Source organism: Myodes glareolus, chromosome 11 (assembly GCF_982192425.1).
Source record: "Myodes glareolus chromosome 11, mMyoGla1.1, whole genome shotgun sequence".
Lineage (NCBI taxonomy): Eukaryota > Metazoa > Chordata > Mammalia > Rodentia > Cricetidae > Myodes > Myodes glareolus.
Window position 1 is genome coordinate 41,345,355 of NC_142036.1, and position 228,965 is coordinate 41,574,319.

At 43.6% G+C, this 228,965-nt stretch overlaps 6 protein-coding genes, 1 long non-coding RNA gene and 1 other non-coding gene across 22 annotated transcripts; 3 read left to right on the forward strand and 5 right to left on the reverse strand.

The window, feature by feature from the left end:
- The first annotated feature begins 1,473 nt into the window (after nt 1-1,473).
- On the forward strand, nt 1,474-14,863 carry Abcd4 (ATP binding cassette subfamily D member 4). Of its 2 annotated transcripts, XM_085697387.2 has the most exons (20): nt 1,474-1,606; nt 3,375-3,493; nt 3,616-3,743; nt 4,839-4,978; nt 5,992-6,108; nt 6,426-6,551; nt 7,117-7,167; nt 9,657-9,751; nt 10,033-10,154; nt 10,232-10,323; nt 10,460-10,549; nt 11,220-11,428; nt 11,563-11,654; nt 12,096-12,132; nt 12,443-12,492; nt 13,179-13,231; nt 13,517-13,593; nt 13,832-13,966; nt 14,120-14,235; nt 14,389-14,863. In XM_085697387.2, exons 1-20 carry the CDS (start codon nt 1,569-1,571, stop codon nt 14,455-14,457), a joined length of 1,956 nt encoding a protein of 651 aa, XP_085553513.2. In that variant the 5' UTR covers nt 1,474-1,568; the 3' UTR covers nt 14,458-14,863. The 2 variants fall into 2 exon arrangements, with proteins under 2 accessions (XP_085553513.2, XP_048305132.3); XM_048449175.3 differs by lacking the exon at nt 13,832-13,966 and having other exon boundaries at nt 1,475-1,606.
- A 9,389-nt stretch (nt 14,864-24,252) lies between these two features.
- Nucleotides 24,253-44,846, reverse strand: Vsx2 (visual system homeobox 2). Of its 2 annotated transcripts, none has more exons than XM_087911849.1 (5): nt 44,477-44,846; nt 43,160-43,244; nt 38,532-38,655; nt 25,313-25,493; nt 24,253-24,578 (listed from the first exon to the last, which is right to left on the reverse strand). In XM_087911849.1, exons 1-5 carry the CDS (start codon nt 44,844-44,846, stop codon nt 24,253-24,255), a joined length of 1,086 nt encoding a protein of 361 aa, XP_087767975.1. The 2 variants fall into 2 exon arrangements, with proteins under 2 accessions (XP_087767975.1, XP_087767974.1); XM_087911848.1 differs by having other exon boundaries at nt 24,253-24,635.
- Nucleotides 44,847-66,196: 21,350 nt separating this feature from the next.
- On the reverse strand, nt 66,197-66,312 carry LOC125410136 (U5 spliceosomal RNA). Its single transcript, XR_007234995.3, has one exon. It is a non-coding gene; the product is annotated as a U5 spliceosomal RNA (small nuclear RNA).
- Nucleotides 66,313-86,207: 19,895 nt separating this feature from the next.
- Lin52 (lin-52 DREAM MuvB core complex component) lies at nt 86,208-168,425 on the reverse strand. 4 transcript variants are annotated; one of them, XM_048449171.3, is made up of 7 exons: nt 168,227-168,424; nt 163,200-163,274; nt 162,194-162,231; nt 160,077-160,143; nt 157,481-157,564; nt 157,364-157,384; nt 86,208-88,058 (listed from the first exon to the last, which is right to left on the reverse strand). In XM_048449171.3, the coding sequence occupies exons 1-7, from the start codon at nt 168,255-168,257 to the stop codon at nt 88,003-88,005; spliced, it is 372 nt and encodes a 123-aa protein (XP_048305128.1). In that variant the 5' UTR covers nt 168,258-168,424; the 3' UTR covers nt 86,208-88,002. The 4 variants fall into 4 exon arrangements, with proteins under 4 accessions (XP_048305128.1, XP_048305127.1, XP_048305129.1 ...); XM_048449170.3 differs by lacking the exon at nt 157,364-157,384 and having other exon boundaries at nt 157,454-157,564; nt 168,227-168,425; XM_048449172.3 differs by lacking the exon at nt 157,364-157,384 and having other exon boundaries at nt 168,227-168,409.
- On the forward strand, nt 151,420-153,262 carry LOC148120480 (uncharacterized). Its single transcript, XR_015739331.1, has 2 exons — nt 151,420-151,562; nt 152,620-153,262. It is a non-coding gene; the product is annotated as an uncharacterized LOC148120480 (long non-coding RNA).
- Nucleotides 168,426-168,742: 317 nt separating the features above from the next.
- On the forward strand, nt 168,743-189,746 carry Aldh6a1 (aldehyde dehydrogenase 6 family member A1). Of its 2 annotated transcripts, none has more exons than XM_048449167.3 (12): nt 168,743-168,892; nt 175,636-175,695; nt 177,270-177,344; nt 177,507-177,668; nt 178,143-178,221; nt 179,531-179,833; nt 181,215-181,336; nt 182,741-182,930; nt 183,125-183,306; nt 184,712-184,891; nt 185,214-185,312; nt 186,954-189,746. In XM_048449167.3, exons 1-12 carry the CDS (start codon nt 168,842-168,844, stop codon nt 187,056-187,058), a joined length of 1,608 nt encoding a protein of 535 aa, XP_048305124.1. In that variant the 5' UTR covers nt 168,743-168,841; the 3' UTR covers nt 187,059-189,746. The 2 variants fall into 2 exon arrangements, with proteins under 2 accessions (XP_048305124.1, XP_048305125.1); XM_048449168.3 differs by lacking the exon at nt 168,743-168,892 and adding an exon at nt 171,117-171,135.
- Bbof1 (basal body orientation factor 1) lies at nt 184,967-217,064 on the reverse strand. Of its 9 annotated transcripts, XM_048449158.3 has the most exons (12): nt 216,859-217,059; nt 214,139-214,367; nt 211,394-211,459; nt 209,443-209,586; nt 202,450-202,530; nt 197,795-197,865; nt 195,877-196,021; nt 193,414-193,907; nt 192,241-192,342; nt 189,632-189,706; nt 189,392-189,476; nt 184,967-185,442 (listed from the first exon to the last, which is right to left on the reverse strand). In XM_048449158.3, the coding sequence occupies exons 1-12, from the start codon at nt 216,909-216,911 to the stop codon at nt 185,377-185,379; spliced, it is 1,611 nt and encodes a 536-aa protein (XP_048305115.1). In that variant the 5' UTR covers nt 216,912-217,059; the 3' UTR covers nt 184,967-185,376. The 9 variants fall into 9 exon arrangements, with proteins under 9 accessions (XP_048305115.1, XP_048305114.1, XP_048305118.1 ...); XM_048449157.3 differs by lacking the exon at nt 184,967-185,442 and having other exon boundaries at nt 189,220-189,476; nt 216,859-217,061; XM_048449161.3 differs by lacking the exons at nt 184,967-185,442; nt 216,859-217,059 and adding an exon at nt 216,413-216,847 and having other exon boundaries at nt 189,220-189,476.
- On the reverse strand, nt 204,891-206,300 carry LOC125409970 (E3 ubiquitin-protein ligase RNF113A). The gene has a single exon (XM_087911648.1). It carries the CDS (start codon nt 206,135-206,137, stop codon nt 205,124-205,126), a length of 1,014 nt encoding a protein of 337 aa, XP_087767774.1. The 5' UTR covers nt 206,138-206,300; the 3' UTR covers nt 204,891-205,123.
- Nucleotides 217,065-228,965: the final 11,901 nt, after the last annotated feature.

The window sequence follows — 228,965 nt, forward strand, 5'->3', positions numbered from 1 at the left end:
TCTCTCTTTGGGCACTTTAGTCGGTCAGTTGATAACGAATTCCATTCATTCATTTTTTAGCACTACATGAGCCAGGCAGTGGTGGCACCCCTGCCCCAACCCCAACACTCAGGAGACGGTTTGAGGCCAGCCTGAAGTTCAAGTTCCAGGACAGCCAGGGCTGCACAGAGAAACCCTGTTTTGGAAAAACAAAAACAAACAAACAAACAAAAAACTGAAAGAACGACAACAAAACCCAAACCATCCAAACAAATAAACAAAACCCCCACAGCAATCACCTTCCTTTCCAATGTTTTTCTTGAGGCAGGTCTCCTGCCGTCCAGGCTAGTCATGAACTCTGTACTTTCTGTATAACTGAGGCCTATCTTGAATTCCTGATCTTCCTGCTTATACCGCCTCCGTTCTAGAATTACAGGCTTGCGCTGCCACATTTGGCTGGAAAACAGGCTTATATGTTTATTTTTGTAGTGCTGGGAACTGAACCGAGGGCCTTATGTATTCCAGGCAAGCCCTTTACCACTGTGCTACATCTTCCTGACTTAAAAGTTCACTTTCGGGCCAGGCGGTGGATGCCTTTAATCCCAGCACTGGGCGGGGGGGGGGGGGGGGTGGGGGGGGGGGGGGGGGGGGGGGGGGTGGTGGTGGTGGTGGTGAACAGAGGCAGGTGAATCTCTGCGAGTTTGAGGCAGATGAATCTCTGTGAGTTTGAGGCCAGTCTGGTCTACAGAGTGAGTTCCAGGACAGCTAGGGCTACACACAGAGAAACCCTGTCTTGACCCTTGCTCCACGCCCCCACCAAAAAAAAAAAAAAAAAAGAGTTCACTTTCGGGAGAGAAGGAACGTCCTGGAGAGACGGCTCAGAGGTTGTAAGCACTGGCTGCTCTTTTAGAGGCTCAGACACACTCCGATGCCCTCTTCTGGCCTCTGCAAGTACCAGGCACGCACGTGGAACTCAGACATATATGCAGGCAAACATCCATACACATAAAATAATATATCTTTAAAAAAAATGTAAATCGTTCTGGACCAACGAGCGGGCTCACCTGGCGAAGGCTTTTGCCGCCAGTCCTGACAACTTGAGTTTGTTCCTAGGAACCCTCAGGATGGAAGGAGAAAACTGACCCTTTGTAGTTGTTCTGACTTCCACACTTGAGCCATGGCTCATGGCTCGTGTGAGCACACACATATGCACACACATATACAATCTATATATGTGTGTATATATGCATATACATATTCACATATATATTTCTTTTAAGACCACGCTGGCTTATCTGGGATATGTTTACATTCAGAACTACCAGCTGTCAAAAGAAACCTCCCAAACCCAGAGGGGACGCTCTAGCCGCCGGGCCAGCTCCATAAATTCTAGCTATTCTCTTGCTTTTTCCGGAAAGCCTGTGCTTCCGGGAGCGGCCGCGGCGCCGAGCGTCCTCTCTATCCTCCGCGTCTCTGTGGTCGCTGGCGCCCCTCCCCTTTCCTCCCGGGGCGGGGCCCCGAGCTCTGCGGACTCTGCCCGGGGTGGGCTGGGGGCTGGCTCGGCTGGCTCGTCGGTCGCATCCCGGGTGATGGCGGTCCCAGGGCCCGCAGCCCGAGCTGGCGCCAGGTGAGCAGGGCTAGTGAGGACAGCCGGTTGACGAGGACGCCCTGTCTGGGCAGTGGGGAAGGGGTTGCTGTCCCCGCCGGCTCTTTTCTCGCAACTCTTCTTTCAGTTCTTCGCGCTCTTTGGAACCCCGGCTTCACAGAGTGGAGCTGACTCTGCTTCATTCTTGGTACCGCGGACACCCCTCTATTGGTAGATTTCTCCCTTGGTTCGCATTCTCAGTCCCAGTCCGCTCCTCGGACACCCCCCCCCCCACGCCGTGTATTATTTTTTTCAGACTCCCTCACTTAAATTGTCATCTTATCTTAAAAAAAAAAAGTAGATAGATTTTGAGTTCATGTAAACAATACGTTGTGGTTTTTTTGTGTGTGTGTGATGTGTTTTTGGTTTTGTTTTTTTGCTTGTTTGTTTTGTTTTTCAAGACTGGGCTTCTCTGTGTAGCACTAGCTGTCCTGGAACTTGATCTTTAGACCAGGCTGGCCCCTAACTCACATACATCCTCCTGCCTCTGCCTCTCGAATGCTGTGATTAAAGGCGTGCTCTACTACTGTCCAGTTTATATGTTGTGATTTTTAAAACAGAAAAAGAAAGAAAGAAAGAAAGAAAGAAAGAAAGAAAGAAAGAAAGAAAGAAAGAAGGAAAAAAGAAAAAAACCATCAAAAACTTAAAACCGAGCTTTGGGTTTTGAGGTCATCCATGCTGTATGAGTTTTCACTCCTGAATGTGGCCTGGTATCACCCTTATTACTTAGACTATTCCTCTCATTTCCCTAGCAATGGGCACCGAGATTCCTTCCAATACCAAGCTCCGTGAACTATACTATGATGGGTATTCCTGCAGTCATTTCTTGGGAGATGTCACTGATTTTGATATGGGCTGTCCATCCCGGAGATAAGATGCTGAGCTGTACTTAGTTCTACAAGGTTGCTCTTTGGAGTGGTTACAACCAGTTTATCCTTCCTGACAGCAAGCAGTATTTAAAGGTTCTGGTTTCCCTTATTTCCATCCCCAGTATTTGGTATTGTTTAGGTCCTCCTGCCAATATGTATCAATTTGATGTGTGTAAGATAGTGTTCTAGTGTGCTAACTTTATTTTGTGTGTGTGTGTGTGTGTGTGTGTGTGTGTGCCATGACACATGTATGGAGTCAGGTAACAACTTTAAGGAGTTGATTCTTTCCACACTGGGACCTGGAGATGAAATTCAGGTCTTCAAGACAAACACTTTACCAGCTGAGACATCTTGTCGGCCACACTGTGCTGACTTAATACACGTACTAGGCGTGTCAAGAGTGCCCCTTTCACAGACTGTTTATCTCCTTTCCCCACTTTCCTAGGAAGTAGCTGACTTGCAGAAATTCCTTGCATGCTCCAGGTTGTCATTCCTTACTAATTTCATTCTGTAAATGCCTTTTCTCGTTTAATCAAAATCTGTGGTACTGTGTTGAATAAAAATACTTCAGTGTAAATAAAGCCCATCAGTTTTACCCTGGAGAGTTTGTAGGTTTGGGGTCTTTTCTGAGAAATGTCTTCCCACTGTATCATTATTAAGGTATCACCACTAAAATGCTAAAATACTTTTTTTTTTTTTAACATTTGCTTGTGTTAGGTTAGCAGTGTCACTTTTTGCTCTGATGCTCTCTAGCCCACCCTCTCCAGCATTTGTACCCATTCTCTGTGCAAAGCCTGGACCCACTGTACAGAATAAGGCTAAGCTGGGTACCTCCTATAAGGCTCTATCCTGAGTCTTCTCTCCATGGCTGACATCTGCAGGCCCAGGATAGATCTGCAACTTGTCCAGCGGTTCCTGAGGATACAGAAGGTTTTCTTTCCTTCTTGGTCATCACAGAATGTCTTAATGTTCATGACGCTCTTGTGTGTGACCCTCCTGGGTGAGTGAGTGGGCTGTGGGGTATGGGACAGAGCCTGGGTTTAGGAGTCCTTTCCTTGGCTCTGGCAGGAGGAAGTGTCTTTCTTTCCCCCTTTGATTTCCGGCTTCTCTCCCTCCCCACAGAGCAATTGGTGATCTACCAAGTTGGCTTGATCCCCAGTCAGTATTATGGAGTCCTGGGAAACAAAGACCTGGATGGATTTAAGGCCCTGACCTTCCTGGCCGTGGCGCTCATTGTTCTCAATTCCACCGTAAGGACTGCCCTTAGCCCTGTGTCCCCTTCTCCTGTCTAGGGGAATGCCTGGTGGCACCTAGTGTTCAGGAAGCAGGAACCAAGCTCCGGGTGTGTTTCTGCCGCTTTCTGGGAATTAACAGTTTCCCTGAAGGACAGAACCTGAGGCAGGGCCTTGATCTTGCTATTGACCTACTTGGGATGGACTTTCTGGCTTAATACTCAGGAGAAATAGTCAGTGTCCCGTCCCATCCCAGGACTCTCATTTCAGGGAACTCAGCACACTTTAAAAACCCGCATCTGCAGCCACGGAGCTGCTGCTTCTCTGGCAGCTGAGGCTGTGGCTCAGCACGAGTGGTGTCACACCTCCAGCCTTCTCGCCTGCCTCTTTCTTGTCCTTCCGCTACGTGAGTTAGCGACACCCTACTTGTTTATCAAGATACCTTTATTGGCACTTCTTTCGAGTCTTCCTCAACTTTCTTTTTGTTTCCTCAATCCAATTCGACCCCGTCTCTGCGTGTGCGTGCTCTCTCAGTTGGCAGCTGCTGCCACACTCCTTACTGGCTTGTGAACTCCTTGTCATTTCCCGAGGGCTCAGCGTGAGGCTCTTCAGGGATGGCAGGTGACGGAGCAAGGCTCTCCCAAGACCCAGCCTCCATCAGGCTGGACTAGCAGCAGTGTCTGGGGCTGCCCTTTCTCGCCCTTAGGTGGCCACTTGGGTGTGCTTTCAGTCAGTAAGACCTCAGATATGTGGAGGCCTCTTCCATGCTTGGGGGCAGAGGAATAGATCATACATGGAGCAGACGTGTGGTTCCCTGTCTCCAGTTGCAGCTCTGCTCTCAATTGAGACATAGACTGCAGAAAGGGGGTTACGGGGCTTGCCTTTGGGAAGCGTGTTGGGATTTGTTGAAGGAGCGGGCACGTGAGCGAATGGGGAAGGGAGATCTCGTGATTTGAAACCTTAGAAGGGAACTATCCCCGAAGTGAGCCGAGCGGCTTCTGCCTCATCAGCAGAAGCTCCTGCCAGCTCTGAGCTTTGAACCTAGAATCGCAGGAAGCCATCTTTTCCTCCCCTGCCTTCCCCCTTTTCCCCCCACCCCCACCCTGTGCACAGCTGAAGAGCTTTGACCAGTTCACCTGCAACCTGCTGTATGTGAACTGGAGGAAGGACCTCACCGAGCACCTGCACAACCTGTACTTCCGGGCCCGAGTGTACTACACCCTCAACGTGCTGCGGGATGACATCGATAATCCGTAGGCATCCCTCTCCATCCTTGCTGCCCCCTGATGGCTCTGTGCGGCCAGCTTAGTCCTGCAGACTCCTGGCCACGCTCGTCTGCAGGAGGCCAGTGTTGCTGCCCAGAGCTGTGTGGGGAGGAGGTTCTGCAGAGAGATGGTGGGGCTGAGAATAGGGAGCTAAAAGGAAGCAATTAGGAGCAGTTCTTTTTAGCCTGTTTCACATATTTGAGTTGAAATGAAGTCAGTGAAGGAAGCCTCCTTGCCAGGGAACACGTTCTTGAATGTGCAGCGGGGCAGGAGAGCAGAAGGAAAAGGCAATTGCTATTACTGCCTGGGTTTTAGATCCCTATTCTGTCACCGCCCTGCCTCTAGCGCTTATGTTCAATCTTCGTCTTCCTGTACAATGATGATCAGGATAGTCCCGTCTCAAAGGATGTGGTGAGGTGAACTGCCACCGTCCCTGGCAGGGCCAGTGTCATACCCGACAGCAAGTGTGGCAGCATAAACTGAAATTTTAGAGGTGAGGGATTGCAGGCGGCCTGTCCTGCCCAAGCGCTCGTGGGAATAGGGGTCAGTGTGGCCCTGGTGGTGAGATGGCCCCTTCACACGTAGGCCTCTCCTACTTACCAGCCATAGCCCATGCTGCCCGCCTGGGGTGACCCATCCTCAGCTCAGGCTGAGCTTCCCAGGGAAGGTCCTGAGAAGATGGACTCTTCATGGTGACTCAGCCCTGGTAAAGCTGTCACAATCAGCCCTGACCTGGAGTCACTCCAGGTCTGTAGAGATAAGGGAGGATTGAGATTAACGAGAGAGCGCGTTCTCTACCATGCAGAAAGACAGCTCTATCCTCAGATTTTCATGGGTCTTCTGATGGTTTGGTTTTGTTTTTCTCCTCGGTAAATCAAGACAGCAATCTAGAATTCTGGTGAGGGCCTAAGGACTGTGTGTCTGAGTCAGTCGGGGTTGGAAGTGGAGGTCCCCAGCTCTGCTCGCTGGACTCAGCTCCTCTTCTGTGTTGTCGGCTGTAGGGACCAGCGCATCAGCCAGGACGTGGAGCGGTTCTGCAGGCAGCTCAGCAGTATGACCAGCCGGCTAATCATCTCCCCCTTCACCCTGGCCTACTACACGTACCAGTGCTTCCAAAGGTGCAGCCTCTCTCTCCAGGGGCCCGCCTCCCCAGCCTGAGCCTCCCACACCCAGGGCAGGGCAGGGTCCAAGAGAGGCTCATCTTTCCCACCTGCACCTCAGCGAGGCTTCCCAGCTCACGTGCTCATGACCCCGCCCCCTCCTTGGTCTTGGGATATTTCACCCCTGGCTCTTTAGCTTTAGCCAGGTGTCAGATGTCACATGAGGTAGAGCTCCAACAGGGGCTACCTGAGAGGGATGAGGCAGGAAGGAGGTTCACCAGGCTATGTGTGTGGCATCGCACAACCACCTCTCACCCTCCGTTTCTGTCTTCCAGCACAGGCTGGCTTGGGCCTGTGTGCATTTTTGGATATTTCATCCTGGGAACCATGGTGAACAAGACTTTGATGGGGCCCATTGTGACAAAGCTGGTGCAGCAGGAAAAGCTGGAGGGGGATTTCAGGTGTGTCTTCCTGGGTAAGATTAAGGGACAAGGTAGCTGCTGTGCCAGCTACTAGCCATGTGTAATGTCCTGGAGGAAATGGGTGTCATGTGCATCTTGAGATTTCCATTCGGTCATCTCTGAAGTGAATGATGTGCTTGTCTATTGAGAGAACTGTGAGAATTAGGGACATCGTGCATGTGACGCAGTGAGAAAGGTGTAGGTTGACCAGCATCAGCATCCTCTGGGGGCCTTTTCACAAGCTCATGGTCCAGCCGCCCAGTCTGTTGGACCAGCAACTGTTCTACATCCTGCTACTGCCATGCACTTCTTGCCTTGGTTAAGCTAGGCATAGGGGAGGAGGTCCCGTAGGCGAGAACACACCCATCCCGTTCCAGCAACCTGAAGTCAGCACTGTTTGCACAGTCCCTGCTGCCCCACCCAAGCCCTGGGGCTTTCACCCTTGTGACAGCCCAGGGAAAGGCAGCCACAGTCCACAGAGAGCTGGACCCTATGCTGTCTGGGTGTGGACTTCCTCTCCATCCAGGGCGCCCAGCATCAGCACCTTTCCCTTCTATCTACCTAGGTTCAAGCACATGCAGATTCGAGTGAATGCCGAGCCCGCCGCTTTCTACAGGTGAGTCTAGCAGAGGAAGTTCCCCTTCTTCCCACGTTTGTATTAGGAAGAGAAAGATAAAGACCGCAACCTTCCTGGCACTGCCAGAGCTTGTCACACTTAACTGTGACCCTCTCCCCAGCCTTCTCACTGTCCTCGGGTACAGGGACTGCTTGTGAAGCTGGTGGCTTCGTTAATTAGTATTAATGGCCTAATATGGGTTCTAAGATGACCAAGGGAAAAAAATGAGTGGGTGGCTTCATCCTGATTGAAGCCTTGCTTTTGTGTTTTGATGTCTGTGGAATGGCTTCTCTGTCTCTGCAGCATCGGGGTGGGGGTAGGCTCCTCATAGAAAGTCACATCTACACTTCCTGGAGCCAAGGGCCTGATGTCTTGCTGGGTGTTGTGGAGTTGCTTCCTTCCTGGACCAGGGCAGGTCCTGGTATCTTGGTTGGTAGCATAGGCTGTATTTAAGAAGCAGAATTATTCCCTGGCTTCCCTGCTCATGGGGTAAATTTAATAGATCCTCTGTGCTCAGTCTCTCTACTGCAGTTAGCAGTCAGTCACTTCCACATGGGGACACCAGGAACACAGAATCTGAGATGAGCCAGGAGGGCATGGTGGCGCACACCTTTAATCCCAGACTCAGGAGGCAGAAGCAGGCAGATTTCCGTGAGTTGAAGGCCAGCCAGGGCTACATAGTGAGACTCTGTCTAAAAGAAAAAAATAAATAAAGGACCAGAGCTGGATTCTGGAGGTGGGATGAGTCCAGTGGTGCCCGTGTTCTGGATTCTGTAGCTTCTGCTGTGAGATCCCAATGGGTTAGCTCTTACAGCGGCAGACTGCTTCTCCCGCCGACTCTGCAAACTTAAAACACCCCCTTCTTCTCTCCAGTTTTTCTTGTGGAGAATTTCTGCCAACGCTTGAAGCCTTTTAAGTTACCTCCCCTGGGGAGCTGTCCAAGACTCCCTTAGTGGACATATCTGTTTGTTGCCATAGTGCTGAGGACACATCTGACACTCCGCATTCTTAGAGGCAAGGCCACCTGCCGTCTACTGTGAGTTTCTTTCTTTCTTTTCTTTTCTTTTTTCTTTTTTGAGACAAGATTTCTCAATGCAGCCCTGGCTGTCCTGGAACTCACTCTTTAGATCAGAGCTGTCCTCTAACTCAGAAATCTGCCTACCTTTGCCTCCCACATGCTGGGATTAAAGACATGCACCGGCCTGCTGCAAGTTTCTTTCTTTCTTTCTTTCTTTTTTTTTTTTTTTTTTTTGGTTTTTTGAGACAAGTTTTCTCTGTGTAACAGTCCTAGCTGTCCTGGAACTAGCTCTTGTAGACCAGGCTGGCCTTGAACTCACAGAGATCCGCCTGCCTCTGCCTCCCTAGTGCTGGGATTAAAGGCAGGCACTGTCACCACCCAGCCTGACTTTAATTTTTATTTATTTTTTAATTTTTATTTATTTTATTCGTGTGTGTGTGTGTGTGTGTAGGGTGTGTGCTGGTGTCATTAGGGGCCAGAAGTGGGCAATGTTTCCACTGATTCTGGAGTTACAGGCAGTTGTGAACTGCCTGCTGTGGCTGCTGGGACTGGAACAGCACCCTCTGGAAGAAAGAACAAGAGTGCTCTTAACCAGGCCTCCAGCCCCCTAGTGCCTCGCTGTGTAGCCCTGGCTGTCCTGGAACTCTCTCTGTAAACAGGCTGGTCTCAAGCTCACAGAGATAAGTGCTGGGGTTATAGGTGTGCACCACTACGCTGAGTTAAAGTTTTTAAGATTTACTTATTTTATGTGTATGAGTGCTTTGCTTGCATGTTTATCTGTACCGTGTGTGTGCCTGTACCCGCTGAGGTCAGAGGAGGCAGTCAGATCTCCTGGAACCAGAGTAACAAGAACTGTGAGCTGCCATGTACTTGCTTGGAGTTGAACCCAGGTCCTCAATAAGAGCAACAAGCGCTGAGCCTTCTTTTCAGCGCCCCCCCCATAGAACTTTTTTTTTTAAGTATTTATTATTATGTATAGTGTTCTATTTGCATGTATGCCTGCAGGCCAGAAGAGGGCGCCAGATCTCATTGTAGATGGCTGTGAGCCACCATGTGCTCACATTGCTGGGAATTGAACTCAGGACCTCTGGAAGAGCACTCAGTGCTCTTAACTGCTGAGCCATCTCTCCAGCCCCCCCTCCCCCATAGAACTCTTAAATCGCCATCTAATGTACTATGTAACTGTCACTGGTTCAATTGTAAAGTAAGAAAAGGTGTTAGAAGCTCACATAATTGTTATTTTAGCAGAAACCAGCCAGAGTTTTGGATCTGAACCAGATCTGGCCAACTTCAGAGTTCATGATCACAGACTGAGTCATGGGGCTCAAGCTGTGGATGTTCACGGAAGAGAGTGTCTGAGGCTAGGATGAAGCATGGGCTTGGTCTCTGAAGGAGGCTGTGGTGGGGGGTGAAGGTGCCCCAGCCTTGCTGAGCCCCTGCAGGTCCGAGACATCTCATTCTTTTCCATCAGAGCTGGGCTTGTAGAACACATGAGAACGGACCGCAGGCTGCAGAGACTCCTTCAAACCCAGAGAGAGCTGATGTCCAGGGAGCTCTGGCTCTACAGTAGGCCGAGGGGCCCTGGGAGGTGGGACCACAGGCTGGGGGTGGTCCAACTAACACTACATCCGCACACCACCCTACTGTCTGCCTGCCCTGGTTAGGGATCCATTTACTGAAAGGATTAACAGGGCGGGGGGGGGGGGGCATTGCCTTTGCTGTGGGTATCCTAGGGGAATGACATCTGAGGAAGTGCGACCTTGCTTGGCTTCCTGCTCCACATCCTAAGGGTTCCCCGGCAGAACACATGGGTGTCTCCTGGGTCTCACGAAATCTCTTTCCTACAGTTGGTATCAACACCTTTGATTATCTGGGCAGCATTCTGAGCTACGTTGTCATCGCGATCCCCATTTTCAGTGGGATCTATGGAGACCTGAGCCCCACAGAGCTCAGCACCCTGGTCAGCAAGGTGAGGTCGCTTCTGGTAAGCCTTACCCTGTGGCCCAGTGCCTGGGGCCAGCACTCACTGCTCCCTGTCCTGACCAGAATGCCTTTGTGTGTATCTACCTCATCAACTGCTTCACCCAGCTCATTGACCTGTCCACCACGTTCTCAGACGTCGCCGGTTACACGCACAGGTGAGCAGAGTGTGTGCCACTAGAAAACGCTGAGTGGGGAGAGACAGAATCCCACTGTGTGTTAGTGGGCAGGAGACAGGAAGGCGTTTCCTCTTCACCTGGCGAGATTCCGCCTTAGTTCTCCCTTCTTGCCCAGGATTGGAGAGCTTCAGGAGGCCCTGCTGGACATGTCCCGAAAATCCCAAGACTGTGAGAGCCTGGGCGAGAGTGAGTGGGATTTGAGCAAGTGAGTACCCAGCTGTAGTGTGGGTGGGAAACACGATTATCACCAGCTGGTGTGAACTTGAAGCCCCTCCCAGTCAGGCAGCGGAGATAGGGAGTGGGTGGAGAAACACAGTGCTCACCCAGCTGGTGTGACCTTGGAGCCTCCTCTGAGTCAGGCAGCGGAGATAAGGAGTGGGTGAAAGCAGTCTTCACGTTGTATCAAGTGCATTACAAGTGTGCACAGTTGGCTGACACCTTCGTCCTGGTACCCATTGTATAGATTTATATCATTCTCTAGCAAATGGGCACATCTTCTGCCTGGCACCATAACAAAACAAAAAGCCAGGCACGGTGGCTTACACTTTTAATCCCAGTACCGAGGAGGCTGAGGCAGAAGGATTGTTTAAGACCACCCTGAACTGCATAGTGAGACCCTTGTTAAATAAAATAAATATTATATTTTATGAATGTGTCAATAAAAATATCTAAAATAAATGAATAAAAAAAAGAAGGGTTGGGGAAATGGCTCAGTGGGTAAAGTGCTTGAGGATTTAGGTTCAAGTCTTTAGTGACCACAGAAGCCAGGTGTAGCAGTGTCTGAGTTTGATGGGACAAAGGTGATGCTTCTAAGCCAAGCCCTTACCTTGTACTTCTCTCACGGCCTGTCTTTCCGTCTCCCTTCTCTGTCCTAGGGCCCCAGGGTGGCCAGTCACAGAACCATCAGACACGGCTTTTCTGCTTGACCGGGTTTCCATCCTTGCCCCCTCCTCTGACAAGCCCCTCATCAAGGACCTGAGCTTGAAAATCTGTGAGGGGCAGAGTCTGCTCATCACAGGCAACACTGGCACTGGCAAGACCTCCCTGCTGCGGGTGCTGGGCGGCCTGTGGGAGAGTGTGAAGGGTGAGCCAGTCCTCCCTGCCCCCAGTGCAGCCTAGGCCCTGGTGGGCAACGTGGTGGGAGGCGGGCGGGATGAGAGGAAAGGCAGGTACCTGCTCTGCGAGGTCTCCCAATGTCGGCTCCTGCGGGCTCTGCAGGCTCAGTGCAGATGCTGACTGACTTTGGGCCCCACGGGGTGCTGTTCCTGCCACAGAAGCCGTTCTTCACTGATGGGACACTTCGGGAGCAGGTCAGCAGGGTCAGGGGTCCATCCCTCCAACCTCATTCCGTCCAATTACATTCAGGACTTCTAACAGTGTGACAGCCCTCAGGCCCTAGGAGGTTAGGGCCAGTTCCCAGTCTCTGAGAACATACTATGCAGTATTTATGGGTTCAACCCAGAGGCACTTCCTAGGGTGTCTAGCCAGTTACCCCGTTTGTTTGTTGGGCATTAGCGTTTGCGCTCAGAAAGTTCCAAGACTCTTGCCTCACAGACACACTTCTGAAGGCTGCAGTTGCCCCACTGGTTACACCTGTGTCTCTCCTACTGGGCCCTCAGGCTGGTGTCACCCCTCTGCTTAGGTGGGGAGGAGTCTGGCTTCTGTGGGTGGTTTCTACGGACGCTAAGGGGTGGGACTGAGTGCAGCTGGCTCTTATCGCCTGTCCTAGCCAGAGCTGTTCTTGTTTCCAGGTGATCTATCCCCTGAAGGAGATCTACCCTGACTCAGGTGAGCTGTCCCTCCTCAACTCCTGTCTTCTCACCCCAGTTGTCCCTGCTCTGCCTGGGTAGCGCCCCCGCCACCCCTGGAAGACTGCCTAGCCAGGCTGTTCGTTGTATCTGTATCTGCTCACTATTTTGGGGTCCTCTTCTTGTCCTGTCTTCCTTTCCCAAGGAGAGACACCCCTGGAGAAGGTGTCTCCTTTCACAGGCCGTTCTGCTCTGAGGTTTGTCCTGGGGCATCTGCCCCTGCCGGGATGCATGCCCTCCATCCTGCCCGCCTGAGGCCCCACTGTACTGAGGAAGCCTCTGTTTTGCAGGTTCTGCTGATGATGAGAGGATTATGAGGTTCTTGGAGTTGGCAGGCCTGGTGAGTGGGACGGGCCCTGGGGACTCAGGCTCACCTGAGAGCACTGGCCACAGGTAGCTGCTGGCCAGCAGAGCTGTTGCCATTTCTGGACCCGAGACTATGGCAAACATTGGGAGTACAAGTTGGCAGTAGAAACGACAGACAGGGTACAGGCAGTAAGGTGCTGTGTTCTTGCTCCCTGTAGAGATATTGTTTCCATTTTGGGGGTGTTTTTGTGAATGTTGGGTTCTAGGGATAAGGCTCAGGTTGCCAAACAGGCTGGTATGGCAAGCATTCAACCCACTGAGCTATCTCACCTCTGTGGAAAATTTTAAAACAATAACAAAGGGCTGGAGAGATGGCTCAGAGGTTAAGAGCACTGGCTGCTCTTCCAGAGGACCTGAGTTCAATTCCCAGCAACCACATGGTGGCTCACCACCATCTGTAATGAGATCTGGTACCCTCTTCTGGTGTACAAGCACACATGCAGACAGAACACTGTATACATAATAAATAAATAAATCTTAAAAGAAACAATAACAGAGCTGATGGATTGTGTCTGCTTCATCTGCCACCGTCCTCCAGCCAGCCTGGAGTACAGGTGACAACGCCCACCTTGGTAAAGCGCTGCTGTGTCAGTGTTTGAGGTGGGGATCTGGGACTGCAGAAAACAGGCGTGGACCCTAACTTTATGTCCTCTGTTACAGTCCAGCTTGGTGGCAAGGACCGGCGGTCTGGACCAGCAGGTGGATTGGAACTGGTAAGGATGAACTATTTCAGGCAGCTCCTCCATGAAGACGGTGGGTCCCAGCAGCCCTGCAGAGGAACAGAATGACTCTGTCACCAACAGTCAGATGTTGGGCTGGTCCACCCATTCAGAATCTGTATCTAGGGTGCAGTTTGGGCCTCACCTGTCAGGTGGCTAAGCGGGACGGTCTGTCCTGCAACCAACATCTGCAGTGAGCTTGCATCTTTCAAGACCTGTTCTTGGCAAAAGTCAAGTCGCCACCTCCTTTAAGGGCTCCCTTCTCGTTACTTTTCCTAGGTATGATGTCCTGTCACCAGGGGAGATGCAGAGACTGTCCTTCGCTCGGCTCTTCTACCTGCAGCCAAAGTACGCAGGTGAGGTGCACACTGTGGGTGCAGGCGCCAGGCTGTGTGTACTTGCAGATGCTCACAGCGTGTGGTCACATCCTCCTGTGTGTACCTGTCCGTGACGAGGCATCCCTGTGTCCCCTATCTGTGATGACCTTGGCCCTTTGGCATGGTCCTGAGAATGTAAATAGCCATTATGAAACTTCCTGCCGTGGTGGCCTCAGTTAGAGGGGTTGTGATTATAGCTCTTTGGGTTCTGCCCTAGATGAGTGGTCATCCCCCAAGCTGTGTCTGGCAGGGGCATATATGTGTGGCGGGTATGGACGTCCTGGATTGTACAGTCCTGGGGCACAGTGCTATTTATCTGTAGGCAGCCGAGAGACCTGGGCAGTGCCCACAGGTATGTTCTCTATCCTGGTGTGGCTCTCTTGGACAGTTGTCTTCTTGAGGCAGGGTCCCTATACCTCCACGCCCCAGGGTGAATACGGGTTGGAGGAATGACAGAAAGGGCAAGGGCAGGTCTGTGATCCTTTGCCACCACGTGTGCCGTCAGTGCTTGATGAAGCCACCAGTGCCCTGACAGAGGAGGTGGAGAGTGAGCTCTATCGCATTGGCCAGCAACTGGGGATGACATTTATCAGCGTGGGACATCGGCCCAGCCTTGAGAAGGTACCCACATCACAGGGATGGTTTGAAGAAGAAGAACACAGGGGTTGGGCCTGGCCAGGCCAAAGGCCCCTCAAACGAGGCGCTGGGTGGCAGAGGGGTTGGGTGACTGCTCCGGCAGCCGTCTGACCTCCGTGGGGCAATGGTCTCTCGCAGTTTCACTCCTGGGTTCTGAAACTCTGTGGAGAAGGACGGTGGGAACTGACCAGAATCAAAATGGAATGAAGCCAAACATGGATGCACCGGGACAGCCAAGCCCTGGGGAGGCCTGCGGTGCCCAGGGCAGACAGCGGAGACTGGTGAGGCAAGGGGCCTCTGATTCACGTCAGGTTCTGTGTAGGAACCCTAGCAGCCGCAGGCCCTGCCAGGCGTGGCCCTGCAGGGAGCACTGAGGTCTCCCCAGCGCTGTTCCTGTGGGTTTTTACGAATGACTTCAGATGACGGTTGCTGAAGATAAATCAAATGCACTAAAAAGTGAAAGGTCAGAATGAGACGGCTGTGGGACTCAAGTAAGCTGATTAGATATCAGTGATAGATTTTTTTTAAACTTTAATTAACCACTTAAATTTTGTAAGTTTTTTTTTTTTTTAAAAAAGAATAAACATTAAAAATGTGTCTTTTCTCTACCGTAGAGTGGTCTCTTTGATTGAGTCTCCAGACTTGTCCTTACGGTGTGGAGGTATACTCTCCTACCTGCCGGGCATGGAGAGGGCACAGTGTGGCCCGTGCCTGGACCACTGACCCTGGGGACCCTCTGTCTTCATTATCTTTTGTTTGTTTGTTTCATTACTGGGAATTGAACGTCCAGCCTTATGACTCCTAGGCAAGTGCTTTACCGTGGAGCTACATCCCCAGCTGTCTGTATTATCCAACTCAGAAGAAAATAATCCCTTTTTCCTTATCAGCTAAAATAAGGTTGATGGGTTTTGTCTTGTTTTGTTTCTCCTACCCTCACCAAAAAAGAAATTTGTATTACAGAACAAGAAAAAAAATTAGGCCAAATGTGGTGGTACATACCTGTAATCCCAAAAGGATGGTGGCAGAGGCAGGAGGATTATGAGTTTGAGACTTGTCTGGCCTAAATAATAAGACCCCCTACAAGTTAAATTGGCAAACCTCAAAAGCATAAAATAAAGTCATTGAACCCAAAGTCCTTTTTTTTTTTTGTTGCCAGATTTTTGTGTTCTATTGTAAGTATGTGTCTCTCTCCTCTCTCATTTTCTGCCCACTGCCTTGTTCCTTGTTGCCTTACGTCCTATGCCCCAAGGAGAAGCCCCTCTCAGATGCACCTCTTCAGTCTTAGCTTGCCCAGCTTTCCAGTCCTGGCATAAACTTCTCTTTTATAATTTATATTTTATTATAATATATTTTATAAAAATCAAGTTCTGTTTCCTGTGGTATCCTCTTGGAGCAGTGTTTATCCATCTCTGCTGCGACCCTTTAATGCAATCTCTCATGGTGGGGACCCCAACCATGAAATTATTTTTGTTGCTACTTAAAAACTAATTTTGCTACTGTTATGAATCATAATGCAAATATCTGTGTTTTCTAGTGGTCTTAGATGACCCTTATGAAAGGGCCCTTGCCTCCTGTGAAAGGGCCTTTGACCCTCGAAGGGGTTGGGACCCACAGGCTGTGAACCACTGCCTCAGAGCAACAGAAAATAAACTCACACGCCAAAGCAAGTTGATGGCCTTTCCCCTGTGAAGATGAGCAATGCCACTGTCCCATCAGCTGCCTGAGTTGGAAAAGGCCCCGCCTACTCCTACCCCCCCTTTTCGAGGGTTTCACTATGTAGTTCTGACTGACCTAGAACTCAATCTGCCTGCTTTTTCCTCCTGTTGTGAAGATTAAAGATGTGTACTCCCACAACCGGCCCAGGACAAGTCATTTTTTTTTTAATTTTTGAAAAGATAAATTCATTTTATTTTTATGTGATTGAGTGTTGTTCCTGTGTCTAAGTCTGTACCACATGTGTGTCTGGTGACTGTGGAGGTCAGAAGGGGGGGTTGGATCCCCTTGAACTGAAGTTGGTGATAGTTGTGAACCTGTGTGTGTGTATGCATGTGTGCACACGCGCTTGCGTGCTCCTGCTTGCATGCATGCGTGCACACTGGGAACAAGCACTCTTCATCTCTGAGTGTATTTTCAGCCCCAGGACAATCCATTCTTTTGTTTTATTTTGTTTTCATTTTTCGATACAGAGTTTCTGTGTGTAACCCTGGCTATCCTGGAACTCACTCTGTAGACCAGGCTGGTCTCAAACTCAGAAAGTCCACTTACCTCTGCTTCCCAAGTACTGGGATTAAAGGCATGTGCCACATCCAACAGAACAGCCCGTTTTTTCTTTCTTTTTTCTTTTTTTTTTTTCTTTTTTTTCTTTTTTCTTTTTTTTTTTTTTTTACTTTGTTTACAGTGTTCTGCCTGGATGACAGAAAGGGGCACCAGGCTTAGTATAGATGGTTGTGAGTCATCATGCAGTTGCTGGGAATTGAACTCAGGACCCATGGAAGAACAGTCAACTCTTAACCTCTGAGCCATCTCTCCAGCTCCCAGAGCAGCCCATCCTTATGACACCCATTCATCCCCTGGTCCAGCCCACGCCTAGGTTCTGTCAGTTTTACCCTGTCAACAAGTCTTCCATCCACTTCTCTCTTCCTCTGCTGGTATCTCAGAAAAGAGCCAGAAAAGCAAGAATAAGAAGAGAGACTGAAGGAAAAAGTCCCAGGAGCCTCAGCCTGTCGTCTGGGAAGTGGGGTGGTGTCGCCACTCTGCGGGCTGTAGCGCAGCTACCGGAAGGAAGCAAACGAAAACCAAACTGGCAGTGGAGGCTGTGCCTGTAATGCCAGCACTCAGGAGAATGGGGCTGGAGCATCTGGCGTCTCACCACAGAACTAGTTTGAAGCCAACTTGGGTCATATGAGATCTGGTCTCCAGAACACAAAACTAAAATGATAGCTAAAGAATTCAGTCAAAGCCACAATCAAAGCCAGGCAGTGGGGGCACACACCTTTAATCCCAGCCATCTGGAGGCAGAGGCAGGCAGATCTCTGTGAGTTCGAGGCCAGCCTGGTCTACAAGAACTAGTTCCAGGACAGGCACCAAAGCTATAGAGAAACCCTATCTTGGAAAAAAAAAAAAATTCAATCAGCAGAACTCTGAATACACTCCAGGGCAAACTGTTTGTCAGATCATTTCTCACCATGCCCTCAGACCGTGGCCAGAGCCCTGTGAAGCGGTGTCATAGTAGATGAGTCTGCCATCCTCCGAGACATTGGCGGGAAGAGTTTGCAGTTATTAAGCTCAATCTATTGGATCCAGCCTGACATTCTTCTCACCTCCGGTCAACACTGTTCTCATGGGAACTGTTACCCCGGGCATGGGCATAGAAATCCCCAGATGAGGGAGGGCTCTGTGCCTGGTTCCAAAGTCTGTTCCCTGCCTTGTCCTTCACACTATTCTGCCCCTCCCCGTCCCACTTCCCAGACACTTGCTCCTTTTGCACATATGGAAACCATGGTCAGACTTACTACTGAGCCATACTTAGCACATTATGAGGTACAAAGACATGGGAAATGGGAAGAGACCTTTTGGAGACTGAACTAAGCACACTCTGTGTCTATTAGTGGTCAGTTCAGCACCAGTCCTAGCAATTTCTTGTTTGTTCATCTGATTCCTGTGTCCTTGTAATTAGCTGAGCCATTTTGTTTTAAAGGTTGTGTGTGTGTGTGATGCTGTTAGAAGCCAGAAGAGGATTCCAGATGGAACTGGACTTTACAGATGGTTAGGGACTGCCCGAGCCCGATGTGCACTAGGACTTGAACTCGGGTCCTCTGGAGGAACATCAAGTGCTCTCAACCACTGAGCCGCCTCTCCAGGCCACTGAGCCGCTTTTCATGTACCACTTCTGCCTCTGATCAGGTTCCAGCCCTGAATTTGATCCCCAGTACCACATACAAACCTGCTCTGCTTCACCTACCAGAACTGAAGGTAAGCTTCCCTTTCGCCTTGGAGGCCACCATGATTACCTTGCTCAACCACCCCCTCCCAGGTCAAAAGGCCCCAAGCAAGAATAGGAGCAAGAATAGGAGAGTGTCTGAGTGACCTTTCTGTTTCTGCGAAGAGACACCATAACCAAAGCAACTTCTAAAGGAAAGCATTTAATTGGAGGCTTGCCTACAGTTTCAGAGGGTGAGTTTCAGGACAAGGAGCATGGCAGCAGGCAGACGTGGCGCTGGATCAGTAGCTACACATTTACATCTGAGCCACAAGCAGGAGACAGACAGACAGACAGACAGACACACACACACACACACACACTTAGTGACAGACACAGACTGGGCCCGAACTTTGGAAACCTCATAGCCCACCCGCAGTGACATGTCTCCTCCAACAAGGCCACACCCCCTAATCCAAAACAGTTTGACCAACTAGGGACCAAGCATCCAAATACGCGAGCCTTATGGGGGTCATTCTCATTCAAAATACCACAGAGGATAATGTCCACCTGTTGTACTAATGGACAGCTTGCATCTTTCCAGCTTAAACCAAGAAGGCCACCTACCTCACCGGGCCTGACCCCTTTCCTGCAGCAGAGACTCCCCGAGGTCCACACAGCTTAGCTCAGCCACACTGGGAGCGAAGCCATAGAGGTGAATGGAGGGGTCTCAGACACATCGGAGAGGAGTAGGGAGGGGGTGAGGCTGCCAATCAGGAGAACCATTAGCACTTGAGGGGCTGATCTGTAGTGGGGAGTTAATAGAGGGAGGCGCCGTGGGTTTCCGCTCAGCTGTGACTAAGCAGACTGCCTGATGTCTGGGATGAGGGACAGCATGGGAGGGGCAGAGGTGGGGGAGAGGACCTCAGGGAAGCCCAAGGACAAGAGGCCACTGGCTTTTGACCAGAGGATGCCAGGGGACTAACTTGGTAACCTAGAGATTAGAGAGACAGGGCAAGGGGCAGGTCTGACGCTTGTTCTAACCCAGAGATGCCACCTGTGAAGGGCTGTGTTACAGGTGCTCTCCATACTGGGCTCTCCAGAAGAATTGAGAACTGGGGTCCAGCGTTCCCAGCACCCCCCCTCCAGTTTCCCATTATTCACATCTGGCATTTTTGTGCCTCCTTAGTCATAACCGATGGGCTAGGTGCAGCACCCCAGATCTGTGCTTCTCATGGAGCAAGGGAAAGACCCTAAGGCCACAGTGGGGTGGGGGTGCCGGTGACATAGGCTGGAGAGGCCAGCATGGACTGGAAACCAGACTCTGGTGGTCACACAGACCAACTCTCTCCTGGTAGTGTTTGCTCCAAACCACAGCCCCTGCCTTCAGGAGCTCCCACTCCACCCCGCCCGACACACCACTCTGCCTGCCCCCAGCTGGCCTCCTCCTCATCTATCCCTGCCTAGGCCGTGCAGCGTCTCGGACAGTCTTCATCAATCAGTCCCCCCTGCCCTTTTTATCACTTGCTCATGCTTCCTGAAGCACGCGGCTTTCTGTGGCCAGCCAGTGGGCCTGTGGCCCCAGGGCCTGAGCCCTTCCAGGGATGGAGTTACCGGGTCGGCACCTGAGCAGCAGTACTCTTTGCTCTGCCCCATTGTGCCTGGCCATCTGCCCTTCCGGCCCAGCTTCTCTGCCACTGATGATCTGGAGAGAAGTAGCCGGTCCCCTGCCTCCTGTTGATTGTTGGTAGCCGGCCCCTATCTCTTCCCAGGTCCAGGGTGATTGTCCAAGAGGATTGCTAGCATCTCCCAATCATCTCATTGTCTCAGTTGTCTGTCCCCCAGATCTGCCTAGGGGTGGAGCAGTGCCAAGGTTTTGTGGGGGCTTTTCCCAGTGTCCTTTCAGATTTATGAGAACAGATGATAAAAGGCAAGAAGTTCAAAGGTGAAGCGCCTTGACCCGGGGCACCCAGATGGTCGCGTCACTGTATTTTTTTGGTTTTGTGGCCCCTTATGCGTCTGAGACCTTAGGCCGTTGTTATTTTACATTTGCTCAGGAGGTCACTGGACTCAGTATCTCTCCCCTGACTGTCACCTCCAGGAGAACAGGTACTCAGGACTGCCCTGCCTGCCACTGCCGCCCAGTGCCTTGCCCAGTGAGACACATGTGATGCTGGTATGTATCGGAGCTCACACACGTTAGATGCTCAATAAGTCTTGTTAAGTTATTGATGAGTAAGTTATAGATCCATCCATCCATCCATCCATTCACCTAACAATGCTTGAGTAGCAGGCCCTTTGATGGGTCCTGGGATAAAAGGATAAATTAGATGTAAACTCTACCCTTAAGGAAATCAATCTGGTGAGGAAGATAGAGTTGCAAATTAAAACTTACACGGTGACAGGGAAAACGGCAGGTGCTGTGACAGTGGAGGTCGTGAGTCCTGACTGAAGGGACAGGTCTGGGGAGTGGCAGCATGCTTTCCTGGAGGGCGGGGGTGGGAGGGAAGAGGGAAGACCTTGCTAGACTGAGGGATGTGAATGCAGACGAGGCCTCCTTTGCACAGGGAGCCCACACAGGCAGGGCAAGTTTCGTCCCTTCACCACACAGGAGACTGCCGGTTCCCATGCACACCCTCAGCCTCGGGATGAGGAGGACCACGTTTGGGTCTAATCGGGGTCGTCTGAAGACTTCCCTCTCCTGTCGTTCAGCCTGAAGGGCTGCCAGCAATCTCTTCTGCCAGGGGGTTCCACGACTTGAGCCAATTTGAAACAATCTTATGAGATTTCCCGAGCGCAAATACCACCTATCTAGTCTGTTCATGCTCTCTCTCTTTTCACCATTCCACCGAGGCATCGTCATGTCGCGGGGCACAGCTGTGCACAGGCAGTGTCTGCACCTTCTGGACGCCGTTTCTTCTTCACTTCTGTCCTCTTTTATTAAAGATGTGTGTGTGTCTGTCTCTGTTTGTCTGTCTGTCTGTCTGTGTGGTATATGGGTGTGTCTAAGTGTTTATGTGTGTTTGTGTGGTGTGTGTCTGTGTGTGTCTATGTGTGTGTGTTTGTGTGGTGTGTATGTGTCTGTGTGTGTGTTTGTGTGGTGTGTGTCTCTGTGTGTTTGTATGGTGTGTGTGTGTTTGTGTGGTGTGTGTATGTGTTTGTGTGATGTGTGTCTGTATGTATGTTTGTGTGGTGTGTGTGTATGTAGGTGTTTGTGTGGTGTGTGTGGGAGTGTGTGTGTCTGTGTCTATGTTTGTGTGGTGTGTGTCTGTGTGTGTTTGTGTGGTATGTATCTCTGTGTGTGTTTGTGTGGTGTGTGTCTCTGTGTGTTTGTGTGGTGTGTATCTGTGTGTGTTTGTGTGGTGTGTGTCTCTGTGTGTGTTTGTGTGGTGTGTATCTCTGTGTGTGTTTGTGTGGTGTGTATCTCTGTGTGTGTTTGTGTGGTGTGTATCTCTGTGTGTGTTTGTGTGATGTGTGTCTCTGTGTGTTTGTGTGGTGTGTGTCTGCATATGTGTTTCTGTGTGTCTGTGGCGGGGGGGTGCTCAAACCTTTGGGTGCAGAGGCCAGAAGAGAGTGTCAAATCCCTCAGAGCTGGGGTTTCAGGTGTTTTGCAAGGCCTCTGGCTGGTTATATGGGTGCTGACATCTGAGCTCCGGTCCTTTGAATTGAGCAGCAGGGATTTTCAATGGCTGGGTCATCTCTCTGGGCCCCCCTCCTCTTTGGCAGGAGCTTAGCATCACCGGATGCATGTACCTTTCCTACTTGCTATGTGAAGGTTGAAGGTGAGACATACAAACACACAGGTGTGGACTAATGAAGCGAGGAGGTTGTGGACTGAAGGATCTCCAGAGAAATAGCCTTGGGTAGAAAGAAGCATCAGAGGGAAAAAATAACATCTCCCTTCTGTGTGGGGAGAGCAGGGGCTATAGGTAATGACTCAGGAAATTGGACTTGCAGTGATTTAGTATCACTCGGGTGTGGTATGAACTGGGCCTTTAGAGATGAGCCAGCCAGTTACTCCATTGTTCCTTGAAGTCTGGAGTATTTGTTTCACTATGTTGTAGGCCTGACTGGCCTGGAACTCACAGAGATTCACCTGCCTCTGCCTCCCAAGTGCTGGGATTAAAGGTGTGTGCCACCATGCCTGGTTGAAGACCTAGTTTGGGCCTAAAAATCTCTGTGGATTTCCCTTTTATGCCACCTGCCAACACACGGAAGCTACTGGCCTCACCTAGAGAGGACACCTGGTTCCATTTCCAGCAGTCTTTGCATGAATTTTATTCTTGCTTGTGTCTTTACAGAAAACAGCACAGAAATTTTGCTTTGAATACCTAAAAGTTGTGACCGTTCAGTGTGTCAAGCACCCCGATATCCAGTCTCTTCCGGCTCATGTTATGTACATTATTTACATACCAGGGGAAAGTCTAGCATCTCAACCTGGAAGGAGACAAAAACTTGCAAATGGGAGCATTCTATGAGCGGAATGAGAAGAAACCAACCGTCAAAACAGATTAAAAGTCACAACTCACTGTCTCGGGCCTTTCTTGTGAAGCAGCCCCTGCAAAGCTGGGTGGGATGTCTAACTTCACGGGGTAAAGGGAGTCTTGTGGTTGGTCTGGGAATCCGGGGACAGAGGACTCCGTAAGGTTGTGTGCCCTGTTGAGAGCTCCCCTCCTCTGCTGGCAGAAGTCCCTCAATCCAGCATGGCTCCTCCTCTACGGACACGCTTCTGGGCATAAGCTGGCATGAAGCTATGAGTGCTTGCAGCTTCGTGTAGGTTTTTCACTGGCCACCTGCCTTGTTTTCCTATGAGCTTTGCTCTGTATCTTCCCTGTCGCACACCCGTGACACATGTGTAGCACAGGCCCGCTTTAGGTTTTTAGACCTTTTAGGAATGCCTAGGTCAAGGGAAAGCCAAGTCTGTGGCTTTCCAGCTGCGCCGTGTTTCTCCAAAGCAGGCACGTGTGAGCCAAGAGCCTACAACAGAGGTTCTCAACCTGTGGGTCGCGAGCCCCCACAGGGGTCCCATACAGATATCCTGCATATCAGATATTTACAACTCATAACAGTAGCAACATTACAGTTATGAAGTAGCAACGAAACAATTTTATGGTTGGGGGTCACCACCACCTGAGGAACTGTTTTAAAGGGTCGTAGCATTAGGAAGGGTGAGACCACTGGGCTCTCAGGGGCTGTAGCAGAAGGAAGCCTTAAATAGCAGGTCAAAGTCTTAGGCAGAAGAGCCAGGGTGCTTCAGAAACACAGGCCCTGGGGCATAATTCAGTGAGCCACGGCCTTGGCGAGAAGTTTCCCCTCCCTCAGGGTGCAGGGCCTGTACACTGATACCTACGGTATTGCTACCTCTGCAAAGGAGGAACCGAGGGCAAGCTGGGTAGGAGAAAGAGCCTGAGAGTGGTCCACAGCATGGCATGGGACAGGGTGGGGCAGGGGAAACCCAGTCTGAGACTTGCTCTGTTTAGTCTTGGTTCTGGCCATTGGTGGGTAGGGTGGAAGATGCAGAGGTTGTGCAGATCGATGTAGTCACACAGCAGGACCCAAGGTCCAGGTCTGCTAGAAGGAACCGATGGAGAGGGAGGGACCTGCTGAGTGCTGGGGTGCTCAGGACACCAGCGCTAGTGTGCAGGTCCAGGCCATAGCTGTGCCAGACTGTGGGCTTACAGCAGCAGGCTTTCGGGATGGGCGGGTGGAGTCCACAAGCTGTAAAAGAAGGCTAGACAGCGGAGAGTCAGGGGTAGGCTTGGACAACCGAGAGTCATCAAGGGATGGAGTGGTAGGACCTTGACGTTGGGGTGGCAAGAAGGCCCCAGAGGCAGACTGTTAGGATGAGAAAGAGGAAATTTGAAAGTCAGGAGTAGGTCCGGGATGTCTCAGCATAGTCAAAAAAAAAAAAAAAAAAACTACGGCCAGAACTGGCCTGTGCCTAAAGTTGCTGGGGTAATCAAGGGCCTGTGGTGTAGGGAAGAGATAGAAGCCAGGCCTGGCCTCGCCTTGCAGAGAATTCCCTGCACCACAGGCCCAGAGAGAAGGAGAGTCTCGGGGTTCCAGAGCCAGCTCTTCTTGGCCTAAGCCATGTCCTCCAGCTGTGGTGGGCTGAGCTTCCCTGCTGGCCTGTCTTCATCCATGGCTTCCTCCTCTGCTGGCTTCTCAGCGTTCCTGGCCAGGCTGTCCGGCCCTGACACAGTCCCCAGAACCTTGGTGCTGTGCTCCTGCGCTTTGGCTCTGAGGGCGGCAATGCTGTTCTCCCTCAGTTCCTCCTGGGAGATGGCTGCCTGGGCATCTGGGGCCCGGTCCTCCTGCTCCATCTTGTCGAGCTTGGGCAGGGTCTGCCGTTCCACCTCAGGCTTCCTTCCCGACTCGGCTGCTGCCTCCAGCGACTTTTTGTGCATCCCTAAAAAGAATTGTTGGTATTCGGGTTTAGAAAAGCGTCTGGGAAAGCCATCTTGAACTGAAAACAGCAAAGATAGAGAGAGGCCAGAATTAAGGAGGAGCAGAAAGCCTTTCTTCACATACCACAGTCAAGTCCCACAGCTGGACCAGGGTCAGGGGGTGGGAGGGTGGCTGGTGGGGAGCCAGGTCTTCACAAAGTTCTCTACACCAAACCCTTGGGCTTGAGCACCAGCCCCCAACCCGTCCTGTTCCTTTAGGGCATCTCCCCCAGTCTTATGTCATAGGAGTCCAGGTCTTAAGACCCCTAGAGAAGCTGATACCTGGATGGCAGCTGATAGGTGGAAGATGGGGAGGTTTAGGGCAAAGAAGTTGTTGGGCATAACTAGAGAGGTGGCCAAAGGGATGCAGGTGTCCGCTTAACCCACAGAGGGAGATATTTCATTCACTATAAGCTCAGTTCTAGTCAGAGAGGAAGGAGGACAAAGTCTAGGGCCAGGGTCACATCCTCCTCACAGGACGAAAGAAGCCAGTGGTTCCAGAATGGGAGTCTTGACACCCAATAGGTAGGTACAAAGGATGGCTCCAGAAAGATGGGGTGGGCTGCTTGGAAGACCTCTGTCCCATTGGGTCACTGGGAGCCAGGCCTCCCTACCCAGTGTTCGGTTCCCTCTCCCCGGAGTCCGCTCGCTCTCCTCGCCACGGGGGCAGGGCCCCAGGGAGGGTGCGGGCTCTTACCCAGTAGCCACGGGGCACAGGAGTCCATGATGCCATCCTTGGCAGATTTGAGGATAGACTCGGGCAGGGGGATGGAGTGCCGGACCATGGCCCCGTAGAGCCCGTACTCAGCCATGACGCTGCTCCTGCCCCAGCACTTTTCTCTCTTCCTCCACTTGGCTCTGCGGTTCTGGAACCAAACCTGGCAGTGCAGAGAAACGGGCAGGGCTGGGCTCTGAGAAACCCTAGGCCCGAGGCCTTCACCCCGCTCTGCCCCCGGCGGGGGGGGGGGAGCAGGGGAGGGTTATTCCACGGAGTCTCAGGGAGGATGGCATCAACATGAGAAGACCGTGGGCAACGGCAACGTGGATTTGTTTTAAATCAAAGCCTGTCTGTTAAGACTGGCTAAGGACGTTTCCAAACGAGGCTCTGCAGGCGGGCAGCAGCCGCTGTGGCTCACAGTGTGCAGGTAGAATGCCCACACACGTGCAAGGGATCTTGCAGATGCTCACACTTCAGTGTACGGGTGTGTCCTGCCTCCTGGCGTTGTAACAGGGTGTTATTATCTATGAAGTTCTGGCTTAACTACCGCACAATCAAATTTAAATAAAAATATAAAAGCCAGCCAGACAGTGGTGATGCACACCTTTAATCCCAGCCCTCCGGAGGCAGAGGCAGGCAGATCTGTGAGAGTTCTAGGTCAGACTGGTCTACAGAGTTCCAGGACAGCCAAGGCTACACACACAGAGAAACCCTGTCTCAACCCGCCCTGCCCCACAAAAAACCTAAACCCTATCATGTTTTAATTAAGTTTACAGATTTGTGTTGGGCCACTTTCATAGCTGCCCAACCCACAGGCCATGCCTGTAACAGACCCTCTGGTTTGCAAAATGACAAATTCCAGGGACTGGAGAGATGGCTCAGTGGTTAGGAACACCAGCTGCTCTCCCAGAGGACCCAGGTTTGATTCCCAGCACCCATGAGTTCACAACATCCTGTAACTCCAGTTCCAGGGGTCTGACACGCTCTTCTGGCCTGTGAAGGTACCAGGACACAAGAAATGCTTGGAGGGACATGGAGGTAAACACACATATGCATTAAATGAAATAAGGATTTTTTTGTTTGTTTTCTGAGATAAGGTTTTTCTGTATAACAGTTCTGGCAGATTTTTTCTTTCTTTTTTTTTTTTTTTTGCACATTCCCTGGCCCTGTTATGGGCCACAGTCAGGGAAGAGTACGAGAGTGTGTCTGGAGCCCAGAAGGGTGGCTATACTTGTATACTTGTACACTTGGAGGCATCGCCATGCGGGTGTCTGGGGGTCTGGCAGCAGGTAGTAGATTTCTTGGGTACTGATCTGCCACGTTTTCCAACTTCTCCCAACTGAGCCACCATCACCTCCCACATACTTTGCTGCCTACCATTTCAGGCCTAGCTTCGAATGGAATTTTAGAAAGGTGGGTGGCATTCCTGGGTCAGGAAAGGAACATGATGTTCTCTAGTGCCTTAGGCCAGAGAAGATAGGGACCTAGCAGAGGACTTGGTAGGCGACATCCCAGAGACTGAATATCTGGCCCAGAGTTGACTGGTATGAGCTGAATAACGCTGGGGTCCCTTGGGGGTGTCTACAGCTGCAGCTTCATCATCACCATCTGCAGGGCTGGGGATGGAACCCAGGGCTTGCCCATGTTAGGCAAGCCCTCTATCACTGAGCTACATCCCCTGATTCCACTGCAGCTTCCTTCCAGGAGGAGATCCAGGAATCCAGCCCTATTCAGGGGATTAGGAAGTCTTGTCTCCCCCAAGCAGCCTTCCTGACAGAGCCCAGAGTTTCCCTACCCTTGTCTTTGATACTCTTTGGGAAACCGGTGGGCCTGGAGGCCCCCTAGCGCTTCCGGTCCCATCTTGACCGCAGGGTAAGAAACTCAACCAGTTTCCAGGGCGCTTTCCATCCACTCGCCTCTGGCGCCCCCGCCCTTCCCTGTGGGCCCCTCCCCCGCCCTGGGCGGCCAAGGTATCAGCTTTTGATGAAAAATTGCTCCTGCTCTATTCAGGAGGCGGCAAAAGAAGAGTCACCCCCAGGGGCAGCCCTGGGCTGATTGAAAAATAAGTTAATTTCAGTTTGAATCGATGGGCCTCAGGCACTGAAATATCACGGGAAATTAAAGCGGCTTCTCTCCCGGGAGCTACGGCATTGACCCGCACTAATTAATGCTGGGGAGGCAGTGATCGCCTCACCGTGAGCTGCTCCCCTTCCCCGAGGGACCCCAAACACTTCTCATTTAACTAATTAGACGGGGAAAATTGGGTGTTAATTTGTTTAGGATTTTTCCCCCTCTTCCTCCAGCTTCCGACAGCTCCCTCCCCGGCCCCCGCCCGGTGCGGGGGCGCGGAAATGAATGCGGGGCTCGCCGGCAGATGGCTGCCCCGGTCACTCTGCAATCTTCTCCGACTTGATTGCTTGATTAGGTCGTTAGCACATTAAAAAAAAAAAAATTGCTTGCCGTCTGGCGCTGGCGTGATGAGTGGGACGCGCGGCAGCGCCTGGGTAATTTATCTTTTTATACGGCAAAGAATTTGATTTCAATCTGCAGATATATGGGGCGCCTTTGACACCTGTTTAACTTCGCACCGCTGACAGCTTAACCCTTTGCTGCCTGGGCAGTTGGCAGTCAAGGCTTGAACGCGGGGCTTCGGTGGCCGCACTCACAGGCGCTTCCCGACATCGCCGCCAGGTGGCGCAGTGAGCGCTGATCGTCCCTTAGCAGCACAGTCTGGAGTAGGGCCGGTCACACCCAGCAGGGGGCGCTCTTGACGCTGCCCATCCAGTTAGGAACAGGGATTCTGTCGTCCCTGGCTGCGAAAGACCGCAGTTTTCACAACGCACATAGCCATGTTTGGGGACCTCTTCCTTTGCAATAACCAGGAGCCTCTAAAAACAGGAAAAGGCCAGATGCAGTGGTACATGCCTTTAATCCGAACACTGGGGAGAAAGAGGGAGGTGGATCTTGGCCATTCTGGTCTACAGAGTGAGTTCTAGGCCAGCCATGGCTACATAGTGAGACTGTCTCAAAAATAAATAAATTAAAAAAAAAAACTCAAAATGGGAACATCACTGCCTCAGAAGCTGTGATTCTCCTGCCCTCCCGATGACCAAAAGCTTTAGAAAGCCATTGCTGGACCCTTCCTGGGTGGTGGCACTTGCCGGAGAGACACACTTTTGCCCATGCCTATTAGAATCTGCTGCTCCTGTTTAGAACTGGGGAGCAAAGATAGAAAACCTCCTCCTGGTACTCCAACACTTGGGAAACTTAGGGGGAAAGAGTTCACATAAAGTGATAGCTCAGCAGTTAAGAGCACTAGTTGCTCATTCAGAGGCCCTGGGTTCAATTCCCAACAACCACATGGTGGCTTATAACCACCTACAATGAGATCTGGTGCCCTCTTCTGGGATAGAGGTATATGTAGCCAGTCAAGGACGCATAGATCTGTGACCCCAATACTTGGGAGGTAGAGGCAGATGGATGAGGAGTTCAAGGCCAGCCTGGGTCAAATAAGACCTTGTCTCAAAAATTGAGAAAGAAGGAAGGAAATATGTACCACACATTGATACCACTCCTCCCCCGAGCACCACATAACCATATCCGCCTGTTTCCGCAGCCAAACACACCCACACCCACAGAGAGATACCCATAAACTGCACGAGGTCTGCTCTACCACCAAGTGAGCTTTGATGCTAAAATCATTAGAGACCTCCCCAGTGGCAGCACAGCTTGGCCTGCGGGATTCTAGAGAAGGCATTGTGAACCGTGCAGATGACAAAGCCCTCCTGGCTGCCCTCCATGTGTGTGACCCCTGGATGGTCCAGCGAGTGCTGGAGGAGGAGCAGGGCTATCGGGTGGGAAGAAGATTTTAGGTACTAAAGAGGGGGTGCACAGGCTTACAGATACGTTCTGGGCTCATAAACAGAGCCCCTTTCCTGGTTCTCCTCTGGCAAATGAATCACCACTGTGGAGATCAACTTTTGCCCATGACTCTCTCCCAGGGGAACATGCTGCCAGCTGGTGGCTCGAACCCGGACCCTCAATTATGAGTTCCTGGAATCCCTGGCTCTCTGTGAAGACCAGATGTGGCTCCAATTTATGGAGGAAACCTGGACGGCCAAAACGATTTCGTTTTAGGGCAGTTGGCATCAAAATGATAACTGTCTCGGAGGGAAGCGGCTAAGGGATGAGGGGGCCGTTTTCATAGCTCCCTGTCTCTTGTCTAGACGGGAGCAACCAGAAAGTGCTCAGAGCTTAAAAGTCGCTACACTTGGGGCTGGAGACATGGCTCAGAGGCTAAGAGCACTGCCTGCCCTTCCAGGGGACCAAGGTTCTATTTCCAGCACCCACATGGTGGCTCACAACTGTCTATAACTTCAGGAGGTCCAGAACCCTCTTCTGTGAGCACCTACATGTGGTCCTACATGTGGTCCTACATGTGGTGCACAGACGTACATGGAAGCAAAACATCCATCCACATAAATTAAATTAATTTAAAATCTTAAAAAAGAAATCACCACACTTGATCCTAGCCCAAAGCAATCAGAACTGAAAGGGGCTGAGTGAGCTTAGAGTCTTCAGACAAAAAATGCAACTGGCCTTCTGTGTCGGTGTCAGCGGACTCAACAACCGAGGGCAAATCTGTTTGAAAAAATAACAAGTACAGATATGTGTGTGTGTGTGTGTGTGTGTGTGTGTGTGTGGTCTATGAGTGTGTGTACATGTGTAAGCACCCGTGTATGTACATGTGAGAGGTCAGGAAGTTGGTGTCGTCTGCCTTCCTTGATGGCACTCCACCTTATGTTTTGAGCCAAGGTCTGTCACTGAACCCAGAGCTCACTGACTGATAGACTGGCTGGCCGGTGAACTCGACACAATCCTGTCTCCACCTTGCAAAACTAGGATCACAGGTGCATGCCCCACTAGGATCACAGGTGAATTCCCCACTAGGATCACAGGTGCATGCATGCCCCACTAGAATGACAAGTGCATGCCCCACTAGGATGATAGGTGCATGCATGCACCACAATGCTATATGACAAAGTCTCTTTCTAGCACCAGCATTAGGGTCACAGAAAGGGGCCTCTTCCTGCCCCCCACCCTGCAGAGTTCATAACAGCCCCTTTTCTATTTAAGTCTTGGTTCTGAGAAGCCCCCAAGAATCTCTGGAGTTTCCTGATGTTCTACTTTCTGAAACAGATAGCCCCTCTGTCATGGAAATCTGATCCCTGGGAGGACCAGCGTCCTGCCTTCCAGAGCACCTGACAAGGGTCCCAAAGTGACACAAATGGCCACCAAGTTTGGAGTCCCCAGCAAAGGTTCACTGGGAGGCTTTGGAGCTTTGGGAAGGAGCCTGGGTTTCCAGATACAAACCCTCTCAGAGGTGGTGCCCAGCGTTCAGGTGGTCTCTAGCTATCCGTCAGCCGCTGGTGTGGTTGTCGCTCCAGCTGGCAGAGCTCCCAGGTGGCCAGCTCAAGAAAGGACTCCTCACCGCAAGGATGCCTGTTTTCTGCTTCCGGGCACACAGCAAGCAGGCCAGCCAGGCAGCTCTATCAAGCCTTCCTCCCACTTTGTAAGAGACCAATACCAGTAGCTATAGCTGTGCCCCTTGACCCCTCTTGTTCCTGCTCCTCACATAGGTCCCACTCTGCAGCCCCACCCAAGTACCCCCACAGGACAACATGCCCAGGGCTCCTTCCTGGATCACCCCCCTAAGGGTGACATTTTGCAGGATAGATGCTGTTTGAGTATTTGTCACCTTGTGACCCAGCCTTTGCCTTTTGCTTGTTTTGATAAGACTCTGGAAGCTCTGGTTGGCCTTGAACTCCCCAGGCAGCTGAGGGTAACCTTGAACCCCAGTCCTTCTGTCTCTGCTACTGAATGCTGCCATTACAGGAATGAGCTACCACACCCTGCAGGGTTTGCTTTTGTTTGAGACAAGTTCTTGCTATGTAGCCCAGGTTGGCTTCAAACAATCCTGCTTTGTTTTTGCTTTCCTTCCTTCCTTCCTTCCTTCCTTCCTTCCTTCCTTCCTTCCTTCCTTCCTTTCTTTCTTTTTTCCAAGACAAGGCTTTCTCTGTGTAACTGTCCTGGCTGCCCTGGCACTTGCTCTGTAAACAAAGCTGGCCTTGAACTCACAGAGATCCGCCTGCCTTTGCCTCCTAGGTGCTGGAATCAAAAGCGTGCACCACCACTGCCTGGCCCTACTTTGTTTTTAAGCTTAATTTTTCTTTTTATGTGTACTTGTGAGTGTCTGCAGGTATGTATGCAGGACGTCCCTCAAGGTCAGCAGATGCCAGGAGGTTGGATCCCCTGAAACTAGAGTAGCAGGCAGTTATGAGCTACCCTGTGGGTGCTGGAAACTGAACCTGGGTCCTCTGAAAGAGCAGCAAGTGCTCTTAACTGCTGAGCCATCTCTCCAGTCCCCTGGTTTATTTTTACTATTATTGTTTGAGACCAGGTCTCAGGTCATCCCTGGATGACCTCAAACTCATGCTGTAGCCAAGGATGACCTTGAACTTCTGACTACCCTGCCTCTACCTACCCAGTGCTAGGATTACAGTCACAAACCCCAAGGCTGGGAATTGGACCCAGGCCTGCACAAATTAGGCAAACACCTGTTGACTGAGCGGCATTTCTAACCCAAGTCTTTAAACTCTGTCTTCTGGTCTCAGCCTCCCACGTGCCTGCCTGGTAGCTAGGGGCCAGCTGTTTGTCTTCCAGGCTCGTTAGGTGCCTTGATGTCTGGCTTTATGGCCATGTGACATCCGCCATATTTACCCAGTCTCTTCTCTGATTGGAAGCTGATGAATTTGGGATTATTGCTAACACGATCCTAACATTCCACAGCCACTCAGCATCGTGTGTGTGAGTCTGTGTGTGTGTGTGTGCGTGTGCGTGTGTGTGTGTGTATAAGGGGTTAATTTGTTTTGAGATAGGGCCTCAGGTTGGCTCAGACTAGACTTTAACTCTTTTATTTTTTTAACTATTTTTTTTAAAGATTTATTTATTTACTAAGTATACAGTGGTCTGCCTGCATATGTCCCTGCAGGCCAGAAGAGGGCAGCATATTTCATCACAGATGGTTGTGAGCCACCATGTGGTTGCTGGGAATTGAACACAGGACCTTCGGAAGTGCAGCCAGTGCTCTTAACCTCTGAGCCATCTCTCCAGCCCCCTAGACTTTAACTCTTTTATTTTACTTTATTTTATTTTATTTACTTGTTTATTTATATTTATATATTTATTTTGAAACAGGGTATCTCTATGTCGCCTTGGCTATAGACCAAGATGGCCTTAAACTCAGAGAACTGCTACTCTGCCTTCTGAGTGCTGGGATTAAAGGGGTATATCGTAATGCCTGACTTTTTTTTTCCTTTGAAACAGAGTCTCAGTACAAAGTCCTGACTGATCTGAAACTTCCCTTGTAGACCAGGCAAACCTGGAATTCCCAGAGATCCACCTGCCTCTCCTGAGCCCTGGAATTAAGATATGTATCACGACACCTTGATTTTGAGGGACTTTTCGAGAAATGGCACGTAGCCACGGAGGGCCTCTAACTCATGTAGCAATTTTTCTACTTCGGGCTCCTCAGTGCACCTAACGGTTCCTATGCCAAAATCTTCCATCGCATCCAGTTAAGGCTCCAATATCAAACCTGTCATGGTTGCTGATGACCACTAGGGGGCAGCTCTGCACACATTTCTGGGAATCTGCACAGAGCATCTATCCCCCCATGACAAGTTACTTCCTTCCTCACCTCTGTCACCCCAAACTACACTATTTCCCACGTCGGTTAGCCCACTTACAACCCTACCCTAAGCCTGAGACTTGGTGTTTTTGCACTGTCTGCATACGGACGCAATGACCTGGAAAGGTTTGAAATGCAGACACCAAAGCTCTCCTCCAAATCAATTAAATCTGGATCAGTGTGTGTAGGATGCCACAGGTGTATTCTACAAAGTTGTCTGTGAATACACAAGGCCCTGAGTTTAATCCCCAGCACTGTAAAAATAATAAATGAGGAAATGGAGACTTGATTCAGCAGTTAAGAGCTTTTGTTTTTCTTAGAGAAGATCTGGGTTCAGTTCCCACCATCTATGTGGGCTCATAACCACCTGTAACTCCTGTTCCAGGAGATCCAACACCCTCTATGACCTCTGAGGGCACCAGGCATGCACGTGGTGCACAGACCTACATGCAGGTAAAATACTTGTATAAGTAATATAAATATTAGTAAGCATACTAAACCAGGATCCTACAAACCCTTTTCCACCATGACAGAATATTGTATACATAATAAATAAATAAATATTAAAAAAGAACAATAATAGAGCTGGGCGGTAGTGGCACACACCTTTAATTCCTGCACTTGGGAGACAGAGACAAGCAGATCTCTGTGAGTTCAAGGCCAGCCTGGTCTACAGATCAAGTTCCAGGACAGGCTCCAAAGCTATAGGGAAACCCTGTCTTAAGAAAGAAAGAAAGAAAGAAAGAAAGAAAGAAAGAAAGAAAGGAAGGAAGGAAGGAAGAAAGAAAGGAAGAAAGAGAGAGAGAAAGAAAGAATAACCAGTTAAGAGAACAGAGCCAGACCTGGTACGGCACTTGCCTATAATTGTAGAACCTGGGAGGTAGAACCTGGGAGGTTGAGGCAGGGGGATTGCTGCGGCTGACTGGGTGCCAATCTAGCTCCAAATTCAGGGAAAGACCCTGTCTGGAGGAAATAAGACATAGAGGGACAAGACGGGACACGTGACCTCCTCTCTGGTCTCTGAGAACACACCCGAATGCATGCACCACACCCCACATGTATTTATATCATAAGCACACTCAAACACACACAAAAATTGAAAACAAAAATCAAATTCTAAAGAAGAAAAAATATATATATTTCAAGAGGGCCAAGGGGGCTGGAGAGACGGCTCAGTGGCTAAGCCCTGGCTGTTCCTGCAGAGGACCCGGGTTCAGTTCCCAGCACCACACGGTGCCCCACAACTGTCTGAAACCCCAGTTCCAGGGGTTCCAGCACCTTCTCTTGGCCTGAACACAGTTAAACACATAAAAAAAAATAAATACAAATCTAAAAAAAACAAAAAACAAAAAACCCAGTGGCAGGGTGCTTGCCAAACATGGGCACGGGCCTAGGTTCCACCCTTAGCTCCAAAAAGAAAATCCAAAACCCAAACACCGTGTATATAGCCCTCTCTTACAATTCTAGTAGCGTGACCTCAGAGAAAATAAGATTAGTTTGGAAATCCATTTCCTGTTCTCGAGGACCGACATCTTGAAGCAGCTTCCAGAATGTATATTCTAAATTTGTTTCTTTTTAAAAATATTTATTATGTATACAATATTCTGTCTGTGTGTATGCTCGAAGGCCAGAAGAGAGCACCAGACCCCATTACAGATGGTTGTGAGCCACCATGTGGTTGCTGGGAATTGAACTCAGGACCTTTGGAAGAGCAGGCAATGCTCTTAACCGATGAGCCATCTCTCCAGCCCCCTAAATTTGTTTCTTAAAGAGAACCGTGCAGCCAACTCTACTGTAGTGACATAGAATGTTTCTTTCCCCAGCGTGTACCACCATCACTACATTCCCAGCCTGGAGTTACCCAAGGAGGCTTCCTGGCCCACTGTTGCTGCCCTTTGCCCTAATGACAGTTGGTATACATAGTGTCATTTCATCTCATGGGATAGCAGTTTAACTAGGCTCTGAATCCTAGTCTCTTATCAACTTTACCTTTCAGACCCTCAGTTTCTTCATCCAGAAAATGGGTATGAAATCAACACCAGACTCATCTAGTGCTGAGTGACAAAATGCCACAAGGCACACCAGGCACTGAACACCTAGGGTGGTGCCAAGTATTCAGCAGAGGCCTCGCTCAGATTACAATGCCGTCAGCAAGGTGAGAATTTTGGGGAAATAATAATAATAATAATATAATATATAATATTATATATGATAATATTAATAATATTATTATTATTACAAACGAGTCATGTGAGGCTCAGCCTGGGACTTGCTGGCAGTGAAACAAACATGTTAGTAGGTGTGCCTAGTTGTCATGTGTGTGCCATGAGTTGTCATTAGACCAGGCATGAGGTCTCAGATATACCGTAGCTTTACTTGGCTTGGATGAGCAAGAGTGAAGCTTCCCACTGCACTTAGGACTGCTGAACTCTAGCTGGCCCGCGCTCCCATCCTATCAAGGGCAGCTTAGAGCTTGGTGGGGCAGATGATCCTGATAGTGTCTCCTGCTCAGGTAGCTCAGGGGTAGGGCGCTGGGCAAGTGTGCAAGAGGGTGTGAGTTCTTTTGTTGTGGTTGTTGTTTCGAGACAGGGTTTCTCTGTGTCACCTTGGTTGTCTAGAACTCACTCTGTAGACCAGGCTGGCCTTGAACTCACAGAGATCCGCCTGCCTCTACCTCCCCAGTGCCGGGATTAAAGGAATGCAGCATGCGTGCGTCACCACCGCCCGGCCAAGGTTGTGAGTTCTACCCGGTGCCACCACCACCACCACAAAAACCAAACCAAAACAAAAAGCAATCATTGCTCCATTCTACCTGTAAACTCCTGACTCTAAAGACGCCCTGTCTCTTACACACACAGGCACACACGTGCATGCACACGCTTGCACACGCACATCGCCCCCTGCTGGCCCAATGTTGGAGCAGGCAAGGGATGGTGCTGAAGCGGTATCCATGGTAGCCATCCATCTTCAGATATGTTAGTTCCACACCTCAACGTACCCAGACCCTACTCCTGACCTCAAACCACCTTTGTTCTCCCAGATGTGGGTTCAGCGTCCTCAAACACAAGAACCCAAGGCAGAGGGCGAGTTTTCAGACCACGTTCTAATTACCTCCACTTTCTAGCTACTGAACGCAGGAAGCTGCCAACCTCCCTTTCCCTAGTTCTAAAGGAGGGCTATTGGTCTCTACCCTGCCCCTTGTCACCGAGATTTAATGACAGCAGAGCCGAGTCTGAACGAGCGTGGACACGTGTCCCTCACCGCTCCGAACTCCGTTCACGGAGTTCAAGGGGCGGGGTCCACTCTCACACGCAGCCAGTGGCATCTGCACACGGGGCGGGGTTTGTCCGCTCTAATCCCGTGAGTACAAAAAGGCTCTGTGAGGAGATGTCTGTGAGGACCCAGGAGTCCGGCTCTGGGATCAGTGTCACCAACCCCCGAAAGCACCCTGCTTTGCCTGTATACACCTTTGGCACGTGAAAACGTCTCTGAAATACCTGGAATTGTTACCAATACACATCAAGACCTTTCCTAAGCCTCATGGTTAAATTGCTGGGGCAAGCCCACTTAATCACTCATAAGCTCCTGCAGGGGGCAGCACTAAGCTATGTGGTGCCCAGGAGACTGGCAAGACTCGGACCTCATCTCTGCGATATCCACCCATCCATAGTTAGTAGTCCCAGAGCAATGCGTGCCCTCTCCTCCCTGTGCTGATTATGGTGACTTCGAACCTCTCCCTATAGACAGCCTCCAGGTGACTTAGTAAAGCTAACCTGGACCTGTTGGGAGCCCGTGTAGTGCAGTTACAGGGAGGTCCCGGCCTCCAACAGACCTGCCCATCACAGCACAGCCAATCAGAGATTAGACAGCATACTAGAGAGACAGAGGCTCCTTCTTACTAATGAGCTGTGCACACACCGGCCTTTCAACAACGCCTCGGCCTAGAAGCCGCATGGAATGGCCAACTTGACGCCAATGAAGGCCGGGTGGAGATGACTGGGTAAACCAGGCCTTGGTTTACAGGGCACCCCCAGACCCATGCACATGTGTGCAGACACAAACAGTTCAGAGTCAACACTCAGGTCTCCCCCACTAAAACTCAGCTGGGTGAGAACAGTCCCAGGTCTCCGCGATAAGTATAAGCTGCCTATGAATAATTGAGCTTATTGTTAGTGTCGATGTTTAAAGCCTGGAGCTGAAATGCTGAACTGATGTCTCGTGAAAGGAAATCTCCAACTCCTGGCCTCATTTCCATTCTCTGGTGCTCTAGTTGGGGAATCCGAACATCCCATAACCTTTGCTTCCATCTCTAGAATGCGCCTGGGATGCTCTCCTCCACCTCCTGGCAGAAAGAACCTCCAGTGGAGACAGAGAAGAAGATGCTGGGCAGGCAACATCAGCAGGAAGTCAGGACCTGACTTCCGCCCCGCCAATATCCCCGCACCAGGGCCCGTTCTGGAGCTGCAGGAATCCACCCTCCTCACCTTCCTGGAGTCATTTGCCCTTGAGGCTAAGATCGAATTGGAAGCAGCTCTTCTGGAAATATTCCACCCATCCCACTCAATTCTCTGGCCTCATGATGTTCCTGTGTGCTGGGGTTTCTGGGTTGGGGAAGATGCTGTGCCTGGGAGGCCCCCCTCCACCCCTACCACAGGAGGGCACACCAACCCAGAACAGTGGCTGGTTATGCAGAACACACAACCACCCAGGAGAGGAGGAGGGGCTTGGTGAGTCCCACTAGAGGGCATGTGTACCGGTCACTTTCTGGGTCAGTCCAGGAAGAAGTACTGAACAGGAGGTGTGGGCAGGGACAACAGCTGCCTGGTCATGAGCAGAGCACAGAGCTGCAACTGGGTGACCAGGGATGGGGGGGGGAGGCTTCTTCATAGGGAAGAGAGAGGAGACCCCGACTAGGGTTAGATGCAAAAGCCAGCTTCCCCTACTCAGCCACCATAACCACCTGGCCCCCCTCTGGTCTTAAAACAGCCATATGCCATGACAGGCTTGCTCAGGGACCCCCTCCCCCCAACTCCAATCAACTCTGTGTCTCATTGCCAGACCTCCTCATGGTTCTACTACAACGTACGCTCAGGAAGTCTACCATCTGTATTTTGTTCGTTTTGGTTTGGGGTTTAATTTGGTTTTTGAAGTGAGTGGGAATAGAACTTGAGTCCTCCCTCATGCTAGGCAAAGCCCAGCTCCACTGAACTCCCCACGTCCCCAGCACAGCAAGCCTACAGTCTGGAAGAGCAGGTGGATGTATCCACTCATTGCCCACTTACATGGTAGGTATTCAGAAAGTTCCTATCAGCTTAATAGACTTAGATAAACTTTTTTTTTTTTTTTTTTACTGATCACTGGCAAATGATTTTCCCCCCAGGAAGGATGGGTGCCTGCCTCTGGGAACGTAGCTGTCTCCAGGCAACTGGAGAGGTTAGCAGCTGTTACCTGTATTCTGTCTTCGGGCAGTTCCGTTTTCATGGCCAGCATCTCCCGGGCATAGACATCTGGGTAGTGGGCTTCATTGAATGCCTTCTCCAGCTCCTCTAACTGATAGGAAGTAAAGATTGTCCTGAGGGGAGCAAGATCAGAACTCAGAACCCTGGAAACACGGAGGAGCCTACTTTGGAGAAAACAGGCTATCTCTCTCCTGTGCCTTGGTCACAGTCAACTCCTCTTTCTCTCTCTCTCTCTCTCTTTCTCTCTCTCTCTCTCTCTCTCTCTCTCTCTCTCTCTCTCTCTCTCTCACACACACACACACACACACATGCACACACACCATGAACACATATTCACACTTCTTTATCCAAGGCAGAGAGCCCACATTATCCTGGTGGTGGATATTACTTTAGCTTAAGCGACATTTCACTCAAAATCTTTCTGGAAACACACTGGGAGGAAAGTGTGTTAAGAAGAAAATTCTAAAAGATTGAAAATCAGCCTTTCAGCCGGGTGGTGGTGGTGCACGCCTTTAATCCCAGTACTTGGGAGGCAGAGGCAGGTGAATCTCTGTGAGTTTGAGGCCAGCCTGGTCTACAAGAGCCAGTTCCAGGACAGGCTTCAAAGCAACAGAAAAACCCTGTCTCAAAAAACAAACAAACAACAACAACAACAACAAGTCAGTCTTCCTCACCCACAAGCCAAAGAGGAAATCTCATCAGATGAATAAAGCCTTGGCCCACTGGACCTGCATCCTGAGCTCCTCCCCACCAGACAGATGTAAAGATTCTCTTTAAAGGCCAAATGCAGCTTCATTTTCAGGGTTTGTCCAATGAGAATGGAGTCACTCATACTTCTGACCCCTCCAACTTTCCATCACACAGATTCAACTGCTCACAGGTAGTGTGAGGATGCATCTACCGGTCTCCTCTCCTACCCCAGAATGGTCCACATTGATCCATTTAAAGAGAGGATAAACCATTAATCCTAGTGCTTGGGAGACAGAGGCAGGCAGATCTTTGTGGGTTCAAGGCCAGCCTGGTCTACATACTGAGTTTCAGGATAAGAGACCCTGTCTCAAAAAACAAACAAACAGGAAAAAGAAAAAAGAAAAACAAAAATGACAAGAAACTGAGGAAAGCTGCAGTCTCTCACTCCAGGAAAATGTGCAAAGAACAAGCCTCAGATATCACGGGGTTCACAACCCCCCTTTCAGAGTAAACCAGGAACTACCCAATTACAGGTGCAAACTCTTTCCACGAATTTTACACCTTCTGTATTTACCTGGCCTTTATCTTACACCCTCATCATCAACAGAACTTGTAAAAGTGGCATGTCCCTTCTTGATCCTCTGAGATTTGGATCCTGGAACCAGCACAGGGTTCATTTGTAAAGTGTCTCCCTGCTAAGCCCTACCCTTCCCTAGTGTATAGAAAAGGTGCACATAAAACCCCCATTTCTCGAGTTAATATGGAATGTCTTCAGGGATGATAATATCTCCAGGGATATTATCAGGGCGCACGGGAGAGGAAAGTCGTGCTCCTCATAGAAAATGACTTGTTTGGCTTTGGGTTATTTTGACTATTTTCTTGATGGCAATATGTGGACTGCTTATATACGCAGCAGAAAGTTAATTCATTGTCTGGGTGTGGTAGTAATGTCTTTAATCCTAGTAATCCTAGTACAGAGACAGAAGCAGGCAGATTTCTGTGAGTTAGAGGCCAGTCTGGTGTACACCAGGCTAGGCGGGACCCTGTCTCAAAACAAAACAAAAAGAAAGAAAAAGTTAACTCTTCAGGATTTTGAAGATCCGCAGTTCTCTGTTTGTCTCTGCAGGAGATCCCTGAGCAGATCACCGAACTAAATGACCAAATGCAAGTCCCTTTTAAAACCAGGCAAACTGAGGAGCACAACTGGTATTGCCTGGCCAAAGCCTAAGAAGAAAGCTGACTGTGGATCATTTAGGGTCATTTAGGGCTTTTCTGTACTTTGAAGAGTCCCATTCAAGAAACAAAATTCAGGCACAATGGGGACTGCTCTGAGCTACTGGCTCTGGAGAATGGGGTAGGAAAAACACAGCAAGTTCAAGGCCAGTTTGATCAACATAGTTCAGGCCAGTCAGGACTATGAAAGAGAGAGAGAGAGAGAGAGAGAGAGAGAGAGAGAGAGAGAGAGAGAGAGAGAGAGGCAAAGGAAGCAGCAAACCTTAAATTCCCCAACCTTCCCCCATTCCACCTCAGAACTGGTCTTCCTATTGCTGACTGCAAACTCTTCAGCAGGGTCCCGTCTCCCACCCAGTGACCCCAAACTGCTCCTGGCAGCAGCAGAGCCCAGGATCTCTTGCAAAAGGATCTGCAGTTTTCCCAAGAACAAAATCCCAGAGCTGGGTCGCTGGCCGCATCCCCAATCTACCCCCAGGTCCTGCTGCTTTGTTATCCCCAAGCCCATCTCTCACGGCAGGACTCCAGGGGCTCCGACAGAAGCTCGGGGAAGTGTGTTTTGTTTTTCTATCCTCTCCCCTCCCCAAACCCATAGCCATTCTTCTTTCCAGTTATCTGCTACCTTCGTGCACCAGAAATAGACAGAAACCCAGGGTAGCTAGTTCTCTGATTTTGGTGAGCTGTTTTATCTGGCTCCCAACCCACCAATACCCAGAATGGTTCTCTGTTAGAAAGGGTGGCAAGTGAAGGAAATGAGAGACTTCAGGTACCACGGACTTAGAGCTCAAAAAACACCTTGCTTGTTTTTAAGTGGGCAGCGGAGTGAGATGCCCTAATGCCTTCCCGGTACTTCCCAGTACTCCCAGAATTTGGGGAATGCTCACTCCAGGGCTCTCAGTGCTACCCCCAGGGCAGGAGCAGAGTGCTCCGACAGCGTTGATCTTGTCCCTGCAGGAAAAGATTCTTTTAGGACCTGTCGGACACAGATGCATAGGTAAGGTTTCAATTAACATATGCTGAATGATTTTCTTTAAAGACCAGTGACTGGACTAATAAAAAAAATCTGTTTAAAATAAACTGGGCTGGCAAGATGGCTAAGCGTTAAAGTAAAGGCACTTGCAGGGCAGCCTTAGCGTCTTGAGAAGATTCCCTGGAACCCACGAAAAGGCGGAGAGAATCCACTCTACAAAGTTATCTCGGACTGTCAGGTACGTTTCCAGAATGTTCCTCACCTCAGGCACCTCACCCAGAATGGACCTCACCCTCACCCCATACCCCAGCTATCACAGGCACACATGATAGTATAGAATAGGAATGAAAACAGAATAATAAAACAAACTGAGCTAAAGCGCGCAAGCTGCCTGCAGGAAATAAAACGAGCCCCCCCTCCCCCCAGAGACCCTAACTGAAGTTCAAGTTCCCTTAAGCCACATTCGGTTCTGAGGTCAGGAAAGAGAGTCGGTAATGACCTTTGAGGGTGGGGGAAGCTAGGGAAATTCAAGCTGCACTGAGAAGCTGGGTGTGTGTGTGGGTGGGTGAGAATACAGAGACTAAGACCAAATTCGGGAGAGAAGAGGATGCAAAGGGACCACAAACCAGAGAATTGTCCCTGTGACCTCCCCGACTTTGGTCAGGACAGAAAGAAAAGTGAAGATACTGGCCAGCTGGGGAGTGCAGGGACAGGACCTGTGAACCTCGCTCCCAGAAACTTAGTCGCTTCTCTCTCTCTCTCTCTCTCTCTCTCTCTCTCTCTCTCTCTCTCTCCCCCTTCCTTTGCTTAAAAATAATCGCCTCAAAATTTCCACTAGGAACGAATTAGTGTTGACGCTTAAGTGAATGAGTCTGCCTCCCCCCCCCTCCCGGGGGCGGTGTGAGGAAGGGAGCATACTTCCTAGGACAGACCCATTGAATTTTAACTTTGGACACTCAACGTCTATTTAAAGACATTTTTTTTTCACATTAAAAATAAGTGTATGTGTTTGCTTATTAGTCTGGGCACATGGTGCCCCAGAAGGCCAGAAGCATGCACGAATGCCCTAGAGCTGACCAACTCTCCTTGGTTTGTCCACCAGTGTATTCCACCCCACTCCGGTCTCCGCAGGTGGAACCAGACAGTCCACTTTCTTCCCCCATCTGCCAGACTAGGAAATTGAGGCTCACGGAAGGGTAGCGGCCCTCTCGGTAGCATAAACGAGCAGAGGCCGAAAGCAAAGATCCGGCAGTGCAGCTGTCCCGGGAGTTTTTTTTGGGGGGAGGGGGGATCGCAACAGAAAACTGAAGAGTTGACAAGACACGGGGCAGTTTAGGAGGAACGGGGCGCCCAGGGCAGAGGTTGCACGAATCTGGCTCCAGCGGGAGGTGGGAGTTTGTTTATCTGCTCCCCACCGGGTCTGTGACTTTCTGATCAGTGCAGAGGTCTGGAGTCGCCCGGATGCTAGCTCAGGTCTGGCCTCCAACTGGTCTTTCCGTTCTCCAGCACAAGTAGAAAGCCGAAATGGTGCGGCTGCTCCGGCTGACACAGTCAACCTCACCGGGTGCCAGGGCCCCAAGACAGGCTCCGGCAAACCACGCAGGTGTCTTTGCTCTGGTGCAGCCGGGACCCTCACATCTGCCATCCGCAGAGAACAAAATCTGGGTGACCCGACCCGGGAGAAGAAAGCTAGAGATGGGGGCAAGAAAGAACGGTGCGGCCCTTACCTGTGTCGCCGCTTCTTGCGTTTCTTGGTCTGGTTTAAAGCCGATTTGGACATTTTTCGGTCACTGGAGGAAACATCTTCGGAATCTGAAAAGCGGGCGGAGAGGCAGGAGGCGAAATGGGGAGTGCGCTCCGCAGAACCGCAGAAAACGGTGAGGACCCCACCTTCCGCAGCCTTGGAGAGTAGCGCGGGCCTGTGGCCTCTACCAAGACCTCCCGGGCCTGGGCGACCATTCCCATCTCTAAACCCAGGCTGACCCTCCCCGGGTCTGCTTCTGAAACCAGAATTTTTTAACAAATTTCGTTGCAAGAAAGGCCAAGGCCCAGGCACCGTGCCTGGCCAGATCGTGGGAGAGGGAGGCAGGCTCTGAGGTCTCAGGTGCTCTGCCCTGCGGCAACAGCCAAGTCCAAGTCCCAGGTAGAAAAGTTGACCCAAAGAATGGGGGCCTGTTGGAGGGGAGTTCGGGTTCTGAAAAGGTCTGGAGATTGCGGGTTCGCTGTCTTTTTCGTGGCACCCACGAAATGTTTTTCTGTTCGAGTGCGGAGAGCCTGCGACGAACCACTTTCGTTGTCCCTTCTATATTTAACACATAATAAACAAAGGCACGAAAAATTTGAGTGACTGAGAGTCGGTGAGCTAGAACACACCGTCGGGAAAGTGGCCCTGAAAGGACGAAGGGGAACTCATCCAGGGTCCCTGATCCAGAGAAAAATTGGGATCCAATACAGGGTGCCGCTTAGGTTGGACCTGGCAGATGCCCTTTGGCTGCCGTGGTGGCTTTATTTTCCCAGTTTGAAGTGGGAGGAAATCGACCCTCAGCTGAGCAATACATGGGTTTGGAACGGAGAAGAAGGGAGGAAAAGGAGCCAACTTTGGACACAGGGGCAAGGGCCAAGACCAGCCCCTCTTTCCTGTCCCACCAGCCTAAGGAGCCGCATCATGCTTCAGGAGCTTAGGCCCAGGCCACGGTGGAGCAGCAGAGCTGGGGCCCTCCAGCTAAGCTCCCTGGGAGATGGTGCGACAAGGACTCGGCCACCAGGAGCTCAGCATCCAGTGGGGCCCCAACCCACAGATGCGATCGAGCAGGGCCAGACACTAGTTCACAAGAACTGAGTAGGGGTCGGACAAGCTGAATTTGAAAACCCTGAGTTCCAGATCGCTGGCCGAGGCCCCCTGACACCAGGCCTGGGCTGAGATCTGTTGGCCTGCACGAACTTTTCCTCCCGGGGGAGGTCGTGGCCCGCAGGCAAGAGCCGACAGCGCAGAGCTGCGGATCTCCCAAGCAGAGTGGCAGGCAAGCAGCCTCGCCCTCACCTACCCGAGCTGGCCGTCTGGCTGGTGTCCAGCGGCCCCGACGCTCTGCCTAGTGGCTGCAAGTGGACGCTCTGAGGATCAGACAGCACTTCCAGGAAGGTGGGCTGTGCGTAGAAGCCGGGAAGCCCCCCGGGCCCCAGCAGCCCCATGCTGCCCACTCCTGCCGGACTGAGCACGGAGCGCGCAGCCAGCAAGTGCCCCGGGGCCAGGCCGTCGAGGGCAGCCCGCGGGTGGGAGCTAGGAGGCTCCTTGTTCAAGCCTAGGATCTCCTGGATGCCGAAACCTGTGCACCTGGCCGGGGCGCCCCCCGAGGTACTCTTGGCCACTGTCTCAGATTTGGGCTTGCTCAGCGCTTCCCCCGCTTTCCCCGTCATCTCCCGGTTCTTTGGAGGGGCTGAGGCCGCGGGTCTTTTGCTCCCCCAACCCCCCCGCCGGGCTCCCCGCTCCGCGAAGTTGGTCCCAGGTGCCCCCTCCGGTGTCTAATGCTCTGGAGCCCCAAGGAGATTCCCTTTTTATCCAACCAGGCGGCTGCCCAAGTGGGGTCAGAGCTGAACAGCCAATCACCGGGGCCAGGAGCGATTAGGAATTCCAAAAAGCTGGCAGCTCCCGCCGCCACCGGCACCTAGGGGCCAGGGCGCTGCAGGTCCAAGAGTGGTGGGCTCTGAAGAGTACCCTTGGGCAGGGATCCCGAGGGGGGCGGGGCGAGGTTTGAGGTTGTTCCAGGAGGCACAGAGGCTGTGAGTTGTATCATCTGCCTGGGACCAGTCTCAAGGTTAACTGAGACAGATCCCTGGTATGGGGTGGGGTGGGGTGGGGGGCGCGTTGGGATAGGCTGCAGACAGAAACTAGAGGCTTGGAGACCTCCTCCCTCCCTTAACTCAGCAGCCTCAAATAGACTCAAATAAGGGACAAGGAAGGCTGGAGGGCCCTGAACTGTATGGTGGGAAGGGGGGTGTGTGTACATGAATTGGATTAAGCCTGTAGAGAGGGAAATGTGTGACTTGTCTCCCCAGTTCAGAAGATCTGTTCAATAAATACTGGGTCCCCTTAGAGGGATCAGGAAGGGGATCAGGCCCTGGTGGGAAAGAGGAGCAGCTAGGATTGTCTTTGACAACGGGTATGGGAGCTTCCTCCCTTCCCCTTTTCTCCCTAGCCCTTCCTCCTTGCCCTTCCTTTCTTTTGCTCTCTTTCTGGTTTTTAAGGACAGAGTCCGTCTCTATAGTCCACGCTATTTTTAAACTCTTTATTCTCCGGCATTATCCTCCCAAGGGCTGGGATTTTATCTGGGGCCAACTTGACCGGTCAACCATGTGTTTCTGAAGATCTTCATAGAATAAGCACGAAGTGTGGCCAACTTCACTCACAGACTGTCTTTATTTACTCTGTCTTCCAGTCATTCAGTTAGCAGCTTTGAGCCAAAAGTTCTGCAGCAAACCAGAAGTAAGGCAAGGGGCCTTCGGAGCTCACGGCAGAAATTGGGATTACCTTGGGATTGCCCGTGTAGAAGGGTAACAAAAAGTCAGCCGCCTTCCCCACTTGGTGGGGCGCCTTTGACGCCTTCCTTCTCCATTGAGTGCAGAAGGGCGGTCAGTGGTGCCAGTAATGAGAAGTGTAGAGACTCTGCTCCAGGCAGCCTGGGACTTGTACCTGGAGAGTAGAGAAGAGAGTGCTGGATTCCTGAGTTGGAGGCGGTGCTATTGGTTTCTCCTATATTGTTGCTGCAGGTCTCAGATCAGAGCCTGTTCCAAGAGTCACTAGCCAAGGTGAACATGCGTCCATACATGCTATGGTCCCTCCAATCAGTGTTAGTGCCTCTATCACCTTCCAGAACTGGAGACTGCCTTATTTATTTTGGGACTCTCCTACCCACTGTGCAGAACATGTGATTTGTTTCTGTTTTTCGAGACAGTTTCTCTGTAGCTTTGGAGCCTGTCCTGGAACTAGCTCCTGTAGATCTCAAACTCGTAGAGATCGGTCTGCCTCTGCCTCCTGAGTGCTGGAATGTGTTCCACCAACACCCAATTAATTTATATATATATATGTCATTAATTGAGGCGGAAAGACCCTCCCACTTTGAGCCGTATGTTGTCCTGGTTGAGGTCCTGGACTCTAAGTCAGGAGGCTGGGGTTGGGGAGATGGCTGAGCAGTTGAAAGAGCACTGACTGCTCTTCTAGAGAATCTGAGTTTGATTCCCAGTACCCACACAGAAGCTAACAACTGTCTACAACTCCAGTCCTAGAGGATCCAACACCCTCTTCTGGCCCCCTTGGCTACTGACACACATGTAGGCAAAACCTATACATACAAAAAGTAAAGTAACAAGGGGAGGAGCTAAGCAGCACTGCACACTCATGGTGGCTCACAACCATCTGTAACGAGACCTGGTGCCTTCCTTGCCAGCTGTACATTGTATGCTTAATAAATAAATAAATCTTTTTTTTCTAAAAAAAAAAAAAACCCAGGGTGTCTAGAGAAAGAACATTACTGGGTGGTGGTGGCACAGTCAGGAGGTGGTGGCGCACACCTTTAGTCTCAGCACTTGGGAGACAGAGGCAGATCTCTGTGAGTTCAAGGCCAGCCTGGTCTACAGAGTGAGTTCCAGAGCAGCTAGGGCTGTAACACAGAGAAACCCAGTCTTGAAAAGCCAAACACAAAACAAAACAAAAAACTGAAAAACCAAAACCATCCTAGATTAACCCTCTGTTCTCTAAGTGTGTGTGCATTCACATACATGCACATTTGCACAGATGTGAAAAATGCACAAGTGAATTCAGAAACACATGAAAAAGAAACACAACCAAGTAAAGCTCGGCCTTGCTGACAGTATTGTTGTGAGGCGGCTCCTTCCCACCACACGGCTGTGGTGCACAGAGCATTAGGCAGGGGCACCTCACTGAGCAGAAGGCATCAGAAGATGGATGCCAGTCACTCCAAGAGCACCACATCACAGCCATTATGTTGTCAGGTCCACTGTGCAGAAACATCTTTCCGGCCCCTTTGTACAGTCTTTGGTCCTTACTACATCCTAGTAGGGATGTGTTTTGGTTTGGATTTTGGTTTTGTGGAAGGCTTTGTTACTGCTTTGAGGCTTTTGTGAGATGAGGCTCATATATCCTCACAGTCTCCAATTCCTCTACAGACCCAAGCTGGCCTTGAACTCCTGGCCCTCCTGAACCCAATTCCCGAGTTCTGGGATCAGGTGTATTTCCACAAACGCCTGGCTTACCACATGTGGAAGCTGGCTTAGCAGGGGTCTGCGGTTTCAAAGTATCTTTCACCTGTATTCATGGAATTCAGAACTGCTCACATAGCTAACAACGCTGTGAGCAGAGCTCCTGGCCATGCTGAGTTGGTCTGGCTTGGGGAGGGGGGCGGTGAGCAGGTGGAATTTCCACCTCCTTTCTGTGGAGACAGAAACTTGGGTTCCCCAAGACTTCAGCAAGTGAGTGAGCTATAAATGCCAGACAGCCCCCAACATCCATAGTCAGAGACTATTCTCTCTAGCAGGGCAGTGGTGCCATATGCCTCTAATCCAAGCATTCAGCAGGCAGAGGCAGATGGATCTCTGTGAGTTGGAGGCCAGCCTGGTCTACAGAATGAGTTCCCAGGACAGTTAGAGCTACTGCACAGAGAAATCCTGTCTTCAAAAACCACCAACAACAACAAAACAAAACAAAACAAAAACTATTCTCTCTTGACTCCGTGCCTCTCTGGGCCTCCTCTCCATGCCCCATGCCAGCCTACTCTGGGAGAGAGATGGAAAGGTTTTGCTAATGGCATCTGTCACATCTCTGACTTATTGTGAGGCTGCTGCACTGAGCCAGATGCCAGCCGATGGGCAAGGGCATGAGTGATGGAGAATAAGGGAGTGAGTGATGAGGGTGGCTCTTGCCAGGAGACAAGGATGAGAAATCTCTTGACCAGACTCTATTTCCGAAGCTTCAAGTCCCCAATCTCAAGGCAAGAGTGACCACTCTGTCCCAGGAGGTTACAAATAGGAGTAGCCTGTGTGTATGTGTGTGTACTACCTACATGCTTAGTGCCTGAAGAAGTTAAAAGAGGGTATTGAACCTCCTGGAACCGAAGGGACAGACGGTTGAGAGCTGCCACGGTAGTGCTGGGAACGCAGCAAGTGCTTTTAACTGCTGAGCATGTCTTACAGCATGGAGCATGGCGCCTGATTTTGAGGACTCAATTCATTATAGTCCTTCCTGCTATTATTCATGGCTGCCAGGTCTCTTAACACATTTAATCCACTGAGCCCTGCTGAGAGTTCAGGAGGTCTATGTGAATAAAACACCAACTTCAGAGGTGGAGATCAGGGAGGAGGGAGTTTGCTGTGTCCGGGTGGCCTCAGTGTCTGTCTTCCCAAGCTTCTACCCTAAGCCAAATCCTTCGGCCCAGCTGCTGTGTCCTGGAGTCAATACTGAGCACTCAGTGAGCAACACATTTTTGGGAGGGGCTGGACACTGTGAAGAAGCAGAGGAGAAGGTTTTGAACCATTAATCCCATTATAAATCTGCCACCCTGGACCGTGCTGTGCTTTCTGAAATGCTCGCTCTCGTGTATTTGGGGCTTGCTCCTGGGAGATGAACTTCATCTTTCTTGTGCTGGACAGTTCTCTCCAGAGAGGGAGGGCGTGAGGATGGGCTCACACCCACACTGCCTGCTCTTTCCTTCTGTCCTCAGATGCTGGGCCTGATCTGCTCTCTTTGTTCAGTAAAGAGTCCGATTCCAGGAGAGGGTTTTTCTTTTTTTCCACAGCGACAGTCAAATGCAGGACCTCGCAGGTGCCAGGCAATTGTTTCGTCTGTAAGCTAACCCTCAGTCCTTTCTAGAGGGATTTTGACTCATATTTAATTTGCATACAATGAGCACTTGTTAAGTTTTGGGTTTATTTTTTTTAAATGGTTTTTAGATTTATTTATTTTTACCTAGTGGGTTTGGGTATTTTGCCTGCATATATGTCTGCGCACCATGTGCATGCAGTGCCCACAGGAGCCAGAAGAGGGTGCTGGATCTTCTGGAACTGGAGCTGGAGATGCTGGTGAGCTGCCATGTGGGAAGTGAACCCAGGTCCCCCCCCCCGGAAGAACACCTAGTGTTCTCAACCATGGAGCCACTTTTCCAGCCTCCTGGCTTTATTCATACCGTCTCAATAAATCTTCCCAAGTACCTTGATTTTTTGTTGTTGTTGTTGTTGTTTTGTTGGGTTTTTTGTTGTTGTTTTGTTTTTTGTTGTTTTTTGAGACAGGGTTTCTCTGTAGCTCTGGAGCCTGCCCTGGAACTAGCTCTTGTAGACCAGGCTGGCCACGAACTCACAGAGATCCGCCTGCCTCTGCCTTCCATGTGCTGAGATTAAAGGCGTGTGCCACCACCACCCGGCTCCCTGAAAAATTTTTAACTGTTTTTCTCCCCCCCCCCCCACCCCCAAGACAGGGTTTCTCTGTGTAGCCCTGGCTGTCCCGGAACTCACTCTGTAGACCAAGCTGGCCTTGAACACAGAGATCCGCCCACCTCCTCTGCCTCTGGAAGGCTGGGATAAAAGGTGTGCAGTGCTACACCAGGCGACTACTTCTGTTCTTGAAGATGAGTCAAGACAGGAATACTGACTGTAAGAAGGCAAGCAGGCTGTTCCGAGCATCTTACCCTAAACACCTCCATCTCGCGCTTCTTCCTTTCTCTCCAGGGGCACAGGCTGTCAGCTCCACTCTTCAGAGTTTTCCCTGAGGGTCCAAAGGCATGGAAGGGAAGGAGCAGGTGATGCTTCAACCGGTCCCAAGAAAGCTGTCTCCTGTCACTAAGTCTCTTTTCCTGTGGCTGTGAGGAACCATCCTGACAGAAGCGAGTTTGTCTCAGCTCACAGTTCAAAGCCACAATCCGTCATGGCAGGGACATCCAGGGGACAGAAACATGAGGGATGGTCAAGCTGTCTCCATACCTAGGAGGCACAGTGATGGAGGCTCCTGCTCAGTCAGGTGTACCTGGAGGCTTGTCCCTAGGGGATCCCAAACCCTGTCAGACAACAATGGTAGTGGTTTGAAAGAAAATGGCCCCCAAAGGGATTGGAACTCTTGGAGGTGTGGCCCTGTTGGAGGAAGTGTGTCACTGTGCAGGTGGGTTTTGGGCCCTCATCCACGCTCAGCCATGCCCGGATTCTCAGGTTACTTCCTGTTTTCTTTAGAGCAAGTTACATGTATCCTCAGCTCCAGCACCGCTGCCTGCATGCCGCCATGTTTCCCGCCATGATGAGAATAGACAAAACCTCTGAACTGGAAATGAACCACCACAATTAAATCTTTTCTGTTTGCTGTGATCCTGGTGCCTCTTCACAGCAATAGAAACCCTGGCTAGGACACCAGTCAACACTAACCCTCAGCCGCCTTCCAAACATCATCAGGAACTGACTCGAGGGCCTCATCTGGGCAGAGGCCTCTCTCAGGTTCAGCTCCCCACAACCCCATGTGCCCTTTCTTACCCCTCAGGAAAGGAGAAACACTCTGTTCACACACATTGCACTTGTCTCTTCTGCACTGTTTGCCTACTGCAGTGGTTCTCGCCCTTCCTAATGCCGCAATCCTCTCTAAAGCAGGTCCTCATGTGGTGGGGACCCCCAACCTTAAAATTGTTTCGTTGCTATTTCATAACTGTAATTTTGCTGTTGTTATGGATTGTAATGTAAATATCTATGTTTTCCAGTGGCCTTAGGCAACCCCTAAGAAAGGGTCAAGACCCACAGGTTGAGAACCTCTGGTCTCCAGCTAGCCGGAGCTATGAAGAAAAGCAGGCCCTAGTGAGGAGATGTCAGAATGTAGTGGAAGTTTTTAGAGGGGGAATTTGGCTTTTGTTTTTTGTTTATTTAAGAGAGGGTCTTACTATGTAGCTCTGGCTGTCCTGGAACTCACAGTGTAGCCCCAGCTGGCCTCAAATTCAAGATCTTCCTGCCTGCCTCAGCCTCCCAACTGCTGGGATCACTGGGTCTTAGGTTATGTGCCACCATGCCTAGCAAGTACTTGCTCTTTCAACAAATATTTATTATCTACTATCTTTGAGATAAATTTTTTATGGGTTTTTTTTGTTTGTTTGTTTGGTTTGGTTTGGTTTTGGTTTTTTGAGACAGGGTTTCTCTGTTGCTTTGGAGTCTGTCCTGGAACTAGCTCTTGTAGACCAGGCTGGCCTCGAACTCACAGAGATACGCCTGCTTCTTGAGTGCTGGAATTTTTTTTATGTTTAAAGGATATATATATATATATATATATATATATATATAAAATTTTGTTTGTTTGTTTGTTTGTTTTTTTGAGACAAGGTTTCTCTGTGTAGCTCTGACTGTCCTGGAACTCACTCTACAGACCAGGCTGGCCTCGAACTCAGTGATTCATCTGCCTCTGCCTTCTGAGTGCTGGGATTAAAGGCGTGTGCTACCACCTCCTGGAAAGGCTTTATTTATTTTTATTTTATGTGTATGTGAACCATGTCTATGGAGGCCTGAAGAGGGCATCAAGCACCTGGAAGTGGAGTTACAGATGGTTGTAAGGGGACATGTGGGTCCTCTGGAAGAGCAGCCAGTTTCTTAACCACTGAACCATCTCTTCTCCCCAAGAGACTATTTTTGTTAGCAAGAGAAATGTAGTCTAGGAAAGACCTTGTTTCACAAAAAGACAATAATACAGTAGAAAAGAAAGCAGAACCCCTGTTGTTAATTAGATTTCCATTACTGTAACAAAATTCTTGAAGAGTGACATGGTGGTACACACCATTCATTCCAGCACAGGAGGCAGAGGCAGGTGGATCTCTGTGAGTTCAAGGTCAGCCCCATCTCCAGAGTGAGTTTCAGGACAGCCAGGACTATATAGCGAGATCATCTTTTAAAAACCAAAACCAAACAAACAAACAAAAAAATCAAATGAATAAATAAAACAAACTGAAGAGCAAAGAAAACCTGAGGTGATGAACTTGGAGCAGAAAGGTGTCACTTTGGTGCGGGTTTTAGAGGTTTCCTTGCTGGCCTGACCATTGGGCAGCACCCCCTGGGGAGAATACAAGAGAGAATCAGGAAGTGAGAGAAAGAAAGATGGGGACGGGGCCCCACAGTTTCTTTTGATGGCAGGTCTGCCATCTTTTCCTTCTGAGGGCAAGGCTCCAGTGACATGATTACCCTACGACCAGGGCCATCTCTGAGAGGTTCTGCTGCCGCCCAGTATTGCCACGCTAGGGACCAAGCTTGCAACCAAAACATGAACGCACACTATCTAGATCTTAGTAGCAAGTGTACAGGCTTTAGGGAGAGGCCATGTGGATTTTTCTTAGGATGACCCAGAAGGCAAAGAGGCCAGAGGGGAGGGTTGAGAGCAGGCTAGCCCTTGAAAGGAGCACTGCAGGGCCAGGGTCTAGCAGGAGACAGGGTTAGTCTAGGGACAGAGGGCACCCCAATAGGCATGCACTGTTATACCCAGCTAAATGGGAATGGCAGAACCTCCATTATGGGGTCATCATGTGGATTTCATGAAATAATGTTGTAAAGTTCTGTGATGGATTTCATTATTGTGGGGGCCATGGCCTGGTCCTCACCAACCTTGGCCTCCTGTTTTTTCAGTAGAATCTTTCCCTCGATGCCTAGAACCCTTTGCCCAATGAGAGTATGAACATGGTTCTGATCCCAATTTATTTGTGGTGTCTGTAGACAGAAGTTTCTGTCCTGCTGAGTCCCACAGCCATTCAGTTCCAAAAAAACACACAGCAGCTTATACTAATTATAAACTATTTGGCCTATTAGCTCAGGCTTATTAATAACTATCTCTTACAACTTAAATTAACCCATAATTCTTGTCTATGTTTAGGTACATGACTTGGTACCTTTTCTCAATAAGGCATTCTCATCTTGCTTCCTCTGTATCTAGCTGGTGACTATGTCTTTGCCTTTCCTTTTCCCAGAATTCTCCTAGTCTGGATGCCACACCTATACTTCCTGCATAGCTACTGGCCAATCAACGTTTTATTAAACCAATACAAGTGACAAATCTTTACAGGGTACCAGAGTACTATCCCACAGCAGGTGTCCTTCCAGTTGGGTGATCATTGAACTCCTCTGTGCCTCAGTTTCATTATCTGTAAAATGGGGATAGTGATGCCTGCTGGCCCTGGCTTTCTTCACAGGCTCTGGGAGACAAACACTCATGAAAGAGCCCAGGAGATGGAAAAGGATCACTTAGAAATCCTTTCATCTGCTTCTTGACTACAAAAGGTAATCCAGATGCTCCCAGCCCTCTACCCACAAGTGTTAGTTATTTTTCTGTCTCATTCTCATCCACAGGTACAGCTCCTCTGCCTGCCTTTCTCAGCTTCGGTCTTGTGAAGACCCACCTGAGATTTATTCCTGTTGACTTGGTATTTTACTATCTGGCATTTACATAGGGTTTGCACTTTTCTGGTGAGATTTACAGTCGCTTCTCAATCTCAATTAATATTTATTGAGTGCTTGCTAGGTGTCAGGCATTTTGTGGGGCATTAATACATGGATTATCTCATTTAACAGTCAGAGAGAAACTGAAGGGGTGGATGCTGCTGCTTCTTACTGTCACAGATGAGGAAACTGTGTCACGGGTGTTTGTACACAATGAGTTGGGTTGTACAGCAAGAAGAGTGAATCTATTTAGCCACTCCACAGCTCCTACAAATACTATGTCGCAAATGATTTCTACACTGTAGCCAGCCCTAATTAAATGTTTTCCTTTATAAGAGTTGCCATGGTCATGGTGCCTCTTCACAGCAATAAAACCCTAACTAAGACTCTGGCCTTGCCTAAACTATGGTTCGGTTCAAGATTCACTTCACATAGCTCATTCTAAGACTGATAATGAACAAAATCATGCCCTTCTCCTGGCAGAGGTCAAGGTGACTGGAGACTGAGCCAAACCATCATGATGGCACTAGGTCCTTGGGTTGAGCTGGGTCAGCTTGTGTTTCCTGGATGAAGCAGTTCTGTGGTCATTCCCCACAACATCAGGCTAGAGGGGTACATTCCCAACCCCACCCCCAGCTGGGGGAAGCAGGACACCACAGTCCTTCTTCCTGTTGCTGCGGAGGCTCAAGGGCCTCTTGCATCCTACTGGAGATCATTCCACGCTCCAGCCTTCTCTCTCAGTTGGGTTCTGTCATCTGCAGCTAAAGGAGATCTTTGCTAAGACATTCTGCGTGTTGTCTGTCGTAACTCCCATTGGAGAGAAGCCTCAGACAGAGGCAAGTCCAGGGGCACAAAGTGAGAGGCAGAGATGGGTTTTGAACTGAGTCATAGGGGACTCCGAAAGTCATGGTTTTTCTTCAGCCAATCTGGTCACCTCGACAGCCCCACTCTGTCCCCAGGCTGTCATAAAGACACTGAAGAATGAGAGAGGACAATCACTTGAGCGTATGCTCTAGGAGAAAAAAGATGAAAGTTAAAAAGATGGAGATATGGAATAAACCCAACTCAGAATAGTCGTGAGAAGAACCCCTGGCTGACGGGTTCTTTGCAGCTCTCTCTCTTGCCCTCTCTTTTGCTGATGCTGGAGATGGAGCGCAGGGATGCAAGGCAGGCGCCCACCACGTAGCCCCGCCCCCCAGCTCTGTGAGTCTCCTATCACTAAGCCCATCTGGCTGAGGTTCAGTCAACTCTGGGCCCTGAGCTTCAGGCACCTAAGAGTCACTCCCTTCTTTTCCAGTGCCCGAAGGCACCAGTGGTGGCTAGTCTTGCGTGTCAACTCGACTACATCTGGAATTAACTACAACTCAGAAGACTGGGCACATTTATGAGGGATTTTTCCCCTTAATTACATCATTTGAAGTGGAAAGACATCATTTGAAGTGGAAAGTCTAACGGTGATCTTTGAGGTGGGAAGATCCACCTTTAATCTGGACCACACCTTCTGCTGGCAGCCGACCCTAGCAAGCCCAATCCTCCACTGGTGGCATTAGAGCTTAATTCTTCCAAATTCCGGCACATGCTGAAGACTAGATAAGACGTCCAGCCTCATGGCCTGAACAACTACTGGAGTCTTGGACCTTCCATTTATGTGCAGCCATTATTGGATTAACTGGATGACAACCTGCAAGCCATTCTAATAAATCCCCTTTATATAAATGATTTATTAGAATTTATCAATTTACTAGAATTTATTAGGGATACACACACACACACACACACACACACACATTCATTCTATAAGTTCTGTTACTCTCGAGAACCCTAATACAATACAGCACACCCATATGCCCGGTTGAGCCCCAGGGCCTCCTTCTGTCTTCTCCTTCTACCATTGCTGTGCGGCTGTGGAACCCCTTCACCTCCCCCACTGTATTAGTCAGGGTTGAATATATATATATTATATATTATAGTTATAATATATAATTATATTTATTATTATGTAATATTAGTATGTATATATTATTATATATTATATATAAATGATTTAATAATATATACATTCTATCATATCACACACACACATATAAAAGGAAATAATTAGAGTGGCTTATAGGCTATGGCCCGGTTAGTTCAACAATGACTGTCTACCAAAAGAAAGTCTGAGAATCCCGTATTTGTTCAGTCTACAAGGCTGGATGTCTCGGCCTTCAGTATATGCTGGAATCCCGACAGAGTAGACTCTAACACTGGGGAAGGAATGAACTTGCCAGCAAGGGTGAGCGCAAACAGGCCAGGAAAGCAATTCCTTCTTCTGTGTCTTTCCTGTAGGCTGACAGCAGAGGCTGCGGTCCAGATTAAAGGTGGGTCTTCTCACTTTAAACAATTCGGTCAAGAAAGATCCCACACAGGTGCAGCCAGCCCTTGGGCTTTGATCATTTCCAGTTGTTGACAACTAGAAATGTCTGTCACCCAAGCCTTCGTGTGAGGGGCAGAGCCTTGCAGGCCCCTCTACTCTCCCCACTTGTTGAGCAGTCATGGTCACTTCTTTCTTGCCTTCCTCCTGCAGGGGATCATGGGATTCCGACCCTGTTGAGTCGGCTGTTGCTGGTATAGCAGGCTCCCTGTCTGTGAGTTAGATGAGTCACGGGAATTTGAATGGTTCATTGGCAGGAAGTCTCATGCAAAGCACAGATTTATTGTTATTACCATACATGTTTGTGGTGAAAAGTAAGACATTGCCAGGTGGCAGAGGCGCCCGCCCTTAATCCAGGCACTCGGGAAGCAGAGGCAGTAGGATCTCTGATTTGTTTTTATTCCATGTGCATTGGTGTTTTGCCTGCATCTATGTCTATGTGAGGGTGACAGATCACCTGAAACTGCAGTTATGAAAGTTATGAACTGTCATATGGACGCTGGGAATTGAACCCAGGTCCTCTGGAAGAGCAGCCAGTGTTCTTAACCACTGAGCCATCTCTCCAGCTCCCTAGCAAGATCTCTGAGTTTGAGGTCAGCCTGGTCTGCAGGGTGGGTTCCAGCATAGCCAGTGCTACACAGAGAAACCTTATCTAGGAAAAAAAAAAAAAAAGCAAAAGAAGAGAAAGAAAGAAAGAAAAGCAAAGTAAGAAATTACTGATGCAAAGAAAACTATTGCCCAGTCTGTAATCTTAGCTACCTGGAGAACTGAGACAGGAAGATTTCAGGTTCAAGACCTGACAGGATTGGAGTGAGGGTTTGGCCAGTCTAGGCAAAACATCAAGACAACAAAATACTAATGAGAAAAACAAACTATGCTAAAAACCATCCTGAGAAGCCAGGTGTGGTGGTGCACACCCTTAACACTAGCACCCCGAGGCAGAGGCAGCGGATCTCTGAGTTCAAGGTCAGCCAGGGCTACACAGAGCAACCCTGTCTTGAAAAAAAATAAAACAGGGCTGGAGAAATGGCTCAGCGGTTAAGAGCATTGTCTACTCTTCCAAAGGTCCTGAGTTCAATTCCCAGCAACCACATGGTGGCTCACAACCATCTGTAATGAGGTCTGGTGTCCTCTTCTGGCCTTCAGGCATACACGCAGAAAGAATATTGCATACATAATAAATAAATAAATAAAATATTTAAAAAAAAGAAAACAGAAATAAAAACAAAAATGAGGGGTGGGGAGGATTCAAGGATGCCATACAATTGAAGTGCCCACAAAGGCCCACAATAGGCTCAGAAGAGGAAATTTGTCAGGCTCATGAGTACCCAGGTCCCATGAACCGGTGATGGGTATTACAGAGAGGCCCTTGAGACTTCTGCGGACACAGTCTCTCCCCTGAGATACACATAAGTAGGATTTTGTTTTAATGTGAGGGGACTCAGAGCTTGACCGGCAAGTTGGGCATGGAGGTCCCATGGGGACTGGGCATGAAGGAGAAGCTACAATGCTAACGCTGAGACAGGGGGCTGCTTGATGAGAGGCCAGAACATATGGGTTGGCCCCTATGAGTGATAACCCAGGGAGGTGATCCTCCCTGGTGTTCCGATTTGGCTGCTGGTTACCCACTATGCTTCTCCACGGGATCCTTGCTAAATGTTCTCTCTTCCCCAGGCACAGAGGCCTAGTTCCCCAGGTGTCTCAGTGTCTGAGCCAGCTGTGAGGTCTTGAAGGATGCCATAAATGAGAACCTGCAAGTGGTCACTACGTACCAGGCCTGTTCTGGAGCTTTCCATATGGTGTTTCCTCATGAAGTCCACGGGAACTAAGCCAGGTGATAACCCTGAGGGGCCAAGGCTGGGGAGGGAAGCTATGTGAGGACAGGGGTTATAATCCCTACTTCCCAAAGCTAACAGTGTAAGATTTTAGACAATTCTGAAGCCATTTCTGACAATTCCAAACCCTCTCAGCCTCCGTGCCTTAGTGCTTCCCCTCCTCCCCTGGGAACCAAGGACCTAACAGCTACACATGCACATACTCAGTTCCTGAACAATTACCCACACACGTATGTTTTGACTCAGTCCCCTGGGAAATGGGGTCAAAATGACCTCTTACCTCATCTAATCTGACAATAGTTCTCCAGTCAATTATTGGTATTAGCCCTTCTCGAACAAGCCAATCATAATGGTCAAGGAACAACCCATCTTGTTTCTATGGGGCCTTCTCCTTTAAAAGTAGACTGTACCAGCTAGTCGGGGTCTCTCGGCTTCCCGAATGCTGAGGGACCCTGTCATGACAGAATTAATAAAATCCTCATGCTTTTGCATCAACTGTGGTGTATGAGGTGGTCTCTGGGGGTGACTCCTTCTCGGTTTGGACACTAGAGTCCAACAACAGGAGATGGTGGAGCATGCCTATAAATCCCAGCACTCAGGGGGCTGAGGCAGGGGGATCATGAGTTTGAGGCCAGTGTGGCCTCGCCACAAAGTGAGAGCCGATCAAACAAAACCAGACAAGCGCTTGCTGCGGTGAGGGACACACTAGAACATAGGTGAAGCTATGTCAGACTCTGGGGCCTGGGCTTGGGTTTGCACGGAGAATGCTGTGCACTTCAGCCTGGAAGCATCTAGGATGGCAGAGGTGGGCAGGATGAGGTCACGCTGTGGGAACTGCAGGTGGGTGACAATGAACTAGGTGGTGAGATGATGGGGGGGGCATAGGATGGTGAAGCAGCCTAGGGGGTTGAGGAAGGCAGGGCTGGGTTTCTATCCCTTTTGTGAGCCGTTTTAATTCGTGTAAATGAGGGTTTTTAATTTGTCATTCTGGGTTTTAGTTCTATTACCGTCTCATTTGCCTCTAAACCCTATTTCGCCTCAGCTTGGACCGAATTCCATTTGATGCATTAGGACTAATTCTCCTCCTAAGGGGTTAGACGTTTTCTCTCCACACAAAAGTCGCTTATTTTGGATAAAGAGACGATTAGATTTAGCTTTAATATTTTAATGGCAGCTGGGATTAGCAGACAAACTGCCCCAGTCAACGTTGTTCTCCCCAGATTAGGTTCTGGTAAACTCTCAGATGGGGAGTCCCCCCTCCTCTATACTCCACTTTCTGTTTTCTACAAAGTGCTTTTTATTATAATTTTTTTGTGTGTGTGTGGGGAAAAAAACCCGTTGTCTTTTGGAGCATCATAAATTCCATTTGCTGTTTTCTATTAAATCAAGTTGATTAAATTCGTTGTGACTCTTTGCACATAGATCTTTTTAATTTTAACGTCTCCAGCATAAAATCTTTAATGGTGCAATTTGAAATTGCTGCAATATACAGTCCAGGCCCTGATCAAGCAGATGGAAATGAGGTGCTGCAGGGGTGAGGGGGTGTCTGCTCAGGAGGGAGGCAGAGCGAGGGGAAGGCAGGGGATTGATGCTTCCCTGAGCAACTGAGAGAGACCCAGAGAGACCCCGGCTCTGGTCCCTGTTCAGCCACTTTGAACCTCAGGCTTTGCTAGAGCCCTGGCCAGGGTTTACAGAATGTAAGTGTGCCTTTTACCATGTGTGCATGGCTAATACACCTTATAAGAGGGGTTAATGGCTCAAGGTCACACTGCAAGTTGGCCTGCAAGTCTGGTCTGCAGAGTCATCCCTGTCTCAACCCCCAGAGCCCCTCTTTTCTCCCCAAGGAAATGAGGTGATCAGCTCTGCCTTGGATGGCTTGGACAGTGGCCTTACACTGACTGCCTTGTGACCAGCAAGGGGCTGGGCTTTTGGGGAAATCTGGGGGACAGCACTGACCCATTTGGGACCAGATGCTCTGCCACCCTGGTAGAGCTGTTTTTTGAGCCTTTGAGAATCTTCCCTAACTACAGGATCTTGGCTGCCCATGCCCCTCAATTTCACAGCCCTCTGGGCTCTCTCTTTCTCTTGTCCCTTCTCCGGTCATCTGACCTCATCAAGCCCTGGGAAGGCTGATCCACAGGAGCAAATCCCTCATCCAGAGGGCCAAAATCAGCTTAATTTGTAGCAATTTGAAGCAGGTCTTTGCCAGGATTTGAATATCAAATTATCCCACAGCCTGGGCCGGCCTGGGAGCTTCTCCTAGTCCTACCCCCCCCCCCCCATTGCAATATGGACGGATGTGTTCTGGGCTCTATGGGGACACTGGAGAGATCAGACTGGGTCAGAGGATGCTGATGGGTGTCAGGGGTACTGGGGAAGATGGGGTCACCAGTCAGCCCCATTCCTATAAGCCACTGCAACTCCAGGCCCAGACCTGAGTGGTAGACAGAGTGATGCAGAAACTTCCTGTTTAGGAGACTGACCTAGGACCCCTGTCAAATACACTGGCCTTCCATAACCATGAGTTCTACAGTCAGATGAATTCAAGAAAGCATGGATGGACAATATTCAGAAAAACTGCACCTTCAGGGAACATGGGCATGTCTTTCTTGTCCTTTAATAATAGTATGATATAATAATAACACGACCATGCAGTTTACACGGCACTCATATTGTATAGTTAAGTAATGGAGGGAGGAGCTGAGGTGTCTTGAAGAACACTCTTGAGTTACGTGCAAATATTCTGCCATCAAATATAAGGGGTTAGGCTGGAGAGATGGCTCAGAGGTTAAGAGCACTGGCTGCTCTTCCAGAGGTCCTGAGTTCAATTCCCAGCAACCACGTAGTAGTTCACAACCATCTGTAATGAGTCTGGTGTCCTCTTCTGATATGCAAGCATACAAGCAGGCAGAACACTATATACATAATAAATAAATAAATCTTTAAAAAAAACAAATATAAGGGGTTGTGCAGCTTTTTTGCTGTGAGTGTTCTGGAACTACTCCTCCGTACTGAAGGACAGCCCACAGGTTCTCGGACTGACTTCTCTCCATGATCAGGGAAGGCTGGTGATGCAGTTCAGTCGGTAGAGTACTAGCCTACCGTGTAGGAAGCACTGGGTAGGTGGCTCAAGCCTGTCGTTCAAGCAGGAGGTCGAGACAGGATAATCAGACGTTCAAGGTTATCCCGGTTCTATATTGAGTCTCAGGCCAGCCTAGGAGACACGAGATCCTGTCTCAAAAGAAGTTTTGATAACTAGGAAAATTTGGGGGAGTCTCAGCGGGCTGGTCAAGAAACGCCGCACACACTCTTTGTCTCTTCTCTGCATTTGGGGAGGATCCCATCCTCGGTACCACAGACCACGTCCTCCATAGTCCGACCCGTGGTGGCCCTGATCACCCACGTCAGCCGCACACCTGTTCGACCCTTCTTGTCAGTATGCCTGTGGATCTGGCAACCTGTCTCTTGATCCGTGGTGTGTCCGCCGGCCTGGAAGAATCCACTCGTGCCCACCGCATGGGTGCACTGCCCAGACCCGACTGCTGCAGTCACGCCACCCACATGCGCCTGCTGTGGGGGCATGGGTCTCTCCAGGGAGGGCAAGTTTTAGATAAGCTAGCTATACTAGTCCTGTCTTCTGGGCCCTTCAGTGTGGCAACCAGAGCTGGGAGAGCCCTATGTAGGCCTGTCTGTCCACTCAATACCAAGAGGAGAAGCCAGCCAGGGGTGGTGGCACACACCTTTAATCCCAGCACTTGGGAGGCAGTGGCAGGAGGGTTTCTGTGAGTTCAAGGCCAGCCTGGGCAGGGGAGAAGCCAGTCCCTGAGCTTAGGCACTCTTATCTGGAAGCAGACAGACAGACAGACACTGAGCAGCAAGTGTGATGTGTACGGGAAACCACAGTGTCGACTTAGTGCCCACTCTGCACTCAACAGTACTGAGAGCTTTTCTTCCGTTCTTGATTTTACCCTCACAGAACCCTTGGAGGTGAGGACTGCTATGGCGAACACCCACTTTATAGAAGAGTAAACTGAGGTACTGATCATCAGCAAGCCGACGGTCACAGAGGAAGCTGCGGAACAGAGGTTTATCCCATGTAGTCAGACTCCAACCTGTCCTTTTAACCTCTTTCCATGACAGTATCCACCCATCTTTATTAAAACTAGACAGACAGATGGGCAGAGTGATGGACAGACATCCTGAACAACACCAACTTGCTATATTTTTAAAAGTATTTAAACCTTTTTAACTATCACATGTGGAAAGTGGGGCATAGCTATGGTCATGTATGGAGTTCAGAAGATAACGTGTGTGTGTGTGTGTGTGTGTGTGTGTGTGTGTGTGTGTGTGTGTGCGTGTTTGAGATAGGGTTTCTCTATGTAGCCCTGGCTGTCCTGGAACTAGCTCTGTAGACTAGGCTGGCCTTGAACTCACAGAAATCCGCCTGTCTCTGTCTCCCGAGTACTGGGATTAAAGGCGTGCGCCACCACCATCCAGTCAGAAGACAAGTTTTGAAAGTCGGTTCTCTCCTTCCACCATGTGGGGGTCTTTGGCATCAGACTCAGGTTATCACGATTGGTGGCAAGTGTTTTTACCTGCTGAGTCATCTTGTCAGCCCAACCTGCTGTATTTTGAGGGTATCATTTTGGGAGAGCAGAAAGGAGGATCCAGCCTGCATGGAGGCAATCACAGAGGGTTTGCGTCTTTGTTGATTGATGCACAGAGCACTGCTGATGCACAGGCCAAGAGCCCCGGTCCTTTCTCTCAGCAACTCTCAATGTAGGGACCGAAGCCCCCCAAACAGATGTGGCAACGAGTATTGGTGGAGAAGTGAATCATACGGGAGATTGGGGGATCAGCCAGGCTTTCCGGAGAAGGTGCACTGGAGCTGAGATTGAAAAGCTAAAAGGGAAACTCCAGTTCCCTTCACTGTACTAAGTTCCTCCAGGGAGCCTTCCTTTCTAGGCTAACCCATCCGCTTCTTTTTCCTTTTTCTTTTTTTTAATATGCATCAATGTTTTGCCTGCACATATTTCTATGTGAAGGTGTCGGATCTTGAAGTGACAGACAGTTGTGAGCTGCCATGTAAGTGCTGGAAATTGAACCCGGGGTCCTCTGGAAGAGTAGCCAATGCTGTTAACGACTGAGCCATTTCTCCAGCCCCTTCCAATTCTTTCTCTGAGCACCCACCCCAGAGAAGAAGATTTCTTTGTAGGACGATCTGTATGCCCACACTCCTGGTTGCTCTGGGAGTCCTGTATCCTAGGCTGAGCAGAAATCTCTTACAGTCTCTTATGGGCGCAGTGGTTGCCTTAGGAGAATCCAGTGGTTTGGTTCCAGGGCACTTGGGATTCAGGGCATGAATAGATGCCCAGATACCACTCAAACCACTTAGAAGTAACAGCAACCAACCAGTTTCTGTGCTGTAGTGGGACTCAGGTTCTTATCTCCGGGGTGGTCTGCCACCCACCCCTGAGCTCCTCCTGCCCTGGCCCCCCATGTCTGCCCTGCCTGGTGGTGGCTGGGACAGCTTTCCTGAATAACGATGGTATTGGCTCAGATTAAGGGCAACTAGCTGGCTCTTGGCTTTTCCTTTTTATATAACAACTAATCTTCTAATCAGCCATTATTAAATTATATTCTGTTTTTAATTCATTCACAGATCACCGTTGGGACAGCTGGATGGATAATTGGGGAGAGATAATTTATGTAAATGAGGAGCAGCAGCAGAAGGTTGGGGGAGAGGAAGACCCAGAGCCAAAAGGACCCCTTGAATGCCCAGAGTGAGGAGGGGACAGCACTGTACCCAGTCTGGTTGTGATGGGGGTTGGGAGCCCGTGGGACTGCACCACACTGAATGCTTCCGGAGAAAGGGAAGCATACTACTATGAGGATCAGTTATTTGGGGGGTCAATTCTGCTCTTCAGTGTGTCCTTAGAGGCAACAGAATGCCTTGGAGAATCCCAGAGTGATTTGCAGCTGTATCGCTACTCAAGCTGTCCATTAACCTCAGTGTTTACATCTGCAAAATGGGACCTGTCTTGTAAGAGTGTTGTGGAGCCCAAGTCCCTGGTCATAAGGAGCTCAGTACAAAGCCAGGGACACCCAAGAGTGACTGTCAACACTGAGTCCAAATCCTCCTCTCACACTTGCCCGCAGCCAGGAAACTTCTTTGGCATATGTGATGCTGACGCCGTATACCACTGATAATAGTCACGTGGGTACCGACACCTTGAGGGACCCTCTGCCAGACACTGGGTTGAGCACCTGATTGTGCAGGGTCTTCTCACTCCAGAACAGCTGTCTGAAGAGGGAGCAGCTGACAGCTTCACTGCAGACACCGGGTGTCTTCCCGTCAGTCCTGAAACAGAAACCCAAACAGAAGCCCTGGAAGTCACTTAGGAAGGAGTGGAAGATCGAGTACTTGTATAGCACGTTCAAGGTTCTGGGTTCCAGTTCCAGCCCAGGGGGAATAAACAAAACAACAGCAGCAAAATCCACAAGAGTTTCCTGAAACAGGGAGCCTGGAAGAAGGCCATTTTAGGAAGGTGTGTGTGGAACTGGCAGGCAGGGGAGACCTTCCACCTTCCTGGCCCTCCCGCGGGGACCCCAGAAATGGGGCACAGGTGGTCTGACAAAGACTCAAGAATGGAATCTGCATGTGCCTGGATTGGCAGGGACTGGCAAGAGGAGGACTTGGACTATTCCCAGAGGGAGGCAGGGGATTAAAAGGGACTAGGGAGGGTGGTCCCAGGAGGTCCATGTAGAGTAATGAGATTAGGCCCCAGACAGTGTGAGTGAAAGTTACTACCATGTGGGGCCTCTGTCCTGCCCTAGACCGCAGCTGTCACCCATGCCTGGGAGAGAGTTACCATGAGTTCCCTATTGTCCTGGGGGCAGGCTGGCACCCTCTATCTCTCTGTACCCCCTGCATTCCTGCTGGGGTTGTCTGCCAAGGGTCTGGCCTTTGAAGCTTAGTCTTCTGTCCACCCTTGACAGATGGGGCCACCCACACTGTGCTCTGGTTCTGTTCTGTGCTTGGTTTCCTGGGACTGAAGGCGATGGTAAGGATGCTTCAGACCTTCTAAGAGAGACCTTCTGAGGCAGGGAGATCGGGAGCCAGGTCCCTGGGTTTGACAGCTATGTGACCCCGGAGAGGTTTGGGAGCCCCTCTGTTCTAATTGACAAAGTGGTAGCAACAGCATAACATGGTTTTCACAGGAGAGGGCAGTGTGCGGCCTTTAGTGCCAGGCCCTCTCCAAGGTCGAAGTCACAGGCCTAGGGCTCACATTCCTTATTTTTAAAATGTTCTTTACTAGTATATGTTAATTTTATATAATAACGACTTTTATTATGATATTCTTATATATATATGTGATATATATATGATATATATCTCTCTCTTTCCATGTATATCATATATGTTTTATCATATCCCCCCATTCATTACCTCACTTGTCCCCTATGCACTCCCGCTGATCACCTTCTTCCCAATTAGCCCTCCTCACACTTTGACGTGGAGGGATCATTACTAAGGGCAGAGCACGGGGAAGAAGCCGCGGAGAGCCCCTCGTGGCTCCCTCTAGTGGTAATGGAGCGGATAGCACGAGCTCGGGCACCTCGGCTTGGGCCCGACTGGTCTTCACGACTCAGAGGGAAGAGCTGGCATGGGTGCCAAAAAGACTTCCCCTCTTAACCAATGCTGACATCCATTAGAAGGCCATCTTTCCTGCATTTGTCTGTCAGTGAAAGGTTGGAAGAAAATACCTCCAAGCAGGGGCCACACATCAGTACATCTTGCCCGCGGTGTGCACAGCTCCAAGCCCCGCCCAGGAGAGAGGAGGGCTTTGACTTCGGGTGTGGATCGCTGATGCCAATCTGCTGAGCGCTTGAGGCATCTGGAAGAAGCCAGAGTAGAGGTCGAGAACCACAGGTAAGTTTCAGAGGGACCTCTGGAACTAGCTCATTTCCTCAGGCAGGACCAGACCAGCAGGTCAACTTTTCAGTCCAAAGAACCATGATCAGTGAGGACACACAGATACACAGATTTCTCTCACTTTTTTTTTTTTATCAGCCTTGCAAAATGCAAGACCACAAAAAATTAGTAAACACTCAGGTTTGTTCCTCTCCACGGAAATCTTTAGTAAAAGGCGAAAGATTTATACGATCTGAAGAGAAACCAGAGCATACACACAGATTTCTCATAGTCACCGCTCACATTGGATTCAGGAGCCTATGTAACGGCCCCCAAACTCGTAGTGCTTTTACATGAGCTGAGACCTTATTAATCTCAGTAACTGTACATTTTAATATTATTCAAGAGCACTGTTGCTGTTTATTCGAGGCAGGGTTTCTCTGTAGCTGTGGAGCCTGTCCTGGAACTCGCTCTTGTAGACCAGGCTGGCCTCGAACTCACAGAGATCCGCCTGCTCTGCCTCCCAAGTGCTATGATTAAAGCCACCACCGACAGGCTTAAAAACACTTTTTCTAAAAAGAGATTTATTTATTTTTTTATCTTACGGATGTGAATGCTCTATCCACATGGACACCTTTACCAGAAGAGGGCATCAGATCCCACTAGGGATGGCTGTGGGCCACCATGTGGTCGCTGGGAATTAAACTCAGGTCTCCTGGAAGAGCACCCAGTGCTCTTGACCACTGAACCATCTCTACAGCCTTCAAGAACACTTTTTTAGGGGCTGGAGAGATGGCTTAGAGGTTAAGAGCATTGCCTGCTTTTCCAAAGGTCCTGAGTTCAATTCCCAGCAACCACATGGTGGCTCACAACCATCTGTAATGGGGTCTGGTGCCCTCTTCTGGCCTGCAAACATACACACAGACAGAATATTGTATACATAACAAATAAATAAATATTTTTTTTAAAAAAAAGAACACTTTTTTAAAAGAAATTTTAAAATAGTGAAAAGAATACAGCATGCTCCTATACCGTGCACCAAGTTTTCCTGTGATCGTTTAACATTAGTGACTAATGAAGAAAACAGAACAATACACACGCACACAAATAAAACACATTAGTCCTAACTATAGTCCATACTTTAATTTCATTTATTTAATGCTTAATTTTTTGGTCCCAGGATGTCACCTTACATTTGCCAGCATTATCACCTGGACTGTGATGATTTTATATCGTTTTATTTCCTTTCACTAAGAATTTTTTGGGGAGGGGGCAGGCAGTTGTGGCACACACCTTTAATCCCAGCACTTGGGAGGCAGAGGCAGGTGGACCTCTGTAAGTTGAGGCCAACCTTGTCTACAAAGTGAGTTTGGGAACAGACTCTAAAGCTACACAGAGAAACCCTGTCTCTCAAAAAAAAATTTTTTTTGAAGTCAGGTATGGTGACCCAACTTTTAACCCCAGCCCTCAGCAAGCAGAGGCAGAGGCAGGTGGATCTCTGTGGGTTTGAGGTCAGCCTGGTCTGTTACTGGTCTGTTACAGAATGAGGTCTAGGACAGCCAGGGCTATGCAGAGAGACCCTGTATCAAAAAGAACAACAACAAAAGAGAGACTTTTTTTGGTGGGGAGGTCTAAAATAGCTCAGACTGGCCTCAAATTCCTTATGTAACTGAAGACCTGGATCCTTCTGCCTCTGCTTTCCCTGGTACTGGGCTATAAGATCCACCACCACACTTGGTTTTTTGTGGTCACGGGAATCAAACCCAGTACTCTGTGCAAGCTAGGCAAGCACCCTACCAACAGAGCCACATTTCCAGCCTCAGTTTATAGAGGAAGAAAAAAGTACACATCAAGGAATGGGATTCTGGGCGCTGAGACTTTACATTCTGGTCTGGAACAATCTCAAGGCACAGCTTGTTTTAAAAAGGAAGATGGAAACAGTATATTCTGTTCCCTTTACTTATGAAAAAATAATAGATGTGGGTACATATGAATTTTAAATTTTATTATTATTAATATTAGTGTGTGTATGTGTGTGTTGTACAAGGACGTTAATGCACAATGCATGTAGGTACCTGTGGAAGCCAGAGGAGGGTGTTGGCCTCCCTAGAGCTGAAACTATAGGTGATTGTGAGCTGCCTAATGTAGGCACTGGGAACAGAGTCCAGACAGTCATAGATGAAAGGAGTAAGGATGGAAAATACACAGAGAATCTGGATTATGTATATTACTGTGTTTTCTTTGAATTTTTGATTGTGAATGAGTTAAGTATAGAGAAACATTTCATTGTACAGGCTGCTAAGCTAAACCAACACACACACACACACACACACACACACACACACACATATATATGTGGTTTAAAGGTATCTTGACTTCAAAATTTGGGTCTAGGGATATGTTGGTTTGGAAAAGAGGTTATGTTTTTCTTTCCACAGAGGATAAGAATCTGTGGATTCCTTACCAGCTAATATGGTTTTATCAAACAAGACCCCCTGAAGCAATGGCCCAGATGGTCCAACATCCATGACAGCTTCAGGACTTCTGGCTGAGATGGACCTACCACTCCTACTGTAAGCAACTTCCAAAACTCTAGAATTGACAGAGACATCTCATTGCCTGGAAGTCACCCAAAGTTCTTCTGTATCATTGGGGCATCCATCTTCAGCCCACAGGCCCAGAGTATCAGGCAGACTTTTCCATGAAGCAGGAAATTTCAAAGACAGTTCCACCTGTATTGGCAGTTTGTGAGTCACTTTCTTCTGTGTCCTGCAGAATGTCTGACAAACTCTTTCATGAAGAAGGAGCCCTGAAGGATCATCTCACCTTCTTTAGGCAAGTTCAGCAGTCATCTCTCTGTGGGTCCCACATGTCCAGCTCACACATCAAGAGCAGTCTCTTGTCCAAATGTCTAGCCAACTCCACAAGGAGCCTCTTCGATGACCATCATCCTTTTAAAGCATATTGGTGCTGCCAGAAGCAGATGTGTCTCATGTCATGAAAAGTCCTAATTTATTAAAACATTTAAATGCCATATTCTGGCAGGGTGGTGGTGACGCAAGCCTTTAATCCCAGCACTTGGGAGGCAGAGGCAGGCAAATCTCTGTGAGTTCAAGGCCAACCTGGTCTACAAGAGCTAGTTACAGGACAGAGAAACCCTATCTTGAAAAACAAAAACAAAAACAAAAAAACAAAACAAGAAGCCATATTCTGCTAGTCTTTGAAAAATTTGAAGAATACCTACCTAACTGAAATATATCTCTGTATATCTAGAAAAACTAACTAACATGACTACAAGCTTGACTATTATAGATGACTATCTATTAACCTGTATTTCTTAATTATACATTACATTTTAAATGAGCTGCACAAACACAATACCTTAATCAAGAGCAGAAACACATATACACAGTATAACAGAACTGACCTTAAGGGCTCCACCCTGCTAGCTTCCCCGCCAGCCATCCCAGCTTCCATCCAGAGGGCCTTCGGAGTGGTGAGTTGATTCGGGCCCGCGACAGGGGCCCGGCGAGGAGGTGCTAGGACTTTCCCCGACCCCATAGACTCCCAGGTCAGCCTGCTCTGCTGGCTCCACCCTGCTAGCTTCCCTGCCAGCCATCCCAGCTTCCATCCAGAGGGCCTTCGGATTGATCCTTCATCTGGCGAAGGACGGCGATACAGTCGGAGACCCACATTGGAGCACCGGACTGAGCCCCCCGAGGTCCAAATGAGGAGCAGAAGGAGGAAGAACATGAAAAACGAAATCAGTACTGCGAGGGATGCTATCACCCACTGATACAAGGGAACGGATCTGATGAGAGTTTACCAAGGCCAGTTGGACTGGGACTGAACGAGGACGTGATCTAACCAGATTCTCGGAATTTGGCCGGATTCTATGACTGTGGCTGGCCCGAAGTCTTTCTGAAAAGCCATTGACTATGACACTGGGACCTGTTTCCTCTACATATACTGGATTTTTGGGATCCAGTCTGTTTGGACACTCACCTTCCTGGACCTGGAGGGAGGGGGAAGGAACTGGAACTTCCCACAGGGCAGGAAACCCTGACTGCCCTGGGGGATGAAGAGGGAGGAGGAGGGGGAGTGGGGGGAGTGGGAGGGTGTTGGGAGAGGGGGGCGGAATTGGAAACTTTTATAATTTAATAAAATTTACTTAAAAAAAAAACTAAATGTATAATTTATAATGTAAAAAAAAAAGAACTGACCTTAAATTTGTATCAATAGACCAAGATCCACACTAATGCAAAGTATTCATATCTATATCAGAATATTCCATGAAAGACCAGATTAGCAGTGCCCCCAATCAGCAGAAAGTAGTCTAGAGAAAAATGCCCAAATTCTCTAAATGATTATTTATAAATGTTTGTTTACATTTAAAGGAGGCTATGCTATAGAGATGCATACTTTGCATTAGTGTGGATCTTGGTTTATTGATACAAATTTAAAGTCAATTTTGTTATATGTATATTTCTGTCTTGATTAAGGTATTGTGTTTGTGCAGCTCATTTAAAAATGTAATGTGCAGTTAAAATATAGATTAATAGATAGTCATTTATAATAGTCAAACTTGTAGTCATGTTAGTTAAGTTTTTTATGTGTACAGGTATATATATATATATTCAGATGGATAGGTATTCTTCAAATCTTTCAAATATGGCATTTAAAATGTTTTAAGAACTTAGACTTTTCTCTACAGTGAGACACAACTACTTCTCTCAGCACCAATTACTTCAGAGAGGTTGACGGACATTAAAAAAAAATTCATAATGAAATTTGCCTTCAATGTGACAAGGCTAGCCATTTGGGCATGAAACTGCTTTTGCCTGGACTGCTTGATGGTATGTTATAGAAGCTGGACAAGCAAGACCCACAAAAAAATGACTGCTGAAGTTGCCTAAAGAAGGTGAGACAATCCTTCAGATTCCTGCTTCATAAAAAGTCTGCCAGACATTCTGTAGGACACAGAAGAAAGTGACTGACAAACTGCCATTATAGGCAGAATTGTCTTTGAAACTTCCTGCTTCATGGAAAAGTTTGCAAATACTATGGGCCTGTAGATTGAAGATGGATGCTGCAGTCCATCTTTGGGTGGCTGTCCAGGCAGCAAGATGTCTCTGTCAATTCTAGAGCTTTGGAAGTTGCTTACAGCGCATTTCCTGTTAACTTAGGTAATATTATATCCTTCTGGGGTCTTTGATGGATTTGAAGAATAGATAGTTAAAATTATAGTTTTCCTTAGTTATGATAAAAATAAAATAGAATAAATATAACTGTAATTCCTGCCTGATACTTGTTTTGTTATATGTAATTTTACTATGTTAAAGTTCAAACCTTCCTTTTTATATGGACAGAAAAGGGGAAATGGTATAGGAAGTTCTTCTGTATATGTGTTGCTTTTATTGGTTGATGAATAAAGCTGCTTTGGCTTATTTAGCATACACAAATAATATATTCACTGAATTTCTTATTTGCCATTCCTGCCAGCACACAGTAGGCACTTAGTAAGAGCCAAATGTTTCTTCCATCTCGAGAGCACACAATAACAATTGTGTTTACCCAGCCTTCTCCTTTCCACTGTGAGCTTGGATCAGCGGGCACAATAAATGTTTTCTAAGTGACTGATTTATACTAGGGGTGGGAGAATGTTTCCAAGCTTTCCCAGAAGTGAAGACAGGTGACCTCCATTGCCCCCAGAGGGAGGAAGCTGTGCTGCAGCAGGGTGGTTAGAGTCAATACAGATTCCCAGGGTGGCTGAGGTGAGGTGCTGGGGGATTCTGCAGGGGTGAGTTGGAGTGTGAGCATAGCTCCAGCATACTGGAGCCATAGCTGCCCAGCTCACCCTGTCCTGTACTCAAGAGCAGGAGCTGGTCAGCTGCCAGGACCACATCAGAACTGCGATCTCACTACCTAAGGGGTAGTCTGTCCTGGGGTACCCTTACCTTAGGCCTTGCACCCCTAACACCCAACTGGAGAGGGCCCTTATCTGCCCTCCTCTTCCAGTGGCTCCTCATCAGATGAACAGTGTATAGCACCCAGGGTTCTTTGTAAGCAGAGGACACCTGAGCCCTGGGTACCCGCAGGTACAAGGAGATGGGGATGCAGATGTGGTGACTAGAACCCCAGGCCTCCAGCACAGGGCATGTTCTAAGCTGGGGACTGTCAGCAGCCTGGAGGCTCAGACTTGGGGGAGTCTCTATGACTGAGCAGCCCTGAGGCCGTTTTGGTCCTCTCTGCTTCGCTGTCACGACTCCCAAATACGCTGACCAGTGTGTGCCAGGCACTGCAGCTGCAGGATCTCACAGAGACCCAGGAAGTCCTTAAAAAACTTATTCTCGATTTTTAGAATAGAAAAATAGCATAAAACCATCTCCTGTGTCACAGAGCCCACATCAGCCAGGAGCCTCAACTCCCAACCTCCTCCCAGTCCACAGTGGGCTCCACTCCTGTCCCGGACCTCAAGTATCAGGTGCTGCTCCGGAGGGGTTCTCCATGGCTTTTGCTCCTCCCACCCCACTTCCCTAAGCTCCCACCTGCCTCTAGGCTCTCTATCTCCCTCTCATCATTCACCCAGCTTCTGAGGAGGTCCTGGAGACCCCAGTGTTAGGGACACAGGGCCCTGGTGCCTCTTAGCTGGGCTGGTAGCTCAGAGCTTGAGGGATGCTGGGGCAGTGCACAGCGCTGATCCTAACCAAGTTTGCCAGCCCAGCTTTTCTCATGGCTCCCACATAATGGTCTGCTTTGTGCCCACCTGCCGATAATGCTTAATTAGGCGAGGAGTTGATTAATTTGAGGTAATTGACAGCTAATTAGAGGCCTACAGGCTCATTAACTTGACATCTTGTCTTTGTGAATTGGCTGAGTATGGCTAGGTGATGGTGGCCGTTGCTTTCCCTACCCCCAGCTCTTCCAGCCCTAATGAGGCATCACCTAGACAAGGGCTGGGCAGACCCTGGGACTAAGGTAGGGCGGTCCCAAGGTCAAGAGGAGAGGAAACTGTGGAGGTAGAGGATAAAGAGTCCCAGATGGAGATGCCTGCCTGACTGTAGGAAGGAGTGAGCACAGGAATGGAGGGTGTATTATACTGGGCAAAATCACCCGAGAGAGTGCGGGATCCTGGAGTTCATACAGTGGGGAAGCAGATGAGCGGGGAGCAGGTGAGGGGGGGGAGCAGGTGAGCGGGGAGCAGGTGAGCGGGGAGCAGGTGAGCGGGGAGCAGGTGAGCGGGGAGCAGGTGAGCGGGGAGCAGGTGAGGGGGGGAAGCAGGTGAGCGGGAGCAGGTGAGTGGGGAGCAGGTGAGTGGGGAGCAGGTAAGTGGGGAGCAGGTGAGTGGGGAGCAGGTGAGGGGGGGAGCAGGTGAGCGGGGAGCCTGTTGGTAATAGGTAGAGGCTGTGAAGAAAGGCCGACTTATATATGAATCCCAGCTCTGCCACCAAACCCAGGTGACTCCCGCTGAGCTATTTATTCTCTAAGCCTTAGACTCATGTGTAAGATAGGCATAACAATGTCTACTTATCTCATGAGGTTATTGTGAGTTCATGAACTGAAGCAAAGAAAGAATTTCGGATCAATACTTGGGGGCCCAGTAAGTGTTCAACTAAACGTTGACTACTGGGCTAGTGAGATGGCTCAGTGTGTAGAAACACCTGCTGTGCCAACACAAGGACCCGAGTTTGGTCCCTGGAGGCGAAGAACTGACTCTGGAAGGTCCCTCCCACCTCCACACATGTGTTGTGGCAAACACCTGCAGGTGTTCACATACACATTACATGCGAGTGCGCGCGCATGCGCGCACGCAAACACACAATAATAAATAAAACTACAAAATACGTTAACTGTCTTTGACAGAAGGAAGAAGTGACAGGACAGCCTAAGAGGGCAGATGGGCCTGGGGGTCATGACAGACAATGACCCCTCCCACAGAGATTTCTTGTGGAAATCTGCATTCCTGACCACAACAGTTTTGAGAGTGTGGGTAAAGGTTGCAACTCTTTAGGGGGAGATTTAGAGATATGTATTAAGACTCAGACATATACATGGCTTTTGACCCAAGAGTCCCCCACTATTAGCATGCCCTGAGGGTTTATATGCAGGCACAAGAACTTACACATACAACACAGTCTGCATACCCTCCCTGAATATCCCAATGGGAAGAAGACTGGAAATAGCCTAAAAGTCAAAAATCTATCAGTGACTAAACAGATTATATTTCCCAATCTGAATAGTATATTGCTTTGAACCTACACATATCAATATAACAAAATCCAATGCATTAAATAGGGATGGGGGGGGTAGGTCAGTGCCCTGAGGTCTAGGAGATGGGAGGGCATATATTTTTTATAATCTGTTCCTTTGAAATATGGCTTGTATTTATTACCTTTTCAAAAATCAGTTTACAATTAAAACGCTACCCACGAATAAACCCTAACTTAACATCTACCTATAAAGGCAGAGCAGCTCAATGAGGAGGTGGCTCAGTCCTCTCCACCCAGTTCCTTCCTTTTGTCTTTTCAAGGCTCTAAGAGGATGTGAGGACCACTTAGAATCCACCGCTCTTCTATGATGATGGAGCGATATGTGGTTCCACATTGACAAGAACAGTAACCAAAAACCAGGTGTGGCTGTGATCCCTTGAAATGTAGTTTTGTTTTGTTTGGTTTGTTTTAATACATAAAGAAAAGAGGGCGGGTTAAGAGTATGTGTGTGCTGCTCTTGCAGGGGATGAATTCGGATCCCAGCACCCACATCAGGCCCCTCATGACTGCCTGTAACTCCAGCTCCTAAGAATCTGATGCCCTCTTCTGGCCAACACAAGTATTATACCCACATACACCACCGTCACCCAGATACAGACATCTGGACATCATTAAATTAAAAAAAGAAAGCCGGGCAGTGGTGGTGCATGCCTTTAATCCCAGCACTCGGGAGGCAGAGACAGGCAGATCTCTGTGAGTTTGAGGCCAGCCTGGTCTACAGAGTAAGTTCCAGAATAGCTAGGACTGTTACACAGAGAAACTCTGTCTTGAAATACCAAAAATAGGAAGGAAGGAGGAAAGGAGGAAGGAAGGGAAGGAGGAAGAAAGGAAGGGAGGGAGAAAGGAAGAAAATATTTATTTTTTTTATTTTATGTGCATTGGTGTTTTGCCTGGAAGTGGAGTTACAGACAGTTTTGAACTGCCATGTGGGTTCTGGGAATTGAACCCGGGTCCTCTGGAAGAGCAATCAGTGTTCTTAACCACTGAGCCATTTCTCTAGCCCAAGAAAAGGTTTTTACCAGAGTGTAGTTTTGGAAGGTGTAAGCCCAAACAGCATGGTACAGGATCGTACAGAGCTGCCCTTTGGTACAGCATGGTAGGCAGTCACATGTATTTTTGCTGGAACTGGATTTTTAATTTGTGCTTACTTTTAATTTAGATATAACAGTTACATGAGGCTAGTGATCACAGCATGTACAGCACAGAAAGATGCTCAGAGTGAAGAGGCCAGTGGTCTTCCTTACATCTGGGGAATTCCCAGCCCAGAGTAGAAGTCTCAGCAGGCGGGGTTCCAAGGAGACCTGGCTTCTGGTCAGCGTAGTCAGCCTGTACGGATGGGGCGCACCAGAGGCACTGGCGGCTCCATTGGAATGTCTAGTTTTCTTAGGAAGGAGCATCTTGAAGGCTTGGAGTAGTGGTCCTCAACCTTCCTAATGATATGAACCCCTAAAACAGTTCCTCATGTTGTGGTGACCCCAAACCATAAAATTATTTTTGTTGCTACTTCGTAACTGTAACTTTGCTACTGTTATGAATCATAAAGTAAATACCTGATATGCAGGATATCTGATATGTGACCCCCCAAAGGGGTTGCGACCCACATGTTGACAACAACTGGCTTAGGCATTAAAAAGTACATTTTAGATTGAGATGACTCCATAGGTAAAGTGCTTTTGGCACGAGGGAGAATCTGAGTTCCGACCCCAGTTCCCATGTAAGGCTGGATACAGTCATGTGCACCTGTACTACCAGCACCTGTGTAAGGCTGGACACGACCGTGTGCACCTGTACTCCCTGGACACGGCTGTGTCCACCTGTACTCCCAGCACCCATGCAAGGCAAGACATGGCCGCGTGCACCTGTACTCCCAGAACTACTGTAAGGCTGGACATGGCCGTGTGCACCTGTACTCCCAGCACCCATAGGAGGTGGAGACAGGAGAATCCCCAGAAGCCCTTGGGCCAGCTGGACTAGTAGGCAACAGAGAACAAGGGACCCTGTCCAAACAAGGTGGAAGGCCAGGACCAACACTGGAGCTTTTGCTCTGGCCATACCCCCATCCTAGCCTAGAATACTGTGGTGTGCACATGACTGTGCTCACAAACATGACCACATGTGCATGCACACACAATTTTGGCTTTGACACAGTGATCTGCTCTATCTGGGAAGAATTAAAGTACTGCCTTAGGTGGCTGGATCCAGTTGTCCATCTGGTGACTGCACCAAGCCTCCATGGTACGTATGTCAGGCTCTGAGAACCACAGCCCCACAGACTCAGTTTTTGCTCTGACTTCTCAGTAAGGGCTGGACACAGTTGTTTCCTCATCCCAAGAAGGCCCAAGCATAAAGTGGGGGACTTCAGGAGTCTGGCTCTTCATTGTGTCAAAGGCAGGCTCAGGACAGGTTGCCCAGCGCTATGCCTGGCTGCTGTGTATGTCGGGCAGCGCTATGCCCGGCTGCTGTGTGAGTATGTCGGGCAGCTGACAAAAGGACTTCTTCATCTGCCTTTTCCTGGTGCAGGAGAATTATCTGTATTCTGTCAATTATATTTTAATAAAACGCTGATTGGCCAGGCAGGCAGTATAGGCGGGAAAGCCAGACAGGAAGTAGGGGTGGAGCAAAGAGACTGGGAGTATTCTGGAAGCAGAAGCTCTCTCTCAGCCATTCCTGTACAGACCACCGAAGAGGCAACATGTAAGCTGTCACACCGAGAAAGGTACCGAGCCCATGTGGCTAACATAGATAAGGATAATGGGGTAATATATGTTATAAGAGTTAACAAGAAGCCTGACCTAATGGACCAATCAGTTTATAACCTTATGGAGTCCTGTGTGTAATTTCTCTTTGGGATTTGCCGGCTGTTGGGGTACTGGGCAGGACAGAAACCCCAACAAGCCAGCCCCCTCATGTTACATTTTCCTTTTCCAAGCTCAGGGTGAGCCTGAGAGCTTCTGTGATATTGCCCCAGAGTCTCCATGGGTTTGAAATATAAAAAGCTGATGTTGGAGGAGGCTCAACGAACCTCAAATCTTTTGCTCCGAAGCACAGCTTAGAGGTAGTTAGGCGCACAAAGGCTCAGGGAAGGTTTCCAGACACGAATGCCTACATCACTGTCGCGCTGACTCAAGCCCGCACCCTGTGTCCTCTCTTGACAAAACTCCCAAGTGACAACTGAAGTCTACCACTCCAGACTGCTGCAGAACTTCAGTCATACTGTGTGCATTCTTTCTGTCTGCTGTCATCCTGTCCTTGTCATCTAACTTCTACATGGTATTTGTGCATCACACACACATATATATTAATAAAATATTTAAAAATTTATTCATTTGCTTGAAAATTTTTGTCATTTTTTTATTGACATGAATGAGGCAGCCATCAATATTCTTGCCAGTGTCTACTGGTGGGCACTTTTCTATTGGGCATATACCTAGAAGCAGAATTAACCAAGGTTGAACTAAAGTTTTTCTTTTGAGCAGGGCAGTGGTGGCGCATGCCTTTAATCCCAGCACTCGGGAGGCAGAGGCAGGCAGATCTCTGTGAGTTCGAGGTCAGCCTGGTCTACAAGAGCTAGTTACAGGACCGGCACCAAAACTAAAGAGAAATCGTGTCTCAAAAAAAAAAACCCCAATTTTCTTTTTTCTTTTGAGATAGGGTCTCATTATATTGTCCAATCTGGGTCTCAATCTCACCATCCTCCTGTCTCAGTCTTTCAAGGATTAGAACAGGCATTACCATGCCTGACTCCCAAACCCATCAAGAAGCAGAATGTAGGGCTAGAGAGATGGTTCAGAGGTTAAGAGCATTGCCTGCTCTTCCAAAGGTCAATTCCCAGCAACCACATGGTGGCTCACAACCATCTGTAATGAGGTCTGGTGCCCTCTTCTGGCTTGTGGTCATACACATAGACAGAATATTGTATAAACAAATATTTTTTTAAAAAAAGAAGCAAAATGTAGGCGGGGCGTTGGTGGCGCACACCTTTAATCCCAGCACTTGGGAGGCAGAGGCAGGCGGATCTTTGTGAGTTCGAGGCCAGCCTGGTCTGGTCTAGAAGACCTAGTTCCAGGACAGGCTCCAAAGCTACAGAGAAACCCTGTCTCGAAAAACCAAAACAAGAAGGAGGAGGAGGAGGAGGAGGAAGAAGAAGAAGAAGAAGAAGAAGAAGAAGGAGGAGGAGGAGGAGGAAGAAGGGGGTGGTGGGTTTGGTTTAGTGGTGGCACACACCTTTAATCCCAGCATGTGCATGTGGGGGGGGGCAGAGGCAGTGCATCTCTGTGAGTTCAAGGCCAGTCTGGTCTACACGTATAGCGAGTTCTAGGACACTCAGAGTTACATAGTAAGTCCCTGTCTCGCGGTGTGGGGGTGAGACCGTGGGTTCAAAATAATAGTCAGTAGTCCCATTTGCAGTCGCGGTGTGGGGGTGAGACCGTGGGTTCAAAATATTAGTCAGTAGTCTCATTTGCAGGATTGTCTCCCATCTTAGGAAATTGCTGGGTTTATAGCAAACTAGACAGTTAGTGGCTCTAATTCAGGATCAGTTTAGAGTGATTACCAGGCCTACAGGAAGCTTGAGGCAGAGCGCTGCACGTCTGCAACTTCAGCACTCAGGAGGAAAGAGGACCAGAGGCTCCCAATCAGCAGGCTACAGCCTTGCCTCCAAGACGTGTCTCAAAAAAGGAAGGAGATTAAAGATGGCACACACCTTTTATCCCAGCACTCAGGAGGCAGAGGCGGGCGGATCTCTGTGTGTTTGAAGCCACACACAGAGAAGGAGAAAGTAGAAGAGGAGAAGAAAAGAAGGAGGAGGAAGAAAAGAAGAAAAAAGAAGACAGGAAAGAAAAGAAACACCTTCTTTCACAGATAGACTGCAATGGAATGTCAACTCTTTTTTTTTTTTTTTTGGTTTTTCAAGACAGGGTTTCTCTGTGTAACAGTCCTAGCTGTTCTGGAACTAGCTCTTGTAGACCAGGCTGGCCTCAAACTCACAGAGATCCACCTGCTTCTGCCTCCCAAGTGCTGGGATTAGAGGCATGAACCACCACTGTGTGGCCAGAAAGTTGGCTTCTTAGTCCTTGGGCTGGGAATTCCTTTGGCCTGAGGTTTCCTTAAATGCACAGTGCAGTCACTGTTAGCACAGTGCCATGCAGAACAGCTATTTCCCCAAATCTCTGACACCAGGATTTTGTTTCTCTGAAAAAAAAGTGATCAAGAGCAGAGTGGGTATGGTGGTGCACACCTTTCAAGACTTATTGCTACTTTATGTGGATGTGTGTCTGTGTAAATGAATGCCACATGTATGTGGGTACTCATTGAGGCTAGGAGAGGGCATCAGATCACTCAAGCTGCAGTTACATACAGGCAGTGGTGCCAGCTGTTATGGGTGCAGGGAACAGAACTCAGGTCCTCTGGAAGAGCAACTGGGCTCTTAACTGCTGAGCCCTTTCTCCAGCCCTAATGGTGCACACCTTTAATCCCATCACTCAGGAGGCAAAGGCAGAAACATCTCTGTGAATTCCAGGACAGCCAGGTCTACGGTGGAACTCTGTCTGGGGAGGAGGAAAAGGTGAATATCAAAACTCAGGAAATAAAATTAGAGAACAGTAACATGAAACCCCACATGAGTGCTTCCTATATATGACTGGAAAGTCAGTGGAGATGGAAAATGATTTCTTTCCCCAATGGGTCAAAATGGCTCCTCCGTCCCCAGTCCCCTTGATGACTTACTTGTAAATAAGGTCAGCTCATGGCTTGGTCAGAGCCCACCCTTGTAGAAGGATCTAGGAGCTGACACAGTCTAGGGGGCAGTGGAACCTGCGTGGCCCTCAGGTGCACAGCCGGGCCCACACAGTCCTGGTCAGGAATGCCCACTGTGTCTGTTCCTGGGTCAAGGCCAGCTCCGTGCTTTCCTGCTTATCTGTCCCCTTATTTAACCTTCCAAACCCTCCCCACACCCGAGGCCCCTTCATCATTTCCCCTTGACGTGTCTACTTTCATTTTCCTAGGACGAATCATTTGACAATCGCCTGCCCATATTTCTAAGCGCGCTGGGTCTTGCTGTGCCCGTTTTCCTGTCCTCTCTGGGTTTTCTAACACCAATCATCTGCCGGTTTCATTAGCACGCTGTTTACACCAGTCTTTCAGATCACTAATGAAGATGGGAAGTGAGCCACCAATCCTCACAGCCCCCACCAGGTGCCCCTCCCTCGCCTGTGCTGGAATCATTATCCTTCCTTGTGTGACAGGGTCAGAACCAAACCAATTTGCATCAATCTTTGGTGCTTTGGGAAGTGCCGTCCGCGCTATGGTCCTCTTGGAGCAGACTGCTTCAGCTGCTCTGGAGTGCTCCCGCCACCTCCTTTGGAGGGATGATCAGGTCCAGCCACCCCTCCTAGCTGGCAGAAAGCCTCGGAGCTACAGTAATGGCCAGGCAGGACTCGGGGCTGCATGTGTCTGCTATGTCCCCCTCTTTGCGTCTTGAGCTGGACATTTTTTTTTTTTTTAAACTAAATGAGCAGCACATCCAGGCAGAGGGAGGAGCTGATGCGGCCAGCGTGGGATTTGCATTTCTCATCTATTTCTACAGACATGTAGGGCAGTGCTGCTTAGGATCCTCCAGGGCCCATGCAGGTCTCTGGGGTTGCTGCTCCAGGCATGGGGCTGGGGTGGCTGAAGCGCCTGCTAGGATAAGGCTCTCTTGCTGCTGCTTTCTCCTATCTCTGGCCCTCGTGTTTTTGTCTTCTCCACCAGGCAGCTCATCTTGCAGGGAGGACTCGAGTTTGCTTTCCAGTACCCGTGTAAAACCCAGGCATAGCAGGGAATGCTCACAATCTCAGCACTGGAAGGTGGAAACAGGAGGATTCTTCAGACTGGCTGGTCAACCTAGTTGAATTGGTTAGCTCTAGGGTCAATGAGAACTATCTCAAAAAATAAGGTGGAGAAGCAATGGAGAGACAACTAATAATGCCTGTATACAGGCATACACGGTCCTGTAAACACACACACACACACACACACACACACACACACACACACGAAGACAGAGGCAAAGCAGCAGTGACAGATGGCGGCGGGGGATGGGAGGTCCGTATGAATGAAGGACTCTTGAGTTTGCTTCCGAGCCGCTCTTGTATTTGTAGACTATTTCTGGTTCTAGGCCCCACATGCCTGTAGTCCTGACGCCAGCCAGCGCCTCTCATCTCCATTCTGCCTTAAGTCACTGACTTTTCTAACTTGATTCTCCCCTGCTGCTCCTTTGTGTGGAGCTGAGGGCACAGGTCACTGCAGCTCCTGAAGCTTGGCTGCATCCAGGAAGGCACCAGGATGTGACCTGAGACCTCAGGCTCCTCATGCTAGGCTAGGGTTGAGGAGGAAGCTGGGGGGGGGGGGGCTGCGGCCCCAGTGGGCCCCGTTCAGTAATGGGAAGGGAATGAGAACCTGACCAACCTTGTACCTGGAGGAATGTGGAAGGGTAGGGAACAATGGACGGGGCAGGACAGAATGAAGCAGGGGACACATTCCTGGGGAGTGACCGGAGTGATGTCCAGGGTGGAGACCAGAGATGAAGTGATTTGACACTCACAGCAAGACCAAGGTCAGCTCAGAAACCTTCCAAGGTCATGGACCATACTCCCCCCCAAGTCCTTTTAAGCCATGATTGGTCTTTTGTGGCACTTTCTGCAGTCTACAACTGAACTTACCAAGTGCACATTCTAGCCTGGGGTTCTAGAAAGTGAAGGGCTAGAGGGAAGGGAAGAGGCTACTCTGCATTAATTACTCCAGAGTTACCTATTTTCCCTCAAAATATCAATAATTATAATAAATGTGAGCAGAAAAAAAAATAAAGCTACTGGGTCCAACTTTAATAGCCCTGCCAAGTAGTCCTACAATGGGCAAGATAGGCCTGCACTGCTTCCCACTTCTCCCAAGGACCCACTTAGTTGCTGCAGCTGCTCTAGGAGTTAGGGGACACCACTGGACCCATGTCACTGGCAGCTGCTCTAGGAGTTAGGGGACACCACTGGACCCACGTCACTGGCAGACCAAGGCACAAAGGTCAGCTAATCTACCCAAAGTCACACTCCTACTGTTTGGCTGGAGCAGGAGTTGGACCTTGGCACTCTGACTTGAATCTGCACATCATCGGGCTGTTTCTTTGAAGTGGGAAAGGTTCTAAGGAAACAGGCAGAGTTTAACTTGCCTAAACCATCCCTACCTGTCTAGAAATTTAAGCCTTTTTTTCTTTTTTGAGATGGGGTCTTGTTATTTGGTCCCGAGTGTCCTTGAACTTGTGATCTTGCCCAGCTAAAACAAATTTTATTTTAATTTTTTTTTTTTGGAGGCAGGTTTCTTGGCATAGCCATGGCTATCCTGGAACTCACTCTGTAGACCAGGCTGGCCTTTTGAACTCACAGAGATCCACGTGCCTCTGCCTCTTGAGTGCTGGAACTAAAGGTGTGTGCTATACTGCCCAGCAGCAAATTTTATTTATTTTTACATTTACTTATTGAGAGAGAGATCACATGCACACACCGTGGAGCCCATCAGGGATGAGGACAGTTCTCAGGAGTCAGTGCTTGCGTTCCACCATGTAGGTCCCAGGGTTCAGACTCATCTCTTCAGCCTTGATGGCAAGCACCTTCTGGGCCCCCTCACCAACTCCAGTGAATTCCTAAGTGCGACTTGCCATGTACTTTTTCACATTCTGTTTACCAAGGAGATGGTGTGACACTACCCATTTGGACTGACCTCGACATCTCCCAAAAGTTATTTAAAAGTCAGGTATTGTTACCACTGTCTCTGGAACAGGAAGGATGGGAAAACAGTCACTGTGAGTTTTTTCTTTTCTTTCTTTCTTTTTTTTTTCCTCTTTTGATATAATCTGATACAATTGAGCATTTTGGTTATCGGAGGTCACTTCCAAAAATATCAGGTATAGATCAAAACAGAGATGAAAATAATGTGAGCCAAGTTTCAGATCCCCACGGAAACTCCCCATACACCCTTGTCCCTGGTGAAGAGCAAGCTGAGCACTGTGTCACCCCAATCACAGGACTGGATTTCTCCTCATCAGCCTGCCAACCCCTGTGTCACAGAGAGTGCAGCTAATCATGATGGCTTGCCTTGGCAAAGAGGCTCCTTTTCTGTTTTTTAAAGAGATCATTCAAGAGAGCATAGCGACAGTCGGCAGGGGAAGAGCTGGAGAGCGAAGGTGATGGGGGCTAGAAACACAGGCAGGCCAGGGAGTGGTGCCCCCCGCAGGCTGAGGAGTGGTGCCCCCCACATGCCCCCCCGCAGGCCAAGGAGTGGTGCCCCCCCCCCCCCCCGGCAGGCCATGCGCTCTGTGGGAGCAGAATCTACATGCAGGCTGTGAGGAAATTCTCCCTGACATGGCTGGAAGCAGCTCAGGGAAGGTCCAGCAATGGCACCACAGCCAGACTGCATGCGACTTCACTAGAGTAGACAAATGGAAAATGGGTGAGGGCAGAGGGTGCATAAACTGAGCGAGGTCAGGGAGCAGAGAGGGCTTCCTGGAAGGTCGGGATGCTAAGTGCTTCAGACTCTGGCTCCAGGGAGAGCCCAGGCTGTGCCCAGTGCAGCTCTCCTCTGCCCACAGCCTGTGCCTTCTGGAGTTGGGCAAACCTCTTACAAGTTGCTTTGTTTAGAGACTGTCCCCCTCCCTCAGGGTACTGCTCCCTCCTTCTCCCTGCATCTGTCCTCTGGTTAGAGTTGTGTGAAGCGGAAGACAATTTGGGGCTTATTAGTGTCCCAGGGAGACATGTAACTTGTGCTGCTGGGACCCAAACAGCGAGAGTCTTAGCAGCAAACTCCAGCCGAGTATGGACTGAGGAATTGTCTTACCCAATTACAAGGAATGGCTCGCTTTGTGTTTGTGATTCTGTACGGTTGTCTGATCGCTTCTGATCGCTTTTCTCCATTTGCTGGCTCAGGTCATGCTGGAATTGTGCTAATTAGAAGAGAAATGGCCAGAGCGATCCTGTCAGCCCCGATTACTGGTGGGGACAAAGCTGAATATTATTCTGAGGCAATGTTTTGTAAGAGCCCTTCTCCTGCTCTCATTAGGAGGAAGAGGACCCCAGGAGGGGAGTTCCGAGAGCTTGGCCTGGCTAATGGAGCATGGGGTGTTCCTGTGCAAATTAACAGGCTCTGCCAGGACTCGAGCCAACCAGGGGCCTCACACTTGCACCTGGTGTCACCTGAAGCCTCCAACTGTCCTTGGTCTAAATGAAAAAGTGCCAGACAAAAGGTGGGAAGGTTGATGACCTTTTTAGACGCAGGGACACACTTCCTAAGTGGCAACAATTCTAAGTAGATATGAAGAGCCAGTTACAGGCTAATCAGAACTTAGAAACTGAACTTGGAGGAGAGACCTCTGCTTGTCCATTCAATGGGCTGCTGGAATACGGTGGTCTTGGATCTCTTAAAGGAAGAAGACGTAAGACGGAGACCATGACTTCAGGCTTGGAGATAAAGATAGGCCAAGTTCAAGCTGCTAAGAAACCACTTATTTGACCCCTGGGAGCCAGTTACTTTCCGACCTGCAGTCCATCTTCCTGCGATGCCTTAATGCTGCGGGTATAGGGACCTCACTGAGAAGCATTCGTGGGCAGCCCACATGCTGTTTTGAGGCTACGGAGTCAGAGGAGTAATTCCACCAGCTGCATCTTCACTGTCCTGATTTGAGTGAACCCACAAAAGCTACAATAACAAGACCAACACCAAGGGGCAGCTAGCAAATGCCGGGCTAGATATGGTGGTGCACACCTTTAATCCCAGCACTTGGGAGGCAGAGGAAGCTGATCTCTGTGAGTTTGAGGACAGTCTGGGGGGATACATGTTGAACTACAGGACAGTTAGGGTTACATGATGAGATCCTGCTTTTAAAAAGAAAAGAAAAGAAAAAAAAAGGATTGTAAGGGCTGATGAGATGGCTCAGTGGGTAAAAGCCCTTGCTGCCTAGCCTAATGACCTGAGTCCATGCCCCTGGACCCACGTGGAGGGAGAGACCTGGCTCCCAAATGTTGCCCTTTGACCTCCACACATGCTTGGGCATGTAAACACATACAATGAATATTCAAAACGTTTTGAATTATGGAAAATCCGTTTTAAAATAAAAAGATAAAGAAAATTAACAAGGGTGCTTTGTAATTAACAAAATCAGTATCCTATATGAGCTGTGTATCAATCTGTTTTCCTTAAAATGGAATGCTCTGATGAAGACAAACCCACTGCCAACAAGTGACAGAGGGGCTCAGAGTAAAGCAGATGCAGATGTCTTCCATGAAGGCACGAAGAATAGATACATAGGAGGGAGACAAATCCCAGGAGCTTGTGATATTAAAGGGCATTAGGATCTGGACTCAGATTACCTAAGTAATCTGAGGTATGATGATCAGGTGCGATCCCGCGATCAGGTGTATCCTGTGATCAGGTACGATCCCATGATTAGGGTCAGTGGAATGGCACATTTACATACTGAAGAAATAATGGGGGAAGGTTCTTACCGGAAGAACAGGTATGATATGTGCGAAGTGAAAGGGAGGCTTTCTGGGACTCCAGTGGTGCAGGCAAGCAAGGCACTAGGAGTTGTTCAGGGTAAGAAGAGTTCTTACTAGAAGAGAGACTTTCTGTGGGAGAAGGAGGAATCCAAGCTGATGGATCAACTAGGATGTTCTTCCAAACTGGAGGACAGAGATGGCTCTTTGACAATACATACAAGGTGGTAGCAAAGGTTTCTAAAGGTTCCTACTGAGACAGGAAATCTAGCAGTGAGGGCAGGATGGCAGGGGGACAGTGGACTTGTCACTCGAGTTGTACATCTGATGAGCCCAGGTTTTAAACACACAGCCTGGCCCTTGAAGGGAAAAATTCGACCTCCTATACAAGGGATATATTTATTATGAAGACACATACGTAAAGAATAACCCTCTAACATTCTAAAATACATATACATACTGTACATAAATTTATATTATCAATATAAAAATACATCATTAACATTTCTAAGGATGACAAATACAAAAACAATAAATATCACAATTCTAAAACATCTACTTGCATTAATTTAAGTGCTGGTGAATAGGATGACAGAAAAAGGAGGAGGCCATAGCAGATCAAAACACCAACTACTGGCTTCCCATTACAGACGAGTTGGTTTGGGGAGCTAACCCAGTATTCTCCACAGACTTTCCAATGTCCCCAAACTCTGAAAAGTGCCTGATGCCATCAACTCTCAAAAACAGAGTGAAGAAAAAACTGACGCACGGCATTACCTTCTGACACTCGTACACACTCACTTTAACCGCATTTGGTGAGATAAAAAATGTCAATCACAGACTTAAGCTTAAAATCAACTGGCCCTTCAAGGGAGTACTCCAGCAGAATGTTTCTCTTCTCATACTTACCTTTTATGGTACATATTTCATTCTTTTTCCTTTCAAAAAGTAAAACTGTGTTGATCACATAGCACTAATGAAGGGGAAAATTCAACATCAACTCTAGCATTAGGCAAAAGTGTCACGAATGGTCAAGGTTCACCCTCAGTGAACCTCAGGAGAACTGTGCCCTAACAATACATGGCCACAGCTTCTCCTGTGTCCAAATTCCCACTGGACGATGGTCACAGAGCTTTTCTTCCTATAATATTGAGGGAATTCTCTGCGCTTTTCAAAAACATGAGGTTAGGTCTAATCCATTTTATCCATGGGCAAGATTTTCAGATTTTAGCAGATACATACAACTAGTAAAAAAAATCTGCGAGAGTTGCATTTAAGCCAGAACATTTTCATACGGGTGTGCCTGTATCATATAAGCGAATAGCCGACAGGTGGCTGAGAGGAGAAAGGGACAAAGCACTGTGACCATCCACAGCACGCACTAAGTCATCAGGTTCTGGTTCAGTCAAACGGGAACTCTCACAACCATGTCCTCCCACCACCAGCTCACACTCACTTCTTCACTTACAGACGTAACAGACTGACCAGAGCTCCTTTCGTTGCCTTCATACTAGTCTGGAAGTCTAGAACGCAGGGTGACACAGCATGAGCCTTTCTTTCTAGAGAGTCACTACAAGGGCTCCACTAGTCTGGAGTCAGACCTGCAAGGTGGCTTGGGGATGGACAGTGCTTAAGGGCGAGAGTGTCATTGGAGGTATAGCCTTAAAAAGCAGACGTACATCTCAAGAAGACTCTGTTTCCTTCAGAATGGAAGTCATAGAATCCATTAGATCTGAGAGTTCACAGGTCAAGATGTGCAGGCTGGTCCAGCAAGTAGTTGGCCTCTGATGCCGTCATCATGAACGCTCTTTAAAAGATCAAGTACAACTCAACAGAACCCATTAATCGATTTGTCACTACTGACTTTGCCATTACAGAATCAAAGTAATTAGAAGATCCTGAGCCTCCTGAATCACTTTTGGAAAGGACCTCTCAGAATGACAGGACCACCGCGTTATCAACAGCCAGAGTTACAAAGCCAGCTCAGTGAATGGCAATGATCCTTGGGTAGAACAGATTCTTTCTTGCTACCAGATGTCTTGCTACAGATGTCCTGTGCAGAGTGCCAGGAGTGGGGGAGAAGCCAGTCTTTCCCATAGAAGCATGTGGTGTGCATCATCAGAGCCACACTGGAAAGGGGACTTGGTTGCGGTCTTCAGGACACTGTGCACAAGCAGTTGCTACTTCTTGGGCTTCTCTAAGATGTTCAGGAATTTTCCTCTTGTCATTTCTCTGGCTGCAATCACAAAGTCAACAAAATATCAGTGAAAATCTAAAATGGAAAAAAGGGATTACAGGAAGATTTAAGATAAAAGTGCAGACTGGAGCAAGAGACCCAACTTCCCCAAAGGTACTGTCTGACTTCTACACCCTTGTCCTGTGCATCTGCTCTTATAAATACATGTTAATATACAAAAGGATATTGGTAAGTAAATCAATTGATAAATAGTTAAATCAATTGTATACTACAAATTCAACCATCACTAGTGTTCTAAAGACAAAAACAAACTAATACTGACAATTAAAACTGGACAGCAAATCTGAAGTTGGCAATTGTCTAAAGTGCAGGTGACGGGGGTGGGAGGCAGGGAGAGCATCAGCTATCCTTATAAAAAAATAAAATCACACAAGTCTCTCTGTTTCTCTTTGTCTCTCAACTCTAAACACTCAGGTTCACTATCTTACACAGTTTGTTCTGGGAGGCTAAAATCCAGCCAAGATTAGAATCTTATCTGGACTGTTGGTCTCTGTACATTTATAAACTCAAATCAAAACCAATGATCACGCACCCCACCTCTGAGCAGTGGGAGGCCCCGTGTGCTGGAATGCAGCAGGGTTTATATTCCCTCAGTGCAGTTCATCTGGGATGGTGTAATAAAGCAGGGTTTATAGAGCTTTGGTCTTCTCTCTTGGCATTGTCAGTCCGCAGGTATTTAATATAGCCAGGCAAGGTTTATGTGTCTTTCTCTGACTTTCAGTACCATCAATCTCTGAAACCTAGTTACTGCTAGGTTTATTCAGCTACTTGCCTGTAGGTAAGGCTCCAAAGTAAAACACTTCTCAATTAAAAAGGGGCACCACTCTAGAAGCCCCCCATTATAGTTCTGTTAAGCAAATTTTCAATAAGCATGTGCAATGTAACTCCCCCACCCCACCACAGCCCCATCTTTATTCCACAACGGCATCTTTTTAGATCTCTTAAATGGATTTAGTAGTTCTGAAAATTTCTGATGGCTAGGCTGGGAAGCCAGAAGTCTTACAGAACTATGCAGTGGACACAGGGCAAGTGGTGTCTCACAGCCTCACAAGAACAGGTCCATCTTGGTCCAAGAAAGAAAGAGGTTAGGGGGGTATCTGCAGTAACGAAAGAAATGTTTCCCCCATCTTCTGTTGCCTTCATCTAGGACAGAACAAATGAATTCAGGCAGATTCTCCACTCCAATCGCCCTAAACCTAACAGCTGCTTGTTTGCCAGGCCTAGCAGTAAAGGCCTGTAATCCTGGCCAGGGCTGGATAACTCACTCAAACCCAGTCATAGAATAAAGTAGACTAAAATAAGGCCTGGGGACAGAGTTCATTTGGCAGAGTGCTTGCCCAAGTTTTAGCTGGCTCTAGGGTCATTCAATCAGTAGCGCTGCAGAACGGCTCCCCCATTCTCCTTGCCTGCACCCTGGTTCCTTGAGAACCTGTCATCACAGGGAGGCTTCTGGTATCATCAGTTTATCCCAGTCTTCCCAGTGTTCACTAGCTCCCAAGCTCCAGCAAAAGAAGGAAAGTCTGTCAGCCAGGTATGCAAGTTCAGGGTGAGGTGTCTCAGTGCTGCCAATCCTACCCAAGCCCAAATCTGATCCTTCCTTGGTGGATTTACACAAGGTTTTGTACATGTTTCCTTTACTAAAATGTCAGAATTGAGGGCAGGCCTATTAAATACATGCTGGTCACATAAACAATATACAATAGAATAAATAAATAGGAACAAACAAACGCTAATGCTTCCTTTAGAGTCAGTTAAGATTATACAGTGGAGCCGGGCAGTGGTGGCGCACACCTTTAATCCCAGCACTCGGGAGGCAGAGGCAGGCAGATCTCTGTGAGTTTGAGGCCAGCCTGGTCTACAAGAGCTAATTCCAGGACAGGCACCAAAAACTAAAAAGAAACCCTGTCTTGAAAATCAAAAAACAAACAAACAAACACTAGACAGTGGCTTTTGGTGAACCACTCTCTATATGGTAGGTTTTTATTTTTTTGTTTATTTCTCAAGAAAAATTATTTAATTTTTTTTCCCTTGAGACAGAGTCTCTATGTAACCTTGGCTGGCCTGGAACTCACCATGTAGAAAAGGCTGGTTTCAAACTCACAGAGATATACCTGCCTCTGTCTCCCAAGTGCTGAGATTAAAGGCATGTACTACCTACAATGCTCAATAAAAACAACAAAAAATTTAGATTATGTGTGTGCGCATGTCACAGTGCCCATACAGAAGTCAGAGGACAGTTTGTGGAGGTTAGTTCTCTCTTTCCATCCTAGGTTTAAGGGACTGAATTCAGATTGTAGGCTTGGCACCAAGTACCCTTACTGGCTGAGCCATTTGAAGGAAGTAATGCCAAATTAATGGAGATCAGGGGTCAAGGAAATCCAATCAGCTACTTGGCCAAGGAGAGACAGCAAAGATGTTTTATAGAGAATTCAGGATTTGGGGCTGGGGTGCAGCTCATTTGGGACACTTTTGGCATGAGGGTGCATGTCTGAAATCCCAGCACTCAGGAGACAGGCAGGGAGGCCAGAACTTCAAGGCTGTATTTAGTTGCAGAGTAACTGAGAGGCCAGGGTGATTATATGGAAAAAAAAATTTTGTTCAAAGAGAACAAAGAATTTGAGTACCCTTCTAGCTCAAGATTTAGTAGCTGGGTAAGCCTTGGGCTGGATGGCCTTCAAGTCTCATCTTCTTTCTCTGCACAACGGGAGCAGGCAGGGCTCACCTCTCTACCTTCTCCTGGATACTGTCAGTATCACTAACACATCGTTTTTAGAGATGGGCAAGTAACTAGTTTTGTTAGCCCACACACATTTTCTGAGTGCACGAGCGGGTGAGTGGTGAGAAGGGGGTCAGAAACCTCAGAAACCGCACTGACTGGAGCATCCACCCTTAGCCCAACCTTTACACATTACTTACACTTTCAGGCAGAGTGCCTACAAGGGTTAGCTGCCTACACTTGAGGTGAAATTGTAAGAACTTTAAACCCAACAGCATCAAAGCAGCCTGTAGCATGGCTGGAAGTCAGTGTGGAAACCAGATGTGGGTAACACAGAACCCTGATGCACCCTGATTTATTGGTGATTTCAGACCTCCCAATTCCTTATTGTTATTTAAATTAGGGATTTTATTTATCCGAGTGTTTGGCCTGTATGTAGGCAAGCGTGGCGCCTGCAGAAGACAGAAGAGGAGTCAGATTTCCTGGAGCTGGTGCTATAGTTGTGATCTGCCACATGGGTGCTAGGACTTGAACCCAGATGCAGTGGAAGAGCAGCAAGTTTTCTTAACCACCGGGCCACCTCTTTGCCTCTTACTGTTGCCCCAATCCAAAGTGAAAGAACGACCTGGATATGCTGAGACTGAGAATTTTAAAATCTCAAATATTTGAGGGCGAAGAGTTTCAAAGGAAAAACAAGTGGAGTTTCTGAAGTCTCTCAGTGGTCAATTTTCCTTGAACTTAACCAATCCTTTTTTAACAACTCCTTTTCCACTCAATCATTCCTCCCCTTTTGACCTAATCCAAGTATACAGAGTTGCAGGAAACCACCATAAAAGTCGAAGTAATTCAAAAGACATCATCTTCTACATGGGAGGGGAGAAAGTTTGCCTTCTTGCCAGTCCCATATAGGAGATATACGAATGCATGACACAGCCGCTCCCTAAAAGAGGGCTGTGTTCTATAAATCAGATCCTAAGCACCAACCCCTTTTCGTACACAGGGAAATTGCTACAGGTCAGGGGCTGCGCCAGAGCAAGTGCCCTCCTGTTCACTTGTCATCAGGAGAGTTAACATTTCTGATTAATTCACACAACCCTTATTTTATTCCCCATTTCTTTATCCTCGCTCTCTTGATCTGTTGCAGGGTGAAGATTTTTACTCAGCCTTCTACTGTAATCACTACCCGCACACTGCACCCCCTAAACCTAGTGAAATTGTTTAGCAATGCCAACCGCGCTTTTAATTTGCAAGACATCAGACACAGAGGTAATTTATACCAACATCTGTTCATTTTTGACTTCTGAAACAAACTCGCACATGCTGTTACAAAATCCCATTAGGAGTAAAGAGACAGCCTTCTGCTACTGTTTCATATTCCTTACACACACACACACACACACACACACACACACACACACACGCGCACACACACTTTCTTCTAGGATTACACATGTAAATATATTTTGCTAATGTATTCTCACCAAAGGATTTCAACTCTCTTGGGAAGAGCCTTCAGAGCTGCTGCTTACTGGTAGGGGAAAGGAAGCTATCATCTTCTGCCTAGCTCCACCCTCCCCTCCTTCTTCCCAGTAGTTTTTTTTTTGTTTTTTTGTTTTTCTGGATAAATGGCCAAGGTAAGATTATATGTCCTTGAGCTTGGCACTTCTAGTTCCTCCATGTTCTCTTGGTTCTTCCTAGCGCCTACAGGAAGCAGGGGCAGGGCTGGAAGGTGCATAGTCATGAAGTGCCTGCCTGGGAGCTCCAGGACCTGAGTTCGGTCCCCAGAACCCACTTAAAAAAAAGCTGGGTGTGGTAGTGCATGCTTGTTAGCCCAATGCAAGGGGTGGGGCCAGGTGGAGCCCTGGGGCTTGCTAGTCAGTCAGCAGCTGTATCTGGAAAGTTCCAGACTAGTGGGCTGTCTCAGGAAAGAAGGGAGACAGTGTCTGAGAAATAACACCTGAGGCTCCCCTCTAGCTTCCACATGACATATGTGTATGCACCCTCACACATGTATCCTCAGCACACAAAAGAACAATCCTAAGAGCTAGGGATGTAGCTCAATGGTAGCCTGCTTGCCTAGCAGGTTTGATACCTGGCACCACAAGTATATAAGAAAAAGGGGAGAGGGAGAGGAGAACAGGCCTAGAAAAAAAGAAGTAGCCAGACAGAGTTTTATCTAGTTGGTGAAATTTGCACTTTTGCTTTGGGGTCTATTGTTTACAACTACCAGCTTGAAAGGGAAGGCAATATTACTACCTCTTTAATAACTATGCAAGAGGGGCCCATTGGTCATTAGCTACCAGAATATGTGACGTGCTGATGAGAAGCATGACACCATGTCATATGATTTACAGGCCCCCCAGACAGTGCACAGATCACAAACTGAGAAAAGCACAACAAAGACTGTCACTGTAGGGTTAACGTGGGGAGGAGGCAACTGGCCGGACTACAATCAGCTCGCAGTTTATGCTGCTTCCATCCCCCTTGTAGTTTCTCTCGGGCTGTCAGGTTCACAGAGCTGTAAAGACCTGGGATGCTTAAAGAGGTCGTGGCTGAAGGGAGGACGCTATCCTGCTTACTCTAAAAGAGGTGTGGGGTTAATAGCATCTCTTCCTTAGCCCCTTCATTTCCCCCATCTACCATTTAGCCTTGCCTCTAGTTCCCATTCCACAATGACTAGCCCCAAACTGCCTTCTCTGCAGTAAATTTTCTGGTAGCTGGGTGAAAAGATTCAGTAGTACAGATTGATTTCTTACAAGTGAGGGGATGAGGGATTACCAGAGGCCCCTGGTTAACGAGATTGGGTGCACAGTCTCTCTCGAGACCAGCCCTCTCTGCCAGAGCTTTGTACCTTTTGTCCATGACATATGGGTTTCATTACAGAAAGATTTTTCAGATTATAACTTTGAGGCAATTGCCTGCTAAAATTCTGCTCGACTTTTATGTAGGGAACAATGTACAGATTAAGTAACTTTTTAATGAAATAGAAGAAACTCACAAAATGTTTGGGCTTCAATTTCAATCTTTGGGTGCTACAACGTAATTAAAAACATTTGCAAGGTGGAGAAGAGTTATTCCCTACCTCTCTTGCTTTCCCTCACCTAGAAGAGTAACAGCCAGCAGCTTTCAGGAGCTTCCACTATGAGCAGCCAAGAAAACAAAGGAGACAACATAATACGGTGACAGGGTGGGCAGGTCTCTTCTGTATTCAACAGATTTAGACTCGAAACTCAGCTCCTACCTTGAACCTGGACCCCTGAGGGCAAATCCTAGCCTTTCTCCTGGAGCTTCAGATTCCTCACCTGTGCAAGGTGAGATTAATACAAAGGTCGCACAGGCATTCATAAGCACTACTTCCTGCTCTTTATGTCTTTATCTCTTTATGTCTCAGTCTTCAGCTGCACCATGGAAACACACTGCTCTACCACCTTCAAACTCACGTGACCACTGTTCTCAGGAGGAATTTCTGCCCTAGGTTTCTGGTTAGCCCTGGCAAGCATTGGTATTTTCTTAGATGTCCACAAGCAGGGGCTACCATGTCTGTACTAAATAAACATACAGCATGATGACTAGCAAAAGGAAGCTTATTAATCATCTTTTAAAAATAAAACTTTATTTTAAAATTAATTTTACTCATTTAATGTATGAGTTTTGTTTGCATATTTTCTGTTCACCATGTGCATGCTTGGGGTCCTCAGAGGTCAGAAGAGGGCATCTGATTCTCTGGAACTGGACTTATGGATGGTTATGGATCACCACATGGGTGTAGTAACCAAAGCTTGGTCCTCTGTAAGAGCAACAAGTTCTTTTAACTGCTGAACCATCTCCCTACCCCTATCTAGTCTCAGAAGCTCTTCAGCTGTGAAATAATCACGGGTGGCACAGACTCTGAACAGCGCTGGGAGAAGGTCTGTCAATCACAATGCTGATGACCTTATGGATGACTTCAGTAATCCTGAAGAGAAGGTTCCAGATATTTTCCAGTGCCCACTTCACAACTCCCCCAAAGTCAAAGGGTTAGAATATCAGGGTGTTGAGGCTCTTCCTTGAAAAACATTCTTAGCTGTCTGCTATACTTGATTCCGTCTCTTCTATCACAAGCAAACATGACAGGAACAGAAAAAACAAAAAACAAATACAAAATCCAAATCCTACAGCCCCTGCTGGAATCATGTTGGGTGTTAGAGGCAGTTACCTACTTTACCTACATGAAGATTTACTTAGAGCAGAAAGGAACATATAAAAGCCTGACTAATTTAGTTTAACTTAACATGCCACAAGATTGTTTATTTAATTAGCTTTGCAAAAGCTGTCTTACAGATATGGTTCAGCTTACTATTAATTATTGTTTTGACTTTGAAACCTTGAATGTTCTCTAACAGCTATGACAGGAGAGAGACCCACTCGTTGGCCATTACTGTGTACTATGCAGAAAGCATGAAGGGCGTGGCTCATCAATAAAGTCAGTCACAGAGTGCCTACTATGTGCCACATGCTTTCTGAGAGAGACTGTTCTGGAGAGCCTGCTGCCTTAGAGGTGAAGCCAGGTGTTAATGGATATTTTGGTGCAGTAGGAAGACAAACAGATGCCACGGCGGTTTCTAACGCTGATTTCGGGTTGTGGGAACTGGAAAGCTTTCCTGCTGCAATGGTAGTCAGCAGAGCAGTTCCTGCTGCAATGGTAGTCAGCAGAGTTCCTGCTCGCCAGCCTGAGACTGTGCACCAAGCTCTAGGTTGGTGTCAGACTTCCTCTGGACAGAGAGGAACACCAAGTGGTCAATAACCCAAGTTTAATTCAAGAAGTAATAGAAGTAATAGCAGAAAGGAAAGTTAGGACTTGATGAACAGGTAAACAAATATGGACAGTTCCAATGAAAAACAATTTTAATAGTGTTTCATAAAAGAAGGGAAAAAGAACAGAAAAAGAACAGAAATATCTAGCCAACAGATTTATATTCAGAATATAAAACATCAAGCAGGGACATAAAATATGAGAAGTGTCAGCCATAATGCTTGACGACTGAAGGCAGAAGCAGAAGAATCTTAATTGTCAGCCACTTGAAAAATGCTGTCATCTGGTGAGAGGAAGCCTGTTTCTTCATCAACTCTGTTTGCATAGAAAGAACTCTTTTAAGAGCAAAATAAGACTAGATTTCAAATATGCAATCTTACCATCCTCTTCCCAACTGAAAAGCCCAAACAAAAAAACTTAAAGATTTGTATTCCAGAAAGGAAAACTAACTACTTATTATTATGTATATGAGGCTGGGTACATATAGCCCAGGCTGGCCTCAAATTTGTTCTGTACCTGAGGAACTCCTGATCTTGCCTCTACATTCAGAGTGATGGAATTACAAATTCGAGCTATCAGGCCTGGTTGATGCAGGGAACTGAAGCCGGGGTTGAGAGTGTGATAAGTAAGCCCTATACCAACTAAGCTAGATTCCCCAGCATCCCTTTTTTTCAGATGGGGTTCATGTAGGCCGAGCTAATTTCCAACTTTTCTGTGTTGCCAAGGATGTCAAACTGCTGATCGTCCTGTCTGCCTCTGCCTCCTGTGGGCTGGTGGAACTATAGGAGGCACCACCAAACTCTACTTTGGTTCCTCTCAAGGGTAAAGCTCAACTGTGAGAAAAACAAGGAGATTAAAGCAATCAATCAATAGTCTGGGGGTTAGAACTTTTAATAAATACTCATAAAGTTGTGCAGAATACTCGTGCTTCAGGGCTTTACATAGTAATACATCCTGGGGGAAACATGATGACCCAAGTCTTCACAAGGTTAATATCCTTACTCATAAAGTGCGAACAGTAATAACCCATCGTCCAAGGTTAAGACAGCACAACTGGTCAAAGAGCCTTATCAGTAAACAAACACTCTGCTCCCAAGTCAGAGTAACTTATTTATATGTTGTATACTACTCTCAGGGAAAAGAGGCCAAGCTCACAGTACAGATCACTCCACTCAACTTGGATATTTGGACAACTTCCCTTCTTGGTCCATGCCACTTCTAAGTGCTGCTAAAGTCTGAAAAGAAAGGACTAGGCTTCTTGACCCCCAGGGCAGGGAAAGAGTTACATCCTCACACTGAGAAGCCAATAGAACCTCTCTTGATTATAATTTAGATAAGAACCACTAGATTGAATAATAATGTCTGAAACTCCCCTGGCTGTTTCACCTTGAGACGTCCATCACTGGGTTAAACATGATGCTAATTGCATTTGGATTGATTAATTTCTCTCACTCCTGTCTATTCGAATAACGCTTAACAAAATAATCATAGCACCCAGAGCCAAATCTTTTCCGTCAAAGGAATGAAGCCATCAGAACAGGCAGAGATGAAAGAAATGAAGATGACCCGTAATTACAGCTACGGTGATATCATTACCATATTATACAAAATGAGCATGGGGGGGGGGGGGTGGAGGAAGGAGGGGCTGAGATTTTTTTTATTTATTTTGATGAAACCCTACAACCCAAGAATACAGATTTGATATTGAAAGCAAAGCACAGAAATATGTAACTTAAAAAAAGTAAAAATCCTACTCACGAAATTGCAAAATCCAGCAAATCCCAAGACCCAAGATATACCAAGTGTGTGGAACTGTGAGCAGGCATCACCCACACCACTGCTTTGCTCTGCAGTAACATTATGTACTTGACCTGTGGAGATGTAAAACACTGTCTTCCCTCACACCACAAGGATTCCCATAGCTACTGGAGAATTCTTTACACAGAAAACAGAATTTTATTTTAATGTTGTTAGAAGTGGTCTTGTTTGTAAATTTATAACCTGCGTTTTAACTGAAACTAGCTCTAGTTTAAGATGTCAAAGAAAATAGATGTCTATGATCTTACATATGGTTGCTGGACAATATTATGGAGTTTAATTAAAACACTAGCAGGGAAGAATATAATACTATTTTCCTATAAAAGCCTGATAGGAGCTTTTAACACTTATGACAGAAAACCTTTGACTACACAAGATTTGAAACCTGGTTCAATCAGGGTTATGGGTTGGCCCACCCCAACATCCACCCCGTCTGTGATCTGCTGGAGCACATGAAGGGACTGGTCCCACAGACCCAAAGCTGCAGGATCTCCACAACAGAGGGCAACAGCAGGATAACCAAGAGGATCCCAGTGAGGGTCCAGCATCAACGGTGTAGCGAAACCCAGAAGCCTCAAACCAGACCAATGGCTCCTCAGTGAACACTTGCAAGTAAAGATATCTGGATAAAAGAGTTCACTGCATGACTCACTGTGTCACACCACAGCTTTCATGATGAGATTCATTTGTCCTTTCTTTTTTCTTTCAAATTTTATTTTATTTTGGGGGGAGGTTTCAAAGACAGAGCATGGATACAAAAGGACGGGGGAAATGAATGGGATAGAGATGCATGATGTGAAAGACACAAAGAATAAATAAAAAGAAAGTTAAAACAAATAAAGGGCTGGAGAGATGGCTCAGCAGTTGATGAGCAGTGGATGCTCTTCCAGAGGTCCTGAGTTCAATTCCCAGACACCACATCACACCTTACAGTTGGTTGGTTCACAACTAACTGTAATAAGATCTGGTGCACTCTTCTGACCTGCAGGCATACATGCAGACAGAATGCAGAATATATAATAAGTAAACAAAATCTTAAAAAAAAATAACCAAACAAACAAAAAACAAAGAAACAAAAAAGCCTGGTTCTAAATCTAGAACTTAGTAGATGGTGTTTACAGATAAGTCATGTAGCTTCTCTTTCATCTGTAAACTGCAGACAGACACAGATACACACGTTCAATAAGTACTGGTGCAAGAAAACAGATAAATAACAAAGCACACACATTAAAGCAATGTTATCTCCCCTAAGGCTAACTTTATGCTATCTACAGAGCCCTGTACAATATTTTGGCCACCCCATTTACTTAAACTAATTGGACAGACATTGGTAAAGTATCTTACATATAGAATTAAAAAATATTTATGAAATAGGTAAATAAGATACTTGGTATGTAATTTTTAAAAAGATAGTTGTGCTAGGGAATTTTAAAGGCAGGGCTCCCAGTTAAAAAATGAAAATGAATACTGAAATTGTCTTATTTAGCTTGAATAATAGGTATGTTTTTCTGTTTTCTTCTTTTTAAAGATTTTTTAAAAAATTATGTGTATGCGTGTTTTTCCTTGCATGTCCATCATGTATGTGAATGCCTGGTGCCCTCTGAGGTTAGATGCTGTTGGATCCCTTGGAACTGGGGTGACAGATGGTTAGGAACTAATCCCAGGTCCTCTGCAAGATCAGCAAGTGCTCTTCATTTCTGAGGAACCTCTACAGACCCTCCTACTTTCCCATGAAAGTATTAAGAAACAAACTAAGCACATACAATTGAATTTATAATCAGTAACAACTTTGAACATTAATAAAAAATCAAAACAAATATTTCTGCCAGTTAATAGAGTAAAAAAAAATTTTGCTTTATTTTTTAACTCAAAAGAAAAAGGAAGCTACAAAAATTACTGTGGCTAGGAAATTATTTTTACTCTATTAATTGAACATTCTCTGGTCTCTTTCCTTCTTTACATTACAGGCAATGTAATATAGTGAAAATGATTTATTTCATCTAGCTATGGAGTTAGATAGGTACAGATTTAAATTTATTATAGAAATAGGTTTGTTTTTGTTGTTGCTGTTTTGAGACAGGGTCTTACATTGTAACCTAGAATGGCTTTGAACTCACTACAATAATCCTATTGTAGCCTCTTGATCTCAAAACTTAAAGGCTACAAGCAGCCAGCTATGGTGGCTTACAGCAGCAACTCATGCTTTCAACAGGTTGAAGGTGTGAAAATCATGAGTTCAAGATGATCCTTAGCTACATAGTGAGTTCCGGGCCAGTTTGGGCTATGTAAAACTCTGTCTCAAAAACAAAACAAAAACAAAACCCACAAAAAAACAAAACAAATGAACTGGAAAGTGATGGTGCACGCCCTTAATCCCAGCACTCAGGAGGCAGAGGCAGGTGGATCTTCATGAATTAAAGGCCAGCCTGGTCTACAAAGCTAGTTCCAGGACAGCCTGTGCTGTTACACAGAAAAACCCTGTCTCAAAGGAAACAAAACAAAACAAAAACAAAAACAAACCACAAGCAAAACAAAATTATATTCCTGAGCATCAGTTTTCTTGTCTGTAAATCGGAAACTATAGTCTTGTAAGATTAAACAAGAGATTTTTAAAAAGAAGGAAGTTGGATATATGACAATCACAGTCCATGATTTCAATACTCAGGACGTTAAAGCCAAAGACTGTCACAAGTTTGAGGCAAGTCTGGGATACAAGTGAGTACTAGGCTATTCAGGTATACATGGCCAGATCTTGTCTCAAAAAAAGCAAAAGAAAGGAAAAGAAAAAAGAAACCGTTTGGCAAATCAATAAATGGTAGGCAGCAATAATCATTTTCATCCCCTATGTCTTAGCCCAAATGCCCTCATTCAGAATGGCTTCCTTGGCCTATAAAGCAAGACCCTTTCAATTGATTCACTTACATTTCAACCTGCTTACTTCTTTCACAATGCTTACAAAATATGACATGAATTTATTTTTCTTATTTCATGAAGTTCTGCAGAACCTCTTGCAACAACTAATACAACACCAAAAAGGCATGGTGTCACACACCTTTAATCACAGTACTCAGAGACAAAGGTAGAAGGACCTCTGTGAGTTCAAGGCACCAGTCTGTCTACACCGTTCTCGGACAGACAGCCAGAGCTATACAGCAGATCCTATCTCAAAACAACAAAAACAATACAAAAGCATATAATACCAGACATACAGTAGCTGGCCAACATTTATTTACTTGTGAGGAAAGAATTCTACATCCTTTTCTATTATTAATTATTACTTCTATTATTAATTATTAGTGTGTATGAGTGTTTTGACTGCATGAATGTCTGTGCACTACCTCATACCCACAGAGGTCAGAAGGGGGCATTGGATTGCCTGACACTGGAGTTACAGACAGATATGAGCTGCCAAGTGGGTGCTAGGAATTGAACTCTGGTCCTCTGGAAGAGTAGTAACCACTGCTCTTAGTCTCTGGGTCATCTCTCCAATTCTTTTCAGCAGTTTTTGTTTTCTTTGAGACAGTCCCATGTAGCTCAGAGGCCTTGAAGTTATCATGTAACTGAGGATGACCCTGGACTCCCAATTTTCCTGTTTCTACCTCTAAGTGCTGAAACTGTGGGGGTGTACTACCTGGCTTCTAGCTTGAATTTGTAATTAACCACTATGCATAAAAAATTTGCACATGTAAAATTACTTGCACATTTTGTCCTTGAGCCAGTATTCTACTAGAGTCAATTATGTCTATTTACTTCAGTAATTTCAATAATAATGAAGATAAGAAACAATCCAATTATCCATCAACAGGAAATGGACTGGTTGAATAAAACTACAGCATACCATATTGTGGAACAATATGTTCAAGTGTACAGTACAATGAGGAAAATATTCACTTACTCTTAGGGATAGAACTCTAGAACGCACTGTTAAATATTAACAGCAAGGTACAGCATGAATATGATATGTTACCTTCATGTATCACCACACCTGGCCTAGTTACCTTACAAGAAAATTTAGAAAGATGGTATTTAAATAAAATATATATTAATTATACTGTCAAAACAAAACATTACAAGGATAAAATCTGGTATCAGTTTTACTGATAAAGGCAGCTAGCTACAAGGGGAAGAAATACAGAGGGAAAAGACAGACAAAGACTGAATTTCAGGGAAGCACAATAAATGCTGATTTAGTAGGATGAAAAAAGAACAGTTCATTTTTGAAAAAAGGAAGGCTGAAAACACAAACACATTAATCTTCATTCAAACTGGAACAAATACACAATACACATCATGTGCTTGAGACAGGTGTGTGTGTGTACATGTACGTTGTGTAGTTTATAAGGAAGATTAAAATAGATTAGACTCATGTCAACAAAACATAATATTTAGATACTAATTCAAACAAAGCAATTGTAAAAAACAACAACGACAACACAATTTTGAGCTGAACCAGACATGAACTACAAAAGACATTGTTAAGGAGCTATATTATTTTGTTCAATGTGATGATTACATGACTTAAAATGTTCTAAATACATATAAAAGCATACTAGAGGAAATGGCATGATATCTAGGATTTGTTTGCATAGCAAAAAGTGTGACACAAGTGGGTGCAGAACCAACAACGTCAGAAGGCTGACCTATGGGACGTGCGGATGAGTGTGGGGTTCATTATACCATTCACCTTAGTTAGTGCATGCTTTAAAAGAAAACTTCACTCAACGCTTCTCACTGCACATCACAGTATATGTCAACAGACTATAATTCTAGAAGCTCAAGATGAGCACTCAGATGAGCAGACCAAGAAAAGAGACGGGGATAATCAATTCTGCAAAGAGCTTGGAAATGGCTAGACAGAAAAACTGTTAGAAAGGGGATAATTTTTTATGTCACGAATATTTATTTTCATTGTTAAAATATTTGGATGAGAAACAAATTAGATATGATCAACGGTCAAAAGCAGATTAATTATTTTTTTTAAAGATATACACTGAACACAGGTTAGGTCTAGTAATAAAGAAATGCTACTTTCCAGCCCACCTCTCTCTTAATTACTTAAGAAATCACACAGATAAATAGCATAATATTTCATTCTGTCCATAACACGGCCATAAGAGAAACTCACTGGGTCAATATGTCTCTACAAGACTCTTCGGAGGTGGAAAGAACGAGTCCTTGGCTAGTTAAATTTATTGACTCTCTCAGAAGAGGCTATAGCAGATAAGACTAACTTAGCAAGCCATAAAAGAACCTAGCTTAACTTAAGCTTCCACTAGCCAAGTTGCATGCAGTTCAACAATTTCATCCTCACACTATCAACAGCTACACACATTAATGATGACCTCACTAATTCTACTTTATTTGATTATTCTTTTACTTCATAGACTTTAATCAATGAAAAAAGATTTATTTATTTTACTTTATGTGTTTAGGTGCATGCCATGAGTGTATATGCATGTTGTTTAAGGGTTTCTATTGCTGTGATAAAACACCATGAGCAAAAGCAACTTGGGGAGGAAAGGGTTTACTCCAGCTTACAGCTCCCCATCACTGAGTGGAGTCAGGGGAAGAACTCAAGCAGGGAAGGAACTTGGAGGCAGGAACTGAAGCAGAAACAGGAGGAGTCTGCTTATTGGCTTGCCCCTCATAGCTTGCTCAGCCTGTTTTCTTTCTCTCTTATTCTCCCCTTGCTTTTTTGAGACGGGGTCTCTCTGTGTAGCCCCAGCTATTCTCAAACTAACAAGAGATCTGCCTGCCTCTGCCTCCTGAGTGCTGGGATTAAAGGCAGGTGCTGCCACCACCCAGGAGTGTCATTGCTCCCAGAAGGCTGGGCCCTTTCATATTAATCATTAATCAAGAAAATGCACCCCAGGTTTGCCCACAAGTCCATCTAGTATGGGGGTATTCTCAACTGAGGTTCCCTCTTCTTCAATGATTTTAGCTTGTGCCATGTTGACAAAAAACTAACCAGGACACATGTGTACTACATGGGTGCAGGTGTCTATAGAGGCCAGAAGAGGTCATTAGATTCCCTGGAACTGGAGTTACAGTTAGCTGCTCCATGTGGGTGCTGGGAACAAACTCCAGGTCCCTTGCAAGAGCTCTTTAACTGCAGAGTCATCTCTCCAACTCCCTGATTTATTCAATTTAAAACAGATTACTTGTTACTCACATATGTATGTTCCATTTGTCCAAACTGACTGGAAAATAAATTCATTGATGGAAGAGATTTTTTTTTAGTTAATTGAACTTGAAAAGATGTAAACTGTATCTTTTTAATTTAAAAATTTTTAAATTAAATTAAAAGTTTTAATTTAAAAATTTTTATTCATAAAACTACGCATCATAGAAAAAATTATGTCACAGTATAAAGGCATAACACTTTCACCTTCAGCACTTATGAATTTCACTTAAAGCTGGATTATAATCAGATAAGTTTATTTTCCCTGTGATTAGAAATATTAGAAATAAATAAGTTAGTTAAACTGTGTTCCCCCCAGAATATCCTGTTTTGATGTTTCTAAGTAATCTTATATGTAATATTCATAAATTATAACCTGAAATATTAAGAACAGAAAAAATTCTTAGCCAGAAAAAAAATCAAACATGTAAAAACAGTCTGCATCACTTAGCTCCAGAGCTTAGTCTGCACCTTGCTAATAGATGCTATGTAGTGAGAAAATACTCTCTTACGATAGTACAGACCAGCAATTAGGCGTTTTTTAAATAATTTAGGATCTTAAAAATTGCTTATGGGTAATCAATAAGACAAAAAGAATATAAGGGAAGTGTTGTTAATCAGATTTTATGCAGGCATATAACTTTTTCTTAAAATTTATTTTAACTTTATTTTATGTACATTGGTGTAAAAGTGTCAGATCCTGGGGAACTGGAGTTACAGACAGTTGTGAGCTGTCATGTGTGTGCTGGGTCCTCTGGAAAAGCAGCCAATGCTCTTAACCACTGAGCCATCTCCCCAGACCCAGCATTTATTACATAACTTTTCACTAATTTAAACTTCCATTTTATTAACATTCAAAGTAATCTACAAGTGAGAGTAAAAAGAAGTATCTTATAGATGCTAGACTACTGACCTCAAGATCAACCATGCTCCCAATTTACTAAGGAGATCTTGTCTTTTTCTACTTCCTATGTAGATTAGATCCATGTCTGTCTCTCTTAGGGTCCTCATTGTTGTCTAGGTTCTTTGGGATTGTGACCTGTAGGCTGGTCAAAAACCATTTTAATTGACTAATTCACAAGCTCTTACTTCATGTTCATTACATGTGTGTGACTGCAGACGATTAGACACTAGAAGAAGCTAACATGGTTCCTTAGAAAATATTCCCTGTTCCTTTGGGCACTGACATTTTCTTAGGAGCTGGTGCTCTGTACAAACACAATTTAGCGAATATGGAGCAGTTTAGCGAATATGGAGCAGCTCTCCCACAAGGTATTGAGGAGAGGTTGAGTGGGAAGATCAGGAAATCATCTTATTTCGAATAATAAGAATGTGTGTGCTTGATTCCAGCTACTGTCATTTTGAAAGAAGGAAGGTCAACTGAGAAAATGCTCTCACCAGGCTGAATGATGGGCAAGCCTGTGGCACATTTTCTTGACTGATGTGGGAGGGCCTAGCTTACTGTGAGCTGGTGGTCCTAGGTCCTGTAAGAACAGACCACTGGGAGCCAGCCTGTAAGCTGTGCCCTTCCACGGCCTCTGCGTGAGCTCCAGCCTCCAGGAGCTCCTGCTCTAAACTCCCTCGATAATGGAGTTGAAAGATAAACCTTTCTTCCCCAAGTTGCTTTTGGCTATGTTGCTTTGTCACAGCAACAGAAACCTAGCTAGACACCGAGGTACGGGCAAGTTATTTTAAGCTATGTAAGTGGTTCTCAAAATGTTGTTCTTGGACCAACACATCAACACTATCTGAAAACTTGTTAAGACATATAAATTCTTAAGCCTTCCTTCAGATCCTAAAAGAGAAATTAGACGGAGACTGAGCCCAGGAATCAATGTTTTAATAAGCCCCAGAGGCAATTCTAAGAAAGTTAGTGCTCAAGAACCATGTAAGTCAGGATTTTCATTTTATTTTCAGTTCCCTGCAGCTCAGATTCATTACTAATAGAAGCAAGGTGTTACTTTATCAGTGTCATGGTCATAAATCACATTTCTTTTTGAGACAGACTCTCTTGTAGCTCAAACTGACCTCAAACATGCTGTGTAGCAAAGGATGACCTCTGACATTTATATTCTCCATCTCCCTTCTGGGATCACTGGCATCACCCTGGCTTATGTGGTGCTGGAGATGGGACCCAGGGCTTCATTCATACCAAGATGAACACCAACTGAACTACAATCCTAGCTGCCAAAAAAGCATATACTTCTTACCCTAAAGCAGTAAAGGGAAAAGAGAGACACTATCATTCAGAAAACATGGTAACAAAGGGGCGTTCTTTTTTTTAAAAAATATTTATTTATTATGTATACAATATTCTGTCTATGTGTATGTCTGCAGGCCAGAAGAGGGCACCAGACCTCATTACAGATGGTTGTGAGCCACCATGCGGTTGCCAGGAATTGAACTCAGGACCTTTGGAAGAGCAGGCAATGCTCTTAACCACTGAGCCATCTCTCCAGCCCCCCAAAGGGGCGTTCTTAAATATTTAGTCAAAAAATTAGATTTTCATTGATTTTTTTTTTTCCAGCGCTGGGGATAGAACCCAGAGTCTCACATATGCTTGGCAAGAGCTCTACTGGAGAGCTACATTTTCAGCTCAGGATAAGATTTTTTTTTTTAAAAAAAAAAACAAACAAATTTAAGCTCTATCTCTATTGTCACCTATGTGTTAACAGAAATCTCTAATATAATCTTAACCTTGAGAACTGTGGCAGAAGACAACCTGGGAACAAATAATTGTAGAACAATGGGATAGAAACTTTAAGGAGCAGAGAACACAATCTGAGGACAGAGATGGAGAGAGGTCTGCCAAAGAGCTAGACTGGATGGACAGGAACAGCTTTAGAAAGGGAATGCTGTTTGAAATGAACCTTTAGGAAGAGTAGGGAACACCCAGGCAAGGAAAAAGCAGCTCCTTTAAAAAGCTTTCCACTAGACCACTGGTGTCAAATGTAAGTGAACATCATGAAATGGAGTCTCACATGAAGTCTAAGGCCCATGCCAAGTCACACACTGCCCAGGAGTCTGGATATCAAGCCACAACCAGAGGACTGGGGAGATAACAAGTTGGTACGGTGCTTGCTTTCCCACACTAAGCACGAGGACTTGAGCTTGATCTCTAGCACCTGTGTAAAGAGTGGGGCACGCTAGGACCTTTATATTTCAGCACTCGGGAAAACAGAGAAGGGTAGGTCCCCAAGCTAAATGGCCAGTCTAGCTGAATGGAGAGCTCTAGATTGAGTGAGAGACAAAAACAAGGTAGAGGGCTCCTGAGGAACTGTACCTAAGGTTGACCTCTGACCTCCACAAGCATGTCTTTTCATCATTTAAAAGGCAGGTGGATCTCAGTGAGCTTGAGGCCAGCCTGGTCTACAAAGCAAGTTCCAGGACAGCTAGGATAACATGTTACACAGAGAAACCCTGTCTCAAAAAACTACAATAAAACAGACAAACAAATAAACAAATAAAATCCAGGCTGTAGATGCTATCCTAAAAGTTAAAATATTATTGTGTTTAACCAAATTCTGTGATATAGCCACACTTTTAAAAACCCTTTTATCAATTATCACTGTATGTTTGCACACAATTGGTATGTAGGGACACATGCCATGACACACATGTGAAGGTCAGAATTCAAGAACGGATTTAAAGCCGAGCAGTGGTGGCGCACTCTTTTAATCCCAGCACTCGGGAGGCAGAGGTAGGTGGATCTCTGTGAGTTCGCGGCCAGCCTGGTCTACAAGAGCTAGTTTCAGGACAGGCTCCAAAGCTACAGAGAAACCCTATCTCAAAAAACAACTTTTTTTTTTTTTGGATTTTTTGGGTTTTTGGATTCTTTTAAATACAAAACTGTATTTGAGATCAGCCCATTCTTGCCAATCTAATCCTCTCAGCTGCTCACAGACTTCTGCCTGAGCACTCTACTCAAGAGGTACTGAGCACATTCCCAAGCCCAGTTAGTTTTTGGGCATTTAGAATGGCTTGCTTACCTAGGTCTGTGTATCTACCTACTATTTATTGAGTTAATTTGTTTTTCTTTTTGAGATAGGTTTTGCTATGTAGGCCTAGCTGGTCTGTACTTACTGCAGTCTAGGCTAGCCTCACACTTGTAGTAACCCATTCGCCTCAGTTTTCCAAGTACTGGGAGTTAAGATATCCACCTCTACCACTGGCTTCAAAGTTCTTTAATGGTGTGGCAAATGTGTAAGTAAACACCCAGCTGCTCTCTAACTTCTCATTGTACCTAATACTGTCCTCTGGGACAGAGCAAGGATCAAAGCTCAAGTACTCAAGGGAGGAAAAAAAACGGGATATAAGGAGTCTAGTCAAAAGAAAGGGGAAGTAGGTAAAATCTTAGCAATAGCTAAGTCAATGGGCAAACCCTAAACACTTCAGAACAATGAAACCAGCTCTTCATCATTTGAAGCGAGGATGTTGCTCAAGTCCAAAAAGGTTTCTAGAAATTGTACATGTCATTTATGATTAGAGACACTAAGTGCTTCTTTAGCTGAAACACACAATTAAGAGACATGGGATGCAATGTTATATCCAAATATGGTTGATCCCTAGAAAGACAAGTGATGGCTCAACCCTCTCTCCAAGAACATTTGACACCTACGCTTTCATCCCTCAGGGACTTGAGTGAATGACATATGCTGTGGTTGATAATTAGTTTTTCTTTCTTCCTTAAAAATGAAACAAAAAGCATAGGAGGCCAATGTTGGTCTCTTCCCCAGGAGACACACTAGCCTGAGTGGTTTGAGGAATACATGCCTTGATCAGACTTGCACTATGGTTGCTGAATACACGTGCCACCCCAACAACACCTGCTCTCCCAACCAGTCACCTGGGACTGAAGAAGGATCTATCAATTTCAGCTTCCCCAGAGAGATCACCCAGATGCCATAATTAATTCAATGTCATGAGAAAAACAAAAAAACCTACCCATCAACATCTATCAGCAACCATAGGTCAATATTTAAAATAGTATACTAATTGGAATTATACAATTTTATTTTATTTTTCCAAATGAGTTACAATTCTACCAAACATGGGCACAGTATCACTTATACCAAGGCAGGAAAGACAGAAAGGAATTAAATTTCTTACTCAAATCTGTTCCCGACATCTTGCCAATGGCTTAAATTTTGAGTTTTCATTTCTATATCACTGAATGGAAATAGTTGATTCTCATCCTGAAGCTGTGAATTATTTATTTGGGATTATAGTAATAATTTGTTACAGAAACCAAAAATCCATAAACAACCACATTTTAATTCAAAGTAATTAATTAGCCTTCTTTTTCAAACAAAGAGAGGTGGCATATTTCTATGCTCTTTGCTTATTTTGATTTCCATTTATTTTGCTATTAAATGTTACTTAGCCTACATATCTAAATGTTATTAATAGCTGGCCTCTGTCCTCCCTATTACCTATTTCATCTATTCTTTGTTTATTTTTAAGACATGGTCTTACTGTATAGCTCTCGCTGGCCTGGAGCCTGCTATGTAGACCGGGCTGGCTTTCAAGTAACAGAGATCTGCCTGCCTCTGCCTCCTTGGTACTTGGACCACCACACCTGGCAATTTCACCTTTTGAACTCACTCTGTAGACTGGGCTAGCCTCAGACTCACAGAGTTCCATCTGACTCTGCCTCCCAAGTGCTGGATTAAAGGTGTGTGCCACCACGGCCTGGTTAATTTCACCTATTTTTAACCATAAAGTTATATATTTACATATTTCAAAAGTCAGATAATTCTAAATGATTTTTAAAAGAAAAAAAAAAAAAGAAACACAGCTCCCAGTGGCAACCACTCTCACCGTGTTCAGTGCTATTTCTTTTTTTTGTTTTTTTCGAGACAGGGTTTCTCTGTAGTTTTGGAGCCAGTGCATTATTTGTATAATCCCAATGTCTATTATTTACTGTTTTTTTCTTTCAATTGGACACCTTATCTATTGACTTGCCCCAATAAAGACAGTGATGATTTAGCTGTTTTCTACACATTCCCCCACTTTTAATTCCAATATTTATATGCAAGTACTCCATCTTCTCAGAGTTCTACAGCCGTGTGCCACTTAGTGTCAGTGACATATTCAAAGAAATGCTTCACTAGGGTGATTTTTGGTTTTGTGTAAACAGAGTATAGTTATACAAACATAGCTGTTCCAGTCTACCATATACCAGGGTTAAATGGTTCATCTTATTGCTCTAGAGCCATGATGAATTAAATAATACAAATAAACCAAGCACAATATAACCAGAGACAAATTAAACACAAGATATATGAGGGTATTGCTGGCATACCATGGCACACCTTACAGGACTTTTTTTAATATACATATACATACACACATATATATATACATACATATATATGCATATGTATATATTCTTAAGCCATCAACAATTTAGTGTAGTAAATATGTATGCACAATCATGTATTATAGTTATCAAGAATTATGTTCTAGGGCTGGAGAGATGGCTCAGAGGTTAAGAGCACTGATTGTTCTTTCAGAGGTCCTGAGTTCAATTCCCAGCAACCAACATGGTGGCTCACAACCACAACCATCTGTAATGAAATCTGGTGTCCTCTTCTGGCCTGAAGGAATACATGCACTGTAAACACTGTAAACAAAATAAATAAATAAATCTTAAAAAGAAAAAAAGAATATAGTATGTTCTATATTTTTTCATATCTGCTATAAATATATTTCATATTAATCACCATTATCATTATTCTTCTGTGGGGGGTGAATGTGTGCCATGGTGTGTGTAAGGAGGACAGAGAGAACAACTCTGGGAGTCAGTTCCCCCCATCTTATCTGGGTCCTAGAGATTGAACTCAGGCAGTCAGATTTGCACAGCGGCTCTTTCACTTGCAGAGCTGCTAAGCTGGCTGCTCCCCCACTGTATTTTCACTATTGGCCATGAAGATTTGTTATAGCAGCATAAACAAGCACAGGAACAACATACATTATTATGGTGTTATGATAGTATCGTGTAACTAGGGAATAGGAATTGTTCAGTTCCATTATATCAGTTGAATATATTCAATCAATATATTCATCAGTCAGTTAAATATATTGTCCATTGTTGACCTAAAGGATTGTTATATGGTAGAACATTATTATATAAATGCTATGATAGCCTTGCCACATAGTGAAATAAGCTATAATTTCTTTCCTGGCATATTTCTATGTTTCTCTGGGATTTTGCTTGTTTTTCTCTGTTGTGTTTCTATTTACTTTTAATTCAGCCATGGAATCTATGTCTCTGTCTAAATCTTTAAAAAAATAACAAGATGTATCAAAGAATTTAACTTTGCCTTCCTAAAAGCATATTCCACTTTCTCCAAGTCGTTTTCGGTTATTGTTGTTGCTTTTGTTCTTTAGTTTTCATATTAAGAATTTTCTTGCCAGGTGGTGGTGGCACATGCCTGTAACCCAGCTTTCAGGCGGTAGAGGCAGGTGGATCTCTGAGTTCTAGGTCAGCCTGGTCTACAGAGCCAGTTCCAGAACAGCCAGAGCTACTCAAAGAAACTCTGTCTCAAAAAACTGAAAAAGAAAAAAAAACAAAAACAAACCCTCAAATACTGGTAATCTAAAACAAATCAAACAAAACAGTCAAGACATTGCCTACAAACTCTAAGAATACAATTTGGGCTTGCTGACTGTGGCTACACTGTTGAGTTGGAGAACTTCTAACATCACTCACTACTGACCTTGGGCTGGTCAGACTATATGGAGAAGTCTCTTCTAAGCAGGTGAAAGCCTGGCCAGAGAAGGGAAGACTTACTATGCAGTATGCATAATTTACAACATTCCAGTACACACTCCAATCTTTATGCATGTATGCATGCACGTCTGTGTATGGGCAGGCTAGGGGTTGATGTCAGGTTGTCTTCCTTAGTGACTTCCCAACTTTAAAAAATTTAATTTCTTCATCATCATCATCACCTGGTATATGTGATATGTGTAGACGCATGCCAAAGCATGACTGTGGAGGAGGTCAAAGGACAACTTTGTGGGCTACCTCTCTTATCTCTTCCCACCTTCATGAGGGTTCTAAAGATCAAACTTGAGTAATCAGGTTCCCATAGAAGTGTGGTTTTTTTAAGAAGTATTTTTTTAAATTAATTAACTAAATAATTAATTTTATGTGTGAAAGTCTTCCCTGCATGTATGTAATTGCACAACATGCATGTACTGACCCATCACATTGACTCAACCACTTCAAATTTTGAGGCAGGGGTGCTCACTGAACGTGAAGCTGACTAATTCGGCTAGAGTGATTGACCAGTAAATTCTATTCATGGCACACATCCTCCTTTTCCCCAGGGCTGGATTACAAGGGTACACAACCACACTTTTTTTTGTGCGTATGGTTCTGGGGATTGAACTCAGCTCCTTGTACTTGTAAGACAAGTACCTGACCAAAAGAACTACCTCCCACACTTCAAGAACAGGTTTTAAAATTTTCAAAATAAAAATATAATCCAGCAAGTAACTGGAAGACATCAACATATAATGTTATGAAAAGATGACTCTCCTAATCCCTTAGTCATGTTAAATTCTCTTAACTTCTTTTGTGAACAGTTTTCTATTCTGCTTCATTTTTCTTGAAGTGTTGTTCTCTTCCCTTTCTTACCCCCACCATAGTGGACTTTCCTGCTCCTATCTTCTAGTTTATAACCATATAAGTGTTCCTCCGTTACTTAGCTTACCAATTCCTCTGTGGGCCAGGCAGTGGTGGTGCTTGCCTTTAATTCCAGCACTCCAGAGGCAGAGACAGGCGATGGATCTCTGAGTTCAAGGCCAGCCTGGTCTACAGAGCAAGTTCTAGGATGGGCCCCAAAGCTACAGAGAAACATTGTTTTGAAAAACAAAAACAAACAAACAAAATTCCACTGTGGAATACTTGATGCCAATTAAAGCCCATTCCCAAATCCTAGTTAAAAAAACCAAACAAGTAACAAGACTACAAACAACATCAGAAACCCCTTTACATTTTGTTATGATAAAGTTGTAAGATTAGTGGCTGACAAGAACCCAATAGATGAAATAACCCGATTATACGAAAGCACTTAATACTGCTTCTCCTGGCATCTTCCTTGCAAAATTAATTAAAACTAGACAGGATATATGAGACTCATGAATTGAAAACTGGCCTTAAGACTGCAAGGAGTGATTATACACTGCCTTAAATCACATTAAGCAAAGTGTCTAGTAGAATGTCCACAGAGTATTAGATTGGTTATAATCTAGTATTTCCATTAGTGCTTGGGAAAGTAAAGAGTAAGTTAATTAATGTTGAGTACACATTAACTAGAAGATATCTGTGAAAACGAGCATTACCTACAGTAATAGAGGATTTTTAAAAGCAGGAAAGATATGGAAAAAAACCTTTAAAAAGCTAAATTGGTTCCTTTCATTATAAATAATATAAAATGAATTTTCAGCTAGTCTTATAGATATAGGATTATGTAAAGCAGATGGAGAAGAACAGCAGCCACCCTAGGAGACCTAATGCTTCTTAATCAATAATTATAAATTACAGAAATTTAAAACTCACAGAAAGATGTGAGACCAAGTTTTGCTATGTAGCCTAGGTTGTCCTGTAGTTCATGCTCTTCTTATCTCGGTCTACTGATGGGATTTTAGAACTTTGTCACCATATCTGGCTCAGCTAGCATTTTCTTTTTTCTTCCTTCCTTCCCCCCCCCACTTTTTTTCAGACAGGGTCTCATGTCTGGCTTCAGTCTTGCTATATAGTGAAAGATGACTTTGACCTTCTGATCCATTTGCCTGGGAAACTAAACCCAGGCTTTTGTCTATGCTAGGCAAGCACTACACCATTTGAGCTACATCCCTAGTCAAAACTGTGGTCTTATTCAAATACAGAGTGTTTATGGGATGCTCAGGGGAGGCTGGGTCCTTCCAATCTCATAGGATAAACTCTTTCACTAATCTGTTTAGGTCAATCATGGCCATCTCATTTCCTTGAAAGGGAAAGATTTGGGTACAGGAATGTGACAAACATCATTCAGTGGCACATGAGGGGAATCCACCTTAAAGCTTCTGGTATTTTCTCACTGATAAAAGAATTCAGAGGGAGCAATATTTCTTCTTAGAGACTACTGTCAGTATATGATAGAAAACCTGTATTGGCCATCTTGAAAATATGACAGGCCAATCTAAGAAGGAACTGAACACATTGAAGGGGCTAATACGGGTCTCCAATGCTGAGTTGCTGAAAACCCGTCTTGAAAATGAAGCATCTCTGGACCACTTGTTAGGTGGGCATCTCAGCCTCCAGTCCACAGAAGCTGGGGTTCTCTAGTTTGCAGATATAAGCAAAGAGACTCTATTAGTTAGCTATGGCTACCAAAACAAACAACTAAGTGAATGGATTAAATATGAGACTTCTATTTTTTCATAGTTTTGGGCACTAGACACCCAAGATCAAGAGCCATGATCAAGGGACTGGCAGGATTGGTTTCTTCTGAGGGATGTGAAGAAAACATCTGTTCTACATCTCTCCCTGGCTTGTAGATTCCTCACACTGCCTTTGCTCTGTGGTCACTTCCCTTTTGTAAACCTTATGTTGGATTAGGTCTCACAAAAAACCCTTGCTTTAATTTGATTACCTCTATATTTCCAAATAAGGTCACAATTTGAGGTACTAGGTTGTGGTGGAGAACACAATTCTTTTCAAGAATCTGATGACAGCTATGACTACTCCACAAACACAAATGTGTAATTTAGGGAATTCATGAACTCTTCTTCATGAATCATTCTTGAAATAACTTAAGACTCTCGAGCACCACCCACATGGCCCCACTTAAATCAGTAGCTTTAAGAGGCTATGCTATAAGCCTTCAATCTACGATGCTGTCCTGCCTGCAATATATGTTAGTGCAATGGTGGAAGTCTGTGGAGTAACCAACCACTATCTGATCTGACTCAGGGCCCACTCTAGGAGACGGAACCCATAGCCAACACTGCTGGGGTGACCACAAATCCCAGACTACATAGTCCAGGGACCTAGGATAAAACCAAATACAACTGTTATAAAACAAATTAACAAACAAAAAATATAGCAATAAAATGACTTCTAATGACATTCTGCTATAAGCTTCCTGCAGCAAAAGCTAGGAACAAATACAGAGAAACCCACAGCCAGACATTAGGCAGAGAATGAGAGACCTTGGAACACTCAGTCCTAAACAGGCTGTCTCTACCAATTCCTCCCCTCAGGGCTCAGGAAACTCTGCATAAGAAGTAGTGGGAAGTGTGCCTTTTCCTATATCTTATAGTTTCCAGTGTAGTGCTTTTATGGGATTCCAGACTGTGCAAAAGAATACTTACCTGTTTCATGTATCTTTTCTATCTGTTTCATGTATTTCTGCTTCTCTATCTATCGGTTTCCTGTGTCTTTCCTTGGGCTCTTTTCCTTCTGTTTGCTTGTTTTGTCCTATTCTGATGTATTAATTTTGTTTTATCTTATATTCTACTATTATCCCTTAGAAGCCTGCTTGTTTTCTCATGAGACAGAAAGGGAGTGAATCTGGGAGGAGTGGGAAGGGGATTGCAATCAGGATAAATTATGTGGGGGGAAAAACTTTCCAATAAAAGGGAAAAAAGAAGCTTTGTTATACTGCAAATAATTTTTTGGTTATGACTACACGAAGCCAAGAAATACCTACTGAATGAGAACTGTGTTAAAATCCCCAGAAAGCTTAAGAAAATGATAATTACATAGTAAAGAAGAGCATGGTGGTGCATCCCCCTTAGTCCCAGCATTCTGGTTATAGAGGCAAAGGCAGGAAGATCTCTGTGATTTGAGTCTAGCTTTCTCTACAAAGCGAGTTCCAGGCTAGCCAGGGTCACACAAGCTAGGCTCTCTCTTAAAAGCAAACACAAACAAAAAGCCACACAAAACAACAAAAACACATTTTGGCAAGTGATGTCCTTCCTTGATTACTAGAACTAAGGAGCTGCGTATTTTTTTCATTCACGGCAAAGCCTCAAATGTAGAGGCTACAGTGAATTTATTTGAAGTAGACGCTTCTTGCCTTTCCCGATGCCTGAGGAATTTAAATTTTATCTTGCAGAAGGAATCCAAAGAGAAAAAGGAATTTTATGAACAACAGTATGAAACACCTGGGACTGAAGTTAGATGTTTTCACCACTGCCCATGCACTTATTCAAATAATATCTGCTAATAATGATGGTCAACTTAGCCCAAAATGCCAGTATTGAATATTCATATAAAGAAAGTATTTAGGGCTGGAAACATGGCCTGGTGGGAAAAGGTGCTTGCCACCAAGCCTTACCATCTGAGTTCAATCCCTGGGACCCACAAGGTGGAAGAAGAGCTATTACTCCCAAAAGTTTTTTCTGACTTCTAACCACACCCACAAAATAAACAAATGAATATATATATTCTTGAGTAGGAGAGATGGCACTGGGGCTCAGAGCGGTAGGTACTGCTTTTGCAGTAGACTCAAGGTTCAGTTCCCAGCATGCACATGGTGGCTTATAGCTAGCTGTCTGGATCTGTAGTTCCAAAGATCTGGCATCACAGACTTCTGCACCCACAGGGCGCATAGACATACACTCAGGCACACACACAGCCATGTTAAATAAATAGATAAATCTGAAACCCAATCACACAAAAAAAAGAAAAGCACTTATGGCTTGGTTTTTATCATTGTTAACAAAGAAGTAAGTATGATTTGTAACCAAATGATGCCAATTCTTTCTCTATGTTAATATGACTTTATCTGGCTTAAACTAGCAGGACAAAACAAATCAATAACCTTATCTAGAGGAAATAAAGCCAAGTAAAATTGCACCCAAAACATCAATGTTTATGTCAGTCTTCAGCCCTTTCTTGCTCAGCTGTACAGTCTCCAATCATCCCTGAAATACAAGTGATTGGGCTCTTCTGGGCCCACCAGTTAAGGGGAGGGGACATTTATCTACCACCAATTCATGGGACAGTAATCTCCTTCCCACCGCTCTGATTACGAACAAGCAGGATGCTAGAGTAAGGCCTCACCAGAAGCTTTAAAAATAAATAAATAAACCCAGCCCCTTCTGCTGCCAGAATACAGAAAAGATTGGCACTAATACAAGAGAAAGTGATGTGTCCAAACAAAAGCCAATCCAAAGGAAGAGCACAAGCTAGCCTGGCATTGTTGCTAGCTGGATAGCATACTTGTTAAAAATGTATATTTTAATTTTCTGTATTGCAAAAGGCCCCAATTTGCCCAGGGATCCAGCTAAGCTGCCATTTTCTACGACGACAGAGTCTAATCTTTATTTAATGGATTTAGCATCTATCTTTACTAGAGTGGTCTCTAAGGAAAAGGGGAGGGGAGAAGGCAGGGGCAGAGAAGAGCCTATCTGGTCCCCCTCCCCCTTTCATCCATCCTGCACTCATGTTTGTGTTCAAAATTCAATTACCTCCTTATTGATACTTCACAGAGATATTTAAGCTGCAAACATGAAGCCCTGATTTCCCAAGGGGCCATGCCCCTCTCTATTTCACTGCTCTGCTTCCCCCAGGGTGAATTCCTGAGGCGTCCATATTAATAGGTAATCAGTCACAATTCATTTATTAAACAGCCAGCAAGGTTTATCAGCCTGCCCTGATTAGCCCGAAGAAACCGCTGAATTCCTAATTTATTTATGGAAATGTGAATGTCTTTTTGAATTCCATTCAGGACTTGCGAGGTGTTTAGGTTTAGCATACAAACACCTAACAGGCAGCACAAGCAAGCAAGCAGGCTTTCCAGGAAAAGGAGACATTGCCTGACACTAGAAGGCAAAGAGCCAGTGACATACACTGTAGAGATTCTTCTGGTCCCGGGATTTGGGTCCCCATAATCCTTGGATTAGTGCTTATCTGATTGCTTTCTGTTTACATAAAAGAGTTAGAATGCTGTCACTAGGCAGCTATAACTATTCAGTGCAACAAAAATCAATCTCTGGGATGCTGCTTTTTGATTGGCAGAAAAGTGGCCCTTAATGGAGTAGAATTGAGGACCTCAGTGATTTAAAAGACAATAATTCTTAGCAGAGTTTAAACCAGGCTGGAATACAAACCAAAACCACTAACATAATACTCTTGAAGCATTCATTTTAGAATAGTAACTAAACCAGATCCTGTTTTAATCTTATACCACTCTAGGCTACTACACTGACAAAATAGCTTTGCATATAATTTCCACAATTCTAATCAATTAACAATTCACCCAAAATTGCCCATTACGGATTAAAAGGCCAATACAGATTAAATAAAGCTCTTAGGAGTAACATTAAAATGCATCCAAAATGTCTCCCACTAGGTGAAATTAGAGAAGAAAGTGTTTTAGGGAATGAGCCTAGCACGAAGACTCCTGCTTCCAGCAGAATTAGACCAACTTCTTATTAAAAATGATAAAAATGTTTTTAAAATGCAAGGATTATTGTCAATATTTCAATGACAACAAAGAACACAGTTGATGCTTATTTTTAATTATCCACTATTAATATTTTCAAGTTCTCATCTGCCCTCCTCCATATACCACAATGTGTACAGTGGAAGACAAACCATAACTCTGAGACATACATCAGCTGACTTCCGGCTGAGGGACATTCTACAGCATCCCTCATCAGCACCTCTAGAAAAATCAAGTCTTCAAACACAAGGAAAACATGAGAAACTCCTTTGGCTAAGAAGAGCCTAAGGAGGTCTGACTGCTAATAGGTAATTCGGGACCATGGAACAGAAAAATGGCTTTAAGAATAAAGTAAGAAAACCTAAATTTATGGACATCATCATTATTATTATTACTATTATTATTGACAGGGTTTCTTCTCTGTGTAGCCCTGGTTGTCCTAGAATTTATTCTATAGACCAGGCTGGACTAAATGCAGAGATCCACCTGTCTCTATCTCTGAGTGCTGAGATTTAAAGGTGTGTGCCACAACTTCCTGACTTAGTCATTAATTTTTTAAAATTTTTATTAATTATGTATATGGTATTCCACCTGCATGAATGCCTGGCATGGCAGAAGAGGGCACCAGATCTCATTACAGATGGCTGTGAGCCTTCATGTGGTTGCTGGGAATTGAACTCAAGACCTCTGGAAGAACAGCCAGTGCTCTTAACCTCTGAGCCATCTCTCCAGCCCTTAGTCATTAATTTTTAAATTCAGAATTGTTTATTTATTATTCTATGTGTAGACACATATGTGCCATAGAGGACACCTTTTGTGGAGGTGGTTCTCACCTTCCATTTTTTAAAAAATATTTATTTATTTATTATGTATACAATATTCTTTCTGCCTGTATGCCTGCAGGCCAGAAGAGGGCACCAGACCTCATTACAGATGGTTGTGAGCCACCATGTGGCTGCTGGGAATTGAACTCAGGACCTTTGGAAGAGCAGGCAATGCTCTTAACTGCTGAGCCATCTCTCCAGCCCCCTCCCCTTCCATTTGTTAAAACTTTTTTTAAAAAAAGTGTATTAGTGTTTTGTCTGCACATATGAGGGCATTGGGTACCTTTGAACTGCAGTTATAGTTATGAACTGCTATGTGGGTACTGGGAATTGAACCCAGGTCCTTGGAAAGAACAGCCAGTGCTCTTAACCACTGCACTATCTCTCCAACTCCCTCAATTCCATTTTTTATGTGAGTTCCAGGGAGAACACAGTCATCATGCTAACAACCAAGGCTTAACCCAATGAGCCATTTCATCAACAAATGTACCGCACTAACAATAATAGGGAAAATGGATATAGGTGATATGAGAACTCATTTTTACATATAAAACTATAAGGGGCTGGAGAGATGGCTCCGAGGTTAAGAGCATTGCCTACTCTTCCAAAGGTTCTGAGTTCAATTCCCAGCAACCACATGGTGGCTCACAACCATCTGTAATGGGGTCTGGTGCCCTCTTTTGGCCTGCAGACATACACACAGACAGAATATTGTATATATAATAAATAAATAAATAAATATTTAAAAAACTATAATAAAATCAAATGTTTATTTGAAAATAGTGACAGTTTACAGACTAGCTCAGAAAGTAGCCAAAACATGAAAAGTAATTTTATGTATTTACAGAACAAGGTATACTTTTGAAAAAAAATCACTTTCCACTAAAGATTATCTTAGAAATATTAAAAGATAACACATTTATAAATGAAAAATCATATAAACTTATTTTTGCCTAAAAAGAATACCAAAAGTACATGAAGTTGCTAACAAAATTAGTTATCAATTTTGAATGTATTCTCCAAAAGATATTATTAACATATAAATTACAGTAAGCAAAGAACAGAATTAAAAAGGCATGTGCACATTATGTAGGAAGAAAGGAAAAGTTAAGTCAGCTCTAATATTAAAATATAATTAGAAGAGGTGTCTGTAAATAAAAAGATAGCAAATGCTTAACCTAAACAGTTTAACACTCTAGACTGTATATCACTCTTTATTCCTTTCCTTAAGCTAACTCTTCTAGAAATTATTTGCCTGTGTGCTAAAGACAAAATACAGGCTTAAGTCAGAAGCATAAACTTCCTATCCTCTCAAATTAGTCATTGCAAGCATCAGGAGTCTCTTAATAATACCCAAGTGAAACACAGTTTTTCTTTAAGGCCCAATGTCTTCATTTACAATTACTATATATGGTCTTGGTGGGAAAGTCAAGACTCAAGTGTGCCATGGGGGCCAGCAAAAATAGGTCAGCATGAGTTACCTACCACCAAGTCTGACAACCTGCATTAGAGCCTTCAAGTTGTCCTCTGATCTCATACTCTTCACAACACACACACACACACACACACACACACACACACACTTTAAAAATTCCTCAAGTACATCATGGTAACCATGATGCTTTATATGCTAAAAGCAATGGCTGTGGAGTCAGATGGCTTAGATTCACAGTTCTTGAAATGGTCTAGACCTTCATCCTCTGTAAAATGGGGTCAACAGTCTTTAGACAGAAAGCATGTGAGTTCACTTTCTGCAATGACTATTGGTAAAGACTCAAATAACGAGGATGTTAAAACCATTATACAAGTTTTCCACTATAGGAAAATTCCAGAGAGCATCTGAATAGTATTAAAAAAATTGTAGCATTCATCCACCTCATCCTGAAGACAACTCATCCTTTTGGTGCACATAAGGAATGCCGAGAAGTTATTATTTACCATCTGGATTACACAGACAAGAAAAGAGAAATTGAGGCTCTCAGTCAGTAGCTGGTAGTGCAAAGTCAAGATAAGTATAATTCTTCTGGCTCCAAGTTTTTAGTTTTAGGCATGTTTTTCTTTTGACTGATAATTTCTTTTAAGACTTTTTTCTTTTGAGAACCTGGAGAGATGCCTTAGTGGCTAAGAGCACTTTCTGCTCTTGTTGAGGTTCCCACTGTCCACATGACCGTTCACAACCATCTGTAACTTCAGTTCCAGGGACTCAAAAGCCTTCTGGGCTCTGTGGGTACCAGACGCATGTGTGGTACACATACACACTTGCAGGCGAAACATGCATACACATAAAAAATAAATAGAAATATAAATAAAACAAGTAATTAAAACAATTACTTGTTTCTACTTTGTATATAAGAGTTTGCCTGCATATATGTATGTGCGCCATATGTGTGCCTGGTGGCCATGGAGGTCAGAAGAGGATGTCAGAACCCCTGAACTGTAGCTATGGCTGGTTGTGAGCCACCACATGGTGCTGGGAACTGACCTAAGTTGTTCTTTCTACGCAAGAATAGTAAGAGCACTTAACCACTGAGCCATTTCTTTAACTCTCTAGCTGATAATTTTTGACATCTGTTTCATCTCACTTTAATCTAAGGCAAATTCCTTACAATGAAAGCTCCTGAATATCAGAGTTCTTAAACCTAATGCTTTCCTCCAGCACCACCATTTAAGGAAAATTTAACATAAAAAGAAACTATTCAAGTAACATTAAATTTGTATTAAAATATATAGCAAGGGTTAGAGAGATGTCTCCAGAGGACCCGGGTTTGATTCTTGGCACCCACAAGAAGGCTCATAATCATTTGCTACTCCAGTTTCAAGAGATCTGATCCCTTTTCTAGACTTTGTGGGAACCAGGAATGTAAGGGACACAATTATGTACATGCACACAAAATACCCATATACAGAAAATAAAAAAATTAAAAAATGGACAGTAAAACAGATCAACTTTATTTTTTCTTTTAATTTCTGTTCAACTGCACTCCTTGTCAGAAAATGTCACCAACATCTTTGCCCAAAGCAGTCAGTAATAATCTCAATCTTGGAATATAAATAGATATTCCTAAATATTAATGCTTCCTGAAGGAATTACCAGAGCAAACAAACTTCTTAAGGCTAGTCTAGATTTTATGTAGTAAACTGTATCTGCTAGTTGTTTTTGAACTTTAAACCTTGTTGGTAATATAGCAAATGAAAAACATTCTTGTCTACTTGTCCCACTTATGGAATCCTTTTAATTCCTAATGAAAAAGTTGCTAAGATTCACCTCCAAGTGCCTGCCTACCTTTTAACTAAAAACTCTAAAGGAAATGCTGCCATCTACTGAATCATATTCATTATCATTTTTTCTTAAAGCCAGCGACACCTCACTTATTGATGCAATGTGAGCAAAATTTTATTAGTAAGGATGTTTGTGTTAAAAAACAAAAACAAAAAATGCTGGATGGTGGTGGCGCACACCTTTAGTCCCAGAACTCAGAAGGCAGAGGCAGGTGGATCTCTGTGAGTTCGGGGCCAGCCTGGTCTACAAGAGTTAGTTTTAGGACAGGCTCTAAAGCTACAGAGAAACCCTGTCTCGAAAAACAAAAAACCAAACGAAAACAAAAACATAAAAAAAAAAACCAACAACAAGAAAAAAAAACCAACCACCAGTCAGGCAGGTTGACACACACCTTTAATCCCTGCACTTGGGAGGCAGGGACAGGCTCTCTATTAGTTCAAGGCCAGCCTAGTCTACACAGTGAGATCCAGGCCAGTCAAGGCTATAAAAGTGAGGCTCTATCTCAAAAAACAAAACAAAGAAACAAAAACCAAATAAAACCAAACCGAAACTTTAAGGGACAAAGACATTGTGTATATTGATAGCTGCCAGTGACAAAAGCACCCAGAAACCATTTCAATGATTCTTACTCCATTGGATAAGTCTAGAGGGTGCGTTCCCTTCATCTTCAAGCTCTCTTCCTATCTGGCTAGAAAACCACTGCTGTTCAATACCCTTCTTTCACGAGCTTCAAAAACGAAAGCCAGCTATAAGAGCTACATTTCAATTTAAGGAAAAACTGGTTATTGGACTCCTGTCAATTTATTTCAATTTTTACTTCTTGTCTTTACAAACTTTTTAATTTTAGAAGTATAACACATAAACAGGAAACTATAAGTACAAGAAACTTTACAAAATCACATATTCATTAAACAAAGAAATATAAAATGACCACAGTTGCCCAGAAGCCTCCCTGCTTAGGGTTCCTCCCAGCCATCACAATCCCAAGGCAACCCTTATTTTTACTTGACTGGGTAATTTAGGAATATTATATAATGAAACTATAACTTATGCTCTTTTGTATTTGTGTATCACTCAATGTTCCTATAATGACTTGTCAACAGTTCATGTATTTTCAAAGGTATATATTCTATTATATTCTTTTAAAATGCTTGTTATTTATTTAATGTGTATGCGTGTGAGAGTATATGTATGTGTACTTTGTGTATTCAGGAGCCCAGAAAGGTAAGAAGAGGACTCTGGATCCCTGAAAACTGAGTTGTAGTGGTTGTAAGCTGCATATGGGTGTTAGGAACCAAACCTGGGTCTCCTTCAAGTGCTCTCAACTGCTGAGCCACCTCTCAATCCTCTATTATATTCTTGCCAACAAATGATTACATTACTCAGGCTACTCAACGCACTAAAGATTATCACCAGCCAGCTCCCTAACCTTGTATGCATTTTTGATATACAAATCTATGCCTTTCTATTTTTAGGATATCCACTAGTATTAGAATCACTGAGTCACAGGGTATATGTCTGAAAAGCCTTAGCAGACATTACCTACCAGTTTTCTGAAAAGGTTGCATGAATGTTCATATTTCTCAGCAAAGGTAAAGGGGGATGTTACAGTGGAAGGCCACTCCCACCTTCATCTCCCTTGCTGTTCTACTTTCCTGATGGATTAACATGCAGCACGAAGGTCTTACCAAATGCACAACATATCCAACTTTAACTTCAACTCTTCAGAACTGAGGGCTAAATAACCCTTTATTTATAAATCATGGAGCTTCAGGTGTTCTGTAAAAGTAACCAAGCCTTACTAATTCAGGAACAGAATTTCAAACTGTAAATTGTTTAAAGTTAAAAGCAGAATGAAGCAGACAGGAGGTGCTTAGGGAAAGAGAGCAGGGAGCTTTTGAGACAACTACACCTTCCCAGACTCAGAGGCCCCCACCTAGATCTGGAGCCCAGGGATTACTAGAAGCCCAGTTTGAGGACGGAAAAGCCTGTGTCAATTCCTGAAGCTCCATTCCAGCTCTCTCCAACACTCTCTTAAGTCTAACCAGAACCTCTTGCTCCTAAACAGATTGTGCTTTTTTTTTTTTTTTTTTTTTTGTGCTTCTGGGGATGGAATTCAGGACTTTGCACATGCTAGACCAACTAAGATACATTCCTGCCCTTGACTATCCTTTTGTTTTTCAGACAGTGTTTTTTACCTTGTAGCCCAGACTGGCCTGAAACTCCTGGCACTAGTCTCCTGCCATAGAATATCACTTGCTGGAATTACAGGTGACAGTCACTATACCACCTTAGCCTTTGGCTTTTTGAGACTGAGTCACATTATACAATTTTGGCTGGTTACAAATGCATTATATAGCCCAGGCTGACCTCAAAATAACAATCTTCCTGTTTCTACCTCCCTGGAGCTCTTTATGTGTGTGTGTAAAATATCACATCTAGTGTATATGACATGTTTTTCAATATCAAGTAAGTTATTTTAGTTAGAATTCAAAGATATTTTTATACCCTTCCTTCTTAAATGATTATATGGAATGTGTTTAAAGTACTTTCTTAAAATCAAAAATATTACTAGAATCGAATAGAATTACTATGATTGGAACCTCTCCCCCAAGACTTCTCCTATTTGTAGTGACAAAGACGCTTGTCAATAATGTGAGAATACTGTGCCTAACCTCATTCACGTACCGATCAGGCCTGGTGCAGTCTTATCTCATCATGATGTCTCAACTTAAGGGCAAAAAGGAGACAGCTGCCAGAATATTTTAATACCTATGAATTTAGAGAATTGCTTTATGTCAGTCTAATCATTCTGTAGAGTTATAAAAATATCTGCTACAAAGTGGTGCCATGGGTATGTGTCCTTATATAGCTGAGGGTAATAAAACATCGTGCAGTCCTGGGTCAAAGCCTGCCAAGCCAGAACTGATATATATCAGGGATGCTGTGAATTTTTAATACTGTTCTTGCTAATCTTTTTAAAGGATTCTTGAATAGTTAAAAAAAAAATTAGCTGCAATAACAGCTAACTGCTTCAGGGTTTTAACAATGAGCGGCACATAATGAATATTTAAAACCAACATTGCATGTCATAGAGAAGTAAACATTTGACATGGAAAAGGCATTTTTAAAAAGAGAAGAATATTTATTTTAAAAGAAGGGTCTTTGAGACTCTGATGAATAATTAATCCATTCAAAACAGAAAGTGAAAATAATCAAAGTCATTGTCAAGGCACAGGTCATACTCACTAGGTCAGAGATGCACAACAGTGGTTGGTGACTTCCCACTTCCAGGTTTAATAGAACAAATATAGAGAGGCACTACACAGTTCAGTGGCCTGCCATCTGCCTCTCTGTTTAATTACTGGTTTGTATGTGTAAGAACAGACAAACAAACAATGGTTTTTACTGAACTGCCAACAAGAGGAATAAATATGAATGAAAGGATTTGAGTTGGTCAATATAATATAATAGCAACTGCTATATGGAATGACATATTTTACACAGAATCTAACATTGGGGAGAGAACCAGTTTACCACTGAAAAGTAATTGTTTCTTTTATTTCACTGTCCCCATGGCCTACTCTATCTCTCATGCCTGCAAACTATGCTAGTTAAGCACCTCACACTTAGCACACTGTCTTCAGTTTATAAACTGCCTTGCTTCCCTAACAAGATCTTCAGTGCTTTGAGAGATGCTTATGTATTTGACATCCAAGGTCTAGCACACTGCTTTTCAAAACAGTCCATAATAAATGTTCTACTTACTATCTTTATTATAATATACAAACTCTAAGAAATAGATGTTAACCCTTAGTAGGATCCCAGATATTAAAACAACAGCAGGGAAGATCAGGAGATAATTTCATATCCATTTTGAAAGATACAAGGAAAAGAAGTGAACAAGACTTATTCATGACTTGAAGAATAATAAAACCAGTATAAAGACCATACATTAAGATTCACCATCTTAACCATTTTTAAAAGTACAATTCACCGGGTATCATTAATATCAAACAACCAATCTCAAGAACTTTTCATCTTCACAACTGAAACTCTCTAAGCAGTAAGCAGTAACTTCTCACCCCCCTCTCCTGTCAGCTGGCAACCACTAGTTCGCTTTTTGTACCTATGGGTTTGACTGTGTTAGGACCTCATGTGAGTAGAGTCACATGGGGTTTGTCTTACCAGACTATATTTTCTCAGTGAGTGTAATGCCCTCAAAGCTCCAGGTCAGACTTTCCTTCTCTCAGACTGCACTAACAGTCAACTGCATGCGGTCACTGCACTTGCTATTTATCCATCTGCTGCTGGACATGCAGGTTACTTTCCTCTTTCCACGCCCACCCCATTCTCAAAGGTGCTTTTAAAGCACAAAGCTCTAAACTTTAAGGGACCTCAACATTTTTTCCCCATTTCTAAGCTTTATCACATCTAAGACGCCACTGCTAATTTAAAGGTCATGAATATGCCTATTTTTTAAAGAGTTTTAAAAGTTTCAGCCCTTATATTTAAGACAATGATCTATTTTTAGCTAGTGTTTGTATATTGTGAGGGAGGAATGGAGTGTGGTTTTAAATTTTGCTAATGGATAGTCAGTTGTTATATCTATAGTTCCCTCTTTCAAGTAGTTTTGAGCTCTTGTCAAACCCACGTGATTGTAACAGGAAAGACTGATGTCGGGTTCTCAGTTCTGTTCCACTCATCTATCTGGTATCTCCATGCCACTTCACATGCATTGATTGCTATAGCCATGGCAGGAAGAAAGAGAAGGAAAATTATGGGACCATGGGAAGAGAAATGAACACTTTATCTGGAGCCTCTTACAAGCCAAGAGTAAACTGCAACCTAATTATACAGAATATTTCTGTGAAGAGTACTAAAATAGAGACAATATTCCTTTCATATTGTAAGAGTGCATTTAAGAATGTTTTAACAAGCCGAGCGGTGGTGGCACATGCCTTTAATCCCAGCACTTGGGAGGCAGAGGCAGGCGGATCTCTTTGAGTTCGAGGCCAGCCTGGTCTACAACAGCTGAACAAGAGCTGGTCTACAAAGACAGGCACCAAAGCTACAGAGAAACCCTGTCTTGAAAAAAAAAATTAACAGAAATGAACCATACTTAAAGCCTAAGTGTGCATGATCTTTCTCCCTACCAAACTGTAAACTTACAATTTTCTAGAAATCTCATGAAAACCATTTACTGAAAGAAGATGCCATGAGCCCTTGTGCAACCTTAAAGGATCCGTGGTCTTAGGTTATCAAATTGTAACCCATCACCAGGTAGTGGCAGTGCACACTTGTAGTCTCAGCACTGGAAAGGCAGTGGCAGGTGAGTTTGGGGCCAGCCTGGTCTACAGAGTGAGTTCCAGGACAGCCAGGGCTACCTGAAAAACCTGTCTTAAAAAACAAAAACTGAAACAAAAAACAAAAGCAAAACATCCCCAAAATTGCAACCCCACTGAAGACATCTCCAGAGACATCCTATAATCTAATTTATCGAAAGTGCGTGTGTGTGTATGTGTGTGAATGTGGAGGGGTCCTAGCAGCCCTTTGGGATGTAACTTGAAAACTACCAAAAAGTACCTGTGCATACCTAGGACACTTACTGGCAACTCTTCTTTTAAAAATCCACACCCATGCTCTTGAATGTGCCTTATTCCTCCTTGAGTACCTTTCTACTCAACTCTACTTGATTGACTCATCCTGAAATTCTTTAAAAGCCAAGGATTCGGTTTTACCTGAGTTGAGGTCCCCTATAAGTCTAAGAGAATTCTTTAGGCAGATGCAAGTTGACGCACAGTGCTCTGCCACTGCGCCTCTGTCCTTGTCATTGCTGACAACAGCTTTGAAGTAAGCTGTGAAACTAGAAATTATGAGACCTTCAGTTTGTTCCTTTATAAGACTATTTAACCATTCTGGATGTGTTGTAAGAGAATGTGACCCTAGAACTCACCAATTTCTGTAAAACCACCTTCATTCTTAAAATTAGAGGACAGACAAAAAATAAAAACAGAAACACCAATGAGACGGATAGCTCAGAGGGTAAAAGCACTTGCTGTGTCAGGCCTAACAACTTGAGTTCAATCCCTGGAAGCCACATAGTGGAAAGAACAGTCTTTAGTCCCTGACCTCCACAGGCATACTGTACCTCTCTTCACATACACACATCGATAAATGTAAATAAAGCAAAAACAAAACAAAAGGACAAGGCTAGTTTCCTCATATAAGATACTCTATAGAGTTTTAAGGCCTACTAGGATCCCCCTCTTGTTTATACCTACCAAACAAACAAACAAACAAAAAAATTAAAGCACATATGGGTGGTAACAGCCCATTGTGCAGACACTCATTTCACACAGTGGCAGTAAACAATAGAAACAGAAACCAATATAATTTCTAAGATGAGATGTAGAGAAAATAACAGACCTCATTTATGACAAGAAAAAAAATTTTTTTCCAACATCACAAACATAAAAACTGACCTCCCATCAACCCTTTCTTCTTCCTTTCATTTCTTTGTGAGGTGGGGAGCACAGTGCAAGGGATCAAATCCAGGGCTTTTCCCATGCTAGACAAATGCTTTATTAAAAAGCTGTATCCCATAGAGATGGCTCAGTGGTTAACAAACACTGAGTGCTCTTCCAGAGGACCTGAGTTCAATTCCCAGCACCCACATGGCAGCTGACAACTGCCTGTAACTCCAGTTCTTCCAAGGAACACACCACACATGACAAAATACCACGGCACATTTAAAAAAAAAAAGCTGTATCCCCTAGCCTCAATATGATTTACAGTAAATGAAAATGCCTTTGTTTATATAAATCATGAAAAATCATGTACCAGACAATGGTAGTTATAATATTCCAGTTATGCTAAATGTCGGCAATTTACTGGTGAAAACCCCAGATAAGCAGATATCCTTGATAGACTGATTCTTCCACACTTGGTAACATTATGGTTTGGATACTAAATATTTCCCCAAAACACAAAAAGGTTGGCCTCCAGTTGGCTGGCACTAATGAGGAAGGATCACATTGCAGGACACTTAACTTCACCGGTGACTTAAAATACTGAAAAGTCATAGCTGAAAGGGCTCCTAGGAAGTAAGTTTGTAAGGCAGGGCTCTGAGGGGTATCCAGATTCATCCTATCTGGCTGTCTCTTCTGCTTTCTGGTTGCCATGACTTTCCATAACACTTTCTTCCTTTAAGTTCTCTGAGATGTCTTGCTGCAGCTAACATAAAAATGTATAGTCTGTATGGGGGGGGCATTCCCTACTAAACTAAGAGCCATAGGACACTACAGAAAATGCATTTACAAATGGTGGTAAGTCAATTTGGGGCAGGGAGGGGGGAATGTCTCAGGTACAATGTCTCAAAGGCAAGCCACCTCTCCACACATACCATTTTGTTTATCTCACTGTTATTTTGAAAAGGGGTTTAGCTATGCAGTCCGGGCCAGACTAGGTTTGAATTCACGAAACACCGCAGGCTGGTCTGAGACTCACCTCCTGTCTCTCAAGCACAAGTGATGGGATTACTGGTATCTGTCACCATGCCAGGGCAAGGTCTTCTGTTTTGTTTTACAACACTGAAATGAAAAAATGTCTAATTTCTCAAAGGCTTGACTTTCAGGTTCTCCCCATTATGGACAGTGGGAAGGTCTTCTTAGACTGTAGTTTAGAACTCCAAATCCTAACATAACATTCTTCCTATGTCATACTTGTAACCTGTCACCCGGAGAACACTTACTTAAGGAAGATCATGTAACTCTGCCATCTTTTCACCAACATCATACAACGCTAAGGACAAGGCCCGGTAAACAGCCCTGAGCAGGTCCATCTGGGACCCTCTAACAGTGAGGTCCTTTACTGGAAAGCAGGAGAGTCAAAGGAAGGCTCTTGTTAGACCCTATGGAAGGAAGGTTTCAGTGGGATTATTTCCACAGACACTGAATAGGAGCACTTGATCCTGGCAATGCAAGGGGATGAGGCAAAAGTTTAGTGGACACACACAAAAGCAAAACAGAAGAACTTAAAAAGCAATAGGGCCGAGAGACAGGGTGGCAAAGAAAGGCAGAGGCAGTCATGGTCCTGAAGAACTAGAACCTTGGGGACAAGTGCTAACATGAGCACCTGTGGACACCATAACCAACTGTGAACAACAGAGCTTTCGGTGATAAAATCAAACCCTGCTACAATTCACTGATTCATGTAAAGGAAGTTTTTACTTCCTGAAGACGTCTCTGGAAATAGTTCAAAATCATCATCCTTCAGGGCTCTGCTGAAATGTGACTCTTTCTGTTTTGTGCACTCAATGACCTACAGCAGCCCTTGCTAATTTGGCACCTAGTTCTCTTGAGTTTAAAGATTCAGGCAAATTCAATTCAAAATTTTATGAATAATTCAACATATTTCACTAAAGTATTTATTTTAGAGGAAAAACCACTTTGTAGTTACCTCTAGTTAAAGAATAATTTATATAAAGGCTCAAATGTGATGTGATATAACTTATCAACGATGCCTTCTTTTCAGAGGAAAAATTTTATGTTCAGGGTTATCACAGACTTTGGAATTCACATGTGTGAAAAGAAGCAACAAGTCAATTCTCTAATTTGTCCCAGAAGTTCCAGATGCCCATCTTAAAGGGAGAGTTTGTGAGCCTTACATTTAATGAAGAATTGTTGGTTATATATTTGTCAAAGAATATTTCTCAGATGTGAGACAATTATTTTTGCTTTGTTCTTTCTAGAAAAACAGAGTAAGTTGAGAGCAATGGTACAGCACTGACCCCCCCCCAGCACTGAAAAAAAATTTTAAAAAAGCAAATAAAAAATATTCATGGTAAATGATTCCTAAGGAAAGCCAAATACATCTGCTGAAGTGCAGTCATTAAATTTTTTTTCAGAGTAGACAGAGCAATTTAATAGTCAGAAGACACAAAACAGCGCAAAGAATCAAATGGGTTCTTTTAAACTAGTGCAAGTTAAGAATTACATTTTACCTATTTTTAATGCTCATTCAAGTTGCTAGCTCCAGGGAACGGACACTTGTGTGCTCTGGTTCACTCCCATTCTTCATCAAAAGAACTCAGCTCTGAATTCTGTATCTAAACCTAATTAATAGATCCACAACTTCCTGATAATGTAGGAAAACTCTGATCCTAACTTAATCAGAAAGCTGAATTCAGGGCTAGGGGGTAGCAAAGGTCACAGAGGTCCAAGAGTCAGTAAATTTTCCTATGAAGAATAAGATATGGGGACTGGAGAGATGGCTCAGAGGTGAAGAGCACTGGCTGCTCTTCCAGAAGTTCAATTCCCAGCAACAACATGGTGGCTCACAGCCATTTATAATGAGATCTGATGCCTTCTTCTGGTGTGCAGGCATATGTGCAGGTAGAACACTGTATGTACAATAAATGAATAAATCTTTTTAAAAAAGAATAAGATATTAAGAATGTTAAGCTTTGCAGGCCATATTCATTTTTTATTTTATAACATTCTGTCTCACAAGTCCCCCAACCCCTTACAAAAATGTAAAAGCCATTCTTAGCTCATATAAAAAAAAAAAGTTGTAGACCAGTTTGCTAAACTTCAGTTTGAAGTGATGCTGTCCAATACAGTGGCTGACCAGTTAGTTACTTATGGCTACTGAGCATCTACTAGTGAGGCTGAGGGATTTTAAACTTTATTTAATTAATTACTTTGAACAGACACATGTAGCTGGTGGTGACTATTCTGAACAGCACAGGTTTGGAAGACCTCCAACACTCAGAAGAGCCTCAGAAATCTCTATACCTGTTACTCATGAGTTGACTGAAGGCTTAGACAAGAATAAATAGTAATTATTATTATTAAGCTAAGGGTTATACACTATTCAAATGCTTAACATATCAAGGACAGGAAAAGCAATCAGTCATGTTAAGACAAAACAGAACTTTGTGGTGTTGAGAGAACGGGTTTAAAAAGCTTTCAGTTTAAAAGAATGTGAACTTTTGTACTCTTCAACTTGTAAATGGATTCTGCTACTGAAGTCAGATGCAGCTAAAATTGGGTTTGTTAGCCCAAGAAAACAACTGGTTTCTCCTATTACTGATCTGAAGGACTCCCAGGAAATTGTTTTGCTTCCCTGCAAGGCCCTTAAAGCTCATGAGACACAACTGAACTTTGTTAGTCAAGCTGTTAGAAGCCTAACTCCTCATTTCCATGTGTTAACAATTCCCTGAGTTCATTGATGTCCCTAAAAACCTGGTTCATGGGACTTCTGCAGCAGAAAGTAAAGGGAGAAAACCACTGACTGAATTTTAAAGGATGTCTCTAGTAGATGCCTTGGATTACAGTCAAAGTTGTTTCTCCTACCTATTTGGTACTGAACTCTTTTCATTTACCAAAGAAAACATCAGCGAGGAATGTAACAGTTGACAAATACCTCGCTGATGACACATGACAAGATTCTTGCTAAACCTCTACAAGCATTTCCTATTTTAAAACAAGCTTAAATACTCCTGATGAAAGCAAAACCACTGCAACAGCAGAGTTTGAACCACAGAGCCCACATCATGAATGTGACCAAATGTGACAATAAGTGTTCACTTATGATATCCAAGCCAAATTATCCAAAGTCTTCAACTGGTATATCAGCACAGTGTAGCTCTATGCAGCAACTAAGAACACACCAGAGCAAAGCTATCTGAGATAGTGTAGGGTGAAAAATCACGTGTACATAATTATGATCTTACAGCTGTGTAATAACAAATAAGCCTAAGTACAGAACATTCTGTAAGTGTTCACAGAGAAACTGGTAGCAGTAATAAGTGACCTGAAACATGCAGGACAGGAGTTTTTCTTTTGACTTTATATTCTTCCATGCTATCTAAATTCTTTCATATGACGAGCTTATATTACTTAGATAAGTTTATGATATTCCCTTTAGAGCCCATAGAGATCTCCAAAGTGGTTCCTTCAAAAGGAGTAAGTGGCTCTTCTTTGTTGTTGCAGTGTCCATAATTTAAATAAAAAGTCAAAGTGATTTTTTTATACTAGAAGTCATTACAGCATTCCAAAGACTGCCTTTGTTCAAGAATTTCCATAGCAGACAGAAGAGAAAAAAAAAATCACACAACAGTACCATGAAACCAGAGGGAGGGAGGGCACACTTTAAATAGGACTTGGTAAGACAAGACAATCCACAAGTGCCAACCAGTTCCAGGGCCGGAAAGGTCTCAGGAGAGCCATCACATTTCAATTACCATCACTAACATTACTTATTATGTGGCCTGCTCCAGTCCCCCAGGAAGGCAGCTTGTGATGATAATACCCAGTCTCTGCTTGTAAAACAATTCATTAGGCAAAGCAGAACAGCTGGGGCAGCCACGTGCCAGCTCTCAAAGCACCGCCCCACTGGGACCTCTGGCCCCGATTTCCCTTTTCATGAGGGACAGCTACCACCCCTCTGACAGCTGTAGAGTTCTCCAGGGACACTTCAGGTTTAATCAGTACTTCCTGCACTGCAGAGGGCCATTTGATTTCTAACATAAACTAATAGCACTCCCACTTTCAGCAGGTTACACCGGACATCAGATAAGAGGCTTTAAGGCATTTTTATCTTGTTCTAAAGCTCAAGAGTTAATGAGGCAGCAAAAGATATTGTCATCGAGTCCTGGTGTAGCTATATTATCCAATAAACAGACTCTCTCCAAGACAGGTTTAATATGGATCGAGGAGGTAAAGACAGCTGGTTTACTATTGATCCTATTGAGAGGATGAGAATCCAGTCACCGTAAGCAGGACAAAATCGTGCACAATGTGCAGCAAGCAGAATGCTGCAAAGAGGTAAGGAGTTGCCTTTAGAAACCAGGGGGAAGATGCTGTTCCCCTCACCGTCAGCAACATAAACTCATTTGGGATTTTAAGCTAAGTTTTTTTTATTTTATTTCATTTTTTAAAAAAAAAACGTTTCTCAGTGAAGTTACCTACTTTCATGTGTTTGGCTGAAAACTATTCTTGCTAGCTTTATTGCCAATTAAACAGTCTATTATAAAATAGCTTTATATTACAATATAAAATATTATAGTAAATGTTTTATATATATTATGTAATATGTTTTAAAAACAATGATAGTTTTTTAAAGTGGACCATCTACAAATCACATTTTATTGTTAAATGCGAAGTCTGCCTCTAACTTCTAAATTTCACACAGTGCTTCTACAATCATTTAATCAATCATTCAATAATACTAAAAGTCCTTTGTAGGCAAGGCTATGTATGTCTAACGCAATAATATAAAATCTAGCCCCGGTTCACTAAGCCTTGCTAGTTGTGTAAACAAGACATTACTAACCCCTTCTCCCTGATATCTCAGAATCTCCTTTGGCAAATATACAGAAATCAGAAAATCAAAATACTTCTTTTACACAGTAGAAGTATCTATCATAAGCTTTCCCCCAGCAATTTAAAGAGTTGTATATTTCTGGAATAGCTGATTGCTTCCCTGAAATTAAAAAGAGTTGTTTCGTTTTGGGTTTTTTTTTTTTTTGGTGTTTGTGTGTGTGTGTGTGTGTGTGTGTGTGTGTGTGTGTTTACTTTCATTGAAAAAATAGCAAAACTAAACAACAAGAAACCTGAAAAATTCCTTGAAAAGGCATATTGGGAGACTGGGGGGCATAAGCATAGTGTACGATGTTTGCCTAAGGCACATATACTCACTCATTTACAGAATTCCAGAGTACCAAACAAAGCAAATATGCTAAATAGAATTTTTAAATTAGCTGTATTTCCCAATACCATCTCTCCTCCTCCTTCTCCACTCATTTAACCCCAGATTTTTGCCCAGCCAAACTATGACCCAGATTGTATTATATTATAGTCACATCAGCTGACTCAGTCTGGGGGACTTCCAAGAAGGCAAATGAAAGAATCAGCTATGTAGCATTCCTGATTTGCTCTTTCAGAAGTGATAGCTGTGATAACTGGAGTCCCTTTAGGATAAAGCCACACACTAAGAAAGTACAGCAGAAAAGATAGAAACCTTAGTTTTTTTAATGACACCATGAAGCTCAACAACTTGCCTTGGTTTATCTTCTTCCAGTATTCCCTCTTGTTTAAAAACAAAACAAGACAAAGTAACACACAAGAAATTTAGGTTGTCTACAATTTGAGATTGTACAATACTCCAGCAAAGAAAACTGAAGTTTTATACCTCATCTCCTGGCTCCATCCTAAATTGTATTTTGTTAGTAACAAGGGCTTATAAGCCAAGGCTCTTTTGTGTCAAATTTTTTTTTTCCAAAATGCTTAACTATTTTTTCCCAGATCCCACTGGGATCCTTGCCGTCTCTGAGGGCCATCATTGCACTCTTCAGTGTTTTCTGGGAGCTGCTTGCTATCAGGTTTTAGGGAACAATCTTTCATGTGGTCATTTAAGCTTTCACTGTCTGGCTCTTCATTACTTTTCTGACATACTTTCTAGTCCTTCCCAGTCTGAAGTACACTCACTCCACCTACATGAAAATGCCATCAAGTACTACTTCAAGCTTCGTCTCTCTCAAAAGTTGTTCCTGACTTCTTTACCTCACTGTTTTCTCCTTTGGAACCTGCAAAACACATTCTCAGGAAGAGAGCATGGGTATGAAACAACAGGTGTGAGAAAGGCCAGGGAAACAGAGCTAGAAGGCCAAGCTAAAGATCTCTGTTGTTTCTAAGAAGAACAGAGAACCACTGGCGGCTATGCAAAGGGAACGGGGTCACCTGTCGATTTGTGTCTCAGAAATATTCTAACTGTAGAATGTGGCAGACATTGGAGAAAAGATCGATTCTACAGCTAATTTGACTGGAAGAAGGGAAGAATATCCAAAATAAAGAGTGCATAATAAAGCTTGTTGTCAACGAACAAGTTGAAACTCAATATTCTGGAGGAAAATGATGGTTACTGGGGTGAATGTATGTTTGTTGTAGGGAAAAACAGCAAAGTGTTAAGAAAGCTGGTGTTCAGAATTTAGTGCCAATGTTTTATCAAGATGCAATGGCATCATGCAATGGAGAGTGGATTTAACAGGAGAAAACCGACGTTACACAACCCCTAGGATACCCCCACACCTAGATGAAGAGCTTCAGGAAATAACGACCACTGAGGGTGGGAGAATCAGTCTCCCCCAGAGATGAACCTCTAAATGATTATTCAATACCAAGTGATCAGCCCTAAAACATCCATATAAGCAACAATGAACATACTCAGCAGGTTGTTTTTACATGCACAACAACAATAAAGAAACACACAACGGTAATAAAGAAAGAGACCATGAAATTGAGAGGGAGGAGGACATAAAGGATTGGAGGGAGGGGGAATGATATATTTTAATCAAATTTTTTAAATAGAAAAAAATCCAACATTTTTAGGATCAATCAAAAAGTCAACATGGAAAGATAATTTTTCTGAGATATGGTGACTGTGCAGAACCATTTTTTAATTTTTTCAGGAGAACCATGGCTTATTTTTTAGAAGAACTATTTAAGGGTCAAATGTCAAGGTCTTTAAAATTTATTTACAAATGATTGAGGAGGGGGAGAATACACTGGAATGCACACAGAGGTGGTTCACTGGGTGTTTATGTTTTCTTATAACTGAAGGTAAATTAAATCTTAATGCATTTCTTCAGGGCTTCTCTCTCGACTTATTTGTTATACTGACATTAACTCATTTGTTTGATAATTGAAAATAATTTTTTTTTTCGAGACAGGGTTTCTCAGTAGCTATGGAGCCAGTCCCAGAACTCGGTCTATAGACCAGGATGGCCTTAAACTCACAGAGATCTTACTGCCTCTGCCTCCTGAGTGCTGGAATCAAAAGCAGGTGCCACCACCGCCAAGTGAAAAAAAATTTTTTTAATTGTTCTTTAAATCCAAGAATTCTAGGATCTTAAAAACACCAGCCAGTTGTTAGTAGCCCATGCCTGGCAGAGGCAGAAGCAGATCTTGGGAGTTGGAGGTCAGTTTAGTCTACAGAGCAAGTTCCAGGACAGTCAGGGCTATACAGAGAGAGAAACCTTGTCTTGAAAACATAACAAACAAACAAAACACATGAAGAGTCACTCAAGAACTATCCCTTCTACAAGTAGTCTGCAGATCAATACCATAGCTGTAGCTTTAGGGTCAAGCCTGGCTACTCTTGGATGCTATCCTCCACCTGACTGAGAAGGCTGCATGTCCATTCCCAACCTGGAGACACATGACTGAACCTTGTTAACATTTATATTTGTTAAACTTAATACAAGGCTAAGGGAAGAGCCCATTCAGAGAACAGTAGCACTCACACTAGCACTGAAATACCTTAAAGTATGTTGTTCTTTTAAAACATGTTTCTTCAGTTCATGAGTCCATATCTAATTAAGTCCTTGTCTTCCTGAACTTGACAGCTGACAGCGGCAAAGAGCAGACACTCCTCTGCCTCCTTGTGTAGCTATGTACTTTCCCAACATCAAACTGTTTCTGGTAAGAAATTTTCTTACTAATAACAAGCTTCTTAACCTAAGCAATTGCAAAGCCTATTCCCATCAGACATATCTAGAAATTGCATCTTCTTTTGATTTGATCAGAATATAGGTGACACTAACTTGGTCCTATCTTCTATACTTAGACTGAATAAAGGCTGACAAAAGAAAAAAGACAGTCCAAATGTCAACCACAGATGTTCACTAAGAAAAACAGTTTAAGTTCATAAAATAAAACGAGATGTGGGTAGTAACAAGTTAAATGAATAGCGAAGACACTGTTTAGTTGTTTTTAGATTACTTTGTTATACAGGATATGGTAGCCCTACAGTATAACTTTTCCAAACACTAGAATTGGGCGACAGTTTATATCATGAGGAACAATTCTGATGTGACAGGAAAGAAAAGGATTAAAAACTAAGAGAGGGGGGCTGGAGAAATGGCTCAGCAGTTAAGAGCACTGACTGCCCTTCCAGAGGACCAGGGTTCAATTCCCAGCACCCACATGGCAGCTCACATATGTCTGAAAATCCAGTTCCAGGGAATCTGACACCTTCACACCAATTGCACATAAAATAAAAGATAAATAAATCATTAAAAAAATCTTTAAAAAAAAACTAAGAGAAGGGGGGTCTCCTGTTCTACAGTAGGTCAAGACAGACTGAAGACAGTGGCCACACCCCAACAGGTGACCCAATGATGATTAAGAAGAAACCCCTCACTAAGGCCAAAGGAAAGGTGAAAATCAAAACTTTCAGATAATTTTTTGAAAACAGAGTCTTACTTTATAGTTCAAACTGACCTGGCATCTGCTTCATAGCCCAGACTGGCCTTGAACTCATGCTCTCCTGGGTACTGGGATTATAGCTGTGAGCTATGATACCTAGCCCCAAGATGATTTCAAATCCCATTTAGGCATTTTTTCATCATGGTTTCTGGGAGGAACTCAATTCTGTATCTCCATGAATTTTCCCACTCCCATCCACTGGTAGATGACTGCGATCAGCTGTGGCCGAAAACAGACTACACGCAAAATGAAGAACTCAGAGGTGTGGAGGAATCAGCTGACTGACTCCCATTCCGTGTGGACTTGTGGCTGACTAGAAGGTGAGACTCACCACATATCTGCTTGTACTTCTGCTCGCTGGCTGTGTAAAGTACCTCACAGAAGGCTCAGTGTATGCAAGGAGCTCTGACTTAAGGGTTTGCTTAAATATTAAGTCTACTGGAAGGAAAACATTTGGTCTGTGCTTCCACCTATTAAAACAAAAGTTCTCTTAATTTTCAGTTTCTTTCCAAACTGTGATTAAAACAAGAAAACACTCAAGAGCTTCTAAAACTCAACCCTCAACACTCACCCTTTATGAGACAGTGTCTCATCATGCAGCCTGAGTTTGTCTGGAATTTGCTATTTAGACCAGGCTAGCTCTAAGACACTGAGATCTACCCAACTCTGCCTCCCAAGAGCTGGAACTGAAGGTGTGTATCATCACACCCTGCCAAGCTCTAAAAATGTCTCTTTAAAGACAGGTGTATTGAGAATTTTCTCTAGGCCTGCCTTTCTGTGGGGAATAGCTGCCACAAACCACTTTAAGTAACTGGGGAATAGTTGAGAAGACATGGCAGAGACAGTCTTCATCTTACCTTTAACTAGAAATGCATGTTCTGAAAAGGAAACTGCACCTTAGAATGCTAAGAAGAGGAAAATGGGGACAGGGAAGCTTCCTTATCAACAGTGATAGGAAAGGGAAGGCATCTTAAAGGTGTTGTATAAAAGGAAGTTAGAAAGGCTTCTTCACATTTAATGTGAAATTCATACCGATCTAAGAAGTTGTGTCTTCATTTAGGGAATAAACATTACTTGTCCATGTTCCATTTTCAGCAGCACAGCCTTATCCTAGGGAGTCATTTGACCACAACAAGCAAGCAAATGAGAGGCCAAGGTCCAGCATCAATTCCTCTCCAAGTATCCCCACCTAATCTAGCAAGCTAATGCAAATCAAAGCAAACACTTGAGTGCTGCTGGTAGTGAAGCCTGTACCTTTCCCAAGAGAGGCCTGTAAAACAGGACAGTCACTGACAGCAGTACAATTACTGACACAGATACAGACTTTATGGACATGTTTATCCCCGCTGTAAATCCACACTCTCTCTCCACTCCGATTCACGAGTCATAAAGAAATTGCAGATAATGAAAAAGTTGGGGAAATTTACAGCATGTCGGAAACCTCAGACAGCCAGAAGAAATTAAAGAGCTGACTAGGGATAAATCACACAGGTACAATTAAAACTTCCCATATACCTCTTCATTTCCAAACTGAGGCACAAGCCAATGGGGCTGGTGAAAAGCTGAGGTCATGACTCCTCAGGCTGCAATCATTTCTTACTAACTGCATGTTCAAAATTAGCTAACTCATAGGTCATGTGTAAACGCAGATTTCTTGCTGCTCTTCTGATTTCCTCTTCTCTCCACTAGAAGCACCCACAGAGCAATTCTGTCTGTAAACAGGCCAAATTGCAAGAAGCAATAAATGGAAAGGTGATGTCTCCTCTCCTACTGCCATTTCTGTAGGTACAGGACATCTTTTACCACCATGACCATGGACTGAGCATTAAAATGAGAAAGTGGAGCTACAATGAGTGAATAAAATTGGAGGTTTCTTGTTCCTCAATAAATAACCACTCTGAAGTTTTCATTTTATCTCTTTTCAACACCCCAAAGGGGATTTTAAAGGATTGTTATGTTAGCTACTAGAATAAGAATCACTTTTGGTGATACTTGTTTTTCAACAGTGGACGAGTTAATGGTTCAGTTATACAACCATCTTTGCACGTGCTGATTGATATGCAACTCTTATTTCAACAGTAAATCAAAAAATGTCCAAAGAAGTAATGCCTATTCCTTAAACAATGAGGCTTTTAAAGAGACCCCTACTGCTGAAGACCACAAGAGCTGACATTGTGGTCCTGTTATTCTCAAAGGCCTTTTATAAAATCCTGAATGAGGGGAAAAGGATAATTCTATCACATGCACTCTCTCTTCACCTTCCCCAACTTACTTAGATGCAACTGTGGCCTTTAAAAACACTAGGATCTCTCTTAAAAGCAGAAATAAGAACATAGCTTTTTGCCAGCTAACTTCTATGTAACCAAACAAAAACAAGACTGTCAATGAGGTCAGATGCAACTCAATACTAAGCACTATGCATCTGTATAGGACAAAGCTCCCAGCCAAATTAGCTCTAATATGATTTGAAATTATGAGTCCTATCAATAAATAAAGGCTTTTTCAAAAAAGATTTAAAGGATGCGATGGACATGGCTTTGATTTTGTTCCAATGTGACCCCCTGATGATTTCAAGTCCATTTTACACTTCAGAGAACCCAAAAGTCATTTTCATTTTATATATTAAGATTTTATTCTCTAAAGTAAAAATAGTTCTAAGAAACTGTTACTAGTTTCAACCCACACAATCATTACCAGAAAAACTTAGGTCTAGTAGACGGATCTTAATTCTATTTATTCAGTCAGTACAAGGCATGCTCTCTGAGCTGTTCATGCTTTTAATGAAAAGTGCCTTAAGCTTCTAAGTGTCATAAGCATCAATCAGTATCTAGGATCAACAGCAACTGTTAAATAGAAGCAGTTTTATTTACAAGCTCCAAGAAGCAAATCATATTTTATCAAATGAGTATTAGAGTGAAGCCAAGAAACATAAGCTCTGTTCCTCTGCTGGCAGGGAAGGCTCCCCAGAATCAGAATCAAAATCAGAAGAGCTGGAGTCTAATCCTAGATTTACAGTTAACTACTTGACTCTGGGCAAATCAGTTAAACCTCCTTATTGATTTGTTTGTTTATTTAGAAATAGGCTCTCATGTATCCCCAAGCTGACTTCAAATTCACTGTGTAACATAGGAAGCTCTCCAACTTCTGACCCTCCTAACTCTACCCCAAAAGTGCTGGGACTACAAGCATGTCCCATCACCACTGGTTTACATGTGCATGGGATCAAATCCAGGGCTTTGTGCACACTGGGCAAACACTCTCACCAGAGCTACACCCCGAGCCGCTATGTCTACAAATTTTAAATGTACATTTAATTTGATCTAAGAAAGGATGATTGTTGCAGCATGATTTACATTAGTGAGATGCTAAAAATGACCTAAATGAGCACTGAAATAATCACTCCAATAAACTGCTATTCTGGAGTCTTTTCACAGCACCTTACATCAAGAAAACATGTTAGAGAATAGGAATAGCTTAGAAGTGGACATATAAAAATCATATATATCTGCATAATCGCATGTATGAGTGAGTATGTGTGCACACACACGCATCTTTCAATATGATATCACTTATAAGATATGTTTAGAGGGTTTGGCAAGATGTTTACCAAAATGTTAATAGTGATTGTTTCAGTATGGTCTAATTTTAGTTTTCTTTCTATTTTCTAATATTCTCTCTCCTCTCTACAGTATCCTCTGAATTCTGCCATTTCTCCAGCAGGCACCACCCCTAGTCCTAAGGTGTCGGGTACTAGTCCCTCCAGCCCTTACACACAGCTCCCCACATGAGTGTGCAGAGCAGTCCGTGATGGCCTCCAAAGGGATCCCATCTGTCTGGCACTCTGTCCCTGGAACTCTAGCTCCTCAGCTGCTCTACAATCAGCTGTTCTTCTCCCGACACCACTGACTGGAAGCTCTCAGAGCAGTACGCTGTAGCAACCAAAAGGACACTGTCATTTGTTGCCTTATGTCCAGCGTTATGAGCACATTTTTTCTTATATATTTCGTCATTAAAAATTTACCTCTGTCAAGAAGATGACTCTAGTCCCTGATAGATCATTTGGTCTTTCTGCCACTGGCTAACATGCCCAGTAGAGAAATCCAGAAGCCATGCTTGACAGTTTTCTCCCTCATCTCTCAAAGAAAATCCATCAAGACTTGTCCTTGCCCTACAACTTTCTCAACTCAATAACCTCTCTCCATGTCCATCAATAGCACCCTAGTACAGATCTTGGCTTCTGCAATGACATTAGTTAGCCTAGTTTCTCTCTGGTCTTCCTCTTTAAAAATTCTGAAATAATAGTATTAGTAGCAGCAGCATGTTTACACATGATGTATATGTGAGTAGTGCCACGGCACATGTGTAGGTCGATTCTCCTCTACCTTTAGGCAGGTTCCAGGGATTGGACTCAGGTCAACAGGCCGTGAAGTAAGCACCTTTATCCACTGAGCCGTATCACCCATTTTCCTGCCCTCCTCTTAAACATTTCTACACAGCAGATCTGGGCTTGCCACAGCAAGAGTCAATTTTAATGGGTGACAAGCTTCCTGGGTGTCTCCTTACATGTGGCTTTAATTAGAGCCCATGAATAGACGAAATCTATATTTATTTTCTGGGTTCTATGTCCACCTATTCTATATTCTCCTAGATAGCTTCTGCACACATTTGTAGTTATAACTAAGTTACCCCACATTTCTCAGAGATTGTTCTTTACTCAAACTTGAAACACAGAAGTTCTTTTTCTTGAGACAGAAATGTCTCACATAGCCCAGACTGGCCTTGAACTCACAAAGTAGCCAAGAATGACCCTGAACTTGATTCTCCATCTACTTCCCAAGTACTGGGATTATAAGTACCTAAGAGTTATTATTCATTCTTCCTAGAACTCTCCAGCCCCAATTCATATAACCAGTCACCAAGACTTTGCATTCCACCACCCAGGTTTCTAGACCTCATCCCTGATTTTCAAATTCTATTTTCCATTATCACCCCCTCCTACTCTGCCACTTACAAATTTACCACTATAAAATATTAAGTATGGTTTGGATTTTTATTGCTATATTTTTTTTTGAGATAGAATCTCACTATATATAGTCCAAGCTGTGCTAGAATACATAGAGATCTGCCTGTCTCTGTTTCCTGAGTGCTGGCACATACAGCCATGCCCATATATATTGAGATTCTCATAATGAAGTTGTTCAGATACTGGAGACTGCAGTCTCACCCACTCTATAGTACTTACTGTGGGTGGTACTTCACCTGGCTGACACTATTTCCAAGCTAGTTTTCTCCCTTATGTCATATTCAGGCAATCACCTCTCTCATTAACCTTAGTTTCTTCAGAAGCACTTTTATTTATTTATTTATTTTTAAAAAGTTTTTTAAATGTGCATGAATGTTTGCCTTTGTGTATTTATGTATGTGTAGCACACGCATGCTTGGTGCCTGAGGAAGTCAAAAGGGGGTACTGAATCCCCTGGAACGTGAGTTCTAGACAGTTATGAGCTGGAAGGTGGGTGCTAGGCACTGAATCCAGGCCCTCGGCAAGAGTAATGAGCACTCTTTATAACTAAGCCATCTTTCCAGCCACATTTACTTATTTATTTGTTGTAAATAAATTTGTTGTGTGCATATGTGCTTGTCTGTATGGATGCCACATACACACAGATGCCCTCAGAGGTCAGATGACATCAGACCCTCCACACTTGAGAATACAGGCAGTTGTGCATCACCTGACATGGGTACTAAGAACTGAACCTTGGTCCTCTACAAGAGCAGCAAGTGCTCTTTACTGCTGAGCCATCTCTCTAGTCTCAAAGGGCACTTTTTTAAAAAATTTATTCTTTGTGTCTTTCACATCATGCATCTCCATTCCATTCATTTCTTGTCCCTGTGTATCCGTCCTCTGCCCTTGCAGCACCCTCCCCCCATAAAATTTAAGAGAAAAAAGAAAAGAAAAATGGTGCGGGGGGTGGATCTCATGGAATCTGTAGTGTGACATAGTAAGTCATAGTAAGTAAACTCTTTTATCCATATATCTTTACTTACAAGTATTCATTACAAAGAGTCACTGGTCTGGTCCGAGGCCTCTGGTTTCTGCTACACTAACATTCTGGGCCCTCACTGGGACTCCTCTTGGGTATCCTGCTGTTGTCCTGTTGTGGAGATCCTGTAGTTTTGGGTCTACAGGACCAGCTCCTTCATGTGCTCCAGCAGATCACAGATGGGGTGGATGTTGGGGTGAGCCAACACATCATCCTGGTTCTGAACCTGAGTAGTTGCAGGGTTGGTCAGTCTGCCAACTCCCAAGAGGCATTTCTTAAACTATACTTTAAAGAAGCAATTTCTAGAAGATGCTCATTATAGTAAGATAGTTCACCTTCTCAAAGCTTTCATTAACTTAAATAAGCTTTTCATTCTTTGTAATATAGGTAATTCCTTGCAATTAACCTCTCAAGAATCTCTTCTTGGGCTGGGCATGGTAAATTAGTACCCAGGAGACTGAGGCAGGACTGTTGCATGAGTTCAAGGCCAGTTCAGGCTACAGTGAGCTCCAGGTCAGCCTGGTCGATAATCCAAGAGCCTATCTCACTATCTCACTTGCCTCTTATTTCCTCTTCCCAAGAAAGAATCTCGGGTTGTAGAGGTATCTTAGTGTAGTGCTTGTCTACTGAAAGTATAAGGTTCTGGGTTCCATCCATCCCCAGCACTGCAAGCAAACAACAACAACAACAAAATCCCCAAATGTTCACAAGAATATCAGCTGTTATGTTAATTTCCTAACAGACATGTCCTACATTCATGAAGTAGGGACTTAAAATTCATCACTTACATTTTTTTTTTTTTCTGAGACAGTTTCACTGTGTGGTTCTGGATATCCTAGAACTCACTTTGTAGGCCAGGCTGGACTCAAATTCACAGGGATTTGCCTCCTAAATGCTGAGATTAAAGGCCTGCACCACTATGCCATTTCTAATTAGTTACAATGTCTTCATTTCTGCAAAAGATCCTGGAACTGGAAAAGAAAAACCGCAGGACACTGAGACCATGAATAGTGCCGAGATGACTTCCAAAACCTCCCACAAAGACAGGCTGAAAGCATCCACACAACCCGCGCATTCCCTTCTTCATGCTGCTTTTTTTGCTAGTTGGTTTTAGAGTTAAACACATTCATTTTCACAGTCCAGCACTCAGGAGGAAGAAGAAGTTGGGTTTCTGAGTTTGAGGCCAGCCTGCTCTACATAGGGTGTTCCAGGGTAGTTAGGGCTATAAGGAGAAACTTTGTCTTAAGACAAAATAAAATGCTTAAGAAGCCAGACACATAAAAAAAGACATCATTTGTCATTCCATCATAAAGTTCAAAATGTATCAAAATTCTTCTAAGACTGTATGAGTCACAATACTGCTTAGCTTTGGGGAAGGGGTCAGACAAGTACTAGGATGGGCATAAAGAAGGCTTTGTGTCTTGTGAAAGTTCTGTATCTTAAATCTGTTCTGGGCAACAGTTATATGAGGTTGTTTATATTATAAAAACTGGGATATATACTACAATGTTAATTTATATATATATATATATAATATTCAATTTTATTAAAAAAGAGACAGGGCCTCATGTAGCCTAGGCTGGCCTCAGACTCACTATGTAGGCAAGAATAATCTTGAACTCCAGACCCTCCTGCCTCTACTTCCTAACTGCTGAGAACACAGGTGTGTGCCATTGTGTCCAGTTTTATATGGAGCTGGGGATCAAACCTAGGGCCTCAAGTATGTGTGCTAATGCATTCTATCAACTGAGCCTCAGCTCCACCCTTCTAGAGCTTTTGAATGGAGGCCAGAGGTCAACGTTAGGTGCTGTTCCTCAGAAGCTATCAAGCTTGTTTTTGAGATAGGGTCTTTTACTCGCCTGGAATCTGTCAAGTAGGATGGGCTGACCGGCCAGCAAGTTCAGGGGTCCTCTTGTTCTTACCTCCTCAGCACTGGCTTTTGTAAAATATGCATTCTGAGAACAGAATTCTGGTTCTCATTCATGCCTGGCAAGAACTTCACTAACCAAGCTATTTCTCCACTCTAAGACTTGATTAAAGAACAAAAAAATGGGGACTAGTAGAATATTTGTATATCAGAAATATCACTTTAGCTCTGTTTTCTCATTCAATATCCGAAACAGATTTGACTGTCCTCTTGAAGGACATCCTACCAAACACCCAGTCTTAAATTTAACCTTTCACAACAGGCAACCAAATGCTTTATTTTTCTAATCAAGAGATTCCTCTAGTTATATGAAAAAATGTCCTTTAACAAACTATTAACGTAGATTTAATGGTTGAAGACACTTTTCATTTATATATGTTAAAGCCATTACTTCCCTAGTACCCACAGTGAAGTACTTTGTATTCATTTATAAATTCTCATGCAATGTCACTCCTTTCCAGATTATATTTTCAACACAAAACAGTAAATAAAACAAAGCTACTGCTCTTTAATCTGAAACAGTAAATACTGTTAAATTGAACTCTTTAGAGCATCAATAATAACACTTATAAAAGACAAGCAAAACAGAATGTGTTCATTTATTTCCCCATGAACACAGTCATTCCCAGATTCAAAGCCTAGGAAGGATGCGACTTCCATGAACCCTATTGGAATTAGTGTAAAAAAATAAAAACCTGATAAATCTTACCTGTTGTATCTCTCAAACAAACGGCTGCAGTTTCACTTCAGACTGCAGGCATTCTAAGTGGCTCTTTGCTTCCTCTATAGTTTAATACTAAGTGTTTAATTTTCCAACTACAGGCTAAAAAGCCTGAAATAAAGTTTGACAAAATTGCCCAATGTTTGTTTAATAAAAGATGCTTTTTAAAAAAATTTTATGTCTAAAAAATGTTTGCATGCATACATGTATGTGCACTACATGCATAACTGGGGCCAAGGGGGTCAGAAGAGGGCATCGGATCCTCTGGAAATCATGTTACAGGTGAGCTGCCATGTGAGTGCTGGGAAGCAAACCTAGGTCCTCTACAAAAGCAGTAGGCGTTCTTAGCTGCCAGCCCCCTTTGGGTTACTGAGATAGCTGTCTTGTGTAACAAGTCTGCTTTTCAACTCACGATCTTCCTCTTTTAATCTCCCGAGTGCTAGAATGACAAGAGTGGGCCACCATGGCAGGCACAAAAGATGCCAACCAAATCACCTTGTGTCCTTGACTAACAGCTTAGCAATTCTTTCTCTCCCGAACCTCTACTTCTGCAAGGACACACCAAAGTTGGAAAAAGGAGTCCTACTCACTTTTTAACCTAACTAGTCGTGAAAACTGACCTGCTGTTTTTAACTGACAGAACGACTCTTCCTTAGAGTTAAAAGCTTCTCAGGAACACAGGGATGAATCTTTTAAATAATTCCAATTATTTCTAAAATAGTATTGATTTTCCTTCATTTTTAAAAGTATTTTTCCTATATAAGGAAGTATTTCCTTCCTGACATTTAATATGTTCCTACACTTCAAAACTAAAAATAAAACTGCTGATTTTATAATCTCCTTTTTTTTTTTTCCGGGAAACTGTTTCTCTGTAGCTTTGGAGTCTGTCCTGGAACTAGCTCTTGTAACCCGGGCTAGCCTCAAACTCACAGAGATCCGCCTGCCTCTGCCTCCCGAGTGCTGGGATTAAAGGCATGTGCCACCACCGCCCGGCTTATAAGGCAAGGTGTGATATCACACATTTTAATCTCAGCACTTGGAACAGAAGCAGGAGGATCTCTGTGAGTTCATAGCCAGCTCATGATCTACATAAAGAGTTCCAGGACAGTTAGGGCTACATAAGAAGGCCCTGCCTAAAATTTTACACACACATACACACACACACAAATATATATTTATTTCTGTTGTGTGTGTGCACATGCCAATGTGCGTTCCAGGGATCAACCTCAGGTTGTCAGGCAGCAAGCACAGTTTCCCACTGAGTCCCCTCACTGACCGATACTCTGATTTTTTATTCTCAATACTGTCCTTACATGTGAGTATTTTCTAATGTTTACTTGGCTATCCCTCTAGTTTTCATGGACCTATTAGGTCTTTCTGTGATTACAGCTCTTGAGATAGAACTCAGGGCCTCATATTCTATCACTGAGATAAATCACATGCACATACACTAGTTCCTCTGAATATACATCTTCTTATCTAGCATACATTCTGTAGAATTATATAAAATGATACTTTAAAAGCAATCTTATCCAAATTGATTTATGTCCTGTCTTCTCTCCTCTATCCTGTCCCTCTTTCCCAAATCACAAGAGAGTAAAATACCAGAAGCATTTTATGGCAAAATCCTCTTTGTGAGTAAAACCATTTCAGAGGCAATGTTGGGTTTATGAAATAACTTGACTAATGGATAGAAGATATGAATGCTTATAAGCCTTAAAGGCAATTTAAGGATTTGTATATCCTAATTTGTTAGCCAAGGGAAAAATGAGAAATACCGACATGTTTTATTTCCCATTACCATAATACATTTTAAACAAAATAATTAAAAGCTAAATTGACAATTTCTAATTATGAGAAATAACCTTGATCCTTTCAAAGTGTGGATTCTAGATTTTATGCTGTATTTATTTATCTAAACAGGATGCTCTGATAAAGAATCCTGCGAGGTATTATGGAATGCATCAAACAAGACATAAGGCTAAGTTTTGAATGGTATTTGAAAGAGCAAATAGCAGTAGTTTTTACAGTGATTTTGAATCAAGTCTCCTAAATTTATATTTTTAGGTTATAATAATTTATCCTTTTTTCCCCTAAGACAGGGTCACATACAGCCCAGGCTGACCCGAAACTCAATAGAGTCGAGTCTGCCCTTGAACTCCTGATCTTCCTGCCTCTACCTTCTGAGTCTTAGACATGTGCACTATCATGTCCAGATCTAAATTTATATTTTCTTGACTCTGAAGCCTTAAAAGTAAATATGATCAATATATAGGAAAATGAAATTCACTTTTCTTCTTCATTCAGTTAAGCTTCCTGTAGCAACTTCTACAATAGCCCTCTTCTCTTTGAAACAATTACTTATTTGTATTTTTCTTTTCTTTTTTTGGTTTTTCAAGACAGGGTTTCTCTGTAGCTTTGGAGCCTGTCCTGGAAGTAGCTCTTGTAGACTAGGCTGGCCTCGAACTCACAGAGATCCACCTGTCTCTGTCTCCCTAGTGCTGGGATTAAAGGTGTGCATCACCACCACCCAGCACTCTTTATATTCTTAAAGAATTTATTTCTCTATGGTCCATTAAGAGTCACTTACTTATCATCTTTCCCTTTCCTCATAGATTTTAATGTGCATAGTAAAGTAGTATATTTTACTCAGATTCATATACCATACAGAGAGATCCCTGTGTGAAGCAGATAAATAGCTGCTGAATGGGACACATTTCTTTCTTTCTCTTCTTATCTGATCGTTATGACTTAATGGCTGAAAGCTTTATTTTAAAATAATTTAATTTTTCTTAAAGGGCCACTAGCACAAGTTTATTCTATCAATTTTAGATAAAATTCCTGTTTTCATTTAATATGGCAATGCCTCATATTGCATGGTAACAGAATCCAAAAATGAAAAAAAAAACAAACTAGGAAGAAAGATAATGTACATCAGAGAACTGAACTCGTTCTGAGAGTCTTATATCCAAGTGTGGGAGCAACTTATTAAACAATCACACATTTGGAATGTTAAAAAATCCAACCTTTGGGCTGGAGAGATGGCTCAGAAGTTAAGAGCACTGGCTTCTGGCTGTTCTTCCAGAGGTCCTGAGTTCAATTCCCAGCAACCACATGGTGACTCACAACCATTTGTAATGAGGTCTGATGCCCTCTTCTGGTGAGTAGGCATATATGCAGACAGAACACTATATATAGTAAATAAATAAACCTTAAAAAAAATTAAAAAAAAAATCCAACCTTCATGCTTGGTGGTGGTGGTACACGCCTTCAGTCTAGCACTTCGGAGACTGAGGCAATGCTTCTTAGGACAATAAAGAAACGGAAGAACTCTGAGCTTCAAAAATATACATTGCTTCAAAAAGGAAATGAGCTTTAAAAAATAAGATGGAGCATTGAGTGATGGTGGCGCACGCCTTTAATCCCAGCACTAGGGAGGCAGAGACAGGCGGATCTCTATGAGTTTGAGGTCAGCCTGGTCTACAGAGCAAGTTCCAAGATAGCTAGGACTGTTACACAAAGAAACCCTGTCTCAAAAACTCAATCAATCAATTCATAAATAAATAAATATTTAAAAAACAAGATGGAGCGATGAAAAGGGTGCCACACGTCTTTAATACTGGCACTCTGGAGGCAGAGGTAGGCGAATCTCAGTGAGTTTGAGGGCATCTAGGTCTACTAAGTGAGTTTCAGAACAGCCAGGGATACATAGAGAAATCCTATCTCAATAAATCAAAAAAAACAAAAACAAAAAACAAAGAGTGGGGTAAAAAAGCTAAAAGGCAAATTGTAGCGGCACACAACTTTAATCCCTGCACTCAAGAGGCAGAGGCAGGCCTGTGAATTTGAGGTCAGTATGGTCTAATAATGAGTTCCAGGACAGCCACCATACAGAGAGCCTGTCTTGAAAGAAAGGAGGAAGGAAGGGAAGAAGTTAGGCAAACAGTTTGGTAAAGCCACAAAAACTGCTTTTACCCAAATCAGAAACCCAGTTCAAGCAGTACAAGTCCTGTAAGACTTATGCTGCCATCTAGAGGCTACATTTGAGATGAATACTTTCCTACATCAAGATCTACTAATTTGTTACACAGAGGTTACCAAACAGGGCTTAAGAGCCAAAAGCATCTTGATACCAGGCCACAAAGAACACCTAGAGTCACAATTATTCTTTCCTTCAGTCACAGGCTAAAATTAGAACTCAATGGAGCTAACTCCCTTTAGATGTATTTAGAGCTAGATGTGGTAGTCCATGCCTTTTGGTGCGGGAGAATTGTCTATATTCTGTCAATCATGTTTTAAATAAACGCTGATTGGCCAGGCAGGAGGTGTAGGCGGGGAAACCAGAAAGGAAGTGGAAATGATGCAAGGAGAGCAGGAGAATTCTTGGGAGGAGGAAGTTGATTTCTCCCACTCCTGCCCAGATCACCGAAGCAGCAGGATGTGAGCTGCCCCACTGAAAAAGGTACTGAGCCTCATGGCTAACATAGATCAGAACAATGGGTTAATCAAGATGTGAGAGTTAGCCAGTAAGAAGCCTGACCTAACGGGCCAATCAGCTTTATAACTTAAAGAAATCTCTGTGTTATTTTCTTTGGGGCTAAACAGGCTGGGGGAACAGGGCAGGACAAAAACTCCGAACAAACCGGCCCTCTCATGTTATGGATAACTGCATCCACAGAAAGCCTGAGAAAGCTTGGGAAAGACCAAAGTAAAGCATTTCTGTTTTCAGCCGTAGCAGGAAAAAAGCTGTGCTGTTTTAAAATGCTGGCTTTCTGGGCCGTCCTGCCAGGGAAAACTCTTGACTCTTTCAAGCAGGCAGTCCAGACTATGGACACACTGTTGCAGCTTGCTTCCTGGCAAGGACCTTGAAAAGCCTTAAGAGCTTTTGAGTGTTGTTTTCTCCATATTCCTTAGCAAATTAAAGACCCACATGGTCAGAAAGAGAGAGATATACAGTAAAGAGAGATTCAAAGAAAAAAAACCTCTAAATGGGTTAAAGTCCTTAGAAATAAAGAAAAAGAAAGAAAGAGAGTAGTTGGCTGTGGTGGTACATACCACCTTTAATCCCAAGGCTTGGGAGGCAGAGGCAGACAGACCTCTGTAAATTCAAGGTGTGGTGGTAGACACCTTTAATCCCAGCACTGGGGAGGCAGAGACAGACGGATCTCTGGGAGTTGAAGGATAGCCTGGTCTACAGAGGGAGTTCCAGGACAAAGATATGCAGAGAACCTGTCTCAAAAAGCCAAAAGTTAAAAGTAAAAATAAAAGAAACAGAGGTTAAAATAAAGCCACGTAAAGATGGAAAATACACAGAGAATCTTGATACTGTATGCTATTATGCTCTCTTTAAATCGTTTGAATGCTGAGGAAGGAGCAACAGCTGCTAAAAGATATTTGCTTATAAATGCTGCAGAATTAATCCAAGATAGGTATTTTGAAAATACCTTGGCTTCAAAATTGAAGTCAAAACATATGTATGTTATGACTTTGGAGAAGAGATTTTGCTTTTGTTTCCACAGAAAATGAGAGGCTCTGGATTTATTCAGAGTTAAGAAAAATCCACTTTGACCAAGGGAGACCACCTGAGAAATCTCCAGTAGGAACAGATGGCCCAGATGTCTGAGTTCTTCATCCAGAACAGGTTCAAGACTGCTGCCTGAGATGATCAAGACTCACAAGATACTTCAGTCAGGATTTGATCATAACTCTGAATTTTCTTTAGGTTTCCTTAAGATTATCAGTGCCCCCAACCAGCTGGAAGTAGCCTGAAATACTACGCCACGCCCACATTCCCAAAAACTGGACTATGGATATTTTCCGTTGTTTTTCTTTTTTAAAAAAGAGGGGGAAGTGGTGCGGGAGAATTCTCTGTATTCTGTCAATCATGTTTTAAATAAACGCTGATTGGCCAGGCAGGAGGTGTAGGCGGGGAAACCAGAAAGGAAGTGGAAATGATGCAAGGAGAGCAGGAGAATTCTGGGGAGGAGGAAGTTGATTCCTCCCATTCCTGCCCAGATCACGGAAGCAGCATGATGTGAGCTGCACCACTGAAGAAGGTACTGAGCCTCATGGCTAACATAGATCAGAACAATGGGTTAATCAAGATGTGAGAGTTAGCCAGTAAGAAGCCTGACCTAACGGGCCAATCAGCATTATAACTTATAGAGATCTTCTGTGATTTTTCTCTGGGACTAAACAGCTGGGGGGCCAGGCAGGACAGAAACCCACAAACAAACAGGCCTGGCCCTTTCATGTTTAAATTCCATCACTTGGAAAGTTGAAGTAGGAAGATCACCATAAGTTCAAAGTCAGTCTGGGCTATACAACAACATTCTGTCCCATAAACAAAAAATGTAGATGGACAGTAATTTCTCAATATAATTAGCTACTTTTCAAAAGTATATGCCTACAGGGTCCTAACAGAAGAATTTAGAAGCATTGGTTTTTCTTTGGTACAACCACTAAAACTTATATCATATATTGGCATAGACTCAACAATGTAATTAACTGACTGGAGTATCAAGTTTAAATGAGGGCTGGAAAAAGAGCTCAGTCGTAAAAAAGTCATAAGGTTCTTGGGAAGGATCTGAGTTTGGTTTCCAGTACCAATAGCAGGTGGCTCACAATGACTATAACACTGTTCTGGGGGATCAGGTGCCTTTGGACTCCTTGGGCACTCACAACAAGCATGTATGCACATACATATGCAAATAAAAATGAAATAAATTTGCCACACAGTGGTGGTGTACGCCTTTAATCCCAGCATGTGGGAGGCAGAGGCAGGTGGATTTCTGTGAGTTCGAGGCTAGCCTTGTCTATAGAGTGAGTTTGAGGCCAGTCAGGACTGTTTACATAGAGAAATCCTGTCTCGAACCCCTCCTCCGCAAAAAAAGAAAGGAAGAAATCTTTTGCAAAGTCTAAATAGGGAAGTCTCAAATGTCTTTTAAACAAAAATGTTTTTAAAAGCTCAAAGAATCTAGGCAAATTCAATGTAATTTTATTTTCATTAAAAACTACCTATGAAAACACCACAGTCTTTAACACCATACTACATGCTTTCTGTCAAGATCAGAAAGGAAATGAAGGACATCTACTCTTACCACTTCTGTTCACCACTATAGTGAAATTTAAGGTAAGAAAATAAAATCAAAACATATCTAGATTAGAAAGGAAGAAACATAGGCTGGAGAGATGGCTCAGTCATTAAAGGCTAGGACCACAGCAGAAAATACGAGAAAGGAAGGAACAAAATCGTTCCCACTTGCAACAAGGAATCTGTACACACACAACTTTACGTATGGCTGGGGATGTACAACTGACTGATAACTCATGAAAGCAAGTTAAGTATTCAGCATCAGTGGGCAAAAGAAAATCCAAACCACTATGAACCTTATACTCCTAGGATAGAAGTAACAACTTTTTAAAAGGCCAATAATAAGTATTAACAAAAATTCCTCTACTGCTGGTAGAAGTATACAATGGTTCAGTCATCTTGGAAAACAGCCTAAGAACTCTTCAAGAAGTCAGATACAAACAAAGAGCACACCTTTAATCCCAGCACTTGAGAGGCAGAGACAGGCAGATCTCTGGTCAATCAAGTCCAGACTGGTCTACAGAGTTGAGTTCTAGGACAGCCAGGGCTACACAGAGAAACCCTGTCTCCAAAACCCAAAGGAGTCAGATATAGTGCTACCATAGACCCCAGTTATAAACACAAGAGAACAGAAATGCATGTCTACACATGACTTGTCAGAGCAGCATTGTCCAACAAATCTAAGAGTAGCAACGATCAAACGTCTCTCAATTGGTGATAAATACAATGTTATACCTACCCAAAGGAATATGATTTGACCATACAAAAGAGAGCACTGATATATTCTGTAACACAGCTGAACACTGAAAATGCTACTTCAGTAGAAGAAATCACAGCTGGAGGGAGCTAGCAATGTACAGGCTCTGGGTCTGATACCCAGCACTTTGAGTAAGAGACAATGAAAGAGAGAGAGAAATAGAGAAAAATGAGACTCCAGTCACAGAGACTATATACTACATGATTCCAATATAGACAAATCTATATTGGCATAAAACAGATTAGTGATGGCTGAGCCCTTAGAAGCTTGTGAGGAAATAAGGAGTAGGGAAAATGAGGCAGTAGTGAAAATATCCTAGACTTGACTATGTTGCAGACTGAACTGTTCAGTATAAATAGGTGAATTACAGAAACATGAACTGCAGCTCAATAAAGCTCTTACAAAAAAAAAAGAAACAAAAACACAAATGCTCTAGAGTTCCAAGGTTTAGCTCTGGCTACAAAGAGACGATCAACAGCTTTCCAAATGTTTACAACCTATTTTCAGTTATTTCCAAGTTAGTGATGATAAGTAAGTAGGTTGTTTACATAACTACTTAAAAACTTGTCACCTTCAGAACCAAGGAAAAAAAATCAGAAAAGGGTAAAAATTGCAGAGAATCAGTAGGATGCACAGCAATTAAATGAGTCTCAGGAATAAAGGCAACAGCCTACTGTTGTAATTCACAGGGCTAAGTCAGTATCCCAACCACACCATAATGGTAATGAGAAGGGTTCAAGTACATACAGCCAAACAATTAGCACACTCCATGTTGTATGGACTAAATAATTATCTACTGCTATCAGAGAAGAAAATATCCCAAGACCTTCAAACATTACTTCTCCTCACTAAACACCAATTACCTAAAACTAGAGCAATTTTCAAAAGCTTTCATCCTTTCTGTTTTAAGTCAATGGGCCTCGTTAGACATCATTGTCTCATTCTAGGGGCATCTAAAATTGACTGTCAGTTGATCTACAAAGGCAGTCTCAAAATGAATGACTTATTTTGAAGTTACATTTAATCCCAGAGCTAAAACAAACATAACTATTTCCAAGAATGGTGAAAGTGCCTTAAAAATGAAACAAATCTATAAAAGTTATTGCATTTTAAAATCTGTACACCAAAAGGGTTATCTGACATATAGCCACGGACGAAACTAAAGGGTAACATAAGGCTCACCTCCCAAAAGACAGAATCTAGTTACTGCCAGTACTACAATGTTCTTGTTATTTCTATACTCTCATTTAACAATACTGTGAAATGACAATCATGTTTTGAGGCTAAATATTTTCTGCATTTTTCTCATCTCATCATCTTTATCAGGGCAGATATTTGCATGAAAACAGTATCACCGGTCCTCTGGGTTTCATCAGTTCCTACTGCTTATTTTTCACCCATGTCATCCTTTCAATTAACATAGGAAAAAAATACCAAGACATAAAAACACCAGATTAAGGTGTCAAGTGAAAGACAATCCCTGGAGTAGATGAATACTCTAAGAGCACAAAAAAGATGTTTTTATGCAAATACACTATACACGCTAAAACAAAGAGACTATATCCAAGAAATCCTACACACATCGATGTAATCATTTCAATTTCTAACTTATTTTCTAACCTCAAATAAATTCCCTATGGCCAAGGAAGATGGCAGGAAGTTACAAAGCACTGTTACAGAAACTGAAACAGGATGAGTTATGAAGAACAACATAATTTATGTCTCTACTGCTCTCATCCCACCCATGCTGACAGGAAAACAATCTTCTTTGTTCAGCCTAAGTTCAGTGATTAAGATGGCTGAATTAGTTGACTACAACTAACCCCAATCCCAATGTCGTCAGTTCTGAGAAATATAAAAATACTTGGCAGTAAAGATGGCTCAGTGGGCAAGGCAACACACTGCCAAACCTAATGACCTGAGCTCAGTTCCTTGCTGGCTGACTACTACCATGCAGTATGTGTTCTGGTGCAGAGCAGCTGAAGTCTCTCCCAGAAAAACACTCTTCCTTCCTGGAGAATCATAATATTCAAAAACACAAACTGGATCTCTTTCTGCTCACTTTCCTTAGTGCCTAGAAAAGGCCATCGCCAGCAGCAAAGACTCGAGGACTAACGGCTCGGGTAGAGTGAGCCTGGGCACACAAAAGGAGGGGTAAGGACACCTCAAGCGACATCATTAAGGGTCACAGACCTAGATAACCTCAAAGCCATTTCTACCCCTGGATTTTTAATAAACAAATGTGAACTAACAAAGTCTCTCTTTAGACTGAACTAGTTTTAGTTGATGTCCTAGCACTTAAAACAAAAAGGTTCCAAAAGATATGTATTGCACAAAAATTTTTACCTTTAAGTCCAATCAATAGTTTAGCACATTCTATCATAAAAGGTACAAAGTTACATCAAGTTCCTACCTTCAGATGGCTTGTCTTTGCCTTGGTAAAATGAAAAGTGTATTTTCATGAGTTATAAATAGAATTCATTGTGAAATATACAACATGTACCTTGTATAAAACTAATTGGGTACTCACACTCATCCAGTCCCAGCTGATAGGCCAGGTTCTGGAGACCTCGTACCTTCTCCATCAAATTAGCTGTGGTGAGGCTCCCCAGCTCTGAAATAGAAGACTTTATTTCAGTATCACTTCTCACTGGTCTGCAGTAATAATTAATTTGGGTTGATAGTCCTAGTAATAAAAGATGTCTAGTTGGGTTGGAGGTATAGCTGAATGTCAGAACACTGACCTAGCGAGCAGGAAGCCCGGGATTTGATCACCAGAACAATGAAAGAGTGAGGAAGACTTAAAGCTTAATTTCCTTCATGAATAAGTACAAGACAGGCCCTTCATTTCCTTTCCTCCAATTTTACATACTCTTCAGCAAAAACTGTTAAGTTTTCTACTACTGCAAAAACACCTCAGCATTATACTTAACAAATTAAGTGGGCTTTAAATTATTTATTTTTAAATTTTTAAAAATGTATTTAGTGTGTGTTTGTGCACACTATTGCATGGGTATCAGAGGACAATTTGAAAAGAATCAATTCTTTCCTTCTAGCATGTGGGTTCTAGAGAGCATACTCAGGTTGTCAGGCTTGGTGGCATGTGTCTTCACAGCTGAGTCAGCTCACCTGCCCAAGTGTGTTATTCCAAGCATCTGTTTATAACATTCATTTTTGCCTATCACACAAAATGAATATACCATTAAAATATGAAGCCTTATGATGTGACATATCATAGAGAAAACCCTGCAGACACATCTTGGTCACGTAAATCTGATGTTGTCTACATTTACAAATCCCAGGATTTCAACTATATATAGTAGCAATAGCAACAAAGTACTGTTCACCATGTCCCCACTGTAGACAACATAAACTTAAATATAAATCCAAACTTTCCCTTCAAATCCAAATTTTGCTTATTTTATTTACAATTAATTTTACTTCCCAGATTTTACTTACTTAAAATAAAGGTTACTCCCCAGATTTTCATTTAAATAGCACCTAAATCCTTGTTTAAAACAGAGATCAGTTTTCATAAAACATAGTATGCTGTGAACTCTCACTAAAAATTTAGTTTTCTTAGTAAATATAAGTTCATCACTTATTACATAAATAGTTTTGGAATATTAGGACAATGAATCTGAGATCCTACAAGACATACTTTTCCATGGGTAGGGGAGGAAATCAGCATCTAACCACGCAGTGAATGACTTAGGAAATCACACAAAGGAGCTCTGCTCTTCCCTTCATCATTCTGCAGTCTGCAGTCTTTCCTGCAAGGAGCTTATGCCACTTTCTTGACTAGCTCAGCTGCTTAAACAGCTCGAGAATCTTTACCTTAATGTTAATCTATTACTTCACAACCATCATGAATATGAACACCATATGAATGATATCTTTAAAAAAGACCAAAACCATAAAATTAATGTTTTTTTTAATTTAAATCTCCATCCTGATTGAACTCCAAATCATTCATCAAACAACAATATTCGCTGCTCATAGAATTCTTGACAGAAGAACTGAAAGGACAGAAAGAAAGAAAAGCTTCGTCTTAACCCGTTGGGAGAGTGGTTCTCACCCTTCCTAATGCTGGGACCCTTTGATACAGTTCCTCACGTTGTGGTGACCCCAGCCATAAAATCATTTCATTGCTACTTCATAACTGTAACGTTGCTGCTATCATGAATCATAATGTAAATATCTGGTAGGCAGTGTATTTGGTATGGGACCCCTGTGAAGAGGTGGTTCAACCCCTCAAAGGGGCACAACCCACGGGCTGAGAACTGCTACACTCAGGGGGTTGTCATTTTATAGTACTAAGGACAATATGTGGCTTTAAATTTTATAAATAAGGCTCTTCTATTATAGTGAAGACTAAACTTTAAAAGACCAGAGTTTAAACTTTATAAATTTATAAACATTAGCCATTTTATCTCTAAACCTTTGTTATTATCCTACCTAACAGGGCCTTCATAATTCAGTGAGAAATTTATGTAAGGTTTTTTTTAATCCACTATAAGCATTATACAAAAGTAAGTTAATATTAAAAAAATAAACACAAAAGAGTTCACTGTGAATCATCCTTGAACTGGCTGAATTTCTACATCTGTAAAAAGTAGAGAAAAGCATTCCAGCCAGACATGAAGAACTATGAAACAGATAGCAACGTAGGCAGTGTGAAGACAAGACCATCTTAAGGACGTAGGGACAGAAAAACTGCACAGTGGTTTGTGGACAGATGTAAATGCAACAGTAGAGGACAAGCCAGGCTTGGCGGCTACCCATAGTCCCAGATACTTAGGCGGCTGGGACAGAAGCATCAGTTGGGCTCATGTATTCAGAGGCCAAACTGAGCAATGGGATGGGACCCCACTAAAACAAAAACGAGCCAGGTAGTGGTGGCACATGCCTTTAATCCCAGCACTTAGGAGGCAGAGGCAAGAGGATGGATTTCTGAGTTCTAGGCCAGCCTGATCTACAGCGTGAGTTCTAGGACAGTCAGAGCTAAACAGAGAAACCCTGTCTCAAAAAAACAAATGAACAAACAAACAAACGAAAACCAATCAACCAAACAAACAAACAAAAAAAAACAAAACCCAAAGATAGTAGACACCAGCATCACAAACCTTTCAACATATCGATGTCATCGCGTTCTATTTCAGCCATCCATTTGGGTGGAGAGCTAGTGATGGGCTGTCAGAAAAAAAAAAATATCCATTCAGGTGCATCCTTCTTATGAGAATGTAGTTCATCACACAGCCTTCAGATTGTTTGAAAATCCTAGAAAACTACAATCTTAAAAATCCAGGTTTTGTAGGTGAATAGATGGCTCAGCAGGCAAGAGCACACTGACTGTTCTTTCAGGAGACCCAGGTTTGATTCCCAGTACCCACAACTACCTGTATCACAAGGGATCTGATGCCCTCTTCTGGCCTTCTCAGGCACCAGGCACACATAATTAAAAGCAGGCTTTTAGATTCAGCTTTTACTTCAAAAAGTCATTTTACAAAATCCTGCTGCTCAGTTTTAAAGTTGGTCTCAGAAAGGTAGTTTTGGATGAATTTTGATGTGGCTACTATTTCTAATTCAAGAATAAGTTAGTTCATCAATGACATTATTTAAAATTCCATTCTTATGAAAGACTCCAATTAAAAGTTTAAAACAGTATGAGTAACAGTCTCTAACAGAAATAAGAATCAGAGATGAGAAAACCCCCAGTTCAAGTGGGAAGAGAATAATGGCCATCACTTGACATTTCATCAGTAACTTTTTTTTTTTTTTTTTTTTTTTTTTGGAGACAGGGTTTCTCTGTGTACCCTGGCTGTCCTGGGACTCTCTCTGTAGACCAGGCTGGCTTCAAACTCACAGAAATCTGTCTGCCTCTGCCTCCTGTATGCCAGGATTAAAGATGTACGCCAACACCACTCAACTAGATTTCATCATTAAATTTTTTTCCATTTATTTATTTGTATGACGTCTCTGGGGAGGGAGTAGAGCATGTGTATGCCATAAGCAGGTGTGTGGAGGTCAGAAGACAACCTGTGGGAGTCAGTTCTCTCCTTCAATCATGTAGGTCCAGGGACCAAACTCAGGTCATCAGGCTTGACAGCAAATGTGTTTACCCCGGGTTCATAATTGTATTGTAGAAGTTTTTAGAAATCTTCATCATTAAAAAATGTTAATGGACATAAGTGGGGTACAACTGCAACCCGAACAAAGGCTGAGGCATAAGGATAGTAAGCTCAAGGTCAGCTTGGGTTACTGTGGTGGTCCCTATAAGAACATGTTGGGAAGGTTTAGGAGTATGGTCTTGTTGAAGGAGATATGTCACTAGGGGTGGGTTTTAAAGTTGCAAATGCCCACACCCAGTCTCTCTTGCTCTCTGCCTGCTATCTGTGGATAAGATGTGGGCTCCCAGCTACTGCTCCAGCACCATGCCTGTCTGCCTGTTGCCATGTTCCCCACCCCTACCATCATGATCTCTAAAACTGTAAGTAAGCCCCCAATTAAATGCTTTCTTTTAAAGTTGCCTTGGTCATGGTGTCTCTTTATGTCACTTCAAAAGGACAGTGACTAAGACAGTTACACTGTGAGATCATCTTTCCCCCTCACCCTGTGCAAAAACAAATCCTGGATATTCCCAGATGTACTGATTCAGAATATCAAAGGCCATTAAGAGGGACTACTAGAAAGAATAGAGATAAGACAAAAATTTTTAAAAGCTTTGCAGCTGTACACTGATAATTCTGCCATGCAGACAAAGGTTAAGGTTAAGAAACATAACCTTGGGCCAGAGTGATGGCTCAGCAGGTAAGTGAGCTTGCTGCTATTTCTAACGATCTGAATTCAAACCCCCAGAAACCACATCATCATCATCATCATCATCATCATCATCATCATCATCATAATAAAACAACTTCCACATAAATAAGAGGGAAAAAAGCTTCAAAATTAAATATAGTTGGGGCAAACAGAATACCAATGTTACACCAAGTATTTCAACTGCTTAACTTTGAAGCTTCTGAGCTAAGGAAAAGGCTAATAGACAAGGGTCAGAGTGTCAAAGCATTTGAACAGAGAAAAGGATCATCAACAGTTAACAATGAGAATATAAACATATCTAAAGGTCTACAGTCAAAAAAATGATTAGAAGACTATGCACTATTCTTTAAAATAAAGATTTGAGCTTTTTACCCAAGGGCAAACTTTGAGTAAACCTCCATAAACATAAGTTATTACTTACACTTTTGAAAGAAGCAGCAAATTCAGCAACACCTGGTACTAGAGAAGAAAAACAAAAAATAACAAATGTTATTCATGCGAGAAACATTTGTGTGTTCAGGCACAGAGGATTTAAATAACAACAACAACAACAAAAACCCACAAAGTTTTCCCAGGTGGTGGTGGCTGTGTTGGTACAAACCTTTAATCCTAGTTCTCAGGAGGCAGAGGCAGGTGGATCTCTGGGTTTGAGGCCAGCCTGGTCTACAGAGTGAGTTCCTGGACAGCCAGAGCTGCACAGAAAATCCTGTCTCAAGCAAACAAACAATCCAAAAAACCAAAGTCTTGCCGCCTTCAAAGAGCTTACAATGTAGAAGAGGACAGGTCAGAAATCACTAACACTGCTTAAGCATTTCAGAAAGATGTTAGGTGCTATAGGGAGACATGAAATAGAACTCTAATCGGAATGATGGGGCAGGAAAAGCTTCTCTGAGAAGCCAATGCCTCAGCTTTAAATCACCAGGATTTGGCTTGGAGAATAGTAAACTATCTCTTGTCAGAAAGTTTAAGTTTCCTTCCCAAGGCTAGAGGTGTAGACAATGAAAGAGTTCTTGTCTAACGTGCACAAGACCCTGGGGTTGAGCCCCAGGGATGCAAATAAATAAATAAATAAATAACAAAAATGAGCAATGTAAACTTCCTTTTTAGTTGTCCTTTCTGCTAATCAAATTATTGACTCAAATGTCTCATAGATAGTATCACATCAAAAAGAAAAAGAAAAAATTACATATTTTAAGTGAAATAATGTTCAATTCTACTAAGAAATACAAGCTAGGGCTGGTGAGATGGCTCAGTACTTGCTTGTCTCACAAGTCCCTATTTTTACTTTTTTACTGCACATCAATTTCTTCTCTTTGAAGTGAAATAAAAACTTAAATCATCATAGACACATGATAACCCTTCAAAATTCTCCCATGGGAACAGACTCTCCTACATTGACTCTGATACGAGAAAAGAAAAAAACTTACATTGTTCAGGCCAAAGATCTGGCGAGGCACGGTCAAGTTTCTCAAAACTTAGCAAAGAGGTTTCCAAATCTGTCCCTGGAACCAAACACCAGGATGGGTTGAGAGACACATTCATTTATATTTTATTACATTTCAACCTTAAAGAACTTAAACTGAGCAAGGTGGTAGTGGCACACGCCTTTAATCCCAGCACTCAGGAGGCAGAGGCAGGTGGATCCCTGTGAGTTCGAGGTTAGCCTGGTCTACAAGAGCTAGTTCTAGGACAGGCTCCAAAGACACAGAGAAACCCTGTCTCGAAAAACCAAAAACAGAAGAAAGAAAGAAAGAAAGAAAGAAAGAAAGAAAGAAAGAAAGAAGGAGGGAGGGAGGGAGGGAGGGAGGGAGGGAGGGAGGGAGGGAGGGAGGGAGGGAGGGAGGGACGGACTTAGAAAAATGAGTATTGGTTGGATATGTTGATCCACATCCGTAATCCCAGCACTCAGGAGACTTAAAGCAAGAGCACTGAGAGTTCCAGGCCAGCCCAAGTATACAGCAAAAGGTGTTGCAAATCTACCTATGTCTTTACTCTTCAACTTTCCTCCAGTTACAATCGGCTAAGAGTCGCTACTCTCATGAAAGACAATCTTGACTAAGACTGTTGACCATTGTCTTCTGCTTTGACAAGGACCTCAGTCTTCTGGTATCACCAGTGTCTCATACTCAACAGGCAAGCCTGCTCTACAAGTTTTCTTTTTGACCTTTGAAAAGAACATATATTGCCAGACAGTGATGGTGCACGCCTTTAATCCCAGCACTCAGGAGGCAAAGGCAGGTGGATCTCTGTGAGTTCGAGGCCAGCCTGATCTACAGAGTGAGTTTCAGGACAGCCTGATCTACACAAAACTCTGTCTCAAAAAGCAAAAAAACATTTATTAAAAAAAAAGTGAAATATGTTTTTATGGGGTTTATGTTCATGACATAACAATTTAAGAAGTTGGTTCTCTTCTTCACCATGTAGATTCCAGGCTCAAACTAGATTAGCAGCCTTGGACAAGTTCTTTTACCCAATGAGCTATCTCACTGGCCCAGAATTTCTCTCCCTTGAAAAAAATAGAAAAAAAGCGGGGGGGGGGGGTTGCTGAGAGATCTTAGTCAGTAAACTGTTTGTTGAGCAAGCATGAGGGCCTGAGTTTGATCTCCAGAACTTCTATGAAAAAAAAAAAAACATGAGTTAGCACTGCTGTGGGAGAATGCTCTTGTACTCCGTAAAGATCTGTCACTTATATTGGCTTAATAAAATGCTCACTGGTCAGTAACCAGACAGAAAGTATAGGCAAGGAAACCTGACTAGGAGAATTCTGGGAAGGAAAGGCAGAGACAGTCACCAGCCAGACGCAGAGGAAGCAAGATGAGAATGCCTTAACTGAGAAAAGGTACCAAGACACGTGGCTAAATATAAATAAGAATTATGGGTTAATTTAAGTTGTAAGAGCTAACTAATAATAAGACTGAGCTAATAGGACAGTTTATAATTAATATAAGCCTCTGTGTGTTTCTTTGGAACTGAAAAGCTGCAGGACAAGGCGGGACAGAAACTTCTGTCTATGTAACACGCTGTTTGTAATCCCAGCACTGAAGGATTCTTAGAGCTTGCTGGCTAGCCATTCTAGCCTACTATTTTTAGGCCAATAAAAGACCTTACTTCAACAAGGTGGACGGCTTTTGAGAAACTACACCCAAGGTTAACTGTGTCTCCACATGTATGCACACACATGCATCAGGACCCACATGCATGTCTGAGTGCAGACACACTCATAAACACTATAAACATGTAAACTCTACCCATAAACTCATAACCTCCCTCCTGGGTATCCTGTTCTTACTTCCTCACCTCACACTCCTGTATGTGTGTGCTGTATGGGTATAATAAGTGCAGGTGTAGGTGAGTGTGACTATGGAGGCCAGAATGCTTACTGTCCTCCTTTTGCTCTCAGGTTCATTGTCTCTCACTAAACCAGAAACTAGCTAGATCGGTTAGCAAGCAAGCTCTCAGGATCCACCTGTTTCTGTCCCCCAAATGTTGGGATAGTAGGCACATGCAGTCATACCTGGCTTTTAAGTGGGTGGCTTTTTAAAGCTTGAGATTCAAACTCAGGTCCTCATCTTCACAGAGCAAGCATGCTTACCTACTGTGCCAGCCTTACTCCCCAGGCCCTACTCTCTCTGTTTAATGTATAAAAATCGTGATTCTGTCTGGACATGCACTAAACTACTGTTATCAAGGTTCTCTATGCTAAATCCTCCCAGACATTTCCTCAATGCCACCTCTCTATAGCATGTGATGCTCCTATGAAACCACCATAGTGGTGCTTCTCATAGGGATTCCTTCTTCAGTCTCTACTCAGACCTCATCCTATACCAGCTTCACACTTTACTACAATTTTCACTATTATGTATCAACAATTACTTAAATTTTCAGTTTCAGCCCTTCTCCTGACCTTTAGAATAACATGTCCAAGAGGTTACATGATATCTCTCTCCATTTACATGTAGGGGAAACCCCTTAAGCCCACCATGTTCAAAACTGCACTTTCCCAATCCTTTTCATCTCAAGAAATTGCAGTATCATGAACCCCAATTCTTTAAAAGCAAAACCCCCCTTTTTACTTTTCACTAGTTTAGATTTGTGTGGGGAGCAGCATTACATGAATCCTGCATCCATTGGTCTTTACAGGATGGTTGCCACCATTTCTATGGGCTCAATTTACCTTTTCCCAGATTACTTTGATTTTGTTTGGTTTGCCTCCATGAGTCCCTGTGTGATTTTTTGCTTTGTACACACAAGCACATTTCTTGCCTTATAGAACTCACTTTTACCCCAGGCAGAAACACCTTCCATTTGAAGAAGAGTTCTGTACTCACTTTGGTTCTAGAGACCCTGCTTATCTAGTAAAAATAGTTTTGCCCTCAGCCTTCCAGACACGGTTTTTTAGAATTCTTGTTCCCAGAAAACCTCTACAGGCACCAAAATGAAGAACCCCAAGTCTTAAACAAGAACAAAAATACTACCTGTCTTCCTTCATGCTCCCTGCCCTCCACTTTTTGTTGGTAAGTACATTTTTAACAACGGGAAAAAAAAAAAAAAAAAAAAAAAAAAAAAAACCAGACTGGAGAATCTCTTTTGCTGTGAACATCTACCATTTCTTAAGGTATGTGAATAAGCTCAAAATTTAAGATGCATTTTACCTAAAACATTAAAATCAATAAGAGGCCAGGCATAGTGGTGCAGACCTTTAATCCCAGCACACTGGAGGCACACATAGGGAAGCAGGAGGATGGTGAATTTGAAGCCTGGCCTACAGAGTAAGACCCTATCTCAAAAAACAAGAAAGGAGAAAAATCTGGCAACACTGTTTTAGCATATAATCTACATACTCTTTTCAGTGCTGGAGACTGAACCAAGGCTTTTGTTCATGATAGGCAAGTCTCCACCACTCACCTTTTATTTTTATGTATACCCTCACTTTTTATTTTTAGATTTATTTATGTGTATTATTGTAATCTGAATGTTATGTACACTACATGCATGTCTGATGCCCATGGAGGTCAAATCCACAGGAACCAATGACTGTGAGACACCATGTGGATGTTGGAAACTGAATCCAGCAGCAGGTGCTCTTAATCATGGAGTCATCTCTCCACCTTCCTGTATGCTCCCTAACTTTTTAAAATAAAAATTTCCATTTGAAGCCAGATGATGATGCATGCCTTTAACCCCAGCACTGAGGAGGCAGAGACAGGCGTTCTAGGCCAGCCTGATCTACAGAATGAGTTCCAGGACAGCAAGTTACACAGAGAAATTCTGTCTAGAAAAAACAAGCCAGGTGGTGGTGGCTCATACCTTTAATCCCAGCACTCAGAAGAGAGAGACAGGCAGAGCTCTGTGAGTTTGAGGCCAGTCTGGTCTACAGAGGGCGTTTCTGGACAGGCTCCAAAGCTAAAGAGAAACCCTGTCTCAATAAAAATAAAAGAAAAAAAAAACAAAGAATCCCAACTTTTTGAGACATACTCTGCCCACAATTCCCTCTGTAGTCTAGGCAAGGCTGAAGCAACAATCTTCTTGCTTCGATCTCCCAAGTAGCTAGGATTAGAGGTCACACACCAAGGGCAGTTTCATTTTTTGACAAATGCTAATTTAAGGCCAAATGCTTTGCAAGCATTATGCTAAAACCTAGGATTAAACTAAGAAATAAGACAGACTTGGAACTTATGACTGGGTGTGGCCCGGGCAAAGTTACCAGAATAACTATGCTGACAGCGAACAGACTGAGCTACTGAAAAATGACAGCAGGGCAATTCCAAATACTAAAAACAGAACCGCCAGCAAAAGCATAGGGGTCTAACGAAAATACCTAAAGGCCATCTGAGATAATTTGCATCCTAGATGACATATAAGCAGAATTGTTCCTGCCCTCAGCCTAAGGAAACAACACATAAAGTAGAGACGCGTATGAACTATATTAATAAAAATAATTTCCATTTCCCACGGGGCTCAAGGCCAGGAAACCAGGTCCTCGCTCCTCCTGCTGCCAGGGCAACAACGGTTCTAAACTGAGATAGAGACAGCATGTTTCTCTCTCGGTTCAGTCACCGAGGGCTTGAGAAACTCGCTCTAGCTCTACTGAGATGAGAACAGAACCAACACTCCAATGAGCCGGTCCGGAAAGCAAGCTCCCTTTCCCCTCGGTAGCCCTTTTTGAATCCTGAGCATCACCGATGGGCCAGGGCGACCTCTGTTCTTTTTCCGGGAAAGGGTCTGGTTGGTGGCCTCCTTCACCCAACCAATACACAGCGGGGAGACCTGAGAGTTGGCACCTCCAGAGACGCTGTGAAAACAGTGCTAGCTGAAAACCAACATACGCCAAAGGAAAGAAGTGGGAGAGAAAGGAAAAGGGCTCAAGAGAGAAGAGTAAGCGTGAAGACATCGGAAGTTTCCAGAGCAGCAAATAAAGAGACTACAGGGCAACAATCTCCAAGCCGGCTCTTACCATCTGTGGGAGACGCCATCTTCCAGCCCATGTCACGTGACGTGGCCAACCGTCGGCGGGAAAACGAGGCCCCACAAGCCACGCCCCTACGGAGATACCCTATCCTCAACTCGCGGCCCAGGCTGACTACCCTAGCCCATAGGGTAATATTTGCCTAGTCCCACCCCAGACGGCAGCCCCTCCCGTAGTTGTTAAGGTGGAACGCAGGCAAAATTTCCCAAGGGCCTTATTTACTTTCCATAGCAAGAGGGCGGGACCTCGGGGAGTGCCTACCTGTAGCCAATCGGAGTTCCCGGTTAGGGGGCGTCTTCCCTATCTCCGCTCAGTGCTTAATCTGCAGCACCAAGTCGGGGTGGGGGCGTCTCCCGACCTCCGCCAACAAAAATCGGCTGAGGTGAAAGGGGGCGAGAACGCTTCCGCTTCTGACCAATCACATATCTCCAGGGCTGGGAGTGATGGGAGGGAGTCAAGAGTTCTGACAAATGATTGGTTAGAAGAAGTGACCATCTCCTCCAATGGAAAGGCCCGACCTGTGGGCGTGGCCTAGCGGCGTGACTTCTCGGGAGGCACTGGCAACCCCAGACTCTGAGAACTGGACCGAAAAGCTGGTGAGCCATGGCGTCGGCGGTGGCGGCAGCGGCAGCAGTGCGGACCCGGATCCTGCAGGCGAGTGAGGGTGGCGTCGAAGGACCGTGATGTTAGGAATGAGTCCTTATCGCCCCAACTCTAAACCATGCTCCTGCCGGACAAACTTATTGGCCCAGACCCTTTGCAGACCCTCGTTCCACCAAACCCGTGGGTCCGGGTTGTCACTCTGTACCGTCTCTGGCCTTGGATCCAGCCCCGGAGCGTCACGCCTGGCTCTCCGTCTTTTTACTCTTGAACCTTTCCTTTTCTGGCTCTGACCCACCCACCTCCCGTTAAGCTCAGTCCCTGCTGTCACTAGCTGGCCACTTTCTCTCTCTGGTTCCTACTAAGGTCTCTCTTTCACCTCTGCACCAGCCACCTCTGTTCCCCAGGAACTCCCCGTTTTGGTCACCTTTCTTAGAGTACTTTACTTTGCCAGGAGTGTCCCTTCCCCCACCCGACCTCTGTTAATAATCTGAGGTAAGGGGGCGGGGGAGCTCACTAGGGTCAGCGAAGGATCTTCGAATCGCCTAGAAATAAATGTAGCCTAGATTTTCACTCCAAAGGCAGCCATTTGCTAGCTGTTTTCACAAACTATTATGGCTCCTAGTGTTTTTCACAAGTTCTGGGGCCAAGTTAAACTTTCTCTGCAAAGTTAACCGGAGTTAATTTTTAGAGTTAAATAAGGGCACGTTGTTAATACTGCTTCATTCAAAAGACTAAACATTTCCCAAACAGGTGGTAGAAAATGGAAGCCTGGGAAAACACGTTCCCAAAGCCAGCTCCCCAAGTGCCAACACACCCTCCACTCTGCCAGACTGGAATGGGAACCCCGCAAAATCCAGCCTAAGGGCAGTTATAGAGCTACTACGGAAGCTTCAAGCCTGTGATCCCAGCTTTGTGTATAGCCTCTTCTGTGTTTGTACCTTAGCAAGGCCTTAGAATATGAGGCAAGATTTACTATGTTCCTGGCAAGATTCATAATCCTGCATTAAGCAACATTGTCTCCTTCTTACTCATCCAGCCTGGGAAGGTCCTCTATGCTGTTGCACTTATATCAAATTATATTTCTTTTCATCAGGTTTCTATGAGTTCTACTGCAGAAATGTGTTTGTTAGATTATCGGTGGAGTCTCCAAAGGTTCAGGATTGAATGTGTTGTTTATGGGACAGTGTGGAGAATGGGCTGGAGGCCATAGAGGGCTGGCATGACTCCACTCCCTAGTTCTATTCCGGTATCTTTTTCTAGTAACAGAGACAGCATTTCCAGCCTACATTTTCCATTACCAACCTCTTAAAATCCTTTATAGAAATTGCTCCGCCCCCATTCATTGTTAGCCCATCACCACGAGTCACTGACAATCTTAAGGTATTTTGTACTTTGCACAGAGGAGCAGAATCTTTCTTCCCACGCATGTTATTTTTGAAACAGATTTTTTTTTCTTTTTAAACACCAATTTGAAGAAACCTCTGATCTGACTTGGGGAAAGGCCAGAACTAGTTCTTAGACAACTAGGAGTTACTGTAACGTGATATTCTGATAGAGGCTTGTCTGAGTGGCCATGGTGGCACATGTACACAGGGCCAGCTCTTGGAGAAACTGAGACAGGAAAATCGCTTGAGACTGCTTCAAAACTAGCCTGGGAAGGGAATCAGCCAGAGAGCAGGAGGGGAGAAGAGGAGTCAATTGAAGACAAAAGTGACAAACAGCATAGTCTAATGGTATGCCTGAAAATGCTGTAATGAATCTCATTATTTTGTAAACGGTTACTTTAAAAAAAAAAACAAGAAAGAATAGTTTCTAAAACAAAAAGTAAAACTGGAAACTGGAGAAATAGCTTGGAGGTTAGGTAAGAGCACCTGCTGCTCTTCAGAGAACCTGTGTTCAGTTTCCGGCACCCACACTGGGTAGGCCACAACTGTCTCTTAACCCCAGCTTTAGGGGATCTGCTACCTTCTGTACCCATCCATGTTGCATACACTCACATATACACAAAATAAAAAAAAAAACTTAACAGAAACAACAACAAAACCACCTGGGTAACATACTAAATCCCTAGCACTAGAAAAGGGGAAAAGAAAGAAAAATAAACAGAAAAAATTGTCTAAATTTGACAGCCATGGCTATTAGAGAACTATCAGAAGAAACTAGGAAGGATCAAACTCATGTTTTCAGAGGGGCTTTTTCTTTTCTTTTCTTTTTTTTTTTTTTTTTTAGGCTAGCGTACAAAGTAATGAGTGAGCTTTCAGTGAATTTAAATGAGAAGACAAAGGGAACAGCAGGTAAGGAGTTAGTATCTAGAGCAGTGGTTCTCAACCTGAGGGTCATGACCCCTTGGCATTGACCGATCCTTTCACTGGGGTTGCATATCAGATATCCTGCCTATCAGATAGTTACATTATGATTCCTAAAAGTAGCAAAATTACAGTTAGGAAGTAGTAATGAAAATAATTCTATTGTTGGGGTTCACCACAACATGAGGGACGGTTGAGAACCATTAGGAAGGTTGAGAACCATTGCTCTAGGGAGTGAAAGTCAGAGGCTAGTTTCTTCAGCAATGGTGCTAATGAGTATTTCTTAGGAAATGCAAAACAGATATGAGGTCTGACCCTGCAAAAACTACATGGTAATATTTCATTATAGTGGGTGTACTGTCTGCTTTATCTTCTTTACATGAGGAAGACTGTGTGTAAGTTAAAACATAAAAGTAACTGACCTAGAATGCTTAAATTAGCTGATGCGTGCACTTTTTATACTTAAGGGAGAACACATGGAATAATATTACTAACAAATTATTGCTTGGTGAGTATTCATCCTTTAAGTCTGTGAAATATTAACAAATCCTCAGTCTGGTAGAGGGATTAGGCCAGGGGCAGAGGACACAATGGTCTAGTGATCTAAAGAGAGAGACACTTAATAACTAAACAAGCTGCTATCCTGTAATGTGGAATGAAAAATGGAAGAATTGGGGTCCTTTATGAACTCCACAATTAAGTGCTTACCCCATACCTGAGGTTGAGACTTCCTAGAAAAGACGATGGCCAACTAGAAACCGGAGGGAGTAAAGAATGAGCCAGGCAAGTGGCATGAAACAGTCAGACAAGATGGACAAAAGCAAAGAAGATAGAACTTGTCCAGAAGGCAAAGCAGGATAATGTCTGCCTCCAGAGTGGCTGGGGTAGAGCGCAAGGAGGAAGTAGCACTCGCGCCATGAAACTGGGGAAGCAGAAGTACTACGCACACAATCTTCTTCTTCAGAACAGCACCGGGGTGCTCATCTTGATTGTAAGGGCAGCAGAAAGTCACTGGAGGTTTTGTTTGCTTTGTTTTTGTTCATTTGTTTTTCTGTTTTGTTTTGCATTGCTGGGAATGGAACCCAGGAACTTATGCATGCTTGTTACTTTACCTCTGAGATGCACTCCCCGTGGAGTTCAACATAAGCGGGTAGTCTAACCTAATTTCTCTTGGAAAGACCCTCTGATTATGGAATAGAAACTAGATTCAGAACTGGGAATAGTGGGGCATGCCTTTAATCACAGCACTCAGGAGGCAGAGCAAAGCAGCTGGATCTCTGTGAGTTCAAGGCCAGCCTGGTCTACAGAATGAGTTACAGGACAGCCAGGACTACACAGAGAAATCCTGTCTCAAAAACAAAACAAAAAGAGAGAGGGAGGGAGGGAGGGAGAGTGGGGAATGAGGGAAAGAGAGAGAAAGGAAGGGAGAAAGATAGAAGGAAGTGGATTCAGAACATGTAAGATAGGAAACTATGAGACTTATTGGAAAACCACTATTGAAATCTAAGAGACAGCCATGGTAATGACTTGGAAAATGACAGGGTGAAGAGAGGAAAGCGCAGTGTGTTCAAAGATTTCTAGGAAGATAGATTGCCAGGACGTGTTTAGTTCACTGATAAGAGAAAGGGAAGAGATGAGGTATCATGGTCAGCCAGGTAACTACCCTTTGCTCGGGTAGGTGGGCTGTAGGAAGTAGAGCAGACTGGTGGGAGGAAAGGGAGCAGTTCAGCTATGAAAACAGTTACATGGTATTACCTGAAGGAGAAAAGTCTGGCTGAGAACTGCAGTCGTGGGGATGATCAGAGCCTAATGAGGCCACTGGAGTGGTTGGATTCTCTCAAGGAGTGTGTACAGAACATGAAGAAGGAAAACCCAGGGCTAAGCCTTGGGCAACTGATTTAATGTCCAGGAAGATGAGAATAACCCAGCGAAAGAGATAGGGAGTGGATACAAAGGGAAAAAGCAGCTGGGGCAGCGGTGTGTGTGTGTGTGTGTGTGTGTGTGTGTGTGTGTGTGTGTGTGTAGATAAGACACCAGGGCAGCATAGAGATAAGTGAAAAGGCTTCAAGAGGTGAGAGTAATTAACCATGTCACTTCTGCTGGGAGGCCAAGTCTAAGGAGGACTTAGAAGGATATAAAAAGTCACTGATATTTAGTCATGAAGGTTGGAGTAGACTGAAGAGTGGATGGCAGCTGTGTAAAGATAATTAAGAGAAGAAACCCATTTGGCAATATCCAAGATCTCATAGTCAGTGAAGGTAAAAATTGAAAAGTCACTGGGATTTTGCTTTGCTCTCCCCAATTCCCTGGTCTTCATGATCTTCATCAAAAGAATGAAAGGGAGACACATACAGTGTATTACAGAAGTGAAACACTCTATTGGTGCAAGTGGACACTAGCCGAGGGAACTATTGTCATAAAGCACACTGTCAAGGGGCAAGAGTGAGCAGCAGACAAAGAAGCCACCCTCCCAGCTTCATTTTACTTGAATGTTTCTTAAGTCAACTTTTGTAGCATATGTTGAGTATGTTTAGAGGGACACTATGAGACTTAACATTATAGTTGAGTCTCCTCCTTAGTTCCCTGATTTTTTACCCTACCAAATAGCAGCATATAATCCTGCCATGAAGTACCTGTACCATTTTTAAAATAGCCTCATTTCAAGAGGATCCTGGGAGTTTGCTAGCCATTCAATCTAGCCAATAGGTGAGATTTAGATTTCGTGAGAGACCTGCCTCAAATTGTAAGGAGGAAGGGCTAGATAGACAGCTGAGTAGTTAAGAGCACTGGCTGCTCTTCCAAAGAAACCAGGGTTCAATTCCCTGCACCCACGTGACAGCTTACAACTGTCTGTAACTCTGGTTCCAAGGGATCTAGTGCCCTCGTCCGGCCTCTGTAGGCACTGCACATACATGGTGAACATATATATTCAGGACAACACCCATACACATAAAATAAAAACAAATAAACATAAATATTTACAATAATGAGGTGAGAGTGCTGGAGCAAAGAATCTGGTATTGACTCTGACATTCACAGGCACATAGACCCAAAACATGTTGGCGGTGACAGCACACACCTTTAATCCCAGCACTCCGGAGGCAGAGACAGAAGGATTTCTGAGTTCAAGGTCAGCCTGGTCTACAGCCTGAGTTCCAGGACAACCAGGGCTACACAGGGAAACCCTGTCTCGAAAAAGAAAAAAATAAAGTGTGCAGTTACATATATCATTTGGTAAGTCTTAATACCTGTGAAAGTATCACAAAATAATAAAAATAATCATTACCCCAAAACTTTCCCTTTAGCTCTCCTGACTGCTGTTCCTCTCACCCTGGGTAACTACGGATCTGATGGTGCTAAAGATGAGCTGCTAGCACCAAGTTTTATATAAGTGAAATCATCTAATGTTTCGTCTCATTGTTTTTTCCCCCACGGAACAAGATCCAGACTGACACTGAATATCTGTTATGATCCTTCAGCTTCCTGAAGTGCATCTCCATACTAAACAATTGGATTTTAAAATTTTACTATTAACATATATTCTATAAAAATGGGTTCTACTATGATATTTTTATATATATGCACTTTGATCATATTATCTAATTGTGGACATTTGAGTAATTACCAAATTTGGAGCTAAATGAAAGTAAAGATATTATGAACATTTGTATTCAAGTATGTGAATATATATTTACATTTTATTGCTATTTAATCCGTATCCACATTGACCATAGACAATATTATTTATGGTTTATTATATTAACATTGATTTACACTGTCTTCAACACTTATTTTAGAAATATTAAGTACTTTTGTTAGATTTGTGGTGACTGTATTTTGCAAAATATAATACAATGACTAAAAAGATTTCTCTGGAAATCCAGAACATGATCTTTTTATTGATTTTGGTTTTTTGAGACAGGGTTTTTCTTCTGGAACCTGTCCTGGAACTACCTCTTGTAGACCAGGCTGGCCTCGAACTCACAGAGATCCTCCTGCCTCTGCCTCCCGAGTGCTGAGATTAAAGGCGTGCGCCACCACCGCCCAGCTCCAGGACATGATCTCTGTGATTTATTGTTTCCATAACTTTCTGTGTCTCCTAGTTTATTCTCGGGATTTTTATTTGGTTAGTTGTTGGGGTTCTTTTGTTTGTTTGTTTGTTTTTGTTTTTTGAGACAGGGTTTCACTGTGTAGCCCTGGCTGTCCTGGAACTCACTCTGTAGACCAAGCCAGCCTTGAACTCACAGAGATCCTCCTGCCTCTACCTGCTGAGTGCAGGGATTAAAGTCATACACCACCAAGGTCCGACATTTATCAGATTTTTGTTTTGTTGAAATAGGGTCTTACTGTGTAGCCATGGCTGGCCTGAAACTCACTCTGTAGACCAAGATTGTCTCCAACTCACAGAGACTTCCTGTCTGCCTCCTGAGTGCTGGGATTAATGTGCCACTACCCCTGACCTTTACCAGATACTTTTTAATCCCATAGGTTTCTTCTAAAGTAAGCTCCACATGGTACCCAGCATCCTCCTTCTCTTCGTCATCAGTGGTAAGTGTTTTGGTTACTAAAATAGACTTCTGAGAAGGAATCGGTGTAATTTTCAGGCATTTTCTGTTTATATGACTGTGATCAAAAAACTTTTAGTTTTCTTTGAGCTTTTTATTGAAATTTGTATGTATTTGTGGGTGTTTTGCCTGCATGTATGTCTGTGCATCATGTAGGCCTCCTGCCTGCAGAGATAGGAGATGTTGTCACATACCCTGGAGCTGGTTACAGATGGTTATAGATGGGTACTGGGAAGAAACCTGGAACCTCCTAACTGCTGAACCATCTTCAAGCCCCTTGTTTTGTGTTTTTAAAAACAGGTCTTTCACATTTAGGGAGGCAGAGGCAGGTGGATCTCTGAGTTCAAGTCTAGTCTGATCTACAGAATGAGCTTCAGAATGGCCAGGATTACACCAAGAAACCCTGTCTCTGAAACAAAACAAAACAATACAAAAAAACAGGTCTTATTATGTAGACCCAGCTTGACTGGAACTCACTGGATCAGCTGACCTTCAGCTTCTGCTTCTACTCTTCCAAAGTGCTGGGGTTACAGATGTGTGCCACCATGCCCAGAAAATTTTTCTGCCTTGGTTTTCTTTCTTTTTTTTTTTTTAAGATTTATTTATTCATCATGTATACAGTGTTCTGTCTGCATGTGTGCCTGCAGGCCAGAGAGGGCACCAGATCTTAATACAGATGATTGTGAGCCACCATGTGGTTGCTGGGAATTGAACTCAGGATCTCTGGAATAGCAGGCAGTGCTCCTAACCGCTGAGCCATCTCTCCAGCCCCATCTCTCTTTCTACCTTGGTTTTCTTATCTGTTATTGTATCTATTATGTTTTAAACAGTTTCAGTGTTGTGAGATGTTGTTTATAATTACAATTTTTAAGAATTGTATAATATTCCTTCCAGTATATGTAACTTGATTATCTTCATATAACACTTAGTATGCCTCAGTTTTTCAATATTGTAAAATAAGCATTTTTATATAGTTTTGAAAACTTCTTGGGCTGGAGAAATGGCTCAGCAGTTAAGAACACTGACTGCTCTTCCAGAGGTACTGAGTTCAATTTCCAGCAACTACATGGTGGCTCAAAACTATATACAGTGGGATCTGATACCCTCTTTAGAAATAAAGGCATACAAGCAGATAGAGCACTTGTATACATAAAATAAATAAATGAAAAATTTTAAAAATTGATTATTTTACTCTTTACTCTCACAAGGTATAAACATTTCCATTGCGACTGGAAGGTTAAATTTTTGGTGGGGAAAGGGCTAGAGAGGTAGCTCAGCAGCTAGATCCAGTTATCCACCAGAATTCCTTCTTCACAGAAAGAGAAAGAGGCTGGGCGGTGGTGGTGCACGCCTTTAATCCCAGCACTCGGGAGACAGAGGCAGGTGGATCTCTGTGAGTTTGAGGCCAGCCTGGTCTACAAGAGCTAGTTCCAGGACGGGCTCTAAAGCTACAGAGAAACCTTGTCTCGAAAAACAAACAAACAAACATGAAAGAGAAAGAGAAGCAAATAATTAATATAAAGGTTTTTATTTTTTGGTGTGTGCTTTTTTCTCTAGCCAACTGTAAAACTCTTCATTGATGGGAAATTTGTTGAATCCAAAAGTGACAAATGGATTGACATCCACAACCCAGTAAGCAAAACTTTTTTGGGACTTGAACCTACTGGTTTGAGTTTTGGGAGCAAAGGATGGGGGGGGGGCTTGGGGCTCTCCCACAAAGCACAATGTTGCCCCTGTGAGTAGGTCAATGTGGGGAAGGTGAGGCACTGGCAAGATGTGATGGCTTTTTTTCAGGCTACCAATGAGGTCATTGGTCGGGTCCCTCAATCCACCAGAGCTGAAATGGATGCAGCCATTGCGGCCTGCAAACGTGCTTTCCCTGCATGGGCAGACACGTCCATTTTAAGCCGTCAGCAGGTCCTGCTTCGCTATCAACAACTCATTAAAGAAAACCTGGTAAGAAGCTTGAGTTTTCTAGCCTGTCTCCTAGGGTATGTTGGTCACCTCTTCAAAGACTTGTTGAGCTGTCCTGTAACTCTGCAATAAAGGAGGACATTGATCACAGCCCCTTCCCTCATGACCTCATGAGTTCTCGCTCAGTTTTGTCTTTCCTTGGAGGAAAATAGGTGTAGAGTTCAGTGGTAGAGTTTGTGTTTAGTGAGCATGAGAAGACCCTAGATTCAGCCTGGCAAGGTGGTTCATACCTGTAACCCTAGCACTTGGGAGGTAGAGGCATGAAAATCATGAGTTGAAGGCTAGCCTCAACTACAAAAGGAGTTTGAGGCTAACCTGGACTACTTGAGACCTTGTCTTAAAAATATTGTCATCATTATCAACAACAAAATCATGATGTACATTCCTAATATCAAGAAAGTGAGTAAATAAAGGAACAGCCTTGGATTATTTTTTATGTGTATGTTTTCTCTCTAGAAAGAAATTGCCAAGTTAATCACATTGGAACAAGGGAAGACTCTAGCTGATGCTGAAGGAGATGTATTCCGAGGCCTTCGTAAGCTGGGAGCCCCTACTGGGACTTGTGGGAGAGGTCAAAAGACGGTGGGAGATTTATCCCAGAGTGGGGTGGTTGAGTCTTTCTTTATGTAGATCTTGCTATCCTGGGTAACTTTTTTTCTTTGTTTTGATTTTTTTTTTTTGTAGCAGGTTTTCTTTTGATCCACCACCGGCTCCAAAATCATACGTGGAGAGTTATTATTAGTTATGAATGTTTGACCTTATCTTAAGCTTGTCCCACAAGATCTTATAACTTAAACTGTTTCTCTTCATCTATGTTTTGCCTTGGGGCTTTTTACCTTTTCTTTCCTTCTGTAAATCCTACTCCATCGGGCTGCCTGGCGGCTGCCTGCCTGACTGATTGATACCAGGTGTCTCTCTTTCTTTCTCCTTTGCTCGCTCGCTCTCTCTCTCTCTCTCTCTCTCTCTCCCTCTCTCTCCCTCTTCTTCTCCCTCTCCCCTCCCCCACCCCAGTCTAGATTCTTCCTTTTACTTATTCTGTCTGTCAGCCCTGCCTATCCCTCCTTTGCCTAGCTATTGGCCATTTAGCTTTTGTTTAACTAACCAGGTGCCTTAGGCAGGCAAAGTAATACATCTTTACATCATTAAATAAATGCAGCATAAAGAAATATAGCCCTCCTTTACATAGTTAAATATTCTGCAGTATAAACAAATGTAACATATTTTTACATAGTTAAAGAACTATTCCATGAGAAATTTTTGTCTTTTGAGGCAGAGGCTCCCTATGTATTTCTGGCTGCCTTGGAACTTTCTAGGCAGCCAAGGCTGGCTCTAACCCATGGTCCTCCTACCTCAACCTGCCATGTGCTATAACTATAAGGTGCTACCACTTTAAGCAATACCTTTTAAAACATTTTTAAAGGCAATACTTGTTAGGTACCTTTGAGACTAATATACTGGGGTTTGGGTGGGTTAATTTATTTATTTTAAGAATGTGAGAGTACTCTATCTGCATGTACACATTTTTGGCAGAAGAGGGCATCAGATCCCACTAGAGATGGTTGTGAGCTACCATGTGGTTGCTGGAAATTGAACTTAGGACCTCTGGAAGAGTAGTCAGTGCTCTTAACCACTGAATCACCTTCCAGACCCTTGTTTTTTTTTTTTAAGTTCAAATGATGTTTCATAACTAATATGCACTGTCTTTCTTACACACTCAGAGAATCTGTTTATTTACTCTCCCCACATGGAAGGACAAATCACTGTCTAACCCACCCCATATTCTCACGATTGGATAGAACATAACTAAGCTAAGTAGTATTCAGTCTGTATCTTCTCTCTTCTAGAGGTGGTTGAGCATGCCTGTAGTGTGACATCCCTCATGCTGGGAGAGACCATGCCATCTATCACCAAAGACATGGACCTTTATTCCTACCGTCTGCCTCTGGGGGTGTGTGCAGGCATTGCACCATTTAATTTTCCTGCCATGATCCCCCTTTGGATGTTTCCTATGGCTATGGTTTGTGGAAATACTTTCCTTATGAAACCATCAGAGCGAGTGCCTGGAGCAACTATGCTTCTTGCTAAGTTGCTTCAGGATTCTGGTGCCCCCGATGGAGCATTGAACATCATCCATGGACAGCATGAAGGTAACTATTTTATGTGGCTACTTTTCTGACTCCCAAAGAAATTAAGGTGTTCATTATTGATTGGTAATTTTAATGTTTATTTATGTTCATGTGACTCTTTGTGTGTCTGTCACATATATGTGGGTACCCAAAGAGGCCAGATCAGGGCATTGGAGCTCCTGAAGCTGGAGTTTCAGGTGTCTGTGAGGTGCCCAGTTTGGGTGCTGAAAACTGAATTCATATCCTCTGGAAGAGTGAGAAGCATTCTCAACCACTGAGCCATCTTTCCAGCTCTGTGACTGGGGAGTCTAGGATGAGGAAACTAGCAAGGAAGGATTTACTAATAGTAACCTCCATGTTTTAAGGTCATGTGTCTTAACCGTCTTGCCATTTGGACAGGTTAAAGTAACTAACTAGGGAGTAGCAGTGTTCCTTACTCTATACTACATGTCAGGATACCCGACATGTATCCTGAACTAGGACCAGACAAAGATAAGATTAAAGAGAAAGTTCATTTTCTTGTTTAATATCTCAGCAGCCCTTTAAAGGAGGTACTATTTTTCACCTTACAGATGTGAAAATGAAGTCAGAATGCAATTAAGTCATTTGCTCTAAGTAACACTACCAGAAAACAGGAAAATTAGGATATGTCTATCCAGGAAGGCTGGCTCTGATTCTTACTTTTAAATAGTGTACCCTATCAATAACTTCTTGCATGAGGGTCTAAGTATCTGAGAATCTTAGACATAACATATTCTTAAAGGATAAAATGAAAAAATTAAGTTTTGAAGGAATATTATTTTATTTTAGGAAAATAGAAATTGTAGTCTTTATGGACTGTCAGAATGGATCAACATGTAAAGGCATTTGACAAATAAGCAAGATTCCTGGAAACCATGTAAAGGTGGGAGGAGAAAACCAATTCCACAAAACTGTCCTCTGATGTCTACATGCACAGAGAGACACACGTCATCACACACATGCACACAATAATAGAAATAAAGTTTAAAGAGATTATGACTTTCAGAGATTAGAAATGTTTCCATTTAGAAGTGTTTCTAAAATACTAATAAGAGTAAATAACAAAAAGAATTTGTAATTTAAAGGCAGGTGTAAAGGCACATGACTGTCAAAACAGGATTTGGGAGACAGAAGCCAGTGGATCTCTGCAAGTTTGAGACCAGCCTGGTCTAGTGAGCTCTAGGCCACTAGTCGGGGTACATAGTAAGACCCTGTCTCAAAAATGAAACTAATTGTAATTTAAGGGAAATAAAAGCACATCACAGTGAGATTTCCATATAGATATGTATGAATGTTAATTCACAGTCTGAGGAAGGGGTGATTTGCTGTGTTGATAAACCTATAGGCTTCTTTATGGTAATAATTTATTTTCTTTTTAAAGCTGTAAATTTTATTTGCGACCATCCAGACATCAAAGCAATCAGCTTTGTGGGCTCCAACCAGGCAGGAGAGTACATCTTTGAAAGAGGGTCAAGAAATGGCAAGAGGGTTCAAGCCAACATGGTAATTTCTCATTCCTTTGACTCCTCACGCTTGGCTGTGTGTATATGGAAGAGCTAGGGATTGTCCTCAGTAGTCAGGCCACGCATTCCATGTCCCATGGAGGCCAGCATTCGTCACTTCATCCTGACTGTCTTCCCCTTAGTCCCTGAACCTTGTGAAGTTTAATTCTGTTGTGGTGACCATCTTTTATGATATACAATTAATCTTGGTAACAAAGGACATATTGTTAACTCAAAAATGTTACTCAAATTCTTTAGTCTTCAGCATTAACAGCCAAAATTTTCTTTCTAGATCTTATTTCTTGCTTCTTTTAAAAGTGTACCCTAACTATTGTTGATATGGCTTAAAAATATGATAAAGATACACTTATCCCTGACGTTATTTATCGTTACAACAACCAGTTTGTTAAGGGACTGGAAAGGGACCAGGTCACATAGGTTCATGTCCTCGTATAATACATGGTTTACCGAGTCACATAGGTTCATGTCCTTGTATAACACATGGTTTACCGAGTCACATAGGTTCATGTCCTCATATAATACATGGTTTACCGGGTCACATAGGTTCATGTCCTCATATAATACATAGTTTACTATTTTTTTGTTTTGTTTTGGTTTGATTTTTTGAGACAAGGTTTCTCTGTGAGTCCTGTCTGTCCTGAAATTCACTCTGTAGACAAGGATGGCCTCAAACTCAGATATTCTCCTGCCTCTGCCTCCTGAGTGCCAGGATTAAAGGTGTGCACCACCACTGCCCAGCTTCTACTAGTCTCTTAACCTGTCAATTTGAAAGTAACAGCTTCCCCTCTCCCCCACCATCTTGTAAATGGCTTTGACCTAAATAAATACATATCAGTTTCTCAAGGATATTAAAATAAGTGGAGCCCTATTTAGTATTGCTTAGATTTCAGCAGTATGAAAAATAATCTCTGGCCAGTGCTACAGAGTAAGTTTAATACTAGCTTTGGCAACCCAGTGAGACTCTGTCTCAAAGTAAAATGTTTTAAAAAAAAGACACCGGGCGGTGGTGGCACACGCCTTTAATCCCAGCACTTAGGAGGCAGAGGCAGGTGGATCTCTGTGAGTTCGAGGCCAGCCTGGTCTACAAGAGCTAGTTCCAGGACAGGCTCCAAAGGCACAGAGAAACCCTGTCTCGAAAAAAAAACAAACAAAAAAAAGAGATATACCTCAGTGGCTAACATTTTCTTGGCATGTATGAGACCTAGGTTCAATTCCCAATACTGCAAAATTTTTTTAAAAAAAGCCATTTTAATCTTTGTTCAAAGTAACAAAAGATACAGTCTTTCCTTAAATTCTCATTTTATATATCAGATTCTTTGCCTAAGTCTGGCTTAACTTAATTAATTTAGCTAAGAAGACCTGTCCACTTTTCACATTTTTTTAGGGTGCCAAAAACCATGGGGTAGTCATGCCAGATGCCAATAAGGAAAACACCCTCAACCAGCTGGTTGGGGCCGCATTTGGAGCTGCTGGCCAACGCTGCATGGCTCTTTCAACAGCCATCCTTGTAGGAGAAGCTAAGAAGTGGCTGCCAGAGCTGGTGGAGCGTGCCAAAAATCTGCGAGTCAATGCAGGTAACCAGTCACCTGCCAGGTAACTAGACTTTGCTTCCCTGGCACTGACTTCTTAGATCTGGCATTGGCTTTGCCCAAGGGAGCAGTTCTGTACACTTCTACTGCTGCCTCTCTTAAACTCCACTTGTCATTCAGAGATATTTCAGAGAATTTTTTGTTAATACCAACTTTGGACCCTTCTGCTTGTTCTATAGGAGACCAGCCCGGAGCTGATCTTGGCCCTCTCATCACCCCCCAGGCCAAAGAGCGAGTCTGCAGTCTGATCGACAGTGGAACAAAAGAGGGGGCTTCCATCCTTCTGGATGGACGAAAAATTAAAGTTAAAGGCTATGAAAATGGTAACTTTGTTGGACCAACCATCATCTCCAATGTCAAGGTAAACAACTCTGGATTATTTCACAAATGCCAAAGCTGAAAACACCTTAGAGGCTCTGGAATCTCTAATTTACAAGTGAAGACTATAACTCTTGCCAGGATTGCTCAGTTATTCTGTCTGAAAGCTAAATACGTCTCCCTGACTTCCAACCAGAGCGCTTTTCAATGGACTGCACATGTCCTGCCTTGTTTTCTATTGCTGTGATAAAACATGACTAAAAACCACGTAGGGGAAGAAAGGGTGTATCTCTTTTTGTTCCAATCACATGCCAATCTGATGGAGGTAATTCCTCAGTTAGGGTTCCTTCATCCCAGGTGACTGGAATATGTCAAGATGACACAAAGCCAACCAGTATGGCAGACTCTCCCTGGAAAGCGAAATATCCTCGGCTTTGTGAAATGCGGGCTGTCACAGCTATTCTGGTGCCCAGTATAAAATCAACCACAAGCTTGTGGCTGTGTTCCAGTAAAATTTTATTTATGGACATACACTTGGACTTTATAATTTTATATCATGAAATAGTCTTCTGAATTTTTTCCTAACCATTAAAAAAAAGGTAAAAACTATGATTAGCTGTGGGCTATATAAGAATAAGCAGCTGCCACATTTGGCCTACAGGCAGTAGTTAAAACCCTTCGTGTTACATTTCCCTTCCCCACTTGCTCATAGCTACTGTAGTGCCTCATTCAATATATTAACTACCCAGGATTTATAGACTATCTTACCCATGCCCAAAAGTTAATTTCATCTTTACCAAAATGAAATAGAAGAAAAAGATATCATCAATCTTTATCAAAGTTTGAAAGTCTCTCAGCTAACATTCATGATGAAATTGAGGCAGGCTTTTTGTTGTATATCCTCACTAATCCTGAAAGATCACAGGTTGAAGTTTCTTGCCACAGAACAGCAGAGGAGAAACTTATTGGCAACAAATACAGTTGGTTAGGTATAATGGTGAAGGATGTTTTGAATGTTTAACTAGAAACCCAGTATCAAAATTGAAGACTTATTTGAAAGCAAAGGAATGAATGAGAATGGGTATTTTGTTATAGAGCATTCAGCGAGGAGTTTCTAGAAAAGTTCTGGTGTACTTAATATATGTTTGACTTTTAAAAATGACTTTTTATGTAACCTTCATTAACAACTTACAAAACAAGTTGTGCAAACATTAAAAAGAAAGCTGGTGATGGGTCTTAAACTTGAAATAGGGTACTGAAGAGCAAAGAATGCAAGGATTCCAAGATATTTATATAATGGGAGCTCCAAAGGTTTCTCCCTTCTGGACAGAAGTAAGAGATGATGGAAGATTACTAGCACAGAAGCTGCTTTTGGAGTCAGGGGCCAAAAATGTAAAAATACTCCATTTAAAAGGCTGACTTCTCTCTGGATCCATCTCTCCTGACAGCCAAGTATGACCTGTTACAAAGAGGAGATTTTTGGCCCAGTTCTTGTGGTTCTGGAGACAGACACACTGGATGAAGCCATCAAGATTGTAAATGACAACCCATATGGAAATGGAACTGCCATCTTCACCACCAATGGAGCCACTGCACGAAAATATTCTCACATGGTGGATGTTGGACAGGTCTGTGAATGGAATTTTTGAAGATTCTTACAACTAAGAGAACAAAACAGTACGCAATGATCAGCCAGCTGCAACTTGTTTGAAGATTGCACCTTTAATTGCCCATAATTCCCCATCCTTTCCTCAGTAATAAAAATTCTTAGGGTGAAGCACAGGGTGCAAGATGACTACTCAAAATTGCTATCTCCAAAAAAACCAAACCAAGCAAAATCTAAAATCCAAAGAGAAAAATAAAATTGATCTCTGTAGTCTTTGTGCTTCTACATGGACACTCTGTGGGTTGAGCTGTGATCAGTACTTGATGTGCGTTTGTTCTCTTTAGGTGGGAGTGAATGTCCCCATTCCAGTGCCTTTGCCAATGTTTTCCTTCACTGGCTCTCGATCTTCCTTCAGGGGAGACACCAATTTCTATGGCAAACAGGTAACTTCTGAGTTGGAATTCTCTTTTCCTTTGAGAAACTTTCTTGAACATCTTCAGAGCAAGATTACATAAGGAAGGACTGGCTGGCAGCTGCTGTGGCATCATCTTTTCTACTCTGTTGCAAAGGCCCCTTAAAAAAGATTTAATAGTTAACAAAATTTTGCCAACCCTGTCTCTTCATGAGTAACTCAATGCAGCAGGTTTAGAGAAAAGAGTATAAGGAAATCCAAATCTCTGTATAGATCATCTCTTCTTTCTGTGACCCTCTGTCATCTAAATGACATTTGACTATTTAGCATGTCTGGGCTTAAAGATCCTCAAGCTTATTCTTATACAATAAATTATCCATATATCAAGTGGGGTGAGACTGAGCATAGGTCTTGGATCTGTGCACTATTTTAGGTTTGACACTTTACATAATATAGTACATTATCACTGACTACTAGAAATAGAAATTGCTTAATACCAGTAACTTTGCCATGTTACTTCAGTTTCTCCTCATAACATCAATAAAAGGTGAGTTTATATCACAGACAGGGCTCAGGAGTTAGCCATAGTAAAGGGTAGAAGCAGGATTTGAGCAAAGTCTGTTGACCTTGCTTCTTAGTCAGCTTGGAAATAGAGTGGCCTGAAAATTTAACAAGATTACATTGCTCAGTTTTTCTGTTTTGATACCCTTATGCTTAAAATTCTAACTTTAGTATATTAATGATGTCTAAGGTTTGACTGTTTAGTATGTGGCAGATATTATGTCAAGTGTTTTTATTATTTAATTCTTTGTGTATGAGATGGAAAGGGCTATCCATTCGGAGTTTAGAAGACGACCTTAGATGTCGACCCTGCCATCTCGACTCCTTGTTTACCAGACTAGCTGGCCCTTGAGCTGCAGAGAGCCTTCCATCTCACCATACAAAATTACTGAAGCTTGCTACTGTACCTGACTTTTACAGGGTTCTGTAAATCTGAACTCAGGTCCTAATGTGACAACTGCTTTACCCACAAAGACATCTTCCCAGACTTACTTTTTTGGAGACATGGTCTTATATATCCTTAAGATGGTCTTCAACTTACTGTTGTAGTTAAGGATGACCTTGAACTTCTGATCCTCCTGCCTCTACCTCTTGAATCTTAGAATTATAGTCATGTAATACCATGCCTGGTTTATTCCATGTTGAAGATTGAATCCAGGGCTTCATGCATATTAGACAAGCATTCTACCAATTGAGCTATATCCCAGCCCCATAAATGTGGTTTTATTTTGGAGAGGGTTGTTTTAATTTTATATATACAGGTATTTTGCCCACATACATGTCTGTGTACTATGCTTGTGACTGATTCTCTCAGAGGCCAGAAGAGGGTGTTGGATTCCACTGGAACTGGAGATACAGGTTATTGTGAGCTGCGAACTGGGTACTGGGAATCAAACCTGGGTCCTTTGCAAGAGTGGCGTTGCTATTAATAGCTAAGCCATCTCTCTATACCCCCATAACTGGTTTAGGTAGTCTATCTCATGAACATTGGATTTTGTTGCACCAATCACTCAAATAGGAACCGAGTATTTTAGCATCACCTTCAAAATTAATTTGAAGTTATATCCTCCTAGAAGTATACACTGACTTTTTTTTTTTTTGTCCTTTTTAGGGCATCCAGTTTTACACTCAGCTAAAGACTATCACATCTCAGTGGAAAGAAGAGGATGCTACTCTTTCCTCACCTTCTGTAGTCATGCCTACCATGGGGCGTTAGAAGCAAGTTCTTCAAGACTCAATACAATCTGAGTCATTTCCCGTCATTCTTGGCCACCTTCACTTGCCATCTTTGCTCAAATCAGATCCATGATAATGAAATATGTTGCAACTAACTCTTTCTCAGAACTGCCAGTCTCTTCAAAGTAATAAGGAGACTGCAGGGAAACACTAATGCTGGGTCTGCACTTGCTCTTTGTACTTCTGTTCTGGAGGTAACTTGTAATTGTGAAATGCTTACCTGGAGTGAGGGCTGAGAACTGTCTTCTCACAGTTCTTCTGATGACTTGGGGAGGAATGCCAGTGTAGGGACAGAGCTCCCAATAATTGGAAGAACTCTTGGATAGGGAAATAGGAAGTAACAGTTCACCCTCAGGTTGAGCCTCAAACACAGTCCTCCATCGATTCTCACACTTTGCTTTTTCTTATCCCAACATTGTGACAACTGCTGCTTCTCTGATCAATGCCACTTTCTTCATGTTTAGATTCATGACCACTACTTAATACTATTATTGTCCATATTCTTTTCTTAAAATACTTCTTAAAGATACCTCAGGACGCAAATTATATGTTAGCTTTTTGTTATGTGTGCCATGTTTCATGGTTCGCTTCAGCAATCATTAATCAATACTCTAGCCACTAATACAGATGCAAATAAATCCTTAGAAAAATTATTTCACAAGTTATTTTTTTACCCAGAAATCAAAGAATGTTCCAGTCATGAAAGTGGATAAGATTCTTTGCCTTAAACAAACCTAACCTAGGGGGCTGGAGAGATGGCTCAGAGGTTAAGAGCATTGCCTGCTCTTCCAAAGGTCCTGAGTTCAATTCCCAGCAACCACATGGTGGCTCACAACCATCTGTAATGAGGTCTGGTGCCTTCTTCTGGCCTGCAGGCATACACACAGACAGAATATTGTATACATAATAAATAAATAAATAAATATTTTTAAAAAAAAACCTAACCTATTTTTTATTTGCCAAAATTTGTTATTCTTTCTTTTGCCAGCATTTCTCATTAGTTGATACTTTTTAATGAAAGATCTATTCATATAGAATAATTGATTGGGCTACAAGAAACTTACGACTTTCTATACTTTGACAGTATTTGGCCATCACTTCTTCAACTGTCTTTCAACTTGCTTCTCTGATAATCTAAGCCTTAAGTCAGAAGGGGCTTCTGTGCTGAATAGAGTAGTTTCTGGCTGTCTGACCTGTCTGAAGCCCAGCTTTCTCAACTAGATGCCTGCTGGCTCTGCTAGGTTAATCCTCAGTGCTGAGTGAGCTGTGGTACCAGTCATTTATTTTACTCTGTTCTGTACAGTCACGTGGACAGTGCTGCTCTGGTCCATCGGGTTATTTGGTGAGTTAAAATAAAGGTGGTGAAAAACCTTGAAAATTCCTACTCTGTGGGCATAAGATTATTAGTGTATCCTCATCTGGTAGAATTCAGAGCCTTCAATCACTTTAACTAAACACAACTCTGATTTTTTGTTTTCCATCCTAAAGTCAAGTAGAAATTTGTAGTTTGTGATTATAATGCCCTGTGTTTTCTTAAAAAACACAGTTCATACCTAATTCAATCCAACAACTTTGGGCTGGGTTGAAAAGTGGTTATTATCTAAATTCCAAACAAAATTTAATCACAATAAATCCTAATATTTTTGTTAAATATAAAGGAAGGTACTTTTAAAAACTACCAACTAATCAAAACTGTGTTACTCTAATTAGAATCAACTGATTTAGGCAGCTACTTATGCTCAAAGAATTTGTTTCTTAGATGAAATCTACAGTTCTATTCAGGTTAGTATCACTAAAACAGAGAACCAGCATTTTCCTTTTTATTCTTTTATGATCTCATTTGAGTTTTGTCAGATTATGTTCTGATTATGAATAACCAAGTACAAATAAAAAGTCCTTAAGGAAAAAAAAGCCCTTGGAAAAATGGCCTTTTTCTTCCTTTGTTCTCCAGGTTACAGTGATTTCTGTGTCTGATATATGTTCAAAGCCAAGAACTGCAAGGATATTCTATCTGTGCTCCTATAAAAACAGGAGGGCTGAGTGTTAGCTCCACAGGGAGGCGCAAAGGTTCATTCACCAGCACTGAAAACAGTAACACAATATACATTTTGACTAAGCCACCAATTTCAGAAAGAAATCTATAGATTCTTCAGGTATATATAATATGCCTTATTAATATGAACATTGTTATAAAATTTTCTATGGTCTCTTCCTTAAGAGCTGCTTGGGTAGTAGAGAACTGTGAACTAGCAAGACATCATATAGTGAACGGTAACAGTGGTGTATTCTCTGATTAGATAGCAGATTCCTTACTCTGTCAGAGTCCTGTAATCCATTGGAATCTGATACTGGAACTTGCTGGGTGATGAAGGTTTGATCTGGAAGGTTAATTTCATCCCTATAATGACAAAATAGTGCTGTCAACAGTCATACATGGAATTTGGTTCAGAACAACAGACTTCCTAAATCGTTCTCACTTAACTCCAGCTATAAAATCCACAAGGGACACTGCAATCAGGCTTTTGTTCATAACTCTGGTAGGAGAACTCTTACCCAGTTTCTTTCATTTCTCCACTGTCGGGAATAATATGGTCTGGAACAGGAGGCTTAGAGCTCTGGTTGTATTTCCTGTGATGGATAAACATCAATAAACAAATGAGGCAATGTCTCCTTGTGCCTTCCTATTTCAATACCCTTAAAATGAGTCAAGTTTCAGTTAGATAAGGTTTCCATTTTAAGAATGAGTTTTATACACATGATATATATATATATATATGCACACACATATATAAATAAAACAAGTATATAAAATACATATAAATAAATATATAAGCAAACATATAATTTATTTTGGTTTTGGGTTTTGTTTGTTTGTTTGTCTTTGTTTTTTTAAGACAGGGTTTCTCTGTGTAACAGCTCTGGCTGTCCTAGAACTAAGTAAACCAGGCTGGCCTTGAACTAGCCTCTGCTTCCCAAGTGCTGGAATTAAAGGCATGCGCCACCATTGCCTGGATAAAATGTGATATATTAAGTAATGGAATATAATAGCTTAGAGTTGAGACATGTTGAATTCCAGAAATAAATATCTATGGAGAGAACCGTAATGGAGGTCCTCATGGACAGTGAGTAACTAACGGCAAGGCTGAACGAGAGAACCCATGAAACACCCAGCAAGTTCCCTTCCCACAGTGGATCTATGGGTAAGAGTACTTGCTGCAAAAGCAAGAAGACATGAGTTCAAATCTAGCATTTGGAGGAGGACACAGGTAGATCCTGGGAACTAAACAACAAAAAAGAATTTATGTCAAGTGAATGGTTTTCAGTTGTTCTGAGACAGGGAGAGCTGGCTTCCAGTTCAACATGAGCCTAAGGATGAACTGAACTCCTGATCCTCCTTCCACCTCTGGAGATAAGAGGAATTTTATAAAGGTATGAAGCCTAGATTAGGGAATCTGTCTTCATTGTGAAGGTCAAGAAAGTTCTGACAAAGGAAAAGCTTGAGCCAATAATACCCAAGGTTAACATACAGAAAGGGTAAAGAGCAACTTCAGGGCACATATAAACACAGACACACACAGACTCTCAGGACACAGAAGTTAGCCAGTGGTAACAGGTGCAAAATACTTCAGAAAGTGTAGGAATGTAGTTGATTCATTATTCTGAATGAGTGAGTTTATAGAGATCAAGTGCTATGGAATAATCTTTCGGTACACTATGAAGATATATTACTCTCATTGGTTAATAAAAAACTGACTGGCCAGTAGCCACACAGGAAGAATAGGTGGGACAGCCAAATTGAGAATGCTAGGAGAAAGAAGGGTAGAGTCAGTGGAGTTACCAAGAAATACAGAGAGAACAAGACATGCTGAGGACAGGTAAAGCCACAAGCCACATGGAAATACATAGATTAATAGAAATGGGTTAATTTAAGTTGTAAGAGTTAGTTAATAATAAGCCTGAGCTATTGGCCAAGCATTCATAATTATATTAAGTCTCTTGTAGTTATTTGGGGGCGACTGCCAGAATATAGGAAAACTCCCCCTATAATAAAGAATATCATATGTTGACTTCCCAAGAAAGTCACATATGCCACTCCTAAACTTGACTTAAGCAAGTATGAAGAAAACAGCATATACTTATTCAAATGGTGGTGATATTAAATACTCTAGTAGTTAAACATGAAAGAAATCCTTAGTAAAACACTAATAGTGCCTAAGTGATTGCTAAGTCATTTATTTTAGCTGTTTACTGTTTATACTCTAATGTAGGTCAATTACAAAATACTCTATTGTTGAATTCACAGTTATACATAGTCAATTGTGAACTTTTACTAAGTTCCTAATTATTACTATTCTTACTTGGAGGTGGAGGCAGATCAGGAGTTCAAGACTAGCCTTGGTGATAAAGTGAGACAGAAGCAACCTGAGCTACATGACACTCAGCTACAAAACAAACAAACATCAGCCTAAAATAATTTGTTCATCTCTGCAAACCAATATAGGCTCAACAGTTAAGTTTTCCTGAAGGTGGGGCTGGAGAGATGGCTCAGTGGTTGGGAGCACAGGCTGCCCTCCCAGAGGTCCTGAGTTCAATTCCCAGGAACCACAGAGTTTTTCATAACCACCCGTAATGAGATCTGGTGCCCTCTTCTGACCTGCAGGTGTACATGTAGGCAGAACACTGTACATAATAAATAAATCTTTGAAAAAAAAAGTTTCCCTGAAGGTGCTGGCCATTCAGCATCAGTGATCCTTAGGAAGCATCACCTTAAATGTCTGAGATTTATTTTCTCTCTCCCATTTCCACATTAAACACAAGGTTAATTTCATCCCTATATTGACAAAATAGTGCTGTCAACAGTCATACATGGAATTTGGTTCAGAACAACAGACTTCCTAAATCGTTCTCACTTAACTCCAGCTATAAAATCCACAAGGGACACTGCGATCAGGCTTTTGTTCATAACTCTGGTAGGAGAACTCTTGTTTTTGTGTTTATTCGTTCATCTCCCAGTCTTTGTCTATAAGAGTTGCAACAGCTGAGCAAGTAGCTTCCTGGTCCTTCAATGTATTTCTGTAATTCTCAATAGCAATACAGTCATTGTTCCCATGTGGCTTCTAGGTTTGATAACTTGACATTTCATTACAAGAATGGGAAATTACCTCGAAGCAAAACCATTCATTTTTGCGAAGAGCAATCTTAAGACTTTCTCCTTTTGCTCCCAGGTCAAATCTCTAATATCCACATTTTTTTGAGTACTTGGCCTGAAGAATTTAAAAAAAAAAAGTGAAAATGTGACCAAAGCAAACTGACAATATATGATTTCAAAGCAAACTATGCACATTACAAAATTATAAATTGAAAAGGATCATCAGCACGCTAGCCAATGCAAAATGTTCTGTTGTCATGAAGTGAAGTGAGAAACACACATGTACTGTGATCTAAACTGGCAGGTTATAGTGGGCAGACTGCAGTGCTGAAGAGAACCTGAATGTACCTCTGATACAGTCTATGCTGCCTCAGATATTCCACTTCCTATGGTAGGAGCAAATCTTTAGATATTTTGAAAGTTTTGAGACTTTTGGTTAGTAGTGATGCAGGGGGCACTATTGAATGCCCTCCAATCCATGGAACATTTCTGCATGACAGTAGTTACAAAGAATTATATTTATTTTTTAAAAATTATATAATTGTTGTTACCTATTAATTTTATCTCAAAATAGTAAAGGAATAGCATAAAAGAAACTGAAAAGTATGCTTAGTAAAACTGTTTAAACTAGCCTGATGTGGTGATGACGCATGCCTTTAGTCCCAGCACTCGGGAGGCAGAAGCAGGGGACCTTTGTGAGTTTGAGGCCAGCTTGGTCTACAGAGTAGTCCCGGAACAGTCAGGGCTGCATAAGAGAGACCCTGTTTCAAGAAAAAAAAAAAGTTTAACCTAATCTAATAAAGATTTTTCAACAAATTTCCAATTTATAAAAACGAAGATAAAGAAAGTAAAAGACATTATCACAATGATGTCACTAAGCACAAAATAATGGCCACCTTTACAGATGTCTGTCATGAGAGAAGTGGGGATGGCTGCTAAGAACACATACAGCCTACACACTATGCCAAGTACAGATAAGTCAGTTCCTGTCCTCAAGTAGCTTACTATGAAATCTGTCCAACAGACTGAATCTGCTCTTTTCTAGAGGAAAGAAGACAAGCTGTAGCCCAGGCCAGGAATTTCTGTCTGTCCTGTGCTAGGACCTGCTGAGTTCTCCTTTTTTTTCTTTTTAAAGGATAAGAAAACAAGTACACAAAAAGACAATATATTACAGTGTCATTAGTACCATTTTTCAGCCTCCATGAGATCCTGATTCACACTATTGGTACTGTGCTCTTTGCCATCAAAGGTCCTGATTCTGGGATATTCCGTTCTTCCCGCACATGCTGTTCTCATTTTTAAATTGAAAGCAGCTTGTGCTATCTGCTTGTACTGCTTCCTGCTGGCGAGAATCTGCTCCTTCACTTGGTAGAGAGCATCGAGAAAGAACTGTTCCACTTCTGTCCTCTCGTCCAGGATGTTCTTAGCCAGCTTCTTCACGCGATTCATTTCCCTGTCCTTCATCTCAAGAAGCTGCTGCAGCTTGTCAATTTCTACCTGACCTGCTTGGTTCTCTATAATTGCCTTTTGCTGCAGTTTCAAAACTTCAGCCTCAAACTCCGTGGTCATATAGGTCAGAGCGTTCTCCAAGCTTACTACCTTCTTCTGAAGAGTTTGGATTTGTGATTTCTGCTGGGTAAGTTGCATAATCTTTTCCTTAACCAATAGCTCGTTGATTTCCTAAAAAGCAGAAAGTAAGGTTTTTTTTTCTTTAAATATTCTAGAACTTAAAAGTCCCTCAATAATTTTTTAAAATTTTATTTCTTCATATTTTATGTATGAGTATTCTGCATGTATACCTGCACACAAGAAGAGGGCATCAAGTCCTATTACAGATGGTTGCGAGGAACCATGTAACCGGTTGCTGGGAGTTGAACTCAGGACCTCTAGAAGAGGAGCCAGTGCTCTTAACTGCTGAGCCACCTCTCCAGCCTCCCTTAATACATTCTGTTACCTAAGGGGATCTGAGCTTCGTGTTAGGCTGAGGCAATTATTTTCATATCTCTGTGGGCAGAAAAACATCTTTAGATCCTTGCCTAGGCTTGTGAAAGCAATCCGCTGATTTTAGGAAACTTACAAACTTCCTCTATAATTCCTTTTCCCCCTTTTTTTCCTGCCAGAAGAGGGCACCAGATCTCATTAGAGATAATTGTGAGCTCATTAGAGATGATATGGTTGCTGGAAATTGAACTCAGGACCTCTGGAAGAGCAGCCAGTGCTCTTAACCACTGAGCCATCTCTTCGCCCCGCCTCTATAAGTCTTACAAGGTTACATATTTTATATTATTAAAACAATAACATTGTGCAAAACCACTGGCAAGTCTATAAAGAAAACTGTAGCAGATTCCTAGTTGTCTATCCTAATGTTCATTTTTTTTCCCTCCCTCAAGTCAGTTGAAAATTCCAGGGTCTCTTGCAGTTCAGAAAGGACAGGTAGGTTGCAATAGAAGTGAACTTTTGGGCTTGTTTTTGTTTTTTGTTTTTTGTTGTTTTTTTGTTTTTTTGTTTTTGTTTGTTTTGGTTTTTTTTTTTTTTTTTTGCTTGCTTGCTTTTCTCCCCCAGACAGAGTTCTCCAAGTAGCCCTGCCTGTCCTTGAACTCTTTCTCTGAACACCAGGCTGGCCTAGAACTCAAGAGATTCATCTGCTCTGCCTCTCAAGGGCTGGAATTAAAGGTGTGTGCCATCACCACCCAGATGAGATATAAGAAATAGGACACCTGGAAAGATTTTTTAACAGAGCCATTTTTTGTTGTTTTGTTTTTGTTTATCTTCCCTCCTGTTGTCTGGAGTAACCTTTAGGTCTCTTGTCAGCCACCCTGGCTATAAGGTACTCAACATACACAAACACTAAAATGAAAAAATGTTTAAGAGAAGGGTTGGAAAGATGGCTTGGCAGTAAAGAGCACTTGCTATTTTTGTAGAGGAACCAGGTTTAGATCCCAGCATTCACATGGCGGCTCACCACTGTCTGTAACTCTAGTCCCAGAGGATCTGAAATCTTGCATGCACATGGTGCACAGACATGCATACAGGCAAAACAACCACACACAAGAAATAAAAATACAACTTTGCTGGGCAGTGGTGGTGCACGCCTTTAATTCCAGCACTCGGGAGGCGGAGGCAGGCAGATCTCTGTGAGTTCGAGGCCAGCCTGGTCTACAAGAGCTAGTTCCAGGACAGGCTCGAAAGCTACAGAGAAACCCTGTCTTGAAAAAAAATACAACGTTTTCCAATGTTAATAATATAAGCGATATGTTACAGAAAATTAAATAAGACAATCCTGATCTGAATTGCTTTCTTTCAAGCATCCTTTAGGATGCTTTATGTTGTGATACCACTAATGTGAGGTCGGTTACAGCCAAACCAATTCCTAAATGATTTAGGATCCAACAATAAACAAAACAAAATGAGTATTCTAAGGTATTAGAGGAGGAGAGGATAAGAATTAGTTATTATTTCTGATGTATTTGCAAAATGATGGCTAACATGTCAAAAAATCATTTAGTAATTAATCTTTTCAAATACAATTATCAAGACAGAAGGAAAACAGTACTGCTGCCTCATCTATCATTATTATACTCAATTCTTGGTATTTACCAACATAATCCTTAAAAAGAAAAAGAACGAAAATCTAAATGAGAGTGGGAACCTTTTGATGTAAAAGGCAGGAATGACTTTCTTGTAACTTCTTGGAGTTTTTCTGTCGCACTTCAGCTTCCTTCAAGTGGTAAGTAAGCGCCTTGTGAAGATACACGTTCTCTTTGAAAACATTTCTCCCAGCACTGTTCAACTGCCTGAAAGATATTTAGATTTAAGAACCCAAAATATAGGCCCAAGTTTCTTGTATGTGGCGGGGGGTTGGGGGGGTGAGTAAGGGTTACTCTATGTAGACCAGGATGGCCACAAAATCACAGAGATCCATCTGCCACTGCCTCTGGAGTGCTGGAATTAAAAGTAGGCATCACCACATCTGGCTCATGCCTGCGTTTTAAGTACTAGAGAACAATGTCAGCTTTATCCTCCACACGTTATACTGACCACCACTAGGCCGGGCATGTAGGTGAGCGAGAGAATACTTGCTTAGCATGTGAAATTCCCTGGAATTAACTTCGAGCACCAGAGTCTGGGGGAGAGCAGAACACCAGACACATATGACACTACCACAATTTAGCCTGTGAGTAACTACTCAATAGGTAGATGGTGACCTTGTGACTAAGTTCTTCCTCAGCAATAAGTAAAAACCTATGTGTTAGCTGGCCATGATGATACAAGTTGTTTGACAACTTGAGCTATAGCAAGAATCTGTCTCTTTAAAAACAAAACAAAACAAAAAAACTACGAATCGTGGCATACCTTTAATCCTAGCTATTCAGGAAGCTGAGCAGGAGGCTGACAAGCCCATGGCCTGCTTGGGCCACCTATCCTGTACAAGGCTGGCCTTGGCAATTTAGCAAGACTGTTTCAAAAAGTGAAGGGAGCTTTAGGGTGTAGTTCAGCAGTAGAATGGATGTGCACGCCTGGGTTTTCAATCTCTAGCACCTCACACGCAGTAATGTGGCACCAGTTTCCCATGCCCTCCTCTATCCATGTCATATGATGACCTATAGAACTCCACGGTCACAGAGGGACAAGATGGAAGCAGCCCAAGTTCCTGCATCACCATATGAAGAAAGCTGCCAGACTCATCATTACATTAACAAGAAATAAACCATCAAGACCTGGGGTTCATTGTTAACATAAACACACTCTAGAATTATTACACACACACACACACATACACACACACACACATACACACACACACATATATATATATATAATCTGACAATTCCACAAAGTTGCTCAATGGCCTTACTTTGGGTGTGTTTGTAATGGTCTTACTGTGCAGTCTAGGCTGGCTTAGATAGGTGACGCTCCTCCCTCAGCCTCCTAAGTACTGGGATTATTTTAAGTGTGTGCCACCATATCTGGATGGCCTATTTTTTTTTCATGAAATTTATTTTCTTAAGAATTCTTCCAACAAGACAGGTAATCCTAGCACTTGGGAGGCAGAGGCAGGTGGATCTCTGTGAGTGTGAGGCCAGCCTGGTCTACAGAGTAGTTTCGGGACAGCCAAAGCTACACGAAGATACCCTGTCTCAAAAAAAAAAAAATATTCCAGTGAGGCCAGTGAGATAGCTCCATGTTGGTAGAGGCACTTGCCATCAATCTAAATGATCTGAGTTCTATCCCTAGAAACGTGATGGAAGAGAGAACCAACTTCCTGCTAGTTATCTGACTTCCACACTCAAATTATGGCACTACTATACCCTCAAATATGCCTACCTAAATAAATAAATAAAATAATTTAAAAAGTAAATTTCCCAGTAGTTAATCAGCATGCATGTAGGTAGTCAGGATATAACTTCAAAGACTAGGTTATTGCTACCATATCATGTTATGGAAAGGATGGAGCATAAAGGGTAGGGAATTATGAAGAGTATACAGGTAGACAAAAACATTTAAAGCAAGTTTGCCAAGAGACAAAGGAAGGTAAGAATAAAATGGAGGAAGCAACCGGCTCTTACACCACAGCTTCATGGTGGGCTCTCTCGGCCAGCATTACTATCCTCTTCTCAGCCTCTTGTTGCAGACGGTGCTAAAAAACACAATATGGGAGGCTTAAATACAAAATCATATTATATATAATTGATATTTATTGAGCTCTACATTTTTTCTGCTCCCCTCCCTGCCTCTCCCTTCCCTCCTTCAATCCCCCCCTCAAGGTCCCCATGCTCCCAATTTACTTAGATCTTGTCTTTTTATACTTTCTACTTCCCAAGTAGATTAGATCTATGTAAGTCTCTCTTAGTGTCCACATTGTGGTCTAACTTCTCTGGGATTGTGGTTTGTAGGCTGGCTTTCTTTGCTTTATGTTTAAAAACCACCCATGAGTAAGTACATGTGATAACTGTCTTTCTGTGTCTGGGTTACCTCACTCAAAATAATGTTTTCTAATTCCATCCATTTTCCTGCAAAATTCAAGCTGTTATTTTTTTCTGCTGTGTAGTACTCCATTGTGTAAATGTACCACATTTTTCTTATCCATTCTTCGATCAAGGGGCATTTCCAGGTTCTGGCTATGACAAACAAAGCTGCTATGAACATAGTCGAGCACATGTCTTTGTGGCACGATTGAGCATCCTTTGGATATATACCCAAAAGTGGTATTATTGGGTCTTGAGGAAGGCGGCTTCCTAATTTTCTGAGAAACCACACTGACATCCAAAGGGGTTGTACCAGCTTGCATTCCCACCAGCAATGCAGAAATGTTCCCTTTTCCCCACAACCTCTCCAGCATAAGTTGTCATCAGTGTTTTTGATCTTGGCCATTCTTACAGGTATAAGATGGAATCTCAGAGTTGTTTTGATTTGCATTTCTCTGATGACTAAGGATGCAAAACCATACTTCTAAAACAAATATTTCATATCACAAAATAATTACTTCAGCATCAAACAGAGTTCTTTGTTTGGGAGCTAGAGAGATACTTCAGTGTTTAAAAGCCCTCACTGCTCTTGCGCTGGACTGGGTTCAGTTCCCAGCACCTAAGTGGTGGTTCACAACAACTATGACTCTAATTCCAGGGATCTGACACTTCTTCCAACATCCATAGGCCCCTAAACATGCATATACTCGGGCACATACACATAAAATTAAATAGATTAAAAAATATTCCTGTTCACGTGACCTGATATAAAGAACTCTTAATTACTGATGAATGAAAGAGGCAGCAAAAAGGATAGTATGGGGTTGGAGGGAAGGCTCAGTGATTGAGAGCACTGGCTGCTCTTCTAGAGGCCTGGGGTTCAATTCCCAGCACACAATATGGCAGCTCACGGTTGTCTGTAACTCCAGTTTAGGGGAATCAATGCCCTCTTCTGGCCTTGGCACAAGGCACACAAGTGCACAAACACAGATGCAGGCAAAACACCCATATGCGTAACTATAAATAATTAAGAAATTTCTCACTGAGCCAGCAGTGTAACTATGATGGCTAGTCTTGGTTGTCAACTTGGCACCCCTGGAACAAAGGAGCCTCAATTAAAGAACTGTCTCTCTCAGATGGACCTGTGGTAATGTCTGTGGGGCATTTTCTGGATTGCTAATTCATGTAAGATGGCTGAGTCTGCTATGAGCCTGGGCTGAAAAAGAAAGATAGCTACCAGACTGAGCCTGGGAGCAGGCCAGTAAGCAGTCTTCCATGGTCTCTGCTTCGGTTTCTGCCCTCACTTCTCTCAAGGTTGTTCTGTGACCTGGGGGCTGTAAGATGAAATAAACTCCTTCCTTCCCTAGTTGCTTTTTCAGGATGATTAACAGAGCAACAGAAAAGCAAGCTACAATAATGGCATATCCATAAAGCAGGGAAGGAGACTTAGAAAGCAGAGCTGGAAGATGATTTGCTAAATGAAACATGATGAAAGTCACTCATTTTAAAATTGGGGAATGTGCAGGACATGATGGCACACACCTATAATAACCAGCACTCAGGAGGCAGAGGCAGGAGGAATCTCTGTGAGTTCAAGACAAACCAGCCTGATCTACATTTTGAGTTCTGGGTGAGTAAAGGCTGCATAGTGAGATCCCATCTCAAAACAACAACAACAAAGAAAAAAAAGAGGGAAATACCAAGGGAACTGAGGACTTAAGCCTTCACAAGTTGGCAGTCCCTCTTTTTTTTTTTTTTTTTTTTTTGAGACAGGGTTTCTCTGTGGCTTTGGAGCTAGCTCTTGTAGACCAGGCTGGCCTCGAACTCAGAGATCCGCCTGCCTCTGCCTCCTGAGTGCTGGGATTAAAGGCATGCGCCACCACCACCCGGTTTAGCAATCCCTCTTGAGGATATTTCAAGACTCTGACAGAAACAACCTAAATGCCTACCCACTAATTGGTGAATAGATGTGGTATATATATATATATATGAATGTTGAAATGCTGTTGTCATAAAAAAGAGTGAAATCTGGTCATTTCTGACAGCTTTACCAGAACTAGAGATCACTGTGCTAAGTGAAATAAGGCACAGAAAGGCTGTGTGATTTCCCTCAGAAGTATACTCTAAAAAGCTTGGTCTCTACCAGGCAGTGGGGGAAACTTTTAAACCCAGCACTCGGGAGGCAGAGACTGACCGATTTCTGTTAGGGGCCAGCCTGGTCTACAAAGTGAGTTCCAGGACAGCCAGGGCTACACAGAGAAACCATCTCAAAAAACAAACAAACAAACAATCAAACACAAAAGTTGATCTCTGGCTGAAAGTATAACTCAGTGTTAGAGTGCTTGCCTACCGTGTGTAATGTCCTATGTTTAATCACAGCACCACAAAATAGGTAAATAGATGTCTAAACTCATGGGAGTTGAGATTGGAATGGTAGTTATGGGGGCCTGGAAAAGTGAAGAGGGTGTCTTAGGGTTTCGGTTGCTGTGATGAAGCACCATGACCAAAACAACTGGGGAAGAAAAGGATTTATTTTGTTTATACCTCCATATCACAGTTCATCACTGAGAAAAGTCAGTGCAGGGACCTGGAGGCAAGAGCTAATACAGAAGTCATGGAAGATTGCTGGTTACTGACTTGCTGGCCAAGGCACACTCAGCCTTTCTTACAGCACTCAGGACCAGTAGACCAGGAATGGTATTGTAAAGATGGGCTGGGCCTTACCACATCCATTACTATTTAAGAAATGGCAAACAGGCTTCCCTATAGTATAATCTTAGGGAGGCATTTTCTCAACTAAAATTCCTTCCTCTCAGACTCTTAAGCTTATGTCAAGTTGACATAAAACTACCCACAGAGGGGACAGGATGGAGAAATGTAGATTTGGGCGCTAAGTTATAGTTACATATAAGCATGAGTTTCTGATGTGCTTAAGCAGCTTGAAAGTTGATAACAACACGTGATACGTTTCAAAAAACTAGAAGAAAATCTTTTGAAAGTTCCATCATAAATGGTACTTACATGAGGAGATACATATTCTTATTAATGGAGCATGATGTACATACCTGTAATCCCACCACTTGGAAAGTGCAACTGGGAAAATCAGAAGTTCAAGGCAGAGCCTCAGTAATAGAAAGTTTAAGGTCAGCCTGTGGCTACCTAAGACCTTATCTTAAAAGTAAGAAACAAGCCAGGTGGTGGTGGCAGCACACGTCTTTAATCCCAGCACTCAGGAGGCAGAGGCAGGCAGATCTCTTTGTGTTCCAGGCCAGCCTGGTCAACAAGAGCTAGTTCCAGGACAGGCTCCAAAGCTACAGAGAAACCCTATCTCAAAAAACAAAAACAAAACAAAAACAAAAACCCCATCAAAAAAGGTTAGAAATAAATTGAAAAGATATATTTAACTTTACTTAAATATTGTATAAGTACAGGCAGGAGGCTGAGTATAGAGCTTGTTTCTGGATAGCCAGGGCTACACAAAGAAACCCTGTCTTGAAAAACAAAAACAAAAAAAAAAAAGCATAAATATATTGAGAAACTTCATGGTACACTATTAGTATGTACAAATTTTATTTATTTTTTTATTTATTTATTGTTTTTTCAAGACACGGTTTCTATGTGTAACAGCTCTATCTGTCCTGGAACTTGCTTTGTAGAGCAGGCTGGCCTCGAACTCAGAGATCCGCCTGCCTCTGCCTCCTGACTGCTGGGATTAAAGGTGTGCAACACTACCACCAGGTCAAATTTGGTTTTTATGTATGAATTAAAAATTAAAGGAGCTGGGCAGTGGTGGCCCATGCCTTTAATCCCAGCACTAGGGAGGTAGAGGCAGTTGGATCTCTGTGAGTTCGAGGCCAGTCTGGTCTATAGAGTGAGTTCCAGGACAGGCTCAAAAGCTACAAAGAAACCCTGTCTTGAAAAACAAAACAAAAACAAAAACAAAAAAACAGGAAAAAATTAGACACTGGGAATTAAAGAATATAAAGATTTGTTTTTCCTCATTTGTATTCTATTTTCTTCTTTCTTTCTTTTTTTTTTTTGATACAAGTCTTAGCTCAGAGCTAGCTTTGGACTCAAGATCCTCCTGCCTCAACATCTTAAGTGCTACAATTATGGCTGCATACCACTACACTTACTTTCTGCTACTTGATAACATTTCCTAGATGATACCAAATGGAATGTTGGAATGCTCAGAATGCATAAAAACATACTTTGTTCTAGTAAACAAAGCATTTCTTAACACTAATATTCTATACCTTTTCTTCAAAAAATCTGCTTTCTAGTCTTCTAAGAGTCTCCTGATGTTTTTTCTCTGAGTTTCTTAAATTTTCTTTCAGCTAAAAAGAGAGAAAAAAAATGGCTCAAATATTGAGTGGGACATATTCATAGAAAATCATGAAGATACATTGTATGTCATATATTCTTGAAACATAAACACAAAATCAATTGTCATCTCCTCTGAGCACATTTTCCTTAACTATCTATAGATTTACCAGATTGGATTGAGTTTCTTAAAGGCTTTCTATGAGTAACCATTCCCAGGGCATTGAGATATTTTCTCTTAAGATATATGAAATACAGAGTCACAAAATACATAGTCTGCAACTATAAAGATGATGACAGTGGACTAGGGAGATGGCTCAGCAGTTAAAATACTTCCAAGCAAGAGAAGCAGCTCAGAGCCCTAGAATTCCTGTGCATGACAGGTGGATGTGGCACCCACCTATAATTCCAGCTGGAAGATGAAAGACAAGGAATCCTCAGAGCAAACTAGCGAGGGAAGACTGGTTTTATCAGGAACTCAGGGTTTGATTGAGAGACTGCCTCAAAGAATAAGGTGAAAGACTGAGGAAGATTCCCTCCCACCGTAGGCCTCCACATACATGTATACACACACATTAACATAATACACAGATGCATAAGAAAAAGGGGAAAAAGAATAATATAATATCTCAGGCCCAGTGTGGTGGCACATGCCTTTAATCCCAGCATTTGGGAGGCAGAGGCAGGTGGATCTCTGTAAATTCTAGGCCAGTCTGGTCTACAGAGTAAGTTCCAGGACAGTCAGGGCTACACAGAGATACCCTGTCTCAACAAAAACAAAACAAAGAATAAAAAAAAAAAAGAATCCCCATAAAAATATTCTTTTGGATGTGTCTATGAAAGTGTTTTTAGGAAGGTTCTGTGACTGATGAGATATCTAAGTGATTAAGAGCATTTAATATTTTTCCAGAGGTTTGGTTTCTAACACCCATGTTTGGTGACTTACAACTGCCTATAATTCCAGCTATAAGCAATCTGATGTCGTCTTTTGGCCTCTAAGGATATACAAACACAGATATACTTAACACACACACACACACACACACACACACATCTTTTAAAATAGTCAAGGGAAGAACCACCCAAATGTGGGCAGCACTATTCAATAGTTTTGGGTCCAGGATTGAATATGAGAAAGCAAATGGAGTACCAGCATTTATCATTCTCTGCTTCTAACTGTGGGTGTGACCAGCTGCTTCACATTTTTTGAGGCCATTACATCCCCAGCATGATGAACTGCACTCAAATTGTAAACCAAATGTTGCTTTTGTCACAAGTATTTTTCACAAGGAGAAAAGTAACCAATACAGGTAAGATTTAAACAATACAAGTAAAGCGTTTAGCACAATAAACATTTAATGGCATAATGATATCTTCTCCTATTATAATCTGCTCTAATATACTAAATCTCCATTTTATTATTTCTTTCAGATCTTCTTTCTTACTGTTTGTATTTAACTTTTGAAATGGTTTATTTTGTCACACTTTGAAAATTAACGTCAACATGCCAGTTAATGTATGGTTCAAATATTCCTCACCCAGGTGTCTGGAGATGGAGCTCTGATACATCATAAGACTTCCCCAAATCTATATATCAATAAAAAATCTTTCAAAAGATAATTAGTGGGGTCAACAAAATGGCTTAATGGGAAAAGGTACCAAGGAGTCACACAATGGAAGAAACTGACTCCAAATTCTATTCTAGCTTCTACACACACATAAATAAATAAAAGTTACAGTGAAAATTAGTGGCTGAGCACAGTGACTCACACTTGTAATCCCAGCAGTTGGAAGTCTGAGGCAAAAATCCCAAATTCAAGATCTGCCTGGAATATGTAATGAGTTGTAATCAGTCTGAGACACAGAAAGACTGTCTCAAAACCCCAAACAAAGGGCAAGTGAGATGACGCAGGAGGAAAAGGGTGAGCGCGTCTGTCACACAGGCTGACAACTTCCTAAGTTAGCTTTGTAAGTAAAAGTGGTTAGAGATGACTCCACAAAGTTGTCTCTGACCTCCCTTATTGCACAAAGGCAGGAGCATTCATACACACACCATACATACACACAAAACAAAACACACTCATTTCACTTTCTTCTTTAAAATACATGATTTGAATTCCTTTTCATAAGTTAAATTTCTTTAGACTCTTACAAGTCTATACAAATAAAAATCTCTTACCTAACATAGACATTGCAATTTTAAGTATGTGGCCCCTCACCTCTGCTTCATTTCTTCCACATTTGAGATTCCACAGAACTGCCCTGGTTTTTTTCCAGTAAGGCAGTAACTTTGCCCTTTTAGGAATCTCTAAAATCTACTTCTCCAATAGGTGGCGACATTGTTCTTTTAAAAAGAAAAACCGAATCAGGGCACTAGAGTATGAACTAGTTATTAATTTATTAGAATGTATAGCTATATACAGGATGGTAGTTTGAGAGTTCCAAAGTCAACTGTACTGATTTAATCTGCAGCATTGTTACATAAAACAAAACTTGGATACTCTTCCTAGAAAATTTAACATTCCTTCAATTATGGTTGATTTTTGAGGTGACCAAAACAAAGGTACTTTGAGATCTGACAAGTATGGAAAACCTAAGTGATGGCAATTAGACTCCATCAGGGTCTTCTGGGGTGTTGGAAGCACCACGCTCTGCTGTTTGATACTTCTCCAGTTTAGCAATCAATTCTTTCGCGGGATTGAAGACCCCATAGGTCTGCTGCTCACAAACATAGCAGCGTGGAGTGGTACGGTAATGCTGCAGTGCACAGGTCTCGCAGAAATAATGCTTACACTTAGTGACAACTGGATTTCGGAAGGTTTGGCGACAGATAAAACATTTGAATGGTATTTCGTCATCATCACTTTCTACTTCGTAGTTTTCATCTTCATACACACCATAACGGCCCTCATCAAGCTCACGTTCTATCTGCCACCCGTGCTTGTAATCTGAACGGTCATGGAGGAATTTGCAGCTGTCTCCAAAGCCACAGAAGCCGGTTTCCTTGTAGTCCTTACAGATGTCAGGCTGATAATCCCAGCGCACGGTGGCACGGAGATGTTCAGGGGCTCGGATGGGGCCCTTTCTCACCATGCCGGAGGAGGCATTGCCCATGGACGTATCCTTGGGCTTCATGTATTTCTGATAATTATTAATTCCACGATAGATCTTGTCATCCTCCTTGCCTCTCAACTCCTCCTGGATTTTTTGGCTGCGCTCAAAAATGGCCTGTGCATCTTTCTCCTTTTCTGTGTCCAGCTCGTAGACAGCTGTCGCCCCCATATCTTCGGGCCCCACCGGTTTCGCCGAGCGCGTGGACTTGTAGACTACGCCCAGACTCTCATTCTCGGTCTTCTCCTCCTCTTCGCTGCTCAGATCACAGTAGGCCGCCTTCTGTTTACTACTGCCACTCGTCTTTTGAATCATTGGATTGTGGGTGGCCCGTTTTTTCTCTGGTCTCACCACTGCGCAGCTCTCGTCGCTACTGCTTCCGCTTTCCCCAGAGTCGGGGTCGCACGCTGGCCGCTTCCGGCGGCCAGCATTCCCTTTCCGCCCGGGCTTTTTGAAGAGGAAAGAGCACACCTGGTCCGCCGACTTTTCCTGAGAAACTTGCTCCGCCATCTTCGACTTCGGAGCGCTGAAACGGCTAGCAGTATCTACGGGATGCTGGGTGGCGCGGGATACTACGTCATCCGCAGCTACGTCACTACAGAGCCGCTCTCTGTCGCTGGGGCCAAGAACGTCAGAGCGCGTGCACCAGTCAGCAAAGGTTTAAGAAAAAGATGCCCTCTGTCTTTAGTTAAATGCTGTTGTGCTTCTTGTTTTGCAATGAATACAAAATTTCCGGCTCAAAGAATTTACAATCTAGTAGGGAAGATAAGGTAAATCAAGATGTGTTCTGTATCAAATCCCATGGGAAGATATAAGGAATCTTAAACAGGACTCTAGGGGAAAGCCTGGGGAGAAAGTGCATAAGGTAAGCCTTTGAAGGCTAGGAGAAATTTTAATGGATAGAGATCTATCAGAAATCTATTAAAATAAAATATTCTGAACAAAACAAGAAAGACAGAACTGGAGTATAGCTGATAGATTCCTTGTCAAACATGCCCAAGGCTCTGACTTCAAGCACAAAGAAAATAAAGAAGACTTCAAAGTTATGTGAATATCCAATTTGGGTAAACTAACGGATAAAAGACCATGTGTTGGTGTAAGTGTATTGTTATAAAAGATTAAAATTTAAGCTGGGCATGGTGGTGCACACTTTTGATCTCAGCATTTGCAAGACAGAGGTCAGTAGACCTCTGTGAGTTCCAGTCTGGCCTAGTCTACAAAATGATTTCCAGGACAGTCAGAGCTGTTACAGAGAGAAACTCTGTCTCGAAAAACAAAAACAGGCAGGGCAGTGGTGGAACATGCCTTTAATCCCAGCACTCGGAAGGCAGAGGCAGGTGGATCTCTGTGAGTTCGAGGCCACCCTGGTCTACCAGGCTAGTTCCAGGACTGGCTCCAAAGATACAGAGAAACCCTGTCTCGAAAAACTAAAAAAAAAAAAAAAAAAAAGAAAGAAAGAAAGAAAGAAAGAAAGAAAGAAAAGGAAAAGAAAAAATTAAAATTAGATAGGTGTACAGTCTTAACTTACATATTAAGCTGCTTAAACAATATGCTCTTGACAGCTGAGAAATATAGATTCTTGAGGAAAATGATCAGATCATCAGAACTGATATTTTAAAGATTCCTAATAGAATTGAGGCATTCCTGTAATCCAAACACATAGGAGGCAGAGGCAAGAGGATCAGCTCAGAGCCACCCTGGGCTACATGAGACCCTTCTCAAAATAAAATTAAGATGGGGCTTACGGAGATGATTCAGCAATTAATAGCATGTATTGCTCTTTCAGAAGATCCGAGTTCATTTCCCAATTCCGACATCAGTTGGCTACCAACTGCCTATAACTGCAGCTCCAAAGGCTCCAAAACTCTATTCTAGCCTCTTTGTGTATATGCACATATGTACACACACCCCAACACTTATACACATAACTAAAAATAAAATCTGAGGAAAAATAAAAACAAAATAATTCAGGAGGCTTATGCCTGTAATCCTAGCACCTGAGAGGCTGAGGCAGGGATGTTGTTACAAGCATGAGGCCAGACTTTATATAACAAGATGTGTCTCAAGCAACCTAAACAGTCCTGCTGCTGCTGTGTATACTTAGGGTTATAAGGGTATATGGTGGTTACAATTCTTTGACACTATCTTCAAATGATGGAACCCGATTTCCACCCCTAAAATGTGGACCTGATTTAGAGAAACTGTCCCAAATAACAGAGTATGCCAGAAATGTTGCTATGCCACTAGAAACGATATGTCATGAAGAAAGCTGCTAGGGCTGGGGATCCAGGTCAATAGTACAGTGCTTTCATAGCACACACAAGGCCCTGGATTCCATCACTAGACACACACACACACACACGAAGATAGCTTCTACACAGCTCTTGAATTATTCACTCTCAATGCCACCCACCAACATATAACAAGGACACTCAAGCAGCTTACTAAGTGTCCAGGTGAACGATGCTTAGGCCTACCTACCGTCTGTCACTGACAACACCTGCACAGCCATATGGATGTGCCAATTTGGAAGCAAATTCTTAAGCTTTAATCAAGCATTCAGATGATTCTCCCTAGCTATACCATGGAAATCAGCAAATAGCATAGAACAGTCTGTTTTCAGGAAACTTCAGTGTTCCTCACTGTGAGACGCACCCCTTGACCAGCAAGCAGGAACGACCACGAAATCGAGAATTCTTCCCAAATCACAACTTTATTGGAGCAACTCGGTTGAAGGGGAAATGGGGACAAGAGAGAGAGAGAAAGAGAGAGAGAGAGGGAGAGAGAGGGAGAGAGAGAGAGAGAAGCTGAAAGGCAGCCGCTTTTCTAGGGTGGAGAGGCTCGGATACTGATTGGTTAATACCATTCCGCTGAAGCCCGGGGTTTCGGGATAGGCTAGGGAACCAAGGCTCAGTTATGCAAAATACAGGCCCAGGGCGCTCTGGCCTGCACAGCAACATCAAAAGGATCTGTTTACCTTCAAGCTGTTGGACCGCTGGCACCATTTCGCCATGGCGATGTCCTGGCGGCCCCTTACACCTCACCTCATTCATCCCTACCCATACAGCCTTCTAATTTTTCCTAAAATTTTCCCTCATCCTAAACACATTTTCCTGTAGAACTCTCCTACTAACAATTCCTAAGAACATATATGTAGTTTAACTATTAATATGATTGGTGTCTTGGCTGAGATTTGCCAAGTTCACAAAGAAATTAATGCCTAGAAAAAAAAAGTTGTCAGGCAGGTGAACTGAATCAGCAGATAAGGGTGTTTGCCACCAAGCCTGACCATCTGAGTTCACCTCTGAAACCTACATGGTAGAAGGAAAGGACTGCAAGATGACCTCCCCTGACCTCCACACAGATACACTCCACACACACACACACACACACACACACACACACACACACACACACACGCAGAGAGAGAGAGAGAGAGAAAATAGGCATACAGATAACATAAAAATATATACAACAGATGAGATATTTCCCTTTCTCTTCTCTAAAATACGATTTTTCACAGGAATAAATATAAGGACTTTTCTCGGGGGCATTAAGTTGTTAAGCCAATCTCCTTAATGAGAGACAGTTCAGTGGTCAAGAATACCTACTGCTTTTTCAGTGGCAGGTTTAGTTCCCAGGACCAACGAGGTGGCTCACAACCTTCAGTCAATCAAGTACCAAGGTATCCAGCATCCTTTTCTGGCCTCCTTCAGCCCCAGGAATACATAAAGCATACTTAAATTCATACAGGCAAAAATATGCACATACATAAATCCTTTTTTTAAAAGAAGAAGGAACAGAAAGAAATTTACCTCATCTAATTCTTTTTCCACTTGGATTTTTCTCTTCTGGAATTGTTTTATTGTCTTTAGCTCTGTCTGAATCATGCCAATTTCTTTGGCTTTTTGATGAAACTGTCCCTCCAACTCATTTATTTGCATAGTATACTTTTGTTCCTGTATTAAAAAAAAAAGTAAATGAGTTAAGAAAAACAAGTGTTCCACAGAGCCATGCTTTATCTGAGGCCTGAGCCATTATGTATTTTCTTGAAAGAACTGTTCCACCTCTATTTTGCATAAAGCCATAATTTTTGCATAAAATCTTAATTTCTGTAAAATAATGCCAGTGGGCCTTAAATAAGAAAAAAAATTCAGGAATTTTTGCTTGTTTGTTTTTTGAGACAGGGTTTCTCTGTAGCTTTGAAGCCTGTCTTGGAACTAGCTCTTGTAGACTAGACTGGCCTTGAACTCACAAAGATCCGCCTGCCTCTGCCTCCCTAGTGCTGGGATCAAAGGCGTATGCCACCACCGCCTGGCGTTTTTTGTTTTTTGTCTACGTAGCTCAGAAAGTAGAATGTGTGGTTAGTAAGTAAAATCCTGGTTCAGACCCCAGAAGAAAATAAAACCCAAACCAAATAAGATACCTGTGTTTAGTTGGCAACACAATCTTACAGAAAGGAATTTCATATTATATTTAAGATGGGGTCTTCCCACTTGCTTCCCTTCAACTTCCTTAGCCTCCCACTACTCTGCCCTTGAACTATGAAGCCTAGGCTAGTTTTGAACTCACAGCAATCCGCCTGCCTCAGCCTCCTGAATGCTAGAATTGCAGAAATGAGTCACCACACCTGGGTTTCACGTAGTTTTAAAAAAGCAGTAGTGTTGAATTAATGAAGTGGCATGCATGAAGTCCTGGGTTCAATCCTCAGCACCACACAGAGGAAATATTTTTGAAGTTTTGATCAGAGACCTTTATTGATATGTATTAGGAGAGAAACCAAAAATTTTACATTATTTTGAACTCTTCTAGCAATGTACAGGTGGTGGTATTAGTGTTCTGAGATTGTTACTGTAGTAAGCCCTAAGTAATAAGGTAATTATACTGATATCATTTAGAAGTCTCTGTAAGGGATAAAGGTGTATCATACAACAAAATAAAAACCCTGTGTTTGAGTCTGGGTGTATAACATAAGATATAACATCTGCCAGTATGAAGAAGCCCCTAGGTTTGATCTTTAGCACACAACTCAGTCCAATATTCTTGCATCTGTACTCCAAGTATTATTATTCATTTTGGAACTCGGTATCTATGTTTTTTGAGACAAGATTTGCTATGTTGTATATGTATGCAAACACTCAAGCACATAAAATGACCTAAAGAATAAATTCAAAGAATTCTCTGTATAATTCTAATAGTTCTACTTAACCTATGTTGTTATTAAGGTTATAATTTATATGGATGTTCCTCTCATTATAAAACTGTAGAATTGCAGTCTTCAGTAAAAATCTATTTCTTATTTAAAAAATAAATAAATAAATAAATAAAAAATAAAAAAAAGATTTGCTATGTTGCCCACAACACTGGCTTTGAGAACATCTAACTGCTAGACTCAAGTAGAACTCCTACTTCAGCCTTTGAAGTAGCTGGTGTGTGTCACATACCCCACAAGATGCTACTTTTGGACATTTGTATAAACAAGTACATGAGTTTTATATTTGTTCATTTATTATTTTGTTTTGTTTTTGTTAAATATCTGGGGATCAATGCTTCTGAACCCCCCTTTTCACTTTATTTATTTATTTATTTATTGGTTTATTTATTGGTTTATTGAGCCGGGGCTTCTCTGTGTAACAGTCTTGACTGTGCTAGGATTAAAGGCATACACTACTTCCTTCCAGCTTCACTTATTGGGCCTAAAATAACCAAACTCACTAGAAATCTGGTTCCCTAATAAGTAAACTATTAGTATATGTAGATACTTACCAATTTTTCCTTCTCTTCTTTGGCTTTTTCCTTTGTTTCAACCAATTGCTGTTTCAGTTTTTCTATCTGTAGAAGACAAAATGCGAGAGTAAGGAGACACAGAATTGCTTTGTGTCCTGTTTCTATTCATAAGCTTTATTAATTTATGTAATAGTAAAGACGTGAGCCAGGAAAGACAGTGAAGAAGTGTAGGGAGCCGTTAGGAGAAATCGCCATTACAAGATGGCACCGACGTTCCTGCAGCTTGGAGGTAATCAAGTCCTTATTTGGTATTGCTCCGTGGGGCTGAGTGCCCTTTGCCTGCACATGCGCAATTGAGCCTTATCACTGGCCAATCCCGAGGCTCCGGGCATCAGCAGACTGGTATTTACCAATCAGGGCAGTACCTGAGTCCCCTCACCCTATTTAAGCAGATGCCACTTGGCTCTCTCTCTCTCTCTCTCGCTCTCGCTTTTTCTCTCTCTTTTTGTTCTCTTTTGTTTCTTGCTCTCTCTCGCTTCCTGCTCTCCCTTTAACCAAGAGGCTCCAATAAAGTGTGATGTGAGAAGAATCCTCGATTGGTGGTCGTTCTTCATTGCTGGTCAAGGGGTTCGCCACAAAGAAGGAAGGGACAGGAATTTCCTCATATACTTGATCTGCTACTGACATTTCTGAGATCTAGCTACTATCAGAATTACGGGGATAATTTTTTGTAGTTGTAAAATAGACAACATTGGGCTGGAGAAATGAGTCAGTGATTCAGAGTGTTTACTGCTCTTGCAGAGGACCCAAGCCTAATGCCTACCACCCACATGGCAGCTCACAACTGCTTATAACTCCAGTACCAGGATCTGATATCTTCTGGCCTCCATACAGACTCCTGCATGGATCTGATGCTCAGGCACACACAGATACAAATAAAAAACACAATGTTGAATTTACTCTGGCAACCTCTTCTTTTTAAATATGGTTTTTCAAGATAGGATTTCAATGTATAGTGCTGGCTGTCCTGGATCTCACTTTATAGACCAGATTGCCCTCAAATTCACAGAGACTCACCTGCCTCTGCCTCATGAGTACTGGGAGTAAATGCATGTGCCACCACCACCAGACTCTGTCAACCATTCTTAAGTGCTCAGGTAAGTAGTACTAAGCTTGTTCTTGTTGTTACCTAAAAGGTCTCTAGAATTTTTCATTTTGCAATTCTCCTTTTCCTTTCCTTTTTGCCTCTGGAAATCAATTCAGTTTCTTGAATCTGAATCCTTTATGTATTTCAAATGACTTGAATCATACAGCACTTGACCACATGTTACTGGTTAATATCATGTAACATAATATCTCTGAGGTTTACTATACTGTGGCATGTTACATTGTTTTCTTAAGGCTATCCAATTGTCCATAAATATGTAAACCTTATTATCTTTTTCTCTTTGGGGAGGAGTGATGGAAGTAGATACAGGGTTTCACTGTGTATACATGACTGACCTGGAACTGGATATGTAGACTAGGCTAGCCGCAAACAGAGATCTAACTGTCTCCCAGGAGTGCTAATTAAAATGTGGACAGCCACGCCCAGCCTGACTTTATTTTCTCTATCCATTTACTTTTTAATAGGTTTTTAAGTTGTCAGTTGTTTTTTCAAATTTTTTAAAATTATGTGTTGTGTCTGAACATGGCCACCTTTGTATGGTGTCATTGGTGGTCAAGAAGCATCAGATATCCCTGAAGCTGGAGTTCTAGGCAGTTGTGAGCTGCCTGATATCGATGCTAGAAATCAAATTTAAGTCCTCTGAAAGAATAGCACACACTCTTACCTGCTAAGCCATCACTTCAGTGAAATTTTTAAACTGCTTTCATCTCTGTTGATGTAAATAATGCTATGAGAAAGAAAGAAAAAGCTAATGATAGCAAAGCTATTCTGAAATAACAGCTTGCTTCAAATGGAGTTAAGTGTAGATGGAAGTTTCTGTCCTGCAAGCCGCTCCCAAGTTAACCAACCACACAGAGGCTTAATATGAATTATAAATGCTCAGTCAACAGTTCAGCTTGTTATTAACTAACTCATACATAAATTAACCCATATTTCTTACCTACCCTCTGCCACGTGGCTCATGGCTTATTACCTCATTTTCTACATGTCCTGCTTCTTCTGTGTCTTCTGGCATCTCCCTTGACCCCACCCTTCTTCATCCCTGCATCCTTAGTTTGGTTGTCCCACCTATACTCCTGCCTGGCTACTAGCCAGTCAGCTTTTTATTAAACCAATCTGAGTGGCGTCTTTACAGTGTACAAAAGGATTATTCCACAGCAGTTAAGGGCTAACTACAGTACCCTAACCATATGATGAGATTTCAAAGTCTTACCATCTTAAAAAAAACAAAAACAAAAAACAGCATTTGAAGGCAAAAGGCAGATAGATGTCTGTAAGTTTGAGGACAGCCAGGGTTATTTAGAAAGACTCTGTCTGAAGTCGGGGTGGTGGTGCACGCCTTTAATCCCAGCACTTGGGAGGCAGAGGCAGGCAGATCTCTGTGAGTTCGAGGCCAGCCTGGTCTACAAAAGCTTATGTCAGGACAGGCTCCAATACTACAACAAAACCCTGTCTCGAAAAACCAAAATATAATAATAATAATAATAAATTAAAAATAAAAAATTTAAAAAAGACTGTCTCAAACTAATAGAAAACAAAACAAAACTTTTAAAAATATAACCATGTCACATAAACACAGAGGGAGATTGTGGGTTCACAGTTTGTTACCTACCTACCATATTATCTTTCTCCTGATCCTGCTTCTTCAAGTAGCTTAATACAGACATAGTGTCTTTTTCCAATTTATACTGCTGTTTCTTTAAGTCTTCATTATTTTTTGCCAGTCTTCGGGAAGTATCACGATACTCAATCCTAGAGAGTTCTGTGACTTCCAATCTGGCCTCCCAAAGAGAGGCATTGGCCTTGGCTCGCTCAACCACTTGGTCCTCTGCTTTCACTACTTTCCTACAGAAGACGATAGTGAGAATATGTAACTTTCTTTACCTTATCAGCACCATTTCTCTTCTATTGTGCTTGGCACTGCCTAGCACATAAAAGCATTACCGCTGGACGAATGCATTAATTAGAAATACACTTCCATTTGTATTCATGTAAAAGAGGAGAGGAGTGCTTTGGTACGACGTTAGAGGACTAGAACAAGAAGAGGAAATAGGAGGCCAAATGCATTTCAGAAAGCTCTATACCTTCTCATTTACTTCATTCTTCCATATTTCTTTATTTGTGCTGTGCTGGGTATCAGACCTGATCTCGAGCATGCTGGGCAAATAAATGCTCTACAGTTCCAGCTCCTCATCTTTTCTCCTATCTCACTCAGTTGTGAACCTTGGCTCACTCCCCTCATTATGATTACATTTCTACCTGAGGATACATTTGTTTATATGTCTACAGTCTCCAGCCCCGCTCCACCCCCAGTTTTTGTCATTGTTGTTTTGTTTTGGCTAGTTCACACACAAATGATCAAATCACTTGGGCAAGTATTTTAAATATTTTACTTGCTGGTACCCATAGTAAACCAGGTTTTAAGGAAAAACACACCATAATCATTTACGCTGAGATGAAAAAAATTTAAGGCCCTAGGGATGAAGACTGGTAGCAGCAGATCAAATATTATATATCTAGGTTTGATCCCCAGAACCATGAAAAACAATAAGGGGTGGATTCAAAGCTTTAAGTGAGGAGATGGCTCAGAGGATAAGAGCAATGGCTGCTCTTCCAGAGGTCCTGAGTTCAATTCCCAGCAACCACATGGTGGCTCACAACCATCAGTAATGAAATCTGGTGCCCTCTTCTGGCCCACAGGGATATATGCAGGCAGAATATTATATAATAAACATTGTATAATAAACAAAAAAAGCTTTAAGTGATGAAAGGTGAGGTTTTTCAAAATAAATACTGCACTAGCATTAACAAAACACTATGATAGGCACTAGTTACATAAACAATGCATAAAAAGTTTCACCTATATTTGAATTCTAAATAGTCTCCCGAGAGTATGTAAGTAGATCTTTCCTACTTACGCTGTTGCTTTCCATATCCTCTCAACTCCTGATTCTTTACTCCTTTTGCACATCTACCTTTTGTTCTCTTCGAATCCAGGCCAGCTCCACTCCTAATTCTCCAGTCTGTCCGTTTCCAGTGTGACTCAGACACTAGCGATAGAACGCCTCTCTACAACCTTCAGTGTGACTTAGACACTAGCAATAGAATGCCTTTCTACAACCTCCAGCTGGTACCAGACAGTATCAAGAATTGATGCAAGCAATTAGCTGTCTCCAAGAAAAAGACCACCAAGTTACTGGAGAAACAAACGAGGGTTTCTCAAACAATAAGCCATGGAATATTCAAGGAATACAAAGTATGTTATTGTTCCTCCTGTTCTCCTGTGTTCTGACGATGAAGAGTCAAAAATATAAAACATGGCTGTGGGGAGCAGGAATGTGATAAGCTCTTGGCAGTTTTTAGAATGTTCTAGACTGAGAAGTTATATTTTGTTTTCTCAATCACCTTGTAGAATATATATCTTAAGAGGTCAGGGATGTGGCTCTATGGTAGAACACTTGCCTATCAGGAGAAGGCCTGAGTTTGATCCTAGGGAGTCTACAAATCATTCACCTACCATTTTACACAGGAATAAAATAGAAAACACAATGGTAGTGGTTTAACTGTGGATGGTGGGATGACAGGTGATTTTCTCTTTCTCCTTTAGTATTTCCCATATCTCCCAAGCTTTCTGTACTGAGTATGAACTTCCTCTAAGTTACTCTGCTGGAGATGGAACCTAGGACCCTGCACAAGTACTCTATCACTCAGACACTCACACACCAAACAAGCTACCTTTTTGGTTTTTGGTTTTTCCTTTATCTTTTTTTTTTTTTTTTTTTTTTAGAGACAAGAGCTTCCTATGTAGCCCTAGCTGCCCTAGAATTTGTGGTCTTTCTCCCTCAGCCTCCAGAGCAACGTGATGGCAGGTGTGCGTTTACTGAACCTACCTCCAAAGAATTCACTTCACAATTACAAGTTTAAGGGATTCCTTTGCGGTTCCCACATATGATGGTGTTGAATTTCATGTGTACCTCCAAAGGCTTCAGGAACTACGGGGGTAGCCCACTAGGTCTATTTAGGTCTATTGACCTTCTAGCGGCAACTCGTGGCACCTAGAGCAATGCCCATGGAGGTGGGGTATCTGACCAATCTGGTCAAATCCTTTTGCGTTCTCCTTTTGATCCAAAAGGATTCTTGAGAGGCCCAAGGAACCACTTTAACAACTCAGACCAGAGCCAGAATGGAGTACACCAGTTCACATCAGTCTCATAATGGAGCTCTGTCAAGATGCTAGGGCCAAGTTGGACAGCGCAAGAGCTGTCCTCAAAAGCCGCGGCCCTAGATTCAAACAGCCCCGAGGAAAAGGCGGGCTCTGCGTCGCCGCCGCGCTTACTTGTCTTTTTCTTTGCCTTTGTTCTTGCCTTTCTTCTTGTCCTTTGCCGGCATTTTGACTTCTCCAGGAGTCTCACGGCTGTGGTCTCCTGGTGGCCGCCACCTGGGCCGACTCGGTCTCTAAGGAAACCACCACGCCGAAGGGCTAACGTCCTCCGTGCCGTTGAGGGCACGCGGAGGGCGCACGCGCGTGACGTGAGCGCGCCGAGAGGCGGGGCGGAGGGCGCTCCGAGGAGGCTGGCGTCCGCGCCTGGGCGGCGCGCGCGGTGAGTGTGCACGAGCCCCGGCGGCGTTCCCGGGGTTGGGGCCGGGCGGGAGGCCGCGAGGCTGGGAAGGGCGAGAGCTGGGCGGCGGGACGCGGGGTCGCGGCGCGCTAGCCCCGGGAGTCTGGCCTCACATCTCACAAGGCTCACTTCCCAGTGGCTCTCCGACCGCCACGCGCGCATCCGAGCGGCGCCAGTGGGGCTTGAAACGCTTCAGGTCGGGCCGTCGGCTCCTCCACGTCCCCGGCGCGGCCACCGCGGCGGTCCTGCCCGCGTCCCTGCAGCTGTCCCCGCGGCTCCCGCGCTGCCCGTCTCATGCTTACCTCCCCTCCAGCCTGGCTACGGTCTCGTGGGCTCCGGAGAGGACCGCGCACCCGGGGACGCCCCAGGCCAAACGCTTTCAGGGAGGCAGTTGACTTTTCCCAGGGCGGTGGCTGGGGCGAGGCTGCCAGCCTCACGGGTCAGCGCGCTCGGCCGCTCTGAAGCCGGCTCCCTACCAGGAGCTGCGTAACAACGAGGGTCGTCCGCCTCCGTGTCTGCGGTGGCAGGTGCTTGGCTCCAGCCGACTCCCCGGTTCCTGTTAGCTAATATGGCCCGCATCCTCTAGTGACCACAGTCTAGTCCCTTTGCTGCAAGTTGCATAAAGTTGCAAGCGCTTGCCTCGTATCCCGGGAAAAGGAGTACTCCAGTGTTCTAGTTTGTTCAGAGGAGGAGCCCTGTGATTATGCCTTCATTCAGTGAGAGCGAGTGAGTCATTACGAAAGACAGGTTTTGTGGCTGCCGAGTCAATAGTTAGACTTGTGAGTGAAAGCCCTGTTTTGCATTATCCTCCGTTTCCAATTACAGTTAGCAGTTATTTGAAACATCATTGTTAGACACCCCCCCACACACACACACACTTCTTTAGGGAGAACTTGATTACTATGCTCTTAACTATAACTTGAAGTCCCGCCCTGCCTCATCCCTGGGGGCGTGGCTTATGTAGTTGTAAATTTTGCGTTTAGCAGGCATGTTGTTGATTTGGTAAAGAACCTTAAAAACCGTTTTGAACCATCTGCTAACATAGCTTTGGAATGTTTTGACTGTTTCTGGTGCATTCTCTCCTCTGTGCGTGACACGCCAATAGACCCACGAGCAGAATCTCATTACTTCTGAGAAGCAATCTAGAAAGCGCCCTATTGATAACAAGCAGAAAGGGAGTAGGGCATCTTCTGTCATATAGTGTATATTTAAACTTCATTACAAAAATTGATTGTAAATAAAAGCCAGTCCCAAATTTACCATTTGAACATAGGCCTACTGATAAACTCATTCTCAAACTGAGTGGTGGTGGCACACGTCTTTAATCCCAGCATTCTGGAGGCAGAGACAGGCGGATCTCTGTGATTTCGACACCAGCTTGATCTACAAGAGCTAGTTCCAGGATAGGCTCTAAAGCTACAGAGAAACCCTGTCTCGAAAAAAAAAAAAACAAAAACAAAAACAAAAAAAACTCATACTCAAAAACTTTTGACTTCAGTAAAATAGCTTCGTTGGTTTTCTTTAACCTTTTTTTATTTTATGTATATGAGTGCACTGCTTGCAATTATATGTCTGTGTGTCTGGTGCTTGCAGTGCCCCTGGAGTCCAGAAGAGAATATTGGAGTTGGAATTACAGATGGTTGTGAGCTAACATGTGGGTTCTGGGACTCAAACTTGAGTCCTCTGAAAGAGCATCCAGTACTCTTAATCTCAGAACTATCTCTCCAGACCCACTCCACCCATTTTTGATATAGGGTCTCAGTATATGTATTTGCCTGGCCTAGAACTCGCAAAGCTCTGCCTTGCTTTGCCTCCGAGTGCTGGAATTAATGATGTGGACCACAATAGCTGGCAAGATACTTTACTTTTAATTTTTTTTTTTAGGCAGTATCTCATATTTAGCTCTGACTGACCTGGAACTTACCTTGTAGATCAGGCTAGTCTTGAACTCACAGAGATTTTCCTGCCTCCAGCGTGCTGGCTGGCTATACATTGTGCTTTAAAATAGTATATATTTTATTGTGTATAAATATTGTATATAAATATTGTATATGAATAAAATAATCTATTTTGAGATTAAAATAAAATTATAGCATTTCACCCTTTTATACCTGTTTTATAAATTTATTTTTATAGATTAAAATATATGATATAAATATATATCATTTTTAATACCTAACTAAAGTTATTGATATTTCACAACTCTATTCATAAACTGCTTTTTAAAAAAATTAAAATATAGTATCCATTTCCCCATTCCTCTTCTTCCATCCAGCTGCAATCAGTCCCATGTATTCCCCCTTACACTGTACTCTTTCCCTTCCTCTCTCTTTAATGGCTTCTTTTTCTTTAACTGCTGGTACATATATAGTTTTATTTATATGTGTGTGTGCATATATATTCCTAAATAAACAAATACAACCCGCTCAGTCCATATTATGTTACTTATATGTGTATGATTTCAGGGCTATCTAAACAAGACCTGAGCGAAATGACACCAACAGACCTGCTAACATGGTAGGGAAAACCTTCCAAGGCCCCAACCCTACACAAAGAGCTACAGGCAACTAAGGAATGCTGGGAGCAGGAGAAATAATCTTCCCCAGGGAAGAGCCTCCCTCCCAACTGGCTTTTCAGTACAAGGTGGTCCACCATGAATGTATATTAAAAATTTTTTTAGAGCTGGCTGGTGGTGGCACACATCTTTATTCCCAACACTCAGGAGGCAGAGGCAGGAGGATCTTTGTGAGTTCAAGGCCAGCCTGGTCTACAGAGTGAGTTCCAGGACAGCCAGAGCTACAGAAAGAAACCCTATCTCAAAAAGAAATTTTTAAATTTTCTCTGTGTGTGTGTATTGTGTAAATATGATGTGTGGGGGCAGGTGAGTGTGTATATGAATATGATGTGTGCATGGAATCCGCTCTTTTCCTTCCTGGGTCCTAGAAGTTGAACTCAGGTCATGAGGTTTGCACGGCAAGTACTCTTATTCACTGAGCCATCTTGCCAGCACTTTGACACTAATCATAGGAGAAATGCCATGATACTCTATTCTGGTGGAAGTAGTTTTAGCGACTACAGTGTTCTGAGCCTCTGCATTCTCCACCAAAGAACTGGATACTGTTATTCAGTCATCTGTCGACAGGAAGTGACTGAGAGTAAAGACTGTGTGTATGGCGGGGGAGGGAGAGTGCCTGTTCAGAAGCTTACCTGTTTCCATTTCCTTCCTCAATTGCAGGCTAGTAGCTTTACTGTTAGGTTTCATGAATTTGCTTTGTTTCATTGTTGGGACCACTGAATGCTTTTAAGACGTAGCCATTTAGTGTTTTGTTGACTTGGACTTGTTGATGTTTTCTGCTCAGTTTGCACAGTTCTTGGTTGACACAGAAATGAAGAGTACTTTGGCTGAATGTTCCAGCAGAGGGGATCATTATGACCCTGGTAAGCAGAGCATCCAGACACAGGTACCGTCTCTGCTAGCTTGAAGTTGAATACGCTCCTCAAATGCTTCTGCCTCTGGGTAGGAGTTGTTTGCTTTTTGTCATTCTTGAATTTGACCACCTTTTGCCAAAGATAGATTTTTTTCTTACTCGCTGATTATATTATTATAAGGTGTGAGTTCAATTCAGGACTATTTTGTATCAAAATTAATATTATGCCTAATCTTTTCTCCAGGTGTTTTCCAAACTGTTTAATCATTAGTTAACTGTGACTTTACTGCGTTTTATTTACTTCAGAGATAAAGTTTTATACTGAAAAACAGCCATTAATTTTGTTGTCATGCAGCTTGTAGAATCCTGGGTATGTTGTGCCCAGATCTGCCAAGTCACCCAAACCGACAAGCAAAGAGTCTTTATTTTATGCAAGTTTGCAAACTTGGTCTCTCCATGTGTTCAACGTATTGGAATAATCGGAGAGCCCCAAGCTCTGTTAGAGTTGGGTTTTTATAGTAGTAAAGCTGGCGGTGAGGGGTTTCTAAGGTTCAGGACCCCTGATTGGCTGACATTTGTCTAGGGGTGTCCTGATGAGTATGTGCTGGAAGGTGATCCTATCTACAGCAGTTGGAACATTAGGAATTTCCTTTGGATGGTCTGTTCTTGGGTGGTGCTTGGGTAATCTCAGTTTGTGGTCCTTCCAGAAACCAAGTATTGTTTCAGGGTAAACTACTGAGACTTAGGCCTCTATTAAACTTATCGATGGCTGAATCCTACTCTGGCAGGTGATAATAGCTGGAAGTTAAGAACTTCCTTTGGCTGCTCTGTTTCTGTTAAGCTTTTCATGACTGGCTGAGTCCTACAGGTAAATATTTCATTATACAAACTATATCTAAAGGGGCTGATCAGTGTTTCTGAATATTGTAGAAATGAGTTACCTTTATCCTACTTTTTTTATTACATGGAATTGGTTTTCTCCTTTTATTGTGGGTTCTGGGGATGGATCTCAGGTCTATGTACATATAGAATTCTATTAAATAGACATTATTTTGTGTGTGATTAGTTCAAATCCCTATAGGAGCACTATAAGGAACCCTGGAGGGTCAAGATTTATTGTTCCAAATTAGATTGATTTAAATTTACTGTTTTATTTATATATAAGATGTATTGGGGCTGGGATGTAACTTAGTTGGCAGAGTACTTTCCTCTGATGCTTTAATCCCTGGGTTTGCTCTCCAGCACTGCATATACTGGGTGTAGCAACACATGCCTGTAGTCCCAGAATTTAGAAAGTAGAAGCAGGAAATCAGAAATTCAGAGTCATCCTTAGCTACAAGGATAAAGGCCAACCTAAGCTACATGAAACTTTGTCTGAAACATATTGTATTCTTTTTTTTTTTTTGGTTTTTTTTTTTTTTTTTTTTTTTGGTTTTTCGAGACAGGGTTTCTCTGTAGCTTTGGAGCCTATTCTGGAACTAGCTCTTGTAGACCAGGCTGGCCTCGAACTCACAGAGATCCTCTGCCTCCCGAGTGCTGGGATTAAAGGTATGTGCCACCACCTCCTGACAAAACATATTGTATTCTCATAGATGATTATTAACTAATTAATTGTTAGTTCTTTCCAAAATATTGTGTTTTTATTAATTATTTCTCCCAACACAACCATTAGCTTAAACTAAAAGTCAATTCTTTAAGAAAAGTATCCCTGGATAGGTGTGGTAGTGCATATCTTTAATCTCAATGCTAGGGAGGCAGAGGCAGGTGGATCTTTGTGAATCAAGTCCAGCTTGGTCAATACAGTGAGTTCAATCTAACCAGAGCCGCATAGTGAGGGGGTGGAGGTTAGGGAGGAAGAAGAAAGAGAAAGATCCAAGTTTTAGGATAATATGTGATAGATACTTCAAATTTTCATCCATTTAGGAAAAAATGCCTGATATAGTGCTCATACTTGTAGTACTAGTGCTGGGGAGGCTGAACAGGAAGGTTCCATGAGACCTTGTCTCAAAAACAACACAAAACTCTCAAATGTTTAATGAGGACAGTTAGACTGAGGGGCACTTGGGAACAAGAGAAAGTCCTTACTATAAAGGTGTACAAACACAAACACACACCACAAATAAGTAAGTAAATAATACAACCATAAGTAAGAGGGACTGGAGAGATGACTCAGCAGTTAAGAGCACTGACCGCTCTTCCAGAAGACCCTGGTTCAGTTTCCAGCATCCACATGGCAGCTCACAACTGTCTGTAACTACAGTTCCAGGGGACCTGACACCTTCACACAGACATACATATAGGCAAAACAGCAATACACATAAAATAAAAAATAAATAAAATTTAAAAATATAACTAAGGAACCTCAGGGTTTTGGTGTTTGTGGTGTGTGTGTGTGTGTGTGTGTGTGTGTGTGTGTGTGTGTGTGTGTGTTTGAGACAGGTCTTGCTATGCCCAGTTTGCCTAGAAGTCAATACGTAGTCCAGGCAGCCTTGAAGTTTGGGTTCTCCTGTTTCAGCCTCCTAGTGCTAAGGTACAGCCATGTGCTGCTACACCCAGTTGCCCGGTTGTTAATTGACCTGAGGGTTTGAGAAGCACTGGAGGGCAGCAGTGGGCAAAGCATTCGGGAAGGTAGCCTGGGAACTCAAAGTGAAGGACGCAGAAGTTAGGGTGTCACACTCTCACAGTAGTCCTAGCATTTAGGAGGTGGAGGTAGGAAGAGACAGTTCAGGATTATCTTCAGTTACAGATTAAAGTGAAAACTGAAGACAGCCTAGGTTACTTGAGACTCTGAAAAAAATCCACGTTGTAGAGAGGCCTACCTCCTACGCGTCATCCTCTGCCTCCATACTCAGACAGTGGTATGCACATATATTCCCCTCCACATGGGTACACAAAATATCACTGATAGAAATAGTCTAAACCAGGTGCACACACCTGTAATCCCAGCGTTTAGGAGGTAGAGGAGGGTAAATCCCTATGAATTCAAGGCCAGCCTGGTCTACATAGAGAGACCTTGTCTCGAGTAAATAAATAATAAAATTGATGAAAAGAAACAAAAGAACTTAGAATGTCAGAAGATTGTCTTTGATCCTGTATAATAGAGTTAGCAACTTGTGACTTAAGGGCTACACTGTCTATGTTTGTTTCAACTTACATTATCTGGTTGATTGGTTGGTGAATGGGTTGGAGGGGGAAAAGTGGTATTTTTAGATTTTAAGGGGAATTAATTAGCTGTCACCATTTATAAACCAGCAAATTTTATAAATCTGTTCTTTTAGCCTATTCTTTAAAAAAATTACATTTATTTATTTAGGAGGGGTGGTGGGTGTGGGTGTGAGGTTCTGTGTGCCATGACATGGGTGTGGCAGTCAGGAAATTACCTGGGGAGTCAGTTCTCTCATTCTACCACATGGGGCCAGGTTGGACTCAGGTTACTGGACTTGGCAGCATGCACTAAAGTGAGCCATCACTGTAGGCCTGGCTTGTCTTCACAATTTGATGGGCTGGAAATATGGGGCTTGCCGGTCAGTGGTGGTGCATGCCTTTAATCACAGCACTCGGGAGATAGAAGCAGGTGAATCTCTGTGAGTTCAAGGCCAGCCTGGTCTGGTCTACAGAGCTAGTTCCAGGACAGCTAGGGCTACACAGAGAAACCCTATCTTGAAAAAAAAAAAAAAAAAAAAAAGGAAGGAAGAAATATGGGGCCTATGTTCCATTATTGCATCAATCAGTGGGAACAGCTAAAAAAAAAATTCCCTTTAGTGAATATGTGCCCTCCCATATGCCACACATACTGTTGCTCTACTTTTTTTTTAATTTTTTAATTTTTTTTTTTTGCCTTTTTTTTTTCCTCTTTTGAGACAGGGTTTCTTTGTGTAACAGCCTTGGCTGTCCTAGAACCCACTCTGTAGACCAGGCTGGCCTTGAACTCACAGAGATCCACTTGCTTCTGTTTCTGAGTGTTGGATTAAAGGCACATGCCACCACCACGCAGCTTGCAGTTTAATTTTTAATTATCTGTGGTGTGTGTGTGTGTGTGTCTGTGGGCATAGACACAAATGAATACAGGTGCCATCAAGCCCTGCTGTTTTGCATATATTTTTACTCATTGCATTTCCTTTATGGTCTCTGTAAGTATTTGAGTTTGTAATTCTGTTGTAGACAGGGAAAAATTAATGAACATTTTAAAGAGAGTCACGTTTTTATATATTCATTCAATAAACAATTCATTACGCGTATGTGAGGTTGCTTGGTGCTCAGTAATTAGTGTTCAAGATGAATGAGCCCCTGCAATGACTAGTATAATTGTAGTGGGAAAATGATGAAAAGAGTATGTTAGGATTTCAGAATAGCAACAGTGTTGACTGATAGACCAGTTCAAGTCTGAAGTAAAAAGGACTAGAATTTAGTTATCAGCAGAACTAGGAGGAAATAGGAAGAGATGGGAAGGGTTTTGCCAACAAAGACTTGATAAGAATGTTGAATATAGAAGACAAGAGAGAATAAAGTTAAAAACTAATAAATGTTCCTATTAAGAAAGTTGTGGTGCCACTGAAAAATTAAAGGACTAGTAAAAGAATCTGTTTAATCTTTGTATATGTGCCAGTGAGGCTGGAGGAGTACTGTAGAAGTGCCAGTTTGAGGTATCTCTGGTTTTGACTCATTATCTTGGATTATTTAATGGTTTTTTAATTTAAATTTAATTTATTATTATTATTATTATTATTTTATGTTCATTGGTGTGAGAGTCATATGTCCTGGAACTGGAGTTACAGACAGTTGTGAGCTGCCATGTGGGTGCTGAGAATTGAACTCAGAACTTCTGGAAGAGCAGCCAGTGCTCTTAACCGCTGAGCCATCTCTCCAGCCAATGGTTGTTTGTTTGTTTGTTTGTTTGTTTTGTTGAGACAGGGTTTTGCTGTGTAGCCCTGGCTGTCCTGGAACTCACTCTGTAGACCAGGCTGTACTTGAACTCAGAGATCCACCTACCTCTGCCTTCCGAGTACTGGGATTAAAGGCACTGCCCAGTTTGCAACTTAATTTTTAATTAAATGTGGTGTGTGTGTGCGTGCGTGCCTGCCTGCTTGCCTGCCTGCCTGCCTGTCTCTCTGTCTGTAGATATGTACACATAAGTGCAGGTTCCTGAGGAGCCTGAGGAGGCTAGGGATGTCCGATTCCTTGGAATTGGAGTTACAGGTAATTGTGAGCCTCTGGGAAATGAATTAAACTTGGTTCCTCTGCAAGAACTACAAAAGACTCTTTTTCCTCCATTCCTGCACACATACACCAGAAGAGGGCACCAGATCTCATTATAGATGGTTATGAGCCACCATGTGGTTGCTGGAAACTGAACTCAGGACCTCTGGAAGAGCAACCAGTGCTCTTAACCTCTGAGCCATCTCTCCAGCCCTGCAAAGACTCATTAATTGTTGAGGCATCTCTCCAGCTCTTAAGGGTTTGTTTGTTTGCTTTTAAGGAAATCCTACTATATCTTAGGATTATAAAAGGATGCTAGGAAAAGTTTTATTTTGTTTTTTTAAGATTTATTTATTTATTATGTATACAGTGTTCTGTCTGTCTGTATGCTTGCTGGCCAGATGAGGGCACCAGATCTCATTACAGATGGCTGTGAGCCACGATGTGGTTGCTGGGAATTGAACTCAGGACCTCTGGAAGAGCAGTCAGTGCTCTTAACCGCTGAGCCATCTCTCCAGCCCGAGAAGTTTTTATAGTCAACAGAGTATAAGAAAATCTCCTTTGAGGCCTGGGGAGGTGGCTCAGGTATATGAGGTGCCAGCATGAGAACCTGAGTTTGGATCCCCAGTACCCACACAAGAAGCCAGGCGTGGAAGCAATACCTCTAACCTCATGTACTGGGCAGCAGAGACAGGCATATCCCAGGGACTTGCTGGCAGTTGTGAAAGACCTTGTCTCAGTAAAGTGGAAAGAATCACCCTCTGGTTTCCACCTGCACACACACACACACACACACACACACACACACACACACACAGTACACATGCACATGTGCACTGTAGGGCATATGTTCCCACAGTCAAGTTTAGAACTGGGGCTTTAGTAATTACTGATCTTTAGTAATTACTCTTTTGCAGGGCTGCATAGTGAGACTCTATCTCCAAAAAAGTTACTGAATCCTATATATAATGTCTTCCTGTTTGCTCCTGCTTGTGAGACAGTTTAATTTATAAGTAAAGTACAATAATAAATGATAAAATAGGATAAATATAACTATGCTTTGATAAGAAGACATTTGAAACTTATTTTCAGAATTTTCCATTTAAATGTTTTTCAACCACAGTCAGCTGTGGATAGCTGAAACTTTGCTAAGCAAAACTGGATAAAGGGGTTGCTGTAAATGCCTCCCACAGTCAATACTTATTTATGAGGTAGAGATAGCTTATCACCTCATATTTTTACTACATTTGTTTATCGGGCAGTATGAACCCCTCTCCGATTAATGATGTATTCCTATCTAAAAGACTGATTCTTCACGCATGGCTAAGGAAGCACCTTGTGATTGTGAGGAAGGAGGGAGCAATAGCAGCAGCTGTCTGCTCTGGAAGGTAATTGTTGTAGCCCACTCAGTCGAGCTTACAGCAATGGAGAAGAAGGCTTGCACTGCCAGACTCATTTTGAAATAGCACCCGCATGGCTCCATTGTACAGAACGACCCTTATACACACGAGTGGTCTGAAAATCCAACGCCGTTCTGACGGAGACAAACTACAGAAGGAAGGAATCTGCATATAAGAAAGAGTTTTATATCTGTTGTCTACCAGTGCATCAGTTCTAATCCTTTAATGGGAGTTATGGTATTTGATTTGAAGACTGTAGGACCTTAAAGAATGTATGACTCACTACCCTCCTGATGGGAATCCACCCTGACTAGCATGGTGAGATTTTGGCCCAGACTTTGAGGCAAAGAGCCTTCCCTCCCTTCCCCCACCCCCACCCCCAGTGTGAGCTGAATGACCTCACTGGGAAGGTTTTACTATTTGAGCATGCTCTGTCTCCATGCACACAGTTTTAGTGGACTTTAATAAAAATTGATTTTTCATTAAGCCTTTATTAGTTTTATTGACATTTCAAATGACATGTGGTTAGGTCTTTCTGTGATTTCAGAGCTGTGCTGGTGGTCAGTAGTACCACTTTCTACCAGTATCTCTTTAATACCTTATCAATCTGCTGCTCTGTGGTTAGAACATTTTATGTATGCAGTGTAAAGTAAGTTCCTTTTATGTTTGTGTTTTTACTCTGAGTATTTAGTTTTAGTAGGTTGTTCAATTACTTACTGGTAGAAATTGTGGCTTACTTATTTTCCTCTTTCTCTCAGAAATGTATCTCATTTTTATTTGAAATTTTTAATTAGATTTTGCTTATAGAAATGAGCAGAATATTGTGTGAAGTGTAATTTTGATTCTTTTACTTATATGATGAGACTATTAACAAATAGATTTAAGGGTTTTTAAAAAACAGTTTTAAATTTTTACTAATTTTCTCCTATCACTTTTTTTTATTTTTTTTATTTATTTATTTTTTTTTAGACAGGCTGTCACCATCTAAATCTGGGACTCATTAGGTAGACCAGGATGGCCTGATCGGGTACTCCCTTTCTCCACTGCATGTTCCCTTGGCACATTTCAGGTGCATTCGTGGGTGTCTAAGGTCCTACATTTGACTTTGAAAACCTAAAAGGTGTTATGTATGCCCATCGCCTTCAGATATCAGGTCCCAGATGAGTCACTGCTGAACTCTCCCACACTCACCTTTGAGACCTACCTCCTTTTGCTTGGTGTGGCTTTGGCCATTTCTAGTCCTGTAGTTAAGTTCACTGTTCAAAACTGTTATCTGTGTTACATTTTAAACTTGCCCTATGCTTAATGTTTAACCTTGTTAAAGACAGCTTTGCTGTGGGCACAGATAAATTGACAATAGGCTGGTTTACATGTCACTGTTTTCAGGACTTCAGATGGACTTCTCTAGTCTCTTATCTTATTGATAAGATTATTCAAATTATTGCCAAATGCTGCCATTTTATCCAAGCTAATCTATATTGCTGTTTGCTTAGGGAGGGAGTAGAAAGACCTAAACAATTACCTCAGGGTGTTACCATGGAACCATACAAGATAAATAAGCCTACTGCTTTAAAACTCTGAGTTAGGGCCTCCAGAACTATCCTTCCTCACATTTGGCCTCTATTCTGGAACACTTGTATTTTCTAGGCATACTTGAGATCCTCAGAAATTCTCTTCAAGTTAATGCCTGCTTCTGACTCAGGGTCTACCTTGGCCTCTCATTCTTTAAGCCTCCCATTCATCACCTACCCCTCTTCTCCCCCTCCTAAGCAGTTAGCACCCTGCACACATTTCTCCCAG

Coding starts and splice junctions, on each gene's coding strand:
- Abcd4 (XM_085697387.2), top strand. CDS start 1,569: ATGGCGGTCCCAGGGCCCGCAGCCCGAGCTGGCGCCAG. Junction 1,607..3,374: donor GCAGCCCGAGCTGGCGCCAG/GTGAGCAGGGCT, acceptor TGACATCTGCAG/GCCCAGGATAGATCTGCAAC. Junction 3,744..4,838: donor TCATTGTTCTCAATTCCACC/GTAAGGACTGCC, acceptor CCCTGTGCACAG/CTGAAGAGCTTTGACCAGTT.
- Vsx2 (XM_087911848.1), bottom strand. CDS start 44,846: ATGACGGGGAAAGCGGGGGAAGCGCTGAGCAAGCCCAAATCTGAGACA. Junction 25,494..38,531: donor TGCCCGAAGACAGAATACAG/GTAACAGCTGCT, acceptor CTGCACTGCCAG/GTTTGGTTCCAGAACCGCAG. Junction 24,636..25,312: donor CTGTGCCCCGTGGCTACTGG/GTAAGAGCCCGC, acceptor TGCTGTTTTCAG/TTCAAGATGGCTTTCCCAGA.
- Lin52 (XM_048449170.3), bottom strand. CDS start 168,257: ATGGGCTGGAAGATGGCGTCTCCCACAGATG. Junction 163,275..168,226: donor GATGGCGTCTCCCACAGATG/GTAAGAGCCGGC, acceptor GTTTGGTTCCAG/GGACAGATTTGGAAACCTCT. Junction 160,144..162,193: donor TTGCTGCTTCTTTCAAAAGT/GTAAGTAATAAC, acceptor TTTTTCTGACAG/CCCATCACTAGCTCTCCACC.
- Aldh6a1 (XM_048449167.3), top strand. CDS start 168,842: ATGGCGTCGGCGGTGGCGGCAGCGGCAGCAGTGCGGACCCGGATCCTG. Junction 182,931..183,124: donor AAATCTGCGAGTCAATGCAG/GTAACCAGTCAC, acceptor CTTGTTCTATAG/GAGACCAGCCCGGAGCTGAT. Junction 184,892..185,213: donor ACATGGTGGATGTTGGACAG/GTCTGTGAATGG, acceptor TGTTCTCTTTAG/GTGGGAGTGAATGTCCCCAT.
- LOC125409970 (XM_087911648.1), bottom strand. CDS start 206,137: ATGGCGGAGCAAGTTTCTCAGGAAAAGTCGGCGGACCAGGTGTGCTCT.
- Bbof1 (XM_048449157.3), bottom strand. CDS start 216,911: ATGCCGGCAAAGGACAAGAAGAAAGGCAAGAACAAAGGCAAAGAAAAA. Junction 209,587..211,393: donor AAGAAGAGAAGGAAAAATTG/GTAAGTATCTAC, acceptor TTTTTAATACAG/GAACAAAAGTATACTATGCA. Junction 189,707..192,240: donor ATGAATGGTTTTGCTTCGAG/GTAATTTCCCAT, acceptor TATCCATCACAG/GAAATACAACCAGAGCTCTA.